We start from the raw sequence: 261,464 nt of genomic DNA on the forward strand, positions 1-261,464 counted from the left end.
TTAAAAATCTGACTGCCAGGTGTGGTGGCACATGCCTTTAATCCCAACACTCGGGAAACAGAGGCAGGTGGATTGCTGTGAGTTTGAGGCCAGCCTGGTCTACAAAGCAAGTCCAGGACAGCTAAGGTTACACAGAAAACACAGAAATGCTGTCTCAAAAAACCAAAACAATAAACAACAAACTTGATTTCTGGAAATTCGTGTCCTCTCTTTCCATAGACCGAGACTTCTTTCCCAAGGCCCCATCCTGTTGGTTTAGGAAGCAAAGCTTTTTCTAGTGAGTAATTTGAGGCTTGCAGCTACCTTGTTTTCAGTTTTAGACTCACTCATCAGGCTGCCTGTAACTTTCCAGCTGAGTCCTAAGAGAAGCAGGCGTCAGCTGCCAGCCAGGAAGGGTACCCAGTGCCTCCTGTTTGTCTGACTCTGATGCACTTTAAGGGCACTTCACACAGAAAATGGACCACTGCAAACAAACAAAAATGTCAGGTGTTGGTGGTGTATGCCTTTAATCCCAGCACTGGGGAGGCAGAAGCAGGGGAATCACTGTGAGCTCCAGGCCAACCTGGACAGCCAAAGCTACACAGAGAAACCCTGTCTCAAAAACCAAAAACCAAACCAAACCAAAAAAAAATCCCAAAACAGCCTTTTTAAATTATATTTTATAATTAGTAGGGTGGGGGAGGTGTATGTCCGTTCTCTCCTTCTACCTTACATGGGCTCCTGGGATCAAAAACAGGTCATCAGGCTTGCATCGCACCTCACAGGCCCCAGTGTCTTTCTTCCTGATTGATGCCCGTGTCTATTTTGCCATAATGTCACTGAGCTCCACCTCTCATGCCTTGGTGCCCCTCATAGTGACAACATAAAATGCCGGATTGGCTCGGGCCACACGTGTCCTCAGTAGCAGCCACTTCCTGAACTGCAGCAGCTCCCACTGCCATCCTGGCCTATGAAGGGCAGCTATTGAGGAGCCTGCTACCATGGAGGTACCTCTCACGAGCTTTGGTGGGTGCATGCATCTTCATGGTGTCTCCTGGGACACATACCTCCCTCGGAGCCTCCAACCTCTCTCCCATCGTAGGCAATGATTCTAACGTGTCTGCCTTTACTGGTGTGTGCCATTGCTTCCCCTTTCTTCTAGGAGCCAACTAGCTGCGTCTCCTAGGGCCCTGACCACAGTGTGGAATTGCATGGCCTGGACTAGCAATCCCTGAGGGATGAACTCTCATGTGCTGTCAGGCACTGTCCCTCTCCAGCCAGCTGCTCCTGGTTTCTGCTGACGTTTGTCAGAGCCTTCAGCTCCCTTGGGATATAGTCTCTCCCTCTGCTTCCAGGCCTAAATGCCATGACACCTGGGAACTAGGTGAACACAGCTGCAGAGCCCATGTGTATGTCCTTGGGTCTCTGGAGAATGAGTGTCACCTCTAATAGGGAGAAGGGGACAACTTCCAACTGCTCTGGGCTCAAGGACTCTGAAGGTTTGAGGCTTCAGGCTACATCAACCCAGAAGTGTGTACCGCAAGTGTCAGGGTCCTGACTTGGGCGTGGCAGGCCACCTAAGGAAGACAATTCAGGAATTGGTCCCTCCTGAGACCACGTGCAGTCCCGAGATCAAATCCAGGTTGACAGGCCCAGGGTGCTGACCTCCACCCTTTCAACTGCCCTCATGCTTCATTCTTAATTTTTACAAACTTTACCTTTATGGGTATTTTGGCTGCATGTAAGCCTGTGCCCCATGTGTATGAAGTACTTCTGAAGCTCAGTACTTCTGAGCCACTGGAACTGGAGTGACAGTTGTAAGCCGACATTGTGGGGACCTAACAAATGCCAAGCCTCTTTCTTGCCCTCATGGTGGACTCCCCCGCCATGTTCCCCAAGTTCTCGGAAGGCCCACTAAAGTATGCCTGGTAACACCTGGGGGCCAACTCATAACGTGAAAAACCCACAAGGTTACAGTAGATTAAAAAAATTTTTTTTTAGTTAAGTTTCCCCTTACGGCTTGGCCCAAACCCCCTACCCTATCAGTGTTAAGGCCAACTTCCCTATAACCCCTTACCCAATCATGTAACACCAAGGCTTGGAAAGCTCTGCCTGCAGTTTTTGCCTTTACAAACCCTGTCCCCTAAGGAGTTGAGCCTGTCACCTTCCTCCAGTTTCTGGGGAACTGACTGTCCATGCTCTGGAGCTTGTTCAATAAAAGACCCTGTATGAATTGCATCCGGGTCTACAGGTGTCTCTCGACTTGGGCATAACAACATGTAGGTTCCAGGAACCAAACCTTGGCTTCTCTGTAAGAGCAACCAGTGCTCTTAACCTCTGAGCCATTTCTCCAGCCCCACACTTCGTTTTAAATTGTCTGCTAATTACACTCGGCTTCTTGCCCTTTTCCAAAGCCTTTCTGTGTCTTCACCAACAACCACACAATTTCACCAACCTCATACTCTCTCCCCCATATTTCTCAAATTCCTGATATTTAAAACCTGCCAAGGCGTTTGATTCCACCAGCGTGCTCTCTAAACTGGGCACAGTGGTCCGTGCCTGCAATCCTAGCACTCTGGAGGCTGAGGTAGGAAGCTTTGTCTGAGCTCTCTGGCAGACAAAACCAAGAGAACACAATGGAAGATCTGATGACTCATTGCTACCTTGAACCTGGGCTACTAACACTTCCTCCCTAGTGAGGGCCCCAGGAGCGATGTCGGCAGTCTGCTGTGCAAGCCCAGAGGCCCATCTTAGCAGTAGTCACTGTGTTTCGCTCCAGAGACTCAAAGGAAGCAGGCCGAGATGCGCAAGAGGCTTACCAGGCAGCTCTGAAGCGCCAAGCTGAAGGAGGAGGGAACAGAAGCCGAGAACAGGCAGAGAGAAGGCAGGCTTCAGCTTTACCCAGTGTTTGAGAGATCAGGGCCTTTAAACTCACCACAGACCAATCGCTGGAAGCTGCGTGCCTGGGAAGGAGGTGGGACTTGCCCAAGACCTGTCCCGAACAGAATGGCCAGCTGAAAGCTCTCTGCCACAAAAACACAGACTTCCTGCCATCTTGGATGGGAGCAGAAGAGCAGCTGTGTGGAGTATCGTCCGTGAGCACGAAGCAGGCGTGCTCCAGCTGAGCTTTGTCTTCTGACTTAATATATTTCAGCTGGCAGTCAGCAAGATCACCTGTGAGAAGAACCGGGCACAGAGCCTATCTAACACGTGCAGACAAGGGCAGGCCAATAGGCAGCCCCTAATTGGTTTGCTTGAGTTTCTCTATATAGTCCTGGCTGTCCCAGAACTAACTATTTAGACCACTCTGGCCTCGAACACACAGAAATCCACCCGCCTCTGCCTCCCAAGTGCTAGTATTTTTTTTTTCCTTCTAGGTGTTAAGTATATTTGGATTAATTTGGCAATATGACTGGTTTTTCTTTTCTTTTTTTTCTGTTCTGAGATAGTTTCACATTGTAGCTAAAGCTAGGTTAGGATGTATTGCATAGCCCAGGCTGGCCTTGAGTTCAGAATCGTATCTCCTGGAACCAGAGTAAGAGACAGTTGTGAGGCTCCATGTGGGTGCTTAAAGGAATTGAACCAAGTCTGGCCAAAGAGCGCCATGCTTGTAACTGCTAGCTGAGCCATCTCTCCAGCCCCAGGTACCCTTAAACTAAGGATAATCTGCCTCCCCCACTACATCCCACTCCCCACCCCTGCCTCTCTGGTGGTGTAATTACATGCATAACACCACACCCATCTTGAGTCTGCTTTTTTTTTTTTTTTTTTTTTTTGGAGACAGAGTTTCTTCGTGTAGCCTTGTTTGTCCTGAACTTGCTTTGTAGACCAGGCTGACCTTGAACTCAAAGCAATCCGCCAGCCTCTGCCTCTGGAGTGCTGGGATTAAAGGCATGCGCCACCACGCCAGGCGAGTCTGCTTTTTTATTGTAAATTTTGTAATCATTAAATACAGAGCAGGTGGCCAGGTGGTGGCACATTCCTCTAATCCCAGTACATGGGAGGCAGAGGCAGGAGGATCTCCGTGAGTTCAAGGCCAGCCTGGTCTATACAGCAAGTCCAGGACAGCCAAGGCTAATAAACAGAGAAACCCTGTCTCAAAAAACCAAAAAACAGAAAAGAAAAAGATTGTGCAATTTTCATATTGACCACCAGGTGGCAACCCAATCTCAAAACTGCTATGTTCAGGCTCTCTGAACATAAGAACTTGCCTAAGGAAAATGGATCTAGATTTGTGTTTGATGTTCTGTTTCTGTAGTAATCACACTTCATATTTATTTGTATATAAAAAGCTATCAAAATAACAAGATATCTGTCCTTAACTCTCTGGGTCCAAGAGCTCTCCCTATGGCACTACTGGGACTTTCTTACAAACTTGCACTTTTAAGGCAGGTGTGGTGGCACACGCCTTTAATCCCAATACTCAGGAAGCAGAGACAGGCAGATCACTGTGAGTTCAAGTCGAAGCCAGCCTGGTCTACAAAGCAATTTCAAGATGGCCAGTGCTACACAGAGAAACCCTGTCTTGAAAAAAAATAAATAAATAAGCAAGCTGGGCATGGTGGCGCACACCTTTAATTCCAGCACTTGGGAGGCAGAGGCAGGTGGATTGATGGGAGTTTGAGGCCAGCCTGGTCTACAAAGTAAATCCAAGGTTACACAGAGAAACCCTGCCTTGAAAAAAAAAAATCCTCCCCCAAAAAAAGAAAGAAAGAAATCAAACAAACAAAAAACAAACTTGCACTCTTGTTGGAGGTGGGAGTGTGGATCTAAGAAAAGGATGAATATGATCAAAATATATTGTATGAAATTATCAAAGAAGCTGGGAGTGGTGGCACACAGCTTTAATCCTAGCATTTGGGAGGTGGATCTCTGTGAGTTCGAGGCCAGCCTGGTCTACAAAGCGGAGTCCAGGACAGCCAAGGCTACACAGAGAAAGCCTGTCTGGGAAAAAAATTATTATTTGATAATTTCCTTTTGTTGATGTTGTTTTTTGAAACAGGGTCTCTTAGCCTTGGCTGTCCTGGATGTGATTTGTAAATCTTTGTGAGTTCAAGGCCAGCGTGGCGCAGAGAAACCCTGCGTAACACCCAGGTTCTCTACAGTCACCAATGTTATGGAATGAGCCACTTTCTCTATATATAAAAAGGGAATGACTTACAGGCTGAAGTCCAGCTAATCCAACAATGCCTAGCTGTGAACAAAAAGCCCAAGAAGGAGCCAGAGGTGGTGGCGCACGTCTGTAATCCCAGCACTCGGGAGGCAGAGGCAGGCAGGTCACTGTGAGTTTGAGGCCAGCCTGGTTACAAAGTGAGTCTAGGCTGTCCAAAGATAAACAGAGAATCTTGTCTTGAATAACTCCCCCAAAAAATAAAAATAGAAAGTCCAAGAAGGAGGCAGGACTAGTGGTTGCTCAGTCCCACAAGGCTGGATGGCTCAGCTGGTCTTCTGTAGATGCTCGAATCCAGAAGGAGCAGGCGCCATTGCCAGTGAAGGAATGGACGTGCTAACAAGCTGAGGGCATGCAGACAAAGAGCAAAAACCTTTCTTCTTCCATGTCCTTATATAGGCTTCCAGCTGAAGGTGTGGCTCAGATTAAAGGTGTGTCTTCCGCCTTAAGATTCGGATCAGAGGGCTGGAGGAGATGGCTCAGTGGTTAAGAGCGCTGCCTGCTCTTCCAAAGGTCCCGAGTTCAATTCCCAACAGCAACCACGTGGTGGCTCACAACCATCTGTAATGTGATCTGATGCCCTCTTCTGGCCTACAGGCAGAACACTGTAGACATAATAAATAAATAAATAAATAGATCTTTAAAAAAAAAAAAAACGATTCGGATCAGAGGTGGGTGTGTGTCTTCCTACCTCTAAGATCTGACTAGAGTGGATTTACCCACTTCAAACCAAGCAGAAAGTCTCTCACAGGTGTGCCCTGGGAGTTACTGACAGGGGAATGGTAGGTCGATCAGGGCCTATCATCCTAGCACTCAGAGGCTGACGCAGGAGGATTGCCATGACTTTGTCTACCGAATGGATTCCATTTTGAGTGTCAGGCCAGCCTAAGTTACACAGTGAAACTCTGTCACAAAACACACCAACAGACAGACAACAAAACAATCTGCAGCAATAACAAACGGCAAACACAAACAGCAATAGAGGAGCTCAAAATAAAATGAAGGCATCAGATAAGTTAGTAAATTAGGTCAGGTGAAGGGACACTCCAGAAACAGCAAAGCGATATGAAAGATACAATGTCAAATGCCAGCCCGGCGTGGTGGCACACGCCTTTAACCCCAGCACTTGAGGCAGAGGCAGGCGGATTGCTGTGAATTCGAGGCCAACCTAGTCTACAAAGTGAGTCCAGGACAGTCAAGGTGACACAGAGAAACCCTGTCTTGAAACCACCCCCAAGGGGGGGATGGGAAGCAAGGTCAAATGCCAGTACCTACATAGCAGGAATCCAGGAAGGGATAAATAAAGTCAAATAATAGAGGTAACTTCCTCAGATTTCAGAAAAGCTTCCATTTACCCAGAGGGAAAACAGATGGCTGACACCCTGTAAACCTGCAGTTCCAGTTTTCAGGGGCTGAGGCAGAGGGATGAGAGCCTGGGCAACAGAGTGAGATCCCATTTCAAAAAAACAACGAAGCAAAACCCACAAAAAAACAAGGGCTGGAGAGACGGCTCAGAGGTTAAGAGCACTGACTGCTCTTCCAAAGGTCCTGAGTTCAATTCCTGCCAACCTGGCTCACAGCCATCTATAATGAGATCTGATGCCCTCTTCTGGCCTGCAGGTGTACATGCAGATAGAGCACTGTATACATAATAATAAAAAACAAAAACAAAAAAAAACAAAAGAAAAACCACACACACAAATTTGAGGTGGCGGATGCTCCCATGTCCTGATGTGTCCTGAATCACACTACCCTGGGTGCAGCACAGGAATGAAGCTGCGGCGTGAAAGTCAGTCCAATGGCTGCCACAGCCCTGGGGCTTCCAGTAGCAGCCAAGATGTGCACACAGGTTAGGACACTCATCTAACCGCATGCTCCCGAGTTGTGCACGTTGTGCTCCGTTGAAAGTGCACTACAGGAAGAGGGGGAAGGCTGCTCGGTGGTAAGAGGGCTTGCTGTGAGGGCAAGAGGACATGACTCAATATCCGCAGGGACTGTACTTGCCTGTGATCCCAGCTGTGGGGGAAAAGGGGCTCCCAGGAGCTTGCTGACCAGCCACCCATCCGAAACAGCAAACTTCAGCTCACTGAGAGAATGTTTCAGACAAAGTAGAAAGTAACAGAAAGCTTCCTTTGTCCTCCTAGAGATGAAACGCATGCGCGCGCACGCACACACGCACACACACACACACACACACACACACACAGAACCTAGGGATGAAGCTCAGCTGGGCGTAAACTGGGCGTTCAGGAACGAATTGGGAAAGACTATTACATCACAAGAAAGGGCACTTACAGACCAAATGTTCCTTGATCAATACAGACAAAAGCAAATCATCCATAAAACACTCTCGGAGTGAATCCCATAGCACATTAAAAGGATCATGTGCCATGACCAAGTGGAATTTGTCCCAAGTGTGCAAAGGGTGAGTGGACACGCGAGAAAATCAATCAGTGTAATGTGCCATGTCAATAGACAGAAGGAAGAGGGTCACGTGACCATCGCAGCGGATGCGAAAAGGGCCTTGGCGGGCATGGTGGCGCACGCCTTTAATCCCAGCACTCGGGAGGCAGAGGCAGGTGGATCGCAGTGAGTTCAAGGCCAGGCTGGTCTACAAAGTGAGTCCAGGATGGCCAAGGCTACACAGAGAAACCCTGTCTCGAAAAAAAAAAAAAAAAAAAAAAAACCAAGGTCCTTGGACAAAGCCAACTTCCCTTCACTATTAAAGGCACTCAGAAATGGGAGGCTAGGAGAAAATCTTCTTGCATGATAAAGGGGCCTCATAAAGAAAGAATGCCATGGATTCTGTCAGAGCCAGGTGTGGTAGCTCACACCTGTGATCGCAGCACTGGGGAGGTGGAGGCAGGAGGGTCAGGACAGCCTCAGTTACACAGGGAGTTTGAGACCAGCCCAAGCCATTTGAGAATCTGTCTCAAGAAAAGAAAGAAAGGGCTGGAGTGATAGGTCAGGGGTTAAGACCACCGAAGGCTCTAGGTTTAAATCCCAGCACCTACATGGCTGCTCACAACCAGTTGCAAGGAATCTGATTCTTCAGGTCTCTGGGGCACATAAAGATTATACATGCAGAGAAACACATATATACATAAAATTTAAAAAAAAAAAAAAAGAAGCCCGGCGTGGTGGCACAGGCCTTTAATCCCAGCACTTGGGAGGCAGAGGCAAGTGGATCTCTGTGAGTTCGAGGCCAGCCTGGACTACAAAGTAAGTCCAGGGCAGGCATGGCCACACAGAGACTCTGTCTCAAAAAAAAAAAAAAAAAAAAAAATAGATCTTAAGTAACCCTTCTCCCACCTTGTTCACTGAGGCAGGGTCTCTCAGTCACACCTATAGTTCCAGTTTCCAGGGGCTAAACAGAAGGCCGTAAGAGCTTAGGGTTGAGACCAGCCTGTCACAGCTTACTCTGGGGATCCCCCTATCTGCCACTGCCCACACCTGGCAGTTACATGGGTTCCGGGGATCCAAAGTCCTTACACTTGTAAAGCGTGAGCCGTCCACAGTCTTGAAAAGACTCACACAGACACCCTGAAGTGGAAAAGTACACACACACACACAAAACAAAATCTAATAACACAATGGTTTAGATTGAACAGCTGAAGAAAAAGTACATGGGGGAGGGACCCTAATCTGAAGCACCAAGGTATGAAAGAGTGGAAAATACGAAAAGGAAAGTTAAAGCCTGACGTAGTGGAAAAGGAAAGTTAAGGATGATTTTTGGCTCATTCCCCGCCTAGTTCAACCCATTTTCTTCCCCCCGAGACAGGGTTTCTCTGTGTAGCCCTGTCCCGGACTCACTTTGTAGACCAGGCTGGCCTCGATCTCAGTGATCCGCCTGCCGCTGCTTCTCGAGTACTGGGGTTAAAGGTGTGTGCCACCGCGCCTAGTCTTTTTTTTTTTTTAAGCTGTTTATTCTATTCTATGTGTGCACACAGCTGGTTACCTCTCCTCAATTTCATAAGTCCGCCTTCCTCAGAGTCCTGCTACTCTCTTGCCTCCGGTTCTATCCCAGAATTCATCTCTCTCTCCCGGAAGTCCACCTCCTATTTCCTGACTCAGCTAATAGGCCAACCAGCTTTTTATTGACAGGGATACTAAATACAGCACACAAGAGATTCTTTCCACACCTTTGATGCCAGCACTAGGGAGGCAGAGGCTGATGAATCTCTGGGAGTTCGAGGCCAGCCTCAGGTCTACAGAGAGTATTCCAGGACAGCCAGGCCTATAGAGAAACCCTGTCTTGAAAAACCCAAAAGAAATTAAAAAAAAAAAAAATGATTTAGGAAGAATTAAAAACAAAACAAACAAACCAATACTTCAGAGTATTGGTTTCCCAAGTCTGCTGTGACCGAGATGAAAAATTGTGTATCCTCTCAGCACTCCGGAGGCTGAAAGCTCCCTTACCAACCTCACTGCACTGAGATCACGGCTTCAGCGTCAGAAGGCCAGAGGGACGCCATGTGCCTCCATCCTCAGCCTTGGAGCCGGTGGTGTTCTGTTCTTGTCACGGCAGCACACCAGCCTCTGCCGCCATGGTCACAAGTCCTTCTCTGTGTGCCATCTCCCGCAGTCTCTCTCTTAGGAGCCTTGTGTTGGATTTAGGACTCAAGCTGTTCTAACGTCAAGGTGGACGATGCAATCCTACCTGCGTGTCATCAAGCCCAGTGTCTGCCTAGCTTACTTGACGCCCTAGCTTCCATCCCCTGCACCGCAAGCATCCCGCATGGTGGCACAAGCCGGTGCTGGGCAGGCAGGTGAAGCAGATGTTTAAGGTTGGGGGCTGAGTTGTGGCTCAAGGTTAAGAGTGCTTGCGGCTCCTGTAGAGGAACTGAGTCTGCTTCTTAGCACCCACATCCATCAGCTAGCTACTGCCTGTAAACTCAAGCTCTGAGGGATTTGATGCCCTCTTCTGGCCTCGACTAGCATCTGCCATGGACTCCCTTCCCCTGCATATATAAAATATATATTTTTTTTAAACTCAGGGCCATCCTGAGCTACATAGGCAGGAGAATTGCAAGTTCAAAGACAGCCAGGACTAGGAAATGACTTCCTACTGTGTTTTGTTTAATGCCAGGTGGGAGGCTGGCATCATGTCATATAGCAAGGAAACAGGAAGACTGTGTGGACGTGCCTCAAGTAGCCATTGAAGAAGTTCCCACTGGCCAAGGTGGGAGTGTTTAAGATTCAGTAAAGGTAATGACAACACTGGACCAGAACCCTCCTCATGTCTACGTCAACAGACACGTGCACACATGCAAAGCCTAAGTGGTCACTGTTGCAGGAGAGCAGATCTGGAGGGTTGGCTCAGCAGCTAAGAGCACTAGCTGTGCCTCCATTCACTTCCCAGCACTCACATGGCAGCTCACAACTGCCTGCAACTTCAGTCCCAGGGGCTCTGACATCCTTTTCTGTCCTCTGTGGACATGCATGCACATAGTGCACAGACACAGAAGTGAAACAGCCCCTCACACATTCACACACATACAGTGAGTTCACATCCAGGCCTGGAGCTCACAGACAGCCTGGAACAAGCGCAGGGCAGGGACGGGGTCTGAGGCAGGAGAGCGCTCTTAGGAAGTGGGAGGAGGAGCCAACAGAAAAAGGGATCTATGGCATGAGGTTTGCCTTTGGACAGTATGGCTCTGAAGGTAGCTAACGCTTTAGGGCTGTGGATGCTAGAGTCTGGCCAGAGACCATTGCCTTCCAGAGGATGCTGTGGGCCTAGCTATTCCAGTAGAATAGCCTGAGTTCTGACCTAGTGAGGGACGAGGTAGAAAGAAAGGCCAGCGTGGTGTACATAGCCTAGAGAGGGACCAGCAAAAGGACCCCTTGGTAGATGCCCCGGTTAGTTCCAGTCTCATGTCCCCTGGACCGCAAAGACACACAGAGAGTCGGCGCTCTAATTAGATGATTTTATTGCGGATGCTTGCCCGGGGAGACCAGAGCTGCGGACTCAGTTCTCTTGCAAGACCTGCTGAACCCAGGGCATGAGGGCTGTGACTCGGGCATACACGGCAGGAGTGGAAGTAGAGCAGAAACCACTGCCCCAGGACACAATGCCGGCCAGGGTCCACACTCCATCCTTCTGGCAGACAAGGGGGCCACCGGAGTCACCCTGCAGAGAAAGGCAACAGACTTGTCCCTGACACGAGGGCCTGGACCTGGTGGGGTGCAAGGCAAAGTGTAGGGAAGTGCCTTGGGGCTCAGCGACAGTCCCAGCTGTGCTCCTATACTCCTGGAGAGACACAACTAGCTCGCCTCTGTGAGTAGGAGACACACGCAGTTCACATCGCTGGTGGCAAGAGTGGGTACCCTATAGGGAGCAGTGCAGCACCCGTCTGGGCAGATGCCTGCCAGGGGTGTCTGTTAGCATCAGCCCGTTCTTTTCTGGGTACTGGGAAGGAATGAGGCTCGGTAGAGAAAGGCAGAGGAGGGTCATGAGAACACAGACCACCAGGGGCCTGTGATCCCCACTAGGCTGACCCAGGCCTGGGCAGGGGTGTGAGTGGGTGGGGCAGGAGGCTGTACCATGCAGGAGGAGACACCACTGGCGCCTGCGCAGATCATCACATCGGTGATCTTGGAACCCCAGTGCTTCTTGCACTCAGCGGTGGACACGATGGGCAGGGTTGCCTGCTGCAGCTTGTCAGGAGTCACCAGGGCTACGGGGACAGAGGAGATGCAGTCAGGGTCCCTAGGCCCACCAGCCTACTGGATACCACCATGGGTCATTTAACAGGCAGGCATCTGCTGGGGGAGCTGCGGTCAGGTCCCACTACAGGCAGGGCCGGAGCCTCAGGCAAAGCTCTCCTATTGGTCCTGTGTGGCCATGGATAGTGGGTGTGTAAGATCTCTAGAGAGCATGGCCCCACCCTCTGGAGTCTTAGAGACCCATGATGGGACTCACAATCAGGTCAAGGGTCAGAGAGAAGACCTCCTGCCAAGTGAAGGGCTTCCTTCAGGCCTCATCTTATCAGCAGCCCTTTGTTTATGTTGGTTAAGCTTTAAATAGTAAGTCTTAGCTGACACATAATAATTGTTACTTTTATAGATTGCTACTTAATTTCTTAAAGATTTATATATTTATTATACAATGTTATGCCTGCATGCATACCAGAGCGGATATCAGATCTCATAGATTATTTTGAGCCACCATGTGGTTGCTGGGAATCGAACTCAGGTCCTTTGGAAAAGCAGTCAGTGCTCCTAAACTCTGAGCCATCTCTCCAGCCTCTGGTTAATTTTTCTTTTTCTTTTTTTTTTTCAGAAGCGTCTCATTATACAGCTTTGGCTGGTCTGGAACTCACATGATCCGATTATCTCTGCCTCCCAAGTTCTGGGATTAAAGTGTGCCGCCATGCCCTGCTTTAATTAACCTATTTCACATTAAGAAATGGAAAGATAGGGCTGGAGAGAAGGCTCAGTGGTTAAGAGCCCTGGTTGCTCTTCCAGAGGACCCAGGTTCAATTTCCAGCACCTACCTGGCATAATAAAACTGTCTCAACTGCAGTTCCAGGGGATCTGGCATCTTTACACAGACCTATATACATGCAGGCAAAATACCAATGCACCAATATACATGAAATAAAATAAATTAATTATTAAAAAAAGAAATGGAAGCCGGGCAGTGGTGACACACGACTTTAATCCCAGCACTTGGGAGGCAGAGGCAAGCAGATCCCTGTGTGTTTGAGGCCAGCCTGGTCTACAGAGAGAGTCCAGAAAAGCCAAGGCTACACAGAGAAACCCTGTCTTGAAAAAGCAAAGGAAAAAAGAAAAAGAAATGGAAAGATGTATTAGTGGAAATGGAAAGACTAAAAAAAAAAAAAAAAAAAAAAAAAAAAAAGGAAGAAGAAGAACTAGAAGAAGAAAGGAAAGAAGGAAAAATAAAAACACTATGGGTCATACCAGGAAATGCCTGCTGTCTGGGCAGCCTGACCCAACAGTAGCTCCTGCTGGAGCAAGGCCTTAGCACACTCACCATTGTACTTGGTCTTGCCCCAGCCAGTGGTGGCACACACTGTGCCAGCAGGGAAGTCATCGTCAGCACTGGGCAGACACACAGCGGACACGGCCTCATTGAACTGGGCAGGAGTGGCCAGCTTCAGCAGGGTGATGTCATTGCGTACAGTGAGCATATTGAATTTGGGGTTCTTGAAAACCTGTGGGGACCAGAGGCTCAGCTGAGACCTGAGAGGAGTGGGGGAAAAAGGACAGACAGGGGCTGGAGGTGGGGTGGGTGGGTCGGAGCTGGGCTGTGCCAAGCTCCAGGGGACAAGCTCCTTTCCTGTTGGCCCCATTAGAACAGGCCCAGAAAGACCCAGCCCCAGCTGCCCTGTGCTCCTGCCCTCAAGCAGCCAGGGCCTTCTCCCTCCTGCCTTTCTCCCCAGCCTGTGGGCTGAGCCCCGCCCCCATCCAGCAGCCTGCATACCTTTGCGATCCTCAACACCTGAACATTCTCTTCCTCAGAGCCCTGGTCAAACTCTCCAGCTACCACCACATCAGATGTCCTGGGCATTGAGACACGCGGGGGCGAGCATAAAGACCGGCTCTGATCCCCACCACCAGCCCCAAAGAAAGCTGGAAGCAAACCCCCAAGCTAGTCTGGGACTCACTTGACCCCGCAGTGGGCAGCAGTGACCACCCAGTCTTCACTGATGAGGGAGCCCCCGCAGAAATGAAAGCCAGTGCTGTCCTGGGGAGGAGGAAGAGTAAGGTCAGTGCCTCCCAACACAGCTGCACTCTAGAACCTGAGCTCATGTGCCCAGAATCCCTTGCTCACCTGCAGGGACACCTGCCAGGGCCAGGAGCCAGGAACAGCATCCTCTCCATTGACGATCCTGGACAGACCAGTCAGCACGGGTTGGATGGCAGGGACTCCACAGCCTGTGGGGACAGGGGTATTCCGCCAACTCACTGAGACCATGCCACCTCCCCTGGAATCATCTGATTGTCCTTTACCCTCCTGCCTCAGGGATCCCTCATGCACAGCCTGCTGACCCCACTTATCCTCCCAGGAATGGAAAGAGGCACAGCTGCCCCATCCAGGCATGCCACAGAGGAAGGAGTAGGATACAGGCTGGACTATCAGGCTGTCTGGCTCAGCCTCCTGGCTGGCCATTCCTGTGGGACCCGCCTGTTGCAGTAACTGTTCCTCATGGGAAATTTGGCTCCTTATTTATTTATATGGAGTTTTAAAGCAGGGTTTCCCGGTGTAGCTATGGCTGTCCTGGAACTCGTTCTGTAGACCAGACTGGCTTCAAACTCCCAGACAGACAGAGCCACCTGCCTCTTTCTCCTGAGTTTTGGGATTAAAGCACGACCCTGCTCTGTTTCTTTAAAAAGAAAAAAAAGACTTTGCGGGAGGTGTGCTGGTGTACCTCTTTAAACTCAACACTCCGGACATAGGCAGGAGACCTCTGAGTTTAAGGCCAGCCTAGGGAGTTCCTGGCCAGGTAGGCTCCATAGCAAGACCCTGTCTCAAGTTAAAAAAAAAAAAAAAAAAAGAGAGAGAGAGAGAGAAGGGAAAAGGGGACTTTGATTCTTCTCCAGGAAAGAGCACATCACAGAAGAGGGAAACAAGTAGAGCGAACAGTCAGGCACCTTGGGCACACCTGACACACTTGCCACAGCAGCTGGCACATCATGGCAGAGGCTCTGCAGTTGCCTGTGCACTGAGCAGTGAGGCCCCATGCCCAGCCTCTTTTCTGAAGTCTCCTGACATGCTCCAGGGCCAGCACCTGTCTCTCTTGTGCACAGAGACCAGGAAATGGACAAGACCCCTCACTGATGACTGATATGCCCCCACAAAGTCACAATAACCTATTTTTAGTAGAGCCAAAAAGTGAGAAATAAGGGTGCTAGCTATTCCCACAGCAGAGTGTATTTGAGTGAGCTGGGTCTCCATGGCAACATGGTTGATGTACAGCACTCTGAGTGGAAAAGGAGCACAGTGTTCATCTGACACAGTCAGACGCTGTTGATGTGGTTTTAAGGATCTTCGCTTATGGGTTTATAGTCACCTTGTGCATTTGTATAAGCTGGAAAAGCAATGCCTAGTACAGGAGGGAGGCAGCGAAGGGCAGCTCCACTGAATCTGGGTTTTCAGCTTTTAAAAGGCCTCTGAGGCTGGATCAGTGGCAAACATCTGTAGACACAGCTGCTCTGAGGGCTGAGGCAGGAGAATTGCTCAAGCCCAAGAGCTGCCAGGCTGAGCAAGAGGGTGAGAAGGTGTGCAGAACAAAATGAGCAACGGCAATAAAAACAAAATAAAACAAACCAAAACAGGAGAGTCTTCTGACATTGAGTGTGGTGGCACAGGCCTGTAATCCTGGCACTTGGGAGACAGAGGCAGGAGGATCAGGATGAACCACAAAAAACTGTCTCTGTGAGAAGCATTGATTTCCTGAGTGCTAGGACTACAGGCACGCACCTCTGTGTTTTTTACTAACTTATTTGTTTTTAGTCACTATTTTTTTACTTTTTAGAAGGGAAAAGCAGGGGCTGGAGAGATGGCTCAGTGGTTAAGAGCACTGTCTGCTCTTCCAGAGGTCCTGAGTTCAATTCCCAGCAACCACATGGTGGCTCACAACCATCTCTAATGAGATCTGATGCCCTCTTCCGGCCTTCAAATGTACCTGCAGATAGAGCATTCATACACTAAATAAATGAATAAATAAATAAATCTTTAAAAAACGAAAAAAGCAGTGAAAAGCAAAATGTTAGGCTGGATGTGGTGGCACAAGCCCTAGCTCCCCGAGCTCTCCACATCTGGGTGAACAGACCACAGCAGGACCCAGACTTGTCTTTTTGCTCTTGAAGCAGGCATAAGGGCCCAGAAAGACCTAGGACTCCTGTCCTTCCTGAGGCTTTGGGGTACTAATCACTGGATGAGGTTCAAGCCAGAAGGGTGGGGATCAGCTCTTTCAGAATAAACCCCACAGCTGGGCTTCGTGGTTCATGACTGTAACCCCAGCACTCTGGAGGCAGAGGTAAGCAGATCTCTGTGAGTTCGAGACCAGCCTGGTCTAGAGAGTGAGTCCAGGACAGCTGAACTAATACACAGGGAAACCCTGTCTCTGGAAGAAAAATGAAAGAAAGAAAGAAAGAAAGAAAGAAAGAAAGAAAGAAAGAGAAAGATAGAAAGAAAAAAGAAAAAGGAAAGACAAAAGAATAACCGCCCCCCCCCGCCCCGTGCCTTCCCTATAAAATGGCCTGGCCAGCCACCTTGAGCCCCAGCACTTACCAAAGGAGGCCCCTACGAGGGCAAAGCAGGACAAGAGCCAAAGGAATGCCATGGTGCTGGTCAAGGAAGTGAGGCTCACCTATTCTGTGGCTCTTTTATGTCCCCTAGGGTCTTCAAGCCCTACCCAGTCCCTGTGACCCTAGCCAACCAGAAAGGTCCAGGAGCCACCCTCCCTGTTATCCGGAGACCTTGAACAGAAGCGGGGCCAAGTCCCTTATCATGGTCTTAGCCTGTAATGCCTAAGCCGTGGGAAAAGGACAGCTGCCCTGATAGACAGTGCTCATGAGTGTGGGTACTGCCCAGTGTACCCAGGGCACTGTGGACAAGACCCCTGCTGGACAGGAGCACACGTCCTGGAGAGCCATGCCTCTGTAGTGCTTCTAGGAGCTGGGGTAAGAGGCTCAGTGCCCATCCTAATGACACAGGAAGGCGTCCCAGCTATTAATTGAAGACAGTCCCAGGACAGATTCAAAGACCCTGGTGGCTTGGAGGCCTCCAAGCTGGTGGATGGCCCATGACTACAAATACGTTTCGCTCATTTAAAACAAAGGGTCACAGGGACAGCCAGGGTTATCTAAGGATCACCTTGTCCCCAGTCCCACCAAACAGTCCAAGTGTGGAGAAGAACAGGAGTGGGTCTAGGCAACAGGACAGTAGCCCCAGTGAGGCTACTGTGCTTAGTGGCATTTTCACCTGTGAAGATTCACAATCTGTGGATTTAGTCTTGGGGCTGCAAGTGCCTGCCTAACGCACAGGAAACCCTGGGTCCAACCCCACCACCTCACACCCCAGGTGTGGTGCTGTAGACTGTAAGCTAAGCATTCCAGATGTGGAGGCAAGAGGATCAGAAGTTCAAGATCACTCTCAGCTACATGGCAAGTTGTAGGGCTGGCCTAGGCTATCTGAGACCGTGCCTCAGAAGAAGAGGAAGAGGAGGAAGAGGAAGGGGGAAACCGGAAAAGGAGGAGAAGGAAAAGGAGAGGAAGAGAGAGAGGAAGGGGGATAGTTTTTTTTCTTTATACAAAGTTTTAGTTTCTTTTTAAAAAGACATGTTTATAGCTAGGCATGGTGGCACATACCTTTAATTCCAGCTCTTGGGAGGCAGAGGCAGGTGGATCCTTGAGTTTGGGGCCAGCTTGGTCTACAGAGTGTATTCCAGGACAGCCCGGCTTACACAAAAAATCCCTGTCTCAAAAAAGAAAACACAAACAAACCAACCAAATAAATAAATAAGAAAGGAAGAAAATAAAGTGTGAGAGAGACAGAGAGACAAGACAGAGACAGAGAAAGAAAGACACAGAAAAAAAAGAGGAAAAAGGATGTATTTACTGCAGTGGAGTAATGGCTTAGGGAGTAAGAGCACTGGTTGCTCTTCCAGAGGACCCAGGTTTCAGTCCTAGCACTCACATTGCTGTTCACAACAGTCTGAAACCCTAATTCCAGGGATCCACCTCCCTCTACTGGCCTCCCTCGACACTGCATGCATGGGAGGCACAGACAGACATACAGGTAAAACATTAACACACATTTTTAAAATCACCTGTATTTACTTATGTGGTGGGCACATATGTATGGCATGGTGCACATGTAAAGGTCAAAGGACAGCTTGTAGGAGTCAGTTCTCTCTGCCATGTGGGTCCCAGGGACAACACTCAGGTTGTCAAGGTCACTGGCAATCGCTTTTACTCACTGAACCATCTCACTCGCCCAGAGCTTTGTTTCCATAAAATGAAGCTCTGTTTCTGCACAAAATGGCACAGAGGACAAAGTCTTGTCATTGCCAAAGATGGGGAGCCGAGGCAGGTATGAGGCTGGACATATTCTCAAGCTATGCAGGCAAGTCCCTTTGTCCTGTGCTCAGGCACCGATCCAGGCTGAGGCCCCAAAGCACATGGTGTCTGTCTGTGCCTGTGTGGGCCACAGAAGCCATGAGAGTACGAAGCAAAGAGAAGAGAGGCAAAGACTTGGTGCTGGGACTGCGGCTGTTGTGGAGGGCGCTGCTCAGGCCTAGCCATCCAGGCAGGTGACAGAGCACCAGTCGGGCAGCTATAGTGACACATGCCTATAATGCCAGCACTATGGAGGCAGAGGACTGCGGATCAGGAGAATAGGCTGGGGACCAGTGATTCCCAGGCTAAATTTTAAGATACTGTATAAGAGACTGGAGAAATGGCTCAGCAGTTAGGTGTAGGCTCAGTTTTCTTTTTTTCTTTTCTTTTCTTTTTTTAAGATTTATTTATCATGTAAACAGCTGTTTTGCCTGTATATATGCCTGTGTGTCAGAAGAGGGCACCAGATCTCACCATAGATGGTTGTGAGCCACCATGTGGTTGTGGGAATGGAACTCAGGACCTCTGGAAGAGCAACCAGTGCTCTTAACCTGTGAGCCATCTCTCCAGCCCCAGGCTCAATATTCTTAACCAATACATTTTATTATAAGTTATGAAGCGAGCGTCCCTCACTTATAACCCGACTAACCAACACAATAGGAAACGAGGATTAACGAACACAATAACAAAACCCTAAGGATATCAGTTCCAAAGAACAATTCTCTTGGTGTAATCAGCAGGATTTCTTCTGCTGGAACCTGGAGTAACCAGAACCCAGACCTCAGCAGGAGCAAAGCCCCGAAGCCCCGGAGCCCCGAAGCCTTCCCTCCAGCAGTCCTCTCTAGGAGCATCTCAAAGTGGAGCTATCAACAGCCAAAACTATCTGAAGTCTCCAAACTCCCTGCCTCTACTTCTGGGCTCATTTATATATCTCCTCCCAGAATCTGCTCACGGGATCTTTTCAGCTGGCAACCATCAAGCTCCCACAGGAGCTGGTTCGTCTTCTAGTGGATTAACCTCACCTGTTCTCTCACAAGGCCATTCCTCATGCCATACTTGGGACACAAGTTTATCTCTCCTACAGTTAAGAGCACTTGCTGTTCTCCCAGAGGATCAGAGTTTGAGTCCCAGAATGTGTGTCTTGTGGCTCCCAACACCTGTAACTAACTCTGAAGAGGGTCTGACATCCTCTTCTACCCTCAAGTATACACATATATATGTGCACATTCTGGGACACACACACACACACACACACACACACACACCTGTGCATGCACACATAAGCATACACACACGAACAATGTTAAAAGTAAAAATATTTAGAGGCTAGCCTAGATTACATAGCAAGTTCGTAGGCAGCCTGGGTTAGAGACCATGTCTAAAATACAATGTTGAGGAGCTGATAGGTGGTGGCCCACGCCTTTAATCCCAGCACCTGAGTGGCAGAGGCAGGCAGATATCTGTGAGTTGGAGGCCAGCCTGGTCTACAGAGAGAGTCCAGGACAGCCGAGGCTACACAGAGAAACCTTGTCTCGAAAAACCAAGAAAAGTCCCTAGTGACCATCATGTCATCGGTTATAATTAATATGCATAATGAGCCATCATTTAACCCTTTGTAATTAATGTGCATAATTAGGTCATCATTTAACCCGTTATAACTAATATGCATAAGTGGAGTCCCTGAGGCTGCATTTGGGACCTTAGTATTTGGGCAGAGGATGGCTGAGAAATTTTCTGAAACAATGGCTTTTCCTGATTGCTGAGAGTTTGAGGCCAGCCTGGTCTACTACAGCGACCAACCAATGCCATTTTGTGTTCAGGGCCTGAAGACTTGACACACACATCCTCTCCCCACCATCCCCTCCCCGGAGTTTCCAGGGGAGGCACATATGTATAGCTAGCAACTCTTCCTAAGAGCTTGCACCTGGGGCCAACCAATCACAGCTGCAGGTCACTGGGACCAGAACATAAATAAATTGCCCCCTGTGGTCTGGCCCTGGTCCCCTAGCTCAGTCCTGGCGCCCCAGCCAGTCAGCTTAATGGGCACCTTTCCTGTACCCCTCTGACCTATTATATAACAGCAAGGCTTGGAAACAACGCCACCGTTCTCCATCATCCCACCGCCATCTTCCCTCCTCACCAGGAGGCTGAGGGTCTGGGCTCTGAGCTTGATTAATAAACGAGATCCTGTGTGATCTGATTCTGACTGATTCCTGGTGGTCTTTTGGGCACCTTTAGACATTATCCTACAAAGCAAGTCTAGAACAGCCAAGGCTACATAGAGAAACCTTGTCTTGAAAAAAACAAAAACAAGCAAACAAAGAAACCAAAAACAACCAAGAAGCTTTTTTGGATGTTTTCAGTTCTGTTGAAATTTATTTATTATTATTGCTAACTTTTGTTGTTTTTTGAGACAGGGTTTCTCTGTGTAGCCTTAGCTGTCCTGGACTTGCTTTGTAGACCAGGCTGGCTCTCATTTCACAGAGATCTGCCTGCCTTTGAGTGTAGGGATTAAAGATGTGGGCCACCATAATAAGCTACGTTCCATTTATTTTTATTGTATTTGTGTATATATATGGAGTGGGGGGGGGCACATGTATGTCACCACGTGCGTGTAGACGTCGCAGCACAACTTAGTGGAGCTGGTTCTCTCCTTCCATTTTATGGGGTCCCAGGTCGAACTTGCAGTACAGTGCTGAGCTGTCTCACCAGCCGACAACTGTCTTCTGATCCACAGTTTTGAGACCCAGAAAAGATCTGAACGTGAAGCTATCTGCTTCAATCGCCAGAATTGCAGAGTTCCACGGCAGCCAAGGCTACATACTAAGAGCTTGTCTCCAACTATACCTACATACACACACACACACACACACACACACACACATTTATATAATGTATGTAATACACCCACACACACACACACACACACACACACACACACACACACACGTTATCCACAAGAATTCCAAGAAGGATGAACCACAGAGGCAGGAGGCATGGCTCAGTGACAGAATTCTGGCCTGATATTCACAAGCTCCTGGGCTCTGACCCTAACAGTGTAAATGAACAGAACCAAACATCAGCCAGTTCAATCAAGCCAAGCAGAGTCTTGAAAGCAGCCAAAGAAAACACAAAAACCCTCTTAAATGCAACCAGGAGGCCTGATAATCTGGTGCACACCTTTGATCCAGCCTTCTCCAGAGGCAGAGGCAGAGGCAGAGGCAGAGGCAGGTGGATTTTTGTTAGTGGAGGCCAGGCTGGTCTACATAGTGAGTTCCCAGCCAGCTGGAATGACACAGTGAGAGAGGCCATGTCTCAAAAAACACAACAAAACAAGTAATAGTGAGGGCTGAGTATACAGCTCAATAGTAGAGCGCTTACCTGACAGGTAGGCCTTAGGTACGACTCCCAGAACAGACAGACAGACAGACAGACAGACAGACAGACAGACTGACTGACTGACAACCATCAGCAAAGGCCAGGAATACATGGATCTAACTGGAGGCAGGGACCCAGGTCCCGGTCCTCTCCTGGGCATAGGATGATCTTGCTTGGGTTCACTACTGTCTTTGCTCTGAGATGACTGACCTCTCAACAAATCAGGGAAACCAGTGGCCAGGGAAGGATGTTCTTGCAAACTATGGCAAAACATCCTTCAAGATAATGAATGGCTAGCCGGGCGGTGTTGGCCAATGCCTTCAGTCCCGGCACTTGGGAGGCAGAGGCAGGAGGATCTCTGTGAGTTGAAGAACATCTTGGTCTACAGAAAAACCTTGTCTCAAAAAATAAATAAGCGCCGGGCTTGGTGACGCACGCCTTTAATCCCAGCACTCGGGAGGCAGAGGGAAGCGGATCACAGTGAGTTCGAGGCCAGCCTGGTCTACAAAGTGAGTCCAGGATGGCCAAGGCTACACAGAGAAACCCTGTCTTGAAAAACAAACAAACAAAAAAAAAAAAACCAAGGTCCTTGGACAAAGCCAACTTCCCTTCACTATTAAAGGCACTCAGAAATGGGAGGCTAGGAGAAAATCTTCTTGCATGATAAAGGGGCCTAATAAAGAAAGAATGCCATGGATTCTGTCAGAGCCAGGTGTGGTAGCTCACACCTGTGATCGCAGCACTGGGGAGGTGGAGGCAGGAGGGTCAGGACAGCCTCAGTTACACAGGGAGTTTGAGACCAGCCCAGGCCATTTGAGAATCTGTCTCAAGAAAAGAAAGAAAGGGCTGGAGTGATAGGTCAGGGGTTAAGACCACCGAAGGCTCTGGGTTTAATTACCAGCACCTACATGGCTGCTCACAACCAGTTCCAAGGAATCTGATTCTTCAGGTCTCTGGGGCACATAAAGATTATACATGCAGAGAAACACATATATACATAAAATTAAAAAAAAAAAAAAAAAAAAAAAAGAAGCCAGGCGTGGTGGCACAGGCCTTTAATCCCAGCACTTGGGAGGCAGAGGCAAGTGGATCTCTGTGAGTTCGAGGCCAGCCTGGACTACAAAGTGAGTCCAGGGCAGGCATGGCCACACAGAGACTCTGTCTCAAAAAAAAAAAAAAAAAATAGATCTTCAGTAACCCTTCTCCCACCTTGTTCACTGAGGCAGGGTCTCTCAGTCACACCTATAGTTCCAGTTTCCAGGGGCTAAACAGAAGGCCGTAAGAGCTTAGGGTTGAGACCAGCCTGTCACAGCTTACTCTGGGGATCTCCCTATCTGCCACTGCCCACACCTGGCAGTTACATGGGTTCCGGGGATCCAAAGTCCTTACACTTGTAAAGCGTGAGCCGTCCACAGTCTTGAAAAGACTCACACAGACACCCTGAAGTGGAAAAGTACACACACACACACAAAACAAAATCTAATAACACAATGGTTTAGATTGAACAGCTGAAGAAAAAGTACATGGGGGAGGGACCCTAATCTGAAGCACCAAGGTATGAAAGAGTGGAAAATACGAAAAGGAAAGTTAAAGCCTGACGTAGTGGAAAAGGAAAGTTAAGGATGATTTTTGGCTCATTCCCCGACTAGTTCAAACCATTTTTTCCCCCCGAGACAGGGTTTCTCTGTGTAGCCTGTCCCGGACTCACTTTGTAGACCAGGCTGGCCTCGATCTCAGTGATCCGCCTGCCGCTGCTTCTCGAGTACTGGGGTTAAAGGTGTGTGCCACCGCGCCTAGTCTTTTTTTTTTTTTTTTTTTTTTTTTTTAAGCAGTTTATTCTATTCTATGTGTGCCACACAGCTGGTTACCTCTCCTCAATTTCGTAAGTCCCCCTTCCTCAGAGTCCTTGCTACTCTCTTGCCTCCGGTTCTATCCCAGAATTCATCTCTCTCTCCCGGAAGTCCCACCTCCTATTTCCTGACTCAGCTAATAGGCCAACCAGCTTTTTATTGACAGGGGATACTTAAATACAGCACACAAGAGATTCTTTCCACACCTTTTGATGCCAGCACTAGGGAGGCAGAGGCTGATGAATCTCTGGGAGTTCGAGGCCAGCCTCAGGTCTACAGAGAGTATTCCAGGACAGCCAGGCCTATAGAGAAACCCCGTCTTGAAAAACCCAAAAGAAATTTAAAAAAAAAAAAAAATGATTTAGGAGAAATTAAAACAAAACAAACAAAAACAAATCTTCAGAGTATTGGTTTCCCAAGTCTGCTGTGACCGAGATGAAAAATTGTGTATCCTCTCAGCACTCCGGAGGCTGAAAGCTCCTTACCAACCTCACTGCACTGAGATCACGGCTTCAGCGTCAGAAGGCCAGAGGGACGCCATGTGCCTCCATCCTCAGCCTCTGGAGCCAGTGGTGTTCTGTTCTTGTCACGGCAGCACACCAGCCTCTGCCTCCATGGTCACAAGTCCTTCTCTGTGTGCCATCTCCCGCAGTCTCTCTCTTAGGAGCCTTGTGTTGGATTTAGGACTCAAGCTGTTCTAACGTCAAGGTGGACGATGCAATCCTACCTGCGTGTCATCAAGCCCAGTGTCTGCCTAGCTTACTTGACGCCCTAGCTTCCATCCCCTGCACCACAAGCATCCCGCTTGGTGGCACAAGCCGGTGCTGGGCAGGCAGGTGAAGCAGATGTTTAAGGTTGGGGGCTGAGCTGTGGCTCAAGGTTAAGAGTGCTTGCGGCACCTGTAGAGGAACTGAGTCTGCTTCTTAGCACCCACATCCATCAGCTAGCTACTGCCTGTAAACTCAAGCTCTGAGGGATTTGATGCCCTCTTCTGGCCTCGACTAGCATCTGCCATGGACTCCCTTCCCCTGCATATATAAAATATATATATTTTTTAAACTCAAGGCCATCCTGAGCTACATAGGCAGGAGAATTGCAAGTTCAAAGACAGCCAGGACTAGGAAATGACTTCCTACTGTGTTTTGTTTAATGCCAGGTGGGAGGCTGGCATCATGTCATATAGCAAGGAAACAGGAAGACTGTGTGGACGTGCCTCAAGTAGCCATTGAAGAAGTTCCCACTGGCCAAGGTGGGAGTGTTTAAGATTCAGTAAAGGTAATGACAACACTGGACCAGAACCCTCCTCATGTCTACGTCAACAGACACGTGCACACATGCAAAGCCTAAGTGGTCACTGTTGCAGGAGAGCAGATCTGGAGGGTTGGCTCAGCAGCTAAGAGCACTAGCTGTGCCTCCATTCACTTCCCAGCACTCACAGGGCAGCTCACAACTGCCTGCAACTTCAGTCCCAGGGGCTCTGACACCTTTTCTGTCCTCTGTGGACATGCATGCACATACTGCACAGACACAGAAGTGAAACAGCCCCTCACACATTCACACACATACAGTGAGTTCACATCCAGGCCTGGAGCTCACAGACAGCCTGGAACAAGCGCAGGGCAGGGACGGGGTCTGAGGCAGGAGAGCGCTCTTAGGGGGTGGGAGGAGGAGCCAACAGAAAAAGGTATCTATGGCATGAGGTTTGCCTTTGGACAGTATGGCTCTGAAGGTAGCTAACGCTTTAGGGCTGTGGATGCTAGAGTCTGGCCAGAGACCATTGCCTTCCAGAGGATGCTGTGGGCCTAGCTATTCCAGTAGAATAGCCTGAGTTCTGACCTAGTGAGGGACGAGGTAGAAAGAAAGGCCAGCGTGGTGTACATAGCCTAGAGAGGGACCAGCAAAAGGACCCCTTGGTAGATGGCCCGGTTAGTTCCAGTCTCATGTCCCCTGGACCGCAAAGACACACAGAGAGTCGGCGCTCTAATTAGATGATTTTATTGCGGATGCTTGCCCGGGGAGACCAGAGCCGCGGACTCAGTTCTCTTCCAAGACCTGCTGAACCCAGGGCATGAGGGCTGTGACTCGGGCATACACGGCAGGAGTGGAAGTAGAGCAGAAACCACTGCCCCAGGACACAATGCCGGCCAGGGTCCATACTCCATCCTTCTGGCAGACAAGGGGGCCACCGGAGTCACCCTGCAGAGAAAGGCAACAGACTTGTCCCTGACACGAGGGCCTGGACCTGGTGGGGTGCAAGGCAAAGTGTAGGGAAGTGCCTTGGGGCTCAGCGACAGTCCCAGCTGTGCTCCTATACTCCTGGAGAGACACAACTAGCTCGCCTCTGTGAGTAGGAGACACACGCAGTTCACATCGCTGGTGGCAAGAGTGGGTACCCTATAGGGAGCAGTGCAGCACCCGTCTGGGCAGAGATGCCCGCCAGGGGTGTCTGTTAGCATCAGCCCGTTCTTTTCTGAGTACTGGGAAGGAATGAGGCTCGGTAGAGAAAGGCAGAGGAGGGTCATGAGAACACAGACCACCAGGGGCCTGTGATCCCCACTAGGCTGACCCAGGCCTGGGCAGGGGTGTGAGTGGGTGGGGCGGGAGGCTGTACCATGCAGGAGGAGACGCCACTGGCGCCTGCGCAGATCATCACATCGGTGATCTTGGAACCCCAGTGCTTCTTGTACTCAGCGGTGGACACGATGGGCAGGGTTGCCTGCTGCAGCTTGTCAGGAGTCACCAGGGCTACGGGGACAGAGGAGATGCAGTCAGGGTCCCTAGGCCCACCAGCCTACTGGATACCACCATGGGTCATTTAACAGGCAGGCATCTGCTGGGGGAGCTGCGGTCAGGTCCCACTACAGGCAGGGCCGGAGCCTCAGGCAAAGCTCTCCTATTGGTCCTGTGTGGCCATGGATAGTGGGTGCGTAAGATCTCTAGAGAGCATGGCCCCACCCTCTGGAGTCTTAGAGACCCATGATGGGACTCACAATCAGGTCAAGGGTCAGAGAGAAGACCTCCTGCCAAGTGAAGGGCTTCCTTCAGGCCTCATCTTATCAGCAGCCCTTTGTTTATGTTGGTTAAGCTTTAAATAGTAAGTCTTAGCTGACACATAATAATTGTTACTTTTATAGATTGCTACTTAATTTCTTAAAGATTTATATATTTATTATACAATGTTATGCCTGCATGCATACCAGAGCGGATATCAGATCTCATAGATTATTTTGAGCCACCATGTGGTTGCTGGGAATCGAACTCAGGTCCTTTGGAAAAGCAGTCAGTGCTCCTAAACTCTGAGCCATCTCTCCAGCCTCTGGTTAATTTTTCTTTTTCTTTTTTTTTTTCAGAAGCGTCTCATTATACAGCTTTGGCTGGTCTGGAACTCACATGATCCGATTATCTCTGCCTCCCAAGTTCTGGGATTAAAGTGTGCCGCCATGCCCAGCTTTAATTAACCTATTTCACATTAAGAAATGGAAAGATAGGGCTGGAGAGAAGGCTCAGTGGTTAAGAGCCCTGGTTGCTCTTCCAGAGGACCCAAGTTCAATTTCCAGCACCTACCTGGCATAATAAAACTGTCTCAACTGCAGTTCCAGGGGATCTGGCATCTTTACACAGACCTATATACATGCAGGCAAAATACCAATGCACCAATATACATGAAATAAAATAAATTAATTATTAAAAAAAGAAATGGAAGCCGGGCAGTGGTGACACACGACTTTAATCCCAGCACTTGGGAGGCAGAGGCAAGCAGATCCCTGTGTGTTTGAGGCCAGCCTGGTCTACAGAGAGAGTCCAGAAAAGCCAAGGCTACACAGAGAAACCCTGTCTTGAAAAAGCAAAGAAAAAAAGAAAAAGAAATGGAAAGATGTATTAGTGGAAATGGAAAGACTAAAAAAAAAAAAGGAAGAAGAAGAACCAGAAGAAGAAAGGAAAGAAGGAAAAATAAAAACACTATGGGTCATACCAGGAAATGCCTGCTGTCTGGGCAGCCTGACCCAACAGTAGCTCCTGCTGGAGCCAGGCCTTAGCACACTCACCATTGTACTTGGTCTTGCCCCAGCCAGTGGTGGCACACACTGTGCCAGCAGGGAAGTCATCGTCAGCACTGGGCAGACACACAGCGGACACGGCCTCACTGAACTGGGCAGGAGTGGCCAGCTTCAGCAGGGTGATGTCATTGCGTACAGTGAGCATATTGAATTTGGGGTTCTTGAAAACCTGTGGGGACCAGAGGCTCACCTGAGACCTGGGAGGAGAGGGGGAAGAAGGACGGACAGGGGCCGGAGGTGGGGTGGGTGGGTCGGAGCTGGGCTGTGCCAAGCTCCAGGGGACAAGCTCCTTTCCTGTTGGCCCCATTAGAACAGGCCCAGAAAGACCCAGCCCCAGCTGCCCTGTGCTCCTGCCCTCAAGCAGCCAGGGCCTTCTCCCTCCTGCCTTTCTCCCCAGCCTGTGGGCTGAGCCCCGCCCCCATCCAGCAGCCTGCATACCTTTGCGATCCTCAACACCTGAACATTCTCTTCCTCAGAGCCCTGGTCAAACTCTCCAGCTACCACCACATCGGATGTCCTGGGCATTGAGACACGCGGGGGCGAGCATAAAGACCGGCTCTGATCCCCACCACCAGCCCCAAAGAAAGCTGGAAGCAAACCCCCAAGCTAGTCTGGGACTCACTTGACCCCTCAGTGGGCAGCAGTGACCACCCAGTCTTCACTGATGAGGGAGCCCCCGCAGAAATGAAAGCCAGTGCTGTCCTGGGGAGGAGGAAGAGTAAGGTCAGTGCCTCCCAACACAGCTGCACTCTAGAACTTGAGCTTGTGTGCCCAGAATCCCTCGCTCACCTGCAGGGACACCTGCCAGGGCCAGGAGCCAGGAACAGCATCCTCTCCATTGACGATCCTAGACAGACCAGTCAGCACGGGTTGGATGGCAGGGACTCCACAGCCTGTGGGGACAGGGGTATTCCGCCAACTCACTGAGACCATGCCACCTCCCCTGGAATCATCTGATTGTCCTTTACCCTCCTGCCTCAGGGATCCCTCATGCACAGCCTGCTGACCCCACTTATCCTCCCAGGAATGGAAAGAGGCACAGCTGCCCCATCCAGGCATGCCACAGAGGAAGGAGTAGGATACAGGCTGGACTATCAGGCTGTCTGGCTCAGCCTCCTGGCTGGCCATTCCTGTGGGACCCGCCTGTTGCAGTAACTGTTCCTCATGGGAAATTTGGCTCCTTATTTATTTATATGGAGTTTTAAAGCAGGGTTTCCCGGTGTAGCTATGGCTGTCCTGGAACTCGTTCTGTAGACCAGACTGGCTTCAAACTCCCAGACAGACAGAGCCACCTGCCTCTTTCTCCTGAGTTTTGGGATTAAAGCACGACCCTGCTCTGTTTCTTTAAAAAGAAAAAAAAGACTTTGCGGGAGGTGTGCTGGTGTACCTCTTTAAACTCAACACTCCGGACATAGGCAGGAGACCTCTGAGTTTAAGGCCAGCCTAGGGAGTTCCTGGCCAGGCAGGGCTCCATAGCAAGACCCTGTCTCAAGTTAAAAAAGAAAAAAAAAAAAAAAAAAAAGAGAGAGAGAGAAGGGAAAAGGGGGCTTTGATTCTTCTCCAGGAAAGATCACATCACAGAAGAGGGAAACAAGTAGAGCGAACAGTCAGCACCTTGGGCACACCTGACACACTTGCCACAGCAGCTGGCACATCATGGCAGAGGCTCTGCAGTTGCCTGTGCACTGAGCAGTGAGGCCCCATGCCCAGCCTCTTTTCTGAAGTCTCCTGACATGCTCCAGGGCCAGCACCTGTCTCTCTTGTGCACAGAGACCAGGAAATGGACAAGACCCCTCACTGATGACTGATATGCCCCCACAAAGTCACAATAACCTATTTTTAGTAGAGCCAAAAAGTGAGAAATAAGGGTGCTAGCTATTCCCACAGCAGAGTATATTTAATTGAGTGAGCTGGGTCTCCATGGCAACATGGTTGATGTACAGCACTCTGAGTGGAAAAGGAGCACAGTGTTCATCTGACACAGTCAGACGCTGTTGATGTGGTTTTAAGGATCTTCGCTTATGGGTTTATAGCCACGTTGTGCATTTGTATAAGCTGGAAAAGCAATGCCTAGTACAGGAGGGAGGCAGCGAAGGGCAGCTCCTCTGAATCTGGGTTTTCAGCTTTTAAAAGGCCTCTGAGGCTGGTTCAGTGGGAAACGCCTATAGACACAGCTGCTCTGAGGGCTGAGGCAGGAGAATTGCTCAAGCCCAAGAGCTGCCAGGCTGAGCAAGAGGGTGAGAAGCTGTTCAGAACAAAATGAGCAATAGCGACAAAAACAAAATAAAACAAACCAAAACAGGAGAGTCTTCTGACATTGAGTGTGGTGGCACAGACCTGTAGGCCTGGCACTTGGGAGACAGAGGCAGGAGGATCAGGATGAACTACAAAAAACTGTCTCTGTTAGAAGCATTGATTTCCTGAGTGCTAGGACTACAGGCACGCACCTCTGTGTTTTTTACTAACTTATATGTTTTTAGTCACTATTTTTTACTTTTTAGAAGGGAAGAGCAGGGGCTGGAGAGGTGGCTCAGTGGTTAAGAGCACTGTCTGCTCTTCCAGAGGTCCTGAGTTCAAATCCCAGCAACCACATGGTGGCTCACAACCATCTATAATGAGATCTGATGCTCTCCTCTGGCCTGCAAATGTACTTGCAGATAGAGCATTCATACACTAAATAAATGAATGAATAAATCTTTTAAAAATGTGAAAAGCAAAATGTTAGGCTGGATGTGATGGCACAAGCCCTAGCTCCCCGAGCTCTCCACATCTGGGTGAACAGACCACAGCAGGACCCAGACTTGTGATTTTGCTCTTGAAGCAGGCATAAGGGCCCAGAAAGACCTAAGACTCCTGTCCTTCCTGAGGCTTTGGGGTACTAGTCACTGGATGAGGTTCAAGCCAGAAGGGTGGGGATCAGCTCTTTCAGAATAAACCCCACAGCTGGGCTTCGTGGTTCATGACTGTAACCCCAACACTCTGGAGGCAGAGGTAAGCAGATCTCTGTGAGTTCGAGACCAGCCTGGTCTAGAGAGTGAGTCCAGGACAGCTGAACTAATACACAGGGAAACCCTGTCTCTGGAAGAAGAAAGAAAAAAAGAAAGATAGAAAGAAAGAAAGATAGAAAGATAGAAAGAAAAAGGAAAGACAAAAGAATAAACCCCCACCCCGTGCCCTCCCTATAAAATGGCCTGGCCAGCCACCTTGAGCCCCAGCACTTACCAAAGGAGGCCCCTACGAGGGCAAAGCAGGACAAGAGCCAAAGGAATGCCATGGTGCTTGCTGGTCAGGGAAGTGAGGCTCACCTATTCTGTGGCTCTTTTATGTCCCCTAGGGTCTTCAAGCCCTACCCAGTCCCTGTGACCCTAGCCAACCAGAAAGGTCCAGAAGCCACCCTCCCTGTTATCCGGAGACCTTGAACAGAAGCGGGGCCAAGTCCCTTATCATGGTCTTAGCCTGTAATGCCTAAGCCGTGGGAAAAGGACAGCTGCCCTGATAGACAGTGCTCATGAGTGTGGGTACTGCCCAGTGTACCCAGGGCACTGTGGACAAGACCCCTGCTGGACAGGAGCACACGTCCTGGAGAGCCATGCCTCTGTAGTGCTTCTAGGAGCTGGGGTAAGAGGCTCAGTGCCCATCCTAATGACACAGGAAGGCGTCCCAGCTATTAATTGAAGACAGTCCCAGGACAGATTCAAAGACCCTGGTGGCTTGGAGGCCTCCAAGCTGGTGGATGGCCCATGACTACAAATAGGTTTCACTCATTTAAAACAAAGGGTCACAGGGACAGCCAGGGTTATCTAAGGATCACCTTGTCCCCAGTCCCACCAAACAGTCCAAGTGTAGAGAGGAACAGGAGTGGGTCTAGGCAACAGGACAGTAGCCCCAGTGAGGCTACTGTGCTTAGTGGCATTTTCACCTGTGAAGATTCACAATCTGTGGATTTAGTCTTGGGGCTGCAAGTGCCTGCCTAACGCACAGGAAACCCTGGGTCCAACTCACCATCTCACACCCCAGGTGTGGTGCTGTAGACTGTAAGCTAAGCATTCCAGATGTGGAGGCAAGAGGATCAGAAGTTCAAGATCACTCTCAGCTACATGGCAAGTTGTAGGGCTAGCCTAGGCTATCTGAGAACCTGCCTCAGGAGAAGAGGCAGAGGAGGAAGAGGAAGGGAGAAACAGGAGGAGGCGGAGGAAAAAGAGAGAAAGAGAGAGAGGAAGAGGGATAGTTTTTTTTCTTTATATAAAGTTTTACTTTCTTTTTAAAAAGATATGTTTATAGCTGGGCATGGTGGCACACACCTTTAATTCCAGCTCTTGGGAGGCAGAGGCAGGTGGATCCCTGAGTTTGGGGCCAGCTTGGTCTACAGAGTGTATTCCAGGACTGCCAGGCTTACACAAAGAATCCCTGTCTCAAAAAAGAAAACATAAACAAACCAACCAAATAAATAAATAAGAAAGGAAGAAAATAAAGTGTGAGAGAGACAGAGAGACAAGACAGAGACAGAGAAAGAAAGACAGAGAAAAAAAAGAGGAAAAAGGATGTATTTACTGCAGTGGAGTAATGGCTTTGGGATTAAGAGCACTGGTTGCTCTTCCAGAGGACCCAGGTTTCAGTCCTAGCACTCACATTGCTGTTCACAACAGTCTGAAACCCTAATTCCGGGGATCCACCTCCCTCTACTGGCCTCCCTCGACACTGCATGCATGGGAGGCACAGACAGACATACAGGTAAAACATTAACACACATTTTTAAAATCACCTGTATTTACTTATGTGGTGGGCACATATGTATGGCATGGTGCACATGTAAAGGTCAAAGAACAGCTTGTAGGAGTCAGTTCTCTCTGCAATGTGGGTCCCAGGGACAACACTCAGGTTGTCAAGGTCACTGGCAATCGCTTTTACTCACTGAACCATCTCACTTGCCCAGAGCTTTGTTTCCATAAAATGAAGCTCTGTTTCTGCACAAAATGGCACAGAGGACAAAGTCTTGTCATTGCCAAAGATGGGGAGCCGAGGCAGGTATGAGGCTGGATATATTCTCAAGCTATGCAGGCAAGTCCCTTTGTCCTGTGCTCAGGCACCGTTCCAGGCTGAGGCCCCAAAGCACATGGTGTCTGTCTGTGCCTGTGTGGGCCACAGAAGCCATGAGAATACGAAGCAAAGAGAAGAGAGGCAAGGACTTGGTGCTGGGACTGCGGCTGTTGTGGAGGGCACTGCTCAGGCCTAGCCATCCAGGCAGGTGACAGAGCACCAGTCGGGCAGCTATAGTGACACATGCCTATAAGGGCCAGCACTATGGAGGCAGAGGACTGCGGATCAGGAGAATAGGCTGGGGACCAGTGATTCCCAGGCTAAATTTTAAGATACTGTATAAGAGACTGGAGAAATGGCTCAGCAGTTAGGTGTAGGCTCAGTTTTCTTTTTTTCTTTTCTTTTCTTTTTTTAAGATTTATTTATCATGTAAACAGCTGTTTTGCCTGTATATATGCCTGTGTGTCAGAAGAGGGCACCAGATCTCACCATAGATGGTTGTGAGCCACCATGTGGTTGTGGGAATGGAACTCAGGACCTCTGGAAGAGCAACCAGTGCTCTTAACCTGTGAGCCATCTCTCCAGCCCCAGGCTCAATATTCTTAACCAATACATTTTATTATAAGTTATGAAGCGAGTGTCCCTCACTTATAACCCGACTAACCAACACAATAGGAAACAAGGATTAACGAACACAATAACAAAACCCTAAGGATATCAGTTCCAAAGAACAATTCTCTTGGTGTAATCAGCAGGATTTCTTCTGCTGGAACCTGGAGTAACCAGAACCCAGACCTCAGCAGGAGCAAAGCCCCGAAGCCCCGGAGCCCCGAAGCCTTCCCTCCAGCAGTCCTCTCTAGGAGCATCTCAAAGTGGAGCTATCAACAGCCAAAACTATCTGAAGTCTCCAAACTCCCTGCCTCTACTTCTGGGCTCATTTATATATCTCCTCCCAGAATCTGCTCACGGGATCTTTTCAGCTGGCAACCATCAAGCTCCCACAGGAGCTGGTTTGTCTTCTAGTGGATTAACCTCACCTGTTCTCTCACAAGGCCATTCCTCATGCCATACTTGGGACACAGGTTTATCTCTCCTACAGTTAAGAGCACTTGCTGTTCTCCCAGAGGATCAGAGTTTGAGTCCCAGAATGTGTGTCTTGTGGCTCCCAACACCTGTAACTAACTCTGAAGAGGGTCTGACATCCTCTTCTACCCTCAAGTATACACATATATATGTGCACATTCTGGGACACACACACACACACCTGTGCATGCACACATAAGCATACACACACGAACAATGTTAAAAGTAAAAATATTTAGAGGCTAGCCTAGATTACATAGCAAGTTCGTAGGCAGCCTGGGTTAGAGACCATGTCTAAAATACAATGTTGAGGAGCTGATAGGTGGTGGCCCACGCCTTTAATCCCAGCACCTGAGTGGCAGAGGCAGGCAGATATCTGTGAGTTGGAGGCCAGCCTGGTCTACAGAGAGAGTCCAGGACAGCCGAGGCTACACAGAGAAACCTTGTCTCGAAAAACCAAGAAAAGTCCCTAGTGACCATCATGTCATCGGTTATAATTAATATGCATAATGAGCCATCATTTAACCCTTTGTAATTAATGTGCATAATTAGGTCATCATTTAACCCGTTATAACTAATATGCATAAGTGGAGTCCCTGAGGCTGCATTTGGGACCTTAGTATTTGGGCAGAGGATGGCTGAGAAATATTCTGAAACAATGGCTTTTCCTGATTGCTGAGAGTTTGAGGCCAGCCTGGTCTACTACAGCGACCAACCAATGCCATTTTGTGTTCAGGGCCTGAAGACTTGACACACACATCCTCTCCCCACCATCCCCTCCCCGGAGTTTCCAGGAGAGGCACATATGTATAGCTAGCAACTCTTCCTAAGAGCTTGCACCTGGGGCCAACCAATCACAGCTGCAGGTCACTGGGACCAGAACATAAATAAATTGCCCCCTGTGGTCTGGCCCTGGTCCCCTAGCTCAGTCCTGGCGCCCCAGCCAGTCAGCTTAATGGGCACCTTTCCTGTACCCCTCTGACCTATTATATAACAGCAAGGCTTGGAAACAATGCCACCGTTCTCCATCATCCCACCGCCATCTTCCCTCCTCACCAGGAGGCTGAGGGTCCGGGCTCTGAGCTTGATTAATAAACGAGATCCTGTGTGATCTGATTCTGACTGATTCCTGGTGGTCTTTGGGGCACCTTTAGACATTATCCTACAAAGCAAGTCTAGAACAGCCAAGGCTACATAGAGAAACCTTGTCTTGGAAAAAAACAAAAACAAGCAAACAAAGAAACCAAAAACAACCAAGAAGCTTTTTTGGATGTTTTCAGTTCTGTTGAAATTTATTTATTATTATTGCTAACTTTTGTTGTTTTTTGAGACAGGGTTTCTCTGTGTAGCCTTAGCTGTCCTGGACTTGCTTTGTAGACCAGGCTGGCTCTCATTTCACAGAGATCTGCCTGCCTTTGAGTGTAGGGATTAAAGATGTGGGCCACCATAATAAGCTACGTTCCATTTATTTTTATTGTATTTGTGTATATATATGGAGTGGGGGGGGCACATGTATGTCACCACGTGCGTGTAGACGTCGCAGCACAACTTAGTGGAGCTGGTTCTCTCCTTCCATTTTATGGGGGTCCCAGGTCGAACTTGCAGTACAGTGCTGAGCTGTCTCACCAGCCGACAACTGTCTTCTGATCCACAGTTTTGAGACCCAGAAAAGATCTGAACGTGAAGCTATCTGCTTCAATCGCCAGAATTGCAGAGTTCCACGGCAGCCAAGGCTACATACTAAGAGCTTGTCTCCAACTATACCTACATACACACACACACACACACACATTTATATAATGTATGTAATACACCCACCCACACACACACACACACACACACACACACACGTTATCCACAAGAATTCCAAGAAGGATGAACCACAGAGGCAGGAGGCATGGCTCAGTGACAGAGTTCTGGCCTGATATTCACAAGCTCCTGGGCTCTGACCCTAACAGTGTAAATGAACAGAACCAAACATCAGCCAGTTCAATCAAGCCAAGCAGAGTCTTGAAAGCAGCCAAAGAAAACACAAAAACCCTCTTAAATGCAACCAGGAGGCCTGATAATCTGGTGCACACCTTTGATCCAGCCTTCTCCAGAGGCAGAGGCAGAGGCAGAGGCAGAGGCAGAGGCAGGTGGATTTTTGTTAGTGGAGGCCAGGCTGGTCTACATAGTGAGTTCCCAGCCAGCTGGAATGACACAGTGAGAGAGGCCATGTCTCAAAAAACACAACAAAACAAGTAATAGTGAGGGCTGAGTATACAGCTCAATAGTAGAGCGCTTACCTGACAGGTAGGCCTTAGGTACGACTCCCAGAACAGACAGACAGACAGACAGACAGACAGACAGACAGACTGACTGACTGACAACCATCAGCAAAGGCCAGGAATACATGGATCTAACTGGAGGCAGGGACCCAGGTCCCGGTCCTCTCCTGGGCATAGGATGATCTTGCTTGGGTTCACTACTGTCTTTGCTCTGAGATGACTGACCTCTCAACAAATCAGGGAAACCAGTGGCCAGGGAAGGATGTTCTTGCAAACTATGGCAAAACATCCTTCAAGATAATGAATGGCTAGCCGGGCGGTGTTGGCCAATGCCTTCAGTCCCGGCACTTGGGAGGCAGAGGCAGGAGGATCTCTGTGAGTTGAAGAACATCTTGGTCTACAGAAAAACCTTGTCTCAAAAAATAAATAAGCGCCGGGCTTGGTGACGCACGCCTTTAATCCCAGCACTCGGGAGGCAGAGGGAAGCGGATCGCTGTGAGTTCGAGGCCAGCCTGCTCTACAAAGTGAGTCCAGGATGGCCAAGGCTACACAGAGAAACCCTGTCTTGAAAAACAAACAAACAAACAAAAAAAACCAAGGTCCTTGGACAAAGCCAACTTCCCTTCACTATTAAAGGCACTCAGAAACAGGAGGATAGGAGAAAATCTTCTTGCATGATAAAGGGGCCTAATAAAGAAAGAATGCCATGGATTCTGTCAGAGCCAGGTGTGGTAGCTCACACCTGTGATCGCAGCACTGGGGAGGTGGAGGCAGGAGGGTCAGGACAGCCTCAGTTACACAGGGAGTTTGAGACCAGCCCAGGCCATTTGAGAATCTGTCTCAAGAAAAGAAAGAAAGGGCTGGAGTGATAGGTCAGGGGTTAAGACCACCGAAGGCTCTGGGTTTAATTCCCAGCACCTACATGGCTGCTCACAACCAGTTCCAAGGAATCTGATTCTTCAGGTCTCTGGGGCACATAAAGATTATACATGCAGAGAAACACATATATACATAAAATTAAAAAAAAAAAAAAAAAAAAGAAGCCGGGCGTGGTGGCACAGGCCTTTAATCCCAGCACTTGGGAGGCAGAGGCAAGTGGATCTCTGTGAGTTCGAGGCCAGCCTGGACTACAAAGTGAGTTCAGGGCAGGCATGGCCACACACAGACTCTGTCTCAAAAAAAAAAAAAAAATAGATCTTCAGTAACCCTTCTCCCACCTTGTTCACTGAGGCAGGGTCTCTCAGTCACACCTATAGTTCCAGTTTCCAGGGGCTAAACAGAAGGCCGTAAGAGCTTAGGGTTGAGACCAGCCTGTCACAGCTTACTCTGGGGATCCCCCTATCTGCCACTGCCCACACCTGGCAGTTACATGGGTTCCGGGGATCCAAAGTCCTTACACTTGTAAAGCGTGAGCCGTCCACAGTCTTGAAAAGACTCACACAGACACCCTGAAGTGGAAAAGTACACACACACACACAAAACAAAATCTAATAACACAATGGTTTAGATTGAACAGCTGAAGAAAAAGTACATGGGGGAGGGACCCTAATCTGAAGCACCAAGGTATGAAAGAGTGGAAAATACGAAAAGGAAAGTTAAAGCCTGACGTAGTGGAAAAGGAAAGTTAAGGATGATTTTTGGCTCATTCCCCGACTAGTTCAAACCATTTTTCCCCCCGAGACAGGGTTTCTCTGTGTAGCCTGTCCCGGACTCACTTTGTAGACCAGGCTGGCCTCGATCTCAGTGATCCGCCTGCCGCTGCTTCTCGAGTACTGGGGTTAAAGGTGTGTGCCACCGCGCCTAGTCTTTTTTTTTTTTTAAGCTGTTTATTCTATTCTATGTGTGCCACACAGCTGGTTACCTCTCCTCAATTTCGTAAGTCCCCCTTCCTCAGAGTCCTTGCTACTCTCTTGCCTCCGGTTCTATCCCAGAATTCATCTCTCTCTCCCGGAAGTCCCACCTACTATTTCCTGACTCAGCTAATAGGCCAACCAGCTTTTTATTGACAGGGGATACTTAAATACAGCACACAAGAGATTATTTCCACACCTTTTGATGCCAGCACTAGGGAGGCAGAGGCTGATGAATCTCTGGGAGTTCGAGGCCAGCCTCAGGTCTACAGAGAGTATTCCAGGACAGCCAGGCCTATAGAGAAACCCTGTCTTGAAAAACCCAAAAGAAATTTAAAAAAAAAAAATGATTTAGGAGAAATTAAAACAAAACAAACAAAAACAAATCTTCAGAGTATTGGTTTCCCAAGTCTGCTGTGACCGAGATGAAAAATTGTGTATCCTCTCAGCACTCCGGAGGCTGAAAGCTCCTTACCAACCTCACTGCACTGAGATCACGGCTTCAGCGTCAGAAGGCCAGAGGGACGCCATGTGCCTCCATCCTCAGCCTCTGGAGCCGGTGGTGTTCTGTTCTTGTCACGGCAGCACACCAGCCTCTGCCGCCATGGTCAAAAGTCCTTCTCTGTGTGCCATCTCCCGCAGTCTCTCTCTTAGGAGCCTTGTGTTGGATTTAGGACTCAAGCTGTTCTAACGTCAAGGTGGACGATGCAATCCTACCTGCGTGTCATCAAGCCCAGTGTCTGCCTAGCTTACTTGATGCCCTAGCTTCCATCCCCTGCACCACAAGCATCCCGCATGGTGGCACAAGCCGGTGCTGGGCAGGCAGGTGAAGCAGATGTTTAAGGTTGGGGGCTGAGCTGTGGCTCAAGGTTAAGAGTGCTTGCGGCACCTGTAGAGGAACTGAGTCTGCTTCCTAGCACCCACATCCATCAGCTAGCTACTGCCTGTAAACTCAAGCTCTGAGGGATTTGATGCCCTCTTCTGGCCTCGACTAGCATCTGCCATGGACTCCCTTCCCCTGCATATATAAAATATATTTTTTTTTTAAACTCAAGGCCATCCTGAGCTACATAGGCAGGAGAATTGCAAGTTCAAAGACAGCCAGGACTAGGAAATGACTTCCTACTGTGTTTTGTTTAATGCCAGGTGGGAGGCTGGCATCATGTCATATAGCAAGGAAACAGGAAGACTGTGTGGACGTGCCTCAAGTAGCCATTGAAGAAGTTCCCACTGGCCAAGGTGGGAGTGTTTAAGATTCAGTAAAGGTAATGACAACACTGGACCAGAACCCTCCTCATGTCTACGTCAACAGACACGTGCACACATGCAAAGCCTAAGTGGTCACTGTTGCAGGAGAGCAGATCTGGAGGGTTGGCTCAGCAGCTAAGAGCACCAGCTGTGCCTCCATTCACTTCCCAGCTCTCACATGGCAGCTCACAACTGCCTGCAACTTCAGTCCCAGGGGCTCTGACATCCTTTTCTGTCCTCTGTGGACATGCATGCACATAGTGCACAGACACAGAAGTGAAACAGCCCCTCACACATTCACACACATACAGTGAGTTCACATCCAGGCCTGGAGCTCACAGACAGCCTGGAACAAGCGCAGGGCAGGGACGGGGTCTGAGGCAGGAGAGCGCTCTTAGGGGGTGGGAGGAGGAGCCAACAGAAAAAGGTATCTATGGCATGAGGTTTGCCTTTGGACAGTATGGCTCTGAAGGTAGCTAACGCTTTAGGGCTGTGGATGCTAGAGTCTGGCCAGAGACCATTGCCTTCCAGAGGATGCTGTGGGCCTAGCTATTCCAGTAGAATAGCCTGAGTTCTGACCTAGTGAGGGACGAGGTAGAAAGAAAGGCCAGCGTGGTGTACATAGCCTAGAGAGGGACCAGCAAAAGGACCCCTTGGTAGATGGCCCGGTTAGTTCCAGTCTCATGTCCCCTGGACCGCAAAGACACACAGAGAGTCGGCGCTCTAATTAGATGATTTTATTGCGGATGCTTGCCCGGGGAGACCAGAGCCGCGGACTCAGTTCTCTTCCAAGACCTGCTGAACCCAGGGCATGAGGGCTGTGACTCGGGCATACACGGCAGGAGTGGAAGTAGAGCAGAAACCACTGCCCCAGGACACAATGCCGGCCAGGGTCCACACTCCATCCTTCTGGCAGACAAGGGGGCCACCGGAGTCACCCTGCAGAGAAAGGCAACAGACTTGTCCCTGACACGAGGGCCTGGACCTGGTGGGGTGCAAGGCAAAGTGTAGGGAAGTGCCTTGGGGCTCAGCGACAGTCCCAGCTGTGCTCCTATACTCCTGGAGAGACACAACTAGCTCGCCTCTGTGAGTAGGAGACACACGCAGTTCACATCGCTGGTGGCAAGAGTGGGTACCCTATAGGGAGCAGTGCAGCACCCGTCTGGGCAGAGATGCCCGCCAGGGGTGTCTGTTAGCATCAGCCCGTTCTTTTCTGAGTACTGGGAAGGAATGAGGCTCGGTAGAGAAAGGCAGAGGAGGGTCATGAGAACACAGACCACCAGGGGCCTGTGATCCCCACTAGGCTGACCCAGGCCTGGGCAGGGGTGTGAGTGGGTGGGGCGGGAGGCTGTACCATGCAGGAGGAGACACCACTGGCGCCTGCGCAGATCATCACATCGGTGATCTTGGAACCCCAGTGCTTCTTGCACTCAGCGGTGGACACGATGGGCAGGGTTGCCTGCTGCAGCTTGTCAGGAGTCACCAGGGCTACGGGGACAGAAGAGATGCAGTCAGGGTCCCAAAGGCCCACCAGCCTACTGGATACCACCATGGGTCATTTAACAGGCAGACATCTGCTGGGGGAGCTGCGGTCAGGTCCCACTACAGGCAGGGCCGGAGCCTCAGGCAAAGCTCTCCTATTGGTCCTGTGTGGCCATGGCTAGTGGGTGTGTAAGATCTCAAGAGAGCATGGCCCCACCCTCTGGAGTCTTAGAGACCCATGATGGGACTCACAATCAGGTCAAGGGTCAGAGAGAAGACCTCCTGCCAAGTGAAGGGCTTCCTTCAGGCCTCATCTTATCAGCAGCCCTTTGTTTATGTTGGTTAAGCTTTAAATAGTAAGTCTTAGCTGACACATAATAATTGTTACTTTTATAGATTGCTACTTAATTTCTTAAAGATTTATATATTTATTATACAATGTTATGCCTGCATGCATACCAGAGCGGATATCAGATCTCATAGATTATTTTGAGCCACTATGTGGTTGCTGGGAATCGAACTCAGGTCCTTTGGAAAAGCAGTCAGTGCTCCTAAACTCTGAGCCATCTCTCCAGCCTCTTGTTAATTTTTCTTTTCTTTTTTTTTTTTTTCAGAAGCGTCTCATTATACAGCTTTGGCTGGTCTGGAACTCACATGATCCGATTATCTCTGCTCCCAAGTTCTGGGATTAAAGTGTGCCGCCATGCCCAGCTTTAATTAACCTATTTCACATTAAGAAATGGAAAGATAGGGCTGGAGAGAAGGCTCAGTGGTTAAGAGCCCTGGTTGCTCTTCCAGAGGACCCAGGTTCAATTTCCAGCACCTACCTGGCATAATAAAACTGTCTCAACTGCAGTTCCAGGGGATCTGGCATCTTTACACAGACCTATATACATGCAGGCAAAATACCAATGCACCAATATACATGAAATAAAATAAATTAATTATTAAAAAAAGAAATGGAAGCCGGGCAGTGGTGACACACGACTTTAATCCCAGCACTTGGGAGGCAGAGGCAAGCAGATCCCTGTGTGTTTGAGGCCAGCCTGGTCTACAGAGAGAGTCCAGAAAAGGCAAGGCTACACAGAGAAACCCTGTCTTGAAAAAGCAAAGGAAAAAAGAAAAAGAAATGGAAAGATGTATTAGTGGAAATGGAAAGACTAAAAAAAAAAAAAAAAAAAAAAAGGAAGAAGAAGAACTAGAAGAAGAAAGGAAAGAAGGAAAAATAAAAACACTATGGGTCATACCAGGAAATGCCTGCTGTCTGGGCAGCCTGACCCAACAGTAGCTCCTGCTGGAGCCAGGCCTTAGCACACTCACCATTGTACTTGGTCTTGCCCCAGCCAGTGGTGGCACACACTGTGCCAGCAGGGAAGTCATCGTCAGCACTGGGCAGACACACAGCGGACACGGCCTCACTGAACTGGGCAGGAGTGGCCAGCTTCAGCAGGGTGATGTCATTGCGTACAGTGAGCATATTGAATTTGGGGTTCTTGAAAACCTGTGGGGACCAGAGGCTCACCTGAGACCTGGGAGGAGAGGGGGAAGAAGGACAGACATGGGCTGGAGGTGGGGTGGGTGGGTCGGAGCTGGGCTGTGCCAAGCTCCAGGGGACAAGCTCCTTTCCTGTTGGCCCCATTAGAAGAGGCCCAGAAAGACCCAGCCCCAGCTGCCCTGTGCTCCTGCCCTCAAGCAGCCAGGGCCTTCTCCCTCCTGCCTTTCTCCCCAGCCTGTGGGCTGAGCCCCGCCCCCATCCAGCAGCCTGCATACCTTTGCGATCCTCAACACCTGAACATTCTCTTCCTCAGAGCCCTGGTCAAACTCTCCAGCTACCACCACATCAGATGTCCTGGGCATTGAGACACGCGGGGGCGAGCATAAAGACCGGCTCTGATCCCCACCACCAGCCCCAAAGAAAGCTGGAAGCAAACCCCCAAGCTAGTCTGGGACTCACTTGACCCCGCAGTGGGCAGCAGTGACCACCCAGTCTTCACTGATGAGGGAGCCCCCGCAGAAATGAAAGCCAGTGCTGTCCTGGGGAGGAGGAAGAGTAAGGTCAGTGCCTCCCAACACAGCTGCACTCTAGAACCTGAGCTCATGTGCCCAGAATCCCTCGCTCACCTGCAGGGACACCTGCCAGGGCCAGGAGCCAGGAACAGCATCCTCTCCATTGACGATCCTGGACAGACCAGTCAGCACGGGTTGGATGGCAGGGACTCCACAGCCTGTGGGGACAGGGGTATTCCGCCAACTCACTGAGACCATGCCACCTCCCCTGGAATCATCTGATTGTCCTTTACCCTCCTGCCTCAGGGATCCCTCATGCACAGCCTGCTGACCCCACTTATCCTCCCAGGAATGGAAAGAGGCACAGCTGCCCCATCCAGGCATGCCACAGAGGAAGGAGTAGGATACAGGCTGGACTATCAGGCTGTCTGGCTCAGCCTCCTGGCTGGCCATTCCTGTGGGACCCGCCTGTTGCAGTAACTGTTCCTCATGGGAAATTTGGTTCCTTATTTATTTATATGGAGTTTTAAAGCAGGGTTTCCCGGTGTAGCTATGGCTGTCCTGGAACTCGTTCTGTAGACCAGACTGGCTTCAAACTCACAGACAGACAGAGCCACCTGCCTCTTTCTCCTGAGTTTTGGGATTAAAGCACGACCCTGCTCTGTTTCTTTAAAAAGAAAAAAAAGACTTTGCGGGAGGTGTGCTGGTCTACCTCTTTAAACTCAACACTCCGGACATAGGCAGGAGACCTCTGAGTTTAAGGCCAGCCTAGGGAGTTCCTGGCCAGGCAGGGCTCCATAGCAAGGCCCTGTCTCAAGTTAAAAAAGAAAAAAAAAAAAAAAAAAAAAAAAAAAAGAGAGAGAGAGAGAGAAGGGAAAAGGGGACTTTGATTCTTCTCCAGGAAAGATCACATCACAGAAGAGGGAAACAAGTAGAGCGAACAGTCAGCACCTTGGGCACACCTGACACACTTGCCACAGCAGCTGGCACATCATGGCAGAGGCTCTGCATTTGCCTGTGCACTGAGCAGTGAGGCCCCATGCCCAGCCTCTTTTCTGAAGTCTCCTGACATGCTCCAGGGCCAGCACCTGTCTCTCTTGTGCACAGAGACCAGGAAATGGACAAGACCCCTCACTGATGACTGATATGCCCCCACAAAGTCACAATAACCTATTTTTAGTAGAGCCAAAAAGTGAGAAATAAGGGTGCTAGCTATTCCCACAGCAGAGTATATTTAATTGAGTGAGCTGGGTCTCCATGGCAACATGGTTGATGTACAGCACTCTGAGTGGAAAAGGAGCACAGTGTTCATCTGACACAGTCAGATGCTGTTGATGTGGTTTTAAGGATCTTCGCTTATGGGTTTATAGTCACCTTGTGCATTTGTATAAGCTGGAAAAGCAATGCCTAGTACAGGAGGGAGGCAGCGAAGGGCAGCTCCTCTGAATCTGGGTTTTCAGCTTTTAAAAGGCCTCTGAGGCTGGTTCAGTGGGAAACGCCTATAGACACAGCTGCTCTGAGGGCTGAGGCAGGAGAATTGCTCAAGCCCAAGAGCTGCCAGGCTGAGCAAGAGGGTGAGAAGCTGTTCAGAACAAAATGAGCAATAGCGACAAAAACAAAATAAAACAAACCAAAACAGGAGAGTCTTCTGACATTGAGTGTGGTGGCACAGACCTGTAGGCCTGGCACTTGGGAGACAGAGGCAGGAGGATCAGGATGAACTACAAAAAACTGTCTCTGTTAGAAGCATTGATTTCCTGAGTGCTAGGACTACAGGCACGCACCTCTGTGTTTTTTACTAACTTATATGTTTTTAGTCACTATTTTTTACTTTTTAGAAGGGAAGAGCAGGGGCTGGAGAGGTGGCTCAGTGGTTAAGAGCACTGTCTGCTCTTCCAGAGGTCCTGAGTTCAATTCCCAGCAACCACATGGTGGCTCACAACCATATATAATGAGATCTGATGCTCTCCTCTGGCCTGCAAATGTACCTGCAGATAGAGCATTCATACACTAAATAAATGAATGAATAAATCTTTTAAAAATGTGAAAAGCAAAATGTTAGGCTGGATGTGATGGCACAAGCCCTAGCTCCCCGAGCTCTCCACATCTGGGTGAACAGACCACAGCAGGACCCAGACTTGTGTTTTTGCTCTTGAAGCAGGCATAAGGGCCCAGAAAGACCTAAGACTCCTGTCCTTCCTGAGGCTTTGGGGTACTAGTCACTGGATGAGGTTCAAGCCAGAAGGGTGGGGATCAGCTCTTTCAGAATAAACCCCACAGCTGGGCTTCGTGGTTCATGACTGTAACCCCAACACTCTGGAGGCAGAGGTAAGCAGATCTCTGTGAGTTCGAGACCAGCCTGGTCTAGAGAGTGAGTCCAGGACAGCTGAACTAATACACAGGGAAACCCTGTCTCTGGAAGAAGAAAGAAAAAAAGAAAGATAGAAAGAAAGAAAGATAGAAAGATAGAAAGAAAAAGGAAAGACAAAAGAATAAACCCCCACCCCGTGCCCTCCCTATAAAATGGCCTGGCCAGCCACCTTGAGCCCTAGCACTTACCAAAGGAGGCCCCTACGAGGGCAAAGCAGGACAAGAGCCAAAGGAATGCCATGGTGCTTGCTGGTCAGGGAAGTGAGGCTCACCTGTTCTGTGGCTCTTTTATGTCCCCTAGGGTCTTCAAGCCCTACCCAGTCCCTGTGACCCTAGCCAACCAGAAAGGTCCAGGAGCCACCCTCCCTGTTATCCGGAGACCTTGAACAGAAGCGGGGCCAAGTCCCTTATCATGGTCTTAGCCTGTAATGCCTAAGCCGTGGGAAAAGGACAGCTGCCCTGATAGACAGTGCTCGTGAGTGTGGGTACTGCCCAGTGTACCCAGGGCACTGTGGACAAGACCCCTGCTGGACAGGAGCACACGTCCTGGAGAGCCATGCCTCTGTAGTGCTTCTAGGAGCTGGGGTAAGAGGCTCAGTGCCCATCCTAATGACACAGGAAGGCGTCCCAGCTATTAATTGAAGACAGTCCCAGGACAGATTCAAAGACCCTGGTGGCTTGGAGGCCTCCAAGCTGGTGGATGGCCCATGACTACAAATACGTTTCGCTCATTTAAAACAAAGGGTCACAGGGACAGCCAGGGTTATCTAAGGATCACCTTGTCCCCAGTCCCACCAAACAGTCCAAGTGTGGAGAGGAACAGGAGTGGGTCTAGGCAACAGGACAGTAGCCCCAGTGAGGCTACTGTGCTTAGTGGCATTTTCACCTGTGAAGATTCACAATCTGTGGATTTAGTCTTGGGGCTGCAAGTGCCTGCCTAACGCACAGGAAACCCTGGGTCCAACTCACCATCTCACACCCCAGGTGTGGTGCTGTAGACTGTAAGCTAAGCATTCCAGATGTGGAGGCAAGAGGATCATAAGTTCAAGATCACTCTCAGCTACATGGCAAGTTGTAGGGCTAGCCTAGGCTATCTGAGAACCTGCCTCAGGAGAAGAGGCAGAGGAGGAAGAGGAAGGGAGAAACAGGAGGAGGCGGAGGAAAAAGAGAGAAAGAGAGAGAGGAAGAGGGATAGTTTTTTTTTTCTTTATATAAAGTTTTACTTTCTTTTTAAAAAGATATGTTTATAGCTGGGCATGGTGGCACACACCTTTAATTCCAGCTCTTGGGAGGCAGAGGCAGGTGGATCCCTGAGTTTGGGGCCAGCTTGGTCTACAGAGTGTATTCCAGGACAGCCAGGCTTACACAAAAAATCCCTGTCTCAAAAAAGAAAACATAAACAAACCAACCAAATAAATAAATAAGAAAGGAAGAAAATAAAGTGTGAGAGAGACAGAGAGACAAGACAGAGACAGAGAAAGAAAGACAGAGAAAAAAAAGAGGAAAAAGGATGTATTTACTGCAGTGGAGTAATGGCTTTGGGATTAAGAGCACTGGTTGCTCTTCCAGAGGACCCAGGTTTCAGTCCTAGCACTCACATTGCTGTTCACAACAGTCTGAAACCCTAATTCCGGGGATCCAGCTCCCTCTACTGGCCTCCCTCGACACTGCATGCATGGGAGGCACAGACAGACATACAGGTAAAACATTAACACACATTTTTAAAATCACCTGTATTTACTTATGTGGTGGGCACATATGTATGGCATGGTGCACATGTAAAGGTCAAAGAACAGCTTGTAGGAGTCAGTTCTCTCTGCCATGTGGGTCCCAGGGACAACACTCAGGTTGTCAAGGTCACTGGCAATCGCCTTTACTCACTGAACCATCTCACTCGCCCAGAGCTTTGTTTCCATAAAATGAAGCTCTGTTTCTGCACAAAATGGCACAGAGGACAAAGTCTTGTCATTGCCAAAGATGGGGAGCCGAGGCAGGTATGAGGCTGGACATATTCTCAAGCTATGCAGGCAAGTCCCTTTGTCCTGTGCTCAGGCACCGTTCCAGGCTGAGGCCCCAAAGCACATGGTGTCTATCTGTGCCTGTGTGGGCCACAGAAGCCATGAGAGTACGAAGCAAAGAGAAGAGAGGCAAGGACTTGGTGCTGGGACTGTGGCTGTTTGGAGGGCGCTGCTCAGGCCTAGCCATCCAGGCAGGTGACAGAGCACCAGTCGGGCAGCTATAGCGACACATGCCTATAAGGGCCAGCACTATGGAGGCAGAGGCCTGAGGATCAGGAGAATAGGCTGGGGACCAGTGATTCCCAGCCTAAATTTTAAGATACTGTATAAGAGACTGGAGAAATGGCTCAGCAGTTAGGTGTAGGCTCAGTTTTCTTTTTTTCTTTTTTTTTTCTTTTTTTAAGATTTATTTATCATGTAAACAGCTGTTTTGCCTGTATATATGCCTGTGTGTCAGAAGAGGGCACCAGATCTCACCATAGATGGTTGTGAGCCACCATGTGGTTGTGGGAATGGAACTCAGGACCTCTGGAAGAGCAACCAGTGCTCTTAACCTGTGAGCCATCTCTCCAGCCCCAGGCTCAATATTCTTAACCAATACATTTTATTATAAGTTATGAAGCGAGCGTCCCTCACTTATAACCCGACTAACCAACACAATAGGAAACGAGGATTAACGAACACAATAACAAAACCCTAAGGATATCAGTTCCAAAGAACAATTCTCTTGGTGTAATCAGCAGGATTTCTTCTGCTGGAACCTGGAGTAACCAGAACCCAGACCTCAGCAGGAGCAAAGCCCCGAAGCCCCGGAGCCCCGAAGCCTTCCCTCCAGCAGTCCTCTCTAGGAGCATCTCAAAGTGGAGCTATCAACAGCCAAAACTATCTGAAGTCTCCAAACTCCCTGCCTCTACTTCTGGGCTCATTTATATATCTCCTCCCAGAATCTGCTCACGGGATCTTTTCAGCTGGCAACCATCAAGCTCCCACAGGAGCTGGTTTGTCTTCTAGTGGATTAACCTCACCTGTTCTCTCACAAGGCCATTCCTCATGCCATACTTGGGACACAGGTTTATCTCTCCTACAGTTAAGAGCACTTGCTGTTCTCCCAGAGGATCAGAGTTTGAGTCCCAGAATGTGTGTCTTGTGGCTCCCAACACCTGTAACTAACTCTGAAGAGGGTCTGACATCCTCTTCTACCCTCAAGTATACACATATATATGTGCACATTCTGGGACACACACACACACACACACACCTGTGCATGCACACATAAGCATACACACACGAACAATGTTAAAAGTAAAAATATTTAGAGGCTAGCCTAGATTACATAGCAAGTTCGTAGGCAGCCTGGGTTAGAGACCATGTCTAAAATACAATGTTGAGGAGCTGATAGGTGGTGGCCCACGCCTTTAATCCCAGCACCTGAGTGGCAGAGGCAGGCAGATATCTGTGAGTTGGAGGCCAGCCTGGTCTACAGAGAGAGTCCAGGACAGCTGAGGCTACACAGAGAAACCTTGTCTCGAAAAACCAAGAAAAGTCCCTAGTGACCATCATGTCATCGGTTATAATTAATATGCATAATGAGCCATTATTTAACCCTTTGTAATTAATGTGCATAATTAGGTCATCATTTAACCCGTTATAACTAATATGCATAAGTGGAGTCCCTGAGGCTGCATTTGGGACCTTAGTATTTGGGCAGAGGATGGCTGAGAAATATTCTGAAACAATGGCTTTTCCTGATTGCTGAGAGTTTGAGGCCAGCCTGGTCTACTACAGCGACCAACCAATGCCATTTTGTGTTCAGGGCCTGAAGACTTGACACACACATCCTCTCCCCACCATCCCCTCCCCGGAGTTTCCAGGAGAGGCACATATGTATAGCTAGCAACTCTTCCTAAGATCTTGCACCTGGGGCCAACCAATCACAGCTGCAGGTCACTGGGACCAGAACATAAATAAATTGCCCCCTGTGGTCTGGCCCTGGTCCCCTAGCTCAGTCCTGGCGCCCCAGCCAGTCAGCTTAATGGGCACCTTTCCTGTACCCCTCTGACCTATTATATAACAGCAAGGCTTGGAAACGCCACCGTTCTCCATCATCCCACCGCCATCTTCCCTCCTCACCAGGAGGCTGAGGGTCTGGGCTCTGAGCTTGATTAATAAACGAGATCCTGTGTGATCTGATTCTGACTGATTCCTGGTGGTCTTTTGGGCACCTTTAGACATTATCCTACAAAGCAAGTCTAGAACAGCCAAGGCTACATAGAGAAACCATGTCTTGAAAAAAACAAAAACAAGCAAACAAAGAAACCAAAAACAACCAAGAAGCTTTTTTGGATGTTTTCAGTTCTGTTGAAATTTATTTATTATTATTGCTAACTTTTGTTGTTTTTTGAGACAGGGTTTCTCTGTGTAGCCTTAGCTGTCCTGGACTTGCTTTGTAGACCAGGCTGGCTCTCATTTCACAGAGATCTGCCTGCCTTTGAGTGTAGGGATTAAAGATGTGGGCCACCATAATAAGCTACGTTCCATTTATTTTTATTGTATGTGTGTATATATATGGAGTGGGGGGGGCACATGTATGTCACCACGTGCGTGTAGACGTCGCAGCACAACTTAGTGGAGCTGGTTCTCTCCTTCCATTTTATGGGGGTCCCAGGTCGAACTTGCAGTACAGTGCTGAGCTGTCTCACCAGCCGACAACTGTCTTCTGATCCACAGTTTTGAGACCCAGAAAAGATCTGAACGTGAAGCTATCTGCTTCAATCGCCAGAATTGCAGAGTTCCACGGCAGCCAAGGCTACATACTAAGAGCTTGTCTCCAACTATACCTACATACACACACACACACACACACACATACACACACATTTATATAATGTATGTAATACACACACACACACGTTATCCACAAGAATTCCAAGAAGGATGAACCACAGAGGCAGGGGGCGTGGCTCACTGACAGAGTTCTGGCCTGATATTCACAAGCTCCTGGGCTCTGACCCTAACAGTGTAAATGAACAGAATCAAACATCAACCAGTTCAATCAAGCCAAGCAGAGTCTTGAAAGCAGCCAAAGAAAACACAAAAACCCTCTTAAATGCAACCAGGAGGCCTGATAATCTGGTGCACACCTTTGATCCAGCCTTCTCCAGAGGCAGAGGCAGAGGCAGAGGCAGGTGGATTTTTGTTAGTGGAGGCCAGGCTGGTCTACATAGTGAGTTCCCAGCCAGCTGGAATGACACAGTGAGAGAGGCCATGTCTCAAAAAACACAACAAAACAAGTAACAGTGAGGGCTGAGTATACAGCTCAATAGTAGAGCGCTTACCTGACAGGTAGGCCTTAGGTGCGACTCCCAGAACAGACAGACGGACAGACACACACAGACAGACAGACAGACAGACAGACAGACAACCATCAGCAAAGGCCAGGAATACATGGATCTAACTGGAGGCAGGGACCCAAGTCCCGGTCCTCTCCTGGGCATAGGATGATCTTGCTTGGGTTGCACTACTGTCTTTGCTCTGAGATGACTGACCTCTCAACAAATCAGGGAAACCAGTGGCCAGGGAAGGATGTTCTTGCAAACTATGGCAAAACATCCTTCAAGATAATGAATGGCTAGCCGGGCGGTGCTGGCCGATGCCTTCAGTCCCGGCACTTGGGAGGCAGAGGCAGGAGGATCTCTGTGAGTTGAAGAACATCTTGGTCTACAGAAAAACCATGTCTCAAAAAATAAATAAGCGCCGGGCGTGGTGGCGCACGCCTTTAATCCCAGCACTCGGGAGGCAGAGGGAAGCGGATCGCAGTGAGTTCGAGGCCAGCCTGGTCTACAAAGTGAGTCCAGGATGGCCAAGGCTACACAGAGAAACCCTGTCTTGAAAAACAAAACACACACACACAAAAAAAAAACAAAGGTCCTTGGACAAAGCCAACTTCCCTTCACTATTAAAGGCACTCAGAAACAGGAGGCTAGGAGAAAATCTTCTTGCATGATAAAGGGGCCTCATAAAGAAAGAATGCCATGGATTCTGTCAGAGCCAGGTGTGGTAGCTCACACCTGTGATCGCAGCACTGGGGAGGTGGAGGCAGGAGGGTCAGGACAGCCTCAGTTACACAGGGAGTTTGAGACCAGCCCAGGCCATTTGAGAATCTGTCTCAAGAAAAGAAAGAAAGGGCTGGAGTGATAGGTCAGGGGTTAAGACCACCGAAGGCTCTGGGTTTAATTCCCAGCACCTACATGGCTGCTCACAACCAGTTCCAAGGAATCTGATTCTTCAGGTCTCTGGGGCACATAAAGATTATACATGCAGAGAAACACATATATACATAAAATTAAAAAAAAAAAAAAAAAAAAAAAAAAAAAAAAAGAAGCCGGGCATGGTGGAACAGGCCTTTAATCCCAGCACTTGGGAGGCAGAGGCAAGTGGATCTCTGTGAGTTCGAGGCCAGCCTGGACTACAAAGTGAGTCCAGGGCAGGCATGGCCACACACAGACTCTGTCTCAAAAAAAAAAAAAAAAAAAAAAAAAAAAAAAAAATAGATCTTCAGTAACCCTTCTCCCACCTTGTTCACTGAGGCAGGGTCTCTCAGTCACACCTATAGTTCCAGTTTCCAGGGGCTAAACAGAAGGCCGTAAGAGCTTAGGGTTGAGACCAGCCTGTCACAGCTTACTCTGGGGATCTCCCTATCTGCCACTGCCCACACCTGGCAGTTACATGGGTTCCGGGGATCCAAAGTCCTTACACTTGTAAAGCGTGAGCCGTCCACAGTCTTGAAAAGACTCACACAGACACCCTGAAGTGGAAAAGTACACACACACACACCAAACAAAATCTAATAACACAATGGTTTAGATTGAACAGCTGAAGAAAAAGTACATGGGGGAGGGACCCTAATCTGAAGCACCAAGGTATGAAAGAGTGGAAAATACGAAAAGGAAAGTTAAAGCCTGACGTAGTGGAAAAGGAAAGTTAAGGATGATTTTTGGCTCATTCCCCGACTAGTTCAAACCATTTTTTCCCCCCGAGACAGGGTTTCTCTGTGTAGCCTGTCCCGGACTCACTTTGTAGACCAGGCTGGCCTCGATCTCAGTGATCCGCCTGCCGCTGCTTCTCGAGTACTGGGGTTAAAGGTGTGTGCCACCGCGCCTAGTCTTTTTTTTTTTTTTTTTTTTTTTTTTAAGCAGTTTATTCTATTCTATGTGTGCCACACAGCTGGTTACCTCTCCTCAATTTCATAAGTCCGCCTTCCTCAGAGTCCTTGCTACTCTCTTGCCTCCGGTTCTATCCCAGAATTCATCTCTCTCTCCCGGAAGTCCCACCTCCTATTTCCTGACTCAGCTAATAGGCCAACCAGCTTTTTATTGACAGGGGATACTTAAATACAGCACACAAGAGATTATTTCCACACCTTTTGATGCCAGCACTAGGGAGGCAGAGGCTGATGAATCTCTGGGAGTTCGAGGCCAGCCTCAGGTCTACAGAGAGTATTCCAGGACAGCCAGGCCTATAGAGAAACCCTGTCTTGAAAAACCCAAAAGAAATTTAAAAAAAAAATTATTTAGGAGAAATTAAAACAAAACAAACAAAAACAAATCTTCAGAGTATTGGTTTCCCAAGTCTGCTGTGACCGAGATGAAAAATTGTGTATCCTCTCAGCACTCCGGAGGCTGAAAGCTCCTTACCAACCTCACTGCACTGAGATCACGGCTTCAGCGTCAGAAGGCCAGAGGGACGCCATGTGCCTCCATCCTCAGCCTCTGGAGCCGGTGGTGTTCTGTTCTTGTCACGGCAGCACACCAGCCTCTGCCGCCATGGTCACAAGTCCTTCTCTGTGTGCCATCTCCCGCAGTCTCTCTCTTAGGAGCCTTGTGTTGGATTTAGGACTCAAGCTGTTCTATCGTCAAGGTGGACGATGCAATCCTACCTGCGTGTCATCAAGCCCAGTGTCTGCCTAGCTTACTTGACGCCCTAGCTTCCATCCCCTGCACCGCAAGCATCCCGCATGGTGGCACAAGCCGGTGCTGGGCAGGCAGGTGAAGCAGATGTTTAAGGTTGGGGGCTGAGTTGTGGCTCAAGGTTAAGAGTGCTTGCGGCTCCTGTAGAGGAACTGAGTCTGCTTCTTAGCACCCACATCCATCAGCTAGCTACTGCCTGTAAACTCAAGCTCTGAGGGATTTGATGCCCTCTTCTGGCCTCGACTAGCATCTGCCATGGACTCCCTTCCCCTGCATATATAAAATATATATATTTTTTTAACTCAGGGCCATCCTGAGCTACATAGGCAGGAGAATTGCAAGTTCAAAGACAGCCAGGACTAGGAAATGACTTCCTACTGTGTTTTGTTTAATGCCAGGTGGGAGGCTGGCATCATGTCATATAGCAAGGAAACAGGAAGACTGTGTGGACGTGCCTCAAGTAGCCATTGAAGAAGTTCCCACTGGCCAAGGTGGGAGTGTTTAAGATTCAGTAAAGGTAATGACAACACTGGACCAGAACCCTCCTCATGTCTACGTCAACAGACACGTGCACACATGCAAAGCCTAAGTGGTCACTGTTGCAGGAGAGCAGATCTGGAGGGTTGGCTCAGCAGCTAAGAGCACTAGCTGTGCCTCCATTCACTTCCCAGCACTCACATGGCAGCTCACAACTGCCTGCAACTTCAGTCCCAGGGGCTCTGACATCCTTTTCTGTCCTCTGTGGACATGCATGCACATAGTGCACAGACACAGAAGTGAAACAGCCCCTCACACATTCACACACATACAGTGAGTTCACATCCAGGCCTGGAGCTCACAGACAGCCTGGAACAAGCGCAGGGCAGGGACGGGGTCTGAGGCAGGAGAGCGCTCTTAGGGGGTGGGAGGAGGAGCCAACAGAAAAAGGGATCTATGGCATGAGGTTTGCCTTTGGACAGTATGGCTCTGAAGGTAGCTAACGCTTTAGGGCTGTGGATGCTAGAGTCTGGCCAGAGACCATTGCCTTCCAGAGGATGCTGTGGGCCTAGCTATTCCAGTAGAATAGCCTGAGTTCTGACCTAGTGAGGGACGAGGTAGAAAGAAAGGCCAGCGTGGTGTACATAGCCTAGAGAGGGACCAGCAAAAGGACCCCTTGGTAGATGCCCCGGTTAGTTCCAGTCTCATGTCCCCTGGACCGCAAAGACACACAGAGAGTCGGCGCTCTAATTAGATGATTTTATTGCAGATGCTTGCCCGGGGAGACCAGAGCCGCGGACTCAGTTCTCTTCCAAGACCTGCTGAACCCAGGGCATGAGGGCTGTGACTCGGGCATACACGGCAGGAGTGGAAGTAGAGCAGAAACCACTGCCCCAGGACACAATGCCGGCCAGGGTCCATACTCCATCCTTCTGGCAGACAAGGGGGCCACCGGAGTCACCCTGCAGAGAAAGGCAACAGACTTGTCCCTGACACGAGGGCCTGGACCTGGTGGGGTGCAAGGCAAAGTGTAGGGAAGTGCCTTGGGGCTCAGCGACAGTCCCAGCTGTGCTCCTATACTCCTGGAGAGACACAACTAGCTCGCCTCTGAGAGTAGGAGACACACGCAGTTCACATCGCTGGTGGCAAGAGTGGGTACCCTATAGGGAGCAGTGCAGCACCCGTCTGGGCAGAGATGCCCGCCAGGGGTGTCTGTTAGCATCAGCCCGTTCTTTTCTGAGTACTGGGAAGGAATGAGGCTCGGTAGAGAAAGGCAGAGGAGGGTCATGAGAACACAGACCACCAGGGGCCTGTGATCCCCACTAGGCTGACCCAGGCCTGGGCAGGGGTGTGAGTGGGTGGGGCAGGAGGCTGTACCATGCAGGAGGAGACACCACTGGCGCCTGCGCAGATCATCACATCGGTGATCTTGGAACCCCAGTGCTTCTTGCACTCAGCGGTGGACACGATGGGCAGGGTTGCCTGCTGCAGCTTGTCAGGAGTCACCAGGGCTACGGGGACAGAGGAGATGCAGTCAGGGTCCCTAGGCCCACCAGCCTACTGGATACCACCATGGGTCATTTAACAGGCAGGCATCTGCTGGGGGAGCTGCTGTCAGGTCCGGAGCCTCAGGCAAAGCTCTCCTATTGGTCCTGTGTGGCCATGGATAGTGGGTGTGTAAGATCTCATGAGAGCATGGCCCCACCCTCTGGAGTCTTAGAGACCCATGATGGGACTCACAATCAGGTCAAGGGTCAGAGAGAAGACCTCCTGCCAAGTAAAGGGCTTCCTTCAGGCCTCATCTTATCAGCAGCCCTTTGTTTATGTTGGTTAAGCTTTAAATAGTAAGTCTTAGCTGACACATAATAATTGTTACTTTTATAGATTGCTACTTAATTTCTTAAAGATTTATATATTTATTATACAATGTTATGCCTGCATGCATACCAGAGCTGATATCAGACCTCATAGATTATTTTGAGCCACCATGTGGTTGCTGGGAATCGAACTCAGGTCCTTTGGAAAAGCAGTCAGTGCTCCTAAACTCTGAGCCATCTCTCCAGCCCCTTGTTAATTTTTTTTTTTTTCAGAAGTGTCTCATTATACAGCTTTGGCTGGTCTGGAACTCACATGATCCGATTGTCTCTGCCTCCCAAGTTCTGGGATTAAAGTGTGCCGCCATGCCCAGCTTTAATTAACCTATTTCACATTAAGAAATGGAAAGATAGGGCTGGAGAGAAGGCTCAGTGGTTAAGAGCCCTGGTTGCTCTTCCAGAGGACCCAGGTTCAATTTCCAGCACCTACCTGGCATAATAAAACTGTCTCAACTGCAGTTCCAGGGGATCTGGCATCTTTACACAGACCTACATACATGCAGGCAAAATACCAATGCACCAATATACATGAAATAAAATAAATTAATTATTAAAAAAAGAAATGGAAGCCGGGCAGTGGTGACACACGACTTTAATCCCAGCACTTGGGAGGCAGAGGCAAGCAGATCCCTGTGTGTTTGAGGCCAGCCTGGTCTACAGAGAGAGTCCAGAAAAGCCAAGGCTACACAGAGAAACCCTGTCTTGAAAAAGCAAAGAAAAAAAGGAAAAGAAATGGAAAGATGTATTAGTGGAAATGGAAAGACTAAAAAAAAAAAAAAAAAAAAAAAAAAGGAAGAAGAAGAACTAGAAGAAGAAAGGAAAGAAGGAAAAATAAAAACACTATGGGTCATACCAGGAAATGCCTGCTGTCTGGGCAGCCTGACCCAACAGTAGCTCCTGCTGGAGCAAGGCCTTAGCACACTCACCATTGTACTTGGTCTTGCCCCAGCCAGTGGTGGCACACACTGTGCCAGCAGGGAAGTCATCGTCAGCACTGGGCAGACACACAGCAGACACGGTCTCACTGAACTGGGCAGGAGTGGCCAGCTTCAGCAGGGTGATGTCATTGCGTATAGTGAGCATATTGAATTTGGGGTTCTTGAAAACCTGTGGGGACCAGAGGCTCAGCTGAGACCTGGGAGGAGTGGGAGAAGAAGGACAGACATGGGCTGGAGGTGGGGTGGGTGGGTCGGAGCTGGGCTGTGCCAAGCTCCAGGGGACAAGCTCCTTTCCTGTTGGCCCCATTAGAACAGGCCCAGAAAGACCCAGCCCCAGCTGCCCTGTGCTCCTGCCCTCAAGCAGCCAGGGCCTTCTCCCTCCTGCCTTTCTCCCCAGCCTGTGGGCTGAGCCCCGCCCCCACCCAGCAGCCTGCATACCTTTGCGATCCTCAACACCTGAACATTCTCTTCCTCAGAGCCCTGGTCAAACTCTCCAGCTACCACCACATCAGATGTCCTGGGCATTGAGACACGCGGGGGCGAGCATAAAGACCGGCTCTGATCCCCACCACCAGCCCCAAAGAAAGCTGGAAGCAAACCCCCAAGCTAGTCTGGGACTCACTTGACCCCGCAGTGGGCAGCAGTGACCACCCAGTCTTCACTGATGAGGGAGCCCCCGCAGAAATGAAAGCCAGTGCTGTCCTGGGGAGGAGGAAAAGTAAGGTCATTGCCTCCCACCACAGCTGCACTCTAGAACTTGAGCTCTTGTGCCCAGAATCCCTCGCTCACCTGCAGGGACACCTGCCAGGGCCAGGAGCCAGGAACAGCATCCTCTCCATTGACGATCCTAGACAGACCAGTCAGCACGGGTTGGATGGCAGGGACTCCACAGCCTGTGGGGACAGGGGTATTCCGCCAACTCACTGAGACCATGCCACCTCCCCTGGAATCATCTGATTGTCCTTTACCCTCCTGCCTCAGGGATCCCTCATGCACAGCCTGCTGACCCCACTTATCCTCCCAGGAATGGAAAGAGGCACAGCTGCCCCATCCAGGCATGCCACAGAGGAAGGAGTAGGATACAGGCTGGACTATCAGGCTGTCTGGCTCAGCCTCCTGGCTGGCCATTCCTGTGGGACCCGCCTGTTGCAGTAACTGTTCCTCATGGGAAATTTGGTTCCTTATTTATTTATATGGAGTTTTAAAGCAGGGTTTCCTGGTGTAGCTATGGCTGTCCTGGAACTCGCTCTGTAGACCAGACTGGCTTCAAACTCACAGACAGACAGAGCCACCTGCCTCTTTCTCCTGAGTTTTGGGATTAAAGCACGACCCTGCTCTGTTTCTTTAAAAAGAAAAAAAAAGACTTTGCGGGAGGTGTGCTGGTCTACCTCTTTAAACTCAACACTCCGGACATAGGCAGGAGACCTCTGAGTTTAAGGCCAGCCTAGGGAGTTCCTGGCCAGGTAGGCTCCATAGCAAGACCCTGTCTCAAGTTAAAAAAAAAAAAAAAAAAAGAGAGAGAGAGAGAGAGAAGGGAAAAGGGGACTTTGATTCTTCTCCAGGAAAGAGCACATCACAGAAGAGGGAAACAAGTAGAGCAAACAGTCAGGCACCTTGGGCACACCTGACACACTTGCCACAGCAGCTGGCACATCATGGCAGAGGCTCTGCAGTTGCCTGTGCACTGAGCAGTGAGGCCCCATGCCCAGCCTCTTTTCTGAAGTCTCCTGACATGCTCCAGGGCCAGCACCTGTCTCTCTTGTGCACAGAGACCAGGAAATGGACAAGACCCCTCACTGATGACTGATATGCCCCCACAAAGTCACAATAACCTATTTTTAGTAGAGCCAAAAAGTGAGAAATAAGGGTGCTAGCTATTCCCACAGCAGAGTGTATTTGAGTGAGCTGGGTCTCCATGGCAACATGGTTGATGTACAGCACTCTGAGTGGAAAAGGAGCACAGTGTTCATCTGACACAGTCAGACGCTGTTGATGTGGTTTTAAGGATCTTCGCTTATGGGTTTATAGTCACCTTGTGCATTTGTATAAGCTGGAAAAGCAATGCCTAGTACAGGAGGGAGGCAGCGAAGGGCAGCTCCACTGAATCTGGGTTTTCAGCTTTTAAAAGGCCTCTGAGGCTGGATCAGTGGGAAACATCTATAGACACAGCTGCTCTGAGGGCTGAGGCAGGAGAATTGCTCAAGCCCAAGAGCTGCCAGCTGAGCAAGAGGGTGAGAAGGTGTGCAGAACAAAATAAGCAATAGCGACAAAAACAAAATAAAAAAAACCAAAACAGGAGAGTCTTCTGACATTGAGTGTGGTGGCACAGGCCTGTAATCCTGGCACTTGGGAGACAGAGGCAGGAGGATCAGGATGAACCACAAAAAACTGTCTCTGTGAGAAGCATTGATTTCCTGAGTGCTAGGACTACAGGCACGCACCTCTGTGTTTTTTACTAACTTATTTGATTTTAGTAAACTTATTTGATTTTAGTCACTATTTTTTACTTTTTAGAAGGGAAGAGCAGGGACTGGAGAGGTGGCTCAGTGGTTAAGAGCACTGTCTGCTCTTCCAGAGGTCCTGAGTTCAATTCCCAGCAACCACATGGTGGCTCACAACCATCTATAATGAGATCTGATGCTCTCCTCTGGCCTGCAAATGTACCTGCAGATAGAGCATTCATACACTAAATAAATGAATGAATAAATCTTTTAAAATGTGAAAAGCAAAATCTTAGGCTGGATGTGGTGGCACAAGCCCTAGCTCCCCGAGCTCTCCACATCTGGGTGAACAGACCACAGCTGGATCCAGACTTGTATTTTTGCTCTTGAAGCAGGCATAAGGGCCCAGAAAGACCTAGGACTCCTGTCCTTCCTGAGGTTTTGGGGTACTAATCACTGGATGAGGTTCAAGCCAGAAGGGTGGGGTCAGCTCTTTTAGAATAAACCCCACAGCTGGGCTTCGTGGTTCATGACTGTAACCCCAACACTCTGGAGGCAGAGGTAAGCAGATCTCTGTGAGTTCGAGACCAGCCTGGTCTAGAGAGTGAGTCCAGGACAGCTGAACTAATACACAGGAAAACCCTGTCTCTGGAAGAAGAAAGAAAAAAAGAAAGAAAGAAAGATAGAAAGATAGAAAGAAAAAGGAAAGACAAAAGAATAACCGCCCCCCCCCCCGCCCCGTGCCTTCCCTATGAAATGGCCTGGCCAGCCACCTTGAGCCCCAGCACTTACCAAAGGAGGCCCCTACGAGGGCAAAGCAGGACAAGAGCCAAAGGAATGCCATGGTGCTGGTCAGGGAAGTGAGGCTCACCTATTCTGTGGCTCTTTTATGTCCCCTAGGGTCTTCAAGCCCTACCCAGTCCCTGTGACCCTAGCCAACCAGAAAGGTCCAGGAGCCACCCTCCCTGTTATCCGGAGACCTTGAACAGAAGCGGGGCCAAGTCCCTTATCATGGTCTTAGCCTGTAATGCCTAAGCCGTGGGAAAAGGACAGCTGCCCTGATAGACAGTGCTCATGAGTGTGGGTACTGCCCAGTGTACCCAGGGCACTGTGGACAAGACCCCTGCTGGACAGGAGCACACGTCCTGGAGAGCCATGCCTCTGTAGTGCTTCTAGGAGCTGGGGTAAGAGGCTCAGTGCCCATCCTAATGACACAGGAAGGCGTCCCAGCTATTAATTGAAGACAGTCCCAGGACAGATTCAAAGACCCTGGTGGCTTGGAGGCCTCCAAGCTGGTGGATGGCCCATGACTACAAATACGTTTCGCTCATTTAAAACAAAGGGTCACAGGGACAGCCAGGGTTATCTAAGGATCACCTTGTCCCCAGTCCCACCAAACAGTCCAAGTGTGGAGAGGAACAGGAGTGGGTCTAGGCAACAGGACAGTAGCCCCAGTGAGGCTACTGTGCTTAGTGGCATTTTCACCTGTGAAGATTCACAATCTGTGGATTTAGTCTTGGGGCTGCAAGTGCCTGCCTAATGCACAGGAAACCCTGGGTCCAACCCCACCACCTCACACCCCAGGTGTGGTGCTGTAGACTGTAAGCTAAGCATTCCAGATGTGGAGGCAAGAGGATCAGAAGTTCAAGATCACTCTCAGCTACATGGCAAGTTGTAGGGCTAGCCTAGGCTATCTGAGACCCTGCCTCAGGAGAAGAGGCAGAGGAGGAAGTGGAAGGGAGAAACAGGAGGAGGCGGAAGAAAAGGAGAGAAAGAGAGAGAGGAAGAGGGATAGTTTTTTTTTCTTTATATAAAGTTTTACTTTCTTTTTAAAAAGATATGTTTATAGCTGGGCATGGTGGCACACACCTTTAATTCCAGCTCTTGGGAGGCAGAGGCAGGTGGATCCCTGAGTTTGGGGCCAGCTTGGTCTACAGAGTGTATTCCAGGACTGCCAGGCTTACACAAAGAATCCCTGTCTCAAAAAAGAAAACATAAACAAACCAACCAAATAAATAAATAAGAAAGGAAGAAAATAAAGTGTGAGAGAGACAGAGAGACAAGACAGAGACAGAGAAAGAAAGACAGAGAAAAAAAAGAGGAAAAAGGATGTATTTACTGCAGTGGAGTAATGGCTTAGGGATTAAGAGCACTGGCTGCTCTTCCAGAGGACCCAGATTTCAGTCCCAGCACTCACATTGCTGTTCACAACAGTCTGAAACTCTAATTCCAGGGGATCCAGCTCCCTCTACTGGCCTCCCTCGACACTGCATGCATGGGAGGCACAGACAGACATACAGGTAAAACATTAACACACATTTTTAAAATCACCTGTATTTACTTATGTGGTGGGCACACATATATGGCATGGTGCACATGTAAAGGTCAAAGGACAGCTTGTAGGAGTCAGTTCTCTCTGCCATGTGGGTCCCAGGGACAACACTCAGGTTGTCAAGGTCACTGGCAATCGCCTTTACACATGGAACCATCTCACTTGGCCAGCAGTTTGTTTCCATAAACTGAAGCTCTGTTTCTGCACAAAATGACACAGAGGACAAAGTCTTGTCATTGCCACAGATGGGGAGCCGAGGCAGGCGTGAGTGACACACTGGCAGGAAGTAGGGGCTGGACATAATTCTCAAGCTATGCAGGCAAGTCCCTTTGTCCTGTGCTCAGGCACCGATCCAGGCTGAGGCCCCAAAGCACATGGTGTCTGTCTGTGCCTGTGTGGGCCACAGAAGCCATGAGAGTACGAAGCAAAGAGAAGAGAGGCAAGGACTTGGTGCTGGGACTGCGGCTGTTTGGAGGGCGCTGCTCAGGCCTAGCCATCCAGGCAGGTGACAGAGCACCAGTCGGGCAGCTATAGTGACACATGCCTATAATGCCAGCACTATGGAGGCAGAGGCCTGAGGATCGGGAGAATAGGCTGGGGACCAGTGATTCTCAACTATGGCTTTTTAGATATTTTATAAGAGGCTGGAGAAATGGCTCAGCAGTTAAGAGCAGTTGCTGTTCTCCCAGAGGACCAGAGTTTGATTCCCAGCACTTGTGTCTGGTGCCTCCCAACACTTGTAAACTAACTCCAAAGAGGATCTGACTTCCTCTTCCACCCTCAAGTACACACATATATATGTGCACGTTCTTGGACAGAGACATAGCCACATATCAAGCATGTGTGCGCACATACACACACACACACACACACACACACACACACACACACACAGGTCCGCGCGCATGCATGTACAAACAAATAAGTAAAAAATAAAATATTTAGAGGCTAGCCTGGATTACATAGCAAGTTTGTAGCTAGCTTGGATCACAGGCCATGTCTAAAATACAATGCTGAGGAGCCAGGCAGTGGTAGTGCATGCCTTTAATTCCACCACTTGGGAGGCAGAGGCAGGCAGATGTCTGTGAGTTCGAGGCCAGCCTGGTCTACACAGAGAGTCCAGGACATCCGAGGCTACACAGAGAAACCCTGTCTCAAAAAACCAAACACCAAAAAAGAAAAAACCAAACCAAACCAAACCAAAAACACAGTGTTGAAAGAGAGGAAGGAAAAGGGGCAGGGACTGTAGATGAGTCTTCACCTAAGGCCCTTGGTCCCTTTGGTCATTAAGGCTGCATGACAGTAGCAGAGTTGAGTCTGAGTCAATAGCATAGGCGTCCCTAGGGCTACCGAAGCAAAGCTGTTCTTCTGAATGTGTTTTGGTCTAACTCACAGGTTCAGTGTGAGCAGATTTCCCTCCACGACAGTCAGTGTTCCAGCAGCTAGAGCAACAGCCAGGCCCCCCACCCCCACTCCACCCCCAGAGTCCTATAGACCCTGCGTCCTAGGCCAGCGGCTCTCCCTAGCTGTCATTAAGCACCCCCCCCCCTCGTTGTTGGAGTTGTGCAGCTGTCCTGGGGTGTGACCCTGAGCCACTTTGATGTGAGGGAGTCAAGCTTCAGCTTCAGGCCAGAGGGACTCACTGAACCCTCGCAAGAGAAACACTCTTCTCAGCTGCCTTTCCAAGCAGGTGGCCAGAGCATTTGGCTTTTCCTTGCCTGGGGGACTTTTCCAGAGAAGAGGACAAAAGCAGCCCCAAAGTATTGGCTCCTTGGGCTTCTGTGAAAGCTACACTCATCCCAGACTCCAGGACGGGGGCGGTCCGGCTCCAGACAGAAGGGGCTCTATCTAAATTACATCCCAAAGGGCTGCCCTGGAGCCCCTCTCTCCTCCCTACCTCTATTCCCTCCCCCCTTTTTTGGTTAAGTAAGATTATAGGTACCTTAGACAGGGTTGCAATCTGATAAGGTAAAGCCGCAGGTCACAATGCACAAGCGAGTTGGGACATGTCTTGTACTGTAAAATGGGATTATCTTTCTTTTCTTTTTTTTATTTCTGAGATTCCTAGAAAATTGCCGGTTTGTAGCTGAGAAGGGACAAGGTTCCTAAAGGTCCATATACACATGATCTTCAGAATAATTCATTGCATTTTTTAACATCTTCCTTTGAAACACCCCACAGAAAAGGAATATTGTCTCTTTAGGCAACTTCTCTGGAGTTTCTTCCTTCTTTTATCTTTCTTTTCTTTTCTTTCTTTTTTTTTTTTTTTGGTTTTTTTTTTGTTGTTTTGTTTTGTTTTTTTGTTTTTTTTTTTTCGAGACAGGGTTTCTCTGTGTAGCTTTGGCCATCCTGGACTCACTTTGTAGACCAGGCTGGCCTCGAACTCACAGTGATCCGCCTGCCTCTGCCTCCGGAGTGCTGGGATTAAAGGCGTGCGCCACCACGCCCTGCCTAAAGTAAATCTTTCCCTTTTTTATATATTTAATTATTATTTATTCAGTATTCTGCTTGAGTGTCAGAAGAGCACACCAGACCTCATGTATAGATGGTATAGATCTCATGTGGTTGCTGGGAATTGAACTCAGGACCTTTGGAAGAACAGCCAGTGCTCTTAACCTCTGAGCCATCTCTCCTTTGTTTTGTTTTGTTTTGTTTTTTGTTTTTCAAGACAATGTTTCTTTGTGTAGCCTTGGCTGTCCTGGACTCCTTTGTAGATCAGGCTGGTCTGGAATTTAGAGATCCTCCTGCCTCTGCCTCGAGTGCTAGGATTAAAGGCGTGCAACCACCATGCCTGGTTCACTCATACACATTAGGTGAATGTAAAAATAGTTCACATTCTTGCCCATGGGGCTAAGGCACCTGCTGCCAGATCCAATTACCTGAATCTCACTTGCCCACACTGGCATCCCTTCCCCTCTGAGGGGGCCAACCTTCCTCTGTGCAAAAACTTCCAAGGAGAAGCCAATTGGTGGTCTCATAGGAAGATGTCAAATCTCAGAGCTGGCCCCAGAGGGTCCCTATCTCTCATGGTCTTCACAAGAGTAGACCCTGCAAGAGGGTGGGAAATGGTCCCAGCTCTTTCTGCATCCTTATGCCCATAGTTTGCCAAGACACTTTGTAAAGAAGGCGAAAGCCTGGAAATACCAAGGAACGGTGTGTAAAACCAGAACCCAGGACCTTTCTCAGAGCAGCCAGCCTAGGAAGTGGAATTGTAACAGACTCCAAACAGTGATGTTCAGGCCCAAACAGCTGGTACGCCACACCCAGCTAAGGCTTAGCCAGTGTTCTCTCGCTGTGAAGGGATACCACATCCCCACAGCAACTTTTTTTCTTTTCTTTTTTTTGGTTTTTGGTTTTTCCAGACAGGGTTTTATTGTTTTTAAATTTTATCTGTATTATCTGTAGGCCTAGCTAACAATCAATCAAGATACAGACACTTGTTAAATTTTAAAATAGCCTTAGTTAACCCGGGGCAGGGTAGATATCTATCCTCCAAACTACCTCCCATAGTGTGGCAGGCATGGGATCCTTGCCTCAGTCCCATGCCATCTGCTTCCAGTAACGTCTATCAAGCCACCTCCCATCTATAATCCCAAATACTTGCTCATGTTCTTCATCTGGCCTGGATTCTCCATCCACGCCGCCGGCCATGTGCTTCTCCTCCAGCTAACCCATGGCGGCCTTCCTCTCTTCACTTTAGGCCTCTCCTTTCTCCTGGTGGAGATCCTTCTTCCCAGAATTCCTCTCTCTCTCAGCCCCACCTATCTCCTTTGCCCTGCCCAGGTGGGATGGCTTTTTATTAAGCAAAGGTTGGGTCAGACAGCAAGCAGTAATTAACATCAAAATATACCAGACCATCCCCCAACAGGGTTTCTCTGTGTAGCCTTGGCTGTCCTGGACTCACTTTGTAGACCAGGCTGGCCTTGAACTCACCTGCCTCTGTCTCCCGAGTGCTGGGATTAAAGGCATGCGCCACCATGCCAGGCTATGGCTGGGACCTTTTAAAGGGGGCATGCGTGGACGTGCAACTCACAGCATCAGTGGAAAATGCACCGCACCTGGCTGTGAAGGTGATGACATAAACTGAGTCACTGAAAGGCAGGCTGGCGGAGCACACCTGATTGACCACAGTGACAATTTCTAATTAATAGACATTGACTTCTGCCCTCTTCTGGAGGCTGTGAGTCCAGGGTCAAGGTGCCTGCCACTTTGGTGAATCTGAGTCCAAGACAGACCTGTGAAGGCCTTGCTGGTTGCCACCTGAAGAAAGGTGGAAGGGCCTAGAGACACGAAATGCCTCTTTCATAAGGATTTAAGTACCACCTGTGAGGGTAGAACTCTCAGGGCCCAATTACCTCTTAAAGGTCCAGCCCCCCCCCCCCCCCCCCCCCCGTTGCATTTTAGAGACAGGGTTTCTCTGTGTAACAGCCTTGGGTGTCCTAGACTCACTCTGTAGGCCTCGAACTCACAGAGATCCTCCTGCCTCTGCCTCCCCTGTGCTGGGATTAAGGCATGTGTCACCACGCCTGGCTAAGGTCCAGTCTCTTAATAATGTTCTGATAGCAATTGGCCTTTAGCCTGGGCCTGGGGCTTTTGTTCTTGCTAAGTAGGGACTCTAGCACTGAGCTACCGCCTCCGCCTCTTGTAATTGCTCTCATAGGGTACATTCAAGTAATTATCCATTCTGTAGGTAAAATTTCTGAGATTTTGGGTTAGCATGTAGCTCAGCAGTACAGCTTTTCCCCACTGTGCATGAGAACCTAGGTTTGATCTCCAGCACTGCCCACCTCCCCCCACCCCTGGGAAAAAAATTAAGGGACCAATGAAGGTGTACAGCAGTGCCAGCATGCATGGCTAACACACATGAGGCCCTAGTTTGATTTCCAAGACTGAAAACAACAACAACAACAACAAATCAAAAAACAGAAACAAAAAAGTTCCCTGTAAGACTTAAGGTACATTTTAAGTGGGTGAAATGGCTCAGCAGATAGAGGTACCTGTTCTACTGACTTGAGTTTAGTCCCTGGGACCCATATGGCAGCCTAAGAACCGATTCTTGTCATTAGTTATTTTTATTTTAAGATTTATTTATTTATCATATATACAATGTTCTGCTGCAGGCCAGAAGAGGGCGCCAGATCTCATTACAGATGGCTGTGAGCCACCATATGGTTGCTGGGAATTGAACTCAGGACCTTTGGGACAGCAGCCAGTGATCTTAACGGTTGAGCCATCTCTCCAGCCCCCTAAGAACCGATTCTAACATGTTGTCCTCTGCTAACCAAACATGTACTGTGCCATGAGCTCACACACACTACTACGCAGCCTAGGAAAGAAGGACAATCCATAGAGCCAGGCACGGTGGCGTATTGCCTGCAGACCCCCACCATTCCAGATGCCTGTTGAAGGTGTGTGAATTTGAGGCCAGCCTTTCTGCGTGAAAAGAAAACCAGTGACATTTGCAGCTAACTCTCAAAGTGTATAGATACATCAAGTAGAGCCCGGTGACATGTTCTGTAATCCTGGCATAGTAGTTCTCAACCTGTGGGTTGAGACAGTGGGAGAGGGGTGAAGGGGGTGTGGGGGAAGGGTGTCACACATTAGACATCCTGCATATCAGATATTTACATTATAGGTCATAAAAAAGAGCAACATTGCACTTATGAAATAGCAACAAAATAATTTTATGGTTGGGGTCACCACAACATGAGGAACTGTTTTAAAGGGTTGCAATGTCAGGAAAGTTGTAAACCATCATTGTAGCTGGGCTGGGCATGGTGGCACACATCTTTAATTCCAGCACTCAGAAGGCAGAGGCAGGTGGATCTTTGTGAGTTTGAGGGCAGCTTGGTCTACAAAGCAAGTCTAGGACAGCTAAGGCTACACAGAGAAACCCTGTCTCAAAAAAAAAAAAAAAAAAAAGAAAAGAAAAGAAAGAAAGAAAGAAAGAAAAAATCCCACTGTCCTAGCACATAGGAGGCAGAGGCAGGAAGATTAGCACAAGTCTGAGGCCACCTGATCCACATATGAGTTCCAGGACAATCAGGGCTACATGGTGAGACGCTGCCACTATGCATGTAACTATGCATGTATCAACATGTGTGTTAGCTTGGCGGTGGTGGCTGAGGCGGTAGCTCAGTGCTAGAGTCCCTACTTAGCAAGAACAAAAGCCCCAGGCCTAGGCTAAAGGCCATAACACACAGCAGCCAATTGCCATCAGAACATTATTAAGAGACCGGACCTTAGCCAGGCAGAGACAGGCAGATCGCTGTGAGTTCAAGGCCAGCCTAGTCTACAAAGTTAGTCCCAGACAACCAAGGTTGCACAGAGAAACCCTGTCTTGAAAAAATAAAAAATCTCTCTCCTTTGGGCTCAAGAGATGGCTCAGAGGTAAAGAGTACTGACTGCTCTTCTAAAGGTCCTGTGTTCAATTCCCAGCAACCACATGATGGTTCACAACCATTTACAATGAAATCTGGTGCCCTCTTCTGGCCTGCAGGTGTTACATGCAGGCAGAACACTATACACATAATAAATAAATAAATAAACAAATCTTTAAAAATGTGTCAAAACGTGTTAGCTGGTAAATCTGGGAAAATATTTATTGAGGTGATCACAGGGCTAATTTAACAGATTTTTCTGAAGACTTGAACATTTCCTAAAGAAAAGTTGGAAAAAAATACGCTTTTTAAGGAATCTTGAATGGGTGGGGCTGGAGAGGTGGCTCAGTGGCTAAAAGCACTGGCTGTTCTTGCAGAGGAACCAGGTTGAGTTCACAGCACCCACATGGCAGTTACAGCAGCCTGTAGCTCAAGATCCAACCATCTGTTGGCACTAGGCATACACGCAGTACACAGACAGACATGCAGGCAAAACACCCATGTACATAAGACAAAAAAATAATAAACCTTAAAAAAACGAATAACAGGCCAGGAGGTGGTGGCACACGCCTGTAATCCCAGCACTCAGGAGGCAGAGGCAGGTGGAACTCTGTGAGTTCAAAGCCAGCCTGGTCTACAAAGTGAGTCCAGGACAGCCAGGGCTACACAGAGAAACCCTGTCCCAAAGAGAAACCTGCACTGTGATATTCCAGGGCAGGTTGTTCAGCTGGGTCCCTAGCTGGCAGCAATTCTACAATCCTGCCTTCATCTGGCTGGCGGCTCCCTTTGGCGGCATCAAGAGCCAGCTGGAATGCTGGGAGACTGCCCTGGGCTGAGCCAAAAGATGGAGACTGCCAGACATTCCATTGTGCAACCTGGATCACATGACCATGACCTCTGCTGAGGACTGTAGGAAATGTAAACCTGTTGGGGGAGGGGTGTCCAGGGACAGGAAGGACCATTTGTTTTGCTGAGCTGTTAGCCCTCTGAGTCTAAGTGGGAAGCATTCCTTTAGGAACACAGGAGTTGGGGACATGGAGAGTCCCTGCTGGCCCATCCAGGTGCAGATGACTGTAACGTTTCTTCTTAGCGCAGGTTGGGTATCAGGCAGCTGTAGGCAAGTTATTATATTTACCTGAGTGATTTACATATGTATGTAACTACTTAGATATGTACGTGTGTGTATATATGTATGAGTGAAATACATACCACCAGGGACTGAGAAAATTATTTATTTATTTATTTATTTTTGTTTTTCGAGACAGGGTTTCTCTGTGTAGCCTTGGCCATCCTGGACTCACTTTGTAGACCAGGCTGGCCTCGAACTCACAGCGATCCACCTGCCTCTGCCTCCCAAGTGCTGGGATTAAAAGCCACCACACCTGGCTGAAATTTATTATTTTTATCCTTTTTGTAGTTTTTGTTTTTTCAAGACAAGGTTTCTCAGTACAATAGCCCAGGCTGTTGTGGACTCACTTTGTAGACCAGATTGTCCTTGAACTCACAGAGATCCTCCTGCCTCTGCCTCCCGGGCGCTGGGATTAAAGGTGTACGCCGCCATGCTTGGCTTATTTTTAATCATTATTGATACAGAGGCCACTCTGATGGGGACAGTCCGCCTAAGAACATGAAGAAGAGTGACGGCATCTCTGGAGGAGGACAAACAATCCATGTGGGTGTGTCCCTGGAACGTTAGGAGGCCCACATGGGAGGTGAAGAGCCCAGCGCAACTGTCACGTCGGAGAATCCAGCACCATGCTCCCCAGTGGCCAGCACGATCCCCTAAACTGTCCAGGCTGGCCGTGAACTCAGGTCTCTCCTGTCTAAACCTTCAGAGTAGCTGGGTCTGTCGTGTCATTTCTGTCTAGTGAGTGCACAGGGGCAGAAGGGCTGGGGACAGGGTGGGTCAGTGAGGGGATGTTTTACACAGTGGGGTCTCTGGTTAGTTTAGGGAGAGAACTACGTCGTTTTTTAATCCAAATAACACAACTAGAGATTAACCAAGGAAAGAAGGGAACAGGCAAAGAATCAAGCAGCTGGGATTACTTACACACTATGACAAGGGCCCCAAGTCTTGTGTAAGCCTGGACCCCAAGTTCTTTTTTGCTGTTGGGAAGCAGAGACATTTCAGGAAGGCGATCCTCAGAACGGGGCAGGGTTTGACGCTTTCTGTACTGCTATTAAAAGAAACTGCTAGTCAGCGTGGAAAACTGCTGATAGTTTCCATTTCCCAGTACAGAAGTACAGCACAGGTGTGTGCCTTAGCACCTGGCTGCCGGGAGCCGGGGAAGGAGGGGGCAGGGGCTGAACAAACAGACTAACTAAAGCATTTGTCCAAGGTCCTCCAGATCACAAGCAACCAGGCTGGGGAGGGGGGGGCAGAGCGGAGGACTTCTAGACTCAGGCTCAGGAGGCAGAGACCCCTCTTTAGCCCCCGCCGTTGCCCTTGGTCCCAGGCTCAGCTGTGTGTTGGAATACCCTGCCTACCCAGGCACAAGCCCACACAAGATCTGAGATAACAGCCTGCAGGCAGGGATATCACAGACCTCTCCCAACCTTGCCCACAGGTGCGGTGTACATCTGTGTCTGCAGCATCATGGCCGGCCTGTGGCTCCTCTCTGGCTGGCCTCTCTTGGGCACTGTCTTTGCTAGGCACCCAGCCTGACCTAGGCAGGAAGATTGATACCCTTTGTCTTGGTTCTCCCAGTTAAGGGGTTGAGAGCCCAAGTGAGTCTGTTCTACAGGGTCTTGCCGGCGCTGCCTCTACAATGGGGGTGCTGGAGAATGCCTCTAAATGGCCCCTCCCAGTTCCAGAATCACCTCAGAATCTGGCAGCTGGTGGTCCCACAGCATTCTTCACACCCAGTCTGTCAGCGGTCCCCTTTCCACCCCTGAAAAGTTGCTCACCTAGGGAATTAATCCAATATGGCACCTGTTGGATATGAGGACACCGAGGACTTGGATTTTCCTGAGTTCGCAGCCCTGGCAGACCATTGAGCGTCAGGAGGGTGGCAGGCCCAGGGTTTGGACCAGTGTCCCATTGTTGCCTAGTTCAACCATTCAGCACAGTCTCAGTTTCAACAACCTGGGGGTCACGTCATTGCCGCAAGACTGCTGTGCGGATGTGTCAGAGTTCTCACTCTGTTCTTGGTGTGCATCAAAGCATATGAGTGCTCTGTCTTTGTGTACATCTGCATGACAGAAGAGGGCATCAGATCCCATTATAGATGGTGCTGAGCCATCATGCAGTTGCTGGAAATTGAACTTAGGACCTCTGGAAGAGCAACCAGTGCTCCTAACCACTGAGCCATGTCTCCATCTCAGAGCACAGAGCTTTAAAGGGCCAAATATCAAGGTGCCAAAGGTGTCAAGCCACCAGCACCCATATGCTTACCCCCGAGCGTTAAGAGAATCTTCTGTCCCTCCACACTTCTCTTCCCTGTCCCACAGATGCCAAGCCTGGTGTCAGCCCTAGGAACATCAGCCTCCTCCCCTGGGGACCTCAAACTAGCTGGGCACAGGGAAGGGTGTGGGACAGCAGCTGAGGGGATTCTGGGACTGGGAGGGCGTGTGATCTGGAGTCACCCTCTGACATCCCCACTGTGGAAGCAGCACTGGAGAGATCCAGAACAGACTTGCTTGGGCTCTCAACACCCAGCTTCAAGAACTGAAGGCAGCGGATCAGTCTTCCTGGGATAGTGGGATAGGTCAGAGGTAAGGAAGAGGCAGGGGGCAAAAAGAAGCAAGACTTAAGAGGTCCTCAGAGGGGGCTGGAGAGATGGCTCAGAGGTTAAGAGCACTGGCTGTTCTTCCAAAGGTCTTGAGTTCAATTCCCAGCAACCACATGGTGGCTCACAACCATCTGTAATAAGATCTAGTGCCCTCTGTACATGCAGATAGAACACTGTATACATAATAAATAAATAAATCTTAAAAAAAAAAAAAAGAGGTTCTCAGAGTCAACTTTGGGTCCCACCCCCTCCGCTCCCAGGCTGTGGAGAATTGTCACTCCAGAGGATGTTGTCCTGAGCTTCTTGGCTCCAGTAGGTGTCCCTCCTACAGGTGAGAGGGATTCTGGGTACCTGAGGGCACACTCTAGGGTGTTGTTTACCTGAGGTTGCTGCACGGGTAGCTGACTCCCTCTTTTTCCCTCCCCAGGATAGCACTGGTGTCCATTTCTGTGTGGGTTCCCTCATCAGGGAAGACTGGGTGGTCAGTGCTGCCCACGGCAGCACTGGGGCCTGGGTTGCCTTGGGGCTTTAATTTTAGCTCCATCTGGGGTGAAAGAGGGGTGCAGACCTATTTTTCTTTTTATTAATTCTTATTATGTATACAATGTTTTGCCTGCACGTACACCTGCAGGCGAGAAGAGGGCACCAGCTTTCATATGGAGCCCCTGTCTTGGACATGTCTGCTCGACATGATTAAGGAGCCAGCGTTATGGCTGGATCAGTGGTAACATTGGCAGAGGGAGCCAAGACAGGGGCTCCATTTTCAGTCACCATGTTACAGAATTTCACAGAAGCCAACAGGAATGGCATCTCCTCAGTTGTGTAGGAGATGGAACAGTAGAAGAGGGTAGGCCTGAGGATCCTGAAGATGCTCGGGTCTTCCCCTCCGCCAGCGGTCCCATGACCAGCCCCACTTCCTTTCAGCCAAACCAGCTCTATTGAACTTCTGTTACATGGTGTTGCCTTGGCGGTAGACCTTACTTCCAGGGCATCTGGACTCTTCGTAACTTCACCTACTGAGCATGTGGACGGTGTCTACTGGGGCCATGTCCAGTAGCTAGGCTGCCTGATGGCCAGATCAAAGGCGCTTTCCTTTTTTTTTTTTTTTTTTTTTTCCAAAGGCGCTTTCTTTTCCTGTAGTGCAACTCTGGTGGCTGCTTGGTCTGCTGGAAGGGTGGAGTCAAAGTGTTCATGCCCTGGGTGCAGTCAACTGAGCCCACTGCCTCTGCTCCCAGGAAGCCTCAGTAAACCATGGTATGAGAGTCAATGATTTGTGCCTCCTCTTTGGGGGCCTCCAAGGCTCTATTTTGTCCCAGAACTTAAAGCTTCACTGGGTTGGACCATACTGGGCAAGGTTAGATCAGGTGAGAGTTTCTGGAAGGGTCCCCACCACAAAGGCTCTACCTCCCCACAGGGTGGTAAGGGAGGACACAGGCTGATGAAATGTCACAGGAAAGGTAGGGTCTAGGTGAGTGGAGTCCAGGTCGACCCTGGCTTCTCCACATGCAAGGCGGCAGGGATGTTGCTAGTGTGCTCAGGGGCCCTCAGCTGGGGAGAGAGGGTGGGGAACCTAGCCCATTCTGACCTTATACACCTGTGGCTCTGTGACTCTTCCCTGGTGCCCTCTCCAGGCCTTCTCTTTCCCAAGCCGTGCTGGAGTCTCACCGATTTTATCAGACCAAGGACTTGTGATAAGGGGAATGTGGAGGCAGGCTGTGGCGGAAAAGCTCAGGAGGCCATCAGCTGGGACTCTCCCAGCCACACGCATGGTGACCTTGTTCTAGGTGGTTCTCAGCTATCAGCTTTGGTGAGGAGAGGCCCAGACAGCTCGCAAACCTAGGTCACACCTACCTATTGTGGCCCCAATAGCCAGAAACAGGGAATGGAGATGACAAGGGGTGTAAGGGCTTGCTGCTCTAAGAACCCCACCCTATCCTGGTGGGGTGCTAGTCCATGCTGGTAGCCAGATAGGCCATCTCATACAAGGTCTCTCTACATGCCCTGTTCTGAAACTCACTCTATGGACCAAACTGACCTCAGACTCAGAGATCTACTTGCCTCTGCCTCCTGAGGGCTGGGACTAAAGGGGTGTGCCACCATGCCTGATTTACAGAGGAGTTTTTGTTGTTGTTGTTGTTTTTGAAGTCAGGGTTTCTCTTGTAGTCCTGGCTGGCCTTAAACTCAAGAGATCCACCTGCCCCTGCCTCCTGAGTGGCAGATTTATTACCCATACAGTGTTCTACCTGCATGTAACACCCGCAGGCCAGAAGAGGGTACTAGATCTCATTATAGATGGTTGTGAGCCATCATGTGGTTTCTGGGAGTTGAACTCAGGACCTTGGGAAGAGCAGCCAGTGCTCTCTCTTAACCTCTGAACCATCTCTCCAGCCCTACAGGCGCATCTTAAACTCAAGCCAACACACCCTGGCCCCTCTCTTGCCATTATTTTGTCCAATCACTCAGGCATCCCCAAAGCTCCTTCCTGCTTTCAGGCCCTCATGTCTCCTCATGCTCAGCCCTGCCAGCAATGGATACGGGTGCTAGCCTCCTGGGCTTCTTTACCCAGGAGTCTCAAGACACTTGATCTCAGGACATAAAAGCATTGAGGCCCTCAGGAGCAACATATCCAAGGACTCAGCTCTAAAGGGAAACAGACTTCCCCCTGGGTGCACAGCTGGGCATAAGGTGTCTATCATAGAGATCCTGAACCTGGCTTCCTCGGCCCAGGCCCCAACTTCAGATGCCCTGAGCCGTCACCCCCTCCCACACACAGAAGAGGGCTCTCCATGAATGTCTCCCAGGCTGAGGAGAGCTAAAGGCTTTGTAGAGACTGAAGAGCTCGATGTTATGGACTACACAGGTCTAGAATCTCCTGATCTTTGCTCTGGCCTATTGTACACACATCCATTAGGTGCCCCTTAACTTTCAGGACCTGTCAGTGGGGAGGAGCATGCTGTCTGTCGCTGGTTCATGGCCTGAGCAGGCATCTTTGCACATGAGAGGGGGTTCTGGGCATGTAGGGGGTACTCTGGAGCTAAGGGTGCTGCCCAGCTGGAGCTTGAGACTTCCTGTTTTCTCACTAGAATAACAATGTTTTCCTCTTCTCCGGGAACCCACACCATCAAGGACTAGGTGGTCACTATCATTCCTTGGAGGCAGCTGGAAGGCCCTAGGAGTCAGAGAATGACAACTCTAACTCCAGTCAAAACAGTTCCCAAAGGAAAAGGATCTCAGAGACCACAGGCTGGGGACAAGCTATCCGTTCCCTAGTGGCAGAACTACAGTCCACCAGTCATGCCTACCTACCCATGTTGCCATCCACCACCCTCCTGTGCATGCAGAGAAACTGAGACTCAGGGTAAAGGAGGTTTGCCTAAGGTATCCCTGAGATTCTGAGGTCAAACTGTGGCTCACCCCACCAGCACATTTCTGTAGGGAGAGCCACCTTATGGCAGCCAGAGCACCTGCCAGTGGCTCTGTCCAGGAAGAATCTGGATGCAGAGGGCAGATGAGGTAGTCGGGAAGTGGGCTTATGTGACCAAGGCAGAGTGGCAGAAGTCTTTGGGGACAGGGGCTACACGAGTGCCTACAGCACTTTGCTGTCTTCCCCAAGTGAAATCTACACACACACACACACACACACACACACACACACACACACACGAGACACAGGTTTGGGCTGGGGCTCAGTGACAATGTTGTTCTCCTGGTATGTGAAAGCCCTGGGCTCAATCTCCAACACTAAAATAATAAATAAACCTGTCTTGTTGGAAAACATGATGCATAATAAAAATGGAATATGCCTATGTCATCATGATGCCTGCATCAAGGTTCCTTCATCTGTCCCAGAATCTTGAGTGTCGTCTATTCATGTCTACCCAGCCAGGTCTCCAAAGATTTGTTTGCATGCCTATGTGTCCACAGGACTGTCTGTCCACCACGACACCTCCCTGAGCCTGCCCACATCTGTTCACGTCTCCAAGGCACTGTCTTTATCTGCCCAAAAAGCAGTTTGCCACAGGATAAGTGCCACAGCAGGCTAAAGCACCTCTACTGACAGCACCAGTATCCCTGCAGAACTTGTGACAGTATGAGATTTGTCTTGTTTGGGGGTCAAAATTCCAAGTGTATTCATAAATTGTAATTCCTCATTTCCTTAAAATCGTTTACTTTAAAAACCTACCAAGCATGGGGTCTGTGGAGATGGCCTAGTACTGAGTAAGCGCACTAATCACTTTGCAGAGGCCCGAGCATCTATGGCAGCTCAACACCCACCATATAACTCCAGTTCCAGAAGGCTGATGCTCGCCTCTGACCTCTATGGATATCAGGCACAGGAGGTGCACAGACATACATGTAGGCAAAATGTTCATACACATAAACAATCTAAAATAAAACAGAAACTCCAAACAAAAAAGCAAAAACACAAAAACAATTCCTCTGAACCACCCACATCAAGGGCTCACAATAATCTGGTACTTCAGTTCCAGGGAACCCAAGTCACTGACCTCTTCAGGTATCTGCAGTCAGGTATATATACCCACAGGCAGGGACACACATCTACATATAATTAAAAATTAATCTTAAAAATATTCAGCTAGGCAGTGGTGGCGCACACCTTTAATAACAGCACTTGGGAGGCAGAGGCAGGCAGATCTCTCCGAGTTCCAGGCCAGCCTAGTCTAAAAATGAGTCCCGCCAGCCAAGGCTACACAAAGAAACCCTGTCTTGAAAAACTAAAAACCAAACCAAACTGACCAAACATAACAACAAAACAACAACAACAACAAACAAACAAAAAACACAAAACCAAAGAATCACCAAAGCTGGGCATGGTGGTGCATGCTTGTAATGCCAGTACTCAGAAGGGCAGAGGCAGGTAGATCTGACAACTTGGTCTACAAATCGAGTCCAGGTCAGCCAGGACTACATAGAGAAACCCTGTCTTGGGGGCAGGGTGGATGGAGAGTCCACCAAATAACTGGACATGGTGGTACACATATAATCCTAGCACTCAAGGGCGGCAGGCAGGATCAGGAGCTCAGGGGCATCCTTGGCTGAGCTAGAGGCCAGCTTGGGCAACACAATTTCCACACCCTGCAAATAAACCCACCAAATACAAAAAGAAAAAGCAAGTGAAGGCTTTGCACAAGAGGTAGCAACCTCCCAGGAAGCCTGCAGTACCACCTGCAGGTCCCCAGCGGCAAGTCTCTAGCTCTTGAAAGGTGGACTGTGCTGCCAGGTGGTCCCAGCTGGAGGTTTTAGTTTAAGTTTTTTTTTTTTTTTCCAGGACAACGGTTTGTTTGTTGTTGTTTTTTCGAGACAGGGTTTCTCTGTGTAGCCTTGGGTGTCCTGGACTCACTTTGTAGACCAGGCTGGCCTCAAACTCACAGCGATCCACTGGCTTCAGGACAAAGTTTTTCTGTGGAGGCCCTGGCTGTCCTAGAACTTGCTCTGTAGACCAGCTGATTAAAGGCATGTCACTGCCACCCAGCCCTTAGCTGGGAGTCTTCTGGCTAGGGAAGCAGTCAAGTGTGGACTCTGCTCACCTTGTTAGCCCAAGCAAGTTGTGCTACCCAGGCTTCAACTCACCATGGATGCCGTCTCCTGTCACTGACAGGAGTTCCCAGAAAGGGGACACAGATGGTAGGCCCCTCTATACCTATCCGGGACATCCACACATGTACCTCAGAGGGCCAGGGAGGGAAGGACCAGTGACAGCCCTGCTTGAGGCCCAGGTCTTGTTCCACAGATGGTTTTAAGGACTCACAGCTAATTTTCAGTGAGCTGGTAGGATGGAGGTCTGTGACTGTGACACTAATGGCCTCTGCCTCTGAAGCCAATATCTCATCACAAGCTGCATGAGGCGGCTCTGCCCTGTGTGTCCAACCCCTTCGTGCCTACAAGTTCTGGGGCAGTCAGATAACCCACCCAAGGATCTGTACAATTTTTGACAGGGTCTCCTGCATGCTGCAGCTTCCGGCCCTCTACTCACTGGAGACCTTGTTGGGCCAGAAGGACCACAGCCCCCTGGGCTCCCAGCTGTCCAGGTCCCCCAGCTTAGAAGATAGAGATGGGGTTACAACTGAACCTAGGCCTGTGTAAAGAGAAACCCCGAAAGACTGGTCAAAAGAAAACCGAGAACCAGAACATGCCCCGCCCCTTCACTTCTGCTCTGGGGTCCTGGAGGCTCTGTACCCCCAGCATGGTTCCATAGTGATAGGCCACCTATTCCTAGCTCCTTCTTTATACTGGCAGGAAAACTGAGGTCCATATTCATGGCACAATGGTCAAAGGTGAGAGCACTGTCAGGGTGCCAAACATACACTCTAGTCCTCCCTGAGCCACAGGCTGCCAGAACTCTCAGGCGAGGAGCCACCCAGGTCAAGGCCTGTTCTGGGCATCAGCCTTCCCAGCTTGGAGGCCACATCCATGTTTAATTCAAGGAGGACACTTTGGGTGTCCCAGACTGAAGTTCTCTCTAGAACCAAGTTTGATGTAGTCTGGAAGGTGAGGCTGTTTTGTGCAGTACCTTGGCTTATGAGCTTCCTCGTTGGTGTACAGAAGAGCCAGCAGGTACCTGGCACAAAGGACACTGCCACCTTACTCCCTGCAGGTCCCTTGATTTTCTTCTGAAGGACCTTTCTTTTACCCTTCTCAGACTCTTCACCACCACTCATCACTCGGGTGGGTGAGGGGCACACCTACCTTCCCATCCAGAGGAGCTCTCAGTCATCTTTGTGGGCTGCTTCTCATTTTTAAAATTTTATTAAATGTAGACTATTAGTCAAATGATTGGAAAAAAATCAATAGTGAAAAATAGTTCTTTAGGGATTTTTCTTGGTGCAGAGGTGCATACCCCACTGTACTTGCCTGTCACAGGGAACACTGTAGATTGGGGCCCACATGTCCCCACCCTGGCAATCCCTGGCACTCTCATCTGGCTCGGCTCCTCAGCTTCTCTGAGAAGGAATCCCACATCCTGCCTTGCTATAAATATGTACAAATCCCTGGACAGTTGAGGGCACCAGGCCCAAGGTAGAGCTGGGGTTACCTGTCCCCAAACCTGCAGGATATCCACTTCCAAGACGAATGCCTGGGTAGCTCAGACCACCACTGCCCACTCCCTAGCCTCCACATCCTAGTCCTCTGCTCAGGCAGCAGCCAGCTGGCCCAGGACCCGGCGGAACTGCTGAGTGCTGTGGCCCAGCTCCTTGACCCTGTCTACCATGTCCTGGGCAGCAGAGGGTGAGGGATACTGCAGGGCAGCAGCCTTGGTGGTGGCCACAATGCCACGCAGGAGGTCACACAGCAGGTTGCTATAGTGGGTCACCTGGCTGCGCACATCAGCTGCCTTTGCCTGCCGTGACAGCGTGTCCCCAATGAACACAAGCTTGTGTGCACTGAGGATGACAAACTTGCTGTGTGCCACAAAGATCTTGGGTGGCTGGTTGGTGGCCACTGCAGTGAAGAAGGCATCTACTGCATCTGTCAGTGTGGTCAGGTTGGCCTCACACTGCTCCAAGTAGAAGAGCAGCAGCTGTCGGTCTGAAGGTCCCAGGGCCCCTGTCCGCCCTGGCACCAGGGGCTGGGCTGGTGTCCAGTTGGCCAAGTCATGGTCTATGGGACGAGACACCTCCTGCTCCAGTCGCTCAAACTGTTTCAGCTGTGGGAGGCAGGACATGGTTAGGTTCTCAGGTGACAGACATGTGTAAACATCTGTACTCATCAGAGAACTGTTCAGCACAAGAAAGTGACCCATAGCGTCAGTAGCAGCATTACTGCCTGAAGACATGTTAGGGAGTGCATAGGATATGTCACCCCAACTCCTGAAACAATGGCACTCCACGGCCATACATGTTTACCTATTTTAGCTATTACTAGGGAGGGGTATTTTGCCACATATCTTGGCTGGCCTCAAACTTAGGACCCTTCTGCCTCTACCTCCCGAGTGCTGGGCTTCCCAGGAATGTGCCTGTAGTTAGGTGTTTCACGTGTTATGTGCCATACACACCCCAAGCAGGTGACACTGCTATTGACTTCCAGCATCACACCCATGATGCAGCTGCAAGGCCCACAATGAGTGGCCATGCTCAGGTTGGGCAGGTCGTTCCTTGCCTGCCTTTTCTACACCCAGAGGAGGGGTGGTGAGAGTTTTCATATTTACTTTGAGTTATTATCCTCAAAACTGAATGTCTTTAGTATTTTTCAGAAATGCTTTCTTACCCTGAGAAATGATTCAAAATATGAAGAAAGCTGTGGCTAAGCACAGCACTGTTATTTGTATGGAGAATTGGATACATTGTAAACATTCAACAATAGACATTATGTGGCCATAAAAGGGAGTTATGCACAATGTTTAATGCGGGGAATGCTGCAGACAGCAAAGTGTGACTGCTCAGTGCCACCTCGGGCAGGCACAGGGAGGCACGGCTTGTAGAGATTGGTGGGCAGCAGCTTGGTTCAGCTTCTGAGATGCCTAAGGCTGCCAGTGTTTGTTTTTGGTTTTTCTAAAAAAAAAAAAAAAAAATTTTTTTTTTTTAATTTTTAGGTTTTTCTAGACAGGGCTTCTCTGTGTAGCCTTGGCTGTCCTGAACTTGCTTTGTAGACCAGGCTGGCCTCGAACTCACAGCGATCCGCCTGCCTCTGCCTCCCAAGTGCTGGGACTAAAGGCGTGCGCCACCACGCCCTGCGCCTTCCTTGGTTTTTTTGAGACAGGGTTTCTCTGTGTAACAGTCCTGGCTGTCCTGGACTCATTTTGTAGACCAAGCTGGCCTCGAACTCAGAGATCTGCCTATCTCTGCCTCCTCTGCCAGTGTTTCTAATCCTACATTATCCTATGCTATCTACAATGTACACATTACTGACAGTAACCATTTGTGCTAATTTACTGCTGTGCCTGTAGTATGCTGAAGCATGCTAGTCAACTGCTAGTCTCAGCTCTCTGGTGAGAGCTTCAAAATAAGCCACATCAGACCAAGTGGGCAGTGCACACCTGTAGTCTCAGCTACTCAAGAGTCTGCAGAGACGTTCAAGATGAGCACCACAGTGAGACTGCCATCTTAAATAACTGGCCCTAAGACAGAATGCCACGACGTTGGGCACAGTCTGGCTGGGTAGAGGGCAAGCAGGGCTCTACCCCTGGAGGCTCTCACTGAGAGGTGACTACTGGGAGCCTCACCTGCTGCAGCTCCAGTTGGCCCTTTCCCTGCCGCATGATGTTGCCCTTTTCCAGCAGTTCCTTCTGGGTCTTCTCAAATTCCTCCTTCCCCTAGAGGAAAGAGACAAGGCCTGGACTGACAAGTCTCTTCTGGGACAGAAGCACCAACAGGTCCCATGGGTGCAAGGGCCAGGGAGCCACCAGGTGGCAGTGTAGGCACACCAGGCTTAGGAAGGTACCCATGCACAGGATGCACTCAGGCCACATGGCCATGGCCCTCCTGGGATGGCTCCCAGACCAGGCATCAAATCCAGATTCTGGGGCTGGAGAGATGGCTCAGATGTTAAGAGCACTGACTGCTGTTCCAGAGGTCCTGAGTTCAATTCCCAGCAACCACATGGTGGCCCAGGACCATCTGTAATGTGATCTGATGCCCTCTTCTGGCCTGCAGGGGTACAAGCAGACTGTATACATAATAGTAAATAAATCTTCCCCCCAAAAAAAAAAAAAAAAAAAGTTCTGCTTATTAAAAAAAAAAAAAAAAAAAAAAAAAAAAAAAAAAAATCCAGATTGTGCCCATGGCTCACAAATGAAAGGGCATGCAGGGTCTTCTCAGGGATCCACTCTCAGCCGCCTCCCCATTCCCCTTGTCTAGGCTCCCTAGACCCCAGTGTGTCTCTTTGGAATGCCTTACAGAATGGGCCCCAGAGAAGCCCATTCCCAGGGGAGCCATCCTGGTTGGCAATTCAAGCCCCAAGGACATAGCCTTATTGATATCTACAAAAATAGGGAAAGACACAGGGAGGGCACTAGGTTCACCAGTGACCAATCCTGGAGCCCAAATCTCCCTCTGACCACGAGAGCTCTCTGTGTGGGGTAAGAGGGGAAGCAGGTGGCAGTCAGAGCTCCTGGGCCTGGGCAGGTGGGCACTCACCTGCAGGTGGACGTAGTCGTAGTCCTCCATCCAGCCCCCTTCACTGTTCTCATACTGGCCATCTGGAGAGTCCTGGGAGGTGAACTTTGGAGGCGAGGGTAGAGGCCGTGACTGGATGCTGCTGGCTTTATCAGTAGGGTTGGGGTGTAGGGAGCTGCTGCCCTCAGGCCCTGGGCCAGGGGCTTTAGTCCGTCTGAAAAGCAGTGAGGCATTGCCATGCAAAAAGGAGGCCAGCTGCTTGGCATCCTCGGGCACAGCCCTTGAGCAGGCCACCAGGCGGTCCAGGTCTTCAAGGGTGAATCCTGGGCTTCCCCGGCCACTGTCCAGGACCTGACCATGGACCACCAGTGTCTGATACACATCCTCCATCTTCTGTAGCTGCCGGCTAAGCTTGGCGTGCAAGGTGCGGTCAGAAGTATGGGTGGCATTGCTCACAGCACTGCGGGCAAACTCCAGGAGCTCATGGACTGCCCCATGAACTGCAGCCACTGCAGCTTTCAGGTCCTGCACAGGAGGCTCCTGAGGCTCAGAGGTACTCCGCCAGCCCCCAGGGCCACTGGCACTACCCACCAGGTCCAGAAGGTGGGCTACGGTAGCACTCACACCCTGCTGCAGCCGAGCCAGGGACTCCACAGCAACCTCCAGCTCCAGGGGCTCCCGGCCTGGCACCACTACTTCCAAAGAAGATGCTGACTGGCTGCTGCGTGTGCTGCCTGTGCTAGAGGCCGACAGGCGCTTACCATCTGCCGGGGCCTCTCGTTCAGCTGGTGGCGGCACAGCATACACGCCATCATCCATTACACTCCCATCAGCCACCTCAGAAGGGAGCACCCGTTCACGAGGCACATCATACAATGTTCCAGGGCCAGGCCGTCGCAAACCAGGGGGCACATCATAGAGGTCAGGAGCAGGGGGCGGCACATCGTACACATCCTCAGCTGGTGGGGGGGAGTCAGGAGGAGGTGCAGCAAGGATCAATGGATGTCGGGTTGGGTCAAAGGGCTTGGGCTTGGCGAAGGCAGGGGGCACGTCGTATGTCTCCTCACGCTGCAGTGGGCCATCAGGCACATCCTTGCTCACAGAGGGAGGGACATCATACACCTAGGGACCAAGTGGCGGTTAAGGCTGTCATTCGTGTGCCCAGCCTTGGAGCTGAAGCAAGACCCAGCTGGGGCCCACAGCCAGCAGGGTTCTCAGCTATGACGACTATGACAAGTGCCTACCTCTGGGCCTGGATATTCATCAATAAGATGTGGAACTCCCTCACAGTATGAGGGCAGGTATATTAGGTGTGTAGTGCAGTTCTTAACCGCAGGCATGTAGGAGAGACTTGCTACCATATTGCCAATGCTGCCTGCATCTTCCCAACCTCCATCCCCTGACCTCTTCATCACTGATACTTTCCATTCTGTAGCAAGCCCTTAGCTGGGCTTTGTCCTGCATGATTGGCTACTGGTCCCTTTCACATCTGTAGTGTCCTAGTTTGGAAGAGAGTTTGTGTTCTCCTTGCTGGTACTTCTCAGAGCATACGTAATGAGGTCTGGCAATGGGCCATTTTCTGAACTCAGGAGGGCATTAAGCTTTCTTTTTTTAATTAATTAATTTTATGGCTGGATGTTTTGTTTGTATGTATGTCTGTGCACCACATGCATGTCTGATGCCAAGAGGTAAGAAAGATCACCTGGGACCGCAGTTACAGATGGCTGCCAGTGCCTTGACCACTGAGCCACCTCTCCAGCCTGGGCACTTAGTTTCTATATCTGTCCACAGACCAAGTAAGGGCAGATCTAGAGTCTGCAGACAGCAGTCCCAAGGCCAGGGCACACACAGCATTTGCTGACTCCTTACCGAATGATGGTTGGAGGGTGGCAGGCCTTTCTCCACACTAGGGGGCACGTCATACACGTCCAACAACGGGTCTCGGCCATTAGGGCCTTTGACTGCCATAGGCGGCGTGTCATATACCTGGAGGGCACAAAAGAAGGCGCAGTGGTAACTGTCAGGGATACCCGGTTTCATGGGGAAAGTAGAAATCCCCAAAAACCTACCAGGGCTGTGGCTGCTATACTACCCAGGCCCTGGATAGGCTAAGAAAATGCAGCTCACAGAGCAAGGCCCAGTCCCTGCTCTCCCCACCTCTGATGCCCAACACTTACCTCCTGGCCATACTGGCTGGGAAGGAGTCCTCGAACAGGGGGCACATCATAGATGTCCTGGGGACCTGGAGCCAGCAGGTGGCGTGGGGTGTCATACTCGTCCTGCTCTGTCTGGGAGGCCTCGTATACATAGCCCTGTCCTACTCGGGTAGGGACCACCACCTAAGAACAAAGAGCTGACTGCACCACTGGCCCTTGAAGCTAGCCCCTATGATGCACCCACAGGCCCACAGGAAACTCCTCTGAGAGGTGGGTGACACACACAGATAGTGATCAGGCTCTGCAAGGGTGGGCTTGGAGGCATGACATTTCATCCCCCGTGTGCTTCCTTTCTGGAGTAAAATGCAGAAATAATTAGACCCCTAGGTTTTGTTTAGAGCTGTCTGGTTATGGGCCATGACACCTGTCTCTACAGCTGGATGCCCCAGGAGAGTCCACAGAATCGGGTGCAAGCATGGCTGTACACAGGTGACAAAATGGAAGAGGAAGAGTAAAAGGCCTGGCTCCAGAGGCAGTAGACAAGGGGCCAGTCTGCACTGGGGTCCTGAGCACAGCAGGACCACAGGCCACATGTAAGGTTCCCTGTGTCACTCCTGTTGACACCTCTTAGCTACCCTGCCTCACACAGTTCTGCTAAGCAAGAGAATGACCAGATCGCCATCACTTCCAGACTCCGGAGGCAGAGGAAGTAGCCTGCAAAGGCAGCAAGTAACCCTCCCTTGCCCACATCATAGCTCAGTGGGACTCCTGAGCATACAAGGACTTCAGAGGTAACTCCTGAAAAGATTCACATGGCTAGGATGTAAGGTCAGCTACATAGCAAAGGAATTCTAACTGGAAGCACAATCCCACGCTCTCTGACTCCCACCTATAGCTGCCCTGCCCACCTGAAGGTTAAGGTCTCAGAGGAAGCCGCTGGTCAAGAACGAGCCAGCCACTTCCTCCCCAGGGCCCTGACCCTGGATCCATGGCAGTGGGGAAAGCTGTGGCTGCACATGAGAGTAGGCAGGGGTCAGGGTGTGCTTCGGGATGCTCATATTGTAACCCCCAGACCATGCTGTCCCCTTATAGCAGCACTCAGCCTGGGAGGAATGGAAGCATGCCAGGCAGCCTCCCCTCTACAAGATTCTCCAGCCAGGCTCAGAGTGACCTCCCCCATGGGGCTCCCTGTTCAGCCTTCTTCACAGAAAGGCCTTTTGTTTTCTAATCAAAGGGGATGTCTGGGACAGGGTTGACTCAGGGCCTCCACACACATACCCTCCCTCCTTCAGGCTCAACACCCTAGAACTCAACCCAAGCATCAACGGGCATGCACCAGTGCCATGCCCCACCCCCACCCCCGCAGGATACAGGGGCACTCAGCAGACACAGACCTGACAACCTCCTAGGCAGTACATTCGAGCTAGGCAGTTGACACCCAGGCCAGCTGGGCCTTCTGGGCTGCTTCTGGCAGGCCGCCTGGTAGGCTGGTGTGTGCCACTAGAGCAGCTTCAGGGTCTCCTCTGTGGGGCGTCCCCACCCACCAATAATAGTGCCTGGGGGCAGAGTTGCAGCTGCCTCTCCAGACTCATCTCCCTGCTCAGGCCCCAGACTTGAGTCTCCTCCAAGGCTATTTTTAGATGTTGGAACCTGCCCATGGCAACACAGACTGGAACTAGAGGGACGTGGCAGGTTAGAGAAGCCTGTGGCAAAGCCTGAGGCTTCTCTAGGCCCAAAGCCTCCTAGGTGAGAATTCAAACTCCAAAGGGGCAGACAGTGTATGCCTCAGACAGAGGCAGTCCAGGCCTCAGTACAGAGGGCACCTCTGCCTTGTTAGCACCCATCCAGGCCTCATGTAGATAGGGCTGTAAGCACAGGTCAGAGGGTCTCACTACCAGAACCATAGTGGCCAGTCCTAAAGCTAAAGGGCAGCTCCAATTCCTACACCTCAGTCAGGTGACAATAAGCAGCTATATTGGCTAGCAAATGTTTCTCTACTGCTCTATAGAGAAAGCAGGGGAAAAGAGAAGCTCATTAGGGACACAGACTCATCAGAGAGCTGTTGAGCCCTGCTAATCACAGGCTACACTGTTTTGCACCTGATGCCCCATTAGCAGGTCCTGGAGGGAGAGACAGTCAGAGACACAGACACACACATTAAGGTGTGCTGGAGAAGGCTATTTTTCTCTCTGCTCTTTACCTCCCTGAAAGTTTGAAGGAAAAAGAGATTGAATCCAGAAGCATAGCCCAGCTAGTCAGTCTTAATGGGGCTGAAACTTCCAGAGCAGGCCAGGCTCTACAGGGACCGAGGCAGAGATCCAAGCAGCAGTTAAGCAGGAGGAACAAAGACGAGGAGTCCCTCTTGGCTGTTCATTCTGTGTTGGGGCCCCACCCCTCCAGACAGCTTGGCTGCTTGTCTCCCCTCCTGTAAAGTGGGCGTCTTGCTAGCCTAGGCCGGCTGCTGGCTTAGTTGTTCACAGTCTAGATCTCCTCCCATAGAGAAGCTGCCCTTACTCCTCTGGGAACAGAGCACCACAGGAGTATCATCGGGCCAAGACAGGTAGGTGCCTACCGCACCGCCTTTACTGGCCACAAGTGCTGCTTCCCTGACAAATACACCTTAGTTCATACGTACTCCCCAGCCCCGCAAGCTGTAGTTCCTGACCCAGAAATGCTCCTTTGGAAGTGGCCTTGCTCAGGTAGATGTCTTCTCTACATGTTTAGAGCCTCTGGACCCTGGGCCACTCTTCCAGTGGTGCGAGCTCTCCTGGCCCTACCCTCATCAGTTTTTCCCACTGATTCGACAAGCTACAGCATTATCTCCTCAGTCCCTGGAACATTGGGGGGTTTTGTTTGTTTGTCTTTTGGGTTTTTTGGTTTGGTTTGGTTTGGTTTGGTTTTTCAAGATAGTTTCTCTGTGTAATAGCCCTGGCTGCCCTGGAACTCTCTTTGAAGCCAGCCTGATCTACAGAGGGAATTCCAGGACAGCGGAGGTTACAGAGAAACCTTATCTCAAAAACAAGCAAAATGTTTTAAAAACAGGTGGGAGTGGGGGCCCTAGAGAAATGGTTCAGAGGTTTAAAGTGCTTGTTGCTCTGGCAGAGGACCCAGATTTGGTTCCCAGCACCACATCAAGCAATTTATAATTCCTGTAACTTCAATCTTCTTTTGGCCTCCATGGGCTGTTTCTACCAAGGCCTCTGGGGCACCTGTCTAGCCATTAAGGCCTTCTAGGGAACAACAGATGAAAGCATGGAGAAGATGTGGGAAGCTGGGCATGGCAACTCTAGCCTCAACATCTGGAGGACAGGCCCAGGAACTCCACTCCCCAGTTTTGTTGTTGTTTTTTTTTGTTTGTTTTTTCGAGACAGGGTTTCTCTGTGTAGCCCTGGTTGTCCTGGAACTCAGTTTGTAGATCAGGCTGTCCTGGAACTCACAGAGATTTGCCTGTTTCTGCTTCCTGAGTATTGGGATTAAAGGTGTGTGCCACCACGCCTGGCCCATTCCTAGTTCTTAAAGGCCTCTGGTACAGGAAAACAGGCCAACACAAATGTAAGAAGTGCTTCCTGATTTGGTATGAAGCCAAGGGCCTCTCCTACTTCAGTTTTGCTTATGCCATGAGCATAGGGGCAGAAGGTTGCAGGGGGAACTGAGGACCCAGACACAGCCTGGAGCCTTTGCAAAGGTCCTGGCTCACAGAGACGGAATTGGTCAGAACGACTCCTGAAGGCCTGTGGGAGCCCCTGAGCACAAGGTAGCTTCCCTTACCATCATGGGGCCAGTGAGGGTTAGATCTGTCAGAGGCCTGCTGCTTCTACCTTAGGGAAGTCCCTCTAAGTGGCACACACCGGACAGAGCTCATAGCCTAGCCTCCCAGGCAGCTGGGTGAGGCAAAGGTCAACATGCAACATAAATAACCTCCAAGAAAGTGCTTTAGGAAACCTGTAGTCTCTTTTGTCCCCTCCTCCTCTTCCTGTTGGCCTGAAGGCAGACCAAATGGTTGGATCTCAAGCAGCCCCATGTTGATCCTAACCTGATTACCTCTAGATGCAATTTGTTTTGTTTTTTTGAGACAGGGTTTCTCTGTTTTGCAGAGCCCTGGCTGTCCTGGACTCTCTTTGTAGACCAGGCTGGCCTTGAACCAACAGAGATGTGCTTGCTTCTCTGCCTCCCCAGTGCTGGGATTACAGGCATGCACCACCACACTTGGCCTCTAGATGCAATTTGTAAGAGACATGCTCTTCTCTTCCCCTTCCCCGCCCCAAGACAGGGTTTCTGTGTAGCCTTGGCTGTCCAGGACTCTCTTTGTAGACCAGGCTGGCCTTGAACTCACAGAACTCCATCTGCCTCTGCCTCAACATCTGGAAGGCAGGCCCAGGAACTGAGTGCTGAGATTAAAGGTGTGCGCCACCACGCCTGGCTCGCTCTTCTCGTGTCTCCCGTGTTGTCACCCTGACAACCACCCTCTCCTGCCCCACAGGCTTTATGTCCTGCAGTACTTTCCATTTGTGCCAGCACAAACAGACCTCATCATGGGGGGCGGGGGGGTCAGGTTCTTCCTACTCTAAAGTCTTCACCTTCAGCTTGGGTATCAGGCCCCTGAGACTGCCCCTGGCCTGCTGCTCTGGCTTTTCCCGATCTCCAGGAACACAGGTCACTCCTCCATAACTCTAGACCCAGCACAGGCTGTGACCTGTGGTTAACACTCTCCAATTCAGGGCAGCCTCCATGGACAGCTCAATGTCCCTTACACACCCACCCGCACAGATAAATGGATGCATTTATCCAGATACCTCCCTCCTTGAGCTCTGACCATATACACAGTGACACTGCACTGTGGGCACTCTGGTGGTCAGGGCCTAGGCTAACCCCATGGGGTTTCACAGGAAGTTGGCCTTACCTTTGCTGGTGGCTTTGTTCCTTCCCATGTGCGGGTGTCCAAAGATGGAGGGACTTGGTAGATGTCATGCCCCATGCCAGCGGAAGGTGGCACCTGGTAAATGTCCTGGGCTGGACTTCCAGGCCCGGGGGGTACCTGGTAAAGGTCTGCGGCTGGGCTGGGAAATGAGTGATGAGGTGTTTGCTTTGAGAATGTGGATGTCTGTTTGGCTGGGGGTGACTGGAACTGTGGGTTGGCCCCAGGGGCTTGGTAGAGACTTTGCTGAGCCTTGCTGGGGGTGGGTACCAGGTATACGTTGTCAGATTGGGGCTGGTAGGCAGTGGGGAGCATGGAACTGTACTGGGAAGCTGGGGGTACGGGGGTATGGATACCCTGGGGGAGGCTGGGCTGGGGCGGGGGTGGGGTGGCAGGTGGGCCTGGTCCGGGCCCTGCTGGCTTCTTGTCATACATTCCAACCAGGATCTTGAGGCGGTTACCAGGCACAATGCCCTGGCGCCCATGCAGTGAGCAGAGCCACCAGCCATCCAGGCCTTGTGTGTCCCTCTCCAGCACTGTCATGATGTCACCCTTTCGGAAGGAGAGCTCATCTGGAGATTCAGCTACGTTGTCATAGAGGGCTTTAGCCAGCACATTCTGGAGAGAGAAGACACAGGGGGACATGTAGGCAGGAGGATGGCCACAAGCCTCACCTAGCTCCCATCCAGTCCAGAATCAGTAAGACTCAGTGAGTGACATATGGCAACAGCAGAGGGCCTTTGCTCTCATTGTCTCTGCTTGTCCTCTGGCAGCAGAGTGGAACTGACCCCAGTATATCTTTCCGCTGAGCTGGGGCCCTTCAAATGCTTGCTGACAGCAGCTGCTATTGGCTGTCACCAACACTTCAGAGATGGCTCTCAAAGTGTTACTAGAAATCGTTCCTAAGGCTGTAGAGATGGCTCAGCAATTAGAAGGGAGCTTCCTGCTGTCGGAGAGGAGCTGAATTTGGTTTCCAGCACTGATAGCAGCTGGCTCACAACCCAGATCCAGGAGATGCAATGCTCTCTTCTGGACACTGTAGGTGCTTGAACTCACTTGTACATGTATGCAGACACATACACACCACACATGTGTCTATAAAATAATGAAATAAAATCTTTTAAAGACCCCTGAAGTCATGTGACAGTCTGTAGCAGAAAAGTCTAATGACTACGGCAATACAGCCACTAGGTTGGCTGCAATAGAGAAACTAATTTGACAAAACCACAATTTCTTTTATTTTTAGTTTTTCGAGACAGGGTTTCTGTGTAGCCTTGGCCATCCTAAAACTCACTTGTAGACATCAAACTGGTCTCAAACTCAGAGATCTGTCTGCCTCTGCTTCCAGAGTTGCTGGGATTAAGGTGTGTGCTACCATTGCCCAGTAACAACAGTTTCTTAAGATAAAAATACTGTGTATGTGTGTGTATATGTGTGTGTGAAGGGGGTGGCATTTTCCCAAGTTCATCTACCAAAAAGCCAATAATTACGGAGAAACTTAAAATGTGTCCCTTAAGCTGAGAAGTAAGGTGTCTTCCCACTCTAGTTCCACGGCTCAGACCCTGTGTCCAGGGCACTGCAGTTGTCCTAGAGTGAGACAATGATGGGGCAGGGAGGAATGCACACCTCACAGGGGACAAATGCTCACTGTCTGCAGGTCACACGAGCATCTTTGTAAGTATTCCAATGAGAGGAATCAGCAACAGATGAAAATGTCACAGCAAACAGAGAACAAGAGAAGTTACCTGTGAGCTTGCCACACACATGCCTTGCACAAGACTGGAGAGGACAAAATGTTTTTACTCAAGTAAAAACTTGAACAGAAGGAAAATGTACCAAGTGCTGGGTGGGATGACCTAACACTGTGCGATGTTCATTTGCCCACACTTTCTTAGCACAGCAGCTTGCTCTTCTTCCACGGTATGTTTCGGTGGTTTCAGTTATCTGTGGCCAACCATGGCCCAAAAATATTAAATGAAAAATTCCAGAAATAATTGATAAGGTTTCAGTTATAGGCCATTCTGAAAAGTACAATGAACTCTCTTGCTACTGTGCTCCACCACTCCAGGACCAGTGCATCCATCCTGTATGTGTTCAAATAAACTCTATTGGAATGCCCCCAAAACACACGAGCAGCAATTCTTATATAGTTCAAATTCGCCAAAGAGAAGCTATAAAGGTGCTTCTATTAAGTGAAAAGGTGAAAATTAGTAATTTATACTTTGTGAGGGACGCATCACTTAACTTTTATTACAATTATTATATTATTTTTATTAATCTCTTACCACACCACATTTATAAAATAAACTATTACAGATAAAAGCCAAGGATGGCACTCGGGAGGCAGAAGCAGGTGGATGGCTTTGAGTTCGAGGCCAGCCTGGTCTACAAAGTGAGTCCAGGACAGCCAAGGCTACACAGAGAAACTGTCTCAAAAAACCAAAACAAACAGCCAGGGATGGCAGTGCACTCCTTTAATCCCAGCACTTGTGAGGCAGAAGCAGTAGGCAGAGGCCAGCCTGGTCTACATAGCGAGTTCCAGGTCAACCAGGGATACATAGTAAAGACCATGTCTCAGACAAAAAGAAACAAACAGAAAAAAAAAAAAAAACCCTATTATAGACAAACACATACTGGAAAAAACCCACAGTATACAGTGTTCAATACTAATCTGTGGTTTGGGGCATTCTTTGGGACTCTTGAAAAGCACTCTAGAGACTGAGGGGACAATAATGTGAACTCAGTATAATTTAACAGTGGATCAGAATAATTCATTATGATCAAAGTGCTCTAGGGCTTTAAAAAAAATTTTTTTTTTCTCTTTTGAGACAGTTTCTCTGTGTTAGCCTTGGCTGTCCTGGACTCGTTTTGTACACCAAGCTGGCCTCGAACTCACAGCGATCTGCCTGCCTCTGCGTCCTGAGTGCTGGGATTAAAGGCGTGCACCACCTCACCTGGCTTAATTTCATCTTTGAGGAATTCTTTTTATTTTCTTTTTTTCTTTTTTGTTTTTCGAGACAGGGTTCTTCTATGTAGCCTTGGCTGTCCTGGATTCTCTTTGTAGACCAGGCTGGCCTCGAACTCACAGTGATCCGCCTGCCTCTGCCTCCCAAGTTCTGGAATTAAAGGTGTGCGCCACCACGCCTGGCCAAACAAGCCATTTATAAAAGGTACAAGGCATTCCTTCCTTGCTATGAGGACAACTCTAAGCAGGGATGGGGCAGGACAAGGCTGGAAAGCAATGGGGAAAGGCTACAACTACACAGCAGGCAAAGGTAGGAAACTCATGTGTAGGAAAGCAGCAAATGCAGACACTGACCTGGCATTACCGACCACCAATCAGAAATCAAACACAAAAGGCCTAGTGCTATGGCAAGAAAAAGTTACTAGGAATTTGGGAGAGTTCATACAATTAAAAAGGAAAAGATAGTATCAACAGAAAACCTACAATATATAGAGGTCGCCCAAGGGAAATCAAATGGCCAAGACCTGCTGATGGATGCTCAGAGTCCATCAAGTAGAGACACAGAAGGATCATGCCATAGTGTCCTTCAGGTGTCCTGGTATTCAGTGAAGTGGTGCAGGCAGGAGTAGTATTCACAAGTTTTACTGCTCTCAGGAGTACTCAGCACCAGGGTGCTTGCCTGTCACATGAGGCCCACCTGTGTTGACCATGGGGCAATGAGGAGGTAAAGGTGAGTCAGACCTGCCATTTGCAGTTAGAGTAAGAGACAGATGGGCTATGGCCCAGAACTTTATTATTATTATTATTATTATTATTATTTTTTTTTTTTGGTTTTTCGAGACAGGTTTTCTCTGTGTAGCCTTGTCTGTCCTGGACTCACTTTGTAGACCAGGCTGGCCTCGAACTCACAGTGATCCGCCTGCCTCTGCCTCCCGAGTGCTGGGATTTGGCCCAGAACTTTAAAGCTAGAAGCATCTACAAAGCAATACCCTTTATATGTCAATGACAAGTATCCCGGACAGATCCCAGACATATTACTAACGTGAGTGCTTCTGGGGCCCAGGAGCCAAGTAACCTGTGCTGGGGCTATGTGACTCGAGACAGAAGGACAACAGTATAGGAGACAGCGAAGAAGGCACAAGAACCAAATGGGGAGGCTCCAACACTGCCACTGTAACTTCAGCAATCCTGTTACTGCCTCCTTGCCTAGGAACTGGGCTTAGAGACTGCAGAGGGCAGGAGCAAGGAAGGAGCCTGGACTGGGCGTGGCTGGGAGATCTTCTGTGCTAGAACAGCAGAAGACCGGCTGTCTCAGCAGAGGCTGACTGAGACCCATTGGGCACTCAAAAAGGTCATATGCACCGCTCTGGCCTCCAGCCAAACATCAATTCTGGGTGACTTGCAAGGGCCCTCTTAAGTCTGAGGACACAGAGAAATCTAGACTTGAAATGGGACCTGGGCTCTGGCTACTTGCTGTGTGGCCTTGCCTACTTAAGACCCACGAAGTAAAACCATCCTCTGGCCAAGCTGGTGGTACACAACCTGCAATCAAACCAATGTACAAAACCCACCACCATCCCCTGGACCTCAACTCCTTCAGGGAACCAATTAGGAGCTGGAATGGAATTCCAGACAGCAGGAAGGGCCATGCGCCTGGACAGAAATCCAAAGTGGGAAGCCAGGCTCTGAGGCAGAGGTGTCCCAGAGGGCCTGGTGCACTGACAGGTAAGGAGCATTGGATGGAGGAGGGCCCTAGGAATCACCAGACCCAGAAAAGGCCGGGGCAGAGGAGCTAGGGAGGCAAAAAGAACAAGGCATAGGAAGGAGCCAGGCAAGCAGGCAGCCTATGGAGGGCAGAGTCCCTGAAACTGCCACAGCCCCCGAATGCTGCTCACACCAGTTACAGAAGAATTAAAGTGCACAGAATAAGCTGGGCATAGAGTAGTTCAGCACTCAGGAAGCTGAGGCAGGAGGACTCTTAGAGTTAAGTCACTTTGGTCCACAATAAAACGTCATTTGAAAATTAAAAATAAGGTGTCAGAATACTACTGAAAATATTCCAGACAACAGACGTAGATACTCTCCCTTCTTATTTACAGGATTTTTCAACTTGTATTTAATAAATACTTATTTTGAAGTTGAAAAAAAAGTATGTTTGAGGAGGAAATCAACCAAAACTAAATATGTATGAAAACATCATTAAAAAAAAAAAAAAAAAAAAAATCAGGGCCAGGCGTGGTGGCACACACCTTTATCCCAGCACTCAAGAGGCAGAGGCAGGCTGATCTCTGTGAGTTCGAGGTCAGTCTGGTCTACTAAGTGAGTCCAGGATAGTCAAGACTACACAGAGAAACCCTGTCTTGAAAAAACAAAAACCAAAAACACAGACACACACACACACAAAAACATTCTGAATACTTTTTTTTTTTAAAGGAAAGAAAAACATAACTTTTTCAGGAAAAGAAACTAGTGGGCCAACTCCCAGGCTGTGGATGAGGCTGGAACAGAGGCAAGCAGACAGTCAGAGGCTCCCGGGGAACTACCTTAAAGCCCACCAGGCTCACAGTCCCAAGCTGCAAACAAGAGGAGCAAATTTCCCAAATATGGTCTGCAGCCCGCCTCCAGGAATCACCAGGGCCACCCTCCCTCAGTGACCCCAGAACATCAAGCCGCCTGCCTGGGTCCCCCAGCCCCTGCCCTGGTGACCACAGGAAGTGCCAGCAGAGTGAGTCACAGGGAAATTCCCTCCAGACAAGTCAAAGGCGGGTAGGAAGTGTAGACAGAAGGGCCCCACTGCCGAGTCACCTCACCTCCTATGATTGTTGCCCAGGGAAGAAACTCATAAAGAGGCCCCACTGGGTGGGTCTGGGAACATGGGAGAGAGCAAAAGCATGAAGGCTAGAAGGGTCTGCTGAGGAACTGTCCAGTCCAGGTGAGGCCACTTGGGGCTTCCGGCTTCCCAGAGGTGTGAGCTCTACCTAAAGCACACGCTCACTGAGCGCCGGCCAAGTTTGCCTTGGCCAAGTAGGGTTGTAACTGGACAGTTAAGAGCAGCTGCAGCCAGGCTGGGAAGCACCTCATGGACTGGGCACGTGGCATCAAGAGCCTGGCACCAGGAGTTCCTCTGCCTGTGTCAGCTGGTGCTCTCTGGCCCAGAGCCCCTGCAGCAGCCTCTCTCCTGCCCAACCCAAGTCCTAAGCACTGCCAGTGCCTGATCTATCGACTTTTTTAGCTGGCCAAGCAAAGGCCCTTTCAGCCTCTCTGCCTCCCTAGTTACTACTCAAGGCCACATTGCTCCTTCCTCCCCCTCTCAAGTCACTAGACAACAACTCAGCCCCAGCCCAGGGCCTAGCTCTCACTCCCACTTATGTGTGACCCTGAGTAAAGTCCCTTCTCCCCTAGACAACCAGACTGTGGCAGCTAAGATGACACAGCTGGCTTCCTAAAAATAGTGTACACCTATACTCTTAAGGCCAGGTCAGGACAAGGCTTACAACTGCAGTGGGGCAGAAAGACACCCAACAATATTTGCCATGTTCGGAGTGTGGCTCAGTGGTAAAACACTTGCCTGGCTTAAGTGAGGCTCATGAAAGTAATAATTTGTCAAGATAGGGGGAAAGTGGGGTACCAAAAATAATGAAGGACAAGACTTTGTGTATATGTGACTTCCCCAAGGAAGTAATACTGTAGCTGACTTACTAAGCGCACGGGGCAGGGCAAGGGTAGGATTCAAGATGGTGGAGCAGGAGCAAGGATGAAGGGAGACTTCTGTGACCCCAGAATGGCAGGTAGGCAGGGGCTAATTCCTGTAGGATTCCACACATTATCCTTCTATCACCCCAGGGCCAATAAATACCATCCAAACAATGGCTTTCCACAGCCAAATAAGCCTGGCTGGGTACAAGTCCACAGGAGCCTGAGCATTCCTGCTGTGGGCATGCTTTCAGCCCCTAGTAGCCTCCCATGGGACTCTGTATTGGGAAGATCACAGGGACTCTGACATTACTCAAAGTGGAGAAGCAGTCAGCCTCCTGAGCCCATTTTTTCCAGTCTCCCTCAGCTGGACAGCTGTATGGCCCATGATATGCTTGCTATACATATTATGTCCCCAAAATGGGTACAACTGGGACTCTGAGGGATGCAGAGCCATGTTACAACTATCTGTCTAGATCAGTGGTCTTTTTTTTTAATTCTGATTTTATTAATTTATTCAGATTACAACTCAATTGTTACCCCATCATTTGTATCCTCCCGTTCCTCCCTCCCTCCCGTTTTCACCCTATTCCCCTCCTCTAGGTCTAAGATCGACTATATGGTCATAGGCTATCAAGTCTCATCTTGGTAGCCTGCTTATTCTTTCTTTGAGTGCCATCAGGTCTCCCTATGGGGGGGGGGGGAGGGCCAAATGTGAAGCCCCAGAGTTCATGTCTGAGTCAGTCCCCGCGCTCCACATAACTGTGGAGAATATCTTGTCCATTGGATAGATCAGAGTAGGGGTTCGATGTTTACTACTTGTATTGTCCTTGGTTAGGGCATTAGTTTGAGCAGCCCAGCCCTATCCACCCGGCAAGATGATGTTTTTGTAGAGATCAGTGGTTTGTTTTTTTTTTTTGGTTTTTTCGAGACAGAGTTTCTCTGTGTAGCCTTGGCTGTCCTAGACTCGCTTTGTAGACCAGACTGGCCTCAAACTCACAGCGATCCGCCTGCCTCTGCCTTCTGAGTGCTGGGATTAAAGGCGTGCGCTACCACGCCCGGCCTGAGATCAGTGGTTCTTAATCTGTGGGTTGTGACCCCTCTAGCAAGCTATTTCCAAAAAAATATTTATGACTCATAACAATAGCTATAAAGTACCAGCGAAAATAATTTTATGTTGTGTGGTTACACACAACATGAGGAATTGTAAAGGGTCATAGCATTAGGAAGGCTGGTGTTGCCAGTCACATCCAGCCAGTCACCATGGAGGCTGCTGCCTGACTTGGCCAATCTCTGGTGACCTCACTCTGGAACCTTCTGTTGCATCCTACACCCACTGGACTACATCAGATATTACCCTTCTCCTCCTTCCGGAAAACCAATGTCTATCTTAAGGTACCCACGTCCCCTTTTACCCACCTCACATACTGACATTTCTTGTAACTATCTAATTCTGGTTCCTAACCCAAGCATGGGAGGCCCAAATCTCTCTTCAGCAGAACCCTGGGTGCTAGAGCAACAAGCTCGCCATAGAGAGGTCCCAGAGCAAGTGCCTGCTGAGTGAGCAAAGCCAAGAAAAACCTGATGCCAAGGCTCCCCATTCCACACAACATCTTATTGTACATGGGAGCCAGGAGAACTGCCCTACAGGTACTGCCTGGTTGAGAATGGCTTGCACTGTGTCCTGGGGCCTGCAGAGGCTTCAGACTCAACAGGGTTCCTGGCTTTGTCTTGATGTCATATTCTTCTCTGCTCCAGCTGCCCTGAGGGAGTCCTGAAAGAGCTATGGGGTTTCCCAAACCCTGACGCCGGGCAGGACACGCTGCTGACTTGGAGGGAGTGCTAAGAGAAGACACTACAGCTTCCTCTCCACAGAGCCTTCACGCAGTGCCAGCCTGGGCCCACTAGGCAAAGGCACCCCTGCATGCAGGCCTAGTTCCACAACTGGCTCATCCTCATTCACGGAGGGAAGTCAAAGTTCAGAATGGGTATACTTGTCTCACGCAGGTTTGGAGACAAAGCCAGGTTAGAGGCAGGTCTAGGGCTCTGAGATAAAAGTGGGGTTGGGGATTCATGGAAAATATTGAGCTTCACCAAATCCAGAAGTATTAGTTACACAAGTCTTTCCTACCCTGCTTAGTCTTACCTTCAATGCATACACACAGGCACCCACCCTAAGCACAGAGCCTCATACACAGCAGGCACTAAGGAAACACTGGCTCCCTTCATACTTAGAACCACTGCAAATGTGAGCCAAGTTTATTTCTGGGATATTCTGTTTGCTTGTCCCCAAGAGCCCAACTGCTGCCTCCCACCGCCCTGTGGCCAATAGATATAGGTGTGAATGTGTGCCTAACTGGCAGGCACACTCCCCATTCATGCCCAGGCATCCACCTAGAGGAACACACAGCATGGACCTATTGGCTAGGGACCCAGCAGCCCTCTTTGCCCAAGTCCAGGAGCCAAAGGAGCCCTGAGAGATGGCACTTCTTCCCTCCTTCCCTGTCCTAGTGTCTGAGCTGGAACTCTAAGACAAGCTTGCATGGCAACATCCTGCCCTAGGATTCCCATAGACAAACTGAGGAGCCAGTTCATGCCCCTGATACGCTGACAGGGAGCAAGAGTGTGAGAACCAGTGCTCAAAATGGCCTGTGCATAAGCCCACATTCCAGAGCCATCCCAAGGGAGCCACAGCTCCAGTCTTGCCTTCCTCAGGAGTATGTGATGGACAACGGCAGAAGGACGTAACGGTAGCTCCCAGCTCTGACACTACAGCCAGGGTGAAGGTGTGGAAATGGGAGGACTGTAAACCTACCTGCAGAGTGTGGCCACTGCCAAGGATCCCCTCCCCCCCTGCCCCCCCCCCCAGCCCAGACACTGGCCTCAGCTCTAGTAGCAACAGCAAATGACTGTGTGCAGTTCCTGCTTCACACCTGCCAAAATGTTTGGGAATCTGGGCAGAGGTAAAGCGTCATAAGGAAGCCTTCTGCTGCAGAACATGACATCTGCAAGCCTCCATCACAACATGGACAACAGGGACGCCAACTGCTTCCCTTCCTGGCCATGTGGTTCTAATAGAGAATTTGTGGAACCACCAGTCGGTTGGCTCTAGTTCACCTTTGTGACTTAGTGCCTCACAGAGTTTGTATAGGACTGCCCCTTCACTTCTGGGACAATATGAGGCCCAGAATAGGGGAATCCCCATCCCTGACTCTGTCATTATGGAGGGATCCAAAGATCAGAGCAAAGGGACAGGAGGATCGTAGTACAAGGCCTGGGTTTCTTCATCTTCAGATCTTAAGCCCCGGAGTGTTGACACTCTCCAGCCCTAAGTCAGCAGCTCTTGATGTAGATGACCTTCTAGAACGGGATGGGGACAGTATCACAGAAAGTGTGGCCGGCTGTCCACTGTATAAAACACACCTCTACCTTCTCCCACGAAGGCCTGACCTGTAGGTGGGAGAAAAACATGGAGCCTTGACTCTTCCTAGAGAAAGAAGGCCCATCCTCTGGGTCTGAGACCACACTTCCATCCCTCCGATCTGGGAAGAAAGGATTACTCAGTGTGTCTGCTGGGGAATAATCACCCCCAGTTCCTGCACCCTAGCATCAAGCCTGACCAAGATGGCCTCTTTCTAAAGGCCTTCCAGACTGAGCAAGTTACGTCTGGGAGAGGGGGAAACAGAGGATAAAGTTGTCCAGGCTTGGGGTCCTACAAAGTTATTGTAGGACCCCCTTAAAGAATGGGCACACGCCTTTAATCCCAGCACTCAGAAGGCAGAGGTAGGCAGACTGCTGTGAGTTCAAGGCCAGTCTAGTCTACAAAGCGAGTCTAGGACAGCCAAAGCTACACAGAGAAACCTGTCTCGAAAAACAAAAAACAAAAAACAAAAAATTGGTGCTAGCAGCTGAAGACATGGCTCAGAGGTTAAGCACACTGCCTGTTCTTCCAGAGGTCCTGAGTTCAATTCCCAGCAACCACATGGCTCACAACCATCTATAATGAGATCTAGTGCCCTCTTCTGGACTGCTGGCTCACATGTGGGCAGAAGACTGTATAATAAATAAATAAATAAAATTAATAAATATTTTTTTAAAAAATGGGTGCTAGCAGAGAGCCACAGTAGAGCCTGACAGTTCCTCAAGGCCAAGGTCCCTCATCCCAGACAAGGAGTAGGGAGCACAAACTGGTACAGTACATAGAGACCAGGCTCTGGGCCATGTGCTCAAAGGGTAGACTGACCCTCTATCTGCCTCAGTCTCTACACTCATAACCTTACAGCCAGGGTGGGGAGCAGCAACAGTCTCCAGGGCCTTTCTTGTGCAGACAGATTCCCTTGAGGCACTGCCCTAACTTCAATTCCTTGGCCAGCTCTAGGGAGATCACACAGTACTCGCTCTCCTGCTCAAGCATAATCACTAATGGCCAGAAATTCGTTTTCCTCCTCTGACCAAAGGTGACTTTGCAGGCACAACCTGGGACTGCCTTACCCTGCCCTGTCTCCACCCAGTTTCCAATGGGTTCCTTCCTTGCTCAGGGCAAGGGAAGGTGAGTGCTAGTGCCAGGAGGGTGTGCCGGCAGTTCCTCCCCAAGGTCTCCCTTCCCCAAGGCACCACCTGGCTCCAGATCCTCTAGGCACCCACACCTGCTATTCTGGCCCATCAGCCCTGACCAGTCACCATCCAACTCTCCACTAGGAGAAAGGAGGGCGTGTCCCCTGGCCCAATACAATTGGAAACTTTCACACTTAGCAAGGAATGGACACATGGTCATTTTGTGAAGGTGACCAAACTCACAGCAAACCCTAGCTCGCGAGCGTCTTTCAGCCCAGACCTTTCGACACGTAGAGTCGTGAAAATAAGCTGCTGCCCGCAATGGGATTCTCAACTCCCTCAATACCCCCGGGTCCTAACCTGTCGCAGCTCGCCGCCGGTCCGCAGCCCTCAGCAAATCTCGCTTCTCAGTCCCTCAGCATACTGCCTCGGTCTCGGTCTCAGGCAACCCGGCCGGTGCCCCGGCTGCGAGGACGTCAGGACCCAGGGGCTGCGGCGGGGGGAGGGGGGTGTCGAAGGCGGACCGAGGGAGGGACTCCTTTACGCGCCGAGCTGACCGGTAACTCTGCGGCCGGAGGGACACGCGAGGCCCGCAGGAAGCGTGCTCCTCGCCGCCCGTCCAGCCCCGCGCCCACACTCACCAGGTACTTCATGGTGCTCCCCGGCCAGAGGCCGCGCTGCCCGCGCCACACGTCTCAGCCGCCGCTTCGGCCGCCCGCAGCCAGTCCACCTCGCTCCGCCCGCCCGCCGCCGCCGCCGCCGCCCTCCTGGCTCCCGGCATGCCTAGCCGCGCTGCCATTGGCTGCCGTGGCCCCCTATGCAAATGAGACGCTGAGGTGGGCGGGCCGAGCTGGCCACCGCTCGTGCGGACGTCCCGGCCTCCCGCGGCCAGCCGCCCGGAGCTGGAGAAGGTCCTCAGAGGACACCGCCCGGCCCTATGGCTGCTCAGCTCCGGTGCAGCCATCCTTCCCCTCTAGATGCCGGCCTTTTGCCTTCCTCACCCACTAACACCAGAGTGTTCCCACGTGTGTTCGCAGCAGCCGATTCAGACCTGAGTTCCGAGACACAGTGTAGGGAGTATGTCCCAAGAAACAATTGCTAAAAACAGTAATAGTGTAAGATTGTGGACAGGCCTTACTGTGTAAAGACTCCAGGAATCCGGCGAGATGGTTCATGTCTAAGGATCCCAGCAATCCGGAGCCAAGGCAGGAAGCCCAGCCTGGGCGACAGGGTAAGATCCAGTCTCAACAAGTAAAACATAAAGACCCCATGGCTGGCCAGCTACAGCCTGACCTGCTGCTTTTCATAGGCAGCACCAAATTTTGCCCCTCTGTATTCCTTGAATGTGGGGATTCTAGCTGGTCCCCTGAAGCCCAGGGTGAGTGAAGCCAGAGCTCACTACCTACTTCACATATGCCTCTGGGCACTAAGCAAAGAACTGGAGACCTGCCAACTTGTGCACCAGTTCTCCACTGAACTGAGTCCAGGCTCCGGGCGCAGTGACCAGGAGCAAGTCACAGTCATGCCCTGGGAGACCCCCACCCCCATTCCTGAGTCAGCCCTGTCCAGACATAAAACTCGTGCCTAGCAATCTTCCTGAAACCTGCTCTAGCTTGTCTGTTTCAGCAACTCCAAATGGATATACTGAGAATGAGAAAGAAGGAAAAAGCACCCCCGGAGGGCACCGGATGATGGAGCCTCAGCCCACCTGAGTGGCTCCTTGCTAGGTTGCAGTTCAGTAATTGTCACTCCAAGCAGCAAACATCTGCCAGATTCTGAACACAAGACTGTTGGAAAAACTGGAATGAAACTTATTTCAGATCACAAAGGAGCCTGACCAGTCACCAGGCCCTGGCGCTCGCTGCACGCTGGTGCCAGGAAGCAGTGAGACAGCGCGGCAGGGTTGTGAAGAACTCAGGTAACATACACACATGCCCAAGGCCAGCCTCCACTGGGCAGGCACCTGGGCAGCCCTCTCCCAGCTCCTGCATCGGGGCTGGGCCAGGCAGTCCAGAGAGTGCTCACAGGTCCCCCAACACCTGCTTAAACCTGACTGCAGGGTCTTAACCCTCCTGAACAGATAGCCACCTGCATTCCCCCAGGGCTTCTTTCTGGCTTATAAACCACTGGCCAGAGCTCACAGCTTGGGGGTGGGAGGTGCAAGGAGAAACGACCCTGGGTCCTGGACCACTCCTTCCTGCTGGTCACCATGCACTGCTCCCCCTTCTCACCTCCATCGAGCTACTCAGTGTGGCTAAGCCAGTGGGACGGTGCCTAAGCACTTGTCCCATTCACTGCGTTGGGGTGGAAGGGTCCTCAGCACGTCACTGGGTCCCTACTTTGGAGGAGAGGAACAGGACCAGGCCTCGCTGCTAAGCCTGAAGGGCAGGCCTTCAGGGAGGATGTCTCTGCAGGATGGACAGGAACACAAAAGGCCTGGTCGTCCAAGGAGATAGCCTCTAATCCACCCCTGGCCAAGGGAAGGCACCACCGAGAGAGAGGCAGTGCCTAGCTAGGGCCTTGGGAAAAGGAGACCCTCCTCCTCTCTCAGAAACAGATTAAAGTGGCACTGGGGGTGGGGCTGTGGGGGAAGGGAACTGGGCTCAGGCTCAGGCATTTCAAAAATGTGCTCCTTTTCCACTTAACTCTCGCCACCCCCCCACCCCCAAGCCTGTGAGCCTTGGAATGGCATTTCCGCTTCGGAAACAAGACCCCAGGATTGACACCCTACTGTGCTGGGGAGCATACACTTTCCCAAGCTATTGGGGAAGAAGCACCCACTAGGGTGGTTATGGCTGGGGTATATGGAAAAATGGTGACAGGGACACTACCTATCCACACAAGGCCTCTGTGCTGGCCTGGATACATGTGCTCAGTGATGTAGTCCTCCCCTCCCCCACACCGACACGCCCTCCATGCTGGCTTGGGACGCATGTACTCATTTCATGCCCACAGCAGTTTGGCAATACAGGCTTTCCTGCTAGCTCATGTCACAGGTGAGGAGACGGACACACAGGTTAGGTGTCCTTGTCTCATTCCACACAATGTGCGCACAGGAGAGACAGAGCTGACCCGAGAGGGAGGGTGCTGGAGATGCCAGACCTTAACCCACACTGACTACTGTACTGCAGTGGAAAGGGAACTCAGGGACAAGGACACTCCAAAGCTGAAGACCTCTGCCACAGTCAGGACTCCAAGGGGACAGGTGTCTGAGACTCAAGCAACCACAAAAACAAAACAATGACCCAGTATTCAGCCCTGGGCCAGCACTCCTCTCAAGTTGGGCTGCATTGATGAAGGGTGTGTGTAACGAGGTGGAACCCAAGAGGTGGCTCTTGTGGGAAGGTCAAGTCACGCATAATCATGCCTGAACACACACAGGCACACACAGGTACAGCTACAGACAGGTGCAACACACACAGGCTCAGGCACACACAGGTGTTCGTGCAGAGGAGGAGCTGAAAGGGGGTGCTCTGGAGAAAAGCTGCACAGGCATGGCCAGACACAGCCCCCACCCTCCAGGACAGCTGCCACCATCCCAGGAGTGGCCTGGAGCCTCTACCAGGTTGAAGATGCACTCACCGGCTACAGAGGGGTAACGCTAACCACTGGGGCATGGAATGGGATGTGCACTGCTAACACGGCTGGACAGAGCAGCCCCCCCCAGGAAGACCATGCAGCTACGCAGAGAGCCAGTTCTGAGAGTAAATCACACAGGGCAACAGCATATGACTAAGGCGAGTGAACAGAGCAGCCTAAAATGACTTGTGTGAGATTAGGCGCACAGCCTCTTCCCTCCTGAAGCTTGGGCTGGGCCGGTCAGCTGATGGCCGGCTCTGGGAGCGGCAGTGGGAAAGGATTTCCTGAGGCCGGAGGTAAGCACTGCAAGCCGCAGGGACAGGAAGACGTGTTGTCCCTGAAGGGCCACAGGGGCTGTTGCCTTCCCTCTGAGGACTACTCACAGTGTCAAATCCTGGGCAAGGCTTCAGGGACCCTGAGGATACAGCTGATCACATCAGCCAATGCCCATCACTCTGGAGACCAGGACATGGAAATGCCTCCCTCCACCGGCTTACAGGGCCAGGAAGTGGTAGTATAGCTAACATTTGTAACTGCCCGTTCAGCAGCCTAAGCATGTCCGCATGGGAAAGCACCCAGCCAGGTGACCCCAGACAGCAGAGTGCTCTCCTAGGGCAGGTGCTGGAGCTGTTAGCCATAAGGCACTCCAAGACTGGAATGACCAATGAAAGCCTTCTCTCCTCATGACAGTGGTGACGCTGTAGAAAGGTGGACGGGCCCTACAGCTGGAAGCTAGCTTCTTCCTGTCAGCCATGCCCTTTGTCATCCTTTCTGCAGGTTGCTATAGACCTGGATACAGAGGCAGGATCACATGATACATGGCAATGCTGCCTGTTATGGAAGGACAGAGCCCAGGGGTGAGAAGAATACAAACCGACTTAGACCTCCTAATTAGTCCAGCACCCACTCTCAGCTCCCCTTTCTCCTTTTAGGTGTGGACCAGGGACAAAATGGGGGGGGGGTGGATAGAACCCCCCCTTTTCACATTATTCTGCAGCAGTGGTACCTTCAGGGAAATGCTTGTCTCAGACAGGACTTAGCTCCAGCAGAGGCGTCACTGGGTGCTGGCGGACGAGTGGGCTAGGCCTGAGTAGTATGGACCAGAGGCTAGCCCTACCGTGCCTGCCCTTGTGGCCACCTCTGGTATCTGGCTCTTGCCTCCACATTCCCTCAACATTAGGGAAGAGTCAGACAGAGTAACCCTGTCAAGGAAGAGCAGGGCAAGAGAGAAAGAAGGACATGGACAGGTCCCGGACTGTGGAGAGAAAGCTCAGATGCCAGTGGCTGCCTGGCTTCTGTCAGTTAGACTGGGTGGGCAGGGACAGGGTGTGGTCAAGAGACCTCACTAGCTGGGCCATCTGCTCTCACTCTCCCATAGCAACCAGCAGTGCAGGCAGAGGGGGTGACTTCACATGCCATCTGCTACACGCCCTCAGCAACTTCCACTGAGCACCAGTGCCCACACCCACAGATACCCACAGATGGCAGAGAACAGGGTTATCAGGCTCAGGGGCTGGAGACAACTACAGGACCAGCAACATCACAGGCGGCAACCCACAGGCTCCAGGGTATATAAAAGCAGCTCCTTCCTTGTAGCTAAAGCAAACAAGCAAACAAACAAACAACCCACCCCATGGCGCTCCCCCATGAGCCCACTTCAGCCCACACAGCGGGGCCCATCTGCTTCACCTGGACTAAGCCTACAAGGACAGGAGCCTACACAAATGACTCCAGCTGTCTGTGTCATCCTCAGCTGGCCATGCACACTGGTAAAGGCAACCATTAGCAGCAGCTGGGCCCACATCCAGGAGCCGGCATGGATGTACACGGGGGCTGCACCAAGCACTCCTATCACCCACCATACATCAGATTCCACCCACTAGGCGCCAGGACCCACCCTTTCCTGCACCACCCCCACAAACACAAGTGCACACTTCTAAGCCCATCCCCCAGCCGACCCTGCTCTCCCCCTTCCCTTTGCAGATGCTCCGAAACTCCCCAAGTTCCCTCCAAACCTCATTTGAGGATCTGGATGCCATCCTTCCTTGGAATGCAGCGGCCACAGATCCACAGGCAGAGCTGAGGGTTAGCGTCAGGTGTCCCTCATACCGCTTTGGGGTAGCTGGCCATGGCATCCACCTCTCTCAGTTGCACCATGGTCTGAGCGTCAGGTGCATGTCAGGTGTTGTGTCGTACTAGGACCCTGCTATGGAACGAGTCCCCTCCTCAGAGAACTTACACTTGGGCTGCAGGAGGTGAGCATGTCAGGTAAACATAGTGGTCTGTGATGACAAGGACTCAGGCAGGGCAAAAAAGGGGCAGGGATGGGGAGTTGTTCCATGCAAGATGTTTGGGAGCCTCTCTGAGAAAGAGGCATGAGGAAATGTGTGAATTTTTTGCTAAGGTTCACAGTGCAGAAAAAAAAAAAAAAACAGTGAAAATTAATTTAAAAAGTACAAAAAAAATAAATAAATAAAAATAAAAAAAAAAAAATAAAAAAAAAATAAAAAGTACAGGCCAGGGCTGGAGAGGTGGCTCAGTGGTTAAGAATGTCGCCTGCTCTTCCAAAGGTCCTGAGTTCAATTCCCAGCAACCACATGGTGGATCACAACCATCTGTAATGTGATCTGATGCCCTCTACTGGCCTGCAGGTGTACATGCAGGCAGAAAACTGTATACATAATAATAAATAAATAAATCTTTAAAAAAAAAAAAAAAGTACAGGCCAGTGAAGTGCTTCAGAGTGGAAGAGCAGACTCAAGGCTGAGGTGCTGCATGAGGGGGCTCTTGGCAAACTGGTAAGTGTAAGGTGTGTCCTGGGCTTGGGCTCTCAGAATGGCTTGTAAGCAGGAATACCAAGCAGGAGTGGCTTGGTAGGATGTCTGGGTCAGTCCCAGCTGGGGAGGGTGGAAAGGACCAGTCAGCTTGTGTCCAGGACTTATCTTCTCTGACCTGCTCTCCTTGCAGCCCTCGCCAGGACCTCTTGGGACAGAATGAGGCCCTGAGAAAAATCACAGGTGACTCAAAAGCCTATGATGACTGTGGTCTAGGCACATGCTGAGCAAGCACATCATTTTAGCAGATGCAGTGTTCGGGGGCATAGACAGCTCTCTGGGAATGACCCAAGGCTGCATGCTTAGAGATCAGGTGTTCTAATGCTAACCATATAGCAGTGTTCTGATAACTAAAAATTCACACTAAACAAACGCAAGAGGCAGCTCTCCGTCAACAAGAGGATGCACTGTGGTACGTCCATAAGTAGGGTATTATTCAGCAACCAAGAAGGAACAAGCCAGTGACACCGCCCATGTGGACTTCTAAACTATTTTGCAGAATGAAAGATCTAAGCCAGGGATGGAAAGCAGAGTGGTGACGCCTGATGGGGCCTCTGAGACCTTTGAGGAAATGATGACACTCCTTATCTTGATGGATGAAGATTCTGAATCTTCATTAGCCCAAACTTATCGACTGTACACTTACTGCCTGCACCTTTCATGCCATGTAAAAATCTACCACAGTATCAAAGTCTCAATGGATAGAAATGAAACAAGCACGGAAGAAAAGTCTACATGACATTTCACAGTGTCTTGGAAGACCTCAAAGCAGGTCTTATGATCCTATACCCACTCACTACATTATGCTTTTTGTAGGTTCCCTGGATGGAGGGTTAAATTTCTATGCCCACTCAGCCTAGGCCTTGTGAACAATGTGCCTCTTTCCTCGCTTATTACATAGTTCTGGAGGTTTTGATGATCCCAGACTATTTGTGTCTTCCACTATAATCTGTTTCAAATCCGTCTTGGAATTTGGCAGGGCTTAATAATAAAATTACTGAAAAGCCCCCTTAGTCTCTAATCCCCACCCCCCAGAAAAGAGATTAACTTTAGAGCCACGACTTGTGACCATCTCTCCTGCCAGAATGGGCAGCCCTCATCCCCTCTGCTGAGGTGCTACTGGCTCTCTTTCTTGGAGAGACAGTGCCTTGGCAGACAGTGAGTAAGAGCACACAAAGGTCTGGTCCGGGCCAGTGAGAATCAAGAGCACTGGCTGGGCAAGTCTGACAACTAAAGCCCATCCCTGAAGCTACATAAACACAGGACAGCACTGACTACGCAAAGTCACCCTCTGGCCTCTGCTCTTACATGTGTGTCCACCCACTCATCATACACACATGATGACAATTGTGATGATGATGATGATGATGACAAAAAAGAAAATAAATAATGAAGTCTGGCCAGGAAACAAGGAAAGCAAGCAGCTATAACGAGCCTAAGATCCTTAAGGGTAGTAGGTAGGAGGGAGCAGAGCTGACTACAGGGAGTACCGGGAGTTGCCCAGGGCCACTCACCCTCCCACTGCCATCATTAGCATCTTAAGGTACTGAGAGCCACCGGATGGGGTTGAGGTCCTGCCTGGCTACTCCATTGCTGGACCATGCTGCTGTGGACATGTCTGAGGAGGACAAGCCTGCACAGTAGCTTTACCCACATGTGACTCTGTCCACTCCAGATAGCAAGCACGGCAGCAGGTCACCCAGATGGCCTGAGGTGAGGTGGGCTAGCCAATGGCCCTATCAGAGAGAGGCCACTCTGTTGAAGAAGTGAGGACAATGACCTGCCTGGGGTTTAAGAGAATGGGATCCCACAGGCTGTGCAGAGCAGGGGAGAGGCCAGGGTCACCTCACCACGGAGGTCTTGGCAGAAACTAAAGTGAACCACAAAGAAAAAGCCGCGTGGGGGGGGGGGTGAGATGGTGTACCACAGAGGGTTGCACAGGAGTGAGGACAGGGTTCTTGGTTACCACAGCTGCCAATGGGGCCTGGAACCCATCACTATCTCACAGCAGCAGGTGCTACGAAGCCTCCTCCTATGGCGAGCTGCATGCATTCCTTGCTGACTTCCTCCTAAATACTAGGGCTCAGTGCATTCCTGTAACACTGAAGCACACGAGGTTCTGAAACTATTGTGGAATCCATCACGGTTCCTTCTAGAGCCCTCAGCCCTGACTACCAGGTAGTCAGCCCTGATGCAGCTCCTTCTTTGATCCCCGACTGGCCTTAGATACAGTTCCTTGGAAAGAGACTGAGCAATCTTTTGGGGTTTTTTTTTCTTGTTTTTTGTTTTGTTGTTGTTGTTTTTGTTTTTCAAGACAGGATTTCTCTACGTAGCCTTGGCTGTACTGGACTTGCCATATAGACCAGGCTGGCCTCGAACTCATAAAAATCCACCTGCCTCTGCCTCCCCAGTGCTGGGATTAAAGGCGTGAGCCACCACGGAGACTGAGCATCTTAAGGTCTATGTAGGACCATCATTACCTGACCTGACCGGGCATGGTGGCAGAGAAGGGAGTAAGAGGTGCACACCACACCCTTGTCAGGTGGCTGAGCTGCTGAGAGAAAGCATAAGGGACCAGGTGGTCTTGCCCCATGAAGCCTGCAGTCGTGTGACGGAGTCTACTAGCAACCGTGACGGAATCTGCTAGCAACCGCATGATCCCATCTTTAAAAATACATCCTAGAGTGCCGGGCGTGGTGGCGCACGCCTTTAATCCCAGCACTCGGGAGGCAGAGGCAGGCGGATCGCTGTGAGTTCGAGGCCAGCCTGGTCTACAAAGTGAGTCCAGGATAGCCAAGGCTATACAGAGAAACCCTGTCTCGAAAAACCAAAAAAACAAACAAACAAAAAACATCCTAGAAAATGGGGCCAGGAGGTGTCCAGGGGCAGAGCTGCATGTGTCAGCAGGGGTGACCTACAGGTACAAGGTTTAAGACCAGTTCCTGTACAGGGAGGGGCAAGAGGGACCAAAGTCCAGTAACAGGCAAGGGCATGACTCTGGAGATTGAGCGGAGGGACTCAGGCACTGGTTTCTCTCCACCTTTTGTGCCCTTCTTACAGGGCTATGGCTGGCTACCAGGCCAACTGCACAGAGGGTGCCCCGGGGTCATTCCAGGCCCAATCAAGTGCCTACTAATTTCCACTGACTGTTGTTAGATTAGTCAAAACTAGACAAACCCTGCTGCCCAGACATGGGCAAGCTGCCTGGCCTCTGTGAGCCCAGGATGGCAGTCTGCAGGGACAACAAAGGGACTCTGGGCTTGCTCTTCAGCATAGCAAAAAGAAAACTGTAGGGTCCCACTTGGAAAGCCACAGAAGGCTGTCCACAGCTCTCTGGGCTGCAGCCCTGACATCAGAGTGGCCACGCAGGATGATGGCCATTTACCACTCTGAATGTTGCCACACCTGGTTCCCACACTGCCTTACCTCTTACTGGCCATGTGACTGTGGCCACACATAGTCCTCCTTCAGGCCTGTCCTGTCCATGCTAATACCTGGCACATAGGACATGCCTACACAGGGCAGCATCTATGTTCCTTGAAAGAGCCTGTCCTCCAAGGAAGGACACTGTAGAGGCCAGATGAGCTGCTCAGTTTCACAGACAAGAAACGAGAAGCAGAGCCGGGCGTGGTGGCACACGCCTTTAATCCCAGCGCTCGGGAGGCAGAGGCAGGCGGATCGCTGTGAGTTCGAGGCCAGCCTGGTCTACAAAGTGAGTCCAGAATGGCCAAGGCTACACAGAGAAACCCTGTCTCGAAAAACCAAAAAAAAAAAAAAAAAAAAAAAAAGGAAACGAGAAGCAGAGACAGACAGCCGTTGGGCAGCTCTGAGCAGGACTTGCTCTTCACCCTACAGTGACAGGGCAGCCAGCCTCTTGTCACCTCTGACACGAATCTGAGATAGCAACATAGTCATTTTCTTTTTTCTTTCTTTCTTTATACAGTATTCTGGCCACATGTGTGCCTGCCCACCACAAGAAGGCACCAGATCTCATTACAGGTGGTTGTAAGCCACCATGTGGTTGCTAGGAATTGAACTCGGGACCTTTGAAAGAGCAGAGGTGGTGCTCTTAACCTCTGAGCCATCTCTCCAGCCCGGCAACACGGTCATTTTCAAGTGTGAACTTCTGGCCAGCCATGCCCGGAAGGAAGGCAGATATCAGAGGACAGTCAGAAAATGAGCGGCCAAACACTGCTTGAGAACCTCTGCCTTCAGCAGAGGACGAAGAAAGAGCTGGGAGCCAAGGCCACAATGGTGCCTTCCTTCCTCTCTCTCTCTCATATCCATAGGGATCAGATAACAGAGTTGAGACCCCTTGCACAGCCAGGCGTGATGGTGCACACCTTTCAGACCAGCATTTGGGAGGAGGCAAAGGCAGACCTGTTTCTGTATGAGTTCAAGGTAGCCTGGTCTACATAGTAAATTCTAGGCTATTCAGGGCTATAAAATGAGATCTTATGTCCAACAAACAAACTAAAACAAAGCAAAGTAAAAAATGAAACCCTCCCCTGCTTGGAGATCAGGGAGCCACATCAACTGAACCTAGTCCATCCCAAGTCCTCTGCCTGCCATCACCTCCCATCGCCATCTGTAGTGTCTTGTAATTTCCGTGGGCCAAAGTGCCTGCGTCAGCTCTCTCCAGGAAAAGCCTGCCCAAATGAGCGGGTGTGCTTAAAACTCAAACGTGTCCCTAAGTACCACATGGCTAGTCATTATTCCGGGCTCCCTGAGCAGGGTCAGAGCAGGCAGATCTTTCTAGAAGCTCCCACTAGGGCTGCTAGAAAATAAAAGCTACTCCTTAGCCCCACCACCTCACACACTACCAAGGTCCGGGGAGAAAGGACAGCCTAGCTACACGCCATGCACAAAACTACTGAGGGCTGTGGCTACATGTAAGAGGGAGGGGAGTGGCTTGGAGCGGACAGTGGTGAGGACAGAACTTCACTGTAGTTCTTCATAGTGATTCTTATCTACACGAGGAAGTCCCACCAGGCCCCTTGCCCTCTCTGGTTAGAGATGGTGCCACTGAGGCACACAGCAGAGGATGACGACCTGAAAGACTGTGAGGTAAGAGTCTGTGTGCCACTTAACACTCCGTATTTAGAGCTCTATATGGACTCTGGACAGCCAGACCAATCCTGGACCTCCCAACCAAAGTCCTGTCCAGAGGGGCATTTCCTGTTACTACCGCCCTGGCCACCCTGGCCCTCCAGCATGCTCAGCAGCTCCTTCTTGTTTCTCTGACCGCTGTCCACAGGGGGCGGAGCTGGCTGGTGCCCTATGCCCTAAGCCAGAGAAAATCCCGAGCTTTGCAGAACAGCATAGTAGAACAAGAGGGGGCTTGGCAGGCTTTCTCTGTCTCTTCCTAGAGATGAGCCAATTACGCTTTGAACCAGAAGAGATGGGGGTGGGGCTCCCATCAGCACAGCCTGGAAGCCCTAATTTTTTCATCTGTAACTCAGCATTACCCCTTCTGGGGGGCGGGCAGGAGCTGGAATCTTTAATTCTGTAATAACAATGCTTTGCACTTACAGAACCCTCTCTTCTCCAGGAATCTCCATACCCTATGATGGCCAATTAAGAGGCCACCTGCCCTGCCAGGAAGCTTCAGCTATCTGCATCACGGAGAGAACCTGGTCCCCAGGTGGATGAAGAGCAATTTAAGAGTAAGACCAGGATAAACGAGGCTCTGGCCCATTGCCCCTTCCTGTCATTGGGGGGAAAATCCCTGACTCAGCAGAGAAGTAATGGCGGCAGGGCATAACTCCAGTGCTGACAGGATGAAGGTGTGGCCTCACACCTCTGTGGATCCATCTGTAAAGTGGATTGGAACGTGTACCTGAGTCCTTCACCTTGGTAGCCACAATTACCTGCCACCTCAGGAGGAGAGACCCAAGGCCCAAGTGTTAAGCCCTGGACCAAGGGTTCCTCAAGTCCGCCCCGTGGGTTAGGAAGATGGGTGTCAGGCAAAGGCAGAAGCCCCTACAAAAAGGGGCTGCTGGTCCAAAGGGCCTGGGGTACAACGGGTCAAGCAAAGTTCCCACAAAGTGAGTGTATAAACCAGAGGTAGGGGGAGGTATGCTGTTCCCATCAGCCAACCAAGCCATTCTGGGGTAAGGGTGTCTCCAGGGACATCACAGACCCCGCCCCACGCCTGGCCATCCGGGTGGGGATCCGAGAGCACAATAGGGCAGTTCTCCCAGGGAGTTTTCTGGGGGACAGCACAGACTTGTCCACCGCGCATGCCGCCCAGCTGACCTGGCCTTGGGTTTCCAGGGAGTGACAGAGCCCTCTTCTCGGTAGGCCTGGACATTCTGGGAGGAGGCCGGGGGTCAAAGCGCGGACCTCACTGGACCCACCAGTCCTAGGATCGTTCAAGAGGCTCACAAACACCCCCTGGACAACCCAGACGTCCCGGGGAGCTCCTCGTGGGGCCAGAATTACACACACCCCCCCCCCAGCCCGCGTCCCACTCCGCTCTCCTGGAAGAGGCTGAAAAAGCAGGGTCAGGAAAGCCGGCTGGGGGGCGGCGCCCACCACGTTCCCCACCTCGGCTTGAAAATGAAGAACCTCCGGTGACCCTCGGTGGCCCAGGCCTGCAGCAGTGGGAGGGGGGGCTGGGGAAGGGGGTTAAGACGCAGGGTCCCCGGTGGTCAGCACTCACCGGCACGGTCATCTTGGCCGCCGCCCGCGGGGCTCTACAGCAGCGGCGCGGGCTAGCTCGAGGCTCGGTGGGCCCGCGCCGCTCACAGCCGCCGGCGCGGGGTCCCGGCACTCTCCGCTGCCCGCCGGCCGCTTTCCGCTACCGGACAGTCCGGCCGCTCCCCCGCCCCCCGCGCCGCGCATGCGCCGTCCGCGCCGCCCCTCCCCCTCCCGCCTGCTCCGTCGCCGGCCGCGTTAAAGGCGAGGACCCGGGACCCCAGCATTTTTCTGTCGGCCCAACCGGGCGAGGAGGCCCGGTTCCCACACCTTTCTTGTCCTTACAAAGGTCACCTCCAGATACATTATTAGAAAATCCCATCTGGTCCGCCCACAGTGTTCTGGAGCCCAGAAGCCCCCACCCCCATGCAGCAGGTCCCTCGGTGGCGGTCCAATTTGGGAGCAGATAAGGTAGACACACTCGGTCTGGTTGAAGGCGATTCCTCTGGCCTCCCTCGCCTGAGAAGGAGTCTAGGGCTCCCCTAAGGCCCACTCCATCCCCCAGAGAGCTCCAGACTTCCAGGAAGCAGCCTGACTTAACCTTGGGTCCCTCGAAAAGTGAAATCTGCCCAAGACTGGAAGAGAGGCAGGCCTTCGGGAATCTGAGCCTTCCTTTGCCCCAAGTTAATTACCCCTAATTTTTTCTGCTGTTTCACAGCTGACATGGTGCCCAAATGTGCACCTGCAAGCAGTGGGCGCATGAACATTTGTCTTCAGACTGCCACACCCTTGCTGCTCTCACCTTCCTCTCGGTGCACTCAGGCTCTGAGCTCCATTAGCTACCCAAAGTCACAAGAACCAATGACCCATCCGCTGTGCTGCCCAAACCACATACAGTCTGTCACTTTTTCATGGGACCCTCTTTCTGGGCAAGGCCAGACCCAGGGTAGTTAGTGGCTGCCACTCCCTGGGTAGGTGAGTGTGCACCTACAGCAAGTGGGAGATAGGAGGAAGTCAGCCTATGGCTTTCCTAGGGGAACAAGTACACAGCCTGTTCCAAATAGCTAACTGGCAGCAGTTTCGATCAGGCTAGGAAATTTGTAGTATTATACTTAGGGACAAGGCTCAAGGCTGCTGTGGTGGCTGCAGGCTGCTGCTGCTGCTGCTGCTGCTGCTGCATGCTGCTGCTTCCTCCTTGTCGTCTGGTTTGTTTCGTGTGTGTGTGTGTGTGTGTGTGTGTGTGTGTCCATGTATGTCCACCATGTACCTGCCAGCTGCCCTCAGAGGTCAGAAGAGGGCATGGGATTCCCCTGGAACGGGAGTTATGGACTATGTCAGCAGCCATGTGGGTGCTGGGAACCAAACCTGGGTTCTCTGCAAGAGCACACAGAGTGCTCGTAACCACTGAGACATCTCCGCAGTGCCAAGAACAAGCTTTTTGTCTTCCAGGCGTACAGTAGTTGGAGGCCCAAGAGATGGGAGGAGAGGTGAGCGTGGGTATCTGACTTCCTCAGAGGCTCAGGGGTGGCCCCAGGCCCCCCAACTTTTTCCCACTGAGGCAGTCGGGTCAACCCTAGTCCCCTCAGGGTAAATTATGAGAAGAACCGCACAATGAGCGGAAATATTAGAGAAAGGAAGATATCAGGACAACCGCCAGACCCAGGAGGTTCTAGGACTTATTGGGGGAGGGTGTGTGTGTGTGTCCTTCTCTGCTTTGAATAGGGTCGCCCTCTATTTCTTGAGTAGGTGTCCCCAGTGCTGTGCAAGGTATTGCTAGAAGAGGGCAGACAAGGCCACAGCAACCAGAGGGACGCCTGAGCCGACAGCTGCCATCTCCTCAAAGGGCATTCTGTGTGTGTCTGGCACATGGCCCTACCCGTGCCCACCCGCCCGCGCTCAGCTGGCACCCGGGCTTCTGAGCTGAGAACATCAGCTCAGCCTGGCGCCTGGGCTCTAGGCCACGCGCCCGAGGTCTCGGAACTCCTCCCCTTCAATCCAGGCTCCGCCTCCCTTCCTTTTCTTTTACTTTGGCTGGGAAGCGCGGAGGCTTTTAGCTCCTCTCCTGTTTATTCTAGGGGTCCAGGCCAGAAGCCGGTGAGCAGTGGGTAAAATACTCCTTCCACACTACTCGGGTACAGGGAAATGGGGACTCAAAAGATAGCGCATGTGCGGGTCGGGCTTTGTGAGCCAGCTAACCTTTGCCTTCAGCGTGGTACATAGCAAACTCTCAGAGAAAAGGTTCCCAGGCGGATAACCTCACTTGCTTCTGGCGGAGCTCAGGGACTTGGGCAGGGGTTGTGGAGCAGCTAGAAGAGGCTCCGTCAGGGATCTGACTAGTCTATAGCCCTAGAGGCCAAGGCTGCTCTTCCCTCACTACGCCTTGCAGACAGATGATTCCAGAATGACTCACCAAGCTCTTCAGAGAATAGCCTGTGGGGATGTCCAGACCAGAAGCAGCTGGGCTGCTTGACTGAGGCGCCATGCTAGCGAAGGTCCTGGAGGGTTGACTAGGACCCTCTGTGGAGGGCAGTCCCTCCGGCCTACAAGGAGGAGGTAACATACCCAGCTGTCCAGACACCTCTGTTGTCTGGGCCTTGCCACATCTCTAGGGACCGAGGGCTGGGTGGTGGCTTCTTTCTTCCCCTCCTACCTTTAGCCTCCGTGGTCTAGAGAAGCCTCTGGCCCAAGACAATGCCGCACGCCTTTGAAGGCCCTTTTCAGATACTGTGTGACAATTTTGCCTTAGCAGGGTACCTTTGTCATCATTAGTGAACCTGCAGTGCATATTATTATTAACCAAAGTCTACCCTTTGTTCAGATCTTAGTTTGTCCCAATGTCCTTTTCTGCTGTCGGACCCCCATCTAGGATCCCACATCGTACTTAACTCATTATGTTTTGCAAGTCCTCTCAGGCTGTGACAGTTTTTGACATTTCTTGTTTTGATGCCTTTGACATTTTTGAGGTGTTTTGGTCAAGGGATTTATAGACTGCCCTTCATTTCCTATTCATTTGACATTTCTCTCATGATTACTTTGGGGAGCGTGGTGTCATAGTTTTGATGAGGAAACCACAGAGGTAAAATACCATTCTTACTATGTCGTATCAAGGAAACATACCATCAGCACAGCTCAATGCAGTTGCTGATAGTCTCTGATCTGACTGAGGCCAAATGCTTGCGGGTTCCGCCACCATGAAGCCCTCTCCCCCAGCCCATTCCACCCTCCCCCCCCCCCCCCCCCCAGTGTGCTTTTTGGAAGGGAGCCAGTGTGCACAGACCTTTCTTGAGGAGTGGTGGGTTGTTCCCTGCCTCCTTTAGAAGCACCTATTTAAATTTACTTCCCACGTGAGAGAATTCGCCTCTTTGCTTTTTGTATTTCAGTCACTTATTTTATCACGTGGGTCCATGAATGTCACTTGAGACAGGCAGGGTCTCCTGTATTCTGGGCTGGCCCTGCGCTTGTTATGTAGCTGAGCATGACCTTGAATTCCTGATCTTCCTGCTGCCACCTCCGGTTCTAACCACCCTTCTTCTGTTCCCTGGCTTCCCTGGTATGAGCGCTGGGAACTCAGGTTTTTGGGAAGAACAACCGCAAGTGCTCTTAACCGAGGCATCTCTCCTGCTCCTATTTTCTAACTTTTCTTGGTTTCATTTATTATTTATGCTTGGGGTTTTTTTGTTTTTTGTTTTTGCTGTAAGCACTTTTTGCTGTAAGCGGTGGTGGTGCATGCCTTTAATCCCAGCACTGGGGAGGCAGAGGCAAGGGGATCTCTGTGAGTTTGAGACCACCCTGGTCTACCAAAGCGAGTCCAAGACAGCCAAGGCTACACAGAGAAACCCTGTCTCGAAAAACTAAAAAAAAAAAAAAAAAAAAAAAAAAGGCAAAATATTCATCAGTGCTTGTGCTTCCACTGAACTCATCTCAATAACTCAGGAAATTCCTCCCATCTCAAAGTCCTTAGTCACATACACAAAGTGCCTTTTGCCTTCTTAGGTAATACATCCCAGAGACTGTGATGAGGATGAAGTTGAGGGTCATACTCAGCCGACCACAGGGAGGCTTAGGCATACTTACCCTTGCTGTTCTCTGAGATAAAGACCAATCCTCCGAATGTTCCCGCATACCACCCAGAAAACCTGTCACAGATACGGGTCATTCCCTGACTAAGAGGCAGTGACTCACTCCTAAGTAGCCTGAGTGGCAGGCTCGACGGAGCCTTTCCTTTCTCCCTCACTAGGCAGCATGCCTGAACTCCTACCACAGTTTGGCCAGTGTAGAAGTCCTTTGCTCAACTGAAGTAGCATCTCTCACTGCTCATGGAAACAGCTACAAATGAAAGCGCTACAGTGGGCAACCTGATGAGATCCCCAAGCACCTGTATAAACAGAGTCTTCGCACACCCAAATTCCAGGAGTTTTTACATTTAAAAAGTTCTCTCCGGTCTTGAAACCCACCCCCCAAAAAAGTTCTCATGGGCTGGGTGTGGTAGGCAGAGGCAGGTGGATTGCTGTGAGTTCGAGGCTACCCAGGTCTACAAAGCAAGTCCAAGACAGCCAAGGCTACACACAGAAATCCTGTCTCAAAAAACCAAAATTAATTAATTAATTAATTAAATTAAAAAATAAAATAAATACAAATAAAAATTACAAAATAAAAAGTTCTCACAAGTAGCCAAGGAAGCACAGGCTTTTACTGTGGAAACTACCTCATGCATAGTCTTTGTCAGTGGTGATAAAAGCCAGACCCAAAGAGAGGCTTGGGGCTCAGAGAAAGAAAAAGGGTGCTGGTGCTTCCCCCCTGCTGCTCCTGGGGGCTGTGGATGCAGTGAGATGAGACGTTGGAGATAAGCTGAAGTGAGGATTGGACTTGCCCTAAAGAACCCAACGGCACTGAGCAGCAGGAAGCTAAGGAAAACTACGCCCTCTCTCCCCACTCACCTTCTTTCTCCCTTACCTGATGTTGGGGTGTTGGAAGGGATTGGGGTGAAATATGGAGAAAGAGTCTTAAGGAACCCAAAATAAAAATAGTTGTTTAAAAGTATGCCAACACCAGCCCCTGACTATAATTACTTTATTTTTTAATTTTTTAAACTTTCACTTATGAGAGAGAGAGAGAGAGAGAGAGAGAGAGAGAGAAAGAGAGAGAGAGAGAGAGAATATGCTTGGAGCTAATGCTGAGAGAAGCCTGATGTGGGTGCTGGGACTAAGTTCTCTGTAAGAAGAGCAAGTGCTCTTAACCACTGCATCTCTCCTGTTCCTGTTTTCTAATTTTTCTTGGGTTCATTTATTATTTATGCTTTATTTTTTAGTTGTTGTTGCAGTAAATGCTTTTTAAATTATGGCAAAACAGAAATCATCCCAAACTAGGCATTCTCATCAGTGCTAAATATATAATTCAGTGACATTAAACATTCAAAATCTCTGTGGGACCCTGGCTGGTCTTGAACTCAGAGAGATCTGGCTGCCTCTGTCTCCCTAGTGCTTCCAAGCTGTGTAGGGAAGATCCCCACCAATGCTCTGGAGCTGGGTCTAAGGGTCTTGCCCAGGAGCTGACACTGAAGGAGACTGGGGGGAGTGCAACTGAGCAATGCGCCGCAAAAATATGGACTCCACACACCCTCCTCAGCCCTAGCCAGGCAAGAGACGAAAGAAGCGCTCTCACTGGGCGGATCCCCAGAGCACGGGGTCTGCTGGCCTCCCACTCTTCTAGAATGTTTGTAAACAGCAGTGACCATAGCCCCTTCCAGGACTGACTCTGATCTTCAGTCACTGTGACAAGTGGAATCTCATTCTTCTCTGGAAACAATCCCTGGGGGAAATGGAGCCAGTGAGCTGAGCAGTATACATACATTCACTAAATAATTAAAGGGCCCAAACAGCAGCTGCTATATCGGGGCCATCAGTGCCAGTACCCAAAGACACAGCGCTGGGTTCTCAGTGAGGGCAGATCACCAGGTACCTCCCTCAGAGGCTCTGTATGTTGCCCAAGGCCAATGGTCTTCCCCAGGAACTGGGCAGGGCACTGGGAAAGACTAGATACTCCCGAGGAGAGCAGACGCTTTGTGCAAACAGGAACTCGGTGTAGAGAGCAAGGTCCACATTTTGGCAAGAACCCTCAGTGCTTCTCAGCCTTGACCTCCATTATCAGGGCAGGATGGGGTGGGGCTGGCTTGGGGTTTGGTCCCTGTGTGAACTTCTCCATGGTTTCTTACGTTCAAAGGCGATTTTCTTCCCCATCTGCCAAATGAGTTTTTCGTAAATCAGCCAGGTCTCTCACCAGTGCAGGGGGCACCATCCCTATTGTTCTCTGTGATAACATGGGACATCGTGGCCCTGGTCCAAATAAACACAGTATCTGCTTCATTAGGAGCCACATGGACACTGAGTATGGGCCTGCGCGCAACAGGAAGCACTCAATTAAATGCCAATACTATCAGAGTCATATTTGACTCAGTTTTTCTGTTTTTGCACTGCCTTCTGGAGCCCTGAACTTTCAACTTCTTGTCAAAAGGATGCCCTGTGTTTATTGGCAGGCTAAATGAAAGGAGATTGATGCCAGTAGGTGGTGTTGCAGGCCTTTAATCCCAGAATTTGGGAGGCAGAGGCAGGCAGATCACTGTGAGTTTGAAGCCAGCCTGGGCTACAAAGTGAGTCCAGGACAGTCAGGGCTACACAGAGGAACCCTGTCTTGAAAAAACAAAAAAAGATTAAAAAATAAAATAAAATAAATCACTGGAGTGGGCTGTCTTCTACCATATAGGTTCCAGATGTAACTCAGTTCTTGAGTTCTGGAAAGAGCCTTTACCTGCTGAGCCATCTCACCAGCCCATTATGTTAATGTATTAAACCTTTGTTATTGTGCATGCTGAGGTGGTGTGCGTGGGGAGGTTAGAGGGCAACTTTCAGGAGTCAGTCTCCTTCCACTGTAGGCTCTGAGACTTGAACTCAGGCTGTCAGGCTTGTGTAGCCTGCTCTTTAGCTCCTGAGCCACCTCACTGGATCAATGTATTAACATTTTAAATAGGGGGATGGAGAGATGGCTCAGCACTGGCTGCTCTTCCAGAGGACCTGGGTTCGATTCCCAGCACCTACATGGCAGCTCACAACTGTCTGTAACTCCAGTTCCAGGGGTTCCAACACCCCCACACAGGCTTACATGCAGACAAAACACTAATGCACAGGAAATAAAAATAAAGTAAAGCCGGACGTGGTGGCACAAGCCTTTAATCCCAGCACTCGGGAGGCAGAGGCAGGTGGATCCCTGTGAGTTCCAGGCCAGTTGGGTACACAAAATGAGTCCAGGACTGCCAGACTACAAAAGAAACCCTTTCTCAAAACAAACAAGCAAACAAACAAACCAACCACTATATATATATGTGTGTGTATATATATGTATATATATATATATATATATATATATATACATATACACACATATATATATAGTCATATAAAATGACTATAAAATATAGTCTTATGTGATTGGTGCCACCTGTATGCTGTCACACAAAGTCCAGTGTAACTCCATTATATTAATAAGTATGAAAAACAGGAAAAAATATCCTAAGGTCGATAGACTTTTTATTGTTATAAGATAATATGAGTTGTATATTGTTTAATTTTTGTCTTCAGTTTTTCTTGGGCAGGGGAGGGAATGCTGGGGATTAAACCTAGATCCTCACGAATGCTAAGCATGTGACTTACCACAACTACATCCCCAGGCCCTTGTTTTCAAATTCTATAATCAGAATAGCATAGCAGTGTGAAGGCCATCAGCATGAAAGGGCAGCCAAGCTCAGGCCAGGCCCTGGCCTGGCCTGGGGCACAACAACCCCTGCACTGCTCTGACAAGGGTGACAGGTGGTTGGGTCCTTCTCCAAGTGGCAGGGCAACTTAGCGGGCACACTGCACACTCAGTGCTGGTGCACACACGTTGGTCTTACCATCTGTTGCCAACCTGGCAGCAAAGCATTGCGCCATCAGCTGTGTTTGCTGATTTCAGTTGGTTGCCTGCATCCCGCGCCTGAGTCCCTCGCTTGACTTCAGCAGGTTCTTCGTGCTCCTGGGAATTAAGCAGGCTTCAGCTCAGCTCTTTGCTGGGACTCCAAGGACTTAGGAAAGAAGGACCAACGATTGCAGGTGACTCTCAGCTGACACAGGAGGGACCAGGGCTGGCCAGTTCAACTCTTTGTGGTTTTACTGATGTGGCAGCAGTTTAAGAATGTGAATCATGGAGCCAGGCGTGGTGGCGCACGCCTTTAATCTCAGCACTTGGGAGGCAGAGGCAGGAGGATCGCTGTGAGTTCGAGGCCAGCCTGGTCTACAAAGTGAGTCCAGCACAGCCAAGGCTACACAGATAAACCCTGTCTCGAAAAACCAAAAAAAAAAAAAAAAAAAAAAAAAAGAATGTGAATCATTTAACATGGTAAGAGCCTGGAGTGGTGGTGCACGCCTTTAATCCCAGCACTTGGGAGGCAGAGGCAGGTGGATCGCTGTGAGTTCAAAGCCACCCTGGTCTACAAAGTGAGTCTAGGACAGCCAAGGCTACATAGAGAAACCCTGTCTCGAAAACCCAAAACCCAAAACCAAACCAAACCAACAAGCAAAAAACAACAACAAAACAATAAAATGGTAAGGATAGAGGGTGATATAATTTTCTTAAATCTATAGCTGAAGGCTTGGAAATATTTTATAAAGGTAGGAAGGCCAGGAGGCCATGGGTAGTAGTTTTCAACTACTGGTGCACCTAAAAATCACCCGGTCGCACATACATTCATTTCCAAGATGGGACAAATGACAGTAATGCACTGTTGTTTCACTTGAGGGGCTGAGGAACGTTGACTGGAGCCCAGTCATTCAGGGTTAGCATGGGCAGGCTAGTTAAGACTTCATCTCTCAAAACAAAAAGCAGAAAGCCACGCCACAAACCGAAACCCCACCTGGACATTCTTCAAAGGACCCCTTCATTTTATAGATGTTGGAATGGGGTCAAGAGAGGCAGAGGGCTGGCCAGCGGAGCTGGGTTTAAATCTAGGTATCTTTACCTATGGCAGAGCCCCCCAATTTTATGTAACATTTAAGGGATGAGTCAGACAAAAGTGAGGTGTGAGTTTTCTCCAAACTAACAAGTTCTCCCAACAGTTCGTTTTCAGTTCTGACTCTAACTACCCCTGTGAAAAAGGCTTGGTCCCACAAGCCTGCCCCTAATACCAAACTCAAATGGGATGTCCAGGCTATGAACCTTCCGCCCAAAGGACTACAAATTTGGGGGCTCCCATGACAACTTTCCCTATTGTTGGATAATTTTGTAGAACTCATAAGCTCAGGAAACTACTTACGATAGACTTTACTACATGGAAAGCAATGAAGCGCCAAACAAAAAAGTAGGTCAGGGGTTGGAAGGTCCTGAGCATAGGAGTCTGTCCCCAGATGCCTAAGGGCACAGCACCCTCTTGGTATGTGGATGGTCACCCACCCCCCAGAACCTTGTTCATGGTTTTTACTATTGATTTCATTGCATTGTTAGGGCTGATTAGATCACTGGTCCCTGGTAACTGTGCTGGATCTAAGGGGAGGGCTCTTTCTCTCCCCTGGGTATCCAGGGAGGGTTGAAAGTTCTAACTCTTCAATCACATGGGCCCTTCATTAGTGTAGAGAAGAGGGCAGACTCAAAGGCTTTCAGGAACTCTCGCTACAGGAAAGTAACAGCCAAATACTGTTTGTTTTTATTTTTGGTTGTGTTTTGTTATGCGACCTGGGAATATTCTTTGCTGGCTCTGTGTGTGTGTGTGTGTGTGCGCGTGCGAGCCCTCCCGTGCCTACGTGTGTTCATTCATAAATATCACTTGCACTGAAAAGACTAAACAAGCCCCTCCAATGGCCAGTTGTCCACAGCTGGCTCTGGCACAGAGCGGACCGAGCCGATGTAAGAAAAAGGGTGTACCCAGAACATGGCAAGTTCCCTTGCTTGAATCTCACATTCAAAGAGCCCATGACAGAGTTAAGTGGCAGGGCCGTAAGAGAACAGAGACACATTAAACGCAGAAAAAGGGTTATCTGGGATGACACCTTCAGGCAGCCAGAGTTTAAACATGCCTTCTAATTAGGTATGATGACATAGATTTTAATCCCAGGATTTGATAGGTGGATGTGAATGGATCAAAGGTTCAAAGTCACCCTTGACTACCTACACAGTGAGTTGTAGGCCTGCAAGAGTTCTAAGAAACTGTACCTCAAAAAACAAACTCAGGAGCCGTAGCTCAGCAGGTAGAGTGCTAGCTTAGCAGCATGCATGAAGCCCTAGGTTTGATTCCCAGTACCACAAGAACTGGGCATGGTGGCACATAATTATACTTCTAGCATATGGGAGGTAAGGCAGGGGACTAGAAATTCAAGATCATCTGTGGGAAAGATTAAGCTTTGTCCCAGGTGGAAGCAATCTTGGCGGGCTTTACCCTTGGAGCACCCCATGAATGCCTTGTGACAGACTGAGTGGAGCCATCCTGGGCCTGGAATTCAGGAAGCAGACCTCGGAACCGCACCTGGACTATTGTTTTTTGTTTTTGTTTTTGTTTTTTGAGACAGGGTTTCTCTGTGTAGCCTTGGCTGTCCTGGACTTGCTTTGTAGACCAGGCTGGCCTCGAACTCACAGCGATCCGCCTGCCTCTGCCTCCTGGGTGCTGGGATTAAAGGCTTGCGCCACCAAGCCCAGCTACACCTGGACTATTGTTTTTCTAATTGAACCTCAATGGGAGAAGGAGACCGCCCTTCCCACGTGACTCAGGCAGGTGGGGAGGAAAGAACAACAGGTTCAGCTCGGGCTTGAGCGCGTGTGGAGCAACGGACAGACTGGACCAGCACGCGAACCAGAGAGACACCTAAGCACCCGTCCTGTGGAACAGATACTGGAAGGTTCACTCTTTTGTTCCTTTAACCTTTTTTCTTTCTTGTGTAAGCTAGTTGGGTTTTATAATAAAGTTTAATTGTTAAGAAACAGAGCCAACAATCATCCTCAGCTATGTGGCAAGGTCAGCCTAGGCTATAGGTGACCCTGTCTCATACAAAACACAATAAAACCCAAGCAAAAGCAAAAAAAAGGACAAAGCATTTCCCACTGGTTGGTCAGAGTTTCTATTTTTTGTTTGTTTTTCGAGACAGGGTTTCTCTGTGTAGCCTTGGCTGTGCTGGACTCACTTTGTAGACCAGGCTGGCCTCGAACTCACAGCGATCTTCCTGCCTCTGCCTCCCGAGTGCTGGGATTAAAGGTGTGCGCCACCACCGCCTGGCTTGGTTGGTCAGAGTTTCATAGGGCATATGTGTTCAGTGGAGCAGAGATGAGGGAGGACCAAGGAGAGGACTGCTTCTTGCCCTCCTATACTGGACTGGAATGAAGGATGTTGACAATTTTCCATCCCATCAGTTACTTCAGCCATACCTCCCACTGAGAGAGGGCACCCACTGAAGCCTCAAGTCGACCTGGTGGTGGCCTAGGGGCTGGGGGCCAGCTGAGGATATTGGGTAGAGTTTGAATATAGACCATTCCATACATAACTTTGGCTAGAAAATCTAGACAGACTGCAATTCATATTGGTATCTGCAAACTTAAAAACTCATCTATCCAGGTCGGGAACCATTTATTTAGCATGTAACAAGTTGGGGCCAGCTAAGCATCTTTCTAATATACGGGCTGCTCATGACCCATCTCTGCACATCTGTCAGGGCTGTCAGCAAGGGGAGGCCAACTCGGCAGGCCTCACACCAGCGACTAACACAAGTCCTAACACAGCTGTTCTGGAAAGCGGCACTTGGCCTGGTCCAGTCTCCTCAGTTCCTCCAGCCAACACTAAATCTGCGTGTGTGTGTGTGTGTGTGTGTGTGTGTGTGTGTGTGTGTGTGTGCGCGCGCGCGCGTGCACGCGTGTGCGTTGGGGACTGAACTCAGAGACTTCCTTACAAATGCTAGGCCAGTGCTGGCCTTGAACTCAGCCACCTGCCTCTGCCTCCCAACTATTGGGATTGATTCATGTGCCTCTATACCTAGCTCTTTTGGTTTTTTGAGACAGGGTTTCTCTGTGTAGCCTTGGCCGTCCTGGACTCACTTTGTAGATCAGGCTGGCCTCGAACTCACAGCGATCGGCCTCTGCCTCCCAAGTGCTAGGATTAAAGGCATGTGCTACCATACCTGGCTCTTTTTTGTTTCTTCAAGACAGGGTTTGAGGGAAGCGCTCTACCACTGAGCTACCCACCCATAATCCAACCCTGATCACCTTAAGATGCATAGCTCCCTGCCATGTAGCACTCTCACTATGATGAACACAAACACGTTTTCAGTCATCATAACTGGGAAACTCCTTAGGTCTTTTCTTGTCTGCGTTCTGCATCACTGCCTTGTACAAGGTTCCCATATGTCGAGGTACATACACGAGGCCACACTCACCGTAACGAATCACAGCTCACTGCCTCTTTCACGATAGGGCCATCCTGTAGCTGGGTCCTGGGTAGTGGAGTTCAGAAAAGAAATGATAAAATATGCCACTGTGGCTCATCACTTTTGTAAGAATTTGTTTATTGGCCTTCATTTATGTGCACTAGTGTTTTACCTGTACGCATGTCTATGTAAGGCTATCAGGCCTTACAATTGTGAGCTGCCATGTGGGTGCTGGGATTTGAACCTGGGTCCTCTGGAAGAGCAGCCAGTGTCCTTAACCACTCTCCATTTCTCCAGCCCCTTGCTACCCATTTTCAATCAAGGCACTTGAGCTCTTTCCTGTCATCTTTCTCCATGTCTCCATCTCTCTTTTCAGCTTCCTGAGTGCTGAGATCAGAGGCTTGTGCCACCACACCCAATTCCGTCCTTTTTCCTAAAAGAAGGAGTCTTTGTGAAATGTGTCCTTTCTGCATCAGAAGGTAAGGGCTATTCTTATCAAGGACAGGAAGTCAAGACTGAGAGAGATCAGTCCAGACAGACCTTATCCTTCTATCACTGCTTCACACACCTCCCTAGCTAGCCCAGGCCCCTCCGCTTTGAAGCATGGTCATAATTTATCTTGCTCCAACTCAACACTGAAGCACTTGACTCTAAGTGCTTTCAGCCGGGCATGCCTTTAATCCCAGCACTCGGGAGACAGAGGCAGGCGGATCTCTGTGAGTTCGAGGCCAGCTGGTCTACAAAGCAAGTCCAGGACAGCCAAGGCTACACAGAGAAACCGTCTCGTAAAAACAAAAACAAGAAACCCCCGTCCCCCCTCATTTATTTGTGTATTTGTGTGTGATGCATGTGTCACATCTCATGTGTGTAGAGGTCAGAGGACAATTTGTAGAAATCCATTCTCTTGTTCCACCACCTGGGTCCCCTGGGATCAAACTCAGGTCTTAGGCTTGGTGGCAAATGCCTTTACCCACTGAGGCCTTGTTAGCAGTCTTCAATTTCTTGTGAGGACTTCCATGTTTTAGTAAGCATAGCACCGAAAACCTGAATGTATGCCATTTTTCCCCTTTAACTTCATAGGTTTAGCTGCAGACTCCGAAGGTAGAGGAGAAAGCTCATGGTTTCCAGGTTTTTACAATTATCAATAATCCTGCCTTCTTATGCCAGTGCAGGTGCTTGTCTGGGGCTAGAGACCCAAGGACTAAATTAGTCAGGCATCGCTAAAGTGTTCTTTCCAGCAGTGTTAACTGGTATCACCTTGATCTTGGCTTTCTTAGGAAGGAGGGGCCGGGGCACACAGTTGCAGGAACTCAGTGCTCAGATGGTGTTAATCATGCAACACTGTGAGGTGGGTGCAGTGGAGCTAATACTTGCTCCAGCAACTTTTTGAATGTGAGGACTCTAAGGGCCCAGGCAGAAGGCTGGAAGCAGGACGCCACCTGCACTGCAGGATGCTCTCTCCTCGCTTCCTCATCCTCATGACTCCCTGGAGCCAGGCAGCTCCCAGAAGGGAAGAAGGCTCCTACCCTGAGCACAGCAGAGCACAGCTACCACCCTGGTAGCTCAGGCCAAAGATGTCTGAGGCATCTCAGAAGCACAGCCCCACAGCAGTCTCACACGCTGCCCTACCCAGGGAGGCCCCAGGGCAGCGCTGTGCCAGCTGCCATTTCCCTTCACCACAGACATTTTTGTATTCAGAGGTTCCTGTCCCCACTCTTCCCCGAAAGCAATACCCCAACATGGACAACATGGCTGCAGGAGCCAACAGGGCTGAGAGGCTGTTCAGTGTGTGGCGAAGCCATAGACGTGTGTGTGCTCTGGCCAGTTCCCTGATGGCTTCAGGCAAGTTTCCTCTTGTGGAAAATGGGGGCAGTGCTAAGAGGACGAGTGCAAGTATATGTGTGTGCACGTGTGTTGGGAGCAGGTGTAGTGAGGCACTGTAAAGGATTTGCTGATGACACTGGGTGCTCTGATCTGTGTCACCTATCACCTTCATGCTCAAATCATTCCTGTCCACCCAGCTCTGTGTGCTGCAAACTGCAAGAGCTATGTCTTACCGACACACCTAAGCGCTTCTGGCTCTTGCCAGGAACTGGTAGCAAAAGGCAGAATACTGAACTCTCTGGAGTGTGCTAGACCCTTCTCCTGTGCTGTGCCTCTCTAGACAATGACAATCCAGCATTCAGCTTGCCTCACTAACCACAAGGCAGCACAATAGCTGGAGAGCCTGTCACGTGGTCTTCTCAGTCCCAACAGGGTACAGGAACACCCTGGCTCTACTTCTCTCCAAAGATGTCCAGGTCATCCTGTGGTGGCGGCCATTTGGCTCACTGGCTGCCAGGCTGTGCTCTCATGCCCGACAGAGCCTGGCTATGAGTTGTCCAGGGCCTCAGTGCATTTCTTTCTCCTTAGCTCCCGCAGTTATTTCTTAACGTGTCCCTGTAAGCCCCTAGAGGCCTTATGCAGAACTCTTAATTAGAGCACAGCGTTCCTCAAGAAATAGGTGAGCGGAGTACAGAGAGGCTGGCTTTATTATTTGACCTCCTACTGTTTTAGAAGGTACCAGATACTTTAGAATTCTGACACACTCATGGGGACAAAGGACAACAGGACAGGGCAGGGCCAGGCGAACAGTTAGGTAGAGCACCATGGGAAGAGCATTGGACCACTAGACCCACAAAGGGTGCCAAACCCCCAAGTACTGCCTTGGCCTTCACCGGTCCCCACAAACACCCTAATTCCTGAATAGAGGGCACCATCTCCTGTGGGAACTAACTTCTACTAAACGTGGATATGAGGAGCTGGATAAAATTCTTCTCACACATTTTTTATAAACTGTGGGCTAGACAGTGTCTGCCATAGTTCCAACAAACTGTCAGGAGAGAGAATATTTTTCTGGGGACAGAATCAAGGGTCCACTGAGGAAGGCCAGGCATTTGTCAAGGTGGCTTAGTCCTTTGAAAGTGACAGGGTATCAGGACAGCTAATAATGTGGCTGAGGAAGGAATTCCCCCTAAGAACCCTGACGGGCTCACAAAGGAGTATGTACCGACCAAGAGAAAAGGCTTACAGGTGCCCATGGGTGCCCTCCTATGTAGTTCTCTGCCTCCATTCTGCAGTTACCGCACTCAGCTCTGTGTGTGGCTAAGCAGAACCAAAAAGCCTCCCAGCTCCTGTTTGGTTTGTGCAATGACACAGCCACTTGTTTAGTGAACAGCCATGCCCACCTCAGGCAGTTTGTCTTGCTGGCAGCTCCTCTGGCCCTCGACGGACTCTTCTGGTCAGAAGTGGCACGGTGTGATTTCTGAGCTGTTAAAGCACATGCAGGTCTTAGTGAGCAGGGAGACCTCCACCCAACAGGAAGGCCCTCTCCTGCACTCCTGCAGGCCCGACACTAAGCTGTGTGTTGGGAGGCTGCTCGCAGTCTTGTGGCTCAGGCTGAGGCACTTCAAAATCTTTCCTTACAGAACACAATCCATATTCTCTCTCTTTCTCTCTCTCTGTTTTTCGACACAGGGTTTCTCTGTGTAATAACCTTGGCTGTCCTGGAACTCTCTTTGTAGACCAGGCTGGCCTAGAACTCAGAGAGATCCGCCTGTTTCTGCCTCCTGAGTGCTGGGATTAAAGGCGTGTGCCACCATGCCTGGCTACACACAAGAATTTCATGCAAGAGAAGCTGAATCAAGTGAGAGTACATGCGCAGAGATGCAGCGCCTGCCCAGCACCCCAGGCAGTCCCCAAGGGTCTCGCAGTGCCTGCCCAGCACCCTAGGCAGCCTCGGGGGTCTCTGGGAAAGGCTGAGTTCAGAGAGGCCTGTGGGTCTGAGGTGCGGGAGCTGGACCTGGGCTGGCCTGCACAGCCGTTGCAGCAGTGCACAGGGAGGGGAGGGGCATCTTCACTTTCACAAAGCTCAAAAAAAGGGCTTCTATTAGTTTATTTAAAGACAAGTTTTAAAAAGTAAAACGAATGAAACCAGGTGAGATTTAAGACACATAAACCAAGCTGCAGTGTAGAAAAAGGGCCTTGCTGGAGACCCGATGGAGAACACGGAGACACGCCACAGACACGAGAGAGCTCACATTGTCAACAGGATTAAGCTGCTACTAAGTTTCCCCAGAATGTCAAGGCTTCATTTTGCTCAGCCTGAGATCGCGTTCAATTTCAAACTGCCTGTGGTCCACTCGTTCCAGAAAAGCTTTCCGTTCAATGTACCTGGAAGAGGACAAAAACGGTGTCAGTAAAATGTGGCAGGAGAGGCCTCCCTGAATTGCCCAACCTAGGGGTAAGTCATGCTGCAGCAAGCCAGCCTGGTGCCCAGCGGCTCACTCTGGACTCTCCTTACACCCAGACCATTCCCGTTTAGTACACAGAAGGACAATTCTGTTCAAACATGAATAAAACTAAAATGGAAAAGAATGAGCTTTTTTGTTGGTTTTGAGACAGGGTATCACTCTGTAGACCAGGCTGTCCTCAAACTCAAGAGAGCTGCCTGCCTTTGTCTCCTCAGTGTTGGGATTACAGGCGTGTATCAGCACACTAGTCGAGCTAACACCTTCCTAAAAGGGAAAGTAAACAAGAGGCAGGAAAACTGACTACTTTGCCACAGGATTGAGCAACAGAGAAATAACGTCATCTCAGTTTACCCCTATGTTGGTAAATACAGCCGGACAATTCTGATAAAGTCTGAACTTTTCTGAACCTCACTGCTGTCCACAGTGACAGGATGATGCTGTATTTTCTGGCCTCAGCAGTATGCTGAATTGGCAGGTGAAAGAACATAGTCTTGAGCCGGGCGTGGTGGCGCACGCCTTTAATCCCAGCACTCGGGAGGCAGAGGCAGGTGGATCACTGTGAGTTCGAGGCCAGCCTGGTCTACAAAGAGAGTCCAGGACAGCCAAGGCTACACAGAGAAACCCTGTCTCGAAAAAACCAAAAAACAAAACAAACAAAACAAAACAAAAACATAGTCTTTTAAAAAAGATTTATTTTGTGCTTGTGTATGTGTGGGCAGGCATGTGTAGAAGTCAGAGGACAGCTAACTTGCGGGGGTTGCTTCTTTCCTTCCACCATGTGGGTCCTGGGGACAGCACTCAGGTTGTCAAGCTTGGCAGCAGGTGCCTCTGACGCACTAAGCCTTCTCACTGGGCCAATGTTATGTTTTATGTATCTCAAAACATACTTACAAAATATACCTGAAAATGTAAAACATAGGATAGAAAACTGAGCCCCAAGTGGTGGCACATACCTTTAATTCCAGCACGCAGGAGGCAGAGACAGGAAGATCTCTGTGAGTCCAAGGCCAGCCTGGTCTACAGAGGGAATTCTAGGACAGCCAGGGCTATGCAGAGAAACTCTATCTTGAAAAAGAAAAGGAAAAAAGGAAGAATGAAAACTGACAGCTGAGGGCTGTTGTGAAGTGAACCCGGCTACTCACCTTCCCCTGCTCTCTGTTCCCCAAGCAGTTTCTGCTTAGTTTGGGACCAGGCTGTTACTGTGGCATTAATGAAGAGACTCTGCACCCACAGGTGCCCACAGGCTTTCCTTAGAAGCCTGGAGGAGCTCTGTGTTTGCCCTCAGGCCAAGGTCAGAGACTGATCTCTCTCAAAGTCTCCCTCAGTCTTCCCAGACAGGGTGGGAGGCAGGGCAGCCTGCACTGGCAGGCACACTGGTCAGAAGGGAGACTGGTTGCTTAATGAGTGAGACACAGCTGCATTTTAATGTACCTTTTCTTGCCATAAAGTGTGCTGTGACTTGCTTGTGGGGAGGAACTCTCTGCTGCTAATTAATCTACTGAGGGAGCAAAATTGCTATTAAAAATGGCAGATATAATTGAATCTCTGCACTAATTGTTCTTTGTTGCACCATGGAAAATGTGCATCTGTCACTACAAGGTTATTACGTTCATGGTGAGGATGCAAGCAGGTCCAGGAACCTGTGTTCTTCACTGAGTTCAGGCCTTGTTTTGCTGCCCTTCAGCATCCTGAGGCAAGGCCCATCCCATCTGCTTGCCAGCTGAGCCTGGGTCTACTAATTCTCCACGCACTACTGAGGACTGGTCAGAAAACACAGTTCTGAGGCCAGAGGGAGCTGAATTTCAAAGCTTGTAACTCACTGCTGTGTGGTACACACTTAGCAATTCTCAGTTTCTAACAATTTTAAAGGGGGGAGGAGACAACCCAAGGATGACTGCAAGCTCTGCCTTTGCCTTCCCAGTGGCTAAAGCTAGAGGTCTGAACCCTGTGCCTGTCTTATGTGACGCCTCTGTGCACACTAGGCAAACAGTATACCAACTGAGCCATACTCTGGCTCCTGAAACACTGTCTCAACAAAACCAAATACCCAAGCCCAAACACTTCACATTTCCCCCAGAGCCCACCCAATAAATCTAAAGAAAGGTCACCCCTCCTTGCTCAGAAGGGCTGCTGTGAAGGAGTAAGTGAAATAATAATATATTAATAATGCTTAGCATGAAACAAGAGTTTAGCAAAGTCAGATGAGAGCTAGCACTGTCCTGAGGCAGCAGATGACCCAAGTTGGGATGTGTGCCGTCTGAAACTAGTAATTACCACCTGGTCTGGATCAGGAATTAGGCTGCGGTGTCCAAACTGTCAATGAGGCCAGAACAGCTGGAACCCACGCAAAGGCCAAGCTTAGGTGTGACGCAAGTCCCTTGGGCCAGAGTTCTCAGATTTAGTAAGTGAAAATAAAGAAGACCCAGTTAAATCTGAAGTTAAATTCCCTGGTAGAGAGAGCAGTAGCAAATGTGTTTGTTCTTTCTGATAAAGGCAAAGAATGAGACTTGGGAGAGGAGGTGTGGACATACAAACAACTTGCTGCAGCAGCCTGAGGCCCTCACCCACGGCTGCTTAGAGAATTAACTGGGGGCCTCACTTACTGCAGCTAGTCGTGCCCCATTTGCCTACCATGTATCTGGAGAAGGACACATGGGAACCAGGAAATTGGTGTGCTAACTGCCCTTGATAGAGCCCGCTGAAGAGAGGCGAACACAGGCGAGGGATGACACTGTGTAACACCGTCCTGTGTGGGTGTTTCAGGACAGAGCTTTCATGCTATCTGCTGGCAGATAACCATGTATCTAGACGACCAGTGACTACTGAGAGCAAAGTCCAGAATAGACGCTCAAGGGGCAGAGCTGAGGCCCAGGGAAGCCTCAGACAGCCACAGGGGACAAGCACACACGTAACGTAGTTCTCAAGGGAAGCCCATCAAAGCATCAGGGCAGGGCTGGCTACTTTATTCCCCCATTCACAGCCTCTGGCAGCTGGTAGAAGGGTCTTTGTGACAGGCTTCAGTCAAGAGTTGACTATACACAAATCTTCCATTGGACATGGACTTGCTGATGTACAGAAGCTGACATGGCGCTGTGGATGACAGTGACTTTGATATCTACTATCTGTGCTTTTTGTGTTTGTTTTTTTTCTTCTCTGTAAAGTAGGAATAAAAATGTTAATAATGCCGGTCAATGGCTGCATGTGCCTTTAATCCCAGCACCCAAGAGGCAGAGGCAGGTGGTTTTCTTAAGTTTGAGGCGAGCCTGGTCTAAGGAGTGAGTTTCAAGATAGTCAGGGCTACATACATGGAGAAATCTTTTCTTGAAAAACCAAAACAATGTAACCTGCAATGAAACTGAGCTGTTGTTTTGGGGTTTAGATTCTTGCTTCTTATCAACTTAGTCACATCCATAACCTGGACGGCCTCAGACTGGGGCATTTGGAAGAGAGACAAAGACTAGCAATGCTCCTGAGGAAGGGAAAACTGTCTCAAGGCCACCTGAGGGTTCACCTACTTCAACTGGGCCACTGGGGTTTCCAGGCACTTTAACTGGGCTACAGCTCCAGAGCAGACCTGCTGGCTGACAGTGCAATGGGAATTATGGCTCTTGCTAGTCTTTGGTCTTACTGCTTTTCTGGCTTGTGCCTCGCCCTCAATCACACTGATTGCTCCTCACCCACTGGAAACCTAGGGCTGAAGGAGTATGCCATCTTCTCCTGCTTCTATGCTCTTTTATGGCCCGTTGAAGTAGCAGCAGATTTTAAAATTTTGTTTGTTTTATTTATGTTTAAAGACAGGCTCTCTCTGTATAGCACAGGCTGTCCAGGAACTCCCTATGTAGACCAGGCTAGCCTCAAACTCATGAAGGTCAGCTTGCTTCTGCCTCCGCAGTGCTGAGGTTAAAGGCATGGACTACCACGCCTGGCAAAGCAAGCAAATCTTTATTATATTAACACAGCATGCTAATAACGTCAAGAACGCAGGTGACAGAGTCAGGTCACACACACAGAGATTGACATCTCTGCAATCCTTCAACCCGAACTGTTTTTCTGTCTCAGTTTCCCTGAGATTCCCGGACACTGGGTAGGGAAGAGTAGGGAGCCCTGTCAGGGAAGGTGTCAGCACCTGTTGTCAGAGAATCCAGCCTGGAAGGGGTCAGAGGGCACAAATGGCCCAGCAACGATAAACTGCTGGTGACAGTGGAAGTGCTCAGACTCAGCACATGCCTGGGGGAGCCTGGCAAGGCAGGATTCCTCCACTCTGGGAATGCAACTCAAAGATGCAAACTGCCAGGCCCAGGCACGGCCTCAAAGCCAGCGATGACAACCCTTTCCTCCCCCTCTGTCTTTCCACATCCCTTCAAGGCTGCGGTGGTCCTAGGAGACAGACCCCTGGAAAGCCTGCTGATAGATTCCTTGGGGAATGAAAAGTACTTCAGTGGCCTCTCCTTCACGTTCTCCTAATCACCAGACAGATACCTGCTTTCCAATCACTGGGCTTGTGGCCTTCAGCTTAAATGGACAGAGCAGCAGCCAAGAACTTGCTTGTATTTCTCTTTACTGTGCATTTTATGCATCAGTATTCTCCCTCTACCCCGGGCCTCCGCCTTAGCATTATTATCTGGGAAGCTGTGTTGTTGATGACATCCATCATCAGGAAATCTGTGTGGTTAGTTGGCGGAGCTGGAGGAAGCCATGTTCAACACCTGAACAACGTCTGCTACCTCCCACACTACCTCTGAGACTGCACTTCAAGCAGTCTGCTGACTGAAAACCTGCATATAACCCATTTTGATGTATCGTGCCGGACTTTCTTGTGGTTAGTTCTGATGGTGCCAGGATGCCAAACAAAACCAAGGCATCTAGACTCTGCTCTGGGGGCCTACTGCAAAAAACATGGCAAAGGTCATGTGACTTAGGTGGTACAGCTGTTCTAGAGTGGCATCTGAGCTAACGCCCAAATGACAAACCAAGGCCTTCTTGGGGAAGGTACATTGAAGCTGGGCTGCAGTAAACAGCTGGAGAAGTGGACAGAGGTGGGCAGGAAAGGACCTTTCGTTTTGAGTCCTGGCAGAAAATGGTGGCTAAGTCTTAGAACTAGTGTCTACTTGGAGAGGAAGAAAACAGCTACCCAGGGCTCACACTCAGGTTGAAGGGCTGGAGAAAGCAGGAAAGCCAGTCTGGGAGACTTGGGGAGATGCCTCCAAGCTCTACTTTGCATCACTGTGGAAAATATTCCCAAAGCCGGCTAAGACTTAAGTGAATAGAGCATACACCTTTCCAGTAAGGCCTGAGTCTGGAGGTGGCCAGTTAATGACAGGTGGGAGAAAAGAATTGTAAGCAGTGGCCTGGGAGGAGGCAGGCATTTTTCCTATTTGTTCCATTCCCCTAACACCTCGGAAGGCACAGGAAAAGGTTCCTACTGTACAGATGACTAGACTGGGGCCAGCGCCTGTCCTCACTAGCTCTCTGTTGCTGTGAGGAAACACTGACCACAACCAACTTGGGAAGCACCAAGTTCATCTGGTTTACAGGTGACCAGCCATTATGGAGGGAAGGAAGTTCATGTGGTTGACAGGTGATCGGCCATTATGGAGGGAAGGAAGTTCATGTGGTTTTCAGGTGACCGGCCATTATGGAGGGAAGGAAGTTCATGTGGTTTCCAGTTGACTGGCCATTATGGAGGGAAGTTCATGTGGTTTTCAGGTGACCGGCCATTATGGAGGGAAGGAAATTCATGTGGTTTTCAGGTGACTGGCCATTATTGGAGGGAAGGAAGTTCATCTGTTTTACAGGTGACAGGCCATTATGGAGGGAAGGAAGTTCATGTGGTTTTTAGGTGACAGGCCATTATGGAGGGAAGCCAAAGCAGGAACTCGAAGCAGGAACCAAACAAGAGTGCCAGGACTAAAGGTGTACATCACACTGGGGTGGGGTGGTTTAGGCCTCCATAGATTCTCTGTGCATGAGTGCTTGGCCATAGGGAGTGGTACCATTAGGAGGTGTGGCCTTGATGGAAGAAGTGTGTCACTGTAGTCTCTGAGGTTATATATGCTCCCCCTATGCCCAAAATGAGAGATAGCCCCCTCTGCTGTCTGCAGAGCAAGATGCAGAACTCTCAGCTCCTCCTCCAGCACCATGTCTCCCTGCATGCTGCAGTGCTTCCCACCATGGTGATAATGGACTAAACCTCTGAAAGTGTAAGCCAGCCTCAAACGTTTTCTCTCTTCACAGCAAGGGAAACCCTAATTAAGACAGTAGGTTAGAGCCAGGCCTGGTGGCACACACCTTTAATCCCAGCACTTGGGAGGCAGAGGCAGGCGGATCGTTGTGAATTCGAGGCCAGCCTGGTCTGCAAAGTGAGTCCAGGACAGCCAAGGCTACACAGAGAAACCTTGTCTCAAAAAGACAAAAATAATAAAAAAAGGCCAACAAAAAGAAATACTATGTAGACCTGCCTGGCCTCAGACCTATTCACCCCTGCCTCCCAAATACTGAGATTAAAGACTAATTTAGGCCAATTAATGACTTGAATAACATGTGACTGGTGTTCTTCAAAGTGCTTTATGCATATCACCTCCTATAAGTAATACATATATTCATCACTATCTCACAAGATCTGCACAACTAGAGTGAAGGTGTAAGATTATCCCAACTTCACTGGCGCAGGAGCCGAGATAGCTGGTCCGCTGGGAGAGAGGATCGTTCTGGTGTGGGGCAGGGCTGATGAGAAGCCCAGACGGTTTGAAGGACCATTCAGCACTCCCGGGCTGAGGAGTGCTGACCTCTAGCCATGGGTCTCGGTTCCTTATGCTTCTTTGCTCTCCCTAAACACTTAACGAGCCTCCTTTCTTTCTACTCTCCAAAAGAACACACATGAGGGCTATGTGTGGTGGCTCTTGCCTGTGACCCAGAATTTGGAGGACTGAAGCAGGAGGATTGCCATGATTGTGAGGCTAGACTAGGTTATAGAGTGAGATCCTTTCCCACAGAGAAAACAAAACAAAACAACTACTAACAAGGAAAACATTTTTGGCTTATCCTCTTGCCTTCCAGAGTGAGCAGGCAATGGTACAGCAATGGTCTCTCATGTATCATAGAGGCTGCAGCAAACAGGCAGACTATGCTCTGGACCACAGTAACATGGTCAAACTAACACCAAACCGTTCATGATATTGTGACAGTGTCCTGGCATGGGGCTGGCTTTCTTTGCTTTTAGAGCACTTAAACTAGGCCAGATTCTCAGAAGGCCAAGTGATTCAGATTAGGACAAGCCAGGCACCGCCTTGTGAATAAACCAGGCGACTCACAGCTCACTGAAGCAGAACTCAGCAGACTCGGGCCTGGGGAGCACTGCCTGAGGAGGAACACACTGCTGCCGGGTTCTGGGGTACAGAGGACAGAAGCCGCTCCTTACCCTTCTTTCCCTCGGTTGTGAAGAGCCAGTTCTTCCCCAATCCCTTCTTCCTCCTTGAAGCTCTCCCAGTCCAATTTGGACTTCTCAAGGGTGCTCATTTTCTGTTTTTTGGCTCCAATTTTTCCCAAAAGGCTGCTCATGCCACTTGCTCTTTTTATCCTATGGAAAGGAAAAATGATGGTAAGAATTCTGACCTCTGGCTTAGCAGTTTTTTGTTTTCATTTTTGGGTGAATACGGGTTCCGCAGTGGAAGCCATGCTTGTACCTACAGCATTTCCTTTTCTGTGTGGCAAGTGTAGGCAGGGCGGAATCCTAATATCCCTTTTCTGGTTAACACGGCGGCTCAGCTACACAGCTGACAGGAAGCCCTCACCCCTTCAGACCTCTGTGTGCCATGTGGCAGGTCTCTGCTTGCAGGGAGGGAGGAGAATGGTGGGGTTCGGGCACGGCTTTAGAGTTACATGCATTGATCCAAATTCCAGCTCTGCCCCAGTGACTGAAGGCTAGCTGTTCAAGTACATGCTCCTTGGTTCTCCAGTCTACATGAATGCTTACTCATGGAGGGTGGGGAACTGTCCGTGCAAAGGGCCAAAGCAGCATCCGGCGTAGGGTCAAGGTGCAGTAAACTGCTGGCCACTGTGAATCACTGTCCTCGCGTTTGTGCTTTGAAGTCCCAGGGGACTCTTCCACAGAGTAAAAACCAGTTCCCAGTACACACAAGGAGGAAAGCAGCACTGTAAAAGAGCCTTTTAAAGGCAATTGCCTTCACCTCCTGTAAGCTGGGGCCTGGTTTTTCCCAGGAGGTGGAGAACGTCCTGAAAGCAGAGTGGAGAATATACAGCCTGTGCTCGGGCTGCTGCTGATGCTATCTACCCTGGGCTGGAGGAGAAACCCCAAATGCCAAACTCAAGTCCTGGCAGGTCAGATGTTTCCAGTCAATGTTGCATGAATGAGATAAGGAAACAGAAGGCAGCTAGAGTTTGTGAGGAGGTGATATGAGGGGAGGAAACCATAGAAAGAACACGGGTCAAAGAACAAAAAACAAAACAAAAAAACCTTATTACTGTTTTGTGTGTGTGTGTGTGTGTCGGGGGGCCAGGGATGTGCAGATCAGAGGACAACTTTGTTGGTTCTGCCCCTGTACCTCTATCTGGGAATTGTCACCAGACTTGTAGGCTTGTAATGTTGGATGCCAAAGGCCTTTACCCACCAAGCCACCTTACCAGCCTGCTTTTGGTTTCACGAAACTAAAAATGACTTCTCTGCTGGAAGAAACTGGAGGCTATTTTCTGATTTATAGAGATAGGCAAGAATTGAAATAGTCAAGCAGTGTGCTCCAGCATTTCAACGCTTACTCTCCTGGTGCTTTTTCAGCCTCGGTCTTGTCTGACTGGAGTTTGACCTGCTGGAGGCAACATCAGGTTTATGCTGAAGGGAATCATTTCTGACCTAACCCATTAGAAAGCCATGGACTGTGGGCTCTCTGTGCCCTAGGTCAACAGGTTAGTGCCCATAACAAACACAGGACTTGGTAGTGGTACATTCTTACTCTGTTAATACTGGCCCAGAAAATGTTAGCATCTGTGTCTAGTTCACACCCACAACACACTGGGCTTATTAACTATTTGGACAGCCAAGCAAGCTTCATTGTCCTTGTGCCGAGATGGGTAAGTAAGCAAAGTTCGGAGAGGTCAAACAAAACACAACAAAGGTCAAACCTACAGAACATGCTGACTCAGGACAATGTGAGGCCTCAGGAGTTGAGTGTCGCTAAGACGAGAAGCTACTTGAATTTTCTGAGAACTATTTTATATTTATTTATTTATTTATTATGTATACCTTCATGCCAGAAGAGGGCATCAGATCACATATAGATGGTTGTGAGCCACTATGTGGTTGCTGGGAATTGAACTCAGGACCTCTGCAGTAACAGTCAGTGCCCTTAACCCCTGAGCTATCTCTCCAGCCCCTGAGAGCTATTTTATTTTGCTTAAGGTAATTCTAAATTGGATCAAAATGCACAGTGTGCGTGTGCATGTGCGTGTATGAGAGGAGCTGGCCATTTTGTGTGGCGGTTCTGGCTTCTGTAATCACAACAAAGCTCAATGCATCTGAATGATAAACGCCATCCTGCTAAGGATGTAGACGGTCCACGGTCCACTCTGCTCAGTGCAGCTGACTCACTGCTCTCCGTAGGAAGGATCCGGCTGCTGCTCATCTTCCGCGATGCCCTGGGCTGCATCTGTTTACATGGGTCTGGAAAGGAACTAAGGAAGAGGTCCCTGGTGACGAGGTTGGGGCAGCTTGTCAACGGGATTGTGAGGAGGTACAAGATCTTCTTCATCCCCGTGATCTTTAACAACAATTTCAAGAACCAGGTAACCACAGACGAGGATTTTTGGTTTGAAACGGCATTTAAAGTCATCTTCTCACAGGGCATGGTGGTGCTCGCCTTTAATTCCAGCACTTGGGAGGCAGAGGCAGGCGGTTCTCTGAGTTCAAGGCCAGCCTGGTCTATAGAGTGAGTTCAGGGCAGCCAGGGCTGCCACACAGAGAAACTCTGTCTCAGAAAAGGCCACCTTCTCATCCATTGATTTTAAACGTTCAACAGAGACAGCAGCTTCATGCTGCTTGGGATCAGAACCCAAAAAAAAGCTACAAGGTCTGATCTTTGACTATGATGAGAAAAATCTAGCAAAAAGCGTATTAATAGGCAAATGGTGACCATTTACTAAAAGACCCCCAAGAGGAAATCGTTGGAGGCTGTTTAATTTAACCGTATTCATGTATGCACTAACCAAACTCCACTTTAAGGAGAATGAACCCTGCCACCGACTGCAGTGGTGGACCTGGGACTGTTTCTGTGCTCCTCACACCAGCTGCTGTCTCCTGTCTGTGCCTGACCCCACAGTACAGGGACACAAACCCAGTAGCTGCAGGCACACGCCAATCTCTGCTATCGCTCAGCTGCTCAGCTTCCCCCACTGTCCTGGAGCTCTCTGCACAGGATCCAGGCCTTACTCATTCCTTTCTTCCTTTTCAGACAGAGCCTCACTATGCAGCCCTTGGCTGACCTGGAACTTGCTATGTACACACAGCTGACCTGGCACTCAAGAGATCTACCTGCCTGTGCTAGGATTAAAGGCGTGAGCCACCACACCCTGCCATCTTACTCACTCTGTCTCACCCACAGTAAAGCGAAAAGCTTACTCACGGCCTAAGATTGTTAGATTTTTTTAATTGACCAAGAGCCTGATGTGACAGCATAGTTACTCAAACAAACAAAAACTTTCCCCTCACAGCAAAGACTCAATACTACGCCTGAAATGACAGATCAGAAAAATTAATTCCAAAATGGACCAGTAGGACAGGAGTGTGTCTGGGAGTGCCACTGGCCTTCCCTCAGAACGTCAATACTCAGAGTTGGGCTCAAGGCTACGTCTCTCATCTCAAAACTGGCAGAACCACTAACAGCCAAATCATCTGCAACAAGATTCTTTGGCAGAGAGTTGTGGCTTCCTTTGTGGTGTCTGTCACCTGTTGTTAAGGAAGGGGTGGGCGCCGCGCACACACACACATTTACAGAGCTATGTCTCAAACTTCCCTGTTTGAGGGCTTGGAGCTGATGTTCCTTTAGCTGTCCCTAGATTTAGCTGACATCTGTAAGAATGAAAGTACAGTCCAAATTCCTGGCTGATTTCACTTTCCACGTGTTAACTAGCCTCTCCAAAGCTCAGGATCAGAGCCCAGCACTCAAGGAAAGGCCTGAAGCCAGTGGCTGGGAGAGCCTCTATGCCCACCCACCCACCTCACCGCTAGGTCTTAATGACCTGTGGGCTCAGACCCATCAGAGATCTTTTTATCATGGAAGCTGATATAGTGCCAAGAAAAAGGTGACACCTATCAGCAAAGGGTGAAAATGGAAGTGGCCAGCAGTTGCGGAGTCACAGCCTTACACTGACACATTTCTCTTCAGATAAGACGGCCCTTGTGCTAAGCCAAGAGTAAGGGTATTTGTTGGTGTGGTTTGATTTCAGGTTGCTTTTCTCCCTGAAATAGGGTCTCGGAATGTAGCCCAGGCTGGTTTCAGATTTTTAAATATGTGAATGAATCATATCTGATTATTCTGAACTTCTGACTCTTCAGGTATAATGCTGTGTGCTGTGTGTTAAGAGCAGAGGTCTGACTGGCCCAGCAGTGGGCTCTCAGCTGGCAACCACAAAAGAGGGCAAATGCAATGCTAGCTGGTGGGTTCAATATAAACAAAGAAATCCTCTGTGGTGCTGTCAGCAGGTCAGCGGATCAATAACCTAATAATGGATCAATCCATTCACAGCTGAACAAGCTACTAGGAAGTGGAGCCTGGCCAGGGGTGGAGGCTCACTGGAGGCACACTCTTCACTTATTTTTAAAAATACTTGACAACAGACTTGCTATGTAGCTCAGACTGGACTCAAATTCATGTTCTTCCAGCTCAGCCTCTTACAGGTGTGCCACCATATCTCCCTTCAGGCATGTCTTTTAAGGTTGCATTTCTTCCCCTGGACCCTTTCTTTTCTGTTCTCTGTGCTCTCTGGCTGCTGAGGTGAATGGCTGTCCCACCACACCTTTCTGCCAGTGCACTGGCTACTGTATCAACTTAACACAAGTTAGAGTCATTTGGAAAGAGGAAACCTCTACCTAGAAAATACTGTAGGGAAAGACTGTAAGCTTTGTCACAGGTGAAAGCAGTCTTGGCGGGCTTGAGATAGACTGGGTGGGTCCATCCTGGGCCTGAAATTCAGGAAGTGGACCTAGGGACTCCACCTGGACTATTGTTTTTCTAATCAACCCTCAATGGGAGAAGGAGACCGCCCTTAGCAAGTAACACAGACAGGCGGAGAGGAGAGAGAAGCAACAGATTCAGACCAGGCTTGAGTACATGTGGATCAGCGAACAGGCTGGACCAGGACGCAGGCTAGAGACACTTAGGGACCCGTCCCATGGAACGGATACCAGAAGGTTCACTCTTTTTTCCCTTTAACCTGTTTTCCCTCTTGTGTAGGCTAGTTGGGTTGTATAATAAAGTTTAATTGTTAAGAAACAGAGCCTACAAAATACCCCCACCAGACTGGTGTGTAGGCAAGCCTGTGGTATGGGAGGACCCTGCTCACAGTGAGAAGTGCCACCGCTGGGCTGGTGGTCCTGGATGGTATAAGAAAGCAGGCTGAGCAAGCCACAAGGAATAACCCAGCAAGCAGCACTCCTCCATGGCTTCTGCCCCAGTTCCTGCCTCCAGGTTCCTGCCCTACTTCCTCCCTTGACTTCCTTTGATGATGGGTGTAGAAGCATAAGAGAAACAAACTCATTCCTCCTCTAGTTGTTTTTAGTCATGGTGTTTTATCACAGGGATAGAAAACTAAGACAGTCAGTGTCACAGATCTGAAAGTAAAGGGCCAGCTGACCACAGACGGAACTTTTGAAACCATGACGGAAAACATACAATTCCAAAATTAAAAAAAAAAAAAAAAAAAAAAAAGGGCCAATGAGATGGCTCAGTGGGTAAAGGAGCTTGCTGCCAAGATGGATGGCCTGAGTTTGTCCCCTGATCCTGGAGGGTGGAAGGAGCGAACTGACTCCAGCAAGGTGCTCTTTGTCCACCACACCAGAGCACACACACAATACATAAATGTTAAACTATTTTTTTTTTTTTTTTTTTTAGTGAATAAACTTTTCCTTCTGAAAATACTATTCTCTGGTATGCCCTAGCAACGAAAGCTGACGAGCAGCAGCAGAGGGGTGCAGGGCTCCTTTTGGGATGATGACATTCCCCTGGAGTGTTCCGTGGGGCTGTCAGAAGACGTGGCTCATCTTCCAGATTCTTGTTCTAAAACTGCTGACAGATGCACAGTCTGAGACGCTGCTGGAAGCCAGCTAATCTACGCTCAGTGGGAAAGCTATACCTCAAAAAAGCTACACCCCCAAAAAGCTATTAGTGAACTCTACTCTCAATGGAAAGCTATACCCCAAAATGCTACACCCCCAAAAAGCTATTAGGGAACTCTACTCTCAATAGGAGAGCTACACCCCCAAAAAGCTATCAGTGAACTCTGCTCTCAGTGGGAAAGCTACACCTCAAAAGCTATGTTGGGAATGTGAACCTACCTCTAAGCACTGAGTGTCTTTCATTATTTAGGGAAAACACAAGGCAATAAAAAAAATTTTTAAAGCAAAAATGTTATTTAGATTCACAAAAGCACCTTAAAATTGAACTATCATATGGCCAATCAGAAGGCATTCAGGCCAGGCATGGTGGTACACGCCTTAAATTCCAGCACTTAGGAGGCAGAGGCAGGCGGATCTCCATGAGTTCAATGTTAGCTTGGCCTACATATGTAGCTAAGTCTACATAGTGAGATCGTGTCTCCAACAAAACAAAACAAAACAAAACAAAAACAACCAGCCGACCGACCGACCTACCAAAGGGCTTTCTGGCGCACCACTCAACGATACTCAACGATAGACCTACCAAAGGGCTTTCTGGCGCACCACTCAACGATACTCAACGATAGAAATGGGTAACAGTCTCCAGTCACACTTCCCTGACCTCATCAGTCTTAGATGCTAAGCAGGCTTGGGCTCGGTTACTTCTTGGAAGGAAGAAACGGGAACCAGTGTTAGTCAGGAGATTTGGTTGTTGTCGTCCACCTCCACACCACGGCTTGTTTTTATAACAACAAGAAGATACTTTAGAAAGGTCACGGGAAATTAGTACAAGAGTTCAACCTTCCAGCTTGAAAATGACAAAGTGAGAGACACAGCACTGTCACTATTTTAACAAGCCTCACTTAGAGTTACAATTAACATTTTGCCATATATGCTTTTTTCCTTAGCATACATTTACTTTCTCAGATAGAAATGGAGCTATTTTAAGTAATTTTAGACATCATACCTAGCACCTCTCAATTCTTGAGTTTGCATCTCCTACATAAACTCAACACCTCATATTATACTGAGGAAACCTAATGCTGACATAACCTCTAACCGGGCTACCTTTGACTTCTCATCAGTAACAGTTCCAAACGTGAAAACAGTTACGCTTCACAGTCTCCTAGCACAGCACATTTGGAAGTGTCTTAGGTCCTTTCAAGCTTTCATCTCGGGCAGTCTTCTGCCTCCTGGCCTTGGTGTCATTATTAATTGTTAAGAGTCTACTCTGGTTGTCTCAAAGATTGTAGCTCACTGGATTTCTCTGTTTCTTGTGGACAGATTTAGGTTAAACATTTTTGCCGAGCACACTACCTTGACAAGGCTGGGACATGTTGCTTCACCGTCATCACTGGCATATGGTGTGGGGCCAGAACATACTGAAAATGCGAGGTCTGGTTCCTATGGTCAGGGGACGGGTGTAAGGCATACTTCCTTCCTCTAACTAATGCTTACCATGAGGGTTAATGCTCTCAGTCGCCCAGGAAGTCCTAGCTGCTTATTTCTAGTACCTCACTTTGTAATGCCCAGCCATGTCTAAATACAGAATCAGGACAATGAATAGCAAAGGGTTCTATTAGAAGGACCAACACTCGGCTGGGCCATGGTGTCAAAAATCTTTAATCCTAGCACTAGGGAGACAGAGGCAGGCGGATCTGTGAGTGTTCAAGGCCAGCCTGGTCTATAGAGTGAGTTCCAGGACAGCCACGGCTACACAGAGAAACTCCGTTTCAAAAAACAAAAAACAAACAAACAAACAACAATGAAGGAGGAGGAGGAACACACAGAAGAATATCTCCAGAGGATAATAAGCTCTGGCATGAGAAAGCCTTAAATCCAAGACAGCAGTACTAACAAGTATTATGGGATTACTAGCAGAGCTCTAGTTTGCTAGAACAGCAAGGACAGGGCCTCTCAAGCCAATACCAGGGAAATGCACCTAGATGTACAGACAGACCATGAAGGGTAAATGACTGAAGCTGGTGGCAAGGCAGAGCCTCTGACTCCCAGATATCTAGGAAGCTGACTCTTACATCTCCCTAGCATGGCTCCACTCCAATGTAGTTTCACTTGATATGTCCACCGCCCTTGCTGGGCCTGCTCCAGCAGTGTCCTTCCTGGAGTCCTTCCTAAGACTGGGCAGGGGAGGCTCGTGGCAAACAGGGAAGGCAGGCTACTATTTCCCGGCAGTAAGAAAGGAAGCCAATGGTGCGCTCTTTGAGAGGAAATATTCTGTTAATGGGAAGAGAATTATGCATGGGGAGGAGATGTTTTGTCCCTGAGGTGCAAACCACTGTTGCTTTCATTTGTATCATCAGATTAAGCTGGGGCTATGATTTATTGACCAATACAACAGACCATTTACACTTCTGAGATGGAATTTTAAAAAATTTATTAAACACAGCTTCTAATAAAGGCCACGATGACATTTTGCTTTATGAGTAGCCCTGGGAACTCAGTGAAGGAAAACGTAGCTCATTTTCCAGATACTGATTCCATATGGGCTCCCAACCCATCCGAACCACAAAGCTAAGAGGAGCCCAGGCAGACTCAGAATGTGGCATTTAAAAGGCAATGCTCTCTCAAGCATTGCCTAGCTTTCTGCTATGACCCTGCCAAGCCCATGAAGGTCAGGCATGTGCTGGTCTGAGGGACAGAGCCATATACCCACACAACATGGCTCTTTAAAGTAGCAAGGATGAGACGTGAAACAGAAGACTCACGTTATCTCCGTGATAGGTTGTTTACTAGCTGCTGGCATTTCTTCTCTGCTTTTTCAGTAATTTTCAGCATCCCTTCTTCCTCCCGACTCTGTCTCCTTATAACAAACGAACCCTGAGGAGGCTGAGGATAAGCTCATCCGTATAGTGCTTGCCTAGGATGCAGAAAGCCGTAGGCTTAACCTCCATCATCAAGTAAATCAAGCACGATGGCTCATGCCTATCTTAGCACTCAGGAAGTGGACACAGGAAGACCAGAAGCTCAAGGTCATCTTCAGCTACATTAGGAGTCTAAGCTCAGCATGGGATGGGCTAGATGAGACCCTGTCTCAAAACAGAACACTGACCAACCAACCCTTGGTCAATACTTAAAAAGTCAGGGTTAGAAGTGCATGCCCATAATTCCAGAACTAGGGAGGCTGAGGCCTGCCTGAACTACATGTGTTTCTTAGAAATAAAAAAATATAGACGTCAACATAAAATAAATTAAAAATTCATAGGCATCTCCAAGGTCGAGGTCATGTTTAAATTTCAGGACGTGGAGGTGTCCTTAGTCAGCTCAGAAACAATTCCTTCAGTTTTGTATCACAGACACCTCATTTAAAACGGGTCTCATCTGCCCCTTCTTATGAACAGGAAGGCACATGGCACACTAGATAAAACTTAGATGAGCTGCCTCACATACACTTGGCAGACATTTTCTCCAACTCTTTTCTAAACTTTTTACTGCTACTAAATAGTATGTGAAATCTCAAATGAGGAGATGGCCTCCCACCTGCAATCCTGACCCCTCAGCATTCCGTCTGAAGGGGAGTGGGAGATACGGTCTTCTGTTGTTGTTGCTGTTTGTTTGTTTTTTGGACAGGGTTTCTCAATGTAGCCCTGGCTGTTCTGGAACTTGCTCTGTAGACCAGGCCAGTCTTGAAGTCACAGAAACCTGCCTCCTGAGGGCTGGGACTAAAGGCGTGCCGCCACCACCACCGCCACCACACAGAGAGCTGTGGTCCTTTTATTAGATGAGACTGAAGTAGTAAGGGAGCCCTTGGCCCTCCCATGGGCCAGCTCCCATGGCTTGCTTACTCAATTGCTTCAGTAGTGTCTCTGCTCTCAGAGAAGCCACGATCCTGCTACAACCTCATCGAAAAACTTAACGAAGCCGGGCGTGGTGGTGCACGCCTTTAATCCCAGCACTCGGGAGGCAGAGGCAGGTGGATCTCTGAGTTCGAGGCCAGCCTGGTCTACAAAGTGAGTCCAGGATGGCCAAGGCTACACAGAGAAACCCTGTTTCGAAAAACCAAAAAAAAAAAAAAAAAAAAAAAAAAAAAAAAAAAAAAAGAAAGAAAGAAAGAAAGAAAGAAAGAAAAACTTAACGATTCTCACTTCGACCTATTCTTCTACTTCCTGGAGTAGCTCCCATCTCTCCTCAGAAAGCCAGATGTTCTATCAACAGTGTTTTTATTGTCATGCCACTCTTGCTAATGCAGAATTTAAGGGACTCTTTTTTTTTTTTTTTTTTTTTTTTTTTTTTTGGTTTTTCGAGACAGGGTTTCTCTGTGTAGCCTTGGCCATCCTGGACTCACTTTGTAGACCAGGCTGGCCTCGAACTCACAGCGATCCGCCTGCCTCTGCCTCCCGAGTGCTGGGATTAAAGGCGTGCGCCACCACGCCCGGCCACAATTTAAGGGACTCTTGAGAAGTCCAGATCTGCACACAACGATTTCAGGAAGGTAGTTGGAATCTCAAAGCATCACTCTGCTAAGTAAACGTAATGGATTTCAACAAAGAAATAATATGCTTTCATGTAGCCTGGGACCGAAAACAGAAAATTCCTTCTCTTCCCTCACTCCTCTTTCCCTCCACTCCCCTCTTTCTTGGACGCAGGAAATGGTTTTCATAGATGGTAGCCACAGCCAGGCCATCTGTAAACCACAACATTGCTTCTTTAATGGGTGGGAGATTTTTACTCATTGCATCACTGATTCCTCCCCCCCACCCCCCAGCCAAAAGAATTCCCATCTCTAAAGCAAGAGAAAATAATAGCTAAGCACGGCCTCTTAACGACGTAGATGTTAAAGGAGCTTTTTCATATAGAAATACAGATAGTTCTCCAAGGCTTGGTTATGAATCCCTACTTGCCGAGTGACGGTCACATTTACTTGTAGGCCCTACAGTCCATCTGCTTTTGTTTTCATGGCCACAATAGATCACAATATAAAGACCTGAGTTCAGATCAGGGTCAAAACATCTACCAAAGGTATTAACAATCACAGGCTGTCACTGGCTGACCGGCAATGAAAGAGACAAAGCTAGTAGACCCACCAGATATGCCAACTAAGAGGCTACTGTTAAAAAGTTAAGGAGGCGAGGGTGGGGGGGAGGGCTGGAGAGATGGATCAGTGGTTAAGAGCACTGACTGCTCTTCCAGAGGTCCTGAGTTCAACTCCCTGCAACCACATGGTGGCTCACCACCATCTGTAATGTGATATAATGAACACTATATACATAATAAATAAATCTTTAAAAAAAAAAAAAGTCAGCCGGGCGTGGTGGCGCACGCCTTTAATCCCAGCACTCGGGAGGCAGAGGCAGGCGGATTGCTGTGAGTTCGAGGCCAGCCTGGTCTACAAAGCGAGTCCAGGACAGCCACGGCTACATAGAGAAACCCTGTCTCGAAAAACAAACAAACAAACAAACAAACAAAAAGTCAAGTGGGACTGACTAAAGAAGGGTAGAGTAGGCTGGGCGGTGGTAGCACACACCTTTAATTTCAGCATTCAAGAAGCAGAGGCGGGTGGATCTCTGTGAGTTTGAGGCCAGCTTAGTCTACAGAGTGAGGTCCACCAAAACAATAAAACAAAATAAAAATATAAATAAAAAGGAAAAGAAAAAGAGAAGGAGGGCAGAGTATCAGGTTCTCCAGCCAGTCCCTACATCCCTGCACACACTCTGGGACATCCTCCCTGCCTGAGGGAGGCTCTCATGGCTTCTGCACATGCTCTGGAAGAGCTGAGCATCCTCCCTGCCTGAAGGAGGCTCTCATGGCTTCTGCACACGCTCTGGGAGAGCTGAGCATCCTCCCTGCCTGAAGGAGGCTCTCATGGCTTCTGCACACACTCTGGAAGAGCTGAGCATCCTCCTTGCCTGAGGGAGGCTCTCATGGCTTCCCATTCTAGAGCTTCAGTAGAGCTGAAGGACTCCAGGACCGCTACTCTCTCGTGGGGGACTGATGGCTTTGTGCTACCTGCCTTTCCCACAAGGCTGGGCTGGGAACTCTGCAAGGACTACATAAACCAGTGCCATCGGTGTTCTCCTGGTCCAGATTCGGGAAGGAGACTGCGCATGGGCACTACAATCTGATCTGAGCAATACAGCTCAAAGTGAGGCACTCACGTGAAAACTAGAACCAAACCCAAGCCATAGCCTCACTCACTCTGAAGAACGCTGTTCTCCTGGGAATAAAGCTAATGAGAATCACCCACATATAAGCTACTAAACTTATCCTCTGAAAGCATGCTGGAAAATCTATGGCCAGCCAATTAGTCTCAGAGAACACTTTTTTTTTTTTTTTTTTTTCCGAGGCAGGGTCTCTCTGTGTAGCCTTCGCTGTCCTGGACTCGCTTTGTAGATCAGGCTAGCCTCAAACTCACAGCAATCCACCTGCCTCTGCCTCTCTGTGCTGGGATTAAAGGTGTGCGCCACCATGACCGGCAATGGTTTTGATATATGATCAAAATCTAATCTTAGAACATTTTGTCATCACCACAAAACCCCTCGTGTCGAGTGTGGATAGGATGGCAGGGTGCTTGAGGACTGTGTGTATAGCACAGCTCTAGGTGTTGACAGCACTATGCTTTCAAAGCACTGGAGTGCGACAGCATTGCAGCCAATGAAGAGAATTATTTGCCCCACCACCTAATTACTATATATTTATGTGTACTCTGGACAAGTTAACTCCTTTGAATTTCAAGTAACCAACTAGTAAAGTTGAGTGTAATTACAACCATATTAGAGGATAATTAAACTGGAGACAAACTGTCTTCTATGGACATCCCTTATCTATGGAATGCCTTCAGTGACCTAAACCCTTTGTTGGCCACTGGAGACAGAGACAGAATTCTCCTCCTTTAATTTGGTCACAGGAGATAAATACGTAAACAAGCAGTTTCTTTAAAAACTGCACACAGGAAGCACAGCTGAGCAGGACGGGGCGACTCCATGAGGAAGGCTGAGGAGAGGAAGAAGGTGGTGTGTTATTAGAGGGGCAAGAAGAAATGTCCCAGAAAGAACAGCTAGGACACAGAAATACAGGAGTTCAAAGCATCGGAGACGGGTGAGAACATCTACATCACATGCTCAGCACACGAAGGAAAACAAGACTTTCCAGCAGTTTCCATTTCGGTCATCATGTGTCCTCAAAAAGACGCACTCTAAAATCCACACACAGACAAATGTATTTAATTTTTTATGTGTATGTATATATGTTTGTACACATTTTGTGTAGGTCTTGTATGGATCCCATGGAAATGGAGTTATAGGTGGTTGTGAATCTGATGTGGGTGCAAAAAACCAAAGCCTGGTCCTCTGGAAGAGCAGAAAGTATGCTTAACTGATGAGGTATCTCTCCAGTCCCCAAACTTAATCTGTTACTACTAGGAAAATCAGTGGACTTGGGAATCTAAGAGTTGCTTGTTCTGCTTTTTAAAGTTAAGTCATCTCTGGCAGCAAGGTATACTTTACCGCCCCCACCTCCAAAACCTTCAATTTCAAACCAGGAAAAGCCAATCATTGTGAAACAGATCCCTAACCCTGAGAACGGCTTCCTATGTAGACTTGGTCTGGTTCTCAACTTCAGTTTCTTTGAAGCGGACTGGGAGCCTCCCTAACGCTCAATGGCTGACGTCGTTCCCAAGGCGTAAGTACTACCGTGTTCTTCGACACTCATGTTTTACCTTCAGTCCGGACTATTCTCCCAACTGCCCACCATAGTCCAAGGCGACACTGCTAGACACGCGCTACCAGAAACCCTGAAACTTAGCTGAAGCAATGGATGGCCTGGTCCTACTTTCTATGGTTTCCTTGTTCTTTCCACCTCAGGTACCAGCCTGGAGCTGAGTCACAAAGCACTCCTTCAACCCAAACTCCCCTCCTCTTAGGTTCCTTTTGGTTGGCTTCCTAATCTCCCTCAAAGTCTCTGCTCAATGAACTCACTGAGGTGAACACTGAGCGTCCTAGTTAAACTGCCACCTTCCCTCTCGCGCTCCCAAACACCGTTCTCTCCTGGTTCTGTTTTCTCCACGCACTAAGCATTTTCCTGCAGAGCTATGACTTTCTTATATTTACTGCATAGTTTCTATCTCCCTCTGGAATAGAAATTCCACCAGGGCTGAACCAGCTTCTCTTGCCCACCCTGTGCTGAGGAGCAAATCCACACCATTAGACACGAGAGCTAAAGGCCACACCACGTGCTGGTCCCCAGAGAGTTTCCTTCTGGAGGAACCTAAGTATTTGGCACACTGCCTGGTCCTGCTATGCACTCAATAAATATTTGTTTTAAAAATGTGTGAATCTTGGGAAATAATATCAATTTTGTACATCAGGCATAAATTCACATAAGTAAAATGCACTTAAGTAAAACTGCATTGGTTGGGGCCTTTGTGCCTGTCCATCCTTAGCAATTTCCAGTGCAGCTGTGGACTTAAACTATGCGGAGGAAAAATGTTTGTTTATTGTAACATGACAGGCATTCTTGCATAGTTGTCAGTAGCTTGGAATTTACTGTACTGACCTGTACCATCCTGAGTTCTGCAGAATGTTCCATCATCTTGTCATGAACTCTAATCCTAGATACTTGGTTACAATCTCTTATGTGACAGTGACTAAATAGAAAAAGTGGAAAGGAATGCTGATGAATCTTTTTCCCTCTGCTAGGATAGAATGTGCACAAAGTGAAAGAAATGTAGATTTAGCCGGGCGTGGTGGCGCACACCTTTAATCCCAGCACTCGGGAGGCAGAGGCGGGCGGATCGCTGTGAGTTCGAGGCCAGCCTGGTCTACAAAGTGAGTCCAGGACAGCCAAGGCTAACACAGAGAGACCCTGTCTCGAAAAACCAAAAAAAAAAAAAAAAAAAAAAAAAAAAGAAATGTAGATTTATTTTATGTGAAAATTGAACTCTGTAATAACTAGACCATGAAATCAAACAAAGACTTCCTTATTGTTGTAGGCTTTTCTGCTTTTACTGAATACAACACAGCTGAGCTACTTTGGGTTTTTTTTTGGGGGGGGGGAGTACTAGTAGTTGTGTATGTGTGTTGGGGGTTAGTGTTGTGTGTGGTGTGTGTGCAAGTATGCGTTGTTAGCAATAGGACACTCGATAAGCACTGCCCCTGATACTGTCTCCTCCAGCCTAGAGGAGGGAAGAAGGGCTACTTTCAAAGTTATATATGACTTGATGGCTAGAATCAGAGCATTATCTAATTCAGTCCTTAGTCAGTTGCATTCTCTGTTATTTTCTTCTACTCAGTGAGCTACACCCAGCCAAGCTGATGCTTCTTTTGTTTTGTTTTTGTTTTTGGAGGCAGAGTTTCTCTGTGTAGCCTTGGCTGTCCTGGACTCACTTTGTAGAGCAGGCTGGCCTTGAACTCACAGCAATCTGTCTGCCTCTGCCTCCTGAGTGCTGGGATTAAAGGCATCTACCACCACGCCCGACCTTAAATTGATGCTTCCTAAAAACTAAAGGAAAATAACAGAGAATGTTTAAAGCTTCTGAAACAAGAAACAACACTACCAAAGACACTATTTTAAAATATGGAAGAAAACAGACACACAGGAAGTAAACTAAAAAATTTTAACTGAGTGACTGCCTCTAGCACTCAAAATGCAGAGACAGGTGGCTCTCTATGAGGCTAGCTGAGTGTATTTATAGCGTTCCAGGCTAGCAGGACTATATAGTAAGACCTCTTCTATATTAAAAAATACAAAAAAAGAACCAAAAACAAAAACAAAACAAAACAAACAAACAAACAAAACGCACACTGATAGTAAACTTGAGTTAACTGTAATGCCCCTTTTGGGTGAAGAAAGCTGTGGTGTAGCTCAATGCTGTAGCGCCTGCCTGGCTTTTTGAGTTCACTTAACATACACCTAAGGGGGAAATCTGGAGTCTTCAGCCTGCCCCATCACTGCCTTCATCTTCGTATTGCGGCTGTCCTGCTTCACTTCTCCTGCTGCAGTGGAGTCCTGTTCACTCTTAGTAAACTGTGTTAAGGATCCGAGACTCTCTCCACAGCATCAAAGCTGATGAATGGAGCTGTTCTGATAGCACTCTGTGCATTCGTCACCTGCTCTAACCAGTTAACCTGCTCATTCACAATGTCCTGTATTCCTTACTACTCTGCCAGCAGCCATGCTGAGGCCAGGGACACAGTGTACCCAGGGTTCCTGTTCCTGGGGAGCTCTGGCTCCTGACAGTCAAAGAGAAATAGAATACCAAGGACATCTACTGCCTGCTTCTTCCCCCAGCACCCGCTACATATGGAGTGTTCCCCAGAAGTCTAAGAGCCACCAGCTCTGAATCCCTGAAGTTACTAAGAATACAAACCTGGGTCCCAAAAGATGGCTGTGTGGGTGATGCCCGCCAAGCCTGACCACCTGTGTTTGATTCCTGGAACCCACATAGCAGGAGACAACTGACCTCACATGTTGTCCTTTGACCTTCATATGTGACAGGCAAGGAGAAATATACTTAAAATGCAAACTCTGGGGTCCCTTTCTTGTTCCCTAAAACACACTTTAGGAAGGTCCCAGCATTTATACATCTCTAAGAATACACCAAGGGCTAGGGACCACCATTTAAGCATGCTCTTGCTTTCTTTGGCTGAAGCACAAGCAGTCACCCAAACATTAAAGCTTGGACATAAGCAGAACTGCTCATAAGTGGATGTAGTTATTAAGCAGCAAGAGGCAGGGTTAAAATACAGTGAATGTATAGACTTAAGAGTCAGGCGCAGGGGCTGGAGAGGTGGCTCAGTGGATAAGAGCACTGGCTGCTCTTCCAGAGGTCCTCAGTTCCATTCCCAGCATCTACATGGTGGCTCACGACCATCTACATCAGGATCTGATGCCCTCTTCTGGTGTGTGCAGGTGTACATGGACGGAGCACTTATATACATAAAAAGATTCATGGGCAGCCAGGATGGGGTAGCCTATCTTCCACATCTGGTTTTGAATTCCCTTTAAGCAAAATTCACACAATTTATTGCTCTTTCTCCATTGGAAGGTGGAAGAAATGAACTCTCATTGAGTACATTGCTAGAATGAATGGTGAGAAGCTAGAATTTTTCTTTCAGTACCAAACAAAAAAGATCCTATAGAATTCTACTTCTCAGTAGAGTCATTGTCTGATTAGTGAATGAGGGTTTACATATCTGAGAATGATTTCCTTCTACAAATAATCAGGTCTGTCCCCAAGTGCACTGCATCTAAATAGCACTCTTTTGCTCTTACTATGAGGGCTGACCATCCAGTCTCCAGGACAAAGTGAAGCAAATTCCAGCTCTTAAAACATAACTGTTTTTGTTTTTAATCAAACTCGTTCACTGTTGCTTTTTGCCATTTGGTAGCATTTTACACACAGGCTTCGATCTTCATAAAACACAACTGTTTTTAGTAAGTGGCCCTTACTCACCAGGCTACTTCAGTGGCTGATGACGGGGCTTCATTCTGCAGCTGAGGCCTGCCACTGGCTCTGCTCTAGGAGACACCACCACTGATGTGACGGCTCACTCCTGCAGTGCCAGCATGTAAGAGGCTGAGGCAGATGATCAATTCCAGGCCAGCCTCAGCTCCCAAGTGCACTGTGGCAGGGCAGAAGCGTGACATCTTTTGAGTCTTCCCCACCCTCTGCTTCCCCCCTCAAAGAGACGTACACACAGTAAAACACACAGAGGTGCTATTTGTCTTCCATGAGTCTGAGCAAATGCACACCCCTGTGGCCCTCAATCCACCAGAGAACACTTTCATTCTGGAAAATTCTCTGATCATTTCCTATCCCTAGCAATGAGACAAAAACCGAGCTTTACACATGACAAAGGATTTATAGAAAATACAACAGAGAACTCAAAAAGTAAACAAGGAATCAAAAGGTACAATCAATAGAACAGGATATAGGGATGAACAGTCTCGGAAGATGATAACGTAAATGGCCAAAACCCATGTGAAACAAGCAAGCCTTACTAAGGCCCCTCCGCCCCTGGCCCAGGTCTTACCGCCTTCAAGTGTGTAATTCGGTGGTTTGTCAGTATAGTCTCAGTGCTGCATTAACTCTCACTAGCACTTAATTCAGAATATAGTCATCTTCCCCAAAGCAATGTGGTACCTCCCACTCTCCCTACCCTTTATCCAGCTAAAACATCCTAGGTAGCCAGGGATAATCCTGCACTCCTGACCCCCCTTCCAGGTGCTAGCGTGGCAAGTGACAACTGTTCACCACCACGCACGGATCTTTCTGTGCTGGGAAACTTTCTTCTCGTGGCATTCCTGCTCCCCTCCCCTTCCCTACTGATACTCCTTACTCTTTCTTTTCCACTCTTACCACTTCTTTCTTTCTTTCATTGAGTTCTTAGACAAGGTCTCATATGCTTCACGTTGGCTTCAAACTTGCTAGATACTTCAGGGAGACCTTGAGCCTGATTCTTTCGACTCCACGTCCCCAGCGCTGAGATTACAAACACATGACACTACAGCTGGCTCATTTATTTAGTGCTGGTGAGTGAAGCCAGGACTGGGTCCACACTAGGCAAACACTCTAAAAAGTGAAGCAAATCCACGGCCCCAAAACACCTGGGGTTTTCTTTTTGTTGTTGATTTTATGGGTGTGTGTATGTACGTGTGTGTACATGTCAACACACATATGTGGAGGTCAGAGGACAACCTGCAGGAGTTGGTTTCTCTTTCTCCCACGTGGGTTCTGGGACCTGAGCTCAGGTTGTCAGGGTTGGAGGCAGGTGCATTGACTGGGGGGAGTCATCTCCAACTCTACGTGGGTTTCTAAAGAAATGTAACACCAGATCTAAATAACTTGTTTTGTGTGTGTGTGTGTGTGTGTGTGTTTTTAAAAATCATGTTTCGTACAAGGAATACTGCGGGGCTTTGACCCCCTCAGGAACCTTGTGATTGATGAGTGTGTGGAGATGGCAACTAGTGAGAACAGAATGACATCGGATTGGTGGTCGTCCGAGGACACAGCAGCATCATGCTGGAAGCCTAGGGAAGAGTCTAAACAATGTTCAGCAGAGGCGCCCACATCCCTCCCCAAAGACCCTGTGTGACTGTGACATAGAATTGGGTCATGTACACTTTTATATGAAACTTTTTGCTAAATAAACTTTTGTGATACTCAACAAAAAAAAAAATTGTGTTTCTAGCTGGGCGTGGTGGGGCACGCCTTTAATCCCAGCACTCGGGAGGCAGAGGCAGATGGATCGCTGTGAGTTTGAGGCCAGCCTGGTCTACAAAGCGAGTCCAGGACGGCCAAGGCTACACAGAGAAACCCTGTCTTGAAACCCTTACCCCCCCAAAATCATGTTTCTAGATCTGCAGGACTAGGAAATGACACTATAACAGAGACAGTGACAACAGCCTTCAGGGCCTCTTTAAAATCATAGGACGCCATCAGCGATCAATCAGTTAAAAAAAAAATGATTTGGGGGAAGAAATAATTACTGAAATATAACTTGATTGAAAGGAGACTGCTGTTGTGCAGCAGGCTAAGGATGCGATCAGCCTCCTTTGATAAGATGCCTGGTTAATAATCGTGTCCTTTTCTCCTCTACAGTAGTGAAACAGTTACATAAAACTCAGACCACTTATACTGTTCTATTGTAAAGTTTCCTGTCTGACTGATGGGAACCAGTGCACCACTTAACCCTCGTCTGAGAAGCTCCTACCTGAGGTAGGAGTGACTAACACAGGGACCCATGACTGGCCAAGGCACAGAGAGTAGGAGAGTGAATAACGCTCAGCCTTAAACAGAACATATACAGTACTTTCCTCCCCAAAGGATCAGTGACCTCGAGGAAGAGGAAAGAGTGCGAGAGCTAGAGGCAGCGGATGACTGTCAGGGACAGGCCTCTCCCGTCCGTACACACCGGGCAGCTGCAGACATGGGCCCGCGGCAGCTGTGACAGAAGGCACGAGGCCTGTGCAAGCTCAAGCCAGACCAAATCCCAGCATGGAGGGGGAGTGGCCACAAACCCCCACCCCTAGCCATGTTGGCAAGTGTTAGGTGCTGGAAGAGAGGCAATTTTCTCCAAGCATGTGGTCCTCAGTCCACAGTCCAGAGGATGGCCACACATCCAAGAATATTTGAGCAGCACAAATTGGTCCTGATGGTTTTTCTTTTTTAAAGGTGAGACATTGGGTGGGTATGTAAAGAAGGGTAGATCTTGGAGAGTTGGGAGAGGTGCACATAATAAAAAAAAAAAAAATCACTGTATGAAACTCTTAAAGAATAATTTTAAAAAATCATTGCCTTAAGGAAAAGAACCATAAATTATAAGCAGTTTGGATTGAGGCAAAAGCTCAGTGGTAGGTGCTTGTCTTGGCATTCTCAAGCTTTAAAGCTGATTATGACATACACACACCACAGTCACACACAAAAAGTCTGTTTTATTATGGTTCTGCAGTAAGAGAAAAAAGTGGAATGAAAACTTCCTTGCAAAAAGAGTCAAAATTCAAATAAAACCCGACATGGAAGCCCCTCAGCAGACCTCACTTCGCTGCTCTATGGGATTTTTCTCACTTCTGGCTCTCATTTGCTCTCGAAGAGTTAACTGTAAATTAGAGGAATGCTGTTTCAGCTCTACAGAAAGCTTTTAAGGACAGGGTCAGTGCAAGGACCAGATTCCTCATGAACTCATTAACAAGACAGGTCACTGTGGCCTCAGGGTTCATTCATCAGCAGGAAAAGCTCTGCTGGTAATGGCCGGTTGCTTCCTGCACATCTCAAAATGCACAGCAGAGCAGTGCTTTCCATTGTGAGTCTGCTTCCTGACTGGGAAGGAAAGAAAATATTTTCACGGTCACTATTCTTTTCTTAGCTGGCATTACACTTGGCCAGAAGGCATCATGGGCAAGCACAGGGCTTCTCCTCCCAGGGCTCTTTTACTGCTCCCCTTTTCCAGTTAATTATGTTCTATGATGCTATGTTTACTTCGCTAGATTTTCCTGACAAGGCACCGGTTTTGAATGGATTCTGTGCACATGCTGACAGCTCTACTTAGCGCGGGTGTGCAGTGGCTGCCTCCTACCCTGTACAGCACAGCATCACTACACTTCTCTGCTTGCCATTCTTGACCCTCCTATTCCTGCTCCAAAGTGAGATGCAAAGCTAGTAAAGGAAACGCAACTGGCGGTGCTATAATATTCAGAAACGCTTTGTTTTATAATGTTGAAATTAGCATGTAGCCTAAGGAAAGCCATTCAAGACTGCTTGAGTACCCTGTTGTCAAGAGAAAACCAAGAGTTTCTCTCTGAAGTAAGAGACCAGCAGATTGACAGAAGGCTCCAAAACACAACTCCTAGACACATCTCTTGGTGCTGGACAGGATTCAAGAGTGTACTCAGCGTGGTGCTGACAATCACAGGCAGGAAGGCCTCTTTTGACTTTATATCTATAACAGGTTTCAGCAGGAAATGGGAGACAAGGGTGGTTGTAGGAAAACCTGACCAACACTAATACTTTTCATAGCTTTGGACTCAGCATTTCTGGATAAGTCAGAGTTCTTTCCTTCTTTCTGCTTTTCATTTACCCTCATTCCTGATCTCTCCCTCCTTCCCCTCCCTCCAATATATTTATTATGTATACAGTACTGTGTCCACATGTACACCTGCAGGCCAGAAGAGGGCACTAGGTCTCATTATAGATGGTTGTGAGCCACCATATGGTTGCTGGGAATTGAACTCAGGACCTTTGGAAGAGCAGCCAGTGCTCTTAACCTCTGAGCCATCTCTCCAGCCCTCAAGATTTCTTTGCATGCTTGGTTTTTGTTTTTCTCAAGCAGTCAAATAAAAAGGCAGCACGGATCCATTGGAAATAGCTCTGGTAGAAGAATTGAAGGTTTCAATCTTTCATCTCTGTTTTGGTTCTTAGCCTTGCTAAGGTTCACTTTCCTGCAAAAGAAGTTGGTTCCTATGGTCTGTTTCATACCTAAAGTTCCCACAGCTTTTAACAGTGCTTTAAGACACTGGGCACTGGGGAGGCAGAGGCAGGTGGATCTCTGTGAGTTCAAGGTCACCCTGGTCTACAAAGTGAGTCCAGGACAGGCAGGGCCACACAGAGAAACCCTGTCAAAAAACCAAACCAAAACAAGCAAACAAAAAACCAAACCAAAAAAACCTGAAACAAAACCAAGCAAAAAGCAAACCAAACCAAACCAACCAATCAACCAAACAAACAAACAAAAAACAAACAAACAAAAAAAAAGAGCCTTGCCTGCCACAATGCCCTAGGCCACACCATGCTGGTTTCCCTTGCTAGGACCCTTCCTTTGTATCTGTGTGCTAGAAATTTTAGAACCCTTGGTTGACACCAGAGCTGGGAAGACAGCTCAGTCACTGAAGTGTTTGTTGTGGGAGTGTGAGGACCAGAGTCTGGCTCCTCAGGACCCATGTGAAAGCCTGGCAGGTGTGGCAGCCTCTTGTGTCCCAGCACTTGGGAGACAGGTTACCTATCCCTCCGAGCAGGCTGCCTAGCTAGCTAGAATTAGCAAACTCCAGGTTGAACAACACAATCTTGTCTCATTAACTAAGTGGAGAGTTACTGAGGAAGCTACCTGATGCAGTTTGTGTCACCACGTGTACATGTGTACATGCACTCTCACATATAAGACTATGCAGGTACACAAATGTACACATGTCCAGATACTTAATTTGAAAAAAAAAAAAAAAGACAAGCCAGGCGTGGTGGCGTACACCTATAATCCCAGCATTCGAGAAGCAGAGGCAGGTGGATCTTTGTGAGTTTAAGGTCAACCTGGTCTACAAAGTGAGTACAGGACAGCCAAGGCTACACAGAAACCAAACACAAGAAGAAAGAGGAAAGCTGTCCCTTTCCCTCTGTAAGAACTTTGGTCACAGGGTGGCCACCCTGCTGGTGTTCCTCTTCACCTGGCACCCTGTCCTGCTCACCCATGAAGAGCAGCGGGAAGTGCAGTGCACAAACTCTGCTGTGCCAGCTCTTAACAGCTTTAGCAGGGGCAGCTTGTTTCCATGACCAGCTGATTAACAGAAATACTATAACGGTTTGTTTAGTCAGAGAGAAGAGCGCAGGGAGCAAAGAGCTCACTGTTGTTATCACTGTCCATCCAGTTAGTAGCTAAAGGCAGGAACTTCTGCCTGGCTCCTCCTGCACAGCACACACCTCTGCTCCACCTATATACCGAAGCAAAACAGCCTTTCTCTAGGTCCTTGAGGGAAAAAAGGAAACTATATAGAGCAGTTGTTCTCAACCTTTCTGTTGATGTGACCCTTTAATACAGTTCCTCATGCTATGGTGACCCCCCAGCATGAAATTATTTACATTGATAAACTGATTTTGCTACTGTTATAAATTGTAATGTAAATATCTGGTATGCAGGATATCTGGTGTGCAACCCCTGTGAAAGCGTCATGCGATCTTCCCAAAGGGGTCAAACCCCAGTCTGAAAACCACTGATCTAGAGGTAAGTGGCTGGGTTGAAAGTCAGGAGCCTTTGTTCATCCAAGGACAAAACAGACGCCATTGTGATATCTGTCACTTTAGTACATCAATGGATCAGTTTTGTGGATGTTTGGATTGCTTTCCTAAGTATTCAAGACTCTAAGTTTCTTTCTTTCTTTCGTTTTTCGAGACAAGGTTTCTCTGTGTAGCCCTTGCTTTTGTAGACCAGGCTGGCCTCGAACTCACAGTGATCTGCCTGCCTTTGCCTCCTGGGTGCTGGGATTAAAGGCGTGTACCACCACGCCTGGCTACTCTAAGTTTCTCTGCACAGAGGGAAACATCCCACCCCAAGCATATAGTACAGTAAGAGGTGAAGATCAGTTTCCTATTGTGAGTGGTTTGAGGTAGACCAACATGGAGTACAGCCGGATTACAAGGAGTCTAACTCAATGAGCTTGGAACAGTGGCTCCAGTGTCCTGTGAAGGCTTGCCTTGCTTAAAGTGTGCTGCATACTCAGGGTTTGCTAGTTCAGACCTGGGGTCAGTGGTCAAAGGTCATGAGAATATGTCCTGGAGCTTGACAGGGAAGAAGCAGGTGAACGCAAATGCAAACCAAGAGCCTCAGGGTCAGCCAACTTGCCAAAGCTCTCAGGGGAGCTCTCCACTGCACGTCACACCAGATTGAGAGAGAAGATGCAGGAAGCAACAATAAACTAGATAATTTATAACAGTCATACTTTGGTTTTCCAAAATAGCTCGAAAAACTTGTACCCAAGAAAGAGTCAACACCCTGCAAGAGATTCTTGCATGGTTCTCCCATGCCAACTCTGGAAACAATCCTCTCCTATTCTTCTCCGTCCCATTACTTAAAAAAGAATTGTAGTCTTGTCAGTCAGACAATAGGATTTCCCACTATGAAAGATGACTTAGCTTCTCTTGGAAAAATGCTCATGGTCTCACCTCGCCTTCCACATGACAGCAAGCACTCAGGACCACAGTAAAGTGGGAGAGCTCAAGCATACTGACAAAAATAAGTGTTTTATTTATTTATTTAAAAATTTTTTTGGAGATAGAGTCTTACTATACAGCCCAGGCTGACTTGAATCTTGCAGAAACCCCCTGCCTCAGCTTCCCAAACGCTGTGACTTGCACAACCACACAAGGCAATATATCTTTATTAACAAATAGAAAATTGATTTTAAAAAGCCAATTAACAAAACAAAACAAAACAAAACAGCCAATTTACTGAGAACCAGGAAATCTGACAAGTTACTACAAGACAGAATACTCCCTTGGATCCAGTAGACCAGGAGCGGCATGAGTAGATATCCTGGTCATGTTCTTCCTGGGAAAGTACCCAGTTTCTCATAGTAAGTGCGTTGGTTATGGGATTTTCCTACGCAGGCTTCAGGTTGAAGATGTTCTATCCTGTTCCTAGGTTGTTGAAAGTTACTTCATCCTTCTTCTGGCTGAATAACATTCCATTCATGGATACAAAACATTCTGTTTATCCATTGGTAATGTCTGGGCTGTTTCTACTCTTTAGCACATTTGTGCAATCAAATTTCTGCGTAGCCATTTTATTTATTTATTTATGTTTTTTCAAGATAGGGTTTCTCTGTATAGCCTTGGCTGGCCTGGATTCGCTCTGTAGACCAGGCTGGCCTCAAACTCACAGAGATCTGCCTGCCTCTGCTTCACAGAGTACTGGGATTACAGGTGTGGGCCATTGGCCCAGCTCTGTGTAGACATTTGAATTTCTCACAGGGATAGTGAGTGGAACTTCTAGGCCACACGATGTCTGTGCTGGCTAACTTTATGTCAACTTAACATGGGCTAGAAGCATCTAAGAGAAGGAACTCCAGGTGAAAAGAAGCTTCTATACGAGTGGGCTGTACACAGGCCTATAGAGGATTTTCTTAATTAGTGATTGTTAGGGGAGGGCTCAGCCCACTGTGGGTGGGGCCACCTCTGGGCTGGGGATCCTGGGTTCTATAAGAAGAGCAAGCCATGGGGAGCAAGCCTCGGCATCAGCTACTCCCTCCAAGCTCCTACCCTGTTTGAGTTGTCTTGACTTCTGTCAGTGATGGACTGTTACCTGGAAGAGTAGGCTGAAATAAACCCTCTCTTGCCCAAGTTACATTGTTCATAGTGTTTCCTTACAGCAATAGCAACCCTAACTAGAACAGTTAACTTCGTTTGTTTTATACTGGGCGTGGTGGCGCAAGCCTTTAATCCCTGCACTTGGGAGGCAGAGGCAGGTGGATCCCTGTGAATTTGAGGCTAGCCTGGTGGCAGACACCTTTATTCCCAGCACTTGGGAAGCAGAGGCGGTCAGAGCTCTGTGAGCTGGTCAACACAGTGAGCTGCCAGGGCTGCACAGTGAGACTCAGGCCCCAAAGCAAGCAAACACCCACTGGTCAGATAGATGAGTGAGATTTAATTAAGTCTCTACATCCAATTACCAAATTGTAAGAAACACAAAGAACAGAAGAACACATTAAATGTCACTATGAAGTCAAGTGGGTGCCATATGTCTGTAATACTAGCATTTGGAGTCGAAGACAGGAGGACCAGAAATTCAAGGCCAGCCTGGACTACCGAAGAGCTTGTCAAAAACACAAATAGGATGTGGAAGGCTCCATGGGATACACACAACCTAGTTTCTTCAGCATATACAGTCCATGTATGAACAAGTAAATATACACTAAAGCTCAAAAGACACAAAGACATATCAACAACTGCCCTTAACAGACATAATTGGATCCAAATAACCAGAAAGCCAGTGAACACCGGGCTATCTGAGCACAGTGGAGGACTGCAGTGGTGTGCATGTACCACGGCCCAGGCCGGCCGTACACCTGCTGTCCATTTCAGGATGACTACAACAATTTCCTGACCTTCCTGACTCTATTTGCCAAGTGCGGCAGCCATAGAAGCATGGCAGAGCACCAACTTAAAAAGAAATGGGCCCCATGAAATAATGATCTTAAAAAGTCCTCAGGAAAGCTTTTTGCTGAATTTCTGCTCTGTGTCTCTTTCTGAGACCAGAAAAGGCTTTACGTAATTGAAATAGAATGCGTATACACTCTGCTGTCATTATTTTTATGTTTAAGAGAATTTCCAGAGAAATTGTCATAAGAATTCATCCTAAGGCATCTTAATTACAGCAAGCACATCTCCAGTGAAACAGATGCACTCCCCTCACATCAATATCAAAACAGGAAAATCAGCGGACTGCTCCGATGGACCGAGTGCTCTCCACCAGGGGAATATTTTAATCTGCGAGGAAAGGGAAATGGGGACACAACCTTCGTGTAATTTCTGGTTCTCAAAATAAATGAAGTCCACCCAGGGTAAAAACCCTTCGCTTAAAAAACTGACAAAAGAAGCCAGGTGCGGTGGTGCACAACTTTAATGGCAGCACTTGGGAGGCAGAGGCAGGTGGATTTCTGAGTTGGAGGCCAGCCTGGTCTACAAAGAGTTCCAAGACAGCTGGGCTGTTACACAGAGAAACCCTGTCTCCAGGAATGCCCGACAGCTCCCATGTTAATGGTCTTCTCTTCTCTAACATGACAGCCATGGTCAGTTATAGGGTACCATAACCCTTGTCTGCCACACCTGTCTCTGGCTTGCTTCCTGCCTCCCAGCTCCCTGGAAGAGCATCATGATACAGCGGGAGGGGCCCCAGTTTTGAAGTCGGACAACCTCTGCTTCTTAATACATTGGGCAACTAATAGGACTGTATGAGTTTGTTTTTAATGTGTAGAAAGAGATAAAGGTGTTCCCTAGTCTTAGAGATGATACACACCAGAAAGCCACGACAGGGACAGAGTGACAGGGACTGGAAAGACAGCTCAAGGGTTAAGAGCCGTTTTAAGAGCGTTTGCTGCTCTGGTAGAGAACCCAAGTTCAGGCCCCTGCACCCCTGTGCAGTGACTCACAACTGCTTGTAACTCCAGCTTCGGAGGACCCAACATCCTCTTCTGGACTAACTGAACACCAGCATGCATGTATATATAACCCCTCCGCACACACATATATACACATAATTAAAATTAATAATAAGTATTGAAAAGTCAAGGTAGGAGCTCACTAAGTAACTATTACCACCATTCTGTTGTGTACTGTCCTAGTGAGAATGCCAAGCCCTGGTGCCGCCACTGCCTGAGGGTGGTAAAATGTCTGAGGAATGGCACAAAAGGACGGCTGGACTATTTGCCTTTAAGACTCACCCCTATGAGAGGAGTAATATGGATGTGCAGAAGTCAGATGACTCTGCTTGGGCAGAGGGCTGTTTCAGACACACAGTCACGAACTAGTTGGGTCAGAGAGATGGCTCAGTGGGTAGAGGCTCTTTGCACATATGCCTGATAACCTGAGTTCAGTCTTTGGATTCCACAGTTGGCAGGTGAGACAACAGACCCCAAAATTGTCCTCAGACCTTCACATACCAACACACACACACACACACACACACACACACACACACACACCAAATTTAATTGGGTTTGTGTACATCTGGTTATAGAATTGTTTCCCTTTATTGCTGGGATTGTAGTTCTTGAGGACAAGAACTTTTCCATTCTTTTCTACATCCCTAGCAAAACACTTTGCCAAAAAGTATCTTTATTTCTGACCAGCTAAGTGAAATAAGAAAGTAAAATAGGGAGGAAAGAGAGAGGGAGGGAGAGAAACAGACTGACAGACAGAGGCCAGGAGAAGGCAGCCTCCCTTTAGAATGAAGCAGCAGTTCGTTGGGCGCCTGTCCTTCCCCAGCTGGCAGGGAAGGAAGAGAGGCCCTGATGCTAGCGTGAGGTCACATAAGCAAGAGACGGTTCTTAAGTCGATATGTTTCTAATATCCTCCAACCAAAGAAACAAAAAGCTGGCAACAGAGGTCTGCAAGGAGAGCTTTTCTGCAACGAGGCTGTGAGCTGAATTACGAGCTTGGGTAATGGAGGGCCACTTCCATGGAGGGTGACTGGCAGATAGACTACACTCGTTCATGCTTGGAGACTTGACAGACATCCTCTCATTTCTCAAAAATGAACGAAGCAGGTCAGCCACTCCAAGGAGAACAACTGACAGCACTGGTTGCCAATAATAAATTCTGAGCTTTGGAATTTTGAAACATTTGTTCATACCGCCATGAGCTGGGCAACCTCCCAGGCTATAAACAGTTTTCTAATGAAACTGGCAGTAAGAGAATCAAGGTCATTTACTGAAACCACCCAGTGAAGTCAGCCAATGTTAGACGCAGCAGCAAAACCCAGCAGCCAAGTATTTTCCAAATGAGTGACAGGTGGTGATACAGCCGTGTCAGTGAGAAGCTAGGTCCTCAGCTGCACTGACAAGGCCCAGACTGTACTCTGAGGCACGCCAAGGAGGCCAGCACTCTTCACACTGCAATGCAGTAGCACAGGACAGCCAACATTACCCAAGCTGCTGAAATGCTCCTTTCTCAGCTACCCGCCTGCATAAAGCAATCTGTCTGAGCAGATCACATGCTCAGATGTGGGCTAGCCAGACCCTACAGAGATGCACAAAATCACAATGCTATTTTTTCTAATTAAAAAATGTATTATGTTAACATGTTGTTATTAAAAAATGAATTGCAGGCTGAGCATAGTGGCACATCCTTATAATCCCAGCACTTGAAAGGTGGAAGCAAGAGGACCGCTGCAAATTTAACCACTGCCTAGTTTACAAGTATAATATGTTTCAGGCCAGTTGGGGCTACACAGGTGGGATTTTTGTCACAGAAAAATTAAACAAACAAAAAAGATATCAAATATTTTAACTTTCTATCAACTATGATTTAAAAAACAAACTATTTATTTATTTATTTATTATGTATACGATGCTCTGTCTGCACGTGTGCCTGCCCACCAGAAAAGGGCACCAGATCTCATCATAGATGGTCATCAGCCACCATGTGGTTGCTGGGAATTGAACTCCGGACTCTGGAAGAGCAGCCAGTGCTCTTAAGCACTGAGCCATCTCTCCAGCACCAACTCTGATTTTTTAAACAAACAAACAACAAACAAAAAAAATCAAACCAAAACAACAACAAAATAACAAGAGTCAAAACTCGGTCAAAGGCTGGAGAGATGGTTCGGTGGTCAAGAGCACATAGCACTCTCCAGAGGACCCAAGCTTGGTTCCCATTGCCCAGGCAGCCCACTCCTGTCTCTGACTCCTGCTCCAAGGGATCTGATGCCCTCTCCCACCCCCACCCCAGACACCTGCACACACTCGTGCACATGCCCATAGACATATACATAATGAAAATCATAAAAATACAATCTATAAACCCTGCTCGATAATTCTGAAGGGTGGAAGGAGGCCCCAGAACAAAGACACGAGAACCGCTGACTTGGGGCAACATCAGCTGGCTTGTGCACAGTAGCTTCTCGCACGTGAGCAGGGAAACCAGGCTCTATTAACAGGGAATAATTGACACCTACAGTTCCCAAATAGCAAAGCTCTGTGGAGCAACTGTGCTGCTGATTAAGTGCTAGATTCTAGTCTGTGCATGAGCACCACTCCTGCTAAAGGACTGAGGGGAGGAGGGGGAGGAGGGGGAGGAGAGGGAGGTGAAGGAGGGAGAGAGGGGAAGGGTAAAAGGCCATGTCAAAAATCATTCAGCCAGTCTTCCCTGAACTATCTATCCATGTAGCTCTAACATGTAAGCAGTCATCTCTGCCAAGACTAACCCTAGTGCTCACCTTCCACCAGGTTCTCCTACAAGGGTTAACAGCCACCAAACATAGACACTCGGGACCGTTAAAAATTATGTTTGGTAGGACTGGAGAGATGGCTCTGTGGTTAAGAGCACTGGCTGGAGCCCTGCATGGTGGCACACACCTGTAATGGTGGCACACACCCGTAATCCTAGCATATTTTCTGGAAAGGGGTCATCTTAAAGAAGAAATACAAAGAACCTTCAACTCAAGAGTTTCAGACAGCCAGGAGGTGGCGGCACACCTTTAATCCCAGCATTTGGGAGACAGAGATCTCTGAGTTTGAAACCAGCCTGGTCTACAGAGCAAGTTCTGGGACAACCAAGGACGGATGGATGGGGACAGACACACACATCTAAAGATGTGTGTCTGTGTGTGTGTTTTACACAAAACAAACAAATGTAAATAATGACTGCTAGGGTACACATAGATGGGGAGCTAGGAAAACTCTAAAGAGCAGGGCTGGATGCAGCGGTGATGCCTGTAACCTAGTACTTGGGAGGCTGAGGCAGGAGGACTGTAGGTTTGGGGTGAACCCTGAGGCTCCAGAGACCCTGTGTCTCAGTAAGAAGGGAGGTAGGACAGCGATGAAGGGTTACAGAAGGCTATATGCAGAGCGTGGGGTGAGAATCAGAGTGTCTTATTTCTTATCTCTACACTATAAATATATTTTTGTATGTAGGAAATGTACCAACACAGAAAGCGAAGCTCTAGTACCAAAAGTAGCTTCAACCAGGCACCCCTCCTTCCCTCAGCCCTGTGATCCCAGCACTCAGGAGGCAGAGGCAGGCAGACCTCTGTGAGCTTGCAGCCAGCCTGGTCTACACAGCAAGCCCCATAACAGCCAGGACTACAAAGACAGACCCTGCTAAAAAAAAGAAAGGAAGGAAGGAAGGAAGAAAAGAACAGAACTGTCCTAGGTGCTACTGATACAGAAGCAAACAGACCGATTCTCACTTCCTAAGTTTACAGCCTCCCTATGTCAACATGGCCTTGCACACACTTCCACCTGACCCTGCCAGGTAAAGCAAACTGTCAGAGGTGAAGTGCTGGATGTAATCTACAGCTCACATCTCTATAAACAGCCACCAATATTAGTGGCCAGATGACAGTGCTGTAAATATCATGGAACTTGCTTCTTTGGGACAGGAGAACTAAAAATCACATTTAAAAACCACACGTTAAAAAAAGCCAGGCGCAGTGGCGCACGCCTGTAATCCCAGCATCAGGAGGCAGAGGCAGGCAGATCGCTGTGAGTTAGAGGCCAGCCTGGTCTACAAAGTGAGTCCAGGACAGCTAAGGTTACACAGAGAAACCCCGTCCGGAAAAACCAAAAGAAAAAAGAAAAAAACAAACCATCACCACCACCACCACCATCACCACCACCACCACCAAAAAACAAATGTCAGGTCTGATATTACAAAACTTTAGAAAGTGGTAACCTTTTCTTCTTTCTTTTTTGAGACAAAGACTCTCTACATAGCCCTGGCTGTCCTGGAATTCACTATGTGCTAGTTCAAGCTGGCCTCGAACTCAGAGAGATCTGCTTGCCTCTGCATCTTGAGTGCTGGGATCAAAGGCACGTGGCACGGAGTCTGGCTAGGGATAATTTTTTAAAAGGCCCCACAAATGGGGCTGGAGAGATGGCTTAGAGGTTAAGAGCACTGTCTGTTTTCCTAAAGGTTCTGAGTTCAATTCCTAAAAAGCACATGGTGGCTCACAACCATCTATAATGAGATTGGGGCCTCTCTTCTGGCAGGCAGGCATACATGCAGGCAGAGCACTGTATACATAAGTAAGTTAGTAAATAAATAAATCTTTTTTAAAAAGGCTCCAAAAATGAAAACCGTTTTGTTTTCATAATACACAATGGGCCTACCAGGCACCTGCACCTCCATAAACACACCAGGAACAACTTTGAATACAGGGCTTGCTCTCTGCTTTGTTTGGTTTCTTTTAGAATTTCTCAACGCTGTTTCCTCTTCAGTTCCAGTTTCCTTATATTTGTTTTCAGAACCTTTGTTAATTCTTTGTTCTCTTCCTCCTCCTATCCCACAGCATGCAGCCATGACATGGGCTGGAAGCATGGTGTAAGTAAACCACGTAAAAAAGCCTATCTTGACCACAATTTCCATCCGTACAAGAAGCACAGGAAAGCCCAAGAATTCAAAGAAATAACTGGTTCCCTGAGGTGCTTCTGTTTAGATCAAACATATACGGGTTCTTACATTATATAAACTTCAGTCGGTGCCAGCAGTCTGATGGGACAGTCCTGGCTGGGGACTGCTGGCTCCTGTTCCCACCCCTCTATCCTGCAGGCGTTGAGGCAAGAGACGCTTTCAGGGTGTGTGTGGTGCTTTGTGACTGTAATCCCAGCAGTAGTGAGGCTGAGGCAGGAGGACTACCATCAATTCCGGGCCAGTGTAGGTTACAGATCCGAGTTCAAGGAAAGCTCAGGATATACAGCAAGACTCAGTCTCAAAAACAAACAATCCCATTAAGAAGAAAGAATACTTCATACTAAACAGCAAGTCTCCACACAGGCCAAGGATCAACAGAGCCCGTGGCACATTGCTTTGGTAGAGACAGGACCAGGCTACAGCGTTAGAAGTGCTGGCAGCAGTAATTCGCTGAAATACCTTAGAAGACAACTTTGAACGGCGCACTTCGATTCTGAAGAGTCAGCTTCCCGTCCTGCAGGCACAGCTAACATCATTCTAACACTAAGCTACATAACCAGCCTTTAAAAAATAGTTTTTGAACCCAGTGTGGTAGTGCATGCCTTTAATTCCAGCACTTGGGAGGCAGAGGCAGATGGATCCAGGACAGCCAGGGCTACAGAAAGAAACTCTGTCTAGAAAAAACAAACCAACAAGAAAATAGTTTTTGAAGCCGTGCTGGTGGCACATGCTTTTATAGCCAGGGCTATACAGAGAAACCCTGTCCTGAAAAGCAAAAAATTAACAAACAAGGTTTTTGAGACACGATCTTATGAAGTAGCCCAAGCTGGCCTAAAATGTATGAGCTTCTTGTCTCACCCTCCAGAGTGCTCGGATTGCAAGTGTACACTATCCCACCCACCCAGATGATTTGTTTTTTATTATGTTAAAGTGCTTGAGAAATAAGTTAACATGTAAAGATCTAGTTGGGCCAGGTGCAGATCTGCAAGCCTGTAACCTCAGCTTCCAGAGAGCTAAGGCAGGTGCATCTTCAGTGTGAAGTCAGCCTGGGCTCAGTGTAGTGAGACGATGTTCCACAGTATAAATAAAGAAGGCGGCTGTGGATGTAGATGAGCAGTAAAGTACTTGCCTAGCATGTGTGAGGCCTGGGCACAAGCCCAGGATGGGAAAAAGCACTTTAGAGCAGGCTTGGGTTTTGGTTTAGAAAATAGGCAGAGCAGGACGTGGTGGCGCATGCCTTTAATTCCAGTACCTGGGAGGCAGAGGCAGGCTTACCTCTGTAAGTTTGAGGCCAGCCTGGACTACAAAACGAGTCTAGGAGAGGCAGGGCTACACAGACAAACACCGTCATCCCTTCCCCCAAATAAGCAAGCAAGAAAAAAATACACTCAGTATAGTTTTTAAAGTGTGCAAATGTGCAGAACAATAACCAAGCACATCCTCGCCCGCAGCACAAGCCGTGAGCCTGTACACCTTCCATAACTCTTCATTTGTTGCTTTCTTCACTTACAAGCAAAGTGTTTAGTGCTGTCTTGTCAAAAGGAAAAGAACCACTTACGATGAAACTGTAGTTTGCTGTTGACCTTTATACTTTTGTTTGTGTGTGTGTGTGTGTGTGTGTGTGTGTGTGTGTGTGTATGAGGCTGCCCTCAAACTCAGGGCAATTCTCCACTGAGTGGCCTCCTGAGAACTGGGATTGCAGGCCTAGTCACTATGCATAAACCCCATTTACTCTGACAGCAAAACTTCTGTTCCACAGGGCTGTTTTATATACAATAAGCGCCAATTGTTCTATTAAGTAATAATAATACATGGAACCAGAGGTGAGGGCAGGGGCTCAGTGGTCCTCAAAGGCTTTGGCAAAAGGTGCAGCTGAGATTCTGTTACTATGGCAGCTGCAGATGTTGGGGCAACGGACAGCCTTGCAGTTTATGAACAAACCGCTGGCTCTGATATCCAGCCACTCACCTCTGGAATCCTCAAGAGACACAAGGACACAGAGCATCAGGCATGTAGGCATAAGAAAGCGTTTGGAACAATGCTCTGCATTCTGCCCTGAGGTCAGGTTTGACAAAGCCAAGGAAGGAAGGAAAGAAGGAAGGAAAGAAGGAAGGAAGGAAGGAAGATGCTCACTGTGTTCATTTAGGAAAAACCACATCACCCGCTGCCCCAATGAACATAGAATCTTTAAAACAGAAGAAAGACTTCACACCTGGAAGTCTGAGCAGAGAAGGTGCTTTCCATGATTAACGGCTCATCTGGGACCTGTGCAAAAAAACAGGAACAAAGGCTGGGATCATGTGATGCCCAACAAAGGGCAAAAAGGACTCCAGTAGCCAGGGCAAGGTGTCCCACACCTGTAATCCCAGCACTTGGGAGGCAGAGGCAGGCGTATCTTTGTGAGTTCAAGGCCAGCCTGGTCTACAAAGAGAGTCTAGGACAAGCCAGGGTTGTTACACAGAGAAACTCTGCTTTGAAAAAACAAAAATAAATAAACAAAAAATTGAAACAAAACAAAAAAGTGAGCATGGTGATGCACACCTTTAATCCCAGCACTTGGGAGGCAGAGATAGATGCACCTCTGTGAGTGAGAGGACAGCCTGGTCTATATAGTGAGACCCTACCTCAAATAAAAACAAACCAACAAAGGCCGGCAAGATGGCTCAGTGGGTGTAAAGCATGTGCCACAGAAGCCTGGCAACCTAAGTGTGAGCCCCAAGTAAAAGTGGAAGGAAAAAGTGACTTCCCCAAGTCGCGCTGACCTCCAGACATGCATATGTGTACACTGTATCTCGCGCTAACACAGAGATAATAAATTGTTTACTTTTAATGCTGCTAAACATTGGTCTTCTACAGCCTCACTTGGTGGTATTTATGAGTGTGTCTGAGCAGGTGCTGAGAAGGAAGCCCACTGCTCACCTATAGCCACATAGTGCTGTGCATTATCTGGCCACACGTACAAAGGTTTTGTTTGTTTGTTTGGGTTCTTTTGAGACATGGCGTCTCTGTGTAGCTCTTGCTGTCCTGGAACTCATTCTGTAGACCAGGCTGGCTTCAAATTCAGAGATCCACCTGCCTCTGTCTCCGAAGTCCTGGAATTAACGGTGTGTGTCATCACTGCCTAGCTCCATAAATATAGGGTTGTTGTTGTTGTTTGCTTTTTGTTTTGTTTTCCACCAAGACAGGGTTTCTCTGTCCTGAAACTTGTTTTATAGAGTAGGCTGGGCTCGAACTCAGGGACTCCCCCTGCCTCTGACTCCCAAGTGCTGGGAGACTTTATGCCCTGCCATAAATGGAATTTTAAGGTGGAGACTGTTGCGTTGTTTTTTCACACCAATTTAAATATTCAATGTTTCAATGTGTGTAGTTACTCTGATCCCATAAAGAGCTTACAAGTCAGAAAGCAGTAACTTACGTGATGGAACAGCAAGATCAAATACATTTCTATGATGGGAGAGTCCAGAGAGAAGCAATCGTTAAGTGCAGAACACGGTAATCTACCGACTTGTTTGGACTGCACCTCTCTCAGACAACAATTAAAAACACTACCTAATGGACACGACACTTGAAGGGGCCAGAGGGCAACCCAGACAAGGCTATAAACGAGGTGAACAGAGGAGAGAGAAACAATGCAAGTTCCTCGGAGTACTTCAGTTTTCTCTAGCACAAGACTTAATCCAGTAGGGAGAGGCTGGAGACACTAAGCACGCCCTCACCTCATCCATTCTTGCTTATCCTTACATAGTCAATCTCCACTGGGTCTTTCTCTGCATAAAATGGCTGGTTGGCTTCTTTAATATGCAGGAGAAATAAAAATAATTCACAATTCATACAGATATCTCTTTATTACTGCTTATAGGACGGTATCTTAGGTAGGGTTTCATTGCTGTGAAGAGACACCGTGACCACTGCAACTCTTACAAAGGAAAGTTGGGGCTGGCTTACACTTCAGAGGTTTAGTCCATTCTCGTGGTGGGAAACATGGCAGCATCCAGGCAGACATGGTGCTGGAGAAGGAGCTGAAGAGAGTTCTACATCTTGATTCCCAGTCCGCAGAAGGGGACTGTGTGCCACACTGGGCATAGCTTGAACGTAGGAGACCTCAAAGCCTGCCTTCACAGTAACACTTCCTCTAACAAGGCCACACCTCCTCCAATAAGGCGATACCCCCTAAGAGTGCCACTCCCCAAGTCCCAAGCACTCAGACACATGAGTCTATGGGGGGCCACACCTATTAAAACCACCATAGAGGGCCAGACATGGTGGCACGTGCCTTTAATCCCAGCACCCAGACACAGAGGCAGGCGGATCACTGTGAGTTCTAGGCCAGCCTAGTCTACAAAGCTAGTCTAGAACAGCCAAAGCTACACAGAGAAACCCTGTCTCGAAAACCCAAAACAAAAACAAACAAACAAAAACCCACCATAGAAGGTCTAGAACAGATAGGTCCAATAGAAATGTAACTTAAAATTCTACAGTAGCCATGCTAAAGTAACAACCTTATTTTTAATTGTTTACTTAATCTAATACATTTAAAATGTTATATCAATAATATCATTGCTATAAACATTGAGATTTGCTTATTTGCTTCAATAGTAATTCTTCAAACTTCAGTAAGTTATACTTCCAGTATCTTTCTTTGAGACTAACCACTTGCCAGTGCTCCCCAGCCACATGTGGCTTAGAGACACTGTATCAGACAGCAGAGGCATGAACTATGGTAGCCTACAACTATCTGTAACTCTAGTTCCAAGGGACCTGACCCCCTCTTCTGACCTCTAGGGATACCAGGCACTCACATGGTACACATACATACATGGAGGAAAATACTCATACACATGAAATAAAATAACACTAACATTTAATAATGTTTTTAAAATAAAACATTAAATAAAAAAGATGAGTAAGACTAGAAGACACACTTTACAAATATGTATACATGACAAATAGTCATGTGAAAAGACACTATCAGTACAATGTCAGCTAAAATGCCAGGAAATACCATTTCATACTTACTGAAATAAAAGACTGACCACACCAAATGTATAGAGGAGAAGGGCCAGTCAGAGCTCTCACGGGCCAATGGCAGGAAAATAAAATAGGATAACTATCCCGGAGAATTGTTTGCAGTTTGTTGTAACATTATACACTTCTACCCTGACTTGGCATTCCCATTGCTAAACATTTATCCAAAGGAGGTAAAACCGTTTAACTACAGCGGACTGGGAAACTGAGTGTGGTAATGCACGCCTAGAACCCCAGGGGGAATCACAAAGATTAGGAGCGTAAGGGCAAGTCAAGACCAGCCAGAATGCATAAGACAACCTCCCCACACCTCCATATCCGCCACCCCAAAAATAACCATGGGCTGGCGAGATGGTTCAGTGGGCAAAGGCACTCTCCAGTAAGCCTGGTGATCTGAGATCCATCCCTGGAACCCACAGGGTAGAAGGACAGAACTAAATTCCTAAAGCTGTCTCCTGACTTCCACAGTGTATATACGCAGGCAATTTGAGAGCAATTTAAAAACAAAAACACAACACCACATAAGCCAGCCCACCAATGGCTGGATGGCAGGATGGACGGGCAGGCTGCTACAGTTATACAACGGAGATAAGACACATATCAGGACGAATTTCAAAAACAGGAGTCAAAGAAGCCAGGAACAAAAAGCAAAACAATGTATGACTTATTTACATGAGGTTCTGAAATAGGGAGAACCTAGCAAAATAAAAGCAACAGTTGCCAGACAGAGGTGCAGGCAAACAGGAAGACGTATGAAGAAACTTTCTGGAATATCGGCATAAAACATGCAATTTGGAGCTAATTGTCAAAACTCACTGAGCTCAACAGTTATGGGTCCCTGTAATAACTAACCTACTTCCTGTCTTGAAAGCTACATGCTATGAGACCAAAAAAGCAACACTGGACAACTGGACAGATGCTGCCAAATCCACAATGAATAAAGTTCGAGATGAAGAGCAGAGAACGCAGGATTCTGGCTCAGGTGCTCTCCATCACTGTTACCACACGGTGACACGAGCCCACACAGCTTCCTCTGTTTCCTGGTCAGTGAATCATAAGTTATGTTAACACACTAACCACAACTAAGACGGCATGCTTGTCGTTCTGAAATCTCATTTTCAATGAATGCCCAAATATCAGATTGCTGGTAAGGTAGCAAAAAAAAAAAAAAAAAAAAAAAAAAAGAAAGAAAGAAAGAAGGGAGGGAGGGAGGGGAGAAGCAAGTGAGCAGAGAGAAATGAAGTATGAGAGAAGATACGGAAACAGCATGGGGACAATCTAGTCAGCTGAGTTCTGAAAGGACACAACAGGAACCTACTCAGCATGTTTGAACTGAAAAGGAAACCAGAGGCGCAGGAGTTACGCCTCTCCAAGTGAGGTGGCACACTCCTTTAATCCCAGCACTCAGGAGGCTGAGGCAGGTGGATCTCTCTCTGTGAGTTGGAGGCCAGCCTGGGCTACATAGTAAGACCATGTTTTGAAAAACAAAACAAACTAAAAGAAGCTGTGCGTCCACTCTCGCCTCCTCCGCACAGCTTCCCAGAAGCAGTAAGAGCGCTCCCCACAGCTACAGCTATTTATCCTCCGGTGCCTTAGCGATACACACAGCATCATTCCAACTGGCAGAATACCACCAAACAACTTTGTTCACTGCCACCATTACAGACCAGACACTTTGGTAACGGGGCGCACACTGCAATCTGGAACAACTTAAGGGCTTTCCTGCTGTCCACAAGGCAGCCTGAGTTGAGCGCAGGAAAGGCTGATGGAACACCATGTGTTTCCTGACCAGGAAACAAGGCTACCAGGCTCATGGCGGGGCTTCAGCACATCCCAAAAGGATGTGCACTGTGAAATGTTACTGTGGAAACAACACTTCAACAGGGAGACAAGGCGACACGAAAGAAGGGAAATAGCAGGAACTGCAAATAGGCCTGTGGGACAAGTGAAGACGCCCTACATGTCTGCGCTTGAAGCTTGTGTGATTGCGCTGAAGTGTCTTTCCAGTCACACTGCTGGCATTGAAAACTTTCAGACTTAGTTATGTGCTGGATACAAGCTATGGCACCCAAACCAAACCGCTGCTGACTAGCATTAAGAGGATAAGTCTCCAGGGATCAAAGTTTACCTACTGCTCTTTTGTAAACATTTTGCAGAAGATCATGAATGAATGTACGTATGTATGAACACACCCACACACCCACACACACACCCACACACAGACTGTTCGGTGTGCTGGCTAGTTTTTATTGGTGTGAGAGGGCCCATACCACTGTGGATAGAGCCACTCCTGAACAAGAAAGCTAAGAAAGCTGAGAAAGCCATGGAGAGCAAGCCCGCAGGCAGTTCAGCTCCTGCCTCCAGGTTCCTGCCATGAGTTCCTTTCCTGACTGCTGTCCATGATGGACAGTGATGCAGCAGTATAAGCAAATTAACCCTTTCCTCCCCAAGGTGTTTTTTGGTCATAATATTATTCATCATCGCAACAACAGAAACCTAAGACACTTAGAAACATGGAGGGAAAAAGCCACAAGGCATCTGTGATGAATGTTTAAATGCTAAACATTTGCTACATAATGACCTAGAAGTAGTATACAAAGTATTTCACTATTTTAAAAACTCTCTCACACACACAAAAAAGGGAACCACTAGACTTACAGGAGGAAGTGAAAAGCCACAATAGTACGCATGACCTGACAGAATTACCGAGAGGGCTGGGAGTGGGTTTTAATAACTTCCGGGCCTGGGTTTTGTAAACCCAATCAAAACAGGACTGGTCTTGGTATTACAGAGCCAGAAAGTGAGAACTTAAGACCAGTGTCTTAAGTGGAACAGTGGACTCGGGTAAAACACTCAGCCCGTGTTACAGGAGCAGCCGGAGAGCTCGTCTCTGTTCGGGCTGTAGGCTTGCCTCGGGTTATGTCTTCTGAGAATTAAGATAGGAGTCAGCCACTCATATGAATTGGGAACTGGGGTTTCAAGAGTATGATCCTAACCACAGTCCCTCAGTGTTCCAGGGGTCCCAAACCACAAACTTACATCCAAATCAGCCTAAGCCAAAGCTCAAACCAGGGCATCAAAGAGATATAAATTTATACTCATTTGAAAAACACAGGTTAACCCCTGGCCTTAAAAGAGCATCATAATAAGAGAACAAACAGAATAGCTTCGTAACCCAAGAGCCTGCTTCCAGTAAAGAACCCCAGCTACAGGTTACAAAGGAAATATACTTAAAATGATAACATACAGAAAACAAGACTTTAAGAATAAGATCCCAGGGACTGGAGAGATGGTTCAGCGGTTCAGAGCACTGACTGTGGCTGAGTGATGGTGGCGCACGCCTTTAATCCCAGCACTTGGGAGGCAGAGGCATGCAGACCTCTGTAGGTTCGAGGCCAGCCTGATCTACAAGTGAGTCCAGGACAGTCAAGGCTATACAGAGAAACCCTGTCTCAAAAAACAAAGCAAAATCCCCCCAAAAACCCTCAAAAAACCATTGACTGCTCTTCAAAGGACCTGAGTTCAATTCTCAGCCCCGACAGGGGTGGGGGTGGGGTGGCTCACAAGTGCCTGTAACTCCAAGATCTGACACCCTCACACAGACAGACATACATGCAAGCTAAACACCAATACACATAGAATAAAAATACATAATTAAGCCAGGCATGGTGGCGCACACCTTTAGTCCCAATGTTCGGGAGGCAGATGCAGGCGGATCTCTGACTTCCAGGCCAGCCTGGCCTACAAATGAGTTCCAGGAAACAGAATGCAAAAGATGTAGTAGTCAGAATGCCAGAGAACTTTCCAGGCCAAATAAAAGTCATCAAATCGGGCTGGAGAGATGGCTCAGCGGTTAAGAACACCGACTGCCCTTCCAGAGGTCCTGAGTTCAATCCCCAGCAACCACATGGTGGCTCACAACCATCCACAAAGAGATCTGCTGCCCTCTTCTGGCCTGCAAGTGTGCATGCAAGCAGAGCACTGTATACATAATAAAGAAATATTTAAAAAAAAAAAAAAAAAAGGTCATCAAATCTCAGACTTAAACAAAACACGCAGCATTCAGGAGGCAGAGAGGCAGGTGGATTGCTGTGAGTTCGAGGCCAGCCTGTTTACAAAGTGAGTCCAGGACAGCCAAGGCTACACAGGGAAACCCTGTTTCAAACAAACAAGCAAACAAACAAACAAACAAGAAACAAAACACAAGCTAGACCAAAGCTGAAAGACAATAATATAGGTAGAAAGAAATGGCTACCGTTTGGCTACCAAACAGTAACTTAGAAGAAAAGAAAAGCTGACCAGAGACAAAGAATGTAATTCAATAGCATTGGGCTAAGAACTCAACAGGAAGCAATAAGGGTAAATTTTGGGCAAGCAGTATGATGTGAGCTGACCCACTGACTAATTCTCCCAGTAGTGGCATGTTGGGTGGATACAGGAAGAGAGACTGTGGGTTTTAAGTAAACTTAGGAAATGATTACAACAGCTTAAGCCTTTGGGGAGACTTTAGAATATTCTAAAGACATGTTTCAAAAAGTAAGGCACAGACAAAACGGTTATAGAAAGTGGAGATGAAACGGGCCACTATGTGGCAGAAGGGGGGGAGGGAAGGGATAAAAGGTGTATTTAGAGACTATTAAAAATTAAAAAACCGGCCGGGCGTGGTGGCGCACGCCTTTAATCCCAGCACTCGGTAGGCAGAGGCAGGCGGACCGCTGTGAGTTCAAGGCCAGCCTGGTCTACAAAGCAAGTCAGGACAGCCAAGGTTACACAGAGAAACTCTGTCTCAGGGGGGAAAAAAGAGTTAAAAGAACTGATTGATTGGGTACAGGGCTGGGACAGAGAGGATGAAGGACTTGGAGGTTTGGGCCCACATGAGGAGGAGCACAGTGTGCCAGTACACTCACTCCCTTGGCCCTGAGCACACAGTAGGGCTGTGTAGGTGAACTGCTGGGTTGGAAAGAGGCTTTTGAGCTACTTAACATCAGGGCTCACTACAAAGGGCCCACGAGAAGGGAGTGAGGGGCTTTGAGTTTGTATGATCTTGGGATGACAGGTGCACACCACTGTGCCAATAGTTACCATAGTAAAAGAGACTTTCCTCCAACCTCTGGCTCTGGGGAAAACTCTTTTCTTCCTCTACACTTTTCAAACAGCTGGAGTGAAGGAAAGGCTCTCAATTTAAAACAGAAGGCATGCAAGACACAGGCTTTCCACTCTTCCTCAAGTCAGCAACTGCTGCTGAAAGGGTGTCATGTTCAAGTATAGCTAATAATCAAAGTGTGCTTTTTAAGGGGCTGGAGAGATGGCTCAGTGGTTAAGAGCACTGTCTGCTCTTCCAGAGGTCCTGAGTTCAATTCCCAGCAACCCCATGGCGCCTCACAAGCATCTATAATGTGATCTGATGCCCTCTTCTGGTGTGCAGGTGTACATGCAGGAAGAACACTGTATATATAATAAATACATTTTTTTTTTAAAGTGTGCTTTTATGGTCTTTAGACAATCAGGCTTATAAGGACAAAAGACAGGTACTTGATTAGAGTCTGTCATCGTCTCACCCTTTCTGTCTCTTTAGGTTTTTCTAGCTCATGTGTTTTCGAAGTTTTAAATTAGTTCATCTTGCATTTACAACAGTAGGGCTTTGGCAAGAACCTAGGACCATACAGCAAATACTTCAGAATTGCCTGATTTTCAATCCCCAACCAAGCAGAACACAGCCTTTTTGCCTCTCCTGTAAGCAAATCCCACAACTGAAATTAAAATTTTAATACAACGTGAATCTTGCTATATAATAACCATCCATGAAGTAGTCCCAAGATTCTTCTATCAGAATCTTGGGCAGAACACAGGACTCACTGATTGCCATGCTCCAAATGGACAGCTTTTTTCACCAACACCAGAGCAGATGAGAATGGTAACTTCCACACAAAAATGCCTACGATGGGCAGCACACAACACTGTTAAAGGGTCACTATTATAATGCAGTCCCTAAAGTGGCTCACAACTGCTCTCTTTATAAAATTCAAGGTCTTTAACCTTTTTTTATATTTATTTATTTTGTTGGAGAGAGTGAGACGATCACGAGTGTCACATTATGTGTGTAGAGACCACTGGACAACCTGTGGCAGTCGGCTCTCTCATCAAGCACCATTAGCGGCTGTGCCATCTGTTAGCACATTTTTCTTTGTAATTATCAACAAAAAGTCTCTGCAAGTAAAACTTTGTATTATAAAAATGAGAGGAAAAAATCATTTACTGAACAAAGTATAATTGAAAATAAAACCAATTGTCATTTAATATATCTAGGTACTGCACAGAACAAAGAAATCTGTTATCAAAGACTAATCTAATTAGACAAAGGAAAATGTACAGCACCAGACAGTGTTAGGGTGTCCATGCCCCTGAGAGCCTGCTTTCCTAGGATGAACTCTGCCCTCTAGTGCATGCTCCATGACCACTGCTGTAGCTAACCAGGAGACCTGACGGCATCCTAGAGTATCTACCGCAATGCTCTCTAAATGAAGGTCTTTGCCTCCTTGTTTACAGATTTATTCCCACCATGAACCTGAGTAAACTCTGTGAGTGTGGTCACTTCAGGCACCTCTTCTGTACATGCCAAAAGGATCTAAAATACTTCACAATTTTTCACACGGAGAGCATTCTGTGTGGTAAAATTGAGACTGTAAGCATACAACAAAAATGGTCTATAATACAGACACCTCTCCAGCTCCTGAATTTTATTGTTTTTGAAGATTTCACATACAGATTCTTTTGTTGTTATTGTTATTTTTAGTTTTTCGAGATAGGGTTTCTCTGTGGAGCCCTGGCTGTGCAGGACTCATTTTGTGGACCAGGCTGGCTCTGAACTCACAGAGATCCGCCTGCCTCTGCCTCCCAAGTGCTGGGATTAAAGGCGTGCGCCACCACGCCTGGCTTGTTATGTTATTTTTTAAAGACAGGGTTTGCTAATATCCCTGGATTGCCTAGAACTTGTTATGTGCATCGAGCTGGCATCAAACTTGCATCTATCTTCTTGCCTCTGCTTCCCAAATTCAGGGATTAAACACTCAAGCCACCACACACAGCTAAAGGTTTATTTTTACAATAGTTAAAAGTACCTTAAGAGGGCCGGGCGTGGTGGCACATGCCTGTAATCCCAGCACTTGGGAAGCAGAGGTAAGCGGATCTCTGTGAGTTTTGAGGCCAGTCTGGTCTACAAAGTGAGGCGAGGACAGCCAAGACTACACAGAAAAACCCTGTCTCAAAAAACAAAACAAAACAAAAACAAAAGTACCTAAGGGGCTGGAGAGATGGCTCAGAGGTTAAGTGCACTGACTGTTCTTCTGGAGGTCCTGAGTTCAATTCCCAGTAACCACATGGTGGCTCACAGCCATCTATAATGAGATCTGATGCCTTCTTCTGTCATACAAGCATACATGCAAATAGAGCACTCATGTACATAAATAAATAAATCTTAAAAAAAAAATCCGTAAGGAGGCTGGGTGTAGTGGCGTACACCTCTAATCCCAGTACTCAGGAGGCAGAGACAGGCAGATCTCTGTTGAGTTTGAAGCCAGCCTGGTCTACAGAACTAGTTTCAGGACAGCCAGGGCTCTGCTACATAGAGAAACCCTGTCTTGAAAACCAAAACCAAGCCGGGCGATGGTGACGCATGTCTTTAATCCCAGCACTCAGGAGGCAGAGGCAGGTGGATTTCTGTGAGTTTGAGGCCAGTATGGTCTACAAAGGGAGTCCAGGACAGCCAAGACTACCCAGGGAAACCCTGCCACAAAACAAAACAAAAACAAAGACAAAACAAAAAAACAAAAGTCAATGATTAGCTGGGCACAGTGGTGCATGTCTTTAATCCCAGCACACAAGGCAGAGGCAGGTAGATCTCTGTGAGTTCAAGGCCAGCCTGGTCTACAAAGTGAGTTCAGGACAGCAAATGCTACAGAGAGAAACCCTGTCTTGAAAAAGCAAAACCAAAAATTATTCACAAATATTAGGTTCCTGGACAATCAGAGACACCTACAACTGATAAGCCACCGGAACAGCTGTTGGTTTTCAGTAACAAAGTCTCATGCAGTCTGGGTGGACCACACTCACTATGTAGTCAAGGCTCGGCCTGAACCCCCAGATCCTGCTGCCCTCATCTCTAGGTACTAGGATTACAGTCATCTATCCAGCTTATTGGTTTGAGGTTTAATCTTCATATGGCTCTATGACAAATCCTATCTTTTCTGTGTTTAGGACAAACACTGCTTAATCTGACACCACCAGGAGGTTGTCTGAGATTCAGTGTCCAAGAAGCAAGACAAGACAAAACCACACAGGCAAGCAGTAGGTTTCAACACTGTATTTTATTGCCTTAGTTTGCTCCCAATCTATAAGGGTACAGCTTAAAGAAGAAACTAAAGACAATTCGGTGCTTATAACAAGGATAAATGTGAGAGTGGAAGAAAAGAGCGTGTGGCTAAAGCCCAGCCAACCAGCAGCTGGTAGAAGCTGGATGCAGCAAGAATTGAGTGTGCGGAGGAACAGGGAGATCAGGAGGCTTGCATGATAAAGCCACGAGAATGTGGACACATTGTGCTTTCCTCTAGCAAATGTAACAGCCTGATTCTGGCCTCTAATTAAAAGTGGGTTTGCTCCATTCCCGACACACAAACTCTGGCTTTTTATAGCCTAAGCAGCATGCTATTTTAAACATGTGGAGGAAATGCATTTTCAGTTACAAACATTGGCCTCTCTGCATCTGTCCTTATTTGTTACTGAAAGATGTGGGGCAGGATGTTTTACTCTTCTGCACTGGCTTTCCTGTGTTGCTTAAATCTGTTTAGAGGAAAGGAAAATACACAATTTCTATAAACTGAAGCAGTTCCCAAAGGGGGCGGTGGTGTGGTGTGGAAAACATTCTACTGTACTACTTTTCTTTCCTTTTTGGTTTTTCAAGACAGGGTTTCTCTGTGTAGCCTTGGCTGTCCTGGACTCATTCTGTAGACCAGGCTGGCCTCGAACTCAGAGATCTGCCTACTTCTGCCTCCCTGGGTGCTGGAATTACAGGCATGCACCACCATGAAAAGCTACTTTTCTTTTATATATTAAATGACTCTGACAAATTCTTCTCTAGAAAAGACCTTCCATGCATGTGGAATCTGTTGCAGATTCTAATGTCTTCACTGATAAAATTAGTTTACTCTCCAACCCCAAAGCAGATGGTTTCCTTTGGCCTTTCAAGCATTCATAACTGTAAACATTTTCTGAGTCACAGGTCAGAAAAACAGGCAGATCACCCTTGAAGGGCCCCTTGGGCTATATCAGAAACTCAAGACATAATTCTGCACCATACACAGACAAATGTCCATATCCATGCACTTTTACTCTGATACTTACATATTCTTAAACTCTGGTATACTCCATTATAGCTTCAAAGCTGATGTGGACAGATTTCATTTTCCTCCTTTTGCAAGGTAGTTATTAGGTCACTAATCTATTGAAAAATATTTCACTAGAAGAGCCACCAGCAATAGCTCCTTTTCCCAGCCGACCTTTACCTCAAGAGCATTCTTGTACACAGTCCAAGGAGGACTCCCTTCTTAACAAACTTTAAGTCAGGTGTGGTAGCCTTTAATCCCAGCACTCAGGGAGGCAGAGGCAAGTGGATAACTATGAGTTCGAGGCCAGCCTGATCTAGAAAACAAGTCCAGGACAGCCAGGGGTACACAGAGAAACCCTGTCCCCAAAACCAAACCAAACCAAAAAAGACTTTAGTCAAAGTCTTCTCAGCCCTTTTCTCTGACACTGAGCCTTGTCTGTGCCAAGACTGTATAGGTTTAGGAGGAGTCACTCTCAGTCAATTTAAAGAGACTGTCTGGTACCCATACCCAATCACCCCGCTGCTTTTTAAAGAGTCTGCTTACAGGAATCTTCCACAGCAATCAATACCTAACACGTAATAGAACAGACAGCTGGCAGTGTCTGAGAGAGGTCTCTTCCTTTCACCTCCCTTCCTGGTCTCATTGGAATCACTTCTCACATAAATGACTTGCATGCAAACCTTTGTCTCAAATTCTGCTTCTAGTAAGTGCACCCTATGGGACACACCACAGCAACAGCATTACTCAGAGCCAGACGAAAAAGATGAAAATTTGCCTATACAGTTGATAGGAAAACCAGGAAGATTTCTAGTGGAAGAAAACTAAAACTTTCCTGCTTCCCAGGCATGGTGACACACACACCTTTAATCCCAATACTCAGGAGAAAGAGGCAGGCAGACCTTAGTGTCTTTGATACTAGCCTGGGCTACACAGTTAGTTCCAGGCAAAGCTAGACCTATATAGTAAGACACTGTCTCAAAAACAAGAAAAACAAACACAAAAACAACTTTCCCAGTTACAACAAAGGTGAGTATGTTTAATGAGGTGACAATCCCCATCTAAAAGGTCAGAAAAGGCACCGTAGGAGCCTGGCCTACCCAGAACTCTGCTAGCTGGTCAGGGGTACCCATGTAATGTGGTCTATGGTTACTTCCTTAGAGCCTACAGCCTTGGGCTTCTCTTATTTACTTCTTTTTTGTTTTGTCTCCCCCCCTACCCCCCGCCAAAACAGGGTTTTCTCTGTGTAGCCTTGGCTGTCCTGGACTCACTTTATAGACCAGGTTGGCCTCGAACTCATGAAGATCCACCCGCCTCTGCCTCCCAAGTGCTGGGATTAAAGGTGTGCGCCACCACTGCCCAGCTATTTACTTCTTACAGATGGAAGGCAGGAACTTTTGCTTTTTCAAAGAGAAAGGAATCCTAGTCTTCAGCTAAAAATAAAGTATGGAAAGAGCAAAAGAAGCACACTATCCAAGTTTCTTTCTTTTCATCATTTTTGACTGTTTTCTTTGAGACAGGGGCTCACCGGTGTGTAGGCTAGCCTTGAGCATCCGGGCTCAAGTGATCCACCTATCTTAGTCTCCCGACTAAGTGGAGACCCTGTGCCCACCTGACCTTCTTATGTTCCTTTGCCATCATGGGGCTGGAACTAAGTATTCGATTCAAACATTCATTACAAGTTCTGATGAGTTCCTAATACTGTCATGCAAAAATTATTATGTCTAGGCATACAATTTACATGTTCAGCTTTGTGGTTAACTTCTTTCAGGCTGGGATTTTTTTTTTTTTTTTTTTTTTTTTTTGGTTTTTCGAGACAGGGTTTCTCTGTGTAACCTTGGCCATCCTGGACTCACTTTGTAGACCAGGCTGGCTTTGAACTCACAGCGATCCGTCAGGCTGGGATTATTAAATAAGCAATCTATAGTTATTTTTCTAGTGAACTCCACCTGGGCAAATGCTTCCAACAAGGCAGAGCTTCATGCCCTATTCAGAAAAGCAGTGATGACAACTACAGTTAGAGAACAGTTGTCCCAGTGTGCCAACTACACCTGGGACTGACACAAATACTCACCCTGACCCAGCAGGGAGTGGCGAAGCCCCTGAAGTGACAAGAGCCTGTGGTTTTTCCTTCTCGTTTTGCTTGAGGAAAGACTTCGCTTCCTTAGATGAAGCATCTACTTCCTTAGTTACCCTATTTCAAGGAAAGAGACAACAAATTTACATGTGGAATAAGAAGCAAAAATTGGCAGGCTGGAGAAAATGCTCTTCCAGAGGACCTAGGTTCAATTCCCAACACCCTCATGATAGCTTACCACTGTCTGTTAACTCACTCCAGCTCCAGAGGATCTCATGCCCTCACACAGACATACATGCAGGCAAAACACCAATGCACATCAAATTAAAAATAAATACATGTTTTTAAAAAAGCAAAAATTGTAGCAAAGGTGGTTTGAATACCTACGGTCTCCTTATATTCGTGTGTTTCAATGTTTGGCCATAGGAAGTGGCACTATTAGGTGTGACTTGTTAGAGGAAGTGTGTCGCTGTGGAGGTGGGGCTTTGAGGTCTTAAAGGCCCAGTGTGAAATACATCCAGTCTCCTCCTGGCTGCCTCTGCATCAAAATGTAGAACCTTTGGCTCCTCCAGCATAATTCTGCCTGCACACTGCCATGCTGATAATGGACTGCACCTCTGAGACTGTGAGCCAGCCTCAGTGAAATGTTTCCCTTATAAGAGTTGCCATATAGGGCAGAGGCAGGTGGATCACTGTGAGTTGGAGGCCACCCTGGTCTACAAAGTAAGTCCAGGATAGCCAAGGTTACACTGAGAAATCCTGTCTTGAAAAACAAAACAAAACAAAAAAAGAGTTGCCTTGGTCTTTTCACAGCAATAGAAACCCTAACTAAGACAGAACATATTCACCATTGAGTTTTCAATAAATTCTGGCCACCAAGTCTTATGATTAAAGTTCACTCTAATAGTTGTAAAACCAAACATTTACTAGGCTGACACTAACAAATGAACAACAGTGTAGTTAAACGTTAACCTTCAAGCCTCCTCCGTTCTACCCGGCAGCATGAAGACTCCAGCAGCCACCCCTGAACCTTGGCTTACCTAGTTACTGACATGAAAGCTACAAGGCCCCTGCCTGCACTCCCTCACTTAGTAAACAGTCCTGAGACTCCAGGGGCCAGTGAAAGGTGAGGTGGGCAGATGGGACAGGGAACCAAAGCTCTGACACCATTTCAAGGAGGAACGCAAACAAGTGGAAATACTCAACAGAAGCTTCCTTGTTGTTCTGCACCTAAAACCCAGAGACAAAACAACTTCCTAAAACTGGCAAATGAGGGCTCCTCAGGGAGCGGCAAGTGCAGCGCAAGCCTGTCCAGCCTCAAACTGAAAAAACCGCATCCGATAAACCTGGGTTCTAAAGGATGAAATAAGGATATTTAAGGCACCTCATATTCTAGGTAAGAGAGGAGAAATGTAATGCCTGCTTTGACATGTCAGAGCAACAAAAACATTCGAGGAATTTTGTTTAAATTCCAATCTACCAGTAGGCAGATCCAAAACTATAGTTAGTTTATTTTAAATATTCAACCAATGATTAGCCAAAGATAATAGAATGACTCCTATTAATCCCATCTGTGAGGGTATATAAGTCTCCACCACCTTCTAGGGTAAGTTTCCTAACGAAGGTCCACCTTCTTGTTGCACTTAAAACTGTGTGTTATACTAGTGGCACAGAGTTAAGCTTGGAGCCCAGGTGAGACAAGGCAAATTGCAGCCAACGCAGGAACGCCGCCGCCGCCGCCGCCGCCGCCGCCACCGCAGCAGCAGCAGCAGCAGCAGCAGCAGCGCTCCAATGCTAAGCAGCTGCTGCTCACAACAGGGCTGGGGATGTCTGCCCTACAGCACTACCACACCCTGGAAGCTCAATTACATTCCTCAGGGTTAAAACTGAAACTAAGGGGTTAGCGACTCATTCAACTATCTAGGGACTACACAGTGATACTAGCGAAAATTTGCCAACCGATGGAATTTTCCAAACTGGTTGTCATACACTCCCCGTCCCACATGCTCTTCCAGAACGTTAAACAAACCCCTTCAAACGGAATGAGGTTTTATGACTGTCTCACCTAAGCGGGTTCTGTGCAAGTGGCTCTCCAGGACGTCTGCAGCCTTTCCCCTCTGAGAGTACATCTTTTAAAGCCACTCTGTAGCACAGGTCACACAAAAAGAACACAGGCAGCTCCGAGGTGTCTGAGGTCTTAGGCATCAGAATGAAAAGTATACAATCTTTAAGATGGTCCCAACCACTATCTGACTAAAGGGAACAAGAAAGCCTGAGCAACTGTCTACTTGGAGCTAAAGGCCCCTGGAACTATGAGAAATTGCAACAGAACAGCTAGCTGTTTTATGTAAGCCAGTAAATTTTAGGGTGATCTGTCATGCTGCTAAACGAATACCCAAAAAAAACCTGCATCAAAATCTTGGGCTTAAAGCAGAACTGAAAATACTAGACTCAAAATAGTTCCTTTAGGTTTCTTTCTTTCATTTATTTGTTTGTTTGTTTGTTTGTTTGTTTTTCAAGATACGGTCTCTCTGTGTAGCCTGGGCTGTCCTGGACTCGCTTTGTAGACCAGGCTGGCCTCAAACTCACAACTCATAGCGATCCACCTGCCTCTGCCTCCTGAGTGCTGGGATTAAAGGCGTGCGCCACCATGCCCGGCTTCCTTTAGGTTTCTTTGTCCCAACAGAATCTACAGAAGACTCAATGTGATTAATGAAGAACTAACATGTTCTTTATCGTCTACTTCCTTCCAAAGTCCCACTAAAGGTGGCAAATAAATGTAACTGAAACTAGCCAGGTGTGGTAACACATGCCTGTAATCCCAGAACTCAGGGAGGCAGAGGCAGGCGGATCACTGTGAGTTCGAGGTTGGCCTGGTCTACACAGTGAGTCCAGGCCAGCCAAGGCTACACAGAGAAGCCCTGTCTCAAAAAACCAAAACCAACCAACAAAACAAACAAACAAAATAAAGTAACTGAAAGTAGACAACATTAGCAGGAAGAGGGACAACAGAAAGGGGTATAACGAAATTCTCACAAAGTATCAAACATGCCGGACATGGTGATACATGCCCACACTTAATATCTTTCCACTCTGGCAGCTGAGCAAGACATCAGGGGTTCAAAGTCATCCTCAGCTACATGAGATTGTAACTCAAAAAAAAAAAAAAAAGCAGCAAATATGTACATAGTAACTGGCTTTGACTGCCTCTGATCTTCTAAGTTTGTAGCCATGTGGAACAAGAAAGCCAATTTGTATTACAGAACCCTAGAAAGGCTCACTAAACTTAACAACCAGGAACCTCCAAAGGTGGAAGAGAGGCGCAGTCTGCCACAACCAACTGCCAGCCTGCATTAGGAACAAGTAAACTAAGCCTTTCTTACCTCAAAACACAGGCTATGTCCCACCACCACTTATGCAGCGGGATCCACTACATGTAGAGGAAGCGAAAACCACAGAAGGACAGGAATGAAGAATAAAGCCCTACCCTGAAATCAGAGGAATTAAATGAAAAGCCACCCTAAGGACTGTATGTGCAGGAGGGTGGAGGGACAAAGCAGTGCTAACCCCCCCTAATGTCCTCAGCCTGCCTGAGAAACAGACTCATCACTGGGTTACATGGGTGAGACAGTTTGTTGCCCAACTGTCGTAGAGCCTAGTCTCAATTCAAATAATACACACTTCAGAAAGAGGGAAAATACAACAAAGTCTAGAATTGAAGGATGTGTTTCAACAAAGAGCCACAGAATACTTGATTGACACGGCAAATGGCTCAAACTTTAGAATGCTAGGATACGGAGAACAAGCGGCCGGAGGACCAAAGAGGAAGCAGCAATCATGTTAACTTACGCTCCTTTGCTGACAAGATTGATACACACTTAGGTAAATATTTTCTGGAAAGCATCCCAGACACTGAAATGTTAACACTAGACACATGAGGAAATGTGATAGATACTCTGCCATTAAAAAAATCAGTCCAGCTGGGCATAGCCTTTAATCCCAAGTACTTGGGAGGCAGAGGCAGGTGGATCACTGTGAGCTCGAGGCCAGTCTGGTCTACAAAGCGAGTCCAGGACAGCCAAGGCTACACAGAGAAACCCTGTCTCCAAAACAAAACAAAAACCAGCTCAGTCCAGCAACACAGACAACTATGAAAGCGACATGGCAATCCCTGGCATACAGCAAGTGCCACAGAGTAGGCGTGGGGAGGATCTACCCCTGAAGAATGCCCCTTTCAATCTCTTGTGCCCATGTCTATCTGTATCCACCAGGAAACAATATATAACCAGGGGTATTTCTTAAGGAACTTGATAGTTGACACAAAGTAACAACAAATTGCCCTCTGCTGATAGCATCTCTGGAACAACTCTGCTTTCTGCCATTTCTTTTCCTAGAGTCTCCATGCTCTCCATGTGTGGTCCCTCTCTGCGTGTGCTCAGCCTCCCGAGGTGTCAGGAAGTCACCTCGCTTTTATGAAGGAAGTAGGGAAGGATTTAGCTATCAGAGAACTTTTCAATGGGAGAATGGTTACCTTACGATCATCCCATATGTGAGAGGGGCTCCTGACAGGAAAGGGCCTATTAGCAATAATTAATTCCTGTGCTTTCTGCTGATGCTCCATTTTAACTTCATTTTCACTCACTCAACTTCCTGAAAAGTCTTTATTTGGACAGAACTTTTCCATGACTGGAGTTTTCCAAAAGGTGAGTCACTTAGGAAAGTCTGAGCTCACATGGTCAGCTGGCTATGTGATGGAGAAGGGTAAGAATGATCGTTTTCCTCCCATGCTCAAGGCTGAAAAATTATATAGTTTCCATTGTGAATCCAAAATTTCACCATGACAACAAAGCTAGAGAAACTAAAAGACTAATTCCATGTCACCACTAGCTCATTCTTATACATTTCTCCCACTAGCTCTTTCACATTTCCTCCCCCCCCCCCCCCAGGCAGGGTTTCTCTGTGTATCCTTGGTGATCCTGGACTTGTTTTTTAGACCAGGCTGGCCTCAAACTCACAGAGATCCACCTGCCTCTGCCTCCTGAGTGCTGGGATGACAGGCATGTGCCACTGCGACTGGCTTCTTTCACATTTCTTAAAGATGGTGTGATACCCTTCATTTTGAGACAAAGTAAAAAAGGAAGAACAAAATAATGATGTCAAGAGATTAAAAGATAGTCAAGCTTGTTGGCGCACGCCTTTAATCCCAGCGCTCGGGAGACAGAGGCAGGCGGACTGCTGTGAGTTTGAGGCCAGCCTGGTCTACAAAGTGAGTCTAGGACAGCCAAGGCTACACAGAGAAACCCTGTCTCAAAAAAACAAAAACCAAACAAACAAACAAAAAAGGGAGGGAGGGATAGAAGGAGGGAGAGAGAGAGAGAGAGAAAGAAAGAGTCAGTTAAAATTCAGTCTCCTAAGATCCTTCATGAAAGCGCCTTAAGTAATCTTTCTTTAAGCAAGGCTGGCAGTGGTGGCTCACACCTTTAATCCCAGTACTTGGGAGTCAAAGATAGGTAGATCTGAGTTCGAGGATAGCCTGAGAAATCCTGTCTTGGGGCAAAAAAAAAAAAAGTCTTGCCAACACAGCAACTATTAACAGGTTTAAATATATGTATACCATAATATATATAAATATAAATATAATACATAAATTTAACACAAATATAGGTAATGTATAATATAATGACTGTATATATTATATACATATATTCGCAGTTATACATACACATCCGAGGGTGGCCTTGCTCCCACTTCCCAAGGGCTGGGATTACAGGAGTGCACCATACAACAGGCTTTAACAAGTTTTTGTATTCTTTTATAGTGAAGGTGGTTTGAGAAGACACTAACTTGTTCTGTTAGCTATTCCAATATAATATATAATGTTTAAAAATTAGCAGGAATTGCTGTGAAGAATAAATAAAATGCATTGTGTGAGTTTGTAATCAATGAAAAGAAAGTGCTTGTGTCCTATTTATTTGACAGACGGTGCTGCCCTCTTCTGACAGGTGGTACTCATGACAGGCTCCTGTATACTCACGAATATTTATAACTGCCTCTACAGAAAATCTTTCCCCAAAACAAACTCAGCTGAGTAACTGCTATTTTGTGAAATCAAGACAACTCCTATGAAATTATGAATTTTACAAATTTGTTTATAAATATTATTATTTAATATATCATCGACTTTTCCCTTTTCCTTTTTTGAGATAGAATCCAGTGTGGCCTAGGCCGACCTTGAACTGACCCTCCTGCCTGTTGCTTCCCAGGTGTAGGGACTACAGTCATGTGCTACACTCTTTACTTTTTTGTTTGTTTTTTTGAGACAGGGTTTCTCTGTATAGCCCTGGCTATCCTGGACTTGCTTTGTAGACCAAGCTGGCCTCAAACTTACAAAGATCCGCCTCCCGAGTGCTGTGATTACAGGCGTGTGCTCTCAGTCTTCACTTTTGAACCCAAGTGGATTGTAACATGCAGGAAGTGATTCAAGCCAACACAGGCTTGGAGACATAGCCTTGCCACGCTCCTAGCTGGAACTTGCTCTGTGGACTGGGCTGGCTCACACCTCTACACCTCTGCCTCTAAATGTTTTGTTTTGTTAACTTGTATTTTCTATGGTATGTTAAGATACTCTACTTTTTTTTTTTTTTTTTTTTTTGAGAACTTAGCATAGTCACATAATGTGTTGTGATTAAGTTCACCCCCATTCCCTCTTACCCTCCTACCACTATCCACTCCCAACTTGCTGGGTTTATTTTTCCTTTCTTTGTAAAAACCCTCTGAGCACACTCAGTGCTGCTAATGTGTGCCTGGGTGTGGGAAATCTACGGCCACATGGTTAGTCTCTCAGGGGCCACATGCTTAAAGAAAACTGACCTCCCTCTCTCTGCAGCTATCACCTGCCAACAGCTGCTTAGATAAGAGCTCAACTCTGTGACCTACTCACATGCTGATACTGTGTCTGGCACGATCTTATGCAGGTTGTGTGCATGCTGTCACAGTCGCTGTGACTTCTTTTGTTCAAATGCCTTGCTATGTCCAAAAAAGTTTCATTTCCTTCTCTTTTTATAGTCTTAGCTGTCCTTGAACTCACTCTGTAGACCAGGCTGGCCTTGAACTCATAGAGATCCATCTGCCTCTGCCTCCGGAGTCCTGGGAGTAAAGGAATCTGCCAACAAGCCTGGCCAGATTTCTATATGTTGACGGTTTACTGCCAATGTTCTGTCACTCTATGGGATAACTGCAGTATGATGCCTGGAGGCAAAACACATTACTAATTCAAAATACATTACTATCATCAGTAATTACGTGACAGATCTCAAAGTGACTGGTTACCAAGAGAACCTTACAATGTCAAGTGCCATCGTCAAGAGCCCCAAGCCCTTTAACTCACAAGTAATACTGGGCTCCTGCAGGACAGCCAGTGGACTCCAGTGCAGTATTGTGACTAAGGCAGCGGTTCTCAACCTTAGGTCCCAACCCCTTTGGAGGGGTGTTGAATGACCTTTTCACAGGGGTCACATATCAGACGTTTACATTACAATTCATAACAGGAGCAAAATTAGTTATGAAGTAGCAACAAAATAATTTTATGGTTGGGGTTATCCCAACATGAGGAACTGTATTAAAGGGTCACAGCATTAGGAAAGCTGAGAGCCACTGGTCTAAGGTGACTAACTGGAGACTAAACATTCAAGGCAAAGCAATCATCTAAAAATGGTCTGGACACTTAAAAGACCAAACGCACAATTTAATCTTGAACTGGATCTTGATGTGTAAAAACAACTACAAATAATATCAATGGAATAACTGGGACCTAAAAGCATAGAAAGAATCATACATAGATCTATACAAAATATGGGCTGCAAAACTATCTGTTACATCATATTATTCATACTTAGCCATTATAATCACTGCATTAAAAAGAACAGAGATCAGTCCAGTAAGAATCAAGCTGTCATGGTGCGTTCACTTGTAGCAAGGTCTGCCAAGGTGGCTCTCAGCAGGCAAAGGCGGCCACAATGGGCAAACTGAGTTCAATTCCTAGGACGCCATGGTGGAAAGAGAACCAACTGTCACAAGTTGTCCTGTGGCCTCCATACACATGCTGTGACATGAACGCCCACAGATCTACATTAAACACTGGCCAGTGGGGGAGCTGAAGAGCAGGATGTGAGCCATGTGGGTATTCACTGTAATACTCCTCTTAGATAACACTACCCCAAGTGCATTTCACAAAAGAAAATGTTTTTGAGAAAAAATTTTTCAAATGAGTGAATTTGGTACTGGAGAGATGGCTCACTGGCTACTCTTCCAGAGGACCTGAGTTCTATTCCCAGCAACCACATGGTGGCTCAGAATCATCTGTAATTCCATTTCCAGGGTATCCCATACCCTTTTCTGACATCTTCAGGCACTAGGCACGTACAAGGCACACAGACATACACACAAGCAAAAGGACCCACACACATGCTGGGCGTGGGAGCTAATGCCTGTAGTCTCAGCACTCAGGAGGCTGAGGCAGATGGAATATCCTAACTGCACCTACCTTGGGTTACACAGTGAGTTCCAGGACAGTCTGAGCTACAGTGAGACCCAGTCTAAAGACTTTCTGTTGTTGTTGTTTTTTGTTTTTCGAGATAGGGTTTCTCTGTGTATCTCTGGCTGTTCTGGACTCACTTTGTAGACCAGGCTGGCCTCGAACTCACAGCAATCTGCCTGCCTCCGTCTCCCCAAGTGCTGAGGTTAAAAACGTGCACCACCATGCCCAGTTCAGATGTTACTTTTAAAAGCAGTAAGCTCAGGGAAAACTGTATAATCAGACCAGATTCAAGTCTAATCTGTTACTGTCAAAAAATAAAATAAAATAAAATAAACTTACAAAATTATTGACTGAAATTTCATCTGTTCTCACTCAGCTCTAAATTATAAAACTATTGCTTTTACATTATAAATTTAAATAAATGAGAGGAGTAAAAATTCTAGGCATCTGGTTCTTATTTAAAATAGCCAGGATAACCACCCCACAAACACATACAGAACAACCCACCAAACAAAAACCCAACAAGCTAGTCTTCATGGCACACGCCTTTAATCCCGGCACTCAGGAGGCAGAGGCAGGAGGATCACTGTAGGTTCGAGGCCAGCCTGGTCTACATAGTGAGTCCAGGACAGCCAGGGCTACATAGTGAGGCCCTATCTCTAAATAACTAACTAAATAGATAGATGATGAATGGATGGATGGATGGAGAGAGAGACAGACAGCAGCCAGGAGGCTGAACTACTCAAAAGCCTCTTTTAAAAACTGCTTTTATAAATTAAAATAAATAAACTCATAAACTAGTTCAAACAATACTAAGGTGACATATTAATACTGAAACCAAATTTTTTTCCTAAGATTTTCAGTTCTTGCCTTACTTTAGAGAGCTCACTGGGCTGCTATCTCACAGCAATGGAAAGAAATAAAGTAAGGATTTAACCAAAGCACAAAGCATGGAAATGAGCAAATGGAAATACAAACTTCCAAATAAACGTACCCAGCCAAAGTGGTAGGCTGGGTGGGGCCCAGGACAGACTCGGAGAATGTAAAACACCACCACCTTGTAAAACATTAGTTTCAAATCATGAAAGTCCTTACCTCACTTCTTCACCAGCAAAGTCAAACACCTTGGTAATTTTCACTTTTTCTGATTCTTTAGGTTTATCTAGCTCATCTGCTTTGACCAATGGTTTATTTGAATTAGTCTCTGCAGTCTCCTCTGATGTCTAGAAGAAAAGTAAGAAATGGAATCAGGCCTGTAGTAGGGCACACCTTTAAGCCCAGCACTCAGGAGGCAGAGATTCAAGAATCTCTGTGAGTCTGAAGCCAGCCTGGTCTACATAGTGAGTTCCAGGCCAGCTAGGGCTACACAGTGAGATCATGTCTCAAAAATCAATCAATTGGGGGAGCTGGAGAGATGGCTCAGAGGTTAAGAGCACTGTCTGCCTTTCCAAAGGTCCTGAGTTCAATTCCCATCAACCATGTGGTGGCTCACAACCATCTATAATGAGATCTGGTGCCCTCTTCTGGTTGGCACACATGTGGGCAGAATACTGTGTAAATAATAATAAATAAATAAATCTTAAAAAAAAAAAAAATCAATCAACAATCAATCAGCCAATCAATAGCTTTCAGCAAAGTGTAAGACTAAAAGGGCTGTCTGAGCAGGCTGTTCTCTCATGTCTCACATCCAATCAGTTAGACTACTGGAGGGCCTGGACAGATGCTCTTCCAGAGGACCCAGGTTAGGTTTCCAGAACCCAAAAGTTGCAAAAAACTGATGCCCTCTTCTGGTCACCATGGGCACAACATGCATGTGGTGCATAGACATGCACACAAGTAAATCACCTATATACATAAAAAAAATAAAATAAAATAGTCTATTGGAGATGCTGGACCTAATCCTAACCCTGAGTTTTTGCTGAGGACCCTGGTTCAGTTCTTAGCACCCACATCAGTTAACTTTTAACTGCCTATAACTCCAGCTCCAGGTTGATCTAATGCCTTTGGCCAATGTGGACATCTGTACTCACATGCATATACCCACACATAGACACAAATATATACTCACAATTTTAAAAAGTAACAAATAAATCTTTTTAAGTTTGTATTGATTTTTATTTAGAAGTGTGTGGGTAAGCCACATGTATACAGGTGTCTTTGGAGGCCAGAAGAGGTACCAGATCCCCTAGAGCTAGAACTACAGGCATTTGTGAACCAGCTGGTAAGAGTGCTGAAAATTAACCTCAGGACCTCCAGAAGAGCAGTAAGTTCTCTTAACCACTGAAGCCAACAAGCAAACAAATAAATCCTTAGACATTTATAAAGGTTTGCTTAACATTTGTCTGATCGGTTCCTGCTGTTGAGGGATGCTTTGTTTCTCCCTTAGTGAAGTCATTGCTTTCTGTTGAGATTCAAATCTCCGTCAGCTTGTAATTTAAAATAGGACAGGAAGCTACTGGGGAAGTGAGGGGGCTTCTGGAGAGGCATTTATCCATCAGTCTCTAGGCTTACCTTCACTTGTGAGCCTGGGGCTGCTTTCGCCTTTGGTCCCACATCGTTAAGGAAGCTGGCCCACAGCTCATCTTCCTTCCTCTTCCTTGCACTCTCTGAGCCAAGGCCTCCTCCTCGCTCCTCTTCATCGTCTTCACCACTGCTGCTTCCAGATTGTTCTTTGCCATCTTCCTCTTCGTCTTCTAATAAGAGGCCACTTTGTTTTTTCTTTCTAATCACCCAGAAAAATGAAGACAAATGCCAAATTATTCACTCTCTTTCCTCAACCCATAGACCCCCTAACACACCTGAGAGTTCAAATTTGGGATTACTAATAACACAACAGGAAAAACAGAGAAGGTAAACTGAAGCTGAGCTTTAATACTTTAAAGCTACTTATACATTTACTTAATGTGCATGTGTGTGTTCCTGGGTGCATGTATGTGCATCATATGCATGAAAGTCTGTGGAGGTCAGGAGAGGGTGTCAAATTCCCTAGAACTCAGGTTAGACAGTTGCAAGCCACCAAGTAGATGCTGAGAGCTGAACCTAGATTCTCTGCTAGAGCAGTGACTGTTCTTAACCACTGAGCCATCTTGCCAGCCCTGACTCTCCCCACCAAAAATTTTTGAGTATGTTTATTCATCAACAACAGTATAGTTTAGAATTAGACCATACAGTGAAAAGACACCCACAAGCATCTCAGTATTTTCAAATTCTTGGCATGTTACTCTCTGAGCCCCTGACATTGCCAGGGTTTTCAATATTGTATTTTAAACAGATTTCTAACAATCTTCATGAACAGTGAGTCTAATGTACTTACAAGTTCAACCACACCCTGTAGGAACTCAGTAAGGCAACAGCCCCTCATAGAATCACGGGGGGCGCTGCCCACGGGAGGAGTTACTCTGCATTGCACACATGTTGTACTTTGAGAGCAGTCAGTCGAAGGTCTTACATTACAAACGCACATACACTGTGTGCTGTGTGCGTGAATTCTTTAACAAGCATTGCCTTTTTATTACTGCCCCTTTCATTAAATAAAAAGGGAGATGGTTTGCGCTCACTGGAAACTTAAACGCAGTATCTTACATCAAGACTGTTATTTTCACTAAGGAAACCCTGAGGCAGGCCTGGCTGCACATCTTTAATCCCAGCGTTCAAGGAAGCAGAAGCTTAAGCATCTCTGGGAGTTGGAGGCCAGCTTGGTCTACACACTGAGTTCCAGGACAGCCAAACTACACAGCAAGAGCCTGTACCCCAAACAAAACAAAACAGACAAAAAAATAAAACAAAAACAAGACAAGAAAATACAAAAAACACCCAAAACCCCAACAGCTAAAAACAGAAGACAAGAAAATAATCTAAGATCACCTCATGAGATCAATCTGTTCAGAAAAAGGGTTTTACAAACATAGGTGCTAAATATCGATTACTTCTAAAAGCCACTCTATTTGGAGAACAAAGCCTACTGAATCTCAAATTTGGTTGCATCATTTTCTTCCAAACACTCTAAAAACATGTAGCACTTTCATGCCACCTCAAAACAAAATTTCAAGCACAGGAAGAGAACTGTACCCAAGACTTATGAAAGTACACGTTGACACTATGCTGACTAAATGCTGCTTTTGCTTCCATGCCCAAGACAGAAACAAGAGTGACAGAAAGGCCACCGGCGGTGGTGGCGCACGCTGCAATCCCAGCACTCAGGAGGCAGACAAGGCGGATTTCTGTGAGTTCGAGGATAGCCTGGTCTACAGAGCAAATGAGAAAGAGTTCTATAGAAGACACCCTATCTGAGTTACAACTGATCACGGTTTTCCTAATTTGTTGCACGACTATAATTCAGAACATGGCCTGTAAGGGGGAAATAAATTTAAAAGTTAACTGAAAAAAGTTTAATTTATATAGCCTTAGATCAAGTAATTCTACACCATCAAATCTGTCTTATCAAAATCCTGTACCAAGCCGGGCGTGTTGGTGCACGCCTTTAATCCCAGCACTTGGGAGGCAGAAGCAGGCGGATCGCTGTGAGTTCGAGGCCAGCCTGGTCTACAAAGTGAGTCCAGGACAGCCAAGACTACACAGAGAGACCCTGTTTTGAAAAGGCCCCTCCCAAAAAGAAAAAATCCTGTACCACTATGTAACGACATGTTCTAACAATGTTTTCTGCAGCCTCTTGCTGTAGCAAAGACCATATAATCTAACTGTTCCCCAGTAAGGAGATACTTGAGTCAAGCCAGGCCTATCACGGAGTGTGACGCTCTAGTCACTGAAAGAACAAGGTCTGTCTAGTGGACCCTGTGGTGCCCTCTAAAGTAACAGCCTAAGTGAGAACGTCACAGTGGGGCCTCCTGAATCACACTCCTACTTGGAAGACTGAGACATGAGGCTTCAAGTAGGCCAGCCTGGGCAGCATAGTGAGACCTGTCCAAAAGAACCGGCGGGAGCATGATGTGTGGTGTGCTACCGTTTCCAGTTTTATTTTTAAATAAGAAGAGCAGGACATATACACCCACACGGAAGATGGCAGCTTTCCAGGGTAAGAACAGAGGATGTACCCTAAAGCAACAGGTTGTTTGTTTGAAAGATTTATTTACTATATATACAATGTTCTAACTACATGTGCGCCTGCAAAGTAGAAGAGGGCACCAGAAATCATTGTAGATGGTTATGAGCCACGATGTGGGTGCTGGGAACTGAACTCAGGACCTCTGGAAGAGCAGACAGTGCTCTTAACCTCTGAGTCTCTCTCCAGCCCCCGAAGGCCAAGATTTTAATTTTAGAATATCAAAAAATATTTCCTTCATACAGATAGGGCTTAAAAATTCTGGCAATGGGGCTGAAGAGATGGCTCAGAGGTTAAGAGCATTGTTTGTTCTTCCAGAGGTCTTGAGTTCAATTCCCAGGAACCACATGGTGGCTCATAACCACTTATAATGAGACCTGGTGCCATCTTCTGGTGGGCAGGTAGGCATATAGACAGAACAATGTTTATATTATAAATAAATAAATCTTAAAAAAAAAAAAAGATCTGGGTGTGATGGCACACGCCTTTAATCCCAGCACTTGGGAGGCAGAGGCAGGCTGATCTCTGAGTTTCAGGCCAGCCTGGGCTCCAAAGAGAGTTCCAGAACAGCCAGGGCTACACAGAGAAGCCCTGTCTCAGAAAAACCAGAAACAAACAAACAAACAAACCTCTGGCAATATAGCTAGGAGTGGTGGTTCATGCCTGCAATCCCTATAATCCAGAAGGCTACAGCTGAAGGCTAGCCTAGGCTACACACGGAGTTCCAGACCACCCTGTGCTATGGCGCAAATGTAAACACACACACAATGTTTCAAAGGAAGAAAGGGAGGGAATGGTAGCACACACCTTTAATCCCAGCACTCCGGATGCAGAGGCAGGCAGATCTCTGTAAATTCGAGGCCAGCCTGGTTTACAAAGCAAGTCCAGGAAAGCTAAGGCTACACAGAGAAACCCTGTCTCGAAAAAAAAAAAAAAAAAAAAAAAAAAAAAAAAAAAAAAAAAAAAGGAGGGAGGGAGGGAGAAATGGAGCGAGGGAGAGAAGTAGAGGGAGAGAGGGAAGGGAGGGCTGGCTGGTCAGTGGTGGCACATGCTTCTAATTCTAGCACTTGGGGAGGCTGAGGCAGGGGCTCTCCTTGAGTTCAAGGCCAGCCTGTTCTGCAGGGCAAGTTCTAGTACAGTCAGGGTTGCTACACAGAGAAACCCTTTCTCAAAAACAAAACAAAACAGACAGACAGACACCTATCATCAGAGCAACTCAGCAGTGAAGACGGCTCTTATTGTAAGGTCCTGTGGGGCAGCGTCACCTGGCTGGAACGCTCTGGGCCTGCCTTCTCTTCCCTGTGGTTTTCTCAGCCTGGTCTTCACCGTCCACTTCGTCTTCCTTCACTAACTCATTGACATCATCTTCACTGTACTCTGCACCTGAAATCACAGAACAGGGGTCAGACAGTTGAAACAAAGTTTTTTTTTCTTTTCTTTTAGTTTTTCTAGACAGAGTTTCTCTGTGTAGCCTTAGCTGTCCTAGACTCACTTTGTAGACAAGGCTGGCCTCGAACTCACAGAGATCTGCCTACCTCTGCCTCTGAGTGCTGGATTGCAGGTGTGTGCCACCGTGCCTGCCTGGAACAAGGATTTTTCACAGAACACTAAGCACAGAGTCTGAGGCAGGTATAGCTGCACACATGATGATGCTTAGCATGTGGGAGGCGGAGGCAGGAGAATCGGAAGTTCAAACTTGTGCTTTGTTACAGAGAGGGTGAACCAGCTTGGGCTTCATGAGACCCTGTCTCTGTCTTTTTTTTTGAGAAAGGGTCTCTCTGTGTAGCCCTGGCTGTCCTAGACTCGCTTTGTAGACCAGACTAGCCTCGAACTCACAGCGATCCACTTGCCTCTGCCTCCTGAGTGCTGGGATTAAAGGTGTGTGCCACCACTGCCCAGCAAATAAATAAATCTTTAAAAAGAAAAATAGGGGCTGGAGAGATGGCTCAGAAGTTAAGAGCTCTAGTTGCTCTTCCAGAGGTCCTGAGTTCAATTCCTGGCAACCACACCGTGGCTCACAACCATATATAATGGGATCTGATGCCCTCTTCTGGAGTGTAGGTGTACATGCAGGTAGAGTACTCATACACAGAAAATATATAAATAAATCTTAAAAACAAATAAGTAAAACTAAAGCAAAATAAAAGATTTATTTATTTATTATATATACAGTGTGTTGCCTGCATGTGTGCCTACAGGCCAGAAGAGGGTACCGAATCTCATCCAGATGGTTGTAAGCTACCATGCTGTTGCTGGGAATTGAACTCAGGACCTCTGGAAAAGCAGACATTAGTTCTCTTAACCTCTGAGCCATTTCTCCAACCCCAAAATAAATATGTTAGCCTCTGTTTAATATAAATATTTCTAGGTAGGCATAGTGGCACACACCTTTAATTCTAGCACTCAAGAGGCAGAGGCAGGTGGATCTCTGGGAATTTGAAGCCAGCCTAGACTACAGAGTGAGTTCCAGGACAGGCAGGGCTACATAGAGAATCTCTGACAAGAAAAACCAAAAGGGATTGGGGGTTGTGAGGTAGCTAGACAGCAGTTAAGAGCAGTGGCTGCTCTTCCAGAGGACCCAGGTTCAATTCCCAGCATCCACATGGTAGCTCACTGTCTGTAATTGACTCCAGTTACAGGGATCCAACAGCCTCACACAGAAATACACAGTCAAAACATTAATGCACATAAAACAAAAATAAATAAATCTTAATAATAAAAAAAGAAGATAAGTATTTCTGCTACTGACTGATAAAGAACCAATCCCAGTACAGCAGCAGTAAATATCACTGAAATTCAAATGGTATCTTTCTATATGATGTACAATATGAAGGGTGAAAAAATTAGCTTATTTCAGGCAAGTAAAACAAAAAGTGGAACCAGAACACCCAGCTGTACTGAAAAGTCTAGATTATTCGTTAATAGGTCATGCTGGGCCGGGCGTGGTGGCGCATGGCTTTAATTTTAGCACTTAAGAGGTAGAGGCAGGTGGATCTCTGTGAGTTAGAGGCCAGCCTGGTCTACAAAGTGAGTCCAGGATAGTTAGGACTACACAGAGAAACCCTGTTCCCCCCAGCCCCCATCCTCCGAAAAAAAGAATAGGTGATATAAAGGACCAAGTAGAGTGATGAACTTGGATTGAGGCCAGCCCAGTCGATATAATGAGTAGGCCAGCCAGGGCTTCACGGTAAGACCCTCCTCAAATCAAAACAAGAACAGGTTATACTCAATGGGCTGAGCTGGGTCTATAGCTCAGCGCTAAAGCACCTGCCCATTAAAATGTACGCAGAGATGAGCTGGTGAGATGGCTCAGAGGTTAAGAGCACCGAATGCTCTTCCAGAGGTCCTGAGTTCAATTCCCAGCAACCACATGGTGGCTCACGACCATCCATAATGATATCTGGTGCTCTCTTCTGGCTTGCAGGCAGAATACTGTATGCATAATAAATAAGTCTTTTTTCTTTTTAAGGCAGGCAGAAGGGCTGAAGAGATGGCTTAGCAGTTGAGATCAATGTCTGCTCTTCAGAAGTCCTGAGTTCAAATCCCTGAAACCACATGGTGGCGGCTCACAACCCCTGATACTGGGATCTGATGCCTTCTTCTGACATGTAGTAGGCATACATGCAGATATAGCACTCATATACATAAAATAAATAAATAAATCTTTAAAAAAAGAAAAAAGGCAGGTTTGGCAAGAAGGAACACTGTACCCACAGAAGTAGAATTCAGAAGTAAGAGGCACCTCCAAAGCATGGTGGCAATGCTTGTGACCCCAGCACATGAAGGGGAAGCTTATTCAAGGAGACCAGTCTGGACTTTCATCCTGACTGTAATTATTTGATTTAAAAAAAAAAAAAAAAAAAAATATATATATATATATATATATATATATATATATATATATAAGCTAGGCATGGTGGCCCACACCTTTGTTCCCAGGACTTGGGAAGCAGAGGCAGGCAGACCTCTGTGAGTTCAAGGACAGCCTAATCTACAGAGCAAGTTCCAGGACAGCCAGAGTTATAGAGAGAAACCTTGACTAGGAAAAACAAAACAAAAAACCAACAAGCTGGGTGTGGTGAGGCAGCCAGATCTCTGTGAGTTTGAGGCCAGCCTGGTCTACAGAGTGAGCCTAGGACAGCCAGGGTTATTATACAGAGAAACCCTGTCTCAAAAAGCCTATATAAATTATCCTAAAAAAGAGAAGTAAAATTTCCAGTTATATCAAGCTGTCAGCTGGTAACAAATTAGAAAAGTGATAATATGGATAAGAATCATATTTGTTTAAAATTATTTTTTATTTATTGACAAAAGTCAACACTACTAGCCGGTTGAGATGATGCATGTCTGTAATCCTAGCACTCGGGGAGGCAGAGGCAAGTGGATCCCCGTGAGTTCGAGGCCAGCCTGGTCTACAAAGTGAGTCCAGGACAGCCTACACAGAGAACAGCCTACACAGGACAGGCTACACAGAGAAACCCTGTGGTGGGAGGAGTCAACACGGCTGCCATTTGGCATTGGGCACATGACAAAGCTCTAGAGGTAGAGCACACACTCGCTACTTCTTAAGACTTTTTTAAAAGTATGTGTGTCGGGGTGGGGTACGTGCACATTTGAGTGCAGGTCCTTGTAAAGTACAGAACTGGAGCTACACACAGGTGGTTGTTAGCTACCCCATGGGGATGTTTAGAACCAAACTCTGGTTAACTGCAAGAGCACCTCACTTTCTTAATCACTGAGCCACCTTCAGACCTCAGAGTAGAGTTCTTCAGTTCTGACAGACATATTTTAATTCACCTTGGAAGCTATCTTAACAAGGTTTTTACTGCTGTGATAAAACACTATGACCAAAAGCAACTTGAAGAGGAAAGGGTTTATTTCATCTTCCAGCTTACAGTCCATCTGAAAGGAGGCAAGGCAAAGTCTGGAAGCAAGAACCCATGCAGACGTCACAGAATTTGCTTCCCACAGCTTGCTCAATCTGTTTCCCTACAGCACCCAGGACCACCAGCCCAGGAGTAGCACGGCCCACATCAGCCATCAATCATTAAAATGCACGGGGTTGTCAACGGGTCAATCTGGCGGGGGCATTTTCTAATTGAGGCTCCCACTTCCCAAATGACTCTGGCATGTGTCAAGCTGACAAAAACCAGCCAGCAAAGAAACACTGATGAAATGGAAAGAAGAGTACTACCATTCACTGAGAGCAAATGAAGAAAGGGTAACTGCACAAACAAAAAGTCCCAGAACAATAAAATACATGCTTCCAGATACACATTTTTGTCTGTTTGCCTTCTTTCAAAAAGTATTTCTGCTGGGCTTGGTGGCACACACCGTTAATTCCAGCACTTGGAAGGCAGAGGCAGGCGGATCTCTGAGTTCCAGGCCAGCCTGGTCTACAAAGCAAGTCCAGGACAGCCAGGACTACAAGAGGAACCCTGTCTCAAAAAACAAACAAACAAGAATATTTCTGTTTTTTATTTTGTTTTGAGATGGTCATGTGTACCCCAAGTCAGCCTCAAATGCATAAGATGGGCCTTCAATTTCTGATCCTTCCACCTCTGGCTCCCAAATGCTAAGATTATAGAGGTGTGTTACCACACCCCGGAGCCAAACAGTACCACCCCCAACTTCTTCACAAGAGAATCTTAAGAAGTTGTCAGTGTCTTACTAAACTTCAAATTAAAAGTTCTGTTCCACGATGTGATGCAGGCAGGATCCCCGGGCTCTCTCCTGTGCCATCCTTCCCACCTTTACTGTCCATGGGTTAGCTCTCATGCCTCACCTCCCCACATTATAGTCTTCCTATCTCTCCTCTGCGGTCACCTTTGACAAACGTTCTCTCTCTCCACACCTTTCTCGTCTTGTGGCTGTGCTACACAGGGGTACGGTGGGGGTAAGTTCCCCAGGCTCACAGGCAAACGGGGTGTACAGGAGTAGGAGGGGAGGAGGGAAGGAGCTCTGGGGCGCATGCTGCTGGTCTTCTCCAGTTGCTGCTCTCCTCACAGGCACCTCTCTGGGAGGACAACACAGAGAGACTGCCCAGACTAACATCCCACACAGCGAGCTCAGCTGCTACCTTTTTTTTTTTTTTTTTTTTAAAGACAAGGCCTCACTAAGTACCCTTACCTAGACTGAAACTCACTATGTAGATCAGGCTAGCCTCAAATTCATCTCTGAGGCTGTCTGTCTGCCTGCTTCTGCTCCCAGCCACCACTCCCAGCACTGGGCTACCGTCCAAACCGGTGGACTACCTGCTTATGCTCTCCGGCCCTCAGCTTTTTCATCTGTAAAACGGACAGGACGAAAGCACACCTCTTGAAGCACTGTGTGACTGAGTTAGTAGTGAGTTACAATTAAAGCATTTTAAAGGAATGTGCACACAAAAGGCATTTGTGAACACGGACCAGCTAACCTCTCACTACATGGTGAATCGCTGACACCCTTCTCTCAGCTTCCTCAAGACTGAGAGCAGAAAGCTGGAGAAGAGCCCTCCTCTCACCACGCCCCAACACCATCATACAACCATCAACCACTCCACACAATATCAAGTACAGTATGTCAAGCAAAAGAAACAAAAGGATCAGAAAAATTCAGACCTGACATAATTATCTACTTGAAAAATACAAAACCATGCCGAACTGATATATATGGGTTAAACAACTTTGAAGAATGCAGCGTTAGCATGTCAAAGTATTGTATTCTCTTTTTGTTTGTTTCTGAGACAAGGTAACAAGCCTCAGCTGTCCTGGACTCACTCTGTAGACCAGGCTGTTCTCAAACTCACAGAGATCCACTGCCTCTGCCTCCAGAGTTCTGGGATTAAAGGTGTGCGCCACCAGGCCCAGCTCAAGTATTGTATTCTCTTGTTCTAGCAATCAATAAGCAATTAGAAATAAAAGACCTACACAGACCTACCATGGTTACATACTGGTAAAGAAGCTTGTTAAGTTACCAATTCTCTCCAAACTGACCTACAGATTCAGTGCAATTCCAACGAAATCCATGCACAGTATCTGTGGAGAAACTGGGGCCACTTCAGCTATAAGGGGACCTGTCTGGATGGAGGCCAACAGCCAGGAGGAGAGGATAGTAACGAGAACAGTGCAGGAGGCTTAACACAGGTTCCACATAACAATGAAGATTCCAGAAAACAATACAGAAAAAAAATTTCTGGAGAGAAGCTTCTAGAAGGCTCACCGACTGCAAACAAAGTCAAACCAAAGTGTATGATGTTGGCAATGCTGGCAATCCGGCTTCAGGAAAATAGGAGCAAAGAGAAGATTCTTTCTGAGACAAACAGATCCTACACAGTGAGCAGAAAAGCAAATGATTATTATCCTCCGCAGCACTGGGGATCAGACCCCAGATACTGCAGATGGTGGACAAGCCCTCTATCTCTGAGCAGCATCTCCAGCCCGGAAGACAGACTTACTGGCTACACCAAGATGGAAAGCTGCTTCCAACCTATAATCCGTTATCAACCAACCATCGAACAGGCCTGAGGTAAGAGGCCTGAGGTAACCTTCAGGCATCCCAGGCCCCAGAACAATGCTTCTGCCCTGCGTCCTTCCTCAGAAAGCCATTAAATGGTTTCCTCTCATTTTGATGGAAAAGGTCAAAAAAGACCTTGTATACCAAACAGGAGGAAATCTGAAGTTCAGGAACTCAAAGTTACACCAGTTACGTATGGACATCAAGGCCAGCCTGGCATATAACACCGCACCCCCCCAATGAAGGGGGGTGGGGTGGGAGGGAGTGGCAGGAAGGAGGCTGGAGACAGAGAGATAATATGGAGAACAGAAAAGGAATAAAGGAGACTTGAAAGAGTGGTAATGATGGTGGAAGACCCAAGGTTTAAATTTCCAACAGGCAGAGAGGGAGAAACCACACCGAAATAAAGCAAGGCCAAGGCAGAAATAAACTTCCAAGAGATGGAGATAAAAGCCCAAGGAATCTAAGTATGTTGAGAGTTGATTTTGGCAATTCTGAAAGCCCACAGTCAAGTTAATTTTAAGAGTATGGGCAGCTAGCTAAATTAAAACCGTGGAACAGCAAGATGGCACCCCGGATATTAGCATTTGCCACCAAGCCTGACACCCACGTGGTGGAAAGAAAGCGCCAACTCCCCCGTGTTGTCCTCTAACGCCTACAAGCACATTGTGGCATGTATGCACGCACGTGCGCGCGCGCGCACACACACACACACACAGACTAAAACAAAGCAATCATTAATACCAGAGAGAGCAGCCCACCACACAGCTCAGCAGTTAACAGTGTCCATGCAATCAGCAAAAAAACAAACATGAAATGCTAGCCGGGCGTGGTGGTGCACACCTTTAATCCCAGCACTTGGGAGGCAGAGGCAGGCAGATCGTTGTGAGTTCGAGGCCAGCCTGGTCTACAAAGCGAGTCCAGGACAGCCAAGGTTATACAGAGAAACCCTGTATCAAGAAACCAAACCAAACCAAACCAACCAAACCAAAAACCGAAATGCTTAGCTAATCACAACAGGTCTGAGGCGATGGGAGAAACAGAGGGCCTACAGGCTGAAGAACGTATGTTAGAGACAGGAGAATGAGCTCGGGTGCTAAGGGGAGACTCACTGTGCATGGATTAAGGCAGAAGAAACTAGCAAAGCCAAACTGGAGAAGGGGAAAACAGTTTCCTTAAATGGACGGATATATCTGACATGACATATTTCAAAAGCATCCATGTAGACTAAAAAACTCATACACCAGGCCTGCCTGGTCTACAAAGTGAGTCTAGGACACAGAGAAAGCCTGTCTCGAAAAACCAAATAAAATAAAGTAAAATAAAAATAAAAAGCCTTTGTGCTTACAGAAAGGAACAAAGTTCCTTTTCAGCACCCATGACAACCACCTGAAACTCTAACTCCAGGAGATCTGACATTCTCTTCTGGCTTCCTCAGGAACCCACACGTGTGCACATATATATGCAGACATATACATGAAATGTAAAAAGTAAATCTTAAAATGTTTACCCACCCCCAGCGGTACTTATGTGCATGCCTTCCTGTGGATGCCATAGGCTAACCTATGTGCATGCCTTCCTGTGGATGCCATAGGCTAACCTAGAGTGTCATTCTTAAGAAAGCTGGCCACCTTTCGAGAAAGGTCTCTCATGGCCTGGAGCTTACTATTAAGCTAGTCTGGCTTGCAGAAGGACATCCTCCTGCCTCTTCCCAGCACTGATGCTATCATCTAAGTGTTGAGCATTTATAGCAGGCGTCTGACCACATGGATTCTAGAAAGTGAATTCTGGTCTTCCTGCTTGTCAAGCGCGCATTTTACCAACTGAGGCATCTCCCCAGACTCACTTCCTCTCTCCAAGACAGGGTCTTATTACATTACCTTGGCTGGCCTAGAATTTACACCATTAACCAGGCTACTTTCAAACTTAGAGCAATCCTCAGGCCTCAGCACCCACCAAATTTCTAGGCTTATATTTCTTTCTTTTTTTTTTTTTATTAATATTTTATTTAACTTTAGTCTATGCACATCGGTGTGAGGGTGTCAGATCTTGGAGTTACAGACAGTTGTGAGCTGCCATGTGGGTGCTGGGAATTGAACCCGGGTCCTTCGGAAGAGCAGGCAGTGCTCTTAACCACTGAGCTACCTCTCCAGCCCCCTAGGCTTATATTTCACACTTGGTACAATATAACTTTTTAAAAATATGTTTTGGGGCTGGAGAGATGGCTCAGAGGTTAAGAGCACCGGCTGTTCTTCCAAAGGTCCTGAGTTCAATTCCCAGCAACCACATGGTGGCTCACAGCCATCTATAATGAGATATGGTGCCGTCTTCTAGGATGCAGGCACAACACTGTATACATAATAAATAAATAAATCTTTAAAAAAAATTTTTTAAGACAGGGTTTCTCTTGGCTGTCCTGGACTCACTTTGTAGACCAGGCTGACTGCCAACTCACAGAGATCTGCCTGCCTCCGCTGGGATTAAAGGTGTGTGCCATAACATGTGCCCACAACATAACTCTCTGATTGGATGGACAAATAAGAGTGCCTAGGAGGTAGGGTGTGTGTGTGTGTGTGTGTGTGTGTGTGTGTGTGTGTGTGTGTGTGTGTGTACACCTCCAGCTTTAAGTGCGTTCTGGGCACATAAACTCAGGACCTTATGTTGTGGAGCAAGCCTTTTTTTTTTTTTTAATTATTTATTACTTTTGTGTGTGTTGGTGTTTTGCCTGCATGTATGTATGTGTGAGGGTGCTGATTCCCCAGAACTGGGCTCTTAGGCAGTTATGAGGTGCCATGTGGGCTCTGGGAATTGAACCTGGGTCCTCTGAAAAAGCAGTCAGTGATCTTAACTGCTGGGCCATCTCTTCAGCTAGAGCAAGCCTTCTTATCTGCAACCCCTATAGTTGCTTTTCACCTAAGCAGCTACACTGGAATAAATAACTTTGAGGAAATGGTTAAGCCAGAGTGAGGTGCAGGATAAGACAGTGGTATGTTTTGGTATTAAGATACCTTGGACTGGAGAGGTGGCTCAGTGATTAAGAGCCCTGGCTGCCTTTTCAAAGGACCCAAATTCAATTATTAGCCCCTTTCTTTTTCGTTTTGGTTTTCTGAGACAGGGTTTCTCTGTGTAGCCCTGGCTGTCCTAGACTCACTTAGTAGACCAGGCTGGCTTCGAATTCACAGAGATCCTCCTGCCTCTGCCTCCCAAGTACTGGGATTGCAGGTGTGAGCCACCGAGCCGGCTTATTAGTCCCTTTCAATGGTTCATAATTGTCTTCGACTCAACTTCCAAGGGATCCGATCGATGCCTCTTCTAGGCTCTGAAGAAACCAGTTGTGCATGCAACACACACACAAGTGTACATGCAGGCAAAACACCCATACACATAAAATAAATAAAAAATTTAAAAATGATTTGTCCGGACTTCACATAAGTTGAGATTCTTAATGTGCTCCCTGAAGCCCCGGCCCCCAAAGGAAGAAAAGCAGCCACCGAAGCTGTTAAGGGTATGTGCTACATTTCCAGAGAACCTCACTTTGGTTCCCAGCATCCATGTTGGGTGGTGGCTCAGAACTGAGTGTAACTCCAGCTCTGGGGGATCCAACGCTCACTTCTGGCCTCTCTGGCCTCCTGAACATACACACGCAAATAAAAATAACAATGAGGGGCTGGCGAGATGGCTCAAGTCTATAACCACCTGTAACTCCAGTCCCAGAGGATCTGGGTAGCCTTTTCTGACCCTTAGAAGCCTTAGGCACACACATAATGCACAGGCACACACATAACGCACAGGCACACAAGCAGGAAAAACAGTATATATATTATATAAAGTTAACCTTTAAAAATAAAACTTAAAAAAAAAAAAAGTTCTCCAAAGGGCGCAGCGAGTAGCCACTGCAAAGACACAAAATACATTATAACATGAACTTTTCTAACAAGCCGATCCCTTGTGAACCCGGAGTCGGAGAGACCAGCCTCAGACGTGGAGGAAGCTTGGCCATTCCCTAAGAATAACCTCCAGTGTCCGGGTCGGCTTCAGAACGCTCCAGAGCAACGATGCCCTCAGCCTGGCAGCTTCACGTGCCAGTTCCCGCGCTCCGAGGGGGCGGCGGCCCAGGAGAGCAGCAGTGCAGAATCGCCCCACTCGTGTTCCCGGCCGGCTGAGGGCCAGGGTCTGACTCGGGCGCCGGAGGCCACGCGCTTGCGGGGGTGGGGGCGCCTCGCGATCATCAGGCCCACGCCCAGGGGGACCTGAAGAGCCTCGAGTGAGGCGTGAAGCATGGGAACCACACTCCTCTCGCCTCAAGCCCAATCGCTCACCAGAAGGCACGTAGTCCTCATCCTCGTCCGACGTGGAGAAGTCTTCGGAGTCGAATTCCTCCATGCTGCTGTCACTTGGGGCCTGCTAACCACACGATTGCGGCCACTGCCCCAAATTAGCGAAGCTCTAGGGCGAGACCATAGAGCTGCAGGACCAGCAGCTAGGGCCGCCCTAGAGGCGTGCGCACATGCGCAGACGGTGCCACGTGGTCAAGTACGACACTTCCGGCCCGTGCAGCTGGTCCTTCTACATTCTGATAGCCCCTGTAAGATTCCGGACCCTCCCGGAAGCGATGCATTCTGGGACTTGTAGTCTTCGGTGCTACCCTGCATTCTTGGTGGAGATTGGCGTATCTGCGGAAATAGTTGTCTCTCTTTATGCGTGTTTTTTTATTTTCAAATTCGCTTACTCGCTATGTTTTGTTTGTCTCGGGTTTTTGTTTTTTTGTAACTCTCAAATCAGTCATTAAAATGTTACTCCCGGACATGGCGCAGGGAGTAAGAGATGCTAAGTTCCCAGCGACTTTTTAGCTACACTGAGGCTCCGCCTTCTGATTTAATTACCCCGCCAGAATCGAGTCCTTTAATGAAGTTTCCGTGACTTTTTCCCTGCACTTTTCCCCCTAGGTGATTTTTAAAGGCTAAAATGGCTCCCAAGAATACTAAGGAAATGCTGTATTCTAAGTTGAAGACGGCCTACGACGTGCCTTCCTGAGAAAATCTGCCTGTTAAGTAAGTTACATTCAGGCCTGAGTTACAGATGCTATCGGCAGGTAGTTCAATGTTGAAAAATCAGCAATCAGGTAATCAACTAAAGAGAAAGGGAGCCCCGCTTATCTATGAGTGAAGCCACTGCACAAAGTGCTAAATTGACACCTGTAGTGCATGATGAAGCAGCAAGAATGATGGGAAAGCAGTTAAATTTGTGAATTCGTGAGGACTGGAGAGATGGCCCAAAGGTGACAAGTACTTGCTGCTTTTGCAGCGGACCTGGGTTGGGTTCCTAGCATCTCCTACTTGGTGGTTCACCACGGCCCAGAAGACCAGTTCTGACCTCAGTGGGCACCAGGCATGCACATGGTACTCACGCATGCACACGTGCAGGTACTTACCCATAAAATAAAAATAAATGAAATTTTAGAAAAATTTGTGAACCCATGAGGGAGGGGAGAATGTGACCTAATCCAAGCACCTGAAAGGCAGAGGGAAGAGGATCTCTGTGAGTTCGAGACTAGCCTGATCTACAAAGGGAGTCCAGGACAGCCAAGGCTACATGGAGAAACCCTGTCTCGGGGAGGAAAAATGTGACGGGGCTGGAGAGATGGCTTAAGGGATAAGAGCACTGTCTACTGTTCAGAGGTCCTGATTCGATTCCCAGCAACCACATGATGGTTCACAACCATCTATACTGGAATTTGATGCCCGCTTCTGTCATGCAGGCATATAAGCAGATACAGTATTCATACATAAAATAAGTAAAATCTTTTTAAAATATTTGGTTATTATTATGTATACAGTGTTTTGCCTGCATGTACCCCTTCACTCCAGATGAGGGTGCCAGATCTCATTATAGATGGTTGTGAGCCACCATGTGGTCGCTGGGAATTGAACTCAGGACTTTTGGAAGAGGGGTGAGTGCTCTTGAGCCATCTCTCCAGCCCAACAAATAAAATCTTAAAAAAAAAAAAAAAAAAAAAAAAAAAAAAAAAAAAAAAGAATGTGTCCCAATGCTTGATTGTGGCCTCAAACTTAAGCATGTCACTGCCTCTGCATTTGGTCCTTACACCAAGATGCTTAACAAAATGAGGCAAAGAACCAAGTGTGGCGGTGCACGCCTTTCATCCCAGCACTCAGGAGGCAGAGGCAGGTGGACCTCTGTGAGTTCCAGGCCAACCTGGTCTCCATAAAATATTCCAGGTCAGCTAACACTACATAGTGATACTCAATTAAAAAAAAAAAAAAAAAAAAAAGAAGTATTGGACTGCAGAGTTGGCTTAAGTGAACCCATAAAACTATATATAAACTACCATTTTCAGATTAAAATATCATATTCCGCTATAGGAAATGACATCAGGAACAACTGCAGGCAAGACACCGAGAGTTACTGGCTACTTGTATGAAGTAGCAGGTGTTTTCCAGCCCTAGTGATGATGCTCTTGACTACAGAAAGTCTGCATCACCTACTTCTAGAATTATGTGAAGCAGGGAACGGATAGACATAGATGTCATTACAGTGGCATTGCAGTGATCTGGGACCAGATACTGTTAAGGAAAGTAGGCTTTATAAAGATGCACCATTTACACATCAAAATGTACTCAATGCAAGCTTAGAACTCAGGCTTGTGTAGTCACCACCCATCAATATTAGAACATTTCCATCACCCTCAAGAAAGACCCCTTTAACCAACAGTAGTGCCACCAGTGCCACCCAGTCACAAGTGTCTGTGGACTGGCCTGTTCATGTGGTTGCCTTTTTATACTTAGCATGGCATTTTCAAAGGCAGAATTGGGCCCTCACATATAGTTTTTTATTTTTTTGTTTTTTCTATTTTTTAAAACGATTATTTATTTTATATGTGTTTGAAATTTTGCCTGCATTTCTGAGAGAGCTGGATCCCCTGAAACTGGAGTTACAGATACTTGTTAGATGCCGTGTGCTGGGAATTGAACCCGGCTGCCCTGGAAAAGCAATTAGTGCTCTTAACCACTGAGGAATCTCTACACACCCACACCCACACCCACACCCACCACCCCTCTTTTTTGTTGTTGTTGTTTTTTGGTTTTTCGAGACAGGGTTTCTATGTGTAGCTCTGCCTGTCCAAGACTCACTTTGTAGACCAAACTGGCCTTGAACTCACAGGGATCCACCTGCCTCTGCCTCCGGAGTGCTGGGATTAAAGGTGTGCGCCACTATTCCTGGCAATATTTTACCATTTGAGGAACTTCCAGGCTGTTTTCCAAGGAAAAGCCCTGCGTATATTAGCAGCAGCAGCATATACAAACTCATTTCCATCTTTGTGGACACCCTATACCCTCTTTTTTATAGGCTATGAAATGGCATCTCTCTCGTTATAGTCTTGGTTTGTATTGTATTTTCTTGATGACAAAAGATGTCAGGTCAGGCATGGTGGAGGCAGAGGCAGGCGGATTGCTGTGAGTTCGAGACCAGCCTGGACTGCAGATCTAGTTCCAGAACAGCTAGAGCTGTTAAACAGAGAAACCCTGTCTTGAAAAACAAAACAACAACAAAAAAAAGATTACAATAGAAATGTGGAGCTGGGGCTGGGGCTGGAGAGATGGCTCAGAGGTTAAGAGTACTGTCTGTTCTTCTAAAGGTCCTGAATTCAATTCACAGCAACCATCTATAATGAGAGCTGGTGCCCTCTTCTGGTGTGCAAGGGTAGCAAAACACTGTATACATAATAAATAAATCTTAGAAAAAAACCCAAAAACGGGCAGTGGTAGTACACGGCTTTAATCCCAGCACTCAGGAGGCAGAGACAGGTGGATCTCTCCGAGTTCGAGGCCCTCCTGGTCTACAAAGCGAGTCTATAACAGCCAAGGTTACATAGAGAAACTGTGTCTCAAAAAACCAAAACAAAAACAAAAACAAAGTCATTCCAGGGGTAGGCAAGATGGCTGCTACCAAGCCTGTATACAGTTTGATTCCAAGGCCCCATGTGGTTGAAGGAAAGAACTGATTCCGGGGATTTTGTCCTCTGACCTCTTCTTATATGCCATGACAAGCACATGCCCTTGCTGCACCAATAAATAAATTAAGAGTGGGGTGTGGGGGCTAGAATCCAGGCATGGTAGCACATGCTTTTAATCCTAGCACTTGGGTGGTGGGGGCAGCGGATCTGAATTCCAGTGTAGCCTTAAACAAGTTTCAGGCCACCCACGGCTGTATAGTGAGGCCCGGTCCAAAAATAAATAAATTTTTAGAGAACAAAGAAGAGTATTTTTAGAAGAAAGAAAGAAAGAGCAACTCCAGAGCCGAGTGTGGTGGCGTGAGCGTGTGCTTGTGATCCCAGTACTTGGGAGGCAGAGACAGGAAGACTGCCACAAGTTCAAGGCCAGGGTAGGCTTTATGAAGAGTTGGAAGGCTAGCTAAGGATACACAGCAAGACATAGCCTCAAATAAAATCTAAAAACAAATGAACAAAAAATGCAAACCCCAAAGACTTTAAAGTAACTCTTTATTGATAATAAACATTTATACTAGCATTAGAAATGTCAGTAGAAAAATAATATTTAAATAAATTTCCAATGTACAAAGATTTGATCATTTTTATCATAGCAGTTAAGTGCAATAACCCAATATAAAAAGTTAGGCTGATTTTGGTCATAGCCAGCCTTACACAGTACACAAAAAAGGAAATACAAGTTCACAGAACCTTCTGCATGTGGACCATTAATGGCACCGGGGCTTCACATTCTAGGAAAGAGTTCCTTAGGGAAGGTTGGCGTGTCCTGCAGTGTCACAAGAACTTAAGGAAAACCAGGGCAGTCAAAAAGGACATTGGAACCAAAAGCCAACATACAGTTTAAAAACCTAAAGGGCACAGGAAGGAAGCCACTGTTTGCATGAACGGCTTCTCGCTAGTCCAGCACTGTCTAGGTAGTATCTCGCTGCTAAGGAAGCCTGCAGCCAGTGGTACATCTGCCTCACATAACAGTCACTACACTTGGTGCAGGAACCTAATTTTCACACCCCCAAAATCCACTAAGGAATCAAGAGATCAGCTTTTTGGTTGGGAGTTGCCCCCCTATCTCATCGGAATGTAAAAAGAGGGAGTGACAAGTGGAAATATAAATGCAGGAATCGAGGTCCAACAAAGTCCTTACTGGGAGAAAATTCCTGAAGAAACCATATAAGGTGGTGTGTTCAACACAAACCATGGCAAATAAATATGCATTTGAGACAAGAGGAAGAAGAGAAACAGAGATCAAAGTGGAACGCGTTCTTTATCATTCGAATGGATTCTTCCTGAAAACACTGTCAAGCCACAAAGCTCTGTCCACACACTTTACACACACTTAGCCACAAAAGAATGCTTCACACACACTGAGATAGATGAAATGCTCAGCAATTTGAAGATGCATTTTGTAGTTCAGAGTTTTTGTTTTTATAAAGAGCTGATGGTCCAGATGGAAACAAAAACACCCTTCAAAAATGCCATGCCTGTGTCTTGGTTGTAAATGCAGACAACAAGCACGGATGAGTACGCCCACAAGTTACTATTTGGGGAAACAGCCAGCCAGCAACTCACCTATGTGCTTAGTGTGTACAGTCACATCCCACAGGTTTGCCTGTAAGCACTCTGGTAAGATGCAGCCTTGCATGGCTGATGCTGTCATTTCCCAGAATGCACTACATTCCAGTTTCTCCTACTGAAGGGATGTTTTTCAAATTCACAGCCGCTCAGACTGAAAATGGCAATCTTTTGCTGGAAGAAAGATTTGCTCTTTTTGCTGAGGAATATGAAGGGCCATTTATCTGCCCTGTAATTGCCCACCAAGTGTGATCCGTCGCTATAGTTCTGAGGAGTGGCGGTCAGTAGGAAAGAACCAGTTATTTTTGTGGCCATCCTACAATTTCCCCTCCTGCCATCACTGGGCGAATTGATTCTCTTGGCTATTTCATCAAATTTTAGAAATTATGTGTATGTAGGGGCAGGAGGCATGCGCACATGAGTGCAGGTGCCCAAAGAAGTCCTCTTGGCTATTTAAAAAATTTTTTCTAAATTACATTTATTTACTTACATGTGCATGGGAACAGCATGTGGCGGTCAGAGACAACTCTTAGGCGCTGGTTCTCTCCTTCCACCACCTGGGCCCTGAGAATCATCTTACTTGCTGAACCATCTTGCTGGCCCCCTCCTGGCTATTTTTTAAACCAGAAGCTGAGAGCATATTGCTTTAAGATAAATTTACGTCCTCACAGGTTGTCAGCCTTAATCTCACAATGAAAATTCTCTTTTAAAAATGTCAGAGTTAATTAATTGCCAGAAGCCACTCTGAAAAGCAGGTAACAAGAACATTGCATTTTATACAAAACCGTTGGAAGGATGAACAGTTCTTCATTTTTGCACCCCTCTCCCTTCAGAAGGTCACAGTTTGCAGGCCTTTTTAAGGAAAAAACCAAGTTCGGCAGTAGAATGAAAAATTAAAATAGCTAAAATTAAGTTAAAAACTACTATTTCTCTTTAAGGCTATAAATTCTCTTGAATAAAAATCAAAAGGCCAGAGGGGCTGAATCTGAAGGCGAGGTTTTAGGCACTTTCTGGGAATTAATGCTCAAATACTGTAAGAGGGGGCCAAGGAGCCACTGCTCGGCAAACACAGCAAAACCCCCGATTCTTTTCAGCAGCACTCGACGGGTGTGGAGCCATCAAATACACTGAAACCACAAGGAAAAACTACAACAGCATCCTGCAAGTGTCTTCTCTGTCCAGACTGTCCAAAGAGTGGCCTGACCTATCTAGTTGTGAAGCTCAGCTCAAGCCACTTAAAAAACTCTGTGTTTCCAGAAAGTAAATAAAATGGATGGCATTACAGGTGACAAGGTGTCACAGAAATTCTTTGGGAAAAGAGCTTCAGGCATGATGGTGACGTCTACAGTCCCAGCTACCCAGGAGGCTCAAGCACGGGGATGCCTTGAACCCAGGAGTTTGGGCCTGCCTGGGCAACAAAGCAAAACCTCAGGTCTTTAAAAAACAAAACAAAACAACCCCCCCCCAAAAAAAACTCAATTAGCTAGCTTATTTTGATCAAATGATAAATTCATATCTCTTAAAATACATTAAATAATCAGAGGTCAGGATAGGTATCTATAAAATGCCACACTCTCGGTGGTTACCTACTTTTTCACAGTGGAACTAAAGTTGTTACTTTGAATTATACTTCCGATTTTCTTCCTGTTACGTTATACCAGTTTGTCCTCAGAGCGACAACCCAAACCAGCTAGCCTTGCTTCTCACCACGATAAGCTTTTCCTACGGTGCAGCCTGCTCCCTGGAAATCAAGCAGCATTCTCCATCGCTTCTGTGAAATGGCAAGGTTGCATTTAAATTCTCACTCAAAGGATGCCACCTCGGATGCATTGTTGGCTTAGGTGAAGATATGCACGTAAACCTTCTTATGTTGCCACGAGAGAAGAAAGCCAGGGAGCTTGTTTCGGCTGAGGATGATAGTTGCCACTAGGGCCCTCAGCTGCTGGAGCTTCGAATAGTAAAAGGAAGGGCTGTAGTGTTCTGCACGGTCTCCTGCTTCCAAGTGGCTCCCATTTGAGGGATGGAGAAACCATGACACTGTCGATTCCTTTTGAGGAGTCTATGAAACGCAGGTGTGACATCACAGTGATGTCACTCATATGCTATAGCGTAGCTAAAACCCGTAAAAAAGAGACCACCAGTACACAGAACGTCTGCCCAGTGCCCAAGGTGAGGGCTTCAAAGGGGATCATCTCCTTCCCGGCTGCTCGGTAAACCCCAGCAATTGCTGCACCTGGGTCAAATTCAAGGGTGTTAAAAGAGAAAGAAATTAATTAATAAAATGAAATCTGAGATTAATGACATCACCAAATATATTATCTAAAAATACCCCTGCTGAGAGACAGACTTCTTACATGGAAATATGGAGAAAAAGTCTTGTGCTCCCTATGAGCAGCCTAATTTGCTTTATGCGGTTTGCAAGTCAGCACTTAGATCTGCAGTCCCTTAGATGGAGCATCTCATAGTTACTGAGTGATCTGAAGTGACAGTCAAGATGACAAGATAGCACTTCCCCCTCGGTCCAACATCTCCCCTCACTCCCTTGCTAATTAACCCATGCCTATCACTGAATGGCCAGCAAGCACATTCTTGGCAATGAATGACCATCTACTGGGACAGATCAGGAAGTGTTCCCGGGCCACAGGGGGCCCCAGCACCACTTGCTATCACACTGAAGATTCCAGTCAAAGAAAGAAAGAAGAAAGAGAGAAACACAGGATTTGGAGCCTTAAAGCTAGTCACATGGCACCAGGATATCGATGATGAGGAAAGAAAGGAAAATCCTACAGAGAATAAGGAAAGAACAAAACAAACCAAAACCAAAAACAAACAAACAAACAAAAACTGCCCTAAAGCCTTAAAACAGAATTGAGCAATGTGTTCAGTTACTGTGTGCCAAAGACTGTGTCAGACATCACAGCTAGTCAGGTTTCAGGGATGTGGGTGGGCAGCTTCATCCCTGCTTTATTGACAAGAGGAGACCAGTGTCAGGGGCCAGAAATTCAGTGTGGATACTGTAGCATCAAGTGACACAGTTAGAACACAGAGAACCAAGGTTACAGTGTTTCAAAAACAGGAAAGAAAGAAAGAAGTCGAAGAGACCTTTACAGTGAAAATAAAATAAGGTGACAAATTAGGAATGTTACATTCTGTTTTACAAATATATTTGGAGAGATGGTTCAGAGGTTAAGAGCACTGGCTGCTCTTCCAGAGGACTGGGGTTCAATTCCCAGCAACCACATGGCAGCTCACAACCTATAATGAGATCTGGTGCCCTCTTCTGGCATGCAGGAATACATGCAGATAAATAAATAAATATTTTTTTTAAAAATCGACACAAAAATACAACCTGTGACTATTAATATACAGTATAATTTTTATTTTCATAATGCTTCAATTTATATTTCTAGAAAATACAAGCTGGGCGTGGTGGCTCACACCTTTAATCCCAGCACTCAGGCAGCGGACGCAGGCCGATCGCTGTGAGTTCGAGGCCAGCCTGGTCTACAAAGTGAGTCCAGGACAGCCAAGGCTACACAGAGAAACCCTGTCTCGAAAAAACAAAAACAAAACAAAATGACAACAATAAAAAATAGAAAAAGAAAATACGTATTTTCTAAGTATGAATTTAAAAATGGTTTAAGCTTATTTTCATTCCTCTAATTATGTCAGTGACATGAAACAAAACAAAGCTAAAAAAAGGATGCGGGTTTAAAAATAGTTTGTGATGTCCATGTCCCTCCAGTCTCTCATCAGGAAGTGTGGGGTAGGGGAGCATGGAGGACTGAGAAACAAATCAGATACTTTCTTCCTTTAGGTGTGGTGCTAGGGTCAAGCCCAGGACTCCCAGACAGGCTAGAGCAGCTCTGCCATTCGGCTTTGCATCCACAGCCCTCAATTCTCTTTCTAGGCAAGAATTCTTATCATTAGGCTTCTTCTCCATCCCTGAAGGAACCACATGAAAGAGAGGGAGCAATTACTGAGCCATTCTGCAAAGCCCAGGTCAGGGGAAACTGGATCAGAAAGGTACCGAAGCTTCTATAGACAAATACTTCTATTTTTGTTAGTGGCCAATCTCAAAAAGCTCTGAATCTGGCTTGGGAAGGCAAAAGAGATTGACTAGGTAAGGGGCTTGAGAGGTCAAAACAAAACAAAACAAAACCCAAAAAGAAATACACTAAAAAATAAGATCCATGAGTTCGAGACCAGCCTGGTCTACAAAGGGAGTGCAGGACAACCAGGCCTACACAGAGAAACCCTGTCTCGAAAAACCAAAACAAGAAAATATATATATTTTGCCAGGCATGGTGGTGCACGCCTTTAATCCCAGCACTCAGGAGGCAGAGGCAGGCAGATCACTGTGAGTTCGAGGCCAGCCTGGTCTACAGCCAGGACTGTTACACAAAGAAACCCTGTCTCCAAAAAAAAAAAAAAAAAAAAAAAAAAAAAAAGTAAGATCCACACTTAAAAGTTAACTCTTTAAAACTCACTGTGTGTGTACATGCACATGAAAACACAAACACTCTCTCTCTCTCTCTCTCTCTCTCTCTCTCTCTCTCTCACTCTCTCTCTCTCTCCTCCCTCACCTCTCCCTCTCCTCTCTCTCTCTCTCTCTCTCCCTCCCCACCCCCCCCACCCCACCCAGTGCTAGAAACCAAACCCAGGGTGTTGTGCTTGCTACACAAGCATTCTAGCACTGAGCTAAATTCCCAGCCCCTACTGACCACATCACAAGCTTTTGACTGGTATTTTAATGTCTAACATACTTGTCAAGGTTCCAGCAGTAATTGGTCCCACGATGCCCATCAGCAGGATGCTTACAGACATGAACCTACCATATTTGTGATGTCTGAGGGTGAAGAGGGCCAGTAATCCAGCGGGGACATGAAAGAAGACAGAAGATACCAGTGCCCACAGGAACACGCCATACCACATCTCTGTAAGGGAAGAGCAAGGCAAGGCTGGAGTCGCTGGCTTCCCCAGGGAGGCACCGCCAAGGGGCCCAGTCCCAGCCGCTGTGCCCAGTATCCCCGTGCTCACCAGCATTTAATTGTTGTCTAGTGGGCTTTGCTGTTGGCATTTTTTTGTTTTGGTTTGGTTTTTGGTTGAGACAGGGTTTCTCTGTGTAGCCTTGGCTGTCCTGGACTCGATTTGTAGACCAGGTTGGCCTGGAACTCATAGCGACCCACCTGCCTCTGCCTCCCTCGTGCTGGGATTAAAGGTGTGCGCCACCACACCCGGCCTTTTGTTTTGTTTTTAAACTTGGGTGGAGAAACATTTTTTGATTAGATATATTCATTTTATTGTATGCGTCAATGTTTTGCCTGTATGTATGTGTTCATGTATATACACTATGTACACGTTTGGTGCCTATGGAAGTCAGAAGAGGGCACCGGGTCCCCTAGAACTGGGCCTACAGAGAGTTGTGAGCAACCAGTTGGGTGCTGGGAACCGAACCTGGGTCCTCTGCAGGGGCAACAAGCGCTCTTAACCTGTGAGCCACCTCTCCAGCCCCTTGTCTTTGTGTTTGTGAGACAGGGTCTCATCATGTGGCCCAGAATAACCTCATACTCAACATGTATCCGAGCCTGGCCTTGAACTCTGATCCTCCTGCCTCCCTTGTGTTGGTGTTACAAGCATCTGCCACTATGCCAGGCTTTACTAATGGTTTTTAAAGGGTTCACAAACTACCACTCGCAGGCTATCAGCTGTTTCTGTACATAAAGACATTTGGACTCATTTATAGACGCAGTAACAAAGCAGTTCCGTGAGCGGCAGGAAGGAGTCCTCCCCTTAACCTGACTGCAGCTTCCAGAACTGAGGAGACAACGGGCTGTTTAGACTGTAGCGGGTGGAATTTTGTTACAGCAGCACAGCTAAGACACCCACACACTCACCCATGCTACCTCCCCTGGAGCACAGCACCTCCACAAGGACCATTCCGAGAGCAACAACACGCAGGAACACGAAACCCACCCTCCCCCACCCCAATCCAGACTACCGCCCTCGCCGCCCCCCCCCCCCCCGGAAATATTTGTTAGCTACCTCAGTGCCCACATACAGTACTACTTAAAACACTTCAAGGGGAGCCAGGTGTAGTGGTGCACACCTGTAATCCCAGCACTCGGGAGGCAGAGACAGGCGGATAGAGACTAGGACAGCCAAAGCTACAAAAAGAAACCCTGTCTTGAGAAAACACCCAAAAAACACTTTAAAGGGGAAAAAGACTTTATCACATTAAGTTAGTTTATAAAAATACTCTCAGGCAAGATGATTATAAGATTTTAAAAGCTATAGCAAACTTAGATCTATGAAACACTTTTTTAAAAAACTAAGTGATTTCTTTTTAATCTCCTGCACCTTAATTTAACAACTGGTTAATAGCTATTTATTGACCGATGTGGAAGTTCTTTTCATTTCCTGGCTCAATACACTGTCAAAAAATGTCTGTCTGTCTTCCGGCTTGTCCCTGTTCACTGCTGTGTTTTCCTTGGCAGCCGCACTGTTGATTTTCCGCTGCTGTAACACAATCTTTTTGGCTCAAGGTTCTGTAAGCTGGGAAGTCCAAGACTGAGGAAGGGCCTTTCTTTTTGCTTTTTCCTCTGTGTGTGTGTGTGTATGTGCACACGTGCGCATGCACGTGTGCATGTGTGTGTGTGTAAGATCTCATATATACGGGCACACGTGTGGAGGTGCAGACTGCCATTGGGTGTCTTCTTTGATTGTTCTCTTCCTTATATTTCTAGGCGGAGTCTCTCGCTTGAATGCAAAGCTAGTCTGCAGAGCCAGCTTGTTCTGAGGATCCCTTCTTCGCCTCTCAGATGCCAGGATTACATGTTGGTCACCATACTCACATAGCCATTTATGTAGGTATTGGAGATCTAAACTCCGGTCCTGGTGGGGTCAAAGCCCTGAGTTCAATCCTGAGCAAGATACATGCATACACAGACACAAAGAGCTTTCGGACAATGGAAGAGCAAAGTCTCTTGGTGAGCTGCGTCCTCCAGATGATACTGAAAGGGCTTGCTCATGGCCAGCGCTCTGCCTTTTACCTTCATTACTGAGTCACCTTGGCCCCAAGATCAACTCCAGTCTGAAAGAACAGGAACGGAAGGGGTGCCTGGCAAGCAGCCAGCCATCTTTTCAGTTGGATCCACTATGACTTTTCTTAAAATGTATTTATTTATTTATTACATACACAGTTCTCTGCTTGCATGCCTACACACCAGAAGAGGGCATCAGATCTCATTATAGATGGTTGTGAGCCACCATGTGGTTGCTGGGAATTGAACTCAGGACCTCTGGAAGAGCAGCCAGTGCCCTTAACCTCTGAGCCATCTCTCCAGCCCCCACTATGACTTTTTATTTTTATTTTTTGGTTTTTCGAGACAGAGTTTCTCTGTGTAGGCTTGACTGTCCTGGACTCACTTTGTAGACCAGGCTGGCCTCGAACTCACAGCAATCTACCTGCCTCTGCCTCCCTGAGTGCTAGGATTAAAGGCGTGGGCCACTATGCCCGGCTTCTGGGAGGGTATTCTTATTCAAACCAGTACCACCAGCCAAGGCTGGCCTTGGATTCAGGACGTAGCTCAGGATGGTTGCCCTCAAATTCACAACCATTGCACCTCAACCATCCAAGTGCGTGTTTACAGGTGTGTGCCAACATACCAGGGCCTGATCACTTATGCAAAATAGCATTCCAACTGTGGACACACTCCTGGACACACTTTTACTCTGCCCCCCTATTCAAGCTCACACTCACCACCAGGTATTGTGTTTCTCCACTGGAATGACTGAGCCATATGGAAGGAGCTTTTGTTTTGTTTACCAAGGCCCTTCTAATAGATACCCAGACACAACAGGAGGACTGCAGAGATGGCTCAGCAGTTATGAGCCATTGCTACTCTTGCAGAGAACCGGAGTTCACATTCCAAAACCCATACTGGGCAACCACCTGTAGCTCCAGCTCCCAGAGAGCCAATGCACTCTTCTGTTCCCTATGGGCACCCATACACATATGCTCATGCACATAAGTAAAAATAAACCGTAGCCAGGCATGGTGGCACATGCCTTTAATCCCCACACTTGGGAGGCAGAGGCAGGCAGATCTTTGTGAGTTCGAGGCCAGCCTGGTCTACAAAGCGAGTTCAGGACAGCCAAGGCTAACACAGAGAAACCTGTCTTGTAAAACCAAAAAACCAACCAAACAAAAAATGTAAAAAAAAAGGTACACCATAATCAGTGAATAACTGACTTGCCCAAGTTGGATCCATTCTTGACTCCAGCAACAGAACAGTCAAATTATTGAGTTTGTTTACTTTGATATTAACTTGGTGAAACCTATCTTTAGAGAATGAATGCCATTCCTGATTGTTACAAATGACCACTAAAAGCCAGTCAAGGTGATAAGGGCCTCCTATAATCGCAGCACTGGGAAGGCTTGGGTTCCCTGGCAACCTAGCTACATAATGACACCTTGTCTCAAAAAAAAAAAAAAAACCAAACAAACACAAAGAGACAACGAAAGAAACTGGAGCGAGTTAGAATGAGAATTTGGCAGAATCCTAAATGGCTAAATTGCAAAAGTGGGCTTAAAAAAAAAAAATCAATTCAAAGCTTTTTAGTACAAAAAAAAAAAACCACAGAAGACTTTAGGGCAATGATCTGCGGTGAGTTGGCATAAACTACAAGTGACCTTTTCTGTGTGACCAGAACAGAAGGGCAACAAGACTCGGGAACCTGAGTGAGAGTCCTACTAAGGGGGCTTTGCTGTCTCAAACCAGGCTCCAACTTCAAGTACCCACTATAACCAGAATTCCAAGTAAAGACGAGACATCGCAGGGAGGGGTGCCTTTGCTGCTGCATTCTGATCAACTTGGGGCCCAGGGTCCTATGCACTGCACTCACCCCTGTGATTAGCATACTGGGACCTCATCCATGGTCAGCCCTCCAGCCTGGAGGCCACACTGGGTCAGATGGGCACCTGATGCAGGAATGAGTGCTGGTCAACAGTGCTCTCACAGACACAGAATACAGATTAGCACTTTCAGAAGAACCTGGAGACAGCAGGGGCTCAGCACTTAAGGGCAGTTGCTGCTTTTCCCAAGTTGAGACACTTTTACAAGTCCCTGGGCACACACATATACAAAGCAGATACAGCAAACAGACACCCACTGATTTTAAGACAGTTCTTGCCATTACTTATTTATTTTGGAAGATGAGGTTTGAGTTCCAAGTTAGTATCAAAATGAAAAACAAACAAAAAGCTGAAGGAAACACAGAAGAGTTGTTCGACGATCAAATGCAATGTGTGATTCTATTATTGTGTAGCTCTGGCTGGCCTGGAAACTGCTATGTAGACCAGGCTGACTTCCAATTCACAGACATCTGGTGTCTTTTGACTCCAGAGTACTGGGGTTAAAGTCGTGAGCCACCACACCCAGCACTGTGTGACTGTTGATTAGCTCTTGAACTTCAGCAAGGCTTTTGACCAGCTCTTTTCTCAGCAAACTAGACCATCTGCTATTTTTCTTTCTTTCTTTTTCTTTTTTGTTTTTGTTTCTGAGAGAGAGTTTCTCTGTGTAGCTTTGGCTGTCCTTACTTTGTAGATCAGGCTGGTCTCGAACTCAGCGATTCGCCTGCCTCTGCCTCCTGTGTGCTGGGATTTAAAGGCATGCACCACCACGCCTTGCCTGTTTTTCATTCTTAATAAAAGGACTTTTTCTCAGGCTGGAGAGATGGCTCAATGGTTAAGAGCACCGACTGCTCTTCCTGAGGTCCTGAGTTCAATTCCCAGCAACCATATGGTGGCTCACAACCATCTGTAATGAAATCTAATCCCCTCTTTTGGTGTGTGTGAAAACAGAGTACTCATACACATAAAATAAATAAATAAATGTTAAAAAAAAAAAAAAAAAAGGACTCACTCTCTCTTACCAAATGAAAACAAAAACAAAATGAAAAGCAACAAAGGAGGAATGGCTCTGTGGTAAAGAGTGATGGTTCTTTTTCCAGAGGACCCAAGCAACCATGTATAGCTCACAGCCACCTGTATCTCTGCCTCTGGCCTCAGTGGGCACCTGCACTCATGCCCACATATCCAAACACACTCACATATTCAAAATATTTCTTAAAAGAAGAAGGCTATTTGGTTAATTGGTGACATTTTAAAATAAGGCTTGTTTTAAATAACATCACTTTATCAGTGTTACGGAGTTAGAAGTGGTGTGATTTGGGGGCTGTGACAGGACAGGCTCCTGCTTCAGAACTTTTGAGCTGAAGAACCATAAAGTGTCATATGTGACTTCTGCAGTCCAGGGAGTTAAAAAGCAATGTGTATGCACATGTGCATCGGTGTGGCAGAGTAAGAACCAAAATAGTCACGTTTTGCATAATGCAATATCCACCAACACAAGCCACGTAACTGTGGCCACATTAAGCTAAAGGAGCCTGCGGTCTATGCTTTGCTTAACTACATCTACTATGTTCTTACAAGTGCCTAATGAGTAACGAGACCCAGGTCTTAAGCAGCACATGAATTTTACCACCAAACCTAAGCTGATTTTTTTTTGTTGTTTTTGTTTTTTTTTTGTTTCTCCAGACAGGGTTTCTCTGTGTAGCCTTGGCTGTCCTAGACTCGCTTTTGTAGATCAGGCTGGCCTCGAACTCATAGCGATCGCCTGCCTCTGCCTCCCCAGTGCTGGGATTAAAGGCGTGCGCCACCACGCCCGGCTCACCTAAACTGCTTTTAATCCTAGAAGAGTATGAACTCTAATCACTGTCAGGTGTGACACTAATAACTTTGGAACCATTCTGAGCTTCTGGACTCTCCTTGTGGACAGGATCACAGGCTAACATCCTCAGCTTCCACAATTAAACAAAACAAAACAAAAGATAATCACCTTGCCAGCTAGGACACAGGCAGGTCCCAGGTGTCCACAGAGAGGCGCCTGGCAGTCGCTGCCCAAGTGGATGAGGATCACAGGTGCCTGGCTTAAGGCTGCAGTCAGCAATCCCTTTACGGTGTCTCTGGCCCAGTTTTTCTTTGCTGGACCGTCCTAATCCGCCCCCCCCCCCTTCTCGTCTTGCCTTTAAAAATCCAAAGCAAATAACCATGGCCTCCCCTGAAAGCCTTTATTAGGGATCCCAGGGGAGGAAATTCTCCTCGCCACAACTTTCAGAACTCTGGTAGTTCTAGAGTGTAACTGTCATTTTTAAAGCCCTCCTAGCAGAAGGCGGGGAGGCTCCGGTTGGAGCAATTCAGAAGTTGTGCCTAAGTTCCTCAAATGTGGGTGGGAGAACCCGGCAACAGGTTTCAGCAAGTGATTCCTCCTTAGACAAGCTGGAGGGGAGATGGGTGTTAGGACAGTCAAGCAGATCGGCTCTCTCAGAAAGTAATATAGAAGCAATCCCTATGACAGGACAGGCGTCGTACCAAGGCACTCGGGTGCGATTCCGGGGGCTGCCCTGGCCTCGCCCCGAGCGGCCGGCGACAGGTGCGCAGTGCGCAGGCGCGGGGCGGGGCGTACCTGGGAAGGAGCAGAGCGAAGTGGAGTTGGGGCACAGGGTCCCGTTGCCCACCCGCGGCACGAGCTTCAGGCTGAGGATCTGCTGCAGGAGCCCGGCTGACCCGCCGCCGCCGCCACCGCCGCTCCCCTCGCGCTCCATCCCGCCGCCATCCACCGCTCGGAGTGCCGCGGAGCCCCACACCTCCGCAGCCACCGCGTCACCTTCGGCCGGCCCTCTTCTCCTGCCTACCCCAACGGCGCTGCTGGACTAATCGTTTTCCCTTCCAATCACAGGGCGCCGCAGTGGAGGGGGCGGAGCGACGGTTGTTCCCGCCCCCCCTTTGGCGTTGCGTTCGAAAGGAGAAAACCCTAGTGTGCTGCGCCCCTAAGTGGCCGGTCTGTCCTGCTCGGTCTGGGTGGGTGTGTTGGGCTCTGCCCTTCGCTTTAATGTCGCCTTCAATTAGTACAAGTCGGGTGAGATTGCTCAGCGGGTAGAGGGTGCTTGCCTCCAAGCATGAGGGATCTGAGTTCCATCCCTGGGGGGGGGGGGGGGGGGGGGAGAAAAGAAAAAAAAAAAAAAAAAAAAAAAAAAAAACCAACAGCATAATCAAATTTCTGTGTAGAGCAGAGGCAGGCCTGGTCTACAAAGTGAGTCCAGGACAGCGAAGGCTACACAGAGAAACCCTGTCTCAAAAAAAACAAAACAAAAAAACAAAAACAAAAACAAAAACAAAAAAACAGAAAGAAAAAGGAAGGAAGAAAAGAAAAAAAGAAACTGTGCTCTGAAAGCATAAGAGTGCGGGATATGACTACAGCACATACTTGCGATCCCAGATCTAGGAAGAGACATAGGAAGACTGAAGATTACTGTAGGTGCAATGTCAGTGTGCGCTACATAGACTCTGTCTCAGGTTGGGGAGAGGCTGGAGAGGTGATTTAGTGATTAACAGTGCTTCTCTGTGAGTTCGAGGCCAACCTGGTCTACATAGCAAGTTTAGGACAGCCACAGCTACACAGAGAAACCCCAGAAAAACAAAACAATTACAAAACAAAAAATAAAATAAATGTGTTAAAAGCCAATATTTACTAGCATTGTCTTTTCAGTGTGTTGTGAAGATGACCAGGGTCCGTTTCAAGTGGAAGAAACTGTTATTTGGAGTTATAGAACAGTCGATTGTGCACCACATCAGGAAAAACTATTTTGAATTTAGATTTCTATCACCAAACTATGAATTGGAAGCTTGTTTTTGAGATTAACTTTTTTTTTTAGGTTTTTCAAGACAGGGTTTCTCAGCGTAGCCTTGGCTGTCCTGGACTAACTTTGTAGGCCAGGCTGGCCTCAAACTCACAGTGATCCAACTGCCTCTGCCTCCACAGTGCTGGGATTAAAGGTGTGTGCCACCACTGCTTGGCTGAGATTAACTTATTTTTATTTGTGTATATATGTGTCAGTCTAAGTGAGTATGTCACTTGTGTGCAGGTGTCAGATGCCCTGAAGTCAGAATTAAAACACAGTGTGGTGCCTGACTTAGATGCTTGGGACTGAACTGGGGTCCTACGGAAGACCAACAAATGCTCTTAACTGCCAGGCCATTCCTTCAGTCCCTGAACTGAGAGAGTCAAAGAAAGATATTAGATCTGAAGGACTCAGAAAATGTGTATTTCTCACACCTTTTCTAAAGAACTAGAGCAAAGGAAAAGAGCATCAAGCCAGGAAGAGAGAGGAACAAATGCAAGAAATGGGGGGGGGGGGAATTAACCACAATGTCATTACATTCTCTGTGTGAAAGTCCCAGCAGCAGCGCTCAGGAAGGCAGAGGCAGGCAGATCGGTTGTGAGCTCCAGACCAGCCTGGTCTACAAAGTGAATCCCAGACAGCCAAGGCTACACGGAGAAACTCTGTCTTGAAAAGCCAGGGGGGGGGGTGGGGGGGACAAAATTACTTTCAATCGTATCAACAAAACGATTACTACAAAACAGTGGCTGAGAAAAGAAGGAAGGGAAAGAGAAGGAAAAGGGGGTCTGTTGAAGGCGACTGTGGGTACTCTCCCCTAAAGTCACAGCGGACTCAAGAGCCTGAGACCGGGAGGCCAGACAAGAGTTTTAGGCTAGCCTGGGCTCCATAGTGAGCTCCAGGCTAATCTGGTCTACAGAGTGAGTCACTATCTCAAGTTAAATAAGGTAAAGTGATGGGACAGTGAAATGGCTCAGTGGGTAAAGTCACTTGCCACACAAGCCTGATCAGCTGAGTTTGGGCTCCAGAACCCATGTAAAGGTGAAACTCCACAGTTGTCCTCTGACAATATGTGCCAACATACACACATACACAGTAATAACGTTGGATTTTTTTTTTTAATGTATATGAATGTTTTGCCTGTCTGTATGTCTGCAAACCATGTGTGCCTGATGCTCATGGAGACCAGATCCCTTGGAACTAGAGTTACAGACAGCTGTGATCCTCCATGTGGGTGGTGGGTAGCAAATTCATTTCCCCTGGAAAAGCAGATTGTGCTTTTGAGTTATCTCTCCATCCCACAAATAAAGTTGGAAGAGAGAGAGGGGCAGGGGAGGAAGGGAGGAATAAACAAACCACCAGGAAAAAGTGGTCCTTAAAGCTAAATCAAAAGCCGGGTGTGGTGGCGCACACCTGTAATCCCAGCACTTGGGAAGCAGAGGCAGGTGAATCACTGTGAGTTCAAGGCCAGCCTGGTCAACAAAGGAAGTTTCAGGACAGGCAAGGCTTCACAGAGAAACCCTGTCTGGAAAACACAAACAAAAGCTTAATCAAGCTGGGCGTGGTGGCCTTTAATCTCAGTATTCGCTGTGAGTTCGAGGCCAGCCTGGTCTACAAAGGAGTCCAGGACAGCCAAGACTACACAGAGAGACCCTGTCTCGAAAAACCAAAAAGAAAGAAAGAAAGAAAGAGCCTGTTGTGGTAACACATGCTCGTAGGATATGTTGAAGAAACAGAGGCAGGAGGATCATGAGTTGGATGCCAGTCTATGCTACACATTTTGTGGGGTACAGTGGTACATGCCTTTAATCCCAACACTTGAGAGACCAAGGAGGTTATTTTGTAAGGACCAAAGTCCCCTTTGAAAAAGAAACCCCATTTTGGATTAAACCTAGCCAAGGGCTGAATCCAGATCCCATAAAAGCTACAAACTAGTCTAAACAGAAAAATATTCCCTAGCAACACAATCAGCTCAGCTTGGGAAAGTCCAAATATACTCTCTGCTGGTCAAGCTGGCCGGCAGGTGGTCCAGCACATAGCAACAACCAATTAGGAGAAGCCAGGCCAAAGTTCCTAACGCCTCCATGACTGCTTCCACCAGTCTTTTCTATAGGTCAACTTGTCCCTACACCTCTTACCCAACCACAAAATGTCAAGGTTTGGAACTCTCTGCTTGCAGCTTTTCTGCCCAAATGTCATCCAATCATATACTGTAAAACCCATTTCTTTGTCTAAAACCTATCAAAACCCCTCTCAATTGAGACTCGAGGCCACTTCCTTGCATCTGCTGTGTCACTGCATGGGAGGGGTGGCCCGGGTTCAAAGCTGCAGGAAAGACTTCCCTTCCCATCACATTTGGACTCGGCTCTTGGGTGGTCTGTTCTGGGAGTCTCAAATTTTGGGCATAACAATATGTCTGTGAAATCAAAGCTAACTTGATCTACATGGTGAGTTCCAAGACAGCCAGGGATATTTAGTGAGACCCTGTAGTTTTAAGAAAGAAAAAAAGAAAGAAAGAAAGAAAGAAAAAATTTGTTAGGACCTGGAGGTGGCAGTGCACACCTTTAATTTCAGCAGAAGATCTTTGAGTTCCAGGACAGTCTAGTCTACTGAATTAGTTCCAGGATAGCCAAGGCTTCACAGAAAAACCTTGTCTGGAAAGAAGAATTTTTTGTTGTTGTTTTTGTTTCTTTCTCAAGAAAATAGTCCTGCTAATCCACTTTAGTGGAATAGATGTGTGGGGCCAGGAAAATCCCACTTCAAGCTGAATGTAATGAACAGATCAGTCAGTAGAGGGCAGTGTGACAAAGTGCCTGAACTGTTACGGTAACCCTGTCTCTCCCTTCATTTTGGCCAGGAGTATGATTCTGTATAATTGTGACCTGCTGGTGGAAAATACTAACCCAGAAACTCCTGGAAGCAAGCGTGAAGGCACGTTCATAATCTTGAGCAGGATAAAGACTTCAGAGGAAAACACAAAAACCAGGAGCCCTAAGGAAAGGATTCGCATGCAACAGTGTAATTAGGTGGTACTAGCGGAATATGAACACAATGGTTTGACTTCATATATAAAAATGTGTAACTGCAGGTTTTTCCACCTGTGCCCCAGTTCCAGAAATAACTACTCAGACTTTATTATTTTTTAATTAATGCCTAGGTTATAAGCTTTGGCTCAGTCCCTGACTAGCTCATAACTTATTTTTACCTGTTTAGCTGTTTTATGTGTGCCACGTGGCTGGTTAGCTCGCCTTCCGTTCCATTATTCGTTCATCTTCTTCAGAGTCTGGAGCGAATCTCGTAACTCTGGCTCAAGCCGGGCTTCATCTCTCTCTACCGGAACTCCCACCTCCTATTTCCTGCCTCAGCTAATAGGCCAATCAGGTTTTTTTTGTTTTGTTTTTTGTTTTTAAAGAGGTGACGCTTCCTTACAGTACACAAGAGATTTCTCTCTACACGAATGTACAAACCACTCAAGTTTTGTTGTTGTTGTTGTTTTATTTGTTTGCTTGCTTCTTTTGTTTTCGAGACAGTTCTTCTGTGTAGCCTTGGCTGCTCTGGAACTCACTCTGTAGACCAGGCTGGCCTCAAACTCATAGAAATCCACCTGTCTCTGCCTCTCAAGTGCTGGGATTAAAGGCATGCGCCACCTCACCCAGCCATGAAATAAAAATTTTAAAAATAGTTCTTTACCCATGAAGCCCACATTGCTGGCCCTACAATTATATTTTTTTGTGGGGCAATGTGGGTAGGGGTACTGGTAAGAGATCCCAGGACCCTGTACAGGCTGTGCAGGTGTTCTAATCACTACGCAACACCCCAATTCTAACTATTCTTCTCTCTCTCTCTCTCTCTCTCTCTCTCTCTCTCTTTCTCTCTCTCTCTTTCTCTCTCTCTCTCTCTCTCTCTCTCTCTCTCTCTCTCTCTCTCTCTCTCTCTCTCTCTCTCTCTCTCTCTCTCTCTCTCTCTCCAGGGTTCTCTGTGTAGCCTTGGCTGTCCTGGACTAACTTTGTAGACCAGGCTGGCCTCGAACTCACAGAGATCTAACTATTCTTTTTAAACATGCTAGCTATTGTTGTAAGACAGGGCTTTGAGTTGTTCTTTTTGTTTTGTTTTTCGAGGCAGGGCTTTTCTGTGTAGCCTTGGCTGTTCTGAACTTGCTTTGTAGACCAGGCTTAGCTTCAAACTCACAGCAATCCAACTGCCTTTGCATCCCAAGTGCTGGGATTAAAGGTGTGCGCCACCACTGCCTAGCAACAAACTTTTTTTTTGTTTATTTGCTAGTCAGGTCTTGCTAGTAGCCGGCTAGATTGCTATCCAGGCTGGTGTCAGACTTGAAACAGCTTCTATCTCAGCCTCCCAAGTGCAGCGATGACAGGCAGGCAGGCACTGCCACACCCAGCTTGGTCTATCTTTTTACTACAGAGTTCCAGTTGAAAACCTCTGATACCTTCTCTACAAGGTCTAGCCTAGGAACTGGTGTGCTGGCCCTTATACTATACTATACCAGCCAAAGCAAGCCAAAGAGATCCGACTGCCTCTGCCTCTCAGAGTGCTGGGATAATAGCCGTGCGTCACCACACCCGGCTCCAGCTCGTTATTTTTATCTGCAGTGACCAGCACAAAGCAGGAAGGCAGGTTGGGGAGGAATATGCAGGCAGGGAAGGGGTCTAGCAGAGGGACTGCTGCTGCCCACCATACTGCCATTTTGATTTTCGAGACATTTGCAGACAAGTGCTTGGGTGACTCTCTTAACTTCAACAGTCCACATCATAGTCAAGGCCAAGTGATAGTGCTTTCTAAGCCTGTGGCGAGGTCCTTTGCACTGGCCTACTCTAATCCCTAGCGTGGTTCACTTGCTGGAACCCTTAAAGACAATGCTGTGGTTTGAATCCCGGCTCATAAGCTGTGTGGGCCAAGTGTTTCTGCTGCGGACTCCCAACTCCGTAGGTCACAGTCCTGGGTATAGTGGCATGCACCCCTAACCCCAGAGCTCAGGAAGTGAAGGGCGGGAGGGCTGAGCACTTGAGGCCAGCTCAGACAACCTAGTGAGCCATCAGAGAAGAAAAGCACTCAAGCAAAAATAAATCCTAACTTCCAAGGTGGTGGCATTAGGATGTGGACTGTGAAAGGCTGAAGCCTTCCCAGTGCAATGGGTCCCCTCACCGAGCAAGCCGGAGGCTGGGTATGGTGGTGCAGGCTTGTAATATCATCACTGAGGAGGTAGAGGCAGGTGGACTTCTGTGAGTTCCAGGACAGCCAGGGCTACACAGAGAAACCCTGTCTCAAAAAAAAAAAAAAAAAAGCCAATTAATAATCATAATCATATCAGCACTTGGGAGGCACAGGCAGGAAGACTGCCACAAGCCTGAGGCCAACTTAGCTATAGGAAATTCCAGGCCATCTTGGGGCATTTTTCTAATACAAAACAAGCCCTGATCTCAATAGACATCAGAGAGCTGCCCTGTCTCTTCCCACAGAACTACAACTACTATCTTTATGGAAGCGGTATTCTTCTTTTTTTTTCTTTTTTCTTTTTGGAGGGTGAGGGTGGGGATGCTCTGAGTGTGTCTTTTATTTATTTAAGATTTATTTTACTTTTAAAAAAGATTTATTTTATGGCTATGAGTGCTCTATCTATCTGCATGTACACCTGCATGCCAGGAGAGGGCACCAGATCCCATTATAGATGGTTGTGAGCCACAATGTGGTTGCTGGGAATTGAACTCCGTACCTCTGGAAGAGCAGACAGTGCTTTTAACCACCGAGCCATCTCTCTAGCCCTACTTTAAATTATGTGTATATGCACGAGTGTGGATGTTCAGGGAGGCCCTGTTGCTGGAGTTACAGGAGTTTGTGAGCCACCTGGCATGAGTGCCGGAATTCAACTCTGGTCCTTTGGAAGAGCAGCACTTGCCCCTAACCACTGAGCCACCTCTCCAGGCTCCCTTGTCTGTTGTTTATAAGTCACACAATCTGTGCTGAAGGATCTTCATGGTCAACTTGACTGAACTGAGAATTACCTAAGGGATTAGTTAAGCACACCTCTGGGTGTGTCTGTGAGGGCTTTATCTGAGACCATTAGACCATGAAGGCTCAGACTTAATAAACGAACAGCTTGAAAGGCTTCCAACATGATGCATTTACTGGAAGGTGGTCAGAATTAGGAGCTAGCTGGAAGAAGCCCACAGGATCCATGGGGCTGGGTCTCGGTCTGGTCCACGAGTATCCCCCTTTTACTTGTTTCCTGCCCATCATCCTGTGGCTTGCTCTGTTCCAGCGTGGCCTTTCCGTCACAATGAAATGACACTGCTGCGACTCTGAGCCATCTCTGCAGACAGTCTAAGGCATTTTGTTACATTTGCCTAAGTAGATGAGGGTCACTTTTTGTTGTTGTTGTTTTTTTTGTTTTTGTTTTTCGAGACAGAGTTTCTCCGTGTGGCGTTGGCCATCCTGGACTCACCTTGTAGACCAGGCTGGCCTCAAACTCACAGTGATCCGCCTGCCTCTGCCTCCTGAGTGCAGGGATTAAAGGCATTCACCACCATGCCCCACCTAAATGCTTTCTTTTACAAGTTGCCCTGGCCGTGTTGTCTTACCATGCTCAAAGTAACTAAGACATGAGTGTATGTACACACACACACACACACACACACACACACACACACACACACACATACTTATTCCAGGTCATTCTTAGACACATAGTGAGTATGAAGAAAGCCTGAGCCACATGTCTTTTCCTGCCCTCTCCCAAAAGAAAGCCTAACGTTTTCGGATCATTTCTCCTACCCTTTGTCCTGAATTCCACCACCTGTTGAAGGCCACACCTATGCTGAGAATCAGGAACCAGTAACCGTAAGGATGACAATCTCCTGGATCAGTGTGTGGCCACCCCCCATTGTGATTTGCAGTGCTTACTGTGGACTCAAATTCACTTCCTTGTCCTCCCCTGAGGAAGGAAACCTGCTCTTCCTTTAAACATTTACTGTACACTTGCTGGCTCTTGTTTTCTGAGTTTGGGACTAAGCTTTGTGCATGCCCAGCATCCCTTGAATGAGCCGTTCGATGTCCAGGCTGGGTGTGGTTTACAGGAAGTGTTCTTACTCTTCCTGGAAGGACCAAAGCAAGGCAGAACCACCCCCTGGTCACCCCTTAAGCCATTTATTCTTCTAAGCTCCTGCCAAGTCTTGAGTTCCAGATACCTCACGGCCTGCCCCCTCTTGCCTCCCAGACACCACTGGCTATGCTTGCCTTGGTGGCCAGACCTCCTGGCTCTCTCCCTCCTCTTCTCTGCTTCCTTCTAGGCCCCTCTAGGATTTTGCTCTGGATTCTTTGCTCTGGATCCAGAATTTTACCATTTCCTGTTTCCCCTAGTTGTATGTCTAAGGGACAAATATATCTAGGCATTATTGCTGATAGGAGACAGATCTACACAAACCTGAATCATCCCCTCTGAGCCATGGTTGTCCCAGAGCAAAGAGCAAATCCATCTCTTTCCTTCGTCCTCCTTCTTTTTTTTCCTTCTATTTTTTATTTTTGTTTGTTTGTTTTGTTTGTTATGTTTTTTGAGACAGGGTTTCTCTGTGTAGCCCTGACTGTCCTGGACTCACTTTGTAGATCAGGATGGCCTCGAACTCACAGAGCTCCTCCTTCCTCTGCCTCCCCAGTGCTAGGATTACAGGCGTGGGCCACTGCCCCTGGCTTTCTTTCATCCTTCCTAAGATGTGACCATGGACAAGGCCTGTTACTTTTTTAGATGCTTTCAAACATTGCAGGCTCTAATCAAGATCACACAGCTTTTTTTTTTTTTTTTTTTTTTTTTATGATGTTTATTTCCATAATTAGGAACTTTCATCTCAGGACAAATCAAAGATTCATTAAAAATTCATCTTCCTCAGGCATGGGGGTGTATGCCTGGGCTCCCTGCTAGGTCAGGCAGAGTTATCTAAAGGGAAACCACAGAGGCATCCTCTCTGTCCTCCTTGGCCATGCACACATCTCTGATGGACTGTGAGACTGGGGCACGGGAGCGGGGTGTGTGTGTGTGTGCAGGGAGGGATGGGGGGAGGGGTTCAACAGAGGTCAGGGTGAGCCAATGAGAAGCTGGTGCACAAAATGTAGGAGCCAGCCCACAGCAGTGCCCTTCCACTCCCGACCAGGCCTTGGACACCTACTATTGCATTACGGGGAAAGAAAGTGCTTGCTTTCGTTAAGTGTCTGGCTGCCTCTGGGACCAAGTGGACGCGGGCAGGGGTTTCATTTGCCCATAAGACAGTACTTGATGGAGGAAACCGAATCCTAAAGGACTCATAGGAAAATCATAATCTGAGGAGAAAGAAACGTGGAATTTAGACTCAACCTTTTCCTAGTACAGGGCAAGGCGGCTTAGTCCCAGCCGCTGTTAGCAGACTTGATTTGGGGTTCTCCAAGCCCTTTATCATATTCTGCTAGACCCTAATGTCAGAGCTGGGACTCCCCACTAAAACTCTTAAGATTCCTGCTGCGTATTGGTGGACGAAGCCCACTTGAAACTGTCCATGCCTCTTGGTTGCAGAAGGTCCACGGAAAGGTCCCGCTGCTCAAGCTCAGAGTGCACAGGCCGGTAACCCAGCAGCTGCAGTGCTCCAGCGCACAACTCCTGGACCCGCTGAATCTTGGCAAAGGGCAGCGTGAGGCGCCATGCCTGGGACACACTGAGCGCATCTCTGGATGTTGTCTTGAAGGCTTCACGGCGGGAGCCTGACCCAGAGCCGTGTGTGATATTGTGGATCCAAGTCTGGAGCTGCGGCGTAAGGCTCAGGCCGGTGAAGGCATAGAGTTCACGGATCTCATTGAGCGGGGTCCCGAGCTAGATCCTCATAGCGCACCAGGCGGTAGCGATCTTGCAGGAAGGGTGGCGGCTTGCGCAATGCGGCCTCTGCGATGCGCACGTGGCTCCGGCACACCTCACTTACCACGCGCAGCCTGGGGTCCGCCTCCACCCACGTGCCGTTGGTACCCAGGAGGATGCCATTGTCCCGCGCTAGCGCCTTGGCTGTCTGCTCCCTGGAGCGCAGCACGGCCCTCGGGTCTCGCACTAGGTGCACGATGCGCAGGTTGAGCGCTGGGTCTCTGAGCAGGGGGTAGAGCACCTGCAGGTTAAAGAAGCGCACCTCCTTAAGCACTACATGGCTGTAGGAGCTGCAGGCTTCCTGGGCCAGGCTGAAGGGCTGCGTTGCGCACAGAGGCTTGCACACCTCCTCGCTGCTGATGTTGCCGGGAGCGAAGGCGTTGCAGACAGGAGGTGAGCACAACGCCCGGCTCACCGCCCACTGGAAGAGATCTGAGATGTTGCGGCGCCAAGGCAGGTAGGCATCAAACACGTCCATGTCACAGAGGAACACTGAACGGACCAGGTCACGCACGGCCATGTGGAGCGCAGGGGCACTACTCTGAGACAGGGCATTCCACACATGCCAAGCTGGCTCCATCAGGTAGAAGACATCTGGATGTTGGCTGAAAAGCTGGCCCACGAAAGACGAGCCCGAGCGCCACGAGGACAGCACCAGCACGTGCACATGCTCCCCACGGCCCACTGTAGACGATGGCAGCTGACGTGAGACCAGGAAGACCAGGATGCAGGTCTGTGCTATCAGGAGTGGGAGCACTACAGTGCTGGAGAAGCGGGGCAGCCGCATGCCTCTGGCTAGAGCCTATAAAAAGGAAGGGGCGGGGTTAGGTACTGTGGCCTGAACTCGCATCGTGGGCCCACCTTCTGCTCAGTGCTAGCAGCATTCTATATGTATCTGTAGAAAGACCCGACACTTCTTCTGCCTCCACCTCCTGAGTGTCGGGATTACAGCCTTGTGTAAGCCTCTATGTCCAACGGGTTCTTCACTCCTGTACAGCCTGCCTTTTGCTTAAGAATCCCTCTTACGTCGTGAGTGGTGGTGAACGCCTGTAATCCCAGCACTAGGGAGGCAGAGGCAGGCGGATCACTGTGAGTTCGAGGCCAGCCTGGTCTATAAAGTGACTCCAGGAGAGCCAAGGCTACACAGAGAAACCTTGTCTCAAAAAACGAAAAACAAACAAACAAAAAACAAAAAAAGAAAAACAACAAACAAAAGAATCCCTCTTATGGTAGCTGGGCACAGTGATGCACACCTGTAATCCCAGCAGAAGCAGGCAGATAATAAATCCAAGACCAGTGTGGTCTACACAGCGAGTCCAGGACAGCCAAGGCTACACAGAGAAACCCTATCTCGAAAAACCAAGGGGGGGGGGGGAAATCCTTCTTATGGCGTCACTTTTACGTGATTGACCAAGGCTAAGCCACCACGTTTTTCAGTCTCTTCCTGCTCTGTGATCTTAGGACCAGGCAAATCTCTCTGTGTCTCTATTTATCCACCTATTAAAAGGGGGCATAATATAGGCATCTGGCCTCCAGGGTGGTGGGGGATGACTGTAAGAAGCATACGGGGAGGGCTGGAGAGATGGCTCAGAGGATAAGAGCACTGGCTGTTCTTCCGAAGTTCCTGAGTTCAATTCCCAGCAACCACATGGTGGCTTACAACCATCTATAATGAGATCGAGTGTGCAGGCAGAACACTGTATACATAATAAAGAAATACGTCTTTAAGAAATGTTAAAATATAAAGAAGCATAGGGGAAGGAGAGTGTATTAACTACCACAGTTGAAGACTGGAACTTTCTGTAGTGTGGTGTGCTTCCATGTTGTATGATTTTTTTGTCCTTTTGCTCTTGTTGTTTGAGACAGCATTTCTCTGTGTTAGCCTTGGCTATCCTGGATTCACTTTGTAGACCAGGCTGGTCCCAAACTCATAGAGATCTACCTGTCTCTGTGTCCTGAGTGCTGGGATTACAGGTGTGTGCCACCATGCCCAATTTTTTTGTTATTAAAACAAAGAGGGCAGTGGGACGTGGTGGCGCACACCTTTAATCCCAGCACTTGGGGAGGACGAGGCAGGTGGATCACTGTGAGTTTGAGGCCAGCCTGGTCTACAAAGCGAGTCCAGGACAGCCAAGGCTACACAGAGAAACCCTGTTTCAAGGGCATGGTGAGATGGCTGAGCAGGTAAAGGCACTTGCTACCAAGCCTGATGGGCTGAGTTTAAACTTCTGGGATACACACAGAAGAAGGACAGAGCAAGTTGCCAAAAATTGTCCTTGTCCTTTGACCACCACATATGTGCACACACACACACACACACACACAATGGGGGTGGAGGTGGAGGGAGTGGGGGGGGGATGGCAGGGAGCAGGGATCATGTTGCTTAGTAAACCCAGCATTCAATCTCAGGCACAGCATAAGGCAGGTGTGACAGTGCACACCAGTAATTCTAGCACTTGGTAAGCGAGGGAGGGGGACCAGAAGTTCACAGTCATCCTCAGGTACATCCTGAGGCAAGTCAAGAAAGGAAAGCAAGCAGCCGGGCGGTGGTGGCGCACACCTTTTAATCCCAGCACTTGGGGAGGCGGAGGCAGGTGGATCTCTGTGAGTTTAAGACCAGCCTGGTCTACAAAGTGAGTCCTGGACAGCCAAGGCTACACAGAGAAACCCTGTCTCAAAAAAAAAAAAAAAAAAAAAAAAAAAAAAAAAAAAAAAGGAAGAAAGGAAGCAAGCACAAAGGGCTGGAGATAGAGCTCAATGTTGGAACTCTGACCTGGCATGCCAAGGGCCCCAAGTTGAACACATACACACACACACACACACACACAGAGACAGAGGGAGACAGAGAGAGACAGAGAGAGAGACACACACAGAGAGAGACAGAGACAGAGAGACAAAGACTGAGACAGAGAAATAAAACAGACACACAGTAACATTGCCATCACCACTGGGGAGAAAGTGCTGAAGCTAGGATGAACTCTAGAAGCAGGGTGTTCTCTGGAAGCCATGGGTTTCAGAAGAGCCCAGGGATGTGGAAGGCAGGGTGGCGGCAGAGAAACAGAGAGGCAGAGCAGAGGCATACTCCTGGCGGGATGCTGGCCCTTCCCGGCTCAGCTCAGCGTATTCACAGCTGTCTAGGGCTGGGAGAGCTTCTGTGGATCACATATCCAAGGGAGATACCTGCAGGTCCCTTGAGCCTGCGAGCTCAGGAGGAAGACTAGTCAGAGCCCCAGAAGGGAGGCAGGCCCACACTCACAGAAAGCTCACCAGGACGGGGTAGGGTAGCTCTGCCATTGGCAGTTTTCCAAGTGAGTGGAAACTGATGGGCTTTCCGGGTTCGAGGGGGGAGGGCGGTCTTTGAGTCCCCAAACTGCCGTGAAGGAACAATAAAGCCAGGAGCATGTGATTTGATCTAACTTTTAATACCTTCTGTAAATCTTGGGCCTCAATCTGACTATGTGTTGAGAAAGACCTTTTGATCCTCCGTCCAAATGTGAAGGTGGCATGCCTCACTGTCCCCGAGCCTGGTGTCCTAAGCATGAAACCTGAGGCTCCATCATGTTAAATCTGTACTCTGTTCACCAAGGCCCATCGCCCTGTGGCCTCCAATTCTGCCCTCTTGCCTCAGCTAGGACTACAGGAACCTGTTACCATGTCCAGCTGTGACATTTAACTTCTCAGGGTTGGTGTGTGTAAACACACCTGTGAGGAGATGGTTTGGCATTGGGGTGGTGGTGGCTCGTGGGGGGGGGGGGATCTCTGTGAAAATGAGCCATTCTGAGGCCACTTACAATCTTCCAGGATACATTTCCCTCTAATGTCTAACAAACCCTGCTCCCTTTAATAGGTCACATTTTTCCAGCAGGTAAGAGCAACACTAGGGCCAAGTTCCACACCTCAAGGTCCTAGAACTCCCCAACTATGTACCTTCTGCCTCTTCAAATCATCCCAGGCTTCCTTTGAAAGGCAGAGAGAGACTGCAACATCCCTCCTTGCTTTATCGCACTTATTTATTTATTTTGGTTTTTCAAGACAGGGTTTCTTTGTGTATATCCTTGGCTGTCCTAGACTCACTTTGTAGACCAGGCTGGCCTCGAACTCACAGTGATCTGCCTGCCTCTGCCTCCTAAGTGCTGGGATTAAAGGTGTGCACCACCACGCCCAGCTGCTTTGTAGCATTTATCTGCCAGCTCACCTGCTTCCCTGTGAATGTCTCCACTGAGGACAGCTTAGGTCCAAATTGTGAACTAATTGATCCTGTGTCTTTACCTTTCTCTCACCAAGAGCTCTTGGGAGTGGGTAAAGAACATGTAAAAGCTGTCTTACTGTCTGGTGCAGTAGCACTCTTCTGTAATCCCAGCGCCCTGGGGAAGCAGAGGTAGGTGGATTTCTGTGAGTTCAAGGCCAGCCTGGTCTACAGAGCAGTCCAGGACAGCCAAGATATACAGAGAAACACTATCTCAAAACAAAAATGAAAAAAAAAAAACCCACAAAACAACAACAACAACAACAACAGAACAAGTCAGGCATGGTGATGCATGCCTTTAATCCCAGCACTTGGGACACAGAGGCAGCCTGATCTCTGTGAGTTCGAGGCCGACAGTCAGGGCTATACTGAGAAACCCTGTCTCAAAGAAGAAAAGAAGAAGAAGAAAAAGAAGAAGAAGAAGAAGAAGAAGAAGAAGAAGAAGAAGAAGAAGAAGAAGAAGAAGCAGCTGTCTTGTCTGCTGATAACACATCCAGCCCAAAAACCCCAGAAGACAGGGAGAGCTGGCTGTCTGCTCTAGAAGCGGCACCAGATCTGCCAACAAGCACTAGTTGGTTTTGTGTTTCCCTTCTGTGGACTTGCTGTCTCAGGTACTTAGTTGGAGCATTCCAGGCTTAGAGTTTCTAAGTTCCTGGCCCTTCTGAGGGATGGCAGCCTGGAGGCCCCTCCCATTTCTGATTGTTCCCTTGCTGTCTCCCAAAGCAAAGGCCAGGAGTGACTTTATCTTGACGCAAGCCAAGGTGTTTGTCACCTGTGTTCTAGGAAAGCCAGAGATCTTCTCAAGTGACTCATGTACTAGTGGCAGTGTCATCTGACCCTGCTCCTGGAACTCAAAAACTATGAACTTCAAATAGCCATGCAGGGTCTCTAGGAACCGAGGATTATCTCACAGGGACCTCGGTGTTCCCACACAGGTTAATTGCCACACGGTGGAAGGCAGTGATATGTATTTTTATCTTCCACAGTCAAGTTTTACCTTGTCAACATTCCTAGAAGGTAGAGATAACAGTCCCTATCTGTTTTCACTGAGGCAACTGGAGGTCAGACACAGGGCTGCACAATCAGCAAAGACCAGCAAAGGATTGTAGCTGAGAGGTGGCGGGTTAGCCTTGTGGCGGTGCTGCCTGTAGAATAAGCAGACTCCCCACTAGCCCCTCCTACACTTAAATAAACAAAACAAAACAAAAAACCCAAAACAAACCAGTGGGACTTGGTGACGCACACCTTTAATCCCAGCACTTGGGAGGCAGAGACAAGTGGATCTCTATGAGTTCAAGGCCAGCCTGGTCTTCTAAGCAGGTCCAGAACAGCCTGGGCTGTTACATAGAGAAACTCTGTCTTGAACCTCTCCCCCAATTGCAAGGCCAGGGCTGATTTTTTTTTTTAAGTATTTGTTGAACAAACATGAGGACCCTTAGAAACACATGTCTTCTGAATCAGAACAATGGTGCGTAGAGACAGACAGATCCCAGGGCCTTGCTTGGGCAGCCACTCTAGCCAAAAGGGAAGCTCCAGGTCCTCAAAAACTAAGGTGGGGCCCTGATTTGAGCCCCTGCCCCGATAGACCAAGTAAGGTGGCAAATACCTGTAACCCCAGCCCTTACCAGCTCTTCAGAGATGCAAGCAAAAGGAATATAAACTCAAGACCCTTCTCCCCTACCCAGAGAGTGGGAGGCCAGCCTGGTAGGCAATAGAGCCTGTATCAAACAAGCAAACAAACACCGTTGGGCCCTCAGATGGCTCAGAGGGCAGTGCTGTGCTCAGGGGACAACCAGCAAGTGTCTGTTCTGGCCTTTTACCATTCTCCACACACATACTTTTTTTTTTCTTAGATGTCCATTATAACTTTTCATTAAATAAGTATTAAAAATGTACAAGCATGATCTTAAACAGCAGTTGACAGTTAAAACAAACAATGTACATAAGAGGACGTTTTCCTTTTAATGAGAAGTTTATTATCATTGATAGTAGAACTAATAGAATCTATACCTATTAAGTCATGGTAGTAATCTTAGCACTTAGGAAGATGAGGGAGGAAAATGGTTTGAGGCCATTCTAGGCTACACCAGACCTTGTCTCAAAAAAGCAAACCAAAACTCAAATAAAAACTATAATAAAACTAGTTTTCTAGGGGCTGGAGAGATGGCTCAGCAATTAAGAGAACTGGCTGCTTTTCCAAAGGATCCTGGTTCAAATCCCAGCATCCACATGGCAGCTCACAACTGTCTCTTAACTACAAGGTCTGACACCTTCACACAGATTCACATGCAGACAAAACACCAAAGCTGCTGGGCGTGGTGGCGCACGCCTTTAATCCCAGCATTCGGGAGGCAGAGGCAGGTGGATCGCTGTGAGTTCGAGGCCAGCCTGGTCTACAAAGTGAGTCCAGGATGGCCAAGGCTACACAGAGAAACCCTGTCTCAAAAAACAAAAACAAAAAACAAACAAAACACCAAAGCACATAAGATAAATAATAAATTATTTTAAAATCTTTTTCTTGGGATTAGATCCCTTAGCTGTTATTGTTATAATAAAGGGAGTGAAAGATAAAATAGAAGGAATGTGAAAAGCAGATAAAAAAAAAAAAAAAGACAGATAACATGGAAAACAGACAAAAGAAAACAAGAGCCTCAGTCCAGAGGGTGTAACGCAGAAATGTCCCTGTCCTGGTGGAGTTGACAGTCCTGCTACCGACATTAGGACTCACTCACCCATGTGGTCTCAAGAGACAGCTCTGATGTTAAGAGCACTTGCTGCTTTTACAGAGGACCGGGGTTCAGTTCCTAGCACCCATGCTCCCAACTACCAACAATCCGTAATTCTAGTTCCAGGGAGTCTGGCGCCCTCTTGTGGCCGCCACAGGTACCAGGCACGCACATAGTACTCATACAGGCATTCAAGCAAAACACCCACAATAAACACCACAATAAAACTAAACCTTAAAAAAATAAAAAATCCTCCCCTCCACTTCTGCCAGTCCATCTGGCACAGAGCCTCAGGACTATGTAAATCTGACTGTGCCTGGCTACTCAGCTTTCTGAATGTGCTGCTAATTCCCACCCAGAGCCCCCTATATCAGGGATCAGCAAAGGAGCTTCCAGGCCCGAGATCCCCCCTAGCCCTGTCTCCATCTGGAATAATCTCAGCATCCTCTAATGTGACAAGTGTCTCTCAAGGCATGCCCTATGCCCTATGCCACCCTCCATCTCTCCTTCTTGCCTGCAGGCAACACAAAGCTTGGACTGTAGTTTTGGATTTTTCCAAAGTGTCTGTCAGTTTCTCAGGGAACTGATGTGGAGCTTAGCAAGGCACAAGCAGTTTGATCATGACTTGTATGTACTAGGCCTGTGTTCTTTGCAAAACAGCCTCTGGCAGGTACCTGTAATCCCAGTGTTTGAGAAGAGGGCAGGGGGTCAGGAGTTCAAAGCTACTCTGAGCTAAATGGAACTATCTCAAAAACAAACAGAAGAACCCCCAACCACAACAGAAACCAACCCAGACATTAAACAGGCACTGGATTTTCTGTAAGAAAAGCACCGCTCACTCATTCAAAAGTGCCCACAGTTTTGTAACAGGGCCCTAGACCTTTGGCCCCGAGTCCTTAGCACAACTGACTCTATAATGGACGTACCATTCAGGCTGTAAAACTTAGCACATAGACAGCACCACCTACCCAAACTAGAACAAAGGCCTGGCCCATCAAAGTCCTTAGTTCTGGGAAAGTCTTGACGTGTAATAACCTTGCATTTTGGCTTCTGGCTAACTGTTCTTGCTAACTGAAGTGTGTCAGTGGGTTTGAGCTTAAGAGCTCACCCTGAGAGAGCCTCAGGGCTACTCTGGGATCCCGAGCACCCAGTGTAGTCGCCGGCTGGCTAATAAAGACCTCCTGGCTTACATCCATGTCTGAGCAGTTTTCTCTGAGGAATACCACACAACATTTCTGCAGGCTTGGCGAGATCCCAGAGATGAAGCAAGGAAGAGTGCAGGAAGAGGACTTCTAGTGGCTGTGCAACCTGAAATGTTACAGTCTCCTCAGCCTTTGATCAACCACTGCCTTAACACCTCAGAGGGGTCTGACACCTACACCCTAAAAGGAAACAAATTAGAAAGTCACCTGGTCTGTCACCTGTGGAGGTAACTCGGGTTAAAGTGCCTTCTGTTTGGACACATAGGAGGGGTATGAGGCTGGAGCCACGTGAACTGTTACTGGATCCCTCTGTCTGTCACTAAGGATGGCCTTTGTGCTAAGTAGCAGTGTATAACATTTGGGTTATTAGTGGTGCGCCTGGGCAGGAGCCTCCAAGTCCCCCCTTCCCCTCCTCCCTCCTGTCTATGACTTCCATCTTAACTTTCAAAGGGGGAAAGGGGGAATACACACACACACACACACACACACACACACAGAGAGAGAGAGAGACACTCCTCACCCCGTGAGCATTCCCTCTGTTTCCCTTGGTGCTGCTCTAAGCAGCCAGGGGAAAGGGGGAAAATTCCCCTGAGGTGAGGCAGAAGGAAAAGAGAAAGTTCTACTTCTTGCTCTTTCTTTCCTCATTCTTTTAAACCAATGAACCATAAGATCCACTGCTAATAAAAAAGAAACAAACCACTGGGTAGGGCAGGGGGATCACTGTCAGACAACACAACCTGGACAGAACACAACCTGTCCAACAATGACCAGGGAGAGTTTTTAAAACTTCAGCTAGGTCCTTTTAAAAAGGATTAAACACAGCTGCTAAAGGCCAGGTGTGGTGGTGCACGCCTTTAATCCCAGCATTTAGGGAGGCAGAGGCAGGCAGATGCCTGTGAGTTTGAGGCCAGCCTGGTCTACAAAGCGAGTCCAGGACAGCCAAGGCTACACAGAGAAATCCTGTCTCAGGGAAGAAAATAATGACAGCTGCTCAAAAGATTTCCTTTGTCACCCAGTCAGCCCCAGACATTTAAAAAACGTTAGAAAAGGGGGCTGGAGAGATGGCTCAGAGGTTAAGAGCACTGGCTGCTTGCTCATCTAAAGGTCCTGAGTTCAATTTCCAGCAACCACATGGTGGCTCAAAACACCTATCATGAGATCTGGTGCCCTCTTCTGGTAGGCATGTGTACGTGCAGTAAAAACATGATAAATCAATCTTTAAAGAAACGTTAGAAAAGTTAGAACAATTTGAAGGTATAGGTAGGTCTCATAGGTCTCAGTTGCTGGAGCTAGCTGGAAGGATGCTTAACAGAGAACTGGTTGGGACAAGACCTTTTGCATAAACGGAAAGTTCCATTGCCTTCTCTGATGATGAGACTAGTCTTACCGACATGCAGTGCAGCAAAATGTTGCTGTCTTACCCTCTGTCAGAAGAATACGTCCCAGCTGAAAGTTCTGCCTCCAATCAGAAGAGCAATTGGACTATCTTTCAGATTGACAACAAAGATTCCCGGGGTATGGGCAGTCCACCAACCCCCCAGGACTCGCCCAACATCAAGCTCCTAAAATTGTTCAACTAACCAGCTCGTCTACCTCTATCCAGATTAAACAATAGTTAATGACCCTAGATACAAAAGGGTACAATACAGTTTATGTTGCGTGGCTTAAAGAGACAGGCATCCTGGGGCCCTGCCAGTCACCATGGAACAACAGGTCTCTCGTGCCTATGAAGGACCTGGTACCCCAGAGTCTCATGAGTCTGACTCCTCCAGAGAAACAGGTGTACGCTCTCTTTGTGTTCTTCAGACTAGCAGGGGTGAATCAATCTACCTTTGACTTTAAATGGACAGATCCAGCGGGAGACTACAGCAGGCAGTATACCTAGACCAGGCTACTTCAGGATTTAAAGACACAAAACGAAGACTTCCTGCCCTTCCGTCAGAGGTTTCCTGGGAAAATGAGAGTATAAAGTGGGGGCTGGAGAAATGGTTCGGAGGTTGAGAGCACTGACAGTTCTTCCAGGGGACCTGGGGTTCAATTCCCAGAACCCACATAGCAGCTCATATCCGCAGAGAGTTCGAGGCTAGCCTGGGCTAAATGAGATCATGTCTGAAAAACATGCCTGTGATCTCAGCACTTGAGAAGTGGAGGCAGGACACTCACCAAAAGTTTGAAATCAGTTTACCCTACATCAGGTTGAAAGCTTATCCCAAAGAAAACGCATTGTCATCAGGCTACTTTTATTTCTTCTTCTTCTTCTTCTTCTTCTTCTTCTTCTTCTTCTTCTTCTTCTTCTTCTTCTCTTCTTCTTCTTCTTCTTCTTCTTCTTCTTCTTCTTCTTCTCTCCTCCTCAAGACAGGGTTTCTCTGTGTAGCTTTGGCTGTCCTGACTCACTCTGTAGACCAGGCTGGCCTTGAATGCACAGGGATGCCCCATGGTGCCCAACTTCATCCGACTACTTTTTTTTTGGGGGGGGGGTTCAAGACAGGGTCTCTCTGTGTAGCCTTGGCTGCCCTGGACTCACTTTGTAGACCAGGTTGGTCTTGAATTCACAGTGATCCACCTGCCTCTGAATCCAAAACAACAACAACAATGAAATTTAGACACCTCATCATTCAGGTCTAAGAGAGGTAATTAATTAGGCTCTTGCTCAGCATTTCTTTGTGTGATGTTTCTTAGACATCCCTTCCTATTTCATGGCACAAGAGACACTGAAGTGGCTGTTTTCTGCCTGGTTTGCAGATGGAAACCTGAGATACAGGACAAGGGATGCCTGCCCTACAAGTGCTGTGCTGGAGCCCAGGAACTTCCAGCCAAGCGCCACTAGACAGCTCCTCTTGTCACCAGTCTGTCCCAGTCCTGGCGTGGAATCTAAAAGCATGAAACATAATGCTGGCAGGCTCAGATTTCTCTCAGGTTGGTGTCAGCTGGAGGCCATCTCTGCTCAGGAATCCCAATGGCTGGGCACAAGGGATTCTGGGTGAGGACATCAGTAAACATTACGCTTCAAGGATGACCAGGGAAACACAGCTGCTGCGACAGAGCCAGCATGTTCCTTAGGGGGAAGGATGGGTCGGAGAGGGAGTGAGAGAGAAAAGGAAACGGAAAGAAAAGGATAAAGAGGGGAGGAACTAGTCTTGTGGTGAATCAAGGGGCAGCACACAGTAGGCTGAGCAAGGGGACACACGCCTTTCATTCCTGCAGAGGCAGGATGGGCTCTGTGAGCTTGAGGCCAGCCTGGTCTTCATAGTGAGCTCCGAGACAGCCAAGACTGTGTAGAGAGACTGTGCCTCTAAACAAACAAAGCAAAGAAAAAGAGGGAGCACAATAAGTTCTACTTGTTGAGGGATTCCTGCAGGTCAAGCTCTGTCTATTTTCCGATCTGATCCTTGAAATGATTTTGCCCCTTTTTACAGGAGAGGGAACTCAAGTTTGGGAAGACTGAGGATCCACACAGCATCTGCGTCAGAATCTGCCCTGTAGCAGTCTCCCTGCAGAGGCTCAACAGGGATTCAGGGATTCCTTGCCTGCTTAGACCACATTTCCTTCTGCTGTGCATCTTTACCTTACTCCGGGCAAGGCCAATTGTGTTTAAAACTCAGACATCAAAGAGCAACAACAGATGGGAGAAGACAGCTACAAATAAGGTATCTAGAGAGACTTACACCTACACTAGGAAAGAGTTTCTGTGAATGGGTAAAGGATTAAGAAGACATTTTCTGTGCCGGGTGTGGTGATGTACATCTTTAATCCCAGCAGAGGCAGGAGGATTGCTGTGAGCTCGAGGCCAGCCTGGTCTATAAAGGGAGCCCAAGATAGCCAAGGCTACACAGAGAAACCCTGTCTCAAAAAAACCAAAAATAAATAAATAAATAAAATAATTTTTTTAAAAGTTTGTGTTCATTGGTGTTTTGCCTACATATATGTCTGTGTGAGGCTGTCAGAAGCCCTGGAACTGGAGTTAGAGCCAATTGTGAGTTGCCCTGTGGGGGCTGGAAATTGGATCCCAGTTCCTCTGGAAGAACAGCCAATGCTTTTAACTGCTGAGCGTCTCTCCAGCTCTAAGAACCAACGTCTAGCAGTTGTGCTGTGACTTCCATGGTATACATTCCTGGCCGTAGTGTAGTTTTTTTTTTTAAAGGGGGATGGGGGTAGAGACTGGGCATGTGTTTAATTCCAGCACTCAGAGGCTGAGGCAAGTAGAGCTTTGTGAGTTTGAGGCCAGCCTGGTCTACATACTTTGTTCTAGGCTAGCCAAGGCTGCATAGTGAGACCATGTCAAAACAAAAACAAAACAAAACAAAAAACCCACAAAAAAATTTTAAAAACAGATAGTGCAAGCTAGGAATGTGGTAGAGTGATTACGTAGCATGCCAAGCCAGTTGGGGAGAGGGAAGAGAGAGGAGGAAGGGAGAGAGGGAGGGAGGGAGGAAGGAAGAGAGGGAGAGAAGGGGGAGAAGGGGAAAATTTTTTAAGATTTTTTTTGAGACAGGGTCTCATGCAGCCAGGCTGGCCTAGAAACTTGGTGTGTAGCCAAGACTGCCTTTGAGTTTATGGTCCAGTCCCCTAGTTCTGATATTACAAGTGTGAGCCAGGATTTAAAAAATTACAGGTGTTAGTGGAAATAGAAATCAGAACCCTTGTCCAGAGCTGACGACAATGGAAAATGGTGCTGTGAAAAACAGTCTGGGAGTATGGAAGTTCCTAGAAGGGCTTAACAGTCAGCACATGATGCAGTAATTCCAGTCCAGGCTATAGACCCAATAATAGCAAAAACATAAGCAAAATTACTGAATCCCTCATGATAGAAAATTTTCTGCCAAGAGCTAAGGAGATGGCTCAGTAGGTAAGAGCACTTCTTGAAGGAGAGACTATCTTCCCCAAATTGTCCCCGAACCTCCATATGTGGGTGGTGGTACGCATGTGCCCGCACTTGAACACATCACACATGCACATGTGCACATACCCCATAACACAAATAAACAACAACACTAATAATAACTAATAATAATAATGGTAATAGGCTAAGCATGGTGGTGCATGCCTTTAATCCCAGCACTCGGGAGGCAAAGGCAGGCAGATGGCTGTGAGTTCGGGGCCAGGATAGCCAGGACTGTTACACAGAGAGGAACTCCCCCCCAAAATTAATAATAATGATGATAATAAGTAAAGAGAATTCTCTAGCAATAGAAAAAGAATGAGTTCTGGATATATATAAAATTCAACTTGGTTTCACTTTTGACTGGCTCACAATACTGAATACATTACAAACAATGACTTCCCTGTGTAGCCTTGGCCATCCTGGACTCGATTTGTAGACCAGGCTGGCCTCAAACTCACAACGATCTGCCTGCCTCTGCCTCCCGAGTGCTGGGATTAAAGGCGTGCGCCACCACACCGGACTCACAAACAGTGACTTGTATATTTAAAAAGAAACAACCTTAAAGTATGTGAATTGTATCTTGAAAGGGCTGTTAATTTAAAAACACAGAAGAAGAGCCAGGTGTGATGGTGCACACCTTTAATCCCAGCACTCGGGAGGCCGAGGCAGGTGGATCTCTGTGAGTTTGAGGCCAGCCTGGTATACAAAGCCAGTCCAGGACAGCCAAGACTACATAGAGAAACCCTGTCTTGAAAAAAAAATACCCCCCCCAAAGCAGAAGAAAATGGAAAAAGAAGTGTGGAGTGTGGATGGAATAATATCTATTGAATAGTGGCATTTCCTTTTCTATGGGCAAATCACAGATATCTTGATTGGTTTTGAGAAGGGGTCTATCTAGGGTAGCTCAGGCTGGCCCAGATGTAATATGCAGCTAAGGATGACCTGAATTCCTGTTTTCCTGTTGTCTCTTTCTAGCACTGGGATTTCAGGCATGTGCCACTACGAGGCTCTAGTAGAGTTGTCTTTGGTGATCGCGGATTGATTATTTTGTTTTTTGTTTTTTCGAGACAGGGTCTCTCTGTGTTAGCCTTGGCTGTCCTGGACTCACTTTGTAGATCAGGCTGGCCTCGAACTCACAGCGATCTACCTGCTTCTGCCTCCTGAGTGCTGGGATTAAAGGAGTGTGCCACCATGCCCGGCCTCGGATTATTTTTTAGTTGGGTGGAGTTGGCCTTTATGCCTCCAGTCTTCCATGCTGAAAGACATGCCTGCAAGCCCATCATCTACCGGCTGACCTGAGGACCCTCTTGACCAAAGGACACCAGGGGCATGGCCTAAAGGATCTTCTATGTAGCAAAAGGTGTTCCCAAGCCCATCTTCAACTTCAAGACTGTTTGCTGGGCCAGAAGGCATGTGTGCTCTGAGGCCCTGGCCAATCTGCCTTTCCTGCCAGATCCGACCATGTAGCTGCGTGGCGGCTGCCAGGGCCAAGGCGCTTGGGGTTGCATGGTACAGATGCTGCTGGAGGAAATAGATCTGCCTTCTGGAATCTATCCCGTAGCTCATCTGGGAGTGTTTGCCTCGCAAGCATGAAGGCCATGGTCAGTCCCCGGCACTGTATAAAACCAGGCATGCTGGTACGTGTTTGTAATCCTGGCACTTGAGAGGTAGAGACTGGAGGATCAGGAGTTCAAGGCTAGCCTGGACTACATGAGACCCTGCCTAAAAATCATCATCATCTCTTGGGAAGTGAATTAAAATCAGTCTGGAAAGCCAGGCCTGGATGGCACAGGCTATATTCCCAGTTGCTTGGGAGGCTGAGGCAAGAGGATCATAAATTCGAGGGCAGACCTCAAAGTTTAGGATGTAGCTGGGCCTATAGTTCACTGGTTGAGGGCTTGCATGGCAGCACTCCTAGATTCAATCCCAATCACTGAAAAGATCCTCAGGACTCCGTGGCTCACAGTCACCCTGAGGCATTTCCCAGCAGATACCATAACTCACTCTCTCTCTCTCTCTCTCTCTCTCTCTCTCTCTCTCACACACACACACACACACACACACACACACACACACACACACACACACACACATACCCCTTTCCTTAGCTCTGAGCTTGTGGTGTTTTCTGCCCAGTTGGTGGTGGAGCATTCAAACAGCATGCATGACACTCTGGGGTTTATTCCCAGCATGGGGGCGGGGGAGCAGGAAACAGTGTGGGGGGGGGTGGAGAAAAAAAGTCTGGGTTTTGATTTCTTTTTTCTATTCTCAGATCACAATCACCACTGAAGACCTCTGTGATGCCTGGAACTGAGGGGAATTCTATTAGCACACAAGCTGATCGATTCTGTAGCAGCTGCGTTATCTTATAAGTCAATTGATTCAAGCTTCCTGGAGACAGCTTATCTTCTAAGTCAATTCAACTGTTTTTCGTTTTGTTTTTCAGAGCTGAGGACTGAACTCAGGGCCCAGAGCGCTTGCCTAGCACTCTGAGCTATATCCCCAACCCCTCAATTCAACTCTGATTCAAGGCTGCTGGAGACAGTGTCTGAGCCCACTGTTTGAGCACCATGCCCCTCCACTCTTTTCCCTTCTTTAGGTGTTAGTTAAGCCCAAGCTAATTTGATTGCCCCTCCCCACCCCAGCTAGAAATTGGGGTTCTCATGACTTCTTCCTGGAATTCAACTAATTTATTTGACTGGCTCCTAGAACTCAGGGGAACACTATGGTCACCCGTTTTATTACAAAGGATACAGACGAAGAGACATGTAGGGTGAGGAACAAGGACCAACTTCTTGTCCTCTCCAGGTGCACAGCCCTAAAGTAACAACTCCAAACTCTGTCCTTTTGGAACTTTATAAACACTCCCTTGTACATCTAAATCTACAGTGGGTTTGGAAACCTAGCAAGGGCTGTTAGTCTAGATTCTTCTTGGCTTTTCTGTGCAGCACTCTTTCCTCCAGGCTATAGAGTATGGAGCAAGACCCTCAGGATACTTTAGACAAGGCAGTCAGACAATTTCTGGACAACCAGCAGCTTCAGTGCACAGGGGAGGAGAGGTAGGGGTTGTGGATTTGAGACTCTATGACCTGGTTTGGGCGGGGGCGGTGGGGAGTAAAAGAAATTCTATTTTATATGATCTACCTTGGAGAGGGCTCTAAGCCAGGAAAATAAAGTATACCAGCTGCTGGTGGTGGCAGCACACACCTTTAATGCCAGCACTTGAGAGGCAGAGGCAGGTGGATCTGAGTTTGGGGCCAGCCTGGTCTACAAAGTGAATTCCAGGACAGCCAAGGCTACACAGAGAAACCCTAATAATAATTTCCTTTTAAGTGCTTGCTGCTCTTCCAGAGGGCCTGGGTTTCTTTCCTAGAAATGACATGTTGGATCAGAACTGACAATAACACCAGTTCTAAGGAATTGGATGACTCTTTTTTTTTTTTTTTTTTTTTTTTTTTGGTTTTTCGAGACAGGGTTTCTCTGTGTAGCCTTGGCCATCCTGGACTCACTTTGTAGACCAGGCTGGCCTCGAACTCACAGCGATCCGCCTGCCTCTGCCTCCCGAGTGCTGGGATTAAAGGCATGCGCCACCACGCCCGGCTCTGGATGACTCTTTTTGTCTCTTGACTCCTTCATGTACTTAGCTGCACATACCTTGGGAATGCGTGCATACACATAAAATAAATATTTTAAAAATGTATTGGAAGTGACAGAGTCACACAGATAGAGGGATCCCGAACCACGGCGCTCCTTCTCCATGGCAACATGCAGAGGACAGCAGGTAGGGGTGCACGCTCAGCCTTGTGTTTCCCTGGCAGAGCACTTAGCGCAATAGAATGTTCTCTGATTTATTAATACTTACTTGGTTTATTTTTGAGACAGGGTGGCACTAGGTAGCCCTGACTGGCCTGGAACTCACGATGTACAGTGGGCTGGCTTCGAACTCAGATCATCCTGCTGTGTCTCTTGGGATTAAAGAGGTGTGCCAACATGCACAGCACTATGTAGTGAGAATTCTGGAAGTCTGGGTTCTTAAAACACACACACACACACACACACACACACACACACACAGAAATAAGCAGTGACACACGCCTGTAATTCCAACACTTGGGGAGGCAGAGGCAGGAGGATTGCTGTGAGTTCGAGGCCAGCCTGGTCTACAAAGCAAGCCCAGGACAGCCAAAGCTACACAGAGACACCCTGTCTCAAAAACAAACAAACAAACAAACAAACAAGCAAACAAAAAACCCAAAGAAATCTTGTAAGAATATGTTTTCGTTTTAATCTCAGGTGCGGGGATATGGGGCCGCCTGTGATTTGCCTCTCTCTCTAGCAGAGGCATGGTTTTGCCAGCTACAGATAGTTTCTAGGATTGTGTGATGCTTGGAATTCTGAGAACTTTCCAGAGGTTATATAAATGCTAGAACCCAAGTACGTTGGTGCTTGTTGGTTGTTTGGGGTTGGGGGCTGGGGGCTGAGGGTGGTTGTGGTTGTTAGTAGCTGTGCTCAAAGAAGAAACAAAAAGATACTAGCTTTAAGGATCTCCTTTCTCTCCTATCTAGTGATAGGGATGAAATGGGGGTGGGTGAGGGATAAAGAGTGGGAAAAAGAAGAATCCACAAAGTAGCAAAAGACCAGCTCCACCCTCTGCTTCACTTTTTAATGAGTTTATATTTGAAAGAGTAAATTATTCTCCCAAGTCAATGACATAACTAATAGAGGATTAGTTGAGAAGGAAGGAACTCGAAACACACACCAGTCAAATGCTACCCTAGGACAAACGGTTTTGAAAAAAAGAAACAATCACTAAAAGCTACCCTAGAAATACCAAGAGACATTTCAACAAGGATTTGTCTTAGCCAATGCTGAGTGAAGTCAGAACTGTCCATGCAGCTCTACATGGCCTGTCTCCTCCAGTGAGGCCAGAAGCTGGACCCTGTCACTTCAGAGGGACCAGGTTACTTAATCTCTCTGAGCTTATTTATTACTTTAAATCTACAAAACAAAGGACATAGTAATCTTAACTTATGGGCTGGGCTTGATGACTGGCATGCTCATATTTCTGAAGCGTGTGATCTGGGTCATAGTTGCATTCTATGAGCCCAAAAGACACTCTGTGCATAAGAGAAACCCAGGCATAGTAGCCCTGGCTGATGTTGATGAGCCGAGGACTCTAACAAAAGATGGTGAGCACAGGCAGGGACATCACAAGTGTGCACAGTGCAGGAGACAACAGGAAATAGTGGCCGGGAGCCTGGCTTTCGAAGCAGACTGGGTCCATAGCCTATGTCAAGCCAGTCGCTAAACCACTCTGGGCCAGATTCCTATAACAGGTTATCACGTCCATAGGCTTTCACCGCGCCTTCTATTCCTGGGAGCCCTGGAGCTGGCCTACACTCACTGGCAGCTTCCAGTCAACTAAGTGCTCCCTATTGTTCAAGCCTCAGTTCCCTCATCTTTAAAAAGATGCCATTTTGGGGTGGTGGTGGCTCACTCCTTTAATCTCAGCACTTGGAAGGCAGAGGCAGGAGGATCTTTGTGAGTTCAAGGCCAGCCTGGTCTACAGAGTGAGTTCAGGGACAGCCAAGGCTACACAAGAAAAATTCCGTCTTTGGGGGGAAATGACATTTTTTAAAAATTTATTTATTATGTATACAGTGCTCTGCCTGCATGTACACCTGTAGGTCAGAAGAGGGCATCAGATCACACTACAGATGGTTGTGAGCCACCATGCAGTTTCTGGGAATGGAACTCAGGACCTTTGGAAGAGCAGACAGCGCCCTTAGCCACTGAGCCATCTCTCCAGCCCGGAAATGACATTTTAATTTAATTGCTAACTTATTTTATCTATGGGCATGACAGCACACTTTCGTAATCCCAGGATTTAGGAGTTTGAGGCCAGGCCATCCTGGACTTCAAGGACAGCCTGGACTACACAAAGTAATCAGGCCTCAAAACCCAGAAACCTTAACCCGTCCTTCTGAAGCGTGGGGGAATTGAATTTGTTTCCCTTAAGTGACTCTCAACTTTCTTGCTTCTTGTTTAAGAGGGGAGAGATAGGAGTCAACATTTTGGGATTTGGGGAAGGACTTATACTGAGGGCCAGCAGGGTCCACTGCTGTTTCCAAGGTTCAGCAGCCAGAAGCAAGCTGGCCACCCAAATTCTAGATCTGGTTCAAAACCATTTTTTCTTTTCATCCTTTTTTTTTTTTCTTTTCTTTTTCTTTCTTTCTTTCCCTTTTTTTTTTTTTTCCTTCGAGACAGGGTCTCTCTGTGTAGCCTTGGCTGTTCTGGACTCCCTTTGTAGACCAGGCTGGCCTTGAACTCACAGCGATCCACCTGCCTCTGCCTCCCGAGTGCTGGGATTAAAGGTATGTGCCACCATGCCCGGCTGTGACCAAGATCTTGATGAGCTTTAAAATACATGAAACAAACAAAACCCATATTTTTTGAAAAACAAGTTTAACTCGGGAGACAGAGGCAGGCGGATCACTATGAGTTCGAGGCCAGCCTGGTCTACAAAGTGAGTCTAGGACAGCTAAGGCGACACAGAGAAACCCTGTCTCAAAAACCCAAAAAAACCCACCCCCCACCCCCCCAAAAAAAAAAGAAAGAAAGAAAGAAAGAAAAGCAAGTTTAGGGGCTGAAGAGGTGGCTCAGTAGATAAGAGGAACGGGTTCAAATCCCAGCACCCACATGGCAGCTCACAACTGTCTGAACTCCAATTCCAGAGGATCTGATATCCTCACACAGACATACATGCAGGGAAAACGCAAATGGTTTTTTTTTTTTAAGATAAATAAAAATAATTTTTAAAAAGAAAAGGAAAGCACGTTTAAATTGGTAAGTGATGTCCCCGGCTGACCAACCATTTCCAAGAACCCTGCGAACCATAACTTGCTCTTCATGATAGACAACATACTCCTTTTGCACTCCCCGCCAACCCTGACTAAGCTGCCAGACTGATGAGCTCCGCCAGCTGCATCTCTAGTTCAGCCCCAATCTTTCCTAGGAGTGGAACATCCCACCTGGAGACCTAATTACCCATCTACGCGAAAGTTCGGCGCTCGGAGCAGGATCGCTTTCTCCCCAGGCTCAACAAAAGGCTCCTAGGACTGGTCCCTACCGAGTTCCACCCAAAAGGCAACCTTCTTCCCTGGGAATCCGTTGGGGGACCGACTCAGTTCTTACCATCCCACAGGGAGGGATATCCGGTGACACCAGCCCGGGTCTCTAAAGGCATAGATGGGGTACTAACGTTATTGGAAACACTTGGAGAAAACTAGACCGTGGTCCCAGCGGGGGATGGAAACAGAAAAGCAGTAAGAACAAAATGTTGGGGGTGCAGGGGTCCTATGGTTACCACGGAGACCCTTGGTCCCCCGCCCTGGAGCAGCCGCCCCAGCTCGGCCCCATCTCTACCTGCGCTGCCTGTTGCGCTGCTGTGCAGCTCTGCGCTGCCCGCCCCGGGCGCGTACAATGAACCGCTCAGTCTCTGGTGGCTCTTCGCCTGGGGCCGCCGGCGAGAGTGCAGCAAAGAAACAGTTGGCTGGGGCTCTGCAATCCTCCCCAGCCGTAATAGAGTTGGGCCACGCCTGGGGGGTGAGGGCAGGAAGAGGGAGGTGGACACAGGTGGGCTCCGGGAAGCACACTGACCGGCACCCCCGCCCCGATTGGGCGGGCGCGGGGGGAGGGTGCGGGGGGGGGGAGAAGGGATGGGTCATAAAGAGTGCTGGCAGAGCCACTAATGGACCGAAAACTCTGTCCCGAGGGGGAGAAGCTTCTGGGAGGACAAAAGGCCCTTGTGCAGTAAATTAAATCTTTATCTTGCCTCCTCCTTTGCGGGTGGCATCTTTGCAACTATCCAAACAGACACCTTGAAGCCAGCCAGGGCTGCATCCTGAGCAACTGAGGACTGGGGAAGGGCGGAGAGGACAGGTGGCTTTTGCGGCCATAGCAGCAGCTGCCATCTCCTCCGGGTACACGCCTTTATCCAGAGGTGCAGGCTTGATAACAGGTCCAGATAAACACTGGACACGTTTCAACAAATCAAGCAGATTTCGCCTCTTTAAAAAAAAAAACAAAAAACAAAAAACCGCAAGAAACAGGGCAGGGCCCAAGCATATGCAGATGTTGGGGCTTTGTGGGAGACCTGTAAATCTGTGGGGGGTCCGAGTCCCTGCTGCTGGGAGAGTCCCTATCAGTTCAGCCTTTCCCGGGTGCGGCTTGTCAAGATAAAATTAGGATCTTTAACCAAGGTCATAAGCTTTCTGAGCTGGTAACTCCTTTCTGGATCCATCTTAAGGAAACAACCCAACAACGATTTATATATAACTTTCAAAGAAGTGGTGTTTATCACAAAAGTGGTGGTATGGTGTGGGGAGCTGCAAGGAACACAAGAAGAAAGAAAGAAAAAGATAAACAAACAAAAACCCAAAAGCGTGGTAAGAGAATACAAGCCATTAACTTCTGGGTAAAGGATTTAGACGGCTGTTACTTTCTTTAAACATGTAGTCAGAGCCAGGCAGCTAAAGGCGCACGCCTTTAATCCCAGCACTTGGGAGGCACTGGCAGACAGATCTCTATGAGTTCGAGGCCAGCCTGGTCTACAGAGTACAGGACAGCCAGGGTTACATACAGAGAAACTCTGTCTTGAACCCCCCGCCCCCAAGAAAAAGGAGATGGGAAGAGAAAAAAGAAAAGAAAATGAACAAAAAGTGGGGAGGAAGCTTTCTTAAGCCAGACCTCACTCACTTCACTCAAATAGAAACTGAACCACGTGACAAAATCAGAGACCCTTTCCCTGACCCCCTCTGACAATGAGCAGTTAGCGCAAACCCTGGCTCCTCGGAGTATAGCTCAGTGGCAATCCTGTATATTTTCCACAGTTTTCCCTCATACTGTTCTGTGTGATGTAGGCCCAGGAATAACCTGATACTCAATGAACGCGGTTGTAATTTTCCAGCCTGTGTGGATCCCAAGGAAAAAACTCTCTTTTACCTCTATTAGGTTGGTGGAGGGACTTCTGCCAGAGAGACCTAACAAAAGCTCCAAGATTTTTAGGCAGCGTGCTGGCAGGGCTGATGAAGAGCCTCACTCAGAACCCCGTGGACCCTCTGCCCTTCCCATCCTTCCCCCACCCAAGGCTCCTACCTTTCAGAAACCGAGGGAAACTTTCTTTCTGAATATTTTAATTAGAAAGCTATAAAAACATCATTGAGTTCTCTATACAAATTTTGCACAGAATAGTTTAATATAATGCAAAGTAGCCCTTTTTGGGGGCTAACTTTCTGTATGTTATCTTTCTTTTCCATACAACATATTCTGATCAGCCCCCCTCCCCTGACCCCTATTTCTTTATTTTATTTTATTGAGATGAAGCCGCAAGTATCCCAGGCTGGGCTCTAACGAGGGATGATCTTGAATTTCTGAGCCTTCTGCCTCCACCTCCAGAGTGCTGGGGTTGCAAGCTTGTGCCACCATGAAGGGTTTATACATTGTTGGCGATGGACCCAGGGCTCCAAGCATGCCAGGCCAGCACTGTTCCAACTGAGCCACTAACCTGCTCATAACCTTTTTGAAATTGAAACCTGAGACCAGTTCCCATTTATTTATTTGTTTTGTTTTTTCTTCTCGATACAGGGTTTCTCTGTGTATCCTTGGCTGTCCTGGCCTCACTTTGCAGACCAGGATGGCCTAGAACTCACAGAGATCCATCTGCCTCTGACTCCCCGAGTGCTGGGATTACAGGCGAGTGCCACCATGCCTGCTCCCCGCCCCGCCCCCTTTTTAAAATTTGAATCTTTGGGAAAAACACTGAGGCATATAAACAGCTCTATATTTAAGTCAGAGATACTAGGGACTTTTTCTGCTTGAATTTGTCAAAATAGCTTTGTTTTTCCAAATTCTTACTTTGCTCAGGCTGACAGGAAGGTGCTCTGGAGATCAGGGCTAAGTCTCTCCAAAGTGAACAGAACCATGCTGTGAGGAGTGAGTTTGTGGTTATGGGCTGTAGGTGTGGGTAAGTCCTTCCAGGGCTAGGCATGGTGGGCTCACAAACAGAGCCACCTGGTCTCTAAGACGGCACAATTGCTCAGGACAAGAATGAGGCCATGTGAAAGAGAAGCTTGTCTGGCCACAGCCATGTTCTTTGTAGACGTTCTGCCTAGCCTCTTCCACACTCTCTGCTCCCCGCGCCCTCCCCAAAGCCGCCTGTCTGGTCAGTACCCTTTTCCTCAGTCAAGGGAACTGCAAGCAGCTGAGTTTCCAGCTCAGCCTCCGAATAAACTCTGTGGTTGTCAGGCAATGGAAGCCAACACCAACAACAAACCCCTGTGTCACCAGTATCCTTGCAGAAAGGGGGAAGGCCATCAGCGAGGAGGAGTGGCAAGTGGCCAGGCTGCTGGGTAAGGGCCAGAGAGAAAGAACCTGTTGTTAGGAGCCCAGCCTCCTCCACTGGTGCTGGGGAGGGGGAGTGCAGCCCGAATGAAACAGCACTTCTGACTCCCAGGGGCACAGACAGAGGGCAAGAAGCAGGGCAGCCAGCCAGCCACAGCAGGGCAGGCACAGAGGGCTGTTCAGCTGGGCCGATGACAGACCTCCATCTATTAGCCTGAGGGCAGGTGGCTGGTCCTCCTGCCCTTAAGTTACCCGCCGGCATGCACATGTTTCTTGTGCTTAGGTCTTGCCCTGCCCCCTTCAGTCCTCCAGTTAAAGGCTTCAGGTCTGGAAAT

The 261,464-nt window shown here is 48.0% G+C and overlaps 7 protein-coding genes and 1 pseudogene across 11 annotated transcripts; all 8 read right to left on the bottom strand.

Moving 5' to 3' along the window:
* Window positions 1-11,117: 11,117 nt before the first annotated feature.
* LOC127209462 (chymotrypsinogen B-like) lies at window positions 11,118-16,465 on the bottom strand. The gene is made up of 7 exons (XM_051169110.1): window positions 16,410-16,465; window positions 13,947-14,050; window positions 13,780-13,859; window positions 13,596-13,674; window positions 13,146-13,326; window positions 11,693-11,826; window positions 11,118-11,279 (listed from the first exon to the last, which is right to left on the bottom strand). Exons 1-7 carry the CDS (start codon window positions 16,459-16,461, stop codon window positions 11,118-11,120), a joined length of 792 nt encoding a protein of 263 aa, XP_051025067.1. The 5' UTR covers window positions 16,462-16,465.
* A 9,006-nt stretch (window positions 16,466-25,471) lies between these two features.
* On the bottom strand, window positions 25,472-30,798 carry LOC127209273 (chymotrypsinogen B-like; annotated as a pseudogene).
* Window positions 30,799-39,740: 8,942 nt separating this feature from the next.
* On the bottom strand, window positions 39,741-45,112 carry LOC127209463 (chymotrypsinogen B-like). Its single transcript, XM_051169111.1, has 7 exons — window positions 45,061-45,112; window positions 42,616-42,719; window positions 42,449-42,528; window positions 42,265-42,343; window positions 41,815-41,995; window positions 40,367-40,500; window positions 39,741-39,951 (listed from the first exon to the last, which is right to left on the bottom strand). The coding sequence occupies exons 1-7, from the start codon at window positions 45,110-45,112 to the stop codon at window positions 39,790-39,792; spliced, it is 792 nt and encodes a 263-aa protein (XP_051025068.1). The 3' UTR covers window positions 39,741-39,789.
* An 8,965-nt stretch (window positions 45,113-54,077) lies between these two features.
* Window positions 54,078-59,429, bottom strand: LOC127209274 (chymotrypsinogen B). The gene is made up of 7 exons (XM_051168864.1): window positions 59,378-59,429; window positions 56,934-57,037; window positions 56,767-56,846; window positions 56,583-56,661; window positions 56,133-56,313; window positions 54,710-54,843; window positions 54,078-54,294 (listed from the first exon to the last, which is right to left on the bottom strand). The coding sequence occupies exons 1-7, from the start codon at window positions 59,427-59,429 to the stop codon at window positions 54,133-54,135; spliced, it is 792 nt and encodes a 263-aa protein (XP_051024821.1). The 3' UTR covers window positions 54,078-54,132.
* Window positions 59,430-77,738: 18,309 nt separating this feature from the next.
* Window positions 77,739-114,933, bottom strand: Bcar1 (BCAR1 scaffold protein, Cas family member). Of its 4 annotated transcripts, none has more exons than XM_051169339.1 (7): window positions 114,847-114,933; window positions 88,158-88,790; window positions 83,279-83,440; window positions 82,971-83,087; window positions 81,123-82,223; window positions 80,210-80,299; window positions 77,739-78,694 (listed from the first exon to the last, which is right to left on the bottom strand). In XM_051169339.1, exons 1-7 carry the CDS (start codon window positions 114,916-114,918, stop codon window positions 78,182-78,184), a joined length of 2,688 nt encoding a protein of 895 aa, XP_051025296.1. In that variant the 5' UTR covers window positions 114,919-114,933; the 3' UTR covers window positions 77,739-78,181. The 4 variants fall into 4 exon arrangements, with proteins under 4 accessions (XP_051025296.1, XP_051025297.1, XP_051025298.1 ...); XM_051169340.1 differs by lacking the exon at window positions 114,847-114,933 and adding an exon at window positions 112,462-112,537; XM_051169341.1 differs by lacking the exon at window positions 114,847-114,933 and adding an exon at window positions 100,026-100,122.
* A 13,843-nt stretch (window positions 114,934-128,776) lies between these two features.
* Window positions 128,777-210,967, bottom strand: Cfdp1 (craniofacial development protein 1). The gene is made up of 7 exons (XM_051168574.1): window positions 210,766-210,967; window positions 200,218-200,335; window positions 196,405-196,615; window positions 194,989-195,116; window positions 185,355-185,474; window positions 136,571-136,729; window positions 128,777-129,073 (listed from the first exon to the last, which is right to left on the bottom strand). Exons 1-7 carry the CDS (start codon window positions 210,827-210,829, stop codon window positions 128,983-128,985), a joined length of 891 nt encoding a protein of 296 aa, XP_051024531.1. The 5' UTR covers window positions 210,830-210,967; the 3' UTR covers window positions 128,777-128,982.
* A 7,137-nt stretch (window positions 210,968-218,104) lies between these two features.
* Window positions 218,105-227,813, bottom strand: Tmem170a (transmembrane protein 170A). Of its 2 annotated transcripts, none has more exons than XM_051169141.1 (3): window positions 227,570-227,813; window positions 220,877-220,978; window positions 218,105-218,274 (listed from the first exon to the last, which is right to left on the bottom strand). In XM_051169141.1, the coding sequence occupies exons 1-3, from the start codon at window positions 227,706-227,708 to the stop codon at window positions 218,144-218,146; spliced, it is 372 nt and encodes a 123-aa protein (XP_051025098.1). In that variant the 5' UTR covers window positions 227,709-227,813; the 3' UTR covers window positions 218,105-218,143. The 2 variants fall into 2 exon arrangements, with proteins under 2 accessions (XP_051025098.1, XP_051025097.1); XM_051169140.1 differs by having other exon boundaries at window positions 220,808-220,978; window positions 227,570-227,811.
* Window positions 227,814-236,998: 9,185 nt separating this feature from the next.
* Window positions 236,999-238,468, bottom strand: LOC127209346 (carbohydrate sulfotransferase 5-like). The gene is given in 2 exon segments (XM_051168949.1): window positions 236,999-237,621; window positions 237,623-238,468. Coding segments are annotated over 2 exon segments (1,188 nt in total). The 5' UTR covers window positions 238,460-238,468; the 3' UTR covers window positions 236,999-237,270.
* Between the last annotated feature and the right edge of the window lie 22,996 nt (window positions 238,469-261,464).

Source organism: Acomys russatus, chromosome 26 (genome assembly GCF_903995435.1).
Source record: "Acomys russatus chromosome 26, mAcoRus1.1, whole genome shotgun sequence".
NCBI lineage: Eukaryota > Metazoa > Chordata > Mammalia > Rodentia > Muridae > Acomys > Acomys russatus.

Bases quoted from the DNA above. Each gene is read 5' to 3' on its own strand.
- Cfdp1 (XM_051168574.1), bottom strand. From the start codon at position 210,829: ATGGAGGAATTCGACTCCGAAGACTTCTCCACGTCGGACGAGGATGAG. The intron at 195,117-196,404 runs GTAAGCCTAGAG...CTTTTCTTCTAG, and splicing joins CCCCAGGCTCACAAGTGAAG to ACATCAGAGGAGACTGCAGA. The intron at 185,475-194,988 runs GTAAGGACTTTC...TCCTTGAAATAG, and splicing joins TTTGCTGGTGAAGAAGTGAG to GGTAACTAAGGAAGTAGATG.
- Tmem170a (XM_051169140.1), bottom strand. From the start codon at position 227,708: ATGGAGCGCGAGGGGAGCGGCGGTGGCGGCGGCGGCGGGTCAGCCGGG. The intron at 220,979-227,569 runs GTACGCCCCGCC...CTTCCCTTACAG, and splicing joins TTCGCTCTGCTCCTTCCCAG to AGATGTGGTATGGCGTGTTC. The intron at 218,275-220,807 runs GTATGTTAGACA...AATTTGACCCAG, and splicing joins TACTGCTGGAACCTTGACAA to GTGCAGCAATTGCTGGGGTT.
- LOC127209274 (XM_051168864.1), bottom strand. From the start codon at position 59,429: ATGGCATTCCTTTGGCTCTTGTCCTGCTTTGCCCTCGTAGGGGCCTCC. The intron at 56,314-56,582 runs GTATGCAGGCTG...TGGTCCCCACAG, and splicing joins AGGTGTTGAGGATCGCAAAG to GTTTTCAAGAACCCCAAATT. The intron at 54,295-54,709 runs GTACAGCCTCCT...CTTTCTCTGCAG, and splicing joins GTGGTGTCTCCTCCTGCATG to GGTGACTCCGGTGGCCCCCT.
- Bcar1 (XM_051169339.1), bottom strand. From the start codon at position 114,918: ATGGCGCCTCAGTCAAGCAGCCCAGCTGCTTCTGGTCTGGACATCCCC. The intron at 80,300-81,122 runs GTGAGTGCCCAC...TCTTTCCTCTAG, and splicing joins ACGACTACGTCCACCTGCAG to GGGAAGGAGGAATTTGAGAA. The intron at 78,695-80,209 runs GTGAGGCTCCCA...TGCCTCCCACAG, and splicing joins GCCAACTGGAGCTGCAGCAG to CTGAAACAGTTTGAGCGACT.
- LOC127209462 (XM_051169110.1), bottom strand. From the start codon at position 16,461: ATGGCATTCCTTTGGCTCTTGTCCTGCTTTGCCCTCGTAGGGGCCTCC. The intron at 13,860-13,946 runs GTGAGCAAGGGA...CCTCCTCCCCAG, and splicing joins CCTGGCAGGTGTCCCTGCAG to GACAGCACTGGCTTTCATTT. The intron at 13,327-13,595 runs GTATGCAGGCTG...TGGTCCCCACAG, and splicing joins AGGTGTTGAGGATCGCAAAG to GTTTTCAAGAACCCCAAATT.
- LOC127209463 (XM_051169111.1), bottom strand. From the start codon at position 45,112: ATGGCATTCCTTTGGCTCTTGTCCTGCTTTGCCCTCGTAGGGGCCTCC. The intron at 42,720-45,060 runs GTAAGTGCTAGG...CTGTCCCCACAG, and splicing joins CCTCGTAGGGGCCTCCTTTG to GCTGTGGAGTCCCTGCCATC. The intron at 42,529-42,615 runs GTGAGCGAGGGA...CCTCCTCCCCAG, and splicing joins CCTGGCAGGTGTCCCTGCAG to GACAGCACTGGCTTTCATTT.